Raw genomic sequence first — 274021 nt, 5'->3', positions numbered from 1 at the left:
TCTTAGGTAGGGCCTAAGAATTTTTAAAACTTGGTGAGTAGGTGGAGTTGAGAGTGCATTGTATAAAGAGAGGGAGACAAATGGGAGCAAGCCCTGGCCACTTTATCTTCCACATCTTTTCAGTAACTTGTTCAGTTCATTGTCCTTTTCCTAGTTAGTGACCTGGATTCCTTTCAGTCTTGGAACCCCAGCCAGGATTAAAGGGAGTCAACAGAGCAGGTCACAGATGGGAGAACGGACTGGGACAGCTGCCTTTGTGTCCCATCCCGGAGATCAAACCTGTTACTGAGTCCAGGCTCATACTGCTGGCCTCACTACAGGTCAGTAAATTGAGAGACCAGTTGTTGGGGCAAAGAATGATGACTTTGTTCCAAAGTCTGCAGACTGAGACTTTTGACGCGTATCCCAAAAACCATCTTGCCTGAGTTAGACCTCAGGCTTCTTTTATACTAAAAGGAGAGGAAGCGAAGTCAAACATTTCCTGGTTCTGGTCAGCCGCTGGAGGGGATATGTTTTCTTCCTCCCTAAAAGGAATCCTTTCCAAACCATTTCCCACTGTGCCTTCTCTGTCAGGTTCAAGGATGTTAACAGTAACACCAGCAACAAATCAACAACTGAACGGCCCAGTTTTGCAGCTCAGATGAAAAGAGCAATTTCCTACAGACTTGCCAGGTTGCAGGCCCAGCCCCGCAGAGCAGAGAGAAGAGGTGGCCCTGGGCCTGGGGCTCCCCTTGCATGTTGGAGTCCTAGGTGTCAGGAATGGGTGTGGAGTTAGAATGCTAAAGGCTTGTGTGAGCTCTGCACCAAGCCACTCCGAATGACTGATTCAGGCTCATAACACTGCTAGGATAAGGTTTCCTTTAATTTCTGAGAAAGTAGGAGGGGCAGCCTTGTCTTGGTGATTTGAGGACCCTTGGGTTTCAGAGGGGCCACCTTTGGAACCAGACCTGAGTCTCAAGGGCTTGCATTCTATTTGTTCATGTCAAGACGTGGCTTCCTGTTTCTAAGAAAAAAGGCACATAAAAGCAGTCTCAAAGGGCTTCTTGGCCTTCAGATTGCTCTTTCCAAACATAGCCTGATGAGTTCAGTGTAAATGAATCAGAAGCATGTGGGATCAATTTACCTTAAAATACACTGGGGCCTAAAAATTAAGGGAAAGATGCCTTGGGGCAAAGCGTGTATGTGCTGTAGGGCTAAACCCCAAACATTTGGGAAACAGTTTCAGAGGCTCCCAGAACCCAAAAAGCTGTTGGTTTCGGCCGCCCTTTGAGAATAGTTGGGTGTCACTGTTTTCACAAGACCAGGAATAAGTCTGCTCTTCGAATCTCAGCACTGTGCCCCACTCTGCTTGAGTTTGCAGGGGCTGGCTGTTACCTTGGACCCTGAGGTATTAGGCCATTCCCCCCACCCTCCACCCCATCAGCTCTGCCCCATCTCTGAGCTGGGCCAGTAGCTTGTCACATGAACCCTGCTCTGTTCAGCTCCGTCAGAGGAATGAAGGGTTATGTGGTGGAAGAAATGCCAGATTAAGAATTGGGACACCTGCAGAAGTTCTTGTGTTACCACCTAATCTTCTGGGTTCAATATGGATGAAAACTTCCATTCAGCTGCCTTTAATTCTAAAGTTCTGCGATTCCTTGAAATGTACTTTGGGGATGACAGCCAGCGTTTCCATTAAACTGCAGTTTTAGAGTTTTACAGCGGTTTGCCAATCATAACACTTTCTAATTGGCATGGAATCCACCTACCTGTTGCCTCTCAGGCCTGAGTAACGTACTTAGAAGTTTTCTTAGGTAACTGTCTTGGTGCTTGGGGTGTTATTTTCCCAGATGGTGAAAATCTTTCAGCTGGTCGGATTACTTCATTTATTTGGTGGTTTCAATGTATTTTTGTGGACTGATTGTTTACTGTAATATGTACAAACTCTTCATCTGGGTAACCCAAGAGGGTGGTCTGAGGGTCCCCCAGAGAGAGATGACATGACCAAAGAGCAACTATTCTTTTTCCTCTCTCAACACATGAAATCCTATTTGTAAAAAGTCTTCATTGTAAGAGGAGAACACAGTTTGGTTAAGCATCCACCCAGTCCACTTGGGTTGGGCCAGTTTCTGGATTCAGAGAGATGAATGAGATAGATAGAGGTCCCGATAAGAAATTTGAGAATATCTAAGGGTTGATGCAGCCTCTGAGACAAAACTAAGTGAAATACATCGTGGTGGATGCAGTTTAGCAGTGTGAGCAAAATGATTTGGGTTAGATTTTCATAATTATTAAGACATCTATTTCATACAACAAAATTTCTTATGAACGCCCTCAGGCACGTGTTTAAAATTTAGACTAAGATGCCTCTGCTTCAGTTCAGTTCAGTTCAGTTGCTCAGTCGTGTCTGGCTCTTTGCAACCCCATGAACTGCAGCACACCAGTCCTCCCTGTCCATCACCAACTCCTGAAGTTTACCCAAACTCATGTCCATTGAGTCGGTGATGCCATCCAGCCATCTCATCCTCTGTCATCCCCTTTTCCTCCTGCCCCCAATCCCTCCCAGCATCAGGGTGTTTTCCAATGAGTCACCTCTTCACATGAGGTGGCCAAAGTATTGGAGTTTCAGTCTCAGCATCAGTCCTTCCAATGAACACCCAGGACTGATCTCCTTTAGGATGGACTGGTTGGATCTCCTTGCAGTCCAAGGGACTCTCAAGAGTCTTCTCCAACACCACAGTTCAAAAGCCTCTGCTTAGGAGTTACTAAATACACTGAAAGGAAACACAAAATCAATGTTAGCCAAAATTTTTCTCTCTCTAGGATACTGAGGCTGGATTTTTTTCTCTCTCTAGGATATGAGGTACATACTGTGGGTATGTACTTTGAAATGCAATGTTTTCATCTCTAGGGGAAAAAAAGCAGACTTTTAGTAAAGCTCTTCATTGTTTTGAAATTGACCAACATCCATCACCTATCACAGATATACAGATTGTTCCTTCTTGTTGATGTTTTTGTTCTCAAATGTCTTAGTGCCTTTACTTAACAGATCACTGATAGCTTCATTAGAATCCCTGACATAAATAACTAAAAGAAGTTTTCTAAAAAAAAAAAAAATAATAATAATAATAACCAAGAAGCTTCAGGACAAAAAGAGTGCACTGAGGCAAGATTTATTACTTTTGTAGTGTTTTTTTTTGTTTGTTTGTTTTTGGCACTGGGTGGGGAAATGACAGCATCTAGTTAGAATCTTTGATTTGCTAATGATTCCTGGTGAGGAACCTTCGCCAGCATCCATCAGTAAAACTGACCATTAGGGTGAGAAAACAGGTGTCAACACAGGAATGGTCTATTATTTTGTTGTTGGTGTCCTCTCAGAGGGAAAGACATGTTGACAGGCAGTGACTAGCAACCGTTTTTTTTTCAGGAATTTGAAATATTCTTGAGCAATAATGTAAGGTGAATGTAGGAGTAAATTGTGCATAGATGCAAATATTAAGATCTTTATGATATCTATCAAGATTTAAGTTGGTAATTTATTAATCTGAATGGCACCCCACTCCAGTACTCTTGCCTGGAAAATCCCATGGACAGAGGAGCCTGGTAGGCTGCAGTCCCTGGGGTTGCGAAGAGTCAGACACGACTGAGCGACTTCACTTTCACTTTTCACTTTCATACATTGGAGAAGGAAATGGCAACCCACTCCAGTGTTCTTGCCTGGAGAATCTCAGGGATGGCAGAGCCTGGTGGGCTGCCGTCTATGGGTTGCACAGAGTCGGACACGACTGAAGCGACTTAGTAGTAGTAGTAGTAGTAGTAGTAGTAGTAGTAGGACTACCAGAGAGTCACTGGATTGCTGAATGCCATTTTAAAGTAATTTTTGTTTGGAAAGGGTTGTTTTGGTTTCAACCGAGCCTTTTTTCTAATTCTTGCTCTCCTACTTTCTACTGAGAATACATTTGATGTTGCAGAACTGGCTTCTATCACAAGATAGCTACTATACTTTCAAACATGTGTCTTGAGTTCTGAGCTTTAATGTACAAACCATTTATAACTTACCCTATTTTGGATTGCCCCTTTCTTTTTTAAGTTTATTTTAAATTGGAGGATAATTGCTTTATAATGGTGTGTTGGTTTCTGCTGTACAACAACACAAATCAGTCATAACTATACATATATCCCCGCCCCTGTGAGCCTCCCTCCTGCCCCACCCCCACCCCACCCCCTAGGTTGTCACAGAGCACGGCACCAGGTTGAACTCCCTGTGTTAAATAGGAGCACAGATCACTCTTACAGTCTTCATTCTCTGCTCTTAAAAATTTTACCGAGAAAGTACTCATCATTTAAACCAAGCTGTGGTATTTGCAAATAAATTAGCTCTTTACAGTGATCCTGTAGCCTTACATTTTTCTGTTGTCTTACTTTATTTCGTTTCCTTCTAGTTCCACATTGAAAGAGACCCCACAGAAGTGTCCACCCCAAGCTTGGCGTTTCCATAGAGCATCATCCCAGTCTTTCTGAAAAGCAGAGCTGTGGGCCAGTAACACTGCAGCAAAGGCAGCATTTTTATGCGCAAAGGCACTATTGAAATCATAATTGGCATTTTTCAGTAAAACCACGGTTAGTCCAGAGGATCCTTTCAGATCAGAATCTAGCCAGAGTTGGGGAGAGCTAGCCCGTCTTGCTTCCTGCTTTTTTCCTGTTGGAACTTTGGAATGTATAACCTTCTCAGAGCCCTCAGTACCACTTTTAAAGACTCATGGCATCATTTTCCATCATAAAAAGCCAGGACTTTTCTCAAGTAAGTGCCGAAGACCTTGCAGGTGTGCTGCAAGAATTTGTGACCATAAGGCAGTGGAAAAGCAGCGATTTGCTCCTCTGGAGCAGCTGGAGAGATGGGGCAGGCTCTGGAAAGGAAGGAAGTTCCTTCTTCCAGCTAATCCCGAGCCAGCACACTGCTAATACTCAGCTAATAAATACTCTGCTCGTCATACTCACTCCCTCCAGCTGCAAGCTTCCATCTTGGGAGACTGCCTCAAGGCTGCTCTAGTTTGTAACTTTCACCAGATTTCACTCAGCTCCGCTCCACTCCTTTGTTGATTCCTCAACAATCTGTTGAAGGCTGGGAGATGGGAAGAAGAGGGCAAGGATGGAGACAAGGATGGGGCTTCTTTTGTTCCTCCTCCCAAATAAGAACTCCGTTTCCTCATTAGAGTTCTGAGTAAGGTTGTGGGCTTGGGGTTTGGAGAATCCTTCATTCCCCTCCTCTTTCTCCTCTCATTGCTTCTCTTTATTCTCTTCCCTCTGTTCTTTCTTTTTCCACACTGTCCCCTAACTCCTACCCCCTGATCTCCATCCCAGAGTTGGAAGTTGGTGGTAGGGTCCTGTCCAGTGAAAGCAGAGCTGGGTCCGAGTGGCAAAGTATAAAATGATGGATATAGTTTGACATCTTCTCTCTCCACCTCCCTTCCTCTTCTCTCCCAAGCACACAGAACCTCTCTCCAGTCTCTGGAACATCCTTTCCTGAGCAAAGCCATGATTTCCCTTTCCTCGTTTTTCTCCTGTCTTCCCTGCTCAAAATAGAAAGAATCTTTATCCAGTGATTTGATTCTGGGCCTTCCCTGTGGATGTTCTTCATGAGGAGTCATTCTCAGGATCTTTTCTGACCTCCAGTTTCTCCCTTCCAGGCTTGACTTCCTTCATTCCAACAACACCCCTTGGTCAGGAGCCAGGCTACCCCTACTCATTCCCAGAAATGCACTTAAAAAAAATCTTTCCAGCACTCTCTTTGTCCCTAGTCCATCTTGTCATGGTGCCTGTATTCTTCATGTAGTCAGGAGCAGAGGCTGGGAAAAACTGGAGTCTGTTTAAACACGGGACAATGCACTGTCTCTAAAGACCAGAGTTTCTTTGCCCATAACAAATAACTCAACATTCTTTGTAAAATGTAGTCTAGCACTTTTCATAGATTCACAATTTATAGAATTATTTATCCAAACAATTCTCATAAAGAACATACTGCGGTTTTATGGACACTAACCTTTAGTCAGATCCACCTATATCTTAGCAACCTTTTCCTATACACCCCCTTTTCACAGTGGAGTTGAGACTTAGCTGCGATTTAAAGGAGGATCCCCTTCATGGATCACAGCCTTGTCACGGCAAAGGGGCTTGTGTAACTCAATGAAGCTATGAGCCATGCCATGCAGGGCCATCCAAGATGAATGGCTCATAGTGAAGAGTTCTGACAAATTGTGGTCCACTGGAGGAGGAAATGGCAACACACTCCAGTATTCTTGCTGTGAGAACCCCATGAAAAGTATGAAAAGGCAAAAATATATGAAGCTGAAAGATGAGCCCCCCAGAATGGAAGGTGTCTAGTACGTTACTGTGTATGAGCAGGGGGCAATTACTAACAGCTCCAGAAAGAATGAAGCATCTGGGTCAAAGTGGAAACAACTCTCAGCTGTGGATGTGTCTGGAGGAACCAAGAACGCTGGGTCCATGAATCAAGGTAAGTTCAATATGGTCAACCAGGAGATGGCAAGAGTGAACACTGACATCTTAGGAATCAGTAAACTAAAATGGAAGGGAATGGGTGAATTTAATTCAGATGACCATTATATCTACTACTGTGGGCAAGAATCCCTTGGAAGAAATGGAGTAGCCCCCATAGTCAACAAAAGAGTCTGAAATGCAGTACTTGGTGCAACCTCAAAAATGACAAAATGATCTCGGCTTGCTTCCAAGGCAAACCATTCAGCATCATAGTAATCCAAGTTTACACCCAAGCCATTGATGCCGAAGAAGACTGGTTCTATGAAGACCTACAGGACTTCGCTAATGACTCAAATGGTGAAGAATCTGCCTGCAATGCGAGAGACCTGGGTTCAACCCCTGGGTTGGGAAGATCCCCTGGAGAAGGGAATGGGTATTCATTCCAGTATTCTTGCCTAGAGAATTCTGGACAGAGGAGCCTGATGAGCTACAGTCCATGGGGTCACAAAGAGTCAGACACAACTGGGTGACTAACACACACATACACACACACACACACACACGAAGACACACACCTTCTAGAACTAACACCGACAAAAGATATCCTTTCACCATAGAGGATTGGAATGCAAAAATAGGAAGTCAAGAGATACCCAGAATAACAAGCAAGTTTGTCCTTGGCACACAAAATGGAAAGTTTTATTGAGAAAATATGCTGATCATAGCAAATACCCTTTCCCAACAATCCAAGAGACCACTCTACACATGGCCATCACCAGACGATGGTCAATACCAAAATCATATTGATTATGTTCTTTGCAACTGAAGATGGAGAAGCTCAATATAGTCAACAAAAACAAGACCAGGAGCTGACTGTGGCTCAGATCATGAACTCCTTATTGCAAAATTCAGGCTTAAGTTGAAAAAAGTAGGGGAAACCACTAGACCATTCAGGAATGACCTAAATCAAATCCCTCATGATTATACAGTGAAAGTGACAAATAGATTCAAGGGATTAGATCTGATAGAGTGCTGGAAGAACTATGGATGGAAGCTTGTAACATTGTACAGGAGGCAGTAACCAAAACCATCCCAAAGGAAAAGAAATGCAAGAAGGAAAAATGGCTGTCTGAAGAGGCTTTACAAATAACTGAGTAAAGAAGAGAAGCAAAAAGCAAGGGAGAAAGGGAAAGGTATATCCAGCTGAATGAAGAGTTCCGGAGAATGGCAAGGAGAGATAAGATGGCCTTGTTAAATGAACAGTGCAAAGAAATAGAGGAAAATAGAATGGGAAAGACTAGAGATCTCTTCAAGAAAACTGGAGACATCAAGGGAACATTTCATGCAAGGATGCGCACAATAAAGGACAGAAACATTAAGGACCTAACAGAAGCAGAAGAGAATAAGGTGGCAGGAATACATAAAAGAACTATGCAAAAAAGATCTTAATGACCCAGATAACCATGATAGTATGGTCACTCACCTAGAGCCAGACTTTAGGAAGCATTACTATGAACAAAGCTAGTGGAGGTGACAGAATTCTATCTGAGCTATTTCAAATCCTAAAAGATGATGCTGTTTAAGTGTTGCACTCAATGTGTTGGCAAATTTGGAAAACTCAGCAGTGGCCACAGAACTGGAAAAGGTCAGTTTTTTATTCCAATCCTAAAGAAGGGCAATGCCAAAGAATGTTCAAACCGCCATCCAATTGCATTCATTTTACATGCTAGCAAGGTTATGCTCAAAATCCTTCAAGCTAGGCTTCAGCAGCACGTAAACCGAGAACTTCCAGATGTACAAACTGGGTTTAGAAAAGGCAGAGGAACCAGAGATCAAATTGCCAACATTCATTGTATCATAGAGAAAGCAAGGGAAGTTCCAGAAAAGCATCTGCTTCATTGACTATGCTAAAGCCTTTGACTGTGTGGATCACAACAAATTGTGGGAACTTCTTAAGAGATGGGAGTACCAGATTACTTTACCTGTCTCCTTAGAAACTTGTATGCAGGTCGAGAAGCAACAGTTAGAACTCGTCTGGGCATAGAACAACAGACTGGTTCAAAATTGGGAACAAAGTACATCAAGGCTGAATGTTTTCATCTACTTATTTAACCTCTATACTGAGTACATCATGTGAAATGCTGGGCTGGATGGATCACAAGCTAGAATAAAGATTTCCAGGAGAAATACCAACAATCTCAAATGTTCAGATAATACCACTCTAATGGCAGAAAGTGAAGAGGAACTAAAGAGCCTCTTTATTAGGGTGAATGAAGAGAGTGAAAAAGCTGGCTTGAAATTAAAATTTAAAAAAACTAAGATCATAGCATTTGGTCCTATCACTTCATGGTAAATAGAAGGGGGAAAAGTGGAAGCAGTGACAGATTTTCTTTTCTTAGGTTCCAAAATCACTGTGGATGGTGACTGCAGCCATGAAATTAAAAGACACTTACTCCTTGCAAGGAAAGCTCTGACAAACTTTGACAACATATTAAAAAGCAGACACATCACTTTGTTGACAAAGATCTGTATAATCAAAGTTATAGTTTTTCCAGTAGTCATGTATGGATGTGAGAGTTGGACCCTAAAGAAGACTGAGCGCTGAAGAATTGATGTTTACAAATTGTGGTGCTGGAGAAGACTCTTGAGAATCCCTTGGACTACAAAGAGATCAAACCAGTCAGTCCTAAAGGAAATCAACCCTGAATATTCATTGAAAGGACTGATGCTAAAGTTGAAGCTTCAATACTTTGGCCATCTCATGCAAAGATCTGACTCACTGGAAAAGACCTTGATGCTAGGAAAGATTGAAGGCCAAAGGAGAAGGGAGCAGCAGAGGATGAGATGGTTAGATTAGCATCACTGACTCAATCAACATGAATTTAAGCAAACTCCAGGAGATTGTGGAGGACAGAGGAGTCTGGCATGTTGTGGTTTATGGGGTTGCAAAGAGCCAGACGTGACTCAGTGACTGAAAAACAGCATAAAGGATGACCAAGAAATCTGCAAGCATAGGAAGGAAAGGACACTGAAAAGACCAATGTGGCTGGGCAGAGGATTCAGGGGTGTCAGTATGGCAGACAGCAATGAAATTTTTTACATTACTGATGGCCTTGCTCATCTAAATAAGTTTGGACTTTGTGTAGAGGCCAGAATTTCACAGAACACTAGTCCATGGAGATGCCAATAGTGCTCCAAGACTGAAGAGATAACTTGCTTAATAGATTTGGGAATCTGAATTCTGAATCCCTTTTAGAAAGATTCACAATTGACACTTGAACATTAAAGCCTCTGAGAAGTCCTACAATGAAAAGGACAACTGTTTAATTATTGTATAAAAGTGAATGAAACTTATTTCCAAGGGAATTGTGTTTTTTCCCCAGAACATCAACATCTGCAGGGATAATTTTCCTTAGATTTTGGGAATTGCTACCGTCTGCTATAGGAAGCTATGGTAGGGTTTTTAGTTTATTTTGTTTTGCTTTTTAAGCAAAGAGACATGGTCTTATTTTTAGGAAGATCACTTTGGAAGTGGTCTATGGAGATGAGAGAAATGGGCATCAAGAAAAATACTGAGTTGTTCACATAAGAGATCATTATCTCTATTAATTGATTTTTCTAGAGAGAAGGCTGTTTAGTCCATTGCTTAAAAGTCTTTACTGACTACCCTCTTCCCATAGAATAATGTTCAAACTCTTAAATGTAATTGACAAAGCTTTCCAATGATCTGGTTCCTGCCCACCTGTTGGGCTCCATCTCCTATCACTTTCCTCTCCTTTGTAACAAATTCTCTAACAATGTCCCTACCTCTCTGCTGCTGCTGCTGCTGCTGCTGCTAAGTCACATCAGTCGTGTCCAACTCTGTGTGACCCCATAGACGGCAGCCCACCAGGCTCCCCCGTCCCTGGGATTCTCCAGGCAAGAACACTGGAGTGGGTTGCCATTTCCTTCTCCAATGCATGAAAGTGAAAAGTGAAAGTGAAGTCACTCAGTCGTGTCCGACTCTTAGCGACCCCATGGACTGCAGCCTACCAGGCTCCTCCGTCCATGAAATTTTCCAGGCAAGAGTACTGGAATGGGGTGCCATTGCCTTCTCCACCCCACCTCTCTAGCCAACCTGAAAGGCTTAAATGTTCCCTCCAGCTGTTCTTGCTAGAGCTCTTCTCATTGGCAGTGCTTCTCTTTGTCCACTTGCTGGATGCCTATTCATCTCTCAGTTTTCTCCTAAGAGGTCAACTCCTCTCTGAGTTTTCCAGACCCATCCCTGAAACCCTGGAACTGCACTGCTCACTCTGAACCCTACTCCTTTGTAAGATGAAATGCTCCTTCTGTGTTATCTGTGGTTGTGATTCCCACATGGAGTTCTAAAATGCAAACTCCTTCAAGACACCCTATGCATGTTGCTCATCACTATAGACATAAGGGCTAGCATACTGTCTGTCTGGCCCAAAGTAGGGAATCAGGGTCATTCAGGTGATATGATGATGGGAATTGACAAGAGAAAATGGAGAGGAGGGGAAAGAGTATAGAGAACTGTAGTGAAGTGAAATGAAAGCCACTCAGTTGTGTCCAACTCTTTGTGACCCCATGGACTATACCGTCCATGGAATTCTCCAAGCCAGAATACTGTCATGGGTAGCCTTTCCCTTCTCCAGGGGATCTTCCCAACCCAGGGGTCGAACCCAGGTCTCCTGCATTGCAGGCAGATTCTTTACCAGCTGAGCCACAAGAGAAGACTTCCTCATTCTCGGTAGTAGATGGAATCAATAGGTCTTGGTGACTTACTGGGTGTGGAGGCTATGGAACTAAGGCACACCCTGACCCAAGTCAAGGAATACCTCAGGAGGAGGAGTTTGGGGAATGGGGGAAGATGAACTCCATTTTAAACTTGCTTCTTTATTTTTATTTATCTGTGGCATACAATTTACATACAGGGAAGTGCCTGTATATTAATCCCATAGTTAGATACCCTTGGGCAGGTAGAATCTGCTGAATTTGAGGTGGCTATGACACATCCAGGTGGAAGTCTTCTGAAGATGGTCAGAAGTGTGTGTTGGACAAGAGAGTTTCTTACTAGAGATTGAGTTCTCAGGGTCCTTTGAGATGTGGTCTTGGGGATGCAGATGAAGTGGCTCATTGGAGATGAGAAGCTCTGGAGAACTACCCCCTACTCCTTTTTTTTGGCTTTGGCTAGTGGCGTGTGGAATCTTAGTTCCCCGACCAGGGGTCGAACCCGCATCCCCTGCAGTGAAAGTACAGTCAACCACCTGATGAGCAAAATCCCCCAAGGACCCATTTTTTCACTTAAATGACCAAACATACTTATGAAAACAGTCATCCACTCACTGCAAGTCTGTCATTTACTTCCTGAGTGAGTGACAGTCCTCCTATTCCCAGTAATTATGGTCAGTACATACCACACCTGAGGGAAAAATGCTAAGATAAAACAAAGATGACTCATAGCCTATATCAAAACTGAAAATTATACTAACCATGCCATCTATTAGCTTCTGAAACAGAGAGTCATTTTCTTATTAACCTATTAATAAGATAATTAATAAGGCAAGTAAATATTCTTGATTGGAGGTTAGCATTCATTTCCTCCTAAAGTATACTGCATTTAATTAAATGTGTAAGAAAAATTCTGTTGGCCTTAGGAGTTATGGTGATATGGTAGGCATATCTCTAGTGTGGAAGTCTAGACATCTTTGGTTCCTTTCTCGCTCTCTCTGGAAAAAGAGAGAACTTTTCTAGGTCTCTTGACCTAAGGCAAGACACTTGGCCTCTCTGAATCTCAGATTTTTCTTGTAACCTGCAAAAAAGATTAACTCTAAACTCAGTATTCACTTAACTCAACAAATGTTTTTCAAGTTTCTACTCTGTTCTTGGCTTTGGACCTGCTAGCCATTGCTCTCAATTCGAAAGCATGCCTATGTTTTTTCTGCTGCTGCTGCTGCTAAGTCACTTCAGTCATGTCCGACTCTGTGCAACCCCATAGACGGCAGCCCACCAGGCTCCCCCGTCCCTGGGATTCTCCAGGCAAGAACACTAGAGTGGGTTGCCATTTCCTTTTCCAATGCATGAAAGTGAAAAGTGAAAGTGAAGTCGCTCAGTCGTGTCCGACTCTTTGTGACCCCATGGACTGCAGCCTACCAGGCTCCTCCATCCATGGGATTTTCCAGGCGAGGGTACTGGAGTGGGGTGCCATGGCCTTCTCTGGTTCTTTATGCTAGAAGATGAAAAAGGGAGCTATGCACCCCTCAGGTTCTTTATAAGAATTTTTTTTTTGGCTCAGACAACTGGGTGTAATAGCATCCATCTGGGGAGGCAGAGGGAACACTGGGATTGGAGTTGAATGGACCTGGATTTGGGTCCTATTCTGCCACTTACTAGTTTGCAACCTGGAATAAGTTGCCTAGGTTCTTTGAGTCTTAGTTTCCTCATCTATGAAATGGAGATAATGATACCTCCTTGTTTTGAGAAACAAGATGGTGTGTGTGGAAATTCTTGCTGATATTCTTCTCTATTGTCCTAGCAGAAAAGCAATTGCCCTTTGACTTTCTTCACCTCAGATATTGCAAATATCCAAGTCATTTACCCAAGTGATAACTCACTTTATAAACAGTTCCTGGAACTTGAAGGACCGAAGCGCCCTCACTTCCCTCAGCATATGCTCAGCAGTTTCTTTCTCATTCCATTGCATTTCATTTCACTCCATGACTTGAAATCAGGTCCATTTCATCTTCACTTTCTACAAGTGGGAATGTGGTTTCTAGCAATATTTTCATTCTCCCAATACACCATGGATGTCCTAGGGAGGTCATTTTACTTGAAATTTATTAGTAATTCCTCTACATAGACAATGACAGCCAAAAGGATCTAGAAATCATGCCATGACACCAATGAGGAATCCAAGGCTAGGAATAGGGGATTTACTTGCTTCAGGTAACCTGGTGGTATATTGGCATAGAGGTCTCCTGATTCTGGGTCTAGTAGTTCTCTTTCCCCTAAATCACAGAATCTTTGCTGTCCTGAACTATTTCAATTGTGTCTCAAGTGATCTGAAAGCTATTTGCTTAATCCACAAGGGTTCTCCTTGCCCTTCTGTGCTGAAAGACATTCACTAATTTAGACCATTGTCATACTCTTGCCTGGAAAATCCAATGGATGGAGGAGACTGGTAGGCTGCAGTCCATGGGGTCGCTGGGAGTCGGACACTACTGAGTGACTTCACTTTCACTTTTCACTTTCACGCATTGGAGAAGGAAATGGCAACCCACTCCAGTATTCTTGCCTGGAGAATCCCAGGGACGGGGGAGCCTAGTGGGCTGCCATTTATGGGGTCATACAGAGTCAGACACAACTGAAGCGACTTAGCAGCAGCAGCAGTGGCATGTCCTTTCATGAATTCAGTAAGATAAACTCTGGCACAGTCAGGGACAGCAAAAACCACAAAGAGACAAGAAGTATGCGGTAACTCAAACTAGAGTTGAAATAGAATATACATCATCAGAAAAGAAAAGATATCAGGGGCCTTGGGTGGAAAATGGACTTTGGCCTCTTTAGTCCACAGAACACTGATACAGAGATAGAAGCAACTAGGGTTTCCACATGTCACTCTGGTCTTTGAAACGGATTAGGGTTATGAGCACATCGCCATGGTATGGACAGCTCTGGGTGACTGTGGAGGCAATTTTTGGTGACATTACATAAGGAAGGGGATAGGCTACCCACACACCTCTCCCTCCCTCCCTCTCTTTCTTCTCTAAACTTCTCTTAGGCACTTTAAATATACCAGGCCTTGCCTTAGATTCTTAACCTTGCTTTCTTTTTCCTTGGTCTCCCTTTAAAAACGCATACGTCTTTCTTATTCATCTCCCCACCTTTTTTCTTTTGTTGTTCTTCTTTACCTCTCTGTCTTCCCCTGCTCCAGACCTTTTTCTTTTATTGATAATCCAGAGGGCTTCCCTGGTAGCTCAGCTGGTAAAGAATCCACCTGTAGTGCACAAGACCCCGGTTTGATCCCTGGGTTGGGAAGATCCGCTGGAGAAGGGATAGGCTATGCACTCCAGTATTCTTGGGCTTCCCTGGTGGCTCAGATGGTAGAGAATCTGCCTGCAATGCAGAAGACTTGAGTTCAATCTCTGGGTTGGGAAGGTCCCTGGAGGAGTGCGTGGCAACCCACTCCAGGATTGTTGCCTGAAGAAACCCCATGGACAGAGGAGCCTGGCGGGCTACAGTCCATGGGGTCACAAAGAGTCCGACATGACCTAATGATTAAAGCACAGAAGTTAGCTGTGGTCTCCTGGCCCATGAGATCTAGGTAATATTGGCTTGAACTCCTCGTTTCATGTCCTGTAAAATTCCAAAGTCTTTCTAGATTTCTGAATGTTCTTGTGGGAGGTGGTCACCTCCAACTTCAAACTCTGAAATTTCTGAATTAATTCATTTGTTGCATAGGCCATTTGACCACCAACATGGCAGTTGATTCTGACATGAAACTGCCTTGCACTTGATTTGACACACAAAAAAAGAGGAAACATGGTAGTGGATTGAATAGTGTCCCCCCAAATTCATATCTGCCCAGAACATCTGAGTTGACCTTATTTGGAAATAGGGTCTTGGCACATATAATCGATCAAATTGAGATCATACTACTCCAGGAGCCTCCAGAAGTTGGGTGAGGGCAAGGAAGGCTACTTCCCCAGAGCCTCAGAGGGCTCACGGTCCTGCTGACACCTTGATTTGGGGATTCTAGCACTCCAGTGTTCTTGCCTGGAGAATCCCAGGGACGGGGGAGCCTGGTGGGAGGCCATCTATGTGGTCACACAGAGTGGAACATGACTGAAGCGACTTAGCAGCAGCAGCAGTTTCCAGAATGGGAGAGAACAAGTTTCTGTTGTTTTAAGCCACCCAGTTTGTGGTGACTCGGTAGGTTGTCAACTTTACTGAGGATTTGAGAATAGAGCATAGGACAGAGAGTAATCTACATTTCAGTTCTCCATTTCTGCTCTTTCACAAGCTCCTCTGCCATCCCCCATCCCCACCCCACCTGCCCTGCATTCTTTCTCTTATGTTCAACTTGATCCTTGTCCCTTCTCCCCAAAAAGTCCATGAATTCCAAATTCATCTTGCTCTAAGATATAGAACACTTACTCTCAAGCTCAGTTCCCAGCCCACCATTCAGGCCAAAACCCCTCCAAATGCTCAGCTGCACAAAGCACTTTGTAGGACTACTGGCCCCTCTTAGAAGAAAGAGGTAGATTTTGAAAAATGATTTCTGTACCCCTTTAAGAAGACATGTTTCTTCTTTACTTCCTGTCCTCCAGCCTGTTAGACCCAGTGGTTAAGCCTGTCGGCCTTAACCCTCACCCTACCCTTTAGTATGCTCGAGGATGGACTGTGAAAGTTGAGAGGGATGGTTACATCTGTCATCAGCGGCTGCTGCCCTTGGCATTTTGTGCTAAGTTGCTCAATAGTGTCTGACTCTGCGACCCCATGGACTATAGCCCGCCAGGCTCCTCTTCCGTGGGGATTCTCCAGGCCAGAATACTGGAGTGGGTTGCCATGCCCTCCTCCAGGGGATCTTCCCAACCCAGGTATCAAACCCAGATCTCCTGCATTGCAGGCAGGGTCTTTACTGTCTGAGCCACCAGGGAAGCCCTGGGCACTTTGGGGAAATGCTAAAACATTCAAGCCCACCCTGAAGAATAACCTGGAAGACCAAGCTTGGCTTTTCTTCTTTAAAAGCTTTCTTCAACTTGTTCGATCTCTCCCACCTTCTAATAATAATCTCTTGCGTTCTATTTCCTCCTCCTCTCTCTGTGTGTTTCCTCTTCTCCCATGTTTCTATAGGAATAGTGCTTTTTAACATGTTCTGTCACCCTCATTATTCTACTTCTTTTTTTTTAATGCTTGTAAATTTCTAAGACCCGTGGGATGGTTGTTCTCTTCATTTTTTTATAGGATATAAGGAAAATCAAGCCTAGAAGTAAAGTAAATGGCCTAAGCTCATCTGTGTTTAAGTGACAGAACTTGTCCAAAACCACAGACCAGTGCCCTTCCTGCCAATGTCATGGCCTTTCTTCAAGTGGTTGTGAACTGGAGCCTCAGCCTGGAAAAATCCACCTCATTTAGACTGTGTACGTGTTAGTCACTCAGTCGTGTCCGACTCTTTGCAACTTCATGCACTGAAGCCTGCCAGGCTCCTCTGTCCATGGAATTCTCCAGGCAAGAATACTGAAGTGGGTTGTCATGCCCTTTTTCAGGGGATCTTCTTGACCCAGGGAACGAACCTAAGTCTCCTGCATGGCAGGCAGATTCTTTACCATTTGAGCCACTAGGGAAGCCCTAGCCATCTTCTTGTTGGAATGAGAGCTCTGGATATGTCAGTTTGATTCCCTTTAGACATTGCTCTGTGTTTTTAAGACCAGATTTCTAGCCTGATTTTAAATTAAGCTCATTAATTGGTTTGAAGAACTTTGTATTTTGACTTGAGCTTCAGAGAAATAATCTTACTAGGTTACACGAATATTTTGAAACTCAGTCCTTACTTTTTTTTAATTCAATAAAAGTTTGCACAAACAAAGCATCCCACAGGAGAAACTTGTGCCAGGTCCCAGATGTTTAACACGTTTGCTTCAGATATTGGAGTTCATGGCCTCTTGTGCTTGTTAAACCAAAAAATGTAAGACTATGGAAAGGATTTTTAATATCTAGGAGTGCTGCAAGGTCGGGCTGGATTCTGGGCAATGGCAACAATTCAACAACCATTTTAAACACAGATTGTGTGTGTGTGTAATTTTTAAAAGAAATCCAATTAGTTCAATAAGGGGGGGAATGAACTCTTTAGGCTTGATTCAATGCCAGTTCATTTTGGTTGATCTATGCAAAAATGCTTTAAAAAAAGTTCATTTTCTAATTGTGACATTGACTCTCTAATTTGTAATCACTCACTCCGTTATTTCCACATTCTGTCATTTCCACATTACTCTCTTGGTCAATTAGTCACTATGGTTACCCTCGATACAGGGAAAGGACATGGATCCCAACCTTGATGAGAGGAATTTCAAAGAATTACAACATTATTTAAGCCATGACATCAGCCAATACATTTCCTGAAGTTTATGACTGTTCAAATTGGGTATTCTGTTATTAATAGCAGAAAAAAATTCTTATTTCTAGAATTAGTGTCATCTCAGCTGTGTGTGTGTGGCAGGGGTGGGGGTGGGGTCTTCCCACGTCGTGCTAGTGGTAAAAAGCCCACCTGCCAATGAAGGAGATTCAAGAGATGGGGGTTCAATCCCTGGGTAGGGAAGATCCCCTAGAGGAGGGCATAGCAACTCACTGTAGTATTCTTGACTGGAGAATCCTATGGATAGAGGAGCCTGGTGGGCTATGGTCCATAGGGTTGCAAAGAGTCAGACTTGACCAAAGCAACTTGGTATGCATGCATGCACAGCTGTGGACAGGAGAATGTCTTATACTAATCACTCTCAAGCACAATACCAATTGTAAAATGTTTACTAGTAATTAGTTACTAGTAATTTAATACCTAGGTTTTGAAACTTTTTTTTTTGCAAGTCAGAGAATAATCAAGCTTACCACTATAATAGTGTTAAGAGGTCCATATAGTTAAAGTTATGATTTTTCCAGTAGTCATGTACAGATGTGAGAGTTGGACCATAAAGAAGGCTGAGCATTGAAGAACTGATGCTTTTGAACTGTGCTGCTGGAGAAAACTCTTGAGAGTCCCTTGGATAGCAAGGAGATCAAACTAGTCAATCCTAAAATAAATCAACCCTGAATATTCATTGGAAGGACAGAAGCTGAAGCTTCAATACTTTGGCCACCTGATGCAAAGAGCCAACTCATTGGAAAAGACCCTGATGCTGGGAAAGATTGAGGGAAAGAGAAGGGGGAGGCAAAGGTTGAGATGGTTGGATGGCATCATTGACTCAATGGACATGCGTTTGAGCAAACTCTGGGAGATGGTGAAGGACCAGGAAGCCTGGCATGCTGCAGTTCATGAGGTCGCAAAGAGTCGGACACGACAGCGACTGAACAGCAACAACAGGCTTCTTGGAATGGATGATAAGAGGATAGAATCAGAGCAAGAAAATGGTTCATGGGAGCATTACTCCAGGTTGAGATCTATTGGCCTGGATGCCTCTTTTAGGAAGATTTGGAAGAGATTTGGAGTTTGTGTACTAAAAGTTCAAATTTATTTCCTTCTCTGCATATGCAACAGCTAAGCTAGTGAGGGTAAAGACTCGGGATCACACTTCATACTCTCTTTTTAATTCCAGTGGTCTCTTTATGGGCAAAGAGGGAATAAAGAAATTCTTCTTGATCATTGCATTGTTCTGCCCCACAGTGAACTGTAATAAAACAGATCACTTTTAAGTGTTCACTGTGTTCTTAGCATTCTGCTAGGTGTTGCAGACATAATGATGATAAGATGTGGTTCTCTAGAAACCTAGAAAATTAATAGAGGGCAATAGAAGGCAACTGGAGAGCATCACCAGGCTACTTAAAACTAAGTGCTAAACCAGGTGCACAAACCAGCCTTAGAAAGAAATAGTGAGTGAAGATGAGCCAAGCATTTTCTGGACTTCAGAAGGCACAGCCCAGGTCTGATCCCCCCTCCCCGGCCACCTCTCACTGGACCAGGGTGAACATTTGACCCAGGGGTGCTGAGCAAGAGACCAGCCAACAACCTGTGCCTTATGTGGAAACTGGCTGGAAAATACAAGCTGAGCCCATCAGATTCCTCTCCCAGGAATCCAGAAAAGAAGAAGCAGTTAACTTGTCTGAGGTGGTAGACCCTGAGTTCAAAGACCTAGTAGATTTGCCATCAAGGAAATCATTGTGGAATTGTATGCAGACTACAAGTCTGAGGGGCTGGAGACTCAGAGAAGTGGAAAGGATGTGTGGGTGTGAGAGACAAGCAGTCTCCTTGAGGTGAGGGGACAAGGGTAGTTGCAAGGTCTTGTCCTTTCTGAGTTCCACTTGTTGCTAAGTTCCTCTGTGTTCCCATTGTTCCCTTACAGGGCTGGGACTAGGATTCCATTCTCTTTCACTTGAATAAATCTGGGTGGGTTTCTGTTACTGGTAACCATCAAGAGCTTTGTCTAGAACTAGTCAAAAATTTACAGATGAGATGGCTATATCCCTGGGCCTTGAGGAATGACTTCACTTCAGTTCAGTCGCTCAGTCGTGTCCAACTCTTTGCGACCCCATGAATCACAGCACACCAGGCCTCCCTGTCCATCACCAACTCCCGGAGTTCATCCAGTCAGTGATGCCATCCAGCTATCTCATCCTCTGTCGTCCCCTTCTCCTCCTGCCCCCAATCCCTCCCAGCATCAGACTCTTTTCCAATGTGTCAACTCTTCGCATGAGGTGGCCAAAGTACTGGAGTTTCAGCTTTAGCATCATTCCTTCCAAAGAAATCCCAGGGCTGATCTCCTTCAGAATGGACTGGTTGGATCTCCTTGCAGTCCAAGGGACTCTCAAGAGTCTTCTCCAATATCACAGTTCAAAAGCATCAATTCTTCAGCGCTCAGCCTTCTTCACAGTCCAACTCTCATATCCATACATGACCACAGGAAAAACCATAGCCTTGACTAGATGAAACTTTGTTGGCAAAGTAATGTCTCTGCTTTTGAATATGCTATCTAGGTTGGTCATAACTTTCCTTCTAAGGAGTAAGCGTCTTTTAATTTCATGGCTACAGTCACCATCTGCAGTGATTTTGGAGCCCAGAAAAATAAAGTCTGACACTGTTTCTACTGTTTCCCCATCTATTTCCCATGAAGTGATGGGACTGGATGCCACGATCTTCGTTTTCTGAATGTTGAGCTTTAAGCCAACATTTTCACTTTCCACTTTCACTTTCATCAAGAGGCTTTTTAGTTCCTCTTCACTTTCTGCCATAAGGGTGGTGTCATCTGCATATCTGAGGTTACTGATATTTCTCCTGGCAATCTTGATTCCAGCTTGTGTTTCTTCTAGTCCAGCGTTTCTCATGATGTACTCTGCATATAAGTTAAATAAGCAGGGTGACAATATACAGCCTTGACGTACTCCTTTTCCTATTTGGAACCAGTCTGTTGTTCCATGTCCAGTTCTAACTGTTGCTTCCTGACCTGCATACAAATTTCTCAAGGGGCAGATCAGGTGGTCTGGTATTCCCATCTCTTTCAGAATTTTCCACAGTTTATTGTGATCCACACAGTCAAAGGCTTTGGCATAGTCAATAAAGCAGAAATAGATGCTTTTCTGGAACTCTCTTGCTTTTTCCATGATCCAGCGGATGTTGGCAATTTGATCTCTGGTTCCTTTGCCTTTTCTAAAACCAGCTTGAACATCAGGAAGTTCACGGTTCACATATTGCTGAAGCCTGGCTTGGAGAATTTTGAGCATTACTTTACTAGCGTGTGAGATGAGTGCAATTGTGTGGTAGTTTGAGCATTCTTTGGCATTGCCTCTCTTTGAGATTGGAATGAAAACTGACCTTTTCCAGTCCTGTGGCCACTGCTGAGTTTTCCAAATTTGCTGGCATATTGAGTGCAGCACTTTCACAGGATCATCTTTCAGGATTTGGAATAGCTCAACTGGAATTCCATCACTTCCACTAGCTTTGTTCGTAGTGATGCTTTCTAAGGCCCACTTGACTTCACATTCCAGGATGTCTGGCTCTAGGTGAACGATCACACCATCGTGATTATCTGGGTCATGAAGATCTTTTTTGTACAGTTCTTCTGTGTATTCTTTCCATCTCTTCTTAATAGCTTCTGCTTCTGTTAGGTCCATACCATTTTTGTCCTTTATCAAGCCCATCTTTGCATGAAACATTCCCTTGGTATCTCTAATTTTCTTGAAGAGATCTCTAGTCTTTCCCCTTCTCTTGTTTTCCTCTATTTCTTTGCATTGATAGCTGAAGAAGGCTTTCTTATCTTTTCTTGCTATTCTTTGGAACTCTGCATTCAGATGCTTATATCTTTCCTTTTCTCCTTTGCTTTCGCTTCTCTTCTTTTCACAGCTATTTGTAAGGCCTCCCCAGACAGCCATTTTGCTTTTTTGCATTTCTTTTCCATGGGGATGGTCTTGATCCCTGTCTCCTGTACAATGTCACGAACCTCATTCCATAGTTCGTCAGGCACTCTATCTATCAGATCTAGGCCCTTAAATCTACTTCTCACTTCCACTGTATAATCATAAGGGATTTGATTTAGGTCATACCTGAATGGTCTAGTGGTTTTCCCTACTTTCTTCAATTTCAGTCTGAATTTGGCAATAAGGAGTTCATGGTCTGAGCCACACTCAGCTCCTGGTCTTGTTTTTTTCTGACTGTATAGAGCTTCTCCATCTTTGGCTGCAAAGAATATAATTAATCTGATTTCGGTGTTGACCATCTGGTGATGTCCATGTATAGAGTCTTCTCTTGTGTTGTTGGAAGAGGGTGTTTGTTATGACCAGTGTATTTTCTTGGCAAAACTCTATTAGTCTTTGCCCTGCTTCATTCCATATTCCAAGGCCAAATTTGCCTGTTACTCCAGGTGTTTCTTGACTTCCTACTTTTGCATTCCAGTTCCCTATAATGAAAAGGACATCTTTTTTGGGTGTTAGTTCTAAAAGGTCTTGTGGGTCTTCATAGAACCGTTCAACTTCAGCTTCTTCAGCATTACTGGTTGGGGCATAGACTTGGATTACTGTGATATTGAATGGTTTGCCTTGGAAATGAATAGAGATGATTCTGTCATTTTTGAGATTGCATCCAAGTACTGCATTTCGGACTCTTTTGTTGACCTGATGGCTACTCCATTTCTTCTGAGGGATTCCTGCCCGCAGTAGTAGATATAATGGTCATCTGAGTTAAATTCACCCATTCCAGTCCATTTCAGTTCGCTGATTCCTAGAATGTTGACATTCACTCTTGTCATCTCTTGTTTGACCACTTCCAGTTTGCCTTGATTCATGGACCTGACGTTCCAGGTTCCTATGCAATATTGCTCTTTACAGCATTGGACCTTGCTTCTATCACCAGTCACATCCACAGCTAGGTATTCTTTTTGCTTTGACTCCATCCCTTCATTCTTTCTGGGTTTATTTCTCCACTGATCTCCAGTAGCATATTGGGCACCTACTGACCTGGGGAGTTCCTCTTTCAGTATCCTATCATTTTGCCTTTTCATACTGTTCATGGGGTTCTCAAGGCAAGAATACTGAAGTGGTTTGAGCAACCCACACCCGAGGCCAGGGGCGGCGGCCAGGAGGACCAAACCCACGCCCAAGGAGCCGTGGCTGCACGGGCGCAGGAGGGCCTAGAGGAGCACTCCCACGTTGAAGGTCAGGAAGGGTGGTGGTAAGGAGATACCCGTCGACTAAGGTAAGGAGCAGCGGCTGTGCTTTGCTGGAGCAGCCACGAAGAGATACCCCATGCCCAAGGTAAGAGAAACCCAAGTAAGACGGTTGGTGTTGTAAGAGGGCATCAGAGGGCAGACACACTGAAACCATACTCACAGAAAACTAGTCAATCTAATCACACTAGGACCACAGCCTTGTCTAACTCAATGAAACTAAGCCATGCCTGTGGGGCAACCCAAGACGGGCGGGTCATGGTGGAGAGATCTGACAGAATGTGGTCCACTGGAGAAGGGAATGGCAAACCACTTCAGTATTCTTGCCTTGAGAACCCCATGAACAGTATGAGGCATGACTTAGGTTTATGTATTAATAAAAACAACTCCTGTGTTTGGGTTTCACAGTTTATCAACCAAGCCTGTGATTTCATAAAACAAGCCTGGCTTTTGTCATCACACACAACCTTGGTTTAAAATCCTGGCTCCTTGATCACTTTTTTGTAATCTTGGAAAGGTTACTTATCTGTAAAGTTAAGATATCTCCTCTGCAGGGTTTTTGCAAGAATTAAAATAAGTGTATGGATATGAACCATTAACACCATGATTGTTTTATGGTTGTCAATGAAGAATGGCAGCTGTTAGCATTCCAAACATATCTGGAAGGGAGAAGGGTAGTAATTTTCAACCTTGTTTCCAGTAACATAAGGTGGTTTTGATTGAGGCAGTTTGTACTTCTCAACATTTTTTAAAAATATATATTTTCTTGGCCACACCACACAACATGTGGGACCTTAGTTCCCCAGCCAGGTATCGAACCCACACTCCTTGCATTGAAAGTGTGGAGACTTAACCACTGGACTGTCAGGGAAGTCCCTCAATATTTTATAAGGGAGGGTGTGTGCCTGTGTGCACACACACATTTTTTTTTTCCTTTGGCGAGGGCATTGTTTATCTCCCATGGCCCTCTTTCCTATTGAAGTTGTAGTCACTCTGTTCTTGGACTAGTTATTGTTATTCATCAGACAGGCAATATGAGATGAACAGGGGTGATGAGTTGCTCCCACTGCCAAGCAAGTTCATGTTTTGCAGGAAATGCCAAGTTGTTTCCTGCGGGGATGTTTTTCAGGAATGGAAGGACATGCTTCACTGGCCTTCACAGACCCCATCCCGTCCCCTGAGTGATGTCACCTCGTGGGGTGATAGCATAGCTGTTCAAAAGCCAGTGCATGGAGCTGTTATCCAGCTGTCCTGGAAGTGTGTTTGCATTGTTGTTGTTGTTTCTTCTTCTGGTAAATGAAACCCACACCGAGTAGGAAATGGATTGCAGACCTCCCACATTTCTTCAAAAAATATCCCAACATTTTCAGTCCCTTCATAAACTAGCAGGGTAGGGGAGGCTAGTGAAAGGCAGGGAGTGGAGGGGAAAGAAGGAATGTCTGAATAAAAATGGGATTGGAAAGTGTTTTGAGACCCCCACCCCGCCACGCTTCTAATTCATATAAAGACCAATGCATATTTCAAACTAACAAATGAAGATGCAATTGTCATAAAAATATGTCTTTGCATTTTTAGTTCCTCTGCCAACCACATTTATTCATGAATTCTCCTTATGGACTTGGAGCAGATTTAAAAGAGAGAGGAAGAACGTCTTGGCATCCTAAGCTGTCTGGGGATTTGTGCTGGGCGTATGAGTTTTCCTAAAACTCTGGTGAAAGCACAAATTACAAGTGATCAAATTTCAGTTTTATTTCAAATAATGATTTTGAGTTGCATTTGTAAACAACCATTAATATTCAGAAGTAGCCTTCGGAAGAGCTTAAAAATCTCTCTCCTCCGTGTTGACACATGTTTAGATTTTACATCTAACTGAAAGGACAGGAAAAAAAAATCAAACAGGATTTTACTGAAGATGGGAAGCTGAATCCCCTGACTTACTATTTGTCCAAGGAGACCTCTAGTGATTTGGGAGGGGAATCCTGGGCACACTGGTCTGGAACTCTGGGGCCACAATGGGGTAAGAGCACCTTCTCCACCCCAACACAGAAAATCATGATTGAAGAGTATGTCAGGTAATTATTGCTGTGTGACAAATAGTCCCCAGATGCCATGATGTAAGATGACAATCTGCTGGTCAGTTCTGATTAGTCCCACTCATCTGGACTTGTCTAGGATGATCTATGTCCCTCATTCTTCTTGGACCAGCTGGCTGGCCCAGGCAAAATTTTCTCATGGTAATGGAAAAACACAAGTGGGCAAACAGTAACATATGAAATCTCCTCAGGTCTAGCCTCAGAACTTGAACACCATTACTTCCTTCTCGTTCTGTTGGCCAAAGTAAGCACATGGCTAAACCCAAAATCAAGAGGTGGGGAAATATATTCCACATGATGAGTGGAAGGAACTTCAAAGTCATGACAAAGGGTAGGATTCAAGGAGAGCTCAAGCCAGTTCTGTAATCTACTAAGGAGATGAAGGCCTATGACTCTGTATACTTTGTAATGGAATCACACAGCTTATCTGTGGTATTGATGATAGTAATTATAAGTTGATGCTATACATCAATCAATAGTCCTCCTAACTCTTCTAATTTTAGTTCCACATCCCTCCCCAGACAACCTTCTGATTTTCATTTAGCTTCTTATAAGGCTATTTCTGCAGGGTGTAGTGTTTTCACCTTTAGATACAAATGTCTGGGACCTGCAATAATTATATTTCTTATTTTATTTTAATTTATTTTATTTAATTTATTTTATTAATTTATTTATTTATTTTATTTATTTATTAATATTAATAAATAATAAATATTTATTTATTTATTTATTTATTTATTTTAATAAAATAAGAAATATAATGATAATAATAAATAAATAAAATAAGAAACACAATGGTGTGATCACTGACCTAGAGCCAGACATCCTGGAATGTGAAGTCAAGTGAGCCTTAGAAAGCATCACTATGAACAAAGCTAGTGGAAGTGATGGAATTCCAGTTGAGCTCTTTCAAATCCTGAAAGATGATGCTGTGAAAGTGCTACACTCAATATGCCAGCAAATTTGGAAAACTCAGCAGTGGCCACAGGACTGGAAAAGGTCAGTTTTCATTCCAATCCCAAAGAAAGACAATGCCAAAGAATGCTCAAACTACCGCACAATTGCACTCATCTCACATGCTAGTAAAGTAATGCTCAAAATTCTCCAAGCCAGGTTTCAGCAATATGTGAACCATGAACTTCCTGATATTCAAGCTGGTTTTAGAAAAGGCAGAGGAACCAGAGATCAAATTGCCAGCATCCGCTGGATCATGGAAAAAGCAAGAGAGTTCCAGAAAAACATCTATTTCTGCTTTATTGACTATGCCAAAGCCTTTGACTGTGTGGATCACAATAAACTGTGGAAAATTCTGAAAGAGATGGGAATACCAGACCACCTGATCTGCCTCTTGAGAAATTTGTATGCAGGTCAGGAAGCAACAGTTAGAACTGGACATGGAACAACAGACTGGTTCCAAATAGGAAAAGGAGTACGTCAAGGCTGTATATTGTCACCCTGCTTATTTAACTTATATGCAGAGTACATCATGAGAAACGCTGGACTGGAGGAAACACAAGCTGGAATCAAGATTGCCAGGAGAAATATCAGTAACCTCAGATATGCAGATGACACCACCCTTATGGCAGAAAGTGAAGAGGAACTAAAAAGCCTCTTGATGAAGGTGAAAGAGGAGAGTGAAAAAGTTGGCTTAAAACTCAACATTCAGAAAACGAAGATCATGGCATCTGGTCCCACCACTTCATGGGAAATAGATGGGGAAACAGTGGAAACAGTGTCAGGCTTTATTTTTCTGGGCTCCAGAATCACTGCAGATGGTGACTGCAGCCATGAAATTAAAAGACGCTTACTCCTTGGAAGGAAAGTTATGACCAACCTAGATGGCATATTCAAAAGCAGAGACATTACTTTGCCAACAAAGTTTCATCTAGTCAAGGCTATGGTTTTTCCAGTGGTCATATATGGATGTGAGAGTTGAACTGTGAAGAAGGCTGGGCGCCGAAGAATTGATGCTTTTGAACTGTGGTGTTGGAGAAGACTCTTGAGAGTCCCTTGGACTGCAAGGAGATCCAACCAGTCCATTCTGAAGGAGATCAGCCCTGGGATTTCTTTGGAAGGAATGATGCTAAAGCTGAAACTCCAGTACTTTGGCCACCTCATGCGAAGAATTGACTCATTGGAAAAGACTGATACTGGGAGGGATTGGGGGCAGGAGGAGAAGGGGACGACAGAGGATGAGATAGCTGGATGGCATCACTGACTGGATGAACTCCGGGAGTTGGTGATGGACAAGGAGGCCTGGCGTGTTGTGATTCATGGGGTCACAAAGAGTTGGACACGACTGAGCAATTGATCTGATCTGATTTTATTTTAATAGATGGACCTATTAATATTAACAGGCCCTACTGTTTAGTTCAAACTCTAGTGAGCCTGACCAAGTCTTCTAATTTAACAGAGTTTAACTTAGTAAGCTACGGGGGAAGAGAAACAAGTTTCTGAACTAGAAAAGCTGAAAGTCAGTTTCCGTACTATGATAAATTCACGCTGGGAAACCAGTGGGCAACTAACCCTTGGGGGGACCTCTACCATGGTATAATTTTTTTACCCAGATTTCTGTAGTTCCTATATATAAACCCCAGCACACTGCCTTTAATAATGGAAGGGAAGAAAGTGCAATTCACATAATCTTCCTGTTGGGCAGCCAAGCTCATGCATGGTGAACCAGAGGGCTTCAATCAAGGCAGAGAACTACTAGATATTAGTGATATATGAATAAGATCTCACAGATTTGTGGGAGAAGCAGGGGAAGTACAGGTCTGTAGTGTGGGATTGAAGGATCAGTGAAAAGTCACTAATCAGCCCCCATGAACCCCCGGTGCAGGTGGACCTGAAGGGCCAGAACTTGCAATGAAGCCAGGAAGCCAGGCGTGTGTAACTGCAGGAGTAGTATCCAGAAGGAGTGCCATGGGAAAGTCTGTGGACTTCTGTGAGCTCTGTTGGTCTTCAGCCAAGGCCTGGAGGAGGGCCTGGGACTCTGGTGGTCAGTAGGGCCAGTGTTTAGGGGGAGAAGCTTAGACCTGGAGAAGCTTAGACCTTAGACCTGGCAAGGACAAGCTAGAACCTGCCAGCATCTCTGTTTGTCTGTCCCTATTATCACAAGGATCTTCAGAGAGTAAGAACTGTTTCGCTTCGAGTTTGCAAACTCTACCCTACTTCTTCTTTTTGGTCAATCTAGCAGAGAACAATAGAGGGAAAGAGATTTTGGGAAAAGTAGCTTTGGCTTAAACAAACTGACACAGTTTAAACCATTGCACCAAGAGTCTGGAAGAATGCAGTCATTAACTTGGGGTGTGAATCATTTCTTCCATTTCATACAGAATTCATAGGAAGTAGGGATTTAAATGTTTGTTTTATTCAGTGAGTCTGGGGGCCTTTGCTCTGGAATCCTGGGGCAATGTCACATGACGTGCTCCAGGCGTCTCTCATCCTCTCATCCTCTTTGGACCAGCATCTCAGCTTGGTCGGGCAAGTTGGTCTTGTGGTTGGTAGGAAGCCCTCTTTTTATTTTTCCTGGGTCCTCTCTTTTTTTCTTTCCTCCTTTATAATCATCCTCTGATTCTACCAGTGCAATTGCCTCCCATCTTAGGAGCTGAATATTTTTCATTTTGGCCTCCATGAAACTATCAGCCTTTTGGTGCTATGAAGTTTCATTAACTAATGGGTTTGGAGCAGGGAAGGGCTGTGGGCGAGGGCACTGAGAAAAGAGGCCCTCATCATGAATATATCTCTTGGTGGCGCATCTATGATTTTCCCATCATTACCTTAGCTTTAAGTGGGTACCAGTTACCCAGGAAAGAAGATGATGGGCAAAGGAGAGAAAAAAAAAAAAAAAAACTCATCCCACCACAAACAGGCCATAGTTTATTCAACTATATGTCCTACAGATTAATACACAGTCTCCTTGTTAAGATATTCAAGAGCCTTCAGAGCCTATCTTTGTATTCCTATTATCCATCACTCTTTAGTACATACTCTGCTTTGAGTAGCACTGAACTTGCTGAGCCTCACTAGGAAACCCTTCAAAGTGCATGAAAGAGACTGACAAGGGCTGATAGAGATGATGAATATGATGCAATGGTGGTGCCATGCTTCTTTTCAGGTCAAGATGTCAGCATTTGGATCAGGTGACCATCGGAGAGAGAGAAAAAAAGATCTGTGTATCCATAAGGATTTTTCATTATCCATTTGGGACAATGCTTTCTTTGATCAATTTTCATGTTTCCTACACAAGGCCATTTGGTGGGTCAGACAGTAAAGAATCTGCCTGCAAAGCAGGAAACCTGGGTTCAATCCCTGGGTTGGGAAGATCCTCTGGAGAAGGGAATGGCTACCCACTCCAGTATTCTTGCCTGGAGAATCCCATGAACAGAGGAGCCTGGCAGAATACAGTCCATGGAGCTGCAAAGAGTCAGACACGACTGAGTGACTAACACTTTCACTTTCAATCAAGGCCTAGAGTAGGATTAGATGTTTTCTAGTGTTTTATGTTGGAGAAGGCAAGGCACCCCACTCCAGTACCCTTGCCTGGAAAATCCCATGGATGGAGGAGCCTGGTAGGCTGTAGTCCATGGGGTCATGAAGAGTCGGACACTTACTGAGTGACTTCACTTTCACTTTCATGCATTGGAGAAGGAAATGGCAACCCACTCCAGTGTTCTTGCCTGGAGAATCCCAGGGATGGCGGAGCCTGGTGGGCTGCCATCTGTGGGGTCGCACAGAGTCGGACACGACTGTAGCGACTTAGCAGTAGCAGCAGTGTTTTATGTAATCTACATATTGTCATGTATGGCAGTATTAATCAGGGTAGATAAAGCTAGCTGGAGAAAAAAATGCCTGAATATTAGTAGTTTACACAAAAAAGTTTGTTTTTCATTCATATCACAATCCAATCAAGATCAGTGGGAGGTGGGTGGAGCTTTGTTCCATGGAGTCAATCAGAAACCAGGACCTCTTCCATCTGGTTGCATTATTAGTTTTAGTGATGGTTGTTGCTATTCAGTTGCTCAGTCATGTCTGACTCTTTGTGGACATGGACTGCAGCACCCCAGGCTTCCCTGTCCTTCACTAACTCCTGGAGTTTGCTCAAACTCATGTCCATTGAATCAGTGATGCCATGGTTAGTAATGGTTTAACAGGGGTCCAAGGTGGTCAAGGGATGGAAAGGAAAGAGACTCCCGGTTTTTAATTGTGTAGATCCAGAAGTGAAACTCCAAATTCCATTGGTGATGACTGGTCATATGACTTTACCTAGATGCAAGGGGAATAGAAAATGAAGTTTAGCTCTGAGGCCACAAGAAGGAATTAAGGTTTGATGACCATCTGTGACTGTTGAAATGCCACTTTCTCCCTGAAGCAAATGCTTAGGGTTGTACTTGATATACTTCAAGCACTCAAGAAAGTTTGTTGAACATCAAGTGAATAAATTAAAGAATGAATATGTATAGGTTTCTGCTGTTATATTTTTCTAAGGCAGAATATGACAAAGAAATAATTTGGAGGGAAGCAGAAATCTGTATGCCACCCCCACTGTGTTCCTACAACCATTTATATTTGTGAAATTATTTTACAAGTACTCTAGGAATTCACATTCTTTTAAAGATTTGTTTTTCATTCATTCAATGAATATTTGAGTGCTGCTATGTGAGGAGCTATGAGTATGCTCAAGAAGGAGGTGGGTTATAATTCCTGTTTATTGGTAACTCACATAGAATGAGTTTGATAGGAGAAAAGGGGGAAAGCCAATAATCACAGTTATTGAGTAGGTGCCAGGATACAGATATGAATGGATTATGAAGGAAATGTTGAGGAAGGGCACCTAATGCACTCTCAGATGGGTTTTGTGGAGTTTCATCTTCCAGAAGAAGTGATACTGAATGAACATGATCTTACCAGTGATACACATAAAATGGAAGTAAAGAGAACAGTAGTGCAAATTTGGCAATTTAGGGAATTTCAATTAATTCAGAAGGTCAAAAATGTGTGGTGGGGTTAGTTTTAGGGGAGACTGGCAATGTAGGGCTGGACTGAGTCACAAAGCATTTATAAACTGCACTAAATCAAGGAAGAATGAAGAGGATTAGGACAGGGATTAAGTGATTTGTCTCTATCAAATGAAATAAGCCGAATAGCAAAGTCTAGGCTGATGTGTTATCCAGGTCAACCTAAATCTGTTTCTCCTTATATCTGCCTCAAATAAAAGGACATTAAACATTAAAATCATTAATGTTTAACATTAAAAAAACAAACACTAAACAAAAAAATAAACCCACTCAGAATGTTGCAAACACCATCATTCTATGGGAAGAGGCATCACAAGGTCACAGAGAAAGATGGACCATTTTCTCCATTAGTACATTATCAATGCAGCGTTGCCTCTGAAAGTGGAACAGGAAAGGGGAACATTTCAAAGAAAACAAAGGAACTGGTTTTGTTGTTTTCAATAAACTATCTGTCAGCCAAGTAAGTTCTTCTAATAGGCCTTTTTAGATGGAAGAAAATTAGGAGCAATTTGGGGAGCTCTTGTTTGGGGACTTCTGCATCAGTGAGGAGGTTGCTAAGGTTGTCCGTCAGGGAACCAAGCACCCCATCCAGTTCAGGAAGGACTGTTGCGCATTCATTCAACATTCACTCTCTTTTTTTGTTTTTAAGTATTATATTGATTGCTTCTTTATTTGGCTGCATCCAGTCTTACTTGAGGCACACAGGCTCTTCATTGCATCACACAGGATCTTTTACTGCAGTGCACAGACTCTCTAGTCGTGGTACATGGGCTCAGTAGTTGCCGTGCACAGGCTCATTTGCTCTGTGGCATGTGGGAGCATCACCTGCATTACAGAGCGAATTCTTAACTGTCAATACTGAAGGAAATCAGTCCTGAATAGTCATTGGAAGGATTGATGCTGAAGTTGAAGCTCCAATACTTTGGCCACCTGATGCAAAGAACTGACACATCGGAAAAGATCCTGATGCTGGGAAAGATGGAAGGCAGGAGGAGAAGGGGATGACAGAGGAGGAGATAGTTGGACGGCATCACCGACTCAATGGGCATGAGTTGGACCAAGCTTCAGGAGTTGGTGATGGACAGGGAAGCCTGACATGCTGCAGTCCATGGGCTCACAGAGTCGGGCACGACTGAGCAAATGAACTGAAATGAACTGGACCATCAGGGAAGTCCCCACCAGTCACTCATTGTTCATCCAGCACATTTAGGTGACACTTCTGTGCCCTACACTATGATGTCAGGTGCTGCAGGGAGTAAAAGATAGGTAAAGGTCCTTGCCCTGGAAAAGTAACACATGAATCCAGAGATTTCCAAACAAGGAAGTGCTCTACTTAAGGGTCAAATGAGAGAGAAAGTATATGTGTGTGTGTGTATGTGTGTGTATGTGAAGTCACATACACACAGAATCATTTGATCCTTAAATAGAGCACATTAGCTACACACTTTATATAATACATATTTTTAAAGCTTTAGAGTCTGAAGTCCAGAGTTAATCTAGACTCTATACTTGAGTAACTACTGCTTGTTTGACCGTCAATATTTTCAGCTGTAAAACTAGGATAAAAACAGTTACATCATAATTGTGAGGCTTAAATGAGATGACTCACGTGAAAGCTTTGTGTAAAGAGTACAGAACTCTGCAAACATTTGTAATAGAATGAAAAATTACTGAAGTGAATAATCCAGGACTTTTAAGCAGTGTTTATCAAAGTGTGTTTGCTGAGACATTGAGGCCCCAGGATGCTAACTAGCATTTCTCAAGAAGAGAGTTGGTGTGGTCTGGAGGGAAGGCAAAAACTTTACACTCTTAAGGTTTCTACCTGGAACTGAGAATTAAATTGACACAGATAAACAGGAGCAAAGCACACTGATTTTTTTTTTTACATGTTCATGGGCATACCCATAGGAAAATGAAGACCCAAAGAAGCAGTTAGAGCCTAACATTTAGTTATACATTAAATTGGACACAGAGCAGTAAGGAGCAAAAACGGGGGGCAACAAAGGGACTTGAGCCAGGGCAATTAATAGTGGAGAATTGAATATAAATATAAAGGTTACTTTAAAAAGGTTTCTTTGTGTAGACTTCCCCCTTCCTTGACTCTCATCTCTGGTGATAAGCCTTTTTCTTTCCTCATGATATAGGGAGGACATTGTTCACTTGGGAGTTCTATATCCTGCTTTCAGAAAGAAAAAGTAAGTTCAGAGTACCCTTCTTCCAACTGCTGATTCTCAGGTGCCTCAAAATAACAAAGTATCCCAATATTTTGGGGTGGCATATTCTGCCACTCCTCGAATCAAATAACTTGAGAAATACAGGATGATACAAAGTAAAGCACAGTTCTTAGGCCTTGAAAGCCCTGTCAACTCAAGGAGAGAAGTTATAGTCTCTCTTTCCCCAGATTAATTTGTTCTCAGGATCAAGGCATCCTCCTCCCCACCCTAACTCCCACTCTAGCAGCTAGATCCTGGAAATGAACAGAACCCATTTTCAGAAAGACTACTCTCCAGAAAGAAAATGATTACCTTAATTCGACGTTTTTGAACTGTGGTGTTGGAGAAGACTCTTGAAAGTCACTTGGACTGCAAGGAGATCCAACCTGTCAATCCTAAAGGAACTCAGTCCTGAATATTCATTGGTAGGACTGATGCTGAAGTTGAAACTCCAATACTTTGGCCGCCTGATGTGAAGAACTGATTCATTGGAAAAGGCCCTGCTGCTGGGAAAGATTGCAGGCAGGAGGAGAAGGGGATGACAGAAGATGGGATGGTTGGATGGCATTACCGATTCAATGGACATGAGTTTGAGCAAGCTCTGGGAATTGGTGATAGACAGGAAAGCCTGGTGTGCTACAGTCCACGGGGTCGCAAAGAGTCAGACACAACTGAGCGGCTGAACTGAACTGAACTTCAATTTATAATCCATCAGCCTCTCAAAACTTAGCTGTTCATCAACAGATAATCTAGGAATTCATTCAACAACTTTCCAAGAACAGAGATTCCCAGAAAGGAAGGCAAAAAAGAAAAGGGCCAGCCAACTGTGCCAAAGTGTGCCAGATGGGATTCCAGCATAGAATGGGGCAGGACAAGTAGTGGATACCTCTGGGATTCCTTCCAAGGTACCTGCTGCTGGTAAAGTAGTATATGCATGCTCAGTCATGTCTGACTCTTTGCAACCCCATGGACTGTAGCCTGCTAGGCTTCTCTGTCCATGAGATTTCCGAGGCAAGAATACAGGAGTGGGTTGCCACTTCCTTCTCCAGGGGATCTTTTCAACCCAGGGATGGAACCCCTGTCTTCTATATTGCAGGCGGATTATTTACCGCTGAGCCACCAGGTAAAGCAGTAGGAAACGTAAAGTCATAAGTGAAGAGTTGTGAGCTGATTCTCATTGCTTTAAATAGGATATAAACACTAAAGACCAGTAACACAAACAAAAGTTTCTTGGCTTCCAAGAAGTTTCTCTACTTGCAGAAGTATCTTCTGGCAAGAGAATTTGCTCCTTCCTTCCCTATTCAGGGAGGTTCATCAGGCGAGTGGCATTCCCACTAAACACCCCTGTCTTTTACTTCCCGTCTGATCCTTCAACACACTCCAAACCCTGCCTGGCTTCATCTTGCTGCTATGTCACTTCAGTCGTGTCCGACTCTGTGTGACCCCATAGACGGCAGCCCACCAGGCTCCCCCATCCCTGGGATTCTCCAGGCAAAAACACTGGAGTGGGTTGCCATTGCCTTCTCCAATGCAGGAAAATGAAAAGTGAAAGTGAAGTCGCTCAGTCGTGTCCAACCCTCAGCGACCTCAAGGACTGCAGCCTTCCAGGCTCCTCCGTCCATGGGATTTTCCAGGCAAGAGTACTGGAGTGGGGTGCCATTGGCTTCTCCGTGGCTTCATCTTAGACCCTTACAGAGGGTGTATCTGAGAACTGTGCTGGGAGAGGCGAGGAGGGAAGGAGCCTAGGGCGCAGGCACCTGGCGCTCAGGTGCAGGGACGGACGGCCACGCCCCATGCCTCAGGGTCCGCGCGCACCTCTCGTCGGGTGGGGCGGACCTGAGGGGGCGGGGCGGAGCGGACCTGGAGAGAGGGCGGGGCGGTCTTCAGGGGACGGGGGCGGGGCCTCAGGGCGCGGTAGCGCGAGGTGACCTGAATCACGGTTCCCGCGGGCGGCGACGCCACAGCGCCCACTACCTCGAGCAGGTAACCGGCCGCGGCCGCGCGGCACTGCCTCAGCGGCGTGTGAAGCAGGGACTCCCCGAGAGCGAAGCGTGGAGGCCGCGGGGACGCGGCGGGGGAGAGAGCCAGGGGGCTCAGGTGTGGGGTCCCGGGCGCTTCCTCGGGTAAGCTGTGTGGCTTCGAGCGGCCGTTGCTGGGCCCACCGGGTGGGACTCGCCGGCGGCTGAATAGCCCCCTCACCCGCAGCCTCTGGAGGCTGTGTGTGGAGCAATTGTTTTGTAGGGTTTGGTCTCCTTTAACTTAAAAAAAAAAAAAAAAAAGTCGCACTATTTCAGTACAAGATTCTCCTCAGCGACGCCTGCTCTTCTCGGGCCTGAGGGAAGTTTCCTCGACAACCGGAATCTCTGAGGCCTGGAGGGCAGAGACTCGCCCTGTGGAGCACTGGGTCCGCTGGGTTCACGGGTCTCCTCGTTGGGACCCCCGGGCCGGACGGAGGGGAGACCCCAGCCCTGGGGGAGCCAGCCGCGCGCCCCACTCCCTGCCCTTGGCGCGCGCTTCTGACCACCGGCTCTGAGAGCAGGGGCTGGGGAGGGCTGGGGTGGCCTCTGGGTTAAGAGGGAAGAGAAGGCTTTTCTTTTACCTGGAGAAACTGATGAGAACTGGTTAGAGAATTGTTTCTATCTGTGATGTTTCTGAAACTTTTTGAATCCGCGGAGGAGTGGTAAATACCACTTTGCTTTGAATTTTGGAAGATATGAATTATCTACCTGGCTAGTCGGACACGACTGAAGCGACTTAGCAGCAGCAACAACAGCAGCAGATTTTTAGATTTGGCTTTTGTCTCCTCCAGTTTTTTTTTCTTCTTGTTTCTTTACTATGATTTTCTTTAAATCAAGAAAATACTACCCATGAATCGTGGCTATATGGCACACGCATGGTAGGTATAGGTAAGATAAATGCCAAGACAAAAAATGCTGATTGATTCCTTTAGAACAGGGGTCCCCCCACTTATGAGATTAATGCTTGATGATCGGAGGTCTAGCTGATGTAATAATAATAGGAATAAAGTGCACAATAAATGTAATATGCTTAAATCATTCCAAAACCACCCGGGGCACCCCCCTGGCTCCCCTGCCCCGCCTCCCCCCACACACACCACCTCCTTGGAAAAATTCTCTTCCACCAAACTGGTCACTGGGGCCAAAAAGTACCAAAAAGTTCGGGACCCCTACTTTAAAATACAGCATGTAAAAGAATTGCTTTCATTTTTAAAATATACTGATATATGGCAAAACCAATACAATATTGGAAAGTTAAAAAATAAAATAAATAAATAAATGGAGAAAAAAAAATGTACTGATTTTTCCTCCAAGTAGGCTGTTTGATAGAGGTGTTTTCCCTGATTGCTGCTGCTAAGTCACTTCAGTCGTGTCCAACTCTGTTTACTGCTGTAAGTAGCCTGGAAATATTAAGAGTTAACAGTAACAACACTCCGTACTTACCAGTTCAATATTTTGATATGTGACTTTTTCAAAGTTAAAAATTGCTGTTTCTGGAAGAAAATATTGATTGCCTTTGAGAACTGGGATTTGAGGTATTTTATCATGTATTTTGTAGCTTTTGCTAATGACTTTGAGTGTGGAGGAAAAAACTTTCATAAAAATTTGCTCTTTTTTTAAAAGCTCTTCAAGAAACAACAATTTTAAGTTCCTCTTGTATTTTATTGGCTCCACTTGAATTACAATTGTGTATTCACAAATAAAACTAACAAACTGAGGGACTAATTCAGGTTGAGAGAAAATGAGCTTGTGATTCTTGTAGGACCTTCTGCAGAGCTGTCTAGTTGGCAGTTAGGTATATTGGTACAGGGATTTTCTAAAGTCAGGATCAGAGTTGTGAATGTTGGAAACCACCCATGGACTTGTGATACTTAATCTTGTGAGAGTGGAAGAAATGATTCAAGTAAGTAGAATTAAAAAAAAAAGAGGAAGACCAAGGATGGAAAATATCAGTACTTAAGTGATGGGTAGAGACAGCCAAGGAGACCAAGGAAGCAGTTCAGGAAAGAAGGAAGCAAATTAAGACAGTGGTCTCATAGAAGCCAGGAAAGGGAAGAGTTTTAATAAAGGATAGAAATCTATTTTAGAATCAAATGAAATAGAGGAATCAGGAAGATAGGAACTGATAAAGTGCCTGTTGGCTTTGTTAGTTAGAAGGCTGTCGTTGAACTCAACAAGCATAGTTTAATATTGGGTTGGCCAAAAATTTTGAGATTTTCCATATCTTACAGAAAAACCTGAAGAACCTTTTTGGCCAACCCAATAAAAAGATAAGGATGGAAGCCAAATTTGAATGACTTTGAGGAGTAAATAGAAGATGAAGAAATAAAGATAGTGAGTGTAGAATCCTTATTTTGAGACACAAAGATTTGAAGAAGTGATAGGGTAGTAGAGTGTAGGGGAGTTTATGGTCAGATTGGAAAGAGTATAAGGCTAATAGGATACATTTATATTAAAGAGCATCTCCCAGCATGGTTCCTGTCTGCTGGTTAAGTAGTAGCTGAGAGCAAGTATCTGAGCATATTAAATAGAAAATATTTAATCCCCCCAATTCAAATTATGAACCCTATTTTAGTGGTATTTTCATCTATTGAGTTCAGATGTTGTCAGTGTTAAAGTCACACTTTAACAAACTGTTGAATTGTATTTCACCTGAGTTCCAGTATTTAGATGCTCCCAACTTAGCATCTTAAAAAAGCAGAGACATTACTTTGCCAACAAAGATTCATATAGTCAAAGCTATGGTTTTTCCAGTAGTCATGTATGGATGTGAGAGTTGGACCATAAAGAAGGCTGAACGCCAAAGACTTGATGCTTTTGAACTGTGGTGTTAAAGACTCTTGAGAGTCCCTTGCTCCTTGGAACCACTTTAACATTCTTGCCTTGAGAACCCTGAGTAGTATAAAGGAAATCAACCCTGACTATTCATTGGAAGGACTGATTCTGAAGCTGAGCCTCAAATACTTTGGCCACCTGATGTGAAGAGCTGACTTGTTAGAAAAGACCCAGATGCTGGGAAAGATTGGAGGCAGGAGAAGGGGACAACAGAGAATGAGATGGTTGAATGGCATCACCAACTCAATGGACATGAGTTTGAGCAAGCTCTGGGAAATGGTGACGGACAGGGAAGCCTGGCGTGCTGCAGTCCATGGGGTCACAAAGAGTCAGACACGACTGAGTGAACAATAACTTTTAAGTCATGTGATTTTTCTAGTGTGTATCTCAATGACTCTTCTAAAAATCTTATGTAGGTATCAGACATTTTGGCTGAATCAGAATTCATGAGGCATATACCAGTTAGGGCCTTTGCTTCAGTTATTATCATGCATTTAAGGGAAAATGCTCTTAGATGAAAATTTCTGAGTTTAACTTCAGTCTTCACTGAGAGTTTAAATTTTTTGTTCAGGCAGTACTTTTATGTGTATTTTTCTTAGGATATGAAAAAAGTGGCTAAAAATGGAAAAGGCAAACAAGTGTTGATAAGTATGTGGAACAACTGGAACTCTTGTACTCTGCTGGTAGAAGTGTAAATTGATGGCAGTATCTACTAAAGTGAAGTGTATGAATAAGTTACGCCCAAACTATACCTGACAAAACTCTAGAAACAACAAACTAAAGTAATAGAAAACAATCAGTGGTTACCTGAGGGTAGGGGGCAGCAAGGGAAGGAAAAGGGGATGGATGTAAAGGGGGTAACTTTCAGGCATGGCAAATTTATTCATCAGTCAGTTCAGTTCAGTTGCTCAGTTATGTTCGACTCTTTGTGACCCTTGAAATGCAGCACGCCAGGCTTCCCTGTCCCATGACTGTATTAATGGGTATGTTCATTTTCTTGATTGTAAAGATGTTTCCGCTTCTGTATACATATGTCTGACTCATGTAATTGTACATTTTAAATATGTGCAATTCACTTAAGTCAGTACCTCAATAAAACTGTTAAAAAAAAAAAAAGAGTAAAAATAGTAGAATGGGAATTCCCTGGTGATCCACTGGCTAGGACTCCGTGCTTCCACTCTAGCGGGGATGGGTTTGATCCCTGATCAGGGAACTACAACCCTGTAAGCTACAGGGCAGAGGCCAAAGCCAAAACAAAACAAACTAGAGAGTAGAAGAAAAGACATCATTTAAGTATGTTTATTTAAGTACTGTAGTTATCTCAGGATTATGGAGTTATTGTTAATTTTTATTTTCTTCATATAGTTTTCTGTATTTTCATAATTTATACCACAGCCATGTGCTTGCTTAATTTTTAAATGAAAATTATTTCATGTGTGCAAAGTAGTACTTTTGATACATCTACATGTTTAGAGACTACAGATAAAATAGATGCCCTGTACCTATATCATGCTATAGACTAATACATATTTTTTTAACCATAATTGTATCCTTCTTCTTGATCATGTCTTTTGCTATGCTCCTTGAATTTTTGTATAGTTTTACTACATAAGTAGGTATTCATAAGTAATGTACTTTCAGTTTCATGTTTTTGGGGAACACAAAATTGTATTTATGAGAGTCATCTATGTGGTGTTATAGTTCATTTCCTTTTTTTGCTGCATAGCACTCCACTATATGAATTTACAACTGTTTATCCATCCTCCTGTTGATGGATATTTAGGGTGCTTTCAGTCTTCATATTAAAATCTGATTTTGCTTTTTGCCACTAAAGCTATTTTGTTATTACAGTACCTATTCATGTTTCTCTGTGTCCATGTGTAAGAATTTTCTGTGCTTTTTTGCCTCAGAGTAGAGTTGTGGATCTTCAGATTTGCTAGATAATACTGAATTGCTTTATAACAGTTCATACTCTCACAAGCAATGTGTTAAGTATTCACGTTCCCTTTCTCAACAACATTTGAGACATTTGTACATTTGTAATAATCTGAATTTTTTTCTTTTCAACCATCTGGTAGGTGAGAAATGGTGGGATTTAATTTACATTTCCTTAATTATGGATGTGTGGAATGGCTGTGTTTTTTGCCTGTTTTTAATTTTTTGTCTTTTAAAAGTTGATTTCTGGCGTATATATATATACATTTTCTGTATACTAATCCCTTATCAGTTATGCTTGTGGCAAATATCTTTTTTCTAGTAAGTAGCTTGTCTTTTCGGAGAAGGCGATGGCACCCCACTCCAGTACTCTTGCCTGGAAAATCCCATGGACGGAGGAGCCTGGTGGGCTGCAGTCCATGGGGTCACGAAGAGTCGGACACGACTGAGCGACTTCCCTTTCACGTTTCACTTTCCTGCATTGGAGAAGGAAATGGCAACTCACTCCAGTGTTCTTGCCTGGAGAATCCCAGGGACGGGGGAGCCTGATGGGCTGCCGTCTGTGGGGTAGCACAGAGTCAGACACGACTGATGTGACTTAGCAGCAGCAGCAGCAGCAGCTTGTCTTTTACTTTCTTTATAGTGGTTTTTGACAGACACATTCATTTTGTAGTTTAACGTGGTTAAATATGTCAAGCTTTTCCTTATGGTTTGCTCTTTCGACATCTTGTTTAACAAATCTTTCCTTTCCCCGAAACAGATACAGTCTGATGTTTTCTTCTAAAAGCTTTAAAATGTTGCCTTTCATAGTTGTGTCCTTAGCCCATGTGAAATTAATTTTTGTGTGGTGTGAAGTAGGAATCCAGTTTCATTTTTTTTCCATACAGGTAATCTGCTCTTCCCAGCATCATTTATTGAATATTCTGTTTTTCTTTTCAATAATCTGTAAGTGTCATATGTCAACTTTCCATACATATGTTCACATGTTTCTGGGCTATCCTTTTATTGGTCTCTTTGTGTATCCTTGCTGCAGTCTTACTTTTACTTAGTTATATAAAGAGCCTCCATACCTAAAAGACAAGTCACTTATCCATGCTTCTTTTAGGACTCAAATTAAAGTTTAATGGTTTTTCTAAAGTAAACTTTTCATCAGAGTATATAGAAATATGTTATTTAAGTCTTAAATATCTGCTGTAGTCACCCAAGGTCACAAGTACTTCCGAAGCTACTTTATTGTGGATTATATTAGGCTGTCTTTAGTTTTTGCAAATCCTGTCCTAACTCACTGGAGTTAACTTTAACTTGAAAAGTAAATATTGGATTTTTACTTTTGGAATATAGTTAAGGCCTTTGGAAAAACCTTCACACTGAAAATAGCTAAGAATAGCTGTATTAAAAAAAATTTTTTTAAGGTACTTAGGATTTTATATGCCAAAATCTAAGAGAAAGCTGGAAATCTAAGACTGTAGGAGCCCTTGAGCTTTATTTGCTTTGAAGGTAGTTTCTAAACTGGGGGAATTTGATTAGATTTGAATAAGAATTTGGTAGATTTGTAGAGTTTGAGGCATAGTTAGAAGTCAGTCCAGGGCTTATTCACGGTTAGCCAACAAGAGACTTCTGCCCATAATTCTGGGATCCCAAAGGTCTGTGATGTCATGGAAAGGATGAAACTTCCTTCAGGGATCTGCAAGGAAAGTTGTCTCAATGCCAAGTGAAACAGAAGGGGGAAAAAACCTGTCCTTGGGCAGTTAAAACTACCAGATCACGGGGGAAGTACACGTCACTTTGGTGGTCTAAAAAAATTTCAATATGTAAATTTTAAAAATCTTTTTTCTTTCTCTCTCTCTCTATATATATGCCGTAAAATTCACCCTTAAGAGTGTATAATTCTGTGGATTTTCATATATCCACGAAGTTGTACAACCATTATCAGTATCTTAATTCCAGACCACTTTTATTACCTCCAGAAAAAAACCTTATACCACTGATAGTCATTCCCCATATTCTTCTTTTCCCCCAACTCTTGGCAACTTCTAATCTACTTTTGTCTCTGTGATTTGCTTACTCTGGGCCTTTGATATGAATGAAATCATATAATATGCCTTTTGTGTCTTATTTCACTTAGCATAATTGTTTCAAGGATTATTCATGTTTACTGTAAATCAGTACTTTATTCTTTTTAATGGCTGACTGATATTCCATTGTATGGATAATACCACACTTTGTTTTCCCATTCCTTGGTTGTTGGTTATATCTACTTCTTGGCTCTTACGAATATTTGCATGCAAGTTTTTGTATGGAAATGTGTTTTCCATTCTCATAGGAAATATATTTTCATTCTCCACTTACCTACAAGTATGAATTGCTGGGTCATATGGTAATTCTGTATTTGTTTTGAGGAACTGCCAAACTGTTTTCCAAATCAGCTACACCTACCAACAACGTATGAGGGTTCTAGTTTCTCCACATCCTCACCAATGCTTACTTTTCTCTGTCTTTTTGATTATAGCTATCTTAGTGTGTGTGAAGTGGTATCTCATTGAGGTTTTGAATTGCATTTCCCTAATAACTGATGATGTTGAGCACCTTTATGTGTGTTTATTAGCTGTATTTTTCTTTTCTTTTTTTTTTGAGAAATGTTCACATCCTTTGCTCATTTTAAAATCAAGTTATATGTCACGGCATGAATTTAAAATGATATGTACAAATGCAAATTCTCTGTAGGAGTATACTTTCGTCTTTGGCTTAAAAAATTTCTACCAGTTAAGTTTTGAGGTCAGTGGATAATCTGTAAAAGATAACCAACTGGAAATAAGACAACCTGAGCAAGAATCAGCAAAAACAGTGGACAATTAGAGGAAAACTTGAAAATGCTTATGTATTGTAATTACTAATTATTGATTATTAAACTAACCCTGATGGGCTCTATTTAAGTAAATAAAAGTCACAATTGAAAATACATGCAGGGAGCAGGAATCTGAGAAGGTACCAAATTGGTTGAAAAAGGAACTGAATGTAATTTCTGTTAATGAAAAATGCAGTAATAAAAACTCAAAACTCATTTGTTAAGTTTAACCACAGATTAGGCAATTAGGCAAATCCCAAGAGAATGAATGAATGAACTGGAATATAGATCAGAGTAAATCATTCAGAATACAGCTCCTCAAAGATACAGAAATGGAAGATATGAAAGAGATTAAGATACATGAAAGTTAGAATAATCAGAACGAGAAGTTAAGAAAGTTTAGTGAATGGCGTTCCTGAAAGAAAAGAAATATAGAATGGGCAAAAACCATATTTAAAGAGATAATGAATGAGAATTTAGTACTGGAAAGTCTACCAGTACAGGTGGAAAGACGCCAATCCACAGATTAGTTATTAAAGTATACCCAATTGTTTATGCATCTGTTGATGGATATTTGATAATTTCTATGTTTTGGCTGTTCAAATAGAGCTTCTGTGAACACTAATGTACCAGTCTTTGTATAGATATAAAATTTCTTTTTTCTTGAATAAATACCTAGGAAAGAAATGTCTGGATCATATGGTAGCTGTATGTTTAACTTAAACTGCCAAACCATTTTATAGTCCCACCAGTTGAAAATGAGAGTTCTATTTATTCCACATGCTTGAAACGGTCAGTGTTTGCAATTTCATTATTTCTAACAAGTGTATAGTATTATCTCATTGTAGTTTAACTTGCATTTCCTTAATGAATTATGGTGTTAAATGTGTTTTTAATGTACTTTTTTGGCCACTTTGGCCATTTTTTGTGGAGATGTGTCTGTCCAAATCCTTTTTAAAATGGATTACTTTTCTTTTTATTATTGAGTTGTAGTGGTTTTAAAAAATGTTTTGTATTGGATGTATGAGCCATTTTAATATGACGTGCCTTGGCATAATTTTCTTCATAGTTTCTAAGCTTAGTGTTTGTTGAGTTTCTTAGACCTGAGCTTTGTATGTCTCATATTTGGAAAATTTTAGTATTATTTCTTAAAAAATTTTTTTCTGCCTCCCCATTACTGTCATGAATTTCAATACATGTATATTCAGTTCAGTTCAATTCAGTCGCTCAGTTGTGTCCGACTCTTTGCAACCCCATGAATGGCAGCACTCCAGGCCTCCCTGTCCATCACCAACTCCCGGAGTTCACTCAGACTCACATCCATCGAGTCAGTGATGCCATCCAGCCATCTCATCCTCTGTCGTCCCTTCTCTTCCTGCCCCCAATCCCTCCCAGTGTCAGAGTCTTTTCCAATGAGTCAGCTCTTCACATGAAGTGGCAAAAATATTGGAGTTTCAGCTTTAGCATCATTCCTTCCAAAGAAATCCCAGGGCTGATCTCCTTCAGAATGGACTGGTTGGATCTCCTTGCAGTCCAAGGGACTCTCAAGAGTCTTCTCCAATACCACAGTTCAAAAGCATGTATATTAGGCTTCTTGAAATTGTTTCATGGGTCTGAGATATGTTTTTCATTTTGTTTTTATTCTTTTTTTTCCTTTTTGTATTTCATTTGGGGTCTCATTGCTGTGCTTATTGTTGCTTTTGCAGTATCTAATCTGCTGTATTAATGCCATCAGTATTTTTTCCATCTCAAACACTATAGTCCTCTTTAGAAGTTGGTTTGTGTCTTTTTTTGATTCTTCCAAGTTTCTACTTAACTTTTTGCACATATAGAATCACTTATAACTGTTTTGAGGTCCTTAACTGTTCATATCTGTATTGGTTCCAATTGATGGATTTTTCTCTGCATTATTTTTTTCCCTTTCTTTGTATGAAGGTAATTTTTTATTGATTGCTACCAGAGATTGTAAATTTTACCTTTTGTGATATATATATTTAGGTTTCTATAATTATTTTCTGCTTTGGAACATAGTTAAATTTCTTAGAAATAGTTTGATCCTTTTGAGACTTGTTGTTAAGATTTGTTAGGTCAGACTAGTCTTTAATGTAGGGCTATTTATTCCCTACCACTAAGGCAAGTCTCTCTGAGTCCTCTATTCAGTATTCTGTGTGAGGTTTTTCCAGTTTGGTTGGTGGGGATAGGCATTATTACTGACCTTAGTAAAGGTTGTTATGGTCTTTGTAACATTTTTTGGTGGTCTTCCTTCAGTCTTGTGTAGTTTCTCTATATGCATGCTCTGATCAGTACTATACTGAATACTTAAGTAGGACCTTCCACTGATGTTTGTGCTTCTTTCTGTGTACCCGTCTCTGCTCTCCAGTAGTCTGTCATAACAAACTAGCTCCATTATTCTTATTTGTATAAGAATCCCTCTCTCATCTCCAGTTCATTTTGGATGGTTCAAGGCCGTGTAAACTTTGAAAACTCTTCTCCCAGAAGCAGTAATCATTTTTAACCAGTCCCCTCACATTCCCCTCATAATTAATGTAAAGTAGTTGCAAGTTGACAAGTCCAGAAATGTAGTTTGATGGGCATGTTAGGAGTTTTTATATAGTGTTAGTCACTCAGTCTTGTCCGACTCTTTGTGACCCTGTGGACTATAACCCGCCAGGCTTCTCTGTCCATAGAATTCTCCAGGCAAGAATACTGGAGTGGGTTGCCATTTCCTCCTCAAAGGGATCTTCCCAACCCAGTTTTTATATAACCTAGTTATTCTACATTGTTTCATTGTCTATCAACTACATATTTGCTGAGTTCCTGTTGTATTCCCAGTATCATACAAGGTTCTGAGTGTTAAGTAGAAAAGTGAGTACAATATTGTTTCTGGAAAGTTTTTATTCTAGCAGGGGAGATAGAACAGTTGTCATGAAATGTCATGAAAAATGTAAAACTTAAAAAAAAATTCACTAGATGTTTAAAGATGAGAAAAATTAGTATGATATGGCATGTCAGGGAATGCATCCTCTAAACTGAGACTGAGAAGGGCCTTTGAAAAAATGTATAAATTAAAAAATAATAATAAATTACAAGATATAATGGGAGAAAAGGTGCCATTTAGCCAAATAAATTTTATGGGCATACACTTAATAGATGTTCAAAATTTATGAGGAAAACTATAAAAAACTCCCAAAGATACAAACATAAACTTGAACAGGTATTTTGAATCAGAAGACTCTACATCCTAAAGATGTCAGTTTTTTTCTAAAATAATATATAAATGTAACATGATCTCAATAAAAATATCAGACTTTAAATTCCTAGGTCTGGACTAATTATAAAGTTTATTTGTAAGAACAGACAAGTAAGCATAGCTAGGAAAATTTTGAAATTGAAGACTAGTAAGAATAGAAGTCTAGCTTTACTGGATATTGAAACATAAGCCTTATAATTTTTTTTTTTTTTGGCTGCACTGGGTCTTTGTTGTGGCATGCAGGCTTTCTCTCGGAGAAGGCAATGGCACCCTACTCCAGTCCTCTTGCCTGGAAAATCCCATGGATGGAGGAGCCTGGTAGGCTGCAGTCCATGGAGTCTCGAAGAGTCAGACACGACTGAGCGACTTTACTTTCACTTTTCATTTTCATGCATTGGAGAAGGTAATGGCAACCCACCTGGGTGTTCTTGCCTGGAGAATCCCAGGGACGGGGGAACCTGGTGGGCTGCCGTCTATAGGGTCGAACAGAGCCGGACACGACTGAAGTGACTTAGCAGCAGCAGCAGGCTTTCTCTAGTTGCAGCTGAGGGCTTTTCTTGTCGCAGAGCATGGGCTTTAGGGCACATGGACTCAGTAGTTGTAGCACATGGACTTAGTTGCCTCACAACATGTGGGATCTTAGTTCCCTGACCAGGGATTGAACCTGTGTTCCCTGCATTGGAAGGCAGATTCTTAACCACTGGACCACAAGGGAAGTCCCATAATTTTTAAAATGTGGTATTGGTTCAGGAATACAAATCAATTGAATACAAATTATAAAACCCAAGCCCAGTGGCATGTGGAAATTTAGTCTGTAATAAAAGCAGCATCCTAAAATCAGTGTAGAAAATATGGAATCTTTAATTTTTAATTAAATTTTAATTTTTAATAAGTGGTGTTTGTGATACTAGGATAGTCAATTGAGAGAAGATAGGATTGGATCCTGTTCACACACTACTGGGATGTACAGTATTCACACACCCGTATATGTATGTATGTTTGTATATATGCCTGTTTATATATACACATACACACTCCCACTTCTGTTTTTTGCATAGCAGAAAACACCATCATCAAATTGAAAAGACAGTGACAAACTGGAAGAATGTTTTACCACTTACATTATGGACGTTGCATTAGTCTTTCAAATATTTATCCTCTAAAACTGAGGAAGAAAAGGACTGGTAATTATATAGAAAGATGGACAAAAGATAATGAACAGTGAGATGAATTAAGATTTGCCACAAGCTGATGCTGAAGCTGAAACTCCAGTACTTTGGCCACCTGATGCGAAGAGCTGACTCATTTGGAAAGACCGTGATGCTGGGAAAGATTGAGGGCAGGAGGAGAAGGGGATGACAGAGGATGAGACGGTTGGATGGCATCACCGACTGACTCAATGGACATGGGTTTGAGTAAACTCTGGGAGTTGGTGATGGACAGGGAGGCCTGGTGTGCTCTGGTTCATGGAGTCACAAAGAGTCGGACACGACTGAGCAACTGAATTGAACTGAACTGATCATTGTTTAGTCCAGGTGGTAGGGGGTTTGTTATACAATTTTGTCTCCTCTTGCATACATTTGAAATTTCCCATGAAAAATTTTGGTTTAAGTAGGTGTAAATGAGAATGCATTTGGAACAAAGTCACTGAAGCCAAGGTGGGCAATTGGCTTTGTATACCATTTTATGTTTCTGGTAAATTTAGAATAGACTGTCTTTATTTCCAATAGATCTTATTTGTGGTTTAGTTAGCGTGTACGTGTGTGTGTGTGTGTGTGAGAGAGAGAGAGAGAGAGAGAGAGAGAGAGAGAGGAAGAATATGTGTTAGTGTATGTTTAAGACAGATTTTTCTGTTAGTGTACTTCTCTGCATTAAACTAACTCACAAAGTATGAAGTTGTTTGTTTATTGGCCCTCATAGGACCTTTGGATTACCAACAGAATTGATTTGGAAGAAGTGAAAATTTTCTCACACTTTTTATGAATGCCATATATTCTTGCAAATTTTATTTGGACATTGATTTAGATATATCAGCTGAAAGAGAAAATTGAGAGTGGAATTTTTTTCCAGATTTAACATTGAGATTGTTCAATTAGTAATTTTTAAGCATGTTATTTTAATAACTTAGAAGGATCCAAAGTTATATAGAATTATGTAAAGGAACAAAAAATCTGTCTTCTCTAAACAATTTTTTTTTTGCTTTGGAGCACTCATAATGCTTTAGAAAGACAGATAATATCATTTATTTAATGATACCTAATGACATTATGCATGATCATGTTAACTTGTATTCTATTCTTCCAACAGATTAATATTAAAATCGGAAGTTTGTATCTTTTGCTGGATATTGGAGATTTAATGTAATGGCAACAGAATTTATAAAGAGTTGCTGCAGAGGATGTTTCTATGGTGGAACAGAAAAACACAACTGTGAGTTTGCTTCTTTTTGACTTCAGCATTTATTTAATGCCTTTATTTGTGGCATTTTGTGATATAAATGTAAATGAGACATATTTTTTAACTTCATGAGGGGGTCAGAAACATAAATGTGAGGCACACTAGCTAGGTATGAAAGTACCTTGGAGCATAGGGGAGAGAAAGATGAGTTCAACATAGGAGACACTCTAGAACATTACCACAAGAAGATGGCCTGTGGTACGGAAGTTTGAAGTGGATTTTAGCAAGCCAAGTGGGAAGAAGGAAGTAAGAGAAAGTGAGGATTAGACATGCTGTTATGGTGGATGAAATAGTGTGAGCAAAAGTAGGAAGAGAAGTATTTGGGGAATAACATACTCTGGCAAATGTTTTAACTTAAATATAGACAGTTTCCAGTTTATGAACAATGCTTTAAAACATGTCTTCCACGGATGAATGAGTGACCAATAGAGAAGAAACCTGTAACTTTATCAAGAGCCACACTTATCAAGGACTCCTGGAGATTTCCCTTGCTATTGCATGGGTTTTCTCAGCCCTTCAAGGTTATGACTGGAACTTTATTTTTCTTGGTTCTTTCTTATATTTCTTAGTCTAAAGCATAGATAGCTTCCTACTATATTTGAATATGAAGGCTTCTTTTTCATAATAAAATATTTCATAAATTCCAACAGAGTAGTAGTTGTGCTTTCATTCTGTCTATAGACAGTATTAATTATACATAAAGATTAGCTCTAGATGTTTCTTACTTCCTCATCCTAAGTCACACAGCCTAGGAATCACATATCTTTCAAGGTAATAAACAAAAGAGGTCACAGAAGCTAGCACAGAGGAGTTGATATTATACTAGGGTCAAAGTAAATTTTATTTTGTGGTTTAGTAAAGATTATTTTTGTAGACATGGAGACCTTTAGCTTCTTTTCAAAGTAGCTTTTGGTATTTAAGGCTGAAATTAACCATTAGTATTAACAATAAGAATTGTTTTGTTGACAGTATTTTATTTAAATGACTAGATGAATATTTATTTGAAAGCACTGTGAAATTAACTACAAAATTAACCTGTTTTCCGTCTATGAACTCTTTTGTGGAAATGAGATTCTTTAGAAACTGCTTTTACCATTATGATAAGTTAATACACTTTGGTAGTATATTAACTTCTCAAATATTGGCTAGGCAGAATTAATGTAGATTCCAGAGTGCTTGATAAGACCTAAAAGTAGTTTATGTGTCAACAGTTTCTTTTAAAATGGTTAAATAAGTACCAAAGCATATTAGGTTTAGATTATTTTATGCATAAATCTCCATGCATATTTGTAATTTTTTCTTTTCTTTTCTCTTCTTTTCTATGCAGTATCTGTGGAAAGAGACTTTAAAGCAGCAGTATCACATAGTCAAAATACTACTATCTCTATACCCCCATTGACTTCTGTTTCTGTAAAGCCTCAGGTTGGCTGTACTGAGGATTATTTACTTTCCAAGTTACCATCTGATGGCAAAGAAGTACCATTTGTGGTGCCCAGGTTTAAGTTATCTTATATTCAGCCCAGGATGCAAGGAACTCCTTCACAGTTGGAAGAACTAGAAGGTAAACAATCAAATGGCAGGATTTAAAAATCAACATGCAGCATTTAAATGTTGTTATTGCTGTTATTTAATTTGCTCTTTTATATATATATAAAGATATAAAATATCTTTGTGTACAAATTTGACATTTCATTTTTTAAAATGTCTTGCTTCTTCTATAGAGGAATTCAGTGCACAGTGTTTTTGAAAAGTCCCATTATGATATCTGACACATTTGTGTGTAGAATTGGCCTTTTTTTAGGGCTTTGCAGGTGGCACTAGTGGTAAAGAACCCACCTGACAATGCAGGAGATGGGGTTTGATCCTTGGGTCGGGAAGATCCTCTGGAGGAGGGTATGACAACCCACTCTAGTATTCTTATTTAAAGGAGTAATATAATTTTAATATGTCAGTTAATCCTTCACACATTTAGAAAGAAAAAATAGAGAAATTATTCTCGTTTTGGTCAATAATATAGGAAATATTATGTTCTAAATTTTAGTGTAAAGAGAAATGAGGAAGCAATGAAGTAGTGTTCCTCCCTTCCCTTCTTTTTCGTTATTATACTTCTCAGTCTAAAAACACTTCCCAATCTAAACAGCCACTTGAATGAGGTAGATTCATTGGTTGAATTTTGGCTGATATTCTAGAGGCCAATGGACTAAGGAAGATAAAAGGAAGCAACATGTAACTTGTATTTTAGAAATAGTTTGTTTTAGTTCATTGAAACAGTCACAATGGTTTATTTCCCTAAAAATTTTATTATGGAAATTTTCAAACATGCAGAATAATTGAAAGAACTTAATGGTGAATGCCTGTATATCTACCATATAGATTCTGTCATTAACACTTTTACTATATATACTTTATCACATATCTATCTACCCATTTCCTTAACCATTAGTAATTCTTTTGAGGGTAGGGGGCGAATGCATTTCAGAGTAAATTGTAGACATCAGTACACTTCTCTCTAAATATTTAAGTATATATATATCATTTACTAGAGTTCAGTTATTTATAGTTTCCTTCTTTTGACATAAACTTTAAACAGAATTAACTGCCCACGTTGTAAGTGTATGTTTGTTGAGTTTTGACAAATGTGTATACCAATGTGATCCAACCTCCTGTCAAGATCTATAGTATTTCTCTAAGTACTTTTTCTGCCCCATCCTTTCTCTCTCCTTACGGAATACCAATTACACGTATGTTGGACCGTGTGATATTGTCTTATTTGTCTATGAAGCTTCTTTTTTTCCCCAATTTTTTTCCTCCTCTCTATTTTTTTTTTTAATGTAAAACATTTAATTTGTTGTTCTTTTGGGGCAATTTGATGCATCATCAGTGTATTACAACTGAACCACTAATCTTATAGTTTCATCAACATTAGCTGGTTTGCTTTCATGACACTGCTGAGCAATCAGCTGTTTCTGCAGAGGTTCAAGTGAAAAGCCTTTTAAGAAGTGTGCAAGTTCCTTTTGTATATCTCCAAAAGGTTTACTCACTCTATTAGCTTTTCATCATTCACAGTATTTATCTTGTTAAGATTAGTGGTAGCTGGTTTTGCTTTATTTTTAACCTTAAAGCTTTTTTGGCTGGCTATTTGGAATGTTCCTGGACTTCTGCCCTCTTAGTTTGTTCTTGGCCATCGTCTCTGATAGCCTCGTGCAGCTGTTCAAGTTCCAGGTGACGCCATATGCACGCATCTCCTCTGTATTCTTAAGGTTTGGTAATATTGACCTATTTTCAAGTTCACTGTCTCTCCTCCATTATTTCCTTTCAGCCATTAAGCCCGTCCAGTGAGTTTTTAATTTTAGATATATTTTTCCGTTGTAATATTTACATTTGATTCTTCTTTTCATAGTTTCTATTTTTCTGTGGTTTCTGCCCCCATCCCCAGTAATCATGAACCTATTTTCTTTTATTTCTTTGAGTTTTAACATCTTTGTGTACTATTCTAACATCTGGGTCTTCCAGATTTGAATTCTGTGGATTGTCCTTTTTTGAGAATGAGTCCCATTTCTTTGTATGTGGAGTGATTTTGGATTGTATTCTGGACATTGGATGTCATGTTGTGGAGACTCTGGAATCTGTTATATTACTCTTGACAGTTTTTTTTTCCCCCTTCCTTCCCTTCCTCCTTTCGTCCTTTCCTTCCTCCTTCCTTAACTTCAGCAGTTAATTAACCTGGTTGTACTGTGTGGCAGATTCTGTGCCTTTGGTGGCAGCTGCTATCCGAGCTTAGTACTTTTTTTTTTTTTTTTTAATCCTTATTGGGAGCCTGTATCACACATGTGTGGTTCAGGGATCAGCCAGATATTTGAGCAGACTTTTAGTCACAGAATTTGGGGTTTTCTCCTCTTCAAGATTTCCACCTTATTTCTAGCAGCTGTGGTTGCTCTATACTCTGCTCTATGTTCTTCAGGCCAGAAACACTGGATTTTCTACTGGAATTTTATCTGCCCTCCCCCCACCCCCCAATACAGTGCCAATTTTGGCCTGCCCAAAGGCTAAAAGTCATTAAAAACGGGTGTCCATTCCCCTTTGTCCTAAAGTGCTGTTTAGAATCCTTACTACTTTTTTTTTTCACACTCTAGTGCCTTCAGGGTATTTTGTTTGTTGTTTTGATTGGTTATTATAGTTATCTAGAGGAGAGTTGGACTTCCCAGGTGGTGGTAGTGGTCAAGAACCTGCCTGCCTAATCCAGGTGACCTAAGAGATGCAGGTTTAATCCCTAGGTTGAGAAAATCCCCTGGAGGAGGGCATAGCAACCCACTCCAGTATTCTTGCCTGGAGAATCCCATGGACAGAGGAACCTGGAGGACTGCAGTCCATACGGTCACAAAGATTTGGACATGACTGAAGCGACTTAAGGTCTGATGCTGTAAAGAGCAATATTGCATAGGAAACTGGAATGTTAGGTCCATGAATCGAGGCAAATTGGAAGTAGTCAAACAGGAGATGGCAAGAGTGAACGTCGACATTCTAGGAATCAGCGAACTAAAATGGACTGGAATGGGTGAATTTAACTCAGATGACCATTATATCTACTACTGTGGGCAGGAATCCCTTAGAAGAAATGGGGTAGCCATCATGGTCAACTAAAGAGTCTGAAATGCAGTACTTGGATGTGATCTCCAAAACGACAGAATGATCTCTGTTCGTTTCTAAGGCAAACCATTCAATATCACAGTAATCCAAGCCTATGCCCCAACCAGTAATGCTGAAGAAGCTGAAGTTGAATGGTTCTATGAAGACCTACAAGACCTTTTAGAACTAACACCCAAAAGAGATGTCCTTTTCATTATAGGGAACTGGAATGCAAAAGTAGGAAGTCAAGAAACACCTGGAGTAACAGGCAAATTTGGCCTTGGAATATGGAATGAAGCAGGGCAAAGGCTAATAGAGTTTTGCCAAGAGAACACACTGGTCATAGCAAACACCCTCTTCCAACAACACAAGAGAAGACTCTACACATGGACATCACCAGATGGTCAACACCGAAATCAGATTAATTATATTCTTTGTAGCCAAAGATGGAGAAGCTCTATACAGTCAGAAAAAACAAGACTGGGAGCTGACTGACTCAGATCGTGAACTCCTTAGTGCCAGATTCAGACTTAAATTGAAGAAAGTAGGGAAAACCACTAGACCATTCAGGTATGACCTATATCAAATCCCTTATGATTATACAGTGGAAGTTAGAAATAGATTTAAGGGATTAGATCTGATAGATAGAGTGCCTGATGAACTATGGACGGAGGTTCATGATACTGTATAGGAGACAGGGATCAAGACCATCCCCATGGAAAAGAAATGCAAAAAAGCAAACTGGCTGTCTGGGAAGGCCTTACAAATAGCTTTGAAAAGAAGAGAAGTGAAAAGCATAGGAGAAAAGGAATGATAGAAGCATCTGAATGCAGAGTTCCAAAGAATAGCAAGGAGAGATAAGAAAGCCTTCCTCAGTGATCAGTGCAAAGAAATAGAGGAAAACAAGAGAATGGGAAAGACTAGAGATCTCTTCAAGAAAATTAGAGATACCAAGGGAACATTTTATGCTAAGATGGGGTTGATAAAGGACAGAAATGGTATGGACCTAACAGAAGCAGAAGCTATTAAGAAAAGGTGGCAAGAATACAAAGAAGAACTGTACAAAAAAGATCTTCATGACCCAGATAATCATGATGGTGTGATCATTCACCTAGAGCCAGACATCCTGGAATGTGAAGTCAAGTGGGCCTTAGAAAGTATCACTATGAACAAAGCTAGTGGAGGTGATGGAATTCCAGTTGAGCTATTCCAAATCCTGAAAGATGATGCTGTGAAAGTGCTGCACTCAATATGCCAGCAAATTTGGAAAACTCAGCAGTGGCCATAGGACTGGAAAAGGTCAGTTTTCATTCCAATCCCAAAGAAAGGCAATGCCAAACAATGCTCAAACTACTGCACAATTGCACTCATCTCACACGCTAGTAAAGTAATGCTCAAAATTCTCCAAGCCAGGTTTCAGCAATATGTGAACCGTGAACTTTCAAATGTTGAAGCTGATTTTAGAAAAGGCAGAGGAACCAGAGATCAAATTGCCAACATCCGCTGGATTATGGAAAAAGCAAGAGAGTTCTAGAAAAACATCTATTTCTGCTTTATTGCCTGTGCCAAAGCCTTTGACTGTGTGGATCACAATAAACTATTGAAAATTCTGCAAGAGATGGGAATACCAGACCACCTGACCTGCCTCTTGAGAAACCTATATGCAGGTCAGGAAGCAACAGTTAGAACTGGACGTGGAACAACAGACTGGTTCCAAACAGGAAAAGAAATACATCAAGGCTGTATATTGTCATCCTGCTTATTTAACTTATATGCAGAGTACATCATGAGAAATGCTGGACTGGAAGAAGCACAAGCTGGAATCAAGATTGCCGGGAGAAATATCAATAACCTCAGATATGCAGGTGACACCACCCTTATGGCAGAAAGTGAAGAGGAACTAAAAAGCCTCTTGATGAAGGTGAAAGAGGAGAGTGAAAAAGTTGGCTTAAAGCTCAACATTCAGAAAACTAAGATCATGGCATCCGATCCCATCACTTCATGGGAAATAGATGGGGAAACAGTGGAAACAGTGTCAGACTTTATTTTTCTGGGCTCCAAAATCACTGCAGATGGTGATTGCAGCCATGAAATTAAAAGACACTTACTCCTTGGAAGGAAAGTTATGACCAACCTAGATAGCATATTCAAAAGCAAAGACATTACTTTGCCAACAAAGGTTTGTCTAGTCAAGGCTATGGTTTTTTCAGTGGTCATGTATGGATGTGAAAATTGGACTGTGAAGAAAGCTGAGCACCGAAGAAATGATGCTTTTGAACTGTGGTGTTGGAGAAGACTCTTGAGAGTCCCTTGGACTGCAAGGAGATCCAACCAGTCCATTCTAAAGGAGATCAGTCCTGGGTGTTCATTGGAAGGACTCATGCTAAAGCTGAAACTCCAATACTTTGGCCACCTCATGCGAAGAGTTGACTCATTGGAAAAGACTCTGATGCTGGGAGGGATTGGGGGCAGGAGGAGAAGGGGACAACAGAGGATGAGATGGCTGGATGGCCAACTCGATGGGCATGAGTTTGGGTGAAATCCAGGAGTTGCTGATGGACTGGGAGGCCTGGCGTGCTGCGATTCATGGGGTTGCAAAGAGTCGGACATGACTGAGCAGCTGAACTGAACTGAACTGAAGCGACTTAACACTGCGCATGCACAGGAGAGTTGGGTCTGGCAGAAGTGATAATTTTTTTTAAAGAAGCAAGGAAAGATGAACCCTGAGCCTGGCTTAGCACATATCAGCTTTGATACCCTGCTTTGCACATATCAGCATTGTCTCTCCAAAACAACCTAAAAGTTCTGATTTACAATATACCCTGATCAGTTGATCTTTCTCTTGTACTTGTTAACAGCATTGGGAGTAAACCATATAAATGGCCTTGTAATCTGTTTTATTCATATCATATATCATGAAATTTTTAATGGCTCAATAGTAAAGGATAAATCATATGAAAGTACTATAAAATTTATTTAATAAATTCTCTATTCTTAGACATTAGGGTATTTTATGTATTATTTTCATTATCAGAAGCTAAGTGAGAAATACCTACCTGACAGTATGTGGTAGTTTTTCTTTTGTCTTTTTTTTTTTTTCATTGTATTGCTAGAAAAAATTACTTTCCAGTTGGATGAGTGAGAAATTGGTTTACACTGAAATTATAGGCTCAATGAAGATGTGATAAATCCACCTGATTTTTAGCATATTGGAAATAAAATTATTTAATGAGTCAATAAAGCACTTTTGGTGCCTAATTATAGAAATCAAATATGTGTCTCTTATATGTATGTATGATTGTGTGAGTGCTGGGCTGATACAGAGATTTTGAGAAGATAGGGTGGACCACTATCAATAATGACTAAAATCATGTTTCAGATATTTGACATTTGTTACATTGCATTATGTACTTGCTGTTGGATCTGATTTTAACTGCAGCTTACTGCTTGGATAATAGAGATTGATTATTAATATTTTACTATATTTGCTTTATGACATGTCTATCCATTAAGAGAATGCATTTGAATAAATCCTGAAATTTTTAATTGGGCTTTTGAGAGGTATAAGCAGTTGTGCTACTTTACATTTAGTTCTATAGCACTGTGGTTCTGTAAATTGAGTTATTAATCTTGAAACTTTAAATATAATATCTTTTTAAGAGGAAAATTGGAATTCTTTATTGACTTACTTATAAAGGAAAAATGAAATAAGAATATTCATTTTTAGGGATAGCGTATAAAGGTAGAGAGTCATCTTTATGCTACTCCTGTTGACAGTGCTGTTCTTGTTACCATAAACAGACTTTTGTAGTAGTGTTTATATGCTGAATGATTTAACTGTTGGCCTATACGGTTTACAGGCTTCTTATAAGGCTCTCTGAGATCACACCTCCCTCTTGGCACCCCTCTGCCTATGTACAGGGCTTGGATTGTGCATATAGTTATTTGAACCAGAGTACAAGGATAAGATCTCACTTTAAAACCAAATATGTTATTTTTCTTTTCTGAACTCAGTGTGAAGCCACCTGTTTTATTGTTCAGCTTAATTCAGAAAATATTTGTTTGTACTGTGGTTTCCATTTTAGAAAATAATTAAAAGATGGTGATGATTTAAACATTTAAAAATTTTATGTCTATTAATTCTAATGTAAGTCTTAACTTTGAAAGGAATGTGGTCTATTGTTTTACACTTTTAAAATTGTCAGATGTACATAGACAAAAGGAACAAAACAAATTATTTGTGATTTATTATAAAGTAAAATAGATATATGTAAAATATAAAAGTAAAATGGATGTATGGTCACCACTCAAGTAAAGAAAGAGAGTATTACCAGCAAAGCAAAAGCTTCCATCTTCCCCCTTTTCAGTCACTCCAGTTATTACAATCATATTTTCTTGCTGATTTTACTTTTTTAACACCTAAGCACATATCCCTAAATATTGTGGCTTAGTTTTTTCTGTTTCTGACCTTTATATAAGTGAAATTACATATTGTATATATATTCTTTTGTTATAGGTTAGTAAGTTTTTTTCCCCCTTTGCCTTGGGTACACCAGTTGTTAGCTAATAATTCCAAGAAAAGGATGTTGTAAAATTTTAGAAATACTTGCTTTCAGGATCTGCCAGAGCATCATTTGGAGACAGAAAGGCAGAACTTTCCAGTTCAGCCCAGCAGGGACCCAGCTATGATGTATATAATCCATTCTACAAGTACCAGCACGTGTCACCTGATTTGAGCCGGCGCTTTCCTCCTCGTTCTGAAGCAACAAGACTATATGGATCGGGTATAAAAAAAAATTTTGTTTTTCCTCTTTGTCTTTTCTCTTGAACAAATGTAGAAATCAAATTAAATCTAAGATTCTGGAAGAAATGATTAATCTTATAATGAAAAACAATTTAATGAATGAAATGAAATGAAAAACAATTTAAAAATAAAGAGAAAAGCTGGCTTCAGAATTGATCTGATTAAGTCACATCATAACTTCTCTATGGTTTATATCTCATGTAAAAATTGAAAGATTAATGAGTTCTGTATATTGTTAGTTCTAAGTTCCGTTTTGTTTGTCCTATTTTTAAAGAAATATTTAGATTTTATACATATTTTATATACCATCTATCCATTCATATCTACAACAAGAATTTACTAACTGTATTTATTTTCTGTTCTACTCAGTGAAAGTGAGAAATTTAGAAACTAATGATGAGATTAGAAATGTAAACAAAAAAAAAAATAGAAAATGCCTAAGTGATTACCAAACTTTTTTAGTTTACTATTTGAGACTGTATCAATTATGGACTATCTTGTACATATCTGACCCACAAAATTTTCACTGATTTTTAAAAAAATATATGTAGCTCTCTCAACCACTAAATTCAGGGTGAGGTACTGAAAATAAAGTAGAAGTACTTATTTAAATATTTATTTCAGCACTGTGCTAGGCTATACAATTATTATTCAGAGTTTCATTCTTCAAGGATCTTATAGTTTAGAAAGGATACTAGAAATACAGACTAGAAATATAACAGTACATGGAATTCAATATTGATATTTTTAATATAATAAGTGCTCATTAAATAGTTGAATTGCTGTTAGAACAGATGACTTACATCCTCTTAGATTATTCTTCTGGATGAAGAATCAGATGATGTAAGCAAAAAGAACGAATTTTTCATGGTTGATATTTGATGTGGTTGTAGAAATGTGTTGTTTGATTTGTGTTGGTTCCTGTTTCAAACAAAAGTGAAATAATTGAAAAACAACTTTTTAAACTTCATTGGAAGGCTTTGTCTCTTAAGTAGATTTTCATATATTATGCTTGCCTGGTGGCTCAGCGTTAAGGAATCTGTCTGCATGCAGGAGATGTGGGTTCAGTTCTATCCCTGGGTTGGGAAGATCCCCTTGGAGAAGGAAGTAGCAATCCACTCCAGTATTCTTGCCTGGGAAATCCCATGGACAGAGGAGCCTTGGCGGGCTACGATCCATGGCGTTGCAGGAGTCAGACATGACCTAGCAACTAAACCATCACATGTTTATGCTATTTCTCCTATAGAATTTAGTTCATGGTAATTAAGTAGACTTCTAGTGTTTCTTCTTCTTTACTATAAAAATAAGTAATTTTCTCATGTCCCTTTGTAGTTTGTGACTTAAGGACCAATAGACTTCCCAGTTCCCCTGGGCTAAGCAAGTCTATGTTTGATCTTACAAGTTCATCTCAGCGGTTCATTCAGGTAAATAATTTATGTGAATTTAATTATAAGCAATAATTTATTTTCATGCTAAAATTCAGATATGTTTCATTAGGAACAACATGTTATGTATCTTTTGTAGACATTTCTATTCTAATATCTAAAGAATAAACACTTGGCATTTCCCATGTGTATTATTTCAGGAAGCTTCCAGCTGAATACTAAAAGAGTAGTTTTTCTCTCTTTTTTTTAAAAAATGAATTTTACTTTCTTATGGTATGCACTGAGGCGGTCTTAAGGCAGTTGGAATTTAAAATGGTATACTTAAAAATGCTTATTGATTTAATTTTCCTTGTTGAATATAACTACCTGGTTAGTAAATATTAGTATTTCTGTTGAGATATAGAACTTTATTAATATTAACACAGTATTCTATTTTTGAAGTAGAATTGAGAATTTTGAAAATACATACTTGTGGGCCTTTTTCCGTGTGAATGTATGTGCATATGTTAAAATGGAAATAGATTCTTAATCATCCTCAATTGAGTTAATTTTTTGTAGAATTAGTTCTTTATAGCACCATTTTTTTTTAATGTGCATCAGAATTGTTAGAAGAACTTGTTAAAATACAGATTGCCAGCCCTCACCACCAGAATTTTTTATTCAATAGCTCTGCACTGGGGCCTGAATTTGTATTTCTACCAGGTTCCCAGGTGATGCTGATAGTGCTGGCCCAGGGGACTGTGCATTGCTAACTACTGCTTTATAGGTTTTTTGGTAATAGGGCACTTCCAAATATTAATATATTCTGACTTAGTACTTCCAAGTAGGAAATATAAACAGTAATCTCTTCCTCTTTATTACAAAACCAAACCAAAAACAGCAAAGCCTTTGCCATGTATTACCTAGTAAGAGATTTAAGATTTTCCTGATTAACACACATAAAGAAAACTTTTTCCCTCTCTCCTGTCTAAAAGTGGAAAATTGTGAGCAGTAACACTGTCAGAATGGTTAGCACTCAGTTTGATACTAGAGTGGGTGCTAAGGCATACGTTTCAGAATCCTTAACATCTGATATGTAACATCTGACTAAAAATGAATTTTATCTGTAGAGACATGATTCATTGTCCAGTGTGCCTAGTAGTTCTTCTTCGAGGAAAAATTCTCAGGGGAGTAACAGAAGCCTGGGTAAGGAATAAATCATTCTACTTTATATTCTTAAGGGAATTATTTCTTCCCAATACTAATTTGAATATATTTATGATAAGGTTTTAAGAAAAGTTTAGATGATTTTATCCATATTGGCAGTGTTATCTGCATATGAATACTCAGATCAGAGGATGTATTTTTCAATGTTCAGGCATAAAGGCATTTTTAAAATTAAATATCTTTTGTTTGTTTTAAAGTATATTAGGGAATTTCTAGAAGCATTCAGTATTAAAACCGTATCAATGTTATTTGGGAAAGGTTTTCTTAGTTTTAACTTAAATTCTTTGGGTTATAATTTGGTTTAGTTTTTAAGCCAGTTATTTTTTTATGGTATGTCTTCTACCAGCACTTCAGTAAAGGCATTGAAGTTAAATGCCTTTAAACTTAATAAACTGACAACTTTAAAAAATAATTATAGCATTTTTCAGTTGTGCTCTTAAAATTGGATTGTATCAAAGTTCAATTGGGCTTCCCAGATAGAGCGGTAGTAAAGAATCTGCTTGCCAGAGCAGGAGATGCAGGAGAGGCAGGTTTGATCCCTGAGTCAGGAAGATCCCCTGGAGGAGGGAATGGCAACCCACTCCAGTATTCTTGGCTGGAAATGTCATGAACAGAAGAGCCTGGAGGGGTCCCAAAGAGTTGGACAGGACTGGGTGACTGAGCACAGTAAAAAGCTCAGTTGGGTTGGAAGGATTGCATAGTAATTGAAACCTCTTTGTCCATTTACAATTCAGACACAATTACTCTATCAGGAGATGAAAGAGACTGGGGGAGATTAAATGTGAAAGTGTTTTATAATTCTTCAGTAGAGCAGATCTGGATCACAGTTTTACAGGTAAGTTAATATAGCTAATACCAACTTTTCTTACAAAATTGAATAATAGGGGTGTAAACTATAAGCATCTACTGTTGCTATCTTCAGAAGAATGGGTCAATATCTTCTTTGGAATTTAGGGTTCTATAGTATTTTGCAGAAAATAGTATTTAATAAAGAATCTAAAGAAAATCTTTAGATATGATTAAAACATGTTTTCCTCAAGAGGGATATTGATATGATGTGTAGAACATTAATTGTCAGATTATTTTAGTGGAGATGAAACAAAAGATCTCAGTAGATTAAAGTTTACTTTTATAGTTTTATTTGTCATTAACTCAAGAAACGTATCAAATATTTGAATTGTCAGAGTCCTTTGTAAAACTCAAACTATAATTTTTTTTTTAGTGCAGAGATTTAAGTTGGCCCTCTAGGTATGGAGATACTCCTACTATTTCTGTAAAAGGAATACTAACATTGCCCAAACCAGTGCATTTCAAATCTTCAGTCAAGGAAGGCTCTAATGTAAGTGTGTTTCAGTATCTTTTTATGTTTTCCTCATGTTTGTCACTTTAACCTATGTAAAGAATTAGAATACGAAAGTGTTTTATTTTGTGGAAACTACAAATTATGTATGCCTTGCTTTTTAAAAGAATTTTGAGCCTCAGAAATATTTGATATTTCATTGACCAATATAAGATGCATTTAAAAAGAAAATCTTAATCACTAAAATATTTAGGAATAATATCTGATGAGAAATATTTACTTTTCTTGTATGTAAGGAAAGTAAGTGTCTTAGTTTCATCCTCTTTCCCCCATCCCAATTGACTTTGATAAATAATTACATGATTGTAGTTAATTTCTTTTTTTTTTTTTTTAATTTTTTATTCCTTTATTTCTCATGTGTTCCCCATCCTGAACCCTCCTCCCTCCTCCCTCCCCATACCATCCCTCTGGGTCGTCCCAGTGCACCAGCCCCAAGCATCCAGCATCGTGCATTGAACCTGGACTGGCATCTCGTTTCATACATGACATTTCACATGTTTCAATGCCATTCTCCCAAATCTTCCCACCCTCTCCCTCTCCCACAGAGTCCATAAGCCTGTTCTATACATCAGTGTCTCTTTTGCTGTCTCGTATACAGGGTTATCGTTACCATCTTTCTAAATTCCATATATATGCGTTAGTATACTGTATTGGTGTTTTTCCTTCTGGCTTACTTCACTCTGTATAATAGGCTCCAGTTTCATCCACCTCATTAGAACTGATTCAAATGTATTCTTTTTAATGGCTGAGTAATACTCCATTGTGTATATGTACCACAGCTTTCTTATCCATTCATCTGCTGATGGACATCTAGGTTGCTTCCATGTCCTGGCTATTATAAACAGTGCTGCGATGAACATTGGGGTACACGTGTCTCTTTCCCTTCTGGTTTCCTCAGTGTGTATGCCCAGCAGTGGGATTGCTGGATCATAAGGCAGTTCTTTTTCCAGTTTTTTAAGGAATCTCCACACTGTTCTCCATAGTGGCTGTACTAGTTTGCATTCCCACCAACAGTGTAAGAGGGTTCCCTTTTCTCCACACCCTCTCCAGCATTTATTATTTGTAGACTTTTGGATCGCAGCCATTCTGACTGGTGTGAAATGGTATCTCATGGTGGTTTTGATTTGCATTTCTCTGATAATGAGTGATGTTGAGCATCTTTTCATGTGTTTGTTAGCCATCTGTATGTCTTCTTTGGAGAAATGTCTATTTAGATCTTTGGCCCATTTTTTGATTGGGTCATTTATTTTTCTGGAGTTGAGCTATAGGAGTTGCTTGTATATTTTTGAGATTAGTTGTTTGTCGGTTGCTTCATTTGCTATTATTTTCTCCCATTCTGAAGGCTGTCTTTTCACCTTGCTAATAGTTTCCTTTGATGTGCAGAAGCTTTTAAGTTTAATTAGGTCCCATTTGTTTATTTTTGCTTTTATTTCCAATATTCTGGGAGGTGGGTCATAGAGGATCCTGCTGTGATGTATGTCAGAGAGTGTTTTGCCTATGTTCTCCTCTAGGAGTTTTATAGTTTCTGGTCTTACGTTGAGATCTTTAATGCATTTTGAGTTTATTTTTGTATATGGTGTTGGAAAGTGTTCTAGTTTCATTCTTTTACAAGTGGTTAACCAGATTTCCCAGCACCACTTGTTAAAGAGATTGTCTTTAATCCATTGTATATTCTTGCCTCCTTTGTCAAAGATAAGGTGTCCATATGTGCGTGGATTTATCTCTGGGCTTTCTATTTTGTTCCATTGTTCTATATTTCTGTCTTTGTGCCAGTACCATACTGTCTTGATAACTGTGGCTTTGTAGTAGAGCCTGAAGTCAGGTAGGTTTTTAAATATTTTCCATGATCATAACTGGAAGACTTATAATCCTGAATTTGTTTTATAGATTCTAGATTTCAATTTAATTATATCTGTATTTCTGTCTTCTGATATGGATTAAAAGGTTACTGTTTTTCCATACAAATGAAACTTATCTTCTATAAGAATGTATCATTTAACAGTAAAGTAATTCATATGACTAATAAGTATGAAGAAATTTACACTCACTAGTATTCATAGATATACAAATTTAAATTACATATTGCTTTCTCTGTCTTTACGTTTTTTGCTTATTAAAATTAGGAAAGTTTTATGAGCACTCTAGCCTATAAAGTTATTTTGGCAATTATTTTGACAATATATATTAAAATTTTAAAATAAGATTATACAGTGAAATAAGTCAGAGAGATAAATATCATATGATATCACTCATATGTGGAGTCTAAAATATGTTACAAGTGTACTTACTTACAAAGCAGAAACAGACTCACAGACAGAAAACAAATTTATGATTACCAAAGGGAAAGTGGGTTGGGGAGGGATAAATTAGGAGTTTGGGGTTATCAGGCTCAGTGGTAAAGAATCTGCCTGCCAGTGCAGAAGACACAAGAGAGGCAGGTTTGATCCCTGGGTCGGGAAGATGCCCAGGAGGAGGAAATGGCAACCCACTCCAGTATTCCTGCCTGGAAAATTCCATGGACAGAGGAGTCTGGCAGGCTAAAGTCCATGAGTTTGCAAAAGAGTTGGACACGACTGAGCAACTAAACAACAACAACAGATAAAACACTATATATACAATAGATAAACAAGAAGGTCTTGTTGTATAGCATAGGGAACTATATTCAATATCCTATAATAAACCATAATGGAAAAGAATATGAAAAAGAATATATATATATAACTGAATCACTTTGCTGTACATCAGAAACTAACACAACATTGTAAATCAACTGTATCTCAATAAACAATTTTTTTAACGGAAAAAAACTTTCAAATATTTATAGGTTTTAACATAGTGTTTCTACTTGGATCACTTCATGGAAATAGAGATGCAAACAAAATATGTATAAAGTATTTCTGGCGGTTTTGTTCATAGGCTGAAAGCTGGAAACTATCTAAATGTTTGTCATAGGAGAATGATTGAGAAAACTCATGGTATACCATGTATATTAGTTTCTTATAATTGGTGTATTACAAACTAGGTAGCTTAGAACAAATATTTCTCTCTCACAGTTTTGGAGAAAGTCTGAAGTCAAAGTGCCAGCAATGTTGGTTGCTTCTCTGAAGGAGAATCTGATCCATCTCTAACATGCCTCTTTCCTAGCTTGTGGTGATGACCAGCAATCCCTGTCATTCCTGGGCTTCACTCTAATCATTGACTTTCATTTTCACCTAGCTACGTGACTTTCATCTCCATGTGTCTCTATATGCCACATGGCTATCTTCTTACAAGGATGCCTGTTATATTGGATTAGAGGTCCACCTATCCAGTGTAACCTTATCTTAACTTCACAAATTGCATTTTCAATGACCCTATTTTCAAATAAGGCCACATTCTGACTTACTGAAGGTTAGGACTTCAACATAACTTTTAGCAGGGGGACACAATTCGAACCATAACACCATGTGATAAAATATTAGGCAGCCATGAAAAAATAATGCTTAGGAAGAGTTTTTAAGGACATGGGAAAATGTTCTTAATAAGTGAAAAGGCAGTAACCAAAATTTATGTGTTATATTAGGATCTTACTTTATGAAAATATGCATTGTAGAAAGTCTGGATGGAAATAAATCTTAACTCTAATTTTAATCCTGACACTCACAGATGAATATTTCCCAAATTAAACTTTTTGACTTTCAAATAAAACTAAGCCAACTTGGGAAAAGTTAGGGGGAAATGTTTTCATATTAAAACTTGCGTGGAATATTTTAAAATTTATTATTTATCAAGTTGTTTAGGAGTCCTCTATTATGACAATGTAAACCAGCTCACTTACTTCATTTATAAGCTCATTGCATATGAATTTAAAAATTAAACATTTTATGTATACTGTGTTATTGATGTGATCTATGGTTTGAGACAGAAAGAAAAAGACAGCTCAGGTGGTTGGGAGACTCTCAGAAACACAATTCTGTACACAGATATAAGTGATTGTAATAAAAGTGAACACTTTGGCACAGTATCTAAAACATTGATGTTAGTTGCCCAGATATCTAAAGGCAAAAAAAATTCCCCTTCAAAAAGATGCACTAAAGATGGAAAGAAGGACATTTACAATCAAAAAACAGTCTAATGTCAAGAAGATGTTAGTTCACAGTAAGCCAAGGATTTAAAAAATAAAAAGAACATCTGAAAATAGTCTGCGCATGGAAAACACTTGCTGCCTGCAGTGGAAGATTATCAGAGAAGGTAGAACTTGAAACTCATATTTTGCTTTGTCTTCTCTGTCAAGGAGATCAATTTTCATTTTGGAAAGAGTAAAGATAAATTAACCCCCACATTAGATGGGAAAAGCATTAGACAGACTAGGTCCTTTAAGGAAGTAATTCAAGTCTCTAAATGTGAACAAGTTAGATTTTGCATACAGAGAGAGCTTGCATGAGAGTCTTGAAGTACTCTCATTAACTGTTGAAGAACTGTGGTGAACAGTAGGAATGATGCTCCAGAACCAAAGATGGAGAACAACCTCATATCTGAAAAGGGAAAAAGCTATATTCTGGTGTTAATACTGAAATTCCTAAGTAATTAGAAGGATTTGTGAAACTAAGACAAATAGTAGCTAGAATAAATTTTGGAAAAACAAGTCATGGCCATTCTCATTTTCATTTTAAAATATTTTTTTGTTATTATAAAAATATTAAATTTCCCTTTCCTAGATTATAAAATGTTATTTTTACTTATATTGTGTTGGCATATGACCCTTTTTAAAATATGCTATTTACATGTTTTATATTTTTATTTATTTTTATTTTAGAATATTGAATTTATGGAAACTTTTGTATTTTCTATTAAACTCCAAAGTCTACAAACTGTGAGACTTGTATTTAAGATTCAAACCCAAACTCCCAGAAAGAAAACCATTGGAGAATGCTCATTGTCACTCAGAACTCTTAGCACACAGGAGATGGATTACTCTCTGGACATATCACCACCTTCAAAAATTTCTGTAAGTGATATAATATGTAATGTCAAAGTATTTCACGTTTTTAGAATTATTTACTGGATGAATTTTTTTTTGGAGTATAATTTGAGCATGAGAATATACTGGAGGATTAGGAAGGCTCTCAAGCAATAACAACATAAATGTAACGTAAAAAAGTAATAATTACGTCATTATTTAACTTTTTTGAAATTGATAAAACGTTAACAGAGCTGCTTTTCTTTCTCCATTGAAAAGTCACAATAGGCTTACCTTCTCCTAATACCTGTTTTATTAATGTTTCATACTTAAAAATAATGGGCTTTCCCAGTGGCTCAGTGGTAAAGAATCCACGTGCAATGCAGGAAACACAGGTTTGTTTGATCCCTGGGTCAGGAAGCTCCACTAGAGGAGGGCATGGCAACCCACCAGTATTTTTGTATGGAGAATCCTGTGGACAGAGGAGCCTGGCAGGCTGAGGTCCATGGGGTTGCTTAGTTGGATACGACTGAAGTGACCAAGCACAGCAGGGCACTTCAACATAATAACCCTAAAAGTGAATACTTTTTAAAAATTATTTATTTTTTTGTTTTTTTTTTAGGTAGCTGTTAACATAGGGAAAGCAAGAAAGAATTATAAACTCCGAACTCAATGGGAGATTGCCTTGAAATAAGTTAGGAAAGTTTTAGTCATGAGTAGTTACTGTATCTATCCATAAATTGAGTAGAATGGAGGATCTTCCAGCTGTATATTTTTTGTGAAGGACATGATTGTCTATAGTGTTGATTGATTTTTGAGGCCCAATAGTTGCTTCTTTCAGTTAACCAGCTGAACACTCTTTAAGTTGTCTAGGAATTCCTAATGATTTAATTATGTAGTTTCTGTGTTAGGATAACATATATATAAATCAGTCATAACCCTTTTTAAGGTCAAACTTTCATGTGATTTTAAGTTTACTTAGGAGTCATATTTTACCTGTTTTCAAAAATATTTAAGGTGACTTGAAGTGGTTCTTAAGCTGGTTACACATTAGAATCACATGCGAAGCTGTTAAACATGTCTACACTTAAACCGTTAAATCAGAATTTGGGGAGGAGTGAGCCAGAGGCATTTGTAATTTTCACGTTACTCAGGTGATTTTCATGTGTAGCTTTGCTTAAGAACCACTGAATTGAAGTGAAATTAGGGATTAAAAGTAAAGAACGAACATTTACTATAATCAAGAATAGTTGAAAAATCTTGTTATTTCTGATCTTTTATTTTCTGTTTTCATACCAAATCTGTTTTCTTTACAGCATTTACTATAACTTAGGCTTCCCTGATAGCTCAGTAAAGAATCCACCTGCAATGCAGGACACCCTGGTTTGATTCCTGGGTTGGGAAGTTCCTCTGGAGAAAGGGATAGGCTACCCACTCCAGTACTCTAGCCTGGAGAATTCTGTGGACTGTATAGTCCATGGGGTTGCAAAGAGTCGGACACGACTGAGCAACTGTCACTTCACTTTCAGAATTATTTAAGTCACTATTTTAAAAAGAAAATAAGACCTGAGCTTCCATCTTTTTTCTTCATATTTTACTATACCCTTAGTAAGGGCCTGTCATATTCTTGGCATTGAACATTTGTATGTAGGTTGATAGGAAAGAATAAATGATGAATGAAAGCATGCTAAATTAGGTTACTATTTTCTGTTAAATAGCAAATTTGTTTTGAAACTGTGACAGGAGTTTATCACTTAACTGGATTAGTAGACAATAATTTGCAACCATATTTTACAGAAGGCACATATTACTATTTAAATGGATAATCAATAGATTAAACCTTTAAAGGCTGGTAGAGTATATCAGAAGATAACTCAGCAAATGTATTTTCTGGGGAATTGAGACATTATAATCTGAATCTGCCTTGGAGAATCAGGATGAATGATTATAGCACAGTTTCTACAATTACATTTTGCATATCAGAGATCTTTTATAAACATTTTGTATGCCATGTGCTAGGGATGCAAAGATAGATGGCTTGAAGGAAGGGCTTTTGGGCTATCTTTGATCAGTGTATTTATATTACTGTTCATATTATTGACTAAAAGCAAGAATAATATGCTTTGTTTCTTGTGTTGAAGAGGAAAATTGATATTCTAATTGTGACATTGAAAGAGACACACTTACATATCCATCCTTCACAGGGACATCATGAACAGCAGAACTTCCATGTAGGGCTATTAATTTCTTCACCACGAAGCTTTTGACCTTAACAAATAGTTGACAACTCAAATTTCTGTGTTGAATAGTGTGCAAGAGACAAGGTATCCCTGAAGAATTATTTAATATCTGATGTTTGAAGAAACTTCGCATACGACTAACTTGGTCCTAAGTGATTTAATGCTCACAACGAACTTAATGAGCTTGCTGCTCTTGTTACCCCTATTGTGGAGACCAAAACCCTGAAGCATTTGCCTGAGTTTATATAGCCTTTTCTTGGGGAAGAAGGATTTGAACGGAGGCATTCTGATTCCAGAGCCACCTGTCTTAATTTTACCACATTGATGAGAAAAAATCAATAAACAGTCTGTGGTAGAAACGAGTGTTGTTTGAGCCAAACTGAGGGCTATAGCCTGGAAGACAGCCTCTCAGATAACTGCTCAGGAGAAGCATGGTTTTCAGCACTGTTTTAACATCTTATCAGAATATAGAACGTCAAACAAGTCAGGGATACATTCCTTCAGGGTTTAGGAAAAAAAAAAAGAGCATGTGCACAGTAAGTCAGTATGGCCTTGGCTTGGCTCCTGGGAGGGGAGTCTTATCATTGAAGGAGGACCAGCAATGGCTTCCCAGGAAAGGAGGCATTTAATCTTTATTTTTAACATGGCTATTCTTTACTTGTGATCAGTGCACACTTGGCTTTAATAATTAAAGCAGATATACAATGTATACTTGATAGGCCAAAATGGGCTATTTTAATCAGTATAAAAGTCAAGTTAATTCATATATAAACTAGAATGACTTCTAATCATTCTATATACCTCAATATGTGAAAATATCTTTCATCAACACTGTATTGTCCCCTAAGAAGATACTCTCAAAAATCACCAGATAAGGGATTTCTCTAATTATGCTGAACTTTTCACTTTCAACAGTCATTCCAGGAAGGACAAAAAAGATTTTCTTTTCTTTAAAAAAATGATACATTATTCAGGAATGGAGATCATTAAAAATGCTTTTAATATATAGTTACTAATTGATTAGAATTTTAAGTTATTGGTTATTGTGATGTTGAAAACCACTTTGAATAGTTTTTCATGATCTGAATTAATATATTGGAGTATAAATTGAATTTGTGAAATAACCTTGGTAAGAAATGGTAAACCCACTGCTGAATGCTGCTCTGTTTTGTGAGAACTCTACCAGTGTGTAACTCTAAGAGAAGTTTTGCCATCTTTCAGTATTTTCATCTGTTATATTAAGGGTAGAAAACCATAATGAAAAAATGAATGAAAAAATGTTATCCTGGTTTCCTTTGTGTTTTGTAAATAATAACTTTTAAATGGATGGCAGCATTTGTTCTTTTAATCAGCAAAGGTATTTTATTTATGGCTATTGAATTAGTCCACCTAAAAAGATTAATCCATTCTTATTAAAAGCAAAAGCAATTTGCTTTTATTTATTAGAATTCAGCAATTATTGCCAAATAGACAACTTTTATCATCATTTTAGATTTTTCAAGAAGGAGTGACCTCAACAGTTGACTTTAAACTTTTAAGTGATTCACTTTGTATCTTTTGATTTCTTAAGGCATGAGCAATTTTGGCCATTTTGACCATTACAGAATATCATGTTTAGAAACTATCCAAGATTCAGTCAATAGCATGTACATAAAAAGGTTCTTTTTTTTCTGATCCATATGTCAGTTACTGGGGTAATTATCAAATATAAATCACTTGATGAAGTATCGGTCAGCTGTTCTGTAACTTTGTTGGAATCAACACTAGCCAAGACTTTTGTGTTTATCTATGCTGACCCTAGTGACATCTGTTAACATTATGTTCTTTCTTTAATCTTATATTTACTCTTTTCAACATGTGAACAGTAATGTTTTTGTGTTGGCTGACTTTATGTTTCTTCTATTTTTTACTCCAAGAACCCTGGAATCCATGTAAGTAAGTTCGCTTGTGTAAGGCAGATTACTCACTTTCTTCTGCTCTTAGTATTCAGCAATACTGAAGAGCACATTTTAGCTTCTCCCCCTTTCTAAATTTCCTTCATTTTATTATTTGTCTCAGACTTTATTTGACCTTTTCCTTATTATTTACTGGCTCATCACTTTCACTAGCTTCCTTCTTGCCAATTTTCGTCATCAGCTTACTTCCATTTAGCATAGTAATTCAACTTTTAATCAACAAATCTGTTCATTGTAGTAATCCTTTGTCTTCTGATTTTGGTAGCACTACCTCTGATTTCTACAACTGGAAAAACTAATGATGTGTTTCATATATAACATTTTTATCATATTTCATATATTCATATATCATATTATCATATTTCAGTCACTTGAAAAGATTATTCCCATGACTATGTTTAAGTCTTTTGAAAATGTGCTCTTGTGGTGTTTATTTCTCTGACATTTTCTCTACTTAAACTGCTTAGGAATTTAATTTTTTTTTAATTTGCATGTCTTTGGTCTCCCTGATTTTGAAGGTTCAGTATGTATGTGAAATTTACATTATCAGAATTTATGAAAGTCAGTAAGTACTTTATACTGACAGACTTCATGACATTTAGCATTCTCTTTTAACACTTAGCTTTGTATGACAGTAAAGAGCATGTGTTCATGCTGAGTCATTTCAGTCGTATCCAACTTTTTGTGACCTTATGGACTATAGCCTGCCAGGCTCCTCTATCCAGGGGATTCTCCAGGCAAGAATACTGGAGTGGGTTGCCATCCCTTCCTCCAGGGGATCTTCCAACCCAGGGATTGAACTCGTGTCTCTAGGTTGGCAGGCAGGTTCTTTACCACTAGCGCCACCTGGGAATGTCTAGCCTTAGCTCTTTGTTTTTGAATTTTGAAATATCCCCAAACTTTATTCTTAATTACCAAATAACACTTTTTTAATATGCAGGTTTGCCACGCAGAACTTGAACTAGGGACTTGTTTTCAAGCAGTGAATAGCAGAATTCAGTTACAAATTCTTGAGGCACAGTACCTTCCAAGTTCATCAACACCCCTAACTTTGAGTAAGTATGTCAAAGTGGTTTAAAGTGAAATCTTCAGAAAATATTTATAACAGATAGATTTTTCCTACATTTCTTACAGTGAAGATTATAATCTTAGTTATTTTTATTATTTAACTTATATACTTACCTTTCAACTTAAAATTACTTTATTGGATTTCAAATTTTAGCCATTGTGTTAACCCACTCCTCTCTTGATTCTTATCCAATTGTGACCTTCTTGCATTTGATGCTATTCTTTATTTATCTCATTAGTTAATATAGGTTGAGTGTCCAGAGGACTGTCAGGTATGTTTCACCAGCCTAGATGGTGTATCCTCTCTCTAGGTCTATGCCCTTTTTTGGATACTCTGCTAACTCAAAACTTAATTTTAAAAAACTAACTCACACCTTGAAAATCTTGAAAAAACACAAACCTTAAAACACTTTCTCACCTTGTGCCTTTGAGTATATTCAGAGTTTCTGACATTTTGGTTGTCTAGCCCTGGTTCACATGGCTACTCCTAGAGTGGGAGGTTTGAGGTCAGTCCTACCTAAAGGGCTAAGAGTGGGGGTAAAAGTGTTCCTTATTCCTACTAGAAGAAAAGAAAATATCTGGAGGTAGGCAGAAGCAATGATGTCTACTGTAACTACAAAGATTGAAAATTAATATAGTTGAGCACAATTCAAGAAACTAGGAAAACAACAGCAAACACAAAGGAAGTTAGAAATAGAAATTAAAGCTAAAGTTGGAGTTGATAAATATGGAGAAAACAAAAACCTCACAAAATTAATAAAACCAAAAGATTGTTCTTTTGGAAAGAATATTAAAATAGATAAACCTATAGAAGGCTGGATCAAGCAAAAAATAAAAGAAAACATGAACAAGGAAGAGGATATAATTTTAAATTCATAAGAGATTCAAAAATAAGATAACACCATTTATAATGATACCAGTTCATTTGAATAGCTATATAAAATAAATGATTTTCTAAGAAAAAAAATGTTGGAATTCACTCCAGAAGAGGGAAGAGTCTGAATAGAACAATACTGTAACTATGTAAAAGCACTTTAAGAACTGCCTCTAACAGAAACAGGGGCCAAGATGATTTTACTGGCAGATTCTACTAAACTTTCAAGGAACGTGTAATTCCTTTTCTATATGAGCTGTTCCACAGAACGAAAAAAAGATGGTTTATGAGGTTAGCATATTCTTGACATCAAAACGGAAAGGATAGCATACACAAAAAATAGCTATAGACTACCATTATTTATGTAGGTAAATGGAAAAATCATAAAATAAAAAATAAGTAAAGTCCAACTTGGCATTAAAAGAGTAAGTTAAATTACCAGGACCGTAAAAGGTTAAGTCTAGGAAACAAGGAAAAAACAGTGCAGTTTAATACATTAACATGTGTCTTCCTTTAATCAAAACGGCTAATGGTAATCAGGATTATCAGTGATCTCCATTTTATAAATATTGGTCAGCCTCAATTCTCACTTTGTGGCTGCCTCCTAAACTCTTCACTTTCTTGTTGTCTGGCAGCCCCATCTCTATACCATCACTTCTCGAATTAGTCAGACTGCACTTTCTGCTTGAGCTGTAAGCACTGTATGTCAGATTGGGGGGCAGCCTTAGATGAATGCTGTATAAACCCGAATTTTACTTAGTGTGCTTCCCATCTTTTAAGAGGTGACACCCCTATAGTTTCTTTCTGTTTCTGGTCTGTGTTTAGTGTCTTGAACAATTGTTTTTAATATTTTCCCCAGTTTATAATCATAATCTATGAGAAGTGGGTTTGTATAAGCTATTTTACCATTACTGGAAGCTCTACATCTCAAATTTACTTAAAGAATAGATTTTCTCTAGTGGGCAGGTGTTTAATTTCTGGAGTCTCAGCAAATAATTTTACTTATATAAATTGTGAAATAATTCCTTTAGCTCTCCAAGGAGTTGGCACTTCTCTTTTGTATAATCCTTTTCAGTGTGTACTCCTTTACTGCTGATTGTTATTTATGCCTACAATTCCAGTCTTTAATGGCAGTAGAGGAAGATTAGATTCATTTAGGTGACAGTAGTTATTTGTAAATTACAATAGTAATTGTAGTTTACTAGAGAAGTTTTCTCTTAATGGTAGTAACTCATCAGATCTTTAAAAGTACTTATTTTGTTATTTTATGACAAATGTATGGATTATATCTCTATATGACATTTAAAATTTTATTTATCAAAATTTCTTATTCTTTAGGTTTTTTTGTGAAAGTGGCAATGTTTAGCTCAGGAGAGTTGATTTATAAGAAGAAGACACGCTTACTGAAGGCCTCCAATGGAAGAGTAAAGTGGGGAGAGACTATGATTTTTCCACTTATACAGAGTGAAAAAGAAATTATTTTTCTCATTAAGCTTTATAGTCGAAGCTCTGTAGGAAGAAGACACTTTGTGGGACAGGTTAGTAGGCAGTTTTATCTCATATTCTTTCCTTGCACTTAAACAGTAGCATTTAAACAGTTGGTTAACAAAAAAATAGGTTAAAACTGAGGCTGAATAGAGTGAAATCAAAAGTTAAATTCAATGCAAAACTCAAAAAAACATTTACTGTAAAAAAAGTTTGCAGGAAGAAAATTTACTGCAAAAATCAAATATTGTCAGACTTTTGGCTTTAATACAAAAATAGTTTTAATTTCTGAGCAACCAGGATTTTTAAAATGAGTTTTTTTCCCTGAGTTTTTCAATACTCTCCTTGTGAAAGAGGAAACTTAAGTATTTGAATCAGATTTCTTAACGCTTGCTTTATTGTGTCATGTTCATTTTAATGGTTGTATGCTATTAGCTCCATTGTGGTAAAGCTGAATTCCTAGAAAACATTGATCTTAACAGTGGTTGTGATATTATTTAGTCAATATTGTTATCTGGATTAACCTATTTTAAAATTCTTGGCAATTTTTATAAGACTGCATAACACTTACTTACTTGCCAATCCTATGGAACTTGTTTCCTTTTGTAGTTCTTTTTTTCTCTTATTGGGTACATTGTATTAGGTGTATATTATTTTTTATCCTAATTACAATTGTTTGACTCACATTTAAATTCCAAAATCTGTATTATTAGTTTTAAAAGCTTCTGTTTGACAGCAAGATGTTGTTAGCGCTTTACATGAATCTTCAAATTATATGTGAATTTTCAAAGATTGATATTAACTGACTTCATATATTCTACCTAAAATGTTTGTGAAAAATATTACATTTTTGTTGTTCTCCATTTATTCTTATTTGGAAAAGAGTTTGAACTCAAGAATTAGTATAACTAGCATACTTTTCAAAGTCATGGGGCCTGTAAAGTTTTCCTGTATCATTAAGTCTCAACTACCATGTATGAAAGGAATAGGAGATTTACCTGACAATTTTCAGAATAATGTTTTTTGGTGATGCCGCTTTCTCAGTTGAGATTGTAGTTAAGAATAACTCTGGAAAGGTTCCTGTTGGTTATCTGTTCCCTCTGGCTCCTCTGGGAGCCTCAGGGAGCCACCCTGGTCAGGTAGCCACATGTGGAAACAAGATCTCCCACTCGTCTATTAGCCAAAGCACTTTCCTGTTATGTTTTATATATTGGGATTCTTTATATGATTTTATTTGAAGGAAAGTTCTTCAGACCAAGAAATTAAAAGAGAAAAGTTTGAAAAACAAACCTTTTGAAGTGACCTGCTCCAATTTATTTATTTAGAAGAATTAGAAACCGAGTTTCAAAGAAGTTAACTCCAAAGTAACATCATTTGTTAGTGCTATGGCTGAGTTGAGAATTCAAGTTTGTTTCCTTGTTCACCTTGCCTCCATGATACATAACATATAATGTGATAACTTATATTTGCATAATGCTTTACAGTTTTTCCAAGTTCACTCACATATGCTATCTAAAGTTACATAAGTGATAGGTTTATTGAAAGTTATGGATCAAGAATGATTTCATTTAGATTAGATTTATTAGATTTCAATTAAAATTACAGTTGTATTTAATATAAAGGTACTTAAAATACACATTCCTTACCAATCAATTTGCAGCTTCCCAGGTGGCGCTAGTGGTGAAAAAACTGCCTGCCAGTGCAGGAGATGTCAGAGATGCAGGTTCAGTCTCTGGGTCAGGAAGATCCCCTGGAGAAGGGCCTGGCAACCCACTCCAGCGTTCTTGCCTGGAGAATCCCATGGACAGAAGAGCCTGGTGGGCTACAATCCATAGGGTCGAAAAGAGTTGGATACGACTGAAGCAACTTAGCACACACCAATCAATTTAAATTATAATTAGTCTCAATTAGTATTTACAAAAATGTTTTTAAGTGGTTGGGATCAGTCTTAAGTTGAGCTTCTAGGTTAATTGCCTAAGAAAGGATACTAAAAACTGTTTTGGAGGAAATGATTCTGTAATATCTCACATTGAATTTTTAAATTGAATTGAGTGATATAAAATAGTCTTCAGTGACTAGATTAAGTGTTTTAAAATTTAAGTTTCAAAGAGACAAACTTTTGGAAAAATGGAAATATGTTTAGTTGAAAATAGGTAACCCAAACTTCCAATTGTCTTTCGTTAGTGAGAGTAATCAGTTGTATGAACTCAGTTACCATTATTGTGTTAAGTTAAATGACTATACTATTCCTTTACAGATTTGGATAAGTGAAGACAGTAATAACACTGAAGCAGTGAGCCAGTGGAAAGAGACAGTCACACATCCAGAAAAGGTTGTTGTTAAGTGGCACAAATTAAATCCATCTTGAAGACGCCGCACATTAATTTGGTGACGAACTTGGCATTCTTTTCGAGGACTTATGATTTTAATTTGCTACCAATTTAAAGAAACAAATCAGTACATTTATTTATGGAGGCCATATTACAGTAATATAATGGATCTAATAGAAAATTAAACTTGGTAAAAAATGGGATGAATTATATCAGATACCCAAAGTAAAGGAAATGTTTTAGACAGTAGGGCAACTAAATAAATTATAAAGTCAGTAGGAATATCAGTCATAGATAGTTACTGCTGTATAATAGTTATGAGTATTTTAAAGCTTTACATAGATATTAAAAATCCAATATATCAAGTCTCTGTTAGTACAAGTGGACATATAGAAGACTGCCACTGTTTCAGTGCTAGTCATTATTGATTATAGCTTAACTCTACTGTTTTAACTCCTTGCTACATATTTTCCCTCAGAAAGCAAAAATAAATTGAACCACTTCAACTCTTCTTATTTGGGGAAACTTTGTGGCCTATGTTTATCATTATTTACCCATAAGTTGTCACATTGCCGCTTTATAAGCTATTTATCTCTAAGAAATCTCAGACATAGAAAACTACATTTTGGCAAGAATAGAATAAATGAAAACACCATAAGGTTGAAGTTTAATTGGAAATTCAGTGTACACACATTTTTCTGTAAGGTTATCATCCATATAGCCCATCCTAATTAGCAGAATTAATTGAACTTAAATAACAAATTCAATATTTTATGATAATCACTTATTTGTTTTTAGTTTTTTAAATATAAATTACTTGTTCTATAATCCACAACATTAGAATATTTTCCTATGTTTTAAAACTGACCATACATGATAACATTATGTAGCAAATACATATTTTCTGTTACAGTTTTTCTCCGGTACTCACTACAACTCAATATGTAGGGATAATTTCAATTTAGTTGGTCAGACAAGCTGTGATCAAAAAAACACATTTGGAGAAATCAGTGATACCATTCCTGATCTTGGAAAATATGACTTTATTTTTGCTAATGGGTAGTCTAAGTGATTCATCTTCTATTTTTTTCTCTCTTACCTTGTCCCACACATGCCAACAGATAAATAGTGATATTTTAGGTCAGAAGTATACTTTGCTGTAATTTAAGCATGCCCTTTCTTTTTTTTTTTTTTTCTAATTCTTGTTCTGTATATCTCATTCAGTTCAGTTCAGTTCAGTCGCTCAGTTGTGTTCGACTCTTTGCAACCCCCTGGACTGCAGCACGCCAGGCCTCCCTGTCCATCACCAACTCCCAAACTCATGTCCATTGAGTAGGTGATGCCATCCAACCATCTCATCCTCTGTCGTCCCCTTCTCCTTCCACCTTCAATCTTTCCCAGCATCAGTTAAGATTTCCCAAATAAACACTAATTCCCCTTTTCCTGAGTACCACCTCCTCAAGCTACAAAACATGCATAGTTGACATGCCCTTTGCTTCTGCTTCTAGAGTTACGGTATACTGGAGGTGTTGACAGGTACTCTCTGACACTCTGCTTTTTGAAATAATTTTTTTTTAGATTTGTGAAAAATGGCATATTGGTGAGTACTCATGGACTTTCAAGAGAAATCACCTTGAGAGGAGGTGTTTTGAGTCTTTAAGACACATGGCAGTCATTTAAAACAATTAAAAAAAATAGACTTTATTTTTTTAGAGCAGTTTTAGATTCACAGCAAAATTGAGAGGAAGGTACAGAGAGTTCTCATATACCCTCTACCCCCACATTTACACAGCTTTCCTTGCTATCAACACCTTGCACTATAGTGGTATATTTCTTAAAATCACTGAACCTTCATTGACATATCATCACCCAAAGTCCATAGTTTATATTAGGGTTCACTCTTTATGTTGTACATTCTATGAGTTTGACAAATACACAAATGACATGTATCCACCACTCTAATTTCACGCAGAGTAGTGTCACTGCCCTAAAAATTCTCTGCAAATACAACCATTTGAATAGTTAAGAAAGAAGTAAATGTATCATTGTCTTTTAGATAAGTAACAGACTGTATTGTTTTTTAAAAATCTAGAATTTTATTTTAGCAATTTTTTTGTGTACTAGTAATGCTTTCAATTCCTAAATTTATTACAAGTAGTCATGTATTTAATGAAACTTCTAATTATTTTAATTATCAATATTTTGAATATGTGTGTAGTGTATAATTTGAAGGAAAGATACAACGTCTTGGTTTCTTGTGTGTCTTAGAATCCTAGGTAAATAAAAAAATTAAAAGAAAATCTTTGTATTTTAAGGACTTCAGTTAGAGAAGTGTTTGACCCAACTAAGATCCCAAATATTTTAATTAGTGTTTACTTAAGCCTTTTTCAAATAAAGTAGTACTGACTAGGAGATGTTCTTACTGTTTCCTTGAAGCTTTACCTAGAAATAGAAAAAGAAATACACTGTTGTATTAATAGCTACTCATGAGAAAAAACATTAGAAACTTGTAATAAAAATTTAAATACTATGCAAAAAATCACTTCTCTTTGTACTTACTTGGCATTTTTTACCTTTACCCACTTATAAATGAGAGGGAACTAAAATGATGCTGGGCAACCGAGAAAAGCAGGGAGAGTTCACATTGATAGCTAACAGCTTGCACAGTGCTAATCTCTAACAGTTCATTTATTTATAAGTTTTCAGGTTAATACAATTAAATAGCTGCAGTCCGTATTGAAATATAACTTCATTTTTTGGCTTTTGTTTGGTTTTCTATGATTATTTTTTTAGCAGAACTAGAGAACTTACCGCTGAAGTATATCAGTTCAGAGGGAACCAGTGGGATTTTAAACGTAAGTTATGTAGTCATGGTCTGAAAATAACCTAAACTGGTCTTTTGTTTGAATACAGTTATGTGAATTTCTCTGATACTAATGTACAAAAACTATATTTCCCAACAAAAATTTCCACTGTTTGTTTAATCAAATAATGGTTGGTTTATGAAGGATTTCAGAAATTTACAATAAATATCAACTTTTTATATTATGGCAGTAATGGATATTTCAAAAATATATATTTACTTTTGGTATTTGGTAGGTTACATTGAGGGAAGTTCCAGATAAAAGTCTGTATTTACATTAGTTGTGAGAATGTTTACAGTTGACCCTTGAACAACACAGGGATTAAGGGTATCCCAATGCAGTTGAAAATCTGAGTATAACTTTACATTTGTCCCTCTGTGGTTCTGAATTCATAGGTTCAACTAACCTTGCATTATGTTATACTGTGCATGTGTGTCAAGTCGTTTCAGTTGTGTCCGACTCTTTGTGACCCTAAGGACTGTAGTCTGCCAGACTTCTGTGTCCTTGGGATTCTCCAGGCAAGAATACTGAAGTGGGTTGCCATGCCCTCCTCCAGGGGATCTTCCTGACCCAGGGATCAAACCTGGTCTCTTTTATCTCCTGCATTAGCAGGTAGATCTTTACCACTAGCACCACCTGGGAAGCCCAGTTATCTGGTTAGTAAATATCAAAACTGGGACTTAGGTTCAGGAAAACCCCAGCAGTGTCAAGTCCAGGGGGAGAGAATTCTTCATTTCAGATTTAGTCTAAATAAACTGAACAATGTTTATCTTTTTAAAAATTTGGTGGAGTATCATTTTGGATATGGACAGTGGATACAGGGAGTTAAGAGAGGCTGTCTTCATTTAGAACCTGGCCACATCTCTGCCTGCCTTGGCACTGTGTCTAGGAAAGGTACAAAATACTCTGATGAGAGGTTGTGCATCTCAGCAAGGTCCATGCTCGGATTACTCAAGCCCAGCCTCAGTGGACCTGGTTAGCTCTGAGCCCACCCACTAGCCTGGGGCAGAGCTTGTCTGCCTCATGTACTTACTGAAAAAAATCTGCATATAAGTGGACTTGTACAGTTCAAACCTGTGTTGTTCAAGAGTCAGCTGTATTAGGGTTCCAGAGAAATGGAATCAGTAGGAGATAGATAAGAAAGGAGGGAGATACAAATTTTCTTTTAATTATGAGGAATTCACGTATGTTTATGGAAACTGAGAAATCCCACAATCTGCCCCAAGCTGGAGACCCAGGAAAACCAATGGTCTAATTCAGTCTGAGTCCAAAAGCTTGAGAACCAGAGGCACCAATAGTATAAATCCCAGTCTGAAGTCAAGAGAAGATGAGATAAGAACAGCTCAGTGAAGCGGGAAAAAAAAAAAAAAGGCAAATTCATCTTTCCTCTGCCTTTTGTTCTTTTCTGGCGCTCAACAGATTAAAAGATGCCCACCCACACTGATACAAGTACTAATCTCATCCAGAAATACCCTCACAGACACACCCAGAAATGATATTTAATCTGGGCACCCTGGCCAGTCAAGCTGACACATAAAATTAACTATGGCAGGTACCTACTAGTGTTCTTTTAGTGCATTAGTTGTAATTCTTGTTCAAAAATAAATATCAAATGCTTGACATTTTGTCTGAAATATCAAGAAAATAATTATGAAAAGGATATATATGAAGTACCTGTCCATTTTGAAATACAGATTTAAGATTTAAAAAGGTGTTAGAGTGTTGACCTGAAATAAATACACTGTGCTGACTGAAAAGAAAACAAACAAACAAAAAAAACCACACAGCCTGAAAGTTGAGAATTCTGTTTTATTCAGCTGTTTTCCAAGGACTTCAAGCCTAGAAGATAGCCTCTCAGATCACTCTGCCCTGAAAATGTAAGGGAGGAGCCAGGATATATAGGGGTTCTTACAACAAGGTAGTGGGAACATCAAAAGATGAATTAAAGAAAACTGGATATCTTAAGGAATTTAGCACTTTTCTATATATGGGAAGATGCAAGAACCAGGGCTCATTGAAAATCATTTCTTTGATGTGCACCTTAGCTATCAAGAGCCAGTGTCCTTGGTTTCCCATCCTGAGTTCCCTCAGGGTGCACCGTTGTGGGTGGTTGCAGCCACTGAGGGCTTGCCAGCAGGGGCAGCCCCATTTGTCTCCATCCTGAGTTTCCTCAGGGTTCACTGTCAGGAGCAGCTTGATGGCAACATCCTTTGTTTACCTATATGACAGGAAGCATTTTTTATTCAAAACTGTCAGATATTTCTCTAGAAAAGATGAATTTATTTGGGAACAGCAGAAGATTGCAATTTGTGGCCAGCTACCATGGAAACTCAAGTCTAAGTCCCACCTGCCAGTGAAGGAAAACATTTTATGTTATAGAGAGGAAAAGGAAGTTGAGAGGGCTGCTGTAAACAGAGTCCATGGCTTTTCATTGGTTGAGTTCTTGCCAGGAAAGAAGAGGAGTCTCTGCTTACTGTTGGGCTTTGGTCACATTGCAGGGCATGGGAGCTCCCCCTTCTGGTCTCCCAATTCAATCTTACTGAGGTTTCTGTTTGTTTATTTACAAGAGTTAATATAGCCTGTAGTAGTTAATCCAATACTTTGGCCACCTCATGCAAAGAGTTGACTCATTGGGAAAGACCCTGATGCTGGGAGGGATTGGGGGCAGGAGGAGAAGGGGACGTCAGAGGATGAGATGGCTCGATGGCATCACCGACTCGATGGACATGAGTTTGAGTAAACTCCAGGAGTTGGTGATAGACAGGGAGGCCTGGCATGCTACATTTATGGGGTTGCAGAGTCAGACACAACTGGGCAACTGAACTGAACTGAACGTAGCCTTGGGCTTTCCAGGTGATGCAGTGGTAAAGAATCTGCCTGGCAATGCAGGAGATACATGCAAGAGACATGGGTTTGATCCCTGAGTTGGGAAGATCCCTTGAAGAAGGAAATAGCAACCCACTCCAGTGTTCTTGCCTGGGAAATCCCATGGACAGAGCAGCCTGGTAGGCTACAGTCCAGGGGATCACAGAGTCAGACACAACTGAGCACACACATATACACACACACACAAAATGTAGCCCTGTGAAATTTTGTTATTGTTTAGCTGCTAGATCAGATCAGATCAGTTGCTCAGTCGTGTCCGACTCTTTGCAACCCCATGAATCGCAGCACGCCAGGCCTCCCTGTCCATCACCAACTCCCAGAGTTCACTCAGACTCACGTCCATCAAGTCAGTGATGCCATCCAGCCATCTCATCCTCTGTCGTCCCCTTCTCCTCCTGCCCCCAATCCCTCCCAGCATCAGAGTCTTTTCCAATGAGTCAACTCTTTGCGTGAGGTGGCCAAAGTACTGGAGTTTCAGCTTTAGCTGCTAAGCCCTGTATAAAATTAGATTATATTTTATGGGTGATAGATTGTCTGAAGATGAATGCTGCCTACATTATCAGTGATTTTCTAGTGGAAAAAATTTTAATTTAGGATTTACAGATTTCTTAACTTTCATGTATAAAAGTCTGGTATCTAAAATAATGACATTTTATTAAAACTGGTAACTAACTTCAATTATATAACTATATTAAAACATAGGACTCTGATAATAGCAGTAAAAGAAAGTAAAAGTGAAGTCGCTCAGTCGTGTCCAACTCTCTGCAACCCCATGGACTGTAGCCTACCAGGCTCCTCGGTCCATGAATTTTCCAGGCAAGAGTACTTTAGTGGGTTTCCATTTCCTTCTCCAGGGGATCTTCCCAACCCAGGGATTGAACCCAGGTCTCCCACATTGCAGGCAGACACTTTACCATCTGAGCCATCAGGGAAGCGGTAATAGCAGTAGATGTCTAGAAAGAAAGGTCTGTATGTCCTCTCAAACAGTTAAAAAAGATATCTGATTCCATGCTGGGATAAATCTATGACTGAGATATGTCTTTTAGAATATGATGATTTTCATTTTCTCATGCTGTGGAATTTTTTTTCTGGGTCACCATTCTTTAGTTTCTGAGGTAGGAGGATAAAATAAACTTGGCAATGGCACCCCACTCCAGTACTCATGCCTAGAAAATCCCATGGACGGAGGGGCCCGGTGGGCTGCAGTCCATGGGGTGGCTGGGAGTCGGACACGACTGAGCGACTTCACTTTGTTTTTTCACTTTCATGCATTGGAGAGGGAAATGGCAACCCACTCCAGTGTTCTTGCCTGGAGAATCCCAGGGACGGGGGAGCCTGGTGGGCTGCCGTCTATGGGGTCACACAGGGTCGGACACGACTGAAGCGACTTAGCAGCAGCAGTCCTTAATCAAAGAACTAGATTGATTTTAACAGATAAATTTGGTTGACTGTGGTTTTAAGTTGTCTTTTAGTTTAATTTCTAGATTGTCAATCTTTCTTGATTATACAATGCATGGACTAAAATTAAAAACTAAATTTTAAAATGAGCCATTTTATATATTTCATAATTCAGTACAAAAAATGTCTATATGGCATTTCATGCAAAGAACTGTTTTAAGTCCTTTCAGGGATAAAAAAATGAATAGTCCATCACTCTTTACTCTGGGGTTTAATATTTAATTAGGGAAATAAAACAGTATAATGCAGAATTGTAATAAGAAGCAGGATTTAAATATGGACAAAATGTTTAGAGGCTTAAATAAAGAATTGAGAAAGTAGCATTGACATATATACAATACCATGTGTAAAATAGATACCTAGTGGGAAGCTGCTATATAACACAGGGAGCCCCGCCTGGCACTCTGTAATGACTGGGATGGAGTGGGGGTGGGAGGGAGGCTCAACAGGGAGGGGATATACATGTAGTTATGACTGATTGGTAGTGTTGTACAGCAGAACAACACAACATTGTAAAGCAATTTTCCTAAAAAAAGAAAAATATTTAAAGTTTAAAAAAAGAATTAATTAAATACAGCTGAAGAAATTAGGAAAGGCTTGGTAAATCTTTTATCTGAAACACACAAAACCAGGCAGATTGGCAGCAATGTGAATTCATGATCACTGACTCTGCCAAACTAGCAATCTTAGTTCATTTTTTTGATCAGCTGACTCACTTTGAAAAACAGTTTATACTTGCTTCCACCCTCTTCTAATCTTCAACTCACCTACTCCTTTCTTTACTCTTAGTAGTAGAAGATCTTGTTTCATACTTCACAAAAGTGTCAGGCATTCCTTCACTATCCCATTGTCACATCCACAAACTTATTTTTAGTCATATCTATTCTCCATTGTATTAGGAAGTCAATTCTTTCTTATGAATTCTGAATCCAACCCTCTGCTTTTCAGGGATCTCATTTCTTTTACTATGCCTATTCTCTTCTATTCCTTGAGCCTCTCTAGTGGATAACTCCTATCATCATTCAGGCTCCTTGGTGCATGCTTGACAATGGAAGTCAAGTTTCTGTTCTGATGAAGGAGCCTATGGAGACATTATATAAAGCAAGAACAGTGCATACTCCTGGTGTAGATCTGTCTCTCCAGGTCCCTTTGTTTGCCTCAGGGCATACTACTGTGAATGAATCTACTTGGGGCCCATAACGATTCCCAGAAGCTCAGTTTTCATAACCACAGGAATTTTTATTTTTCTTCACTTTCCTTCTCTCACTTGGTTATTCATTTCCAACCATAACCTTCATTTCTGCTTGCTTAACAAGTGTTGTATCTGGTGGAAAACAATCCCAACAAATTCCCAAGCAATTGTTAAGAACTTAAGTGTAGTTAGTGAGTACAAGCATTCGTTTCTCAACATAGTATGTTAGACCACCTACACTTCAGGCCTCTCTAAAGTGGCCTATTTCCTTCCTTTAAGAAATTATTTATATATTATACAGTTAATATTATATATATAATTTTATTTATTTGTTTTTGGCTGTGCTGGGTCTTCACTGCTGCTTGGGCTTTTTCTAGCTGCGGTGAGCAGGAACTACTCTCTAGTTGCCGTGAGCGTGCTTCTCATTGTGGTGGCTTCCGTTGTTGCGGAGCACAGGCTCTGGGGCATGCGGGCTTCAGTAGTTGTGGCACGTGGGCTCAGTAGTTGCGGCTCCCGGGCTCTAGAGCACATGTTCAATATTTGTGTCACATGGGCGTAGTTGCTCTGGGGCATATGGACTCCTCCCGGACCAGGGATGGAACCCTTGTCTCTTGCACTGGCAGGCAGATTCTTTACCACTAAGCCACCAGGAAGCCCTAAGAAGGCAGAGTGTTATTTTTTAACATGTAAATATGGTTGTCACTCCTTAGTTCCTATTGCTGTTGATGTGAAGCCCCAAATCCTACAAGGTCATGCATAATCCAAGCTCTGCTTTGTATTCCAGCCTGATCTTAAACTATTTGCGTGGATCCGTTTCTGTTCCTGGAGGACAGTACATGCCTAGCTTCCTCAGTATCTTTGCACATGTTGTCTCATCCCTGTGGCATAGTTTTACTCTTTACTCTTCCCTTTGCCAAATTCTATTGTTTTTCAGGTGCTAGCTTAAGTGTCTATTCCTCAGAAAAGTCTTTTATTATATCTTAGGCAATGTTAGATCCTATTTTCTTATATAATTTTCCTTTATAGCTTTTATCATAGTTATGGTTAAAAATTGTGAAATTTTTGTTTAAGATCTCTTCTACATTGCAATTTCCATGAAAGCAGGGTCCTGTTTATTGTTTCTTTCCTGAGGCTAGTGCAGTACCTGGCACATAATGGATATATATAGTAAATATTGTTTATTCATTCATTTAGCTGATAGTCAGCATTTGGGGTTCCAGGGATATAGCAGTGAATAAACAGAAAAAGATGAATGAACACACTGAGTCATATTATATTGCTCATAAATGATAGCTGAAGGCCAATATCTTCTCCCTGAAGGAAATAATGTTGGATCATACATTATTAGTACATTTACTTTTAAAATTTGTTGATGTATTCTTAATTATAGAAAAAAGAAACATACCTTCACACTGAGTTACAGCTTAGGAAAAATAGGTCTGGAAAAATTTTTTCTGAAATTCTGAGCAGTATTTATAACATCGTTGTTCCATTGCTAAGTCATGTCTGTTTCTTTGCAACCCCATGGACTGCAGCATGCCATAATTGATGCTAAATTTCATGGGTTGCTGAGTAGTCATCAGATTTTACTTTATTGTTGCATGTTAACAGCTTACTGTGTGTCATTATGAAGCACAAATATTGTACTAGTTTATTTAAAACCTTTTTTTTTTTTTTTTTGCAGGAAAGTGGTTAAGTTTGGTTCCTGAATAAAATAGGAAGGATACTTAGATTGTGTCCAGCTTTGAAATTTTCCTTTTAGATGTAAATAACCTATTTATTTGCCAGCCTAAACAGGATTCATAAAACTTTAGTAGAAAAGAAGATGAGTAGAGGATTGTTTGGGTAACAGTTCTAATACTGGAAGGACAGAACGAGAAGTTTGGAGACCTTTTCTGATAGAATTTAAGAAAGGAATTCAGAGAAGAGGCTGTGAGAGAAGTAAACCTAACCCTATATACATCTCAAAACAAAGGACTCATCCTCACAGATATTCATCCTGGGGAAAAGAAAGGTGAATAAGATTTTCTTACTATGATGTAGTTGCACAGTGATCTCTTAGCAAAATGCCTAATACTGTATTCTTCCTAATACTATACACTTTTTACATAAAACATCTTGTCGTAATTTAGACTTCCTTCAGAAAAATGTGTGTAAAATTCTTACACTATCCTTCCCTCTTCTCCTTTCCTTCCTCTTTCCTTCTTCCTTCCTTCTCTTCTGCATCTCTACTGTTAACCAAAACTCATGCTCAGTTTTTGCTTACTTCATAGAAAATATGAAAACTGGTTTGGTCAGTGATAATAAAATCATTGACTATTGTGTCTAGATAAGACCTGAAGGGTCCTCTAGAGTAAATTCCCACTGTTGGGTAACTACCTTGTGCCATTCATTTTTATATGCTGGGAATATATCTAATAAATAAAAACTGCTCTCATAAAATTTATAGTGAATATATCAGAACACACAGACTATTTCTGAGTAAGATTTGATGAATTTCAATGAATGAATGAGCAAATACAAGATCAGAAAATCTGTTCCTGATCTTCCTTTCTTATGACTCTTTCAAATACTGATTGTCCTTATTTAATTTCCTTCTGTTGTAGGTTACTTCAAATACTCATGTTCATAATATATTGATATTCTAAGAGTTTTTCTCAAAAGAGGTATATTTTGAAAGTATTATTTTCCTTGAACTACTTTGACTTTAGCCAAAAAGTACAACGGACATCTTTGTACTGTAAGAAATTATAGTGTCTAGGAAGGCCAAAGAGAAAGTATTTCAGTTTTCTGCATTTCCTTTCTCTTTCTGTGTGTGTATGTGAATGTACTTACACTCTCCCTGATGTAGTCACATAGGTTGATTATTTTTTGTGTTTTAAGAATGGAAGATGAAGGAAAGGAAAAAAGCATCAGAAATATTTTCTTAAAATGTTAAAACTAGATTATTTATTAACTAAGCACAGTTTCTTTGGAACATTGAAAAAGTAGTTGAGTCTTTTCTAAAAATGTTTTCTTTATCCTTATGTCTTTTTACTCTTTTGAAGCATATGGGCAAGGCAAAAGGAAGAGTGGGCTTAAGTTAGTGGGGTTTTTCAGGAAAATGGTGGTATCAGGTGTCAAGAAAGTCACAATAAGTGGTAGGATTTGTTTTAAAGTGTGTGTGTGTGTGTGTGTGTGTGTGTGTGTATGCATGTGTCCATGCATGCAACACACATGTCCTTTATCTTGCAGAATTAGAAAAATGACATCTGTTTTCTTGAAAGGGGAATAAATGATTCCAATGGAGATGGAAGAATGATGGAAACATTATGACAGATTTGATCACAATCAAGTTTATTTCTTTTCCCAATCCAGAAAAACACTAAGCTTAAGAAATAATAAAGGGGAAAAGTCTTCCTCTTTCCTAGTCCAGAAGAAAGTAAGTTGCAGAAACAACAAAACAGGAAAATGTTTGGAATAATGTCATTGTTTTTTTGGCTTAGAGTATACAGTTCCCTGGGTCTAGCATTCTATCTCTGCAGTGGATGATAAATAATAAATGCTCTAGGGGTTTGTATTCCTGGTTCCTTTCTGAATGCTGAGAGAGTTAAAATTTTTTTCCTAATGGTATTACCTGGGTATATGAAACAAAATAATAGTTTTTCACTTTTTTTCTTCCCCGGAATACCTGAGGTGTGTGACACACTTCATGACTAACAGTCATAGCAGCAATAATTTGCATCCAGGTTGTGAATCTTGAGGTGTGTTTGGGGAACTCTAGATGATTTTGTTATACCTGTTATAGAATTATTGAAGTAGGTGGATCATAGTGAAATTCATACACATACCTAAGCTATGTAGTTTGTAGATTTTTTTCATTTTTTATAATTGTGGTAAAATAGATATAAAACTTACCATCTTAACCATTTTTAAGTGTATACTTCAGGAGTATATTCATAATGTTCTGCAGCCATCACCACCATCCATCTCCATAACTCCATCTTGGAAAATCCAAGATGGATTAAAATCATAACTCCCCATTCCTTCCTCCCCCAGCCTCTGGAAACCACCATTGTACTTTATGTTCCTATGATTTTTGACTGCTTCAGGTCTCTCATGTAAGTAGAATCATAGAACATTTGTCTTTTTGTGACTGAATTATTTCACTTATGGAGGACGAAATGGCAACCCACTCCAGTATTCTTGCCTGGAAAATCCCATGGACAGAGGAGCCTGGCAGGCTATAGTCTGTGGGATCGTAAGGAGTTGGACGTGACTGAGAACGCACACACCATTTCTTATAGCCCTCAGGGTTCATCCATGTGGTAGAATATGTCAGAATTTCTTTCTTTATTAAGGCTGAATAATAGTTCATTGAATGTATATGTGATATTTTGTTTTTCATCCAAAAATGGACACTTGGGTGTCCATAGCTATAGCTATATTTCAGCTATTTTGGATAATGTTGCTGCAAGCATAAGTGCGCAAATTCTCTTCGAAACTCAGCTTTATTTTTTGTATATACTCAGAATTGGAATCACTGTATCATATGGTAATTCTGTTTTAAATTTTTTGAGTAACTACCATACTGTTTTCCAGTAGTTGCTATACCACTTTACATCCCATCTACAGGCTGAAACAGCAAGTGTTCCAATTTCTCCACATCCTCACTTGTTATTTTCTGTTTTATTGGTTTTTTTTTCTGTTTTGCGTGTGTGTGTGTTTGTTTTTTGTTTGTTTGTTTTGATGATAGCCATCCTAATCAGTGTGAGATAGTCTCTCATTCTATTGTTGATTTGCATTTCCCTAATGATTAGTAGAACTTCCCTGGTAGCTCAGATGGTAGAGAGTCTGTCTACAATGCAGGAAACTCAGGTTTGATTTGTAATGATTAGTAATGTTGAGCACCTTTTCATGTCCTTATTGGCTATTTGTATACTTTTGGAGATGTGTGTATTCAAATCGTTTGTCCTTGTTTGAGTTGGGTTTTTTTGTTTTTGTTGAGTTTTAGGAGTTCTCCATATATTCCAGATATCAATACCAGGATCGGATATATGATTTGTAAATATATCCTTCCACTCTGTGGGCTGTCTTTTCACTCTGTTGATATTGTCTTTTGATGCACAAAATTAAGTAATTTGTACAAGGTCCATTTTGCCTATTTTTACTTTTGTTGCCTGTGCCTTTGTTGTCATAGCCAAATCCTAGGCTATGTAGTTTCATCTTAAAGCAAGTCACACATTAAAATGTAATTTATCCTTTCAAATTTCTCAAGTGTTTGTTCCTCACTAACATTGGGTTGACCAGAAAGTTCCTTTGATTTTAAGTAAAAATAAAAGACACTTTTCATTTTCACCAAGAGTTTTATTGAACAGCATAGTCACTGTTTTGTTCCACTACCTTCTGCCATTTTCAGGCAATGTCATAATTCTGGCTTCCCCAAACTTTTTATCTTTTTGAGCAAAGAACTGTTCCAGGTGCCTTTTATATTCTTCCAGGGAACTGCAATTTTTTCCATTAAGAGAATTTTGTAAAGTCCGAAATAAATGGAAATCCAGTGGTGCACTATCTGGTGAATACAGCAGATTAATCAGAACTTCCCAGCTAAGCTGTAACAGCTTTTGCCTGGTCATCAAAGCAATATGTGGGGCTTCCCAGGTGGTGCAATGGTAAAGAATCCACCTGCCAATGTAGGATACACACGTAATAGACATGGGTTCGATCGCTGGGCTGGGAAGATCCCCTGGAATAGGAAATGGCAACCCACTCCAGTATTCTTGCCTTGAAAATTCCATGGAGAGAGGAGCCTGGCAGGCTACAGTCCATGGAGTTGCAAAGAGTCAGACATGACAGACCACATACACACACAAAGAAACATGTAGTCATGCATCATCCTGATGGAAGATTATGCATTTTCTGTTGACCAATTCTGGTGCTTTTCATCAAGTGCTGATTTCAGTTGGTCTAACTGGGAGCAGTACTTGTTAGAATTAATCATTTGGTTTTCAGGAAAGAGCTCATAATAGAGTACGCCCTTCCAGTCTCACCATATGCACAACATCACCTTCATTGGATGAAGACCAGCCTTTGATGTGGCTGAGGTGGTTCATTTTGCTTCCCCCACGGTCTCTTCCATTCCACATTATTTTATGGTATCCACTTTTCATCACCTGTCACAATTTTTTTTTTTAATGGAACATTTTCTTTACATTTAAGTAGAGAATTGCATGCGGAAACAGTCAACAAGGTTTTTTTCACTTAACTTATGTGGAATCCAAATATCAAAGCAATGAACCTAACCAAGCTGGTGCAAATGATTTTCATTTGGATATTTTGAGTATGTTGGCTGTCTCACATGTGGTATAATTTAATTGTTCTCAGTTCATGTCTTGATTTGATTGCTATCAACTTCAGCTGGTCTACCTGACTGTGGCACATCTCAGCAAGAAATCTCCAGCATAAAACTCTGCTTTTGACGTGTTTTGATCAGTCACAGCACCTTCTCCATACACTGCACAAATCTTTTTTTTGCGTTTCAGTTGTGTTTTTGCCTTTCTTGAAATGATAAAGCATAATATGCTAAAAATGTTGCTTTTTTCCTTCTATCTTCGATATTAAAATGGCTACACAAAAACCCAACAATTTTGATAAGTTTTTAAAAAATGCACACTGATATAACAGCTGTCATAATACAATCTAACAAAATTGTTTTGAATGAAGTTAAAGACAACTAGGAGCTACTCGAGCCATCTTATGGGAAAACCGAACTTTTTGGCCAACCCTAAATTATTGTGTAAGTATTTTTCATAGCCTAGGGATGAGGCAAATAAAGTACACATATTTTATTTTAAAATGTTTTTAAAATATGTTTTAAAATATATTTTTAGAAAAATGTTTGTTGTTCAATGTGTCCGACTCTTTGCAACCCCATGCACTGCAGCACGCCAGGATTCTCTGTCCTTTACTATCTCCCAGAGTTTGCTCAAACTCATGTCCATTGAGTCAGTGATGCCCTCCAACTATCTCATCCTCTGTCATCCCTTCTCCTCCTGCCTTCAATCTTTCCCAGCATCGGGGTCTTTTCTAATGAGTTAGCTCTTTCCATCAGGTGGCCAGCATGAGGGCTTCAGTATGAGCCCTTCCAGTGAATATTCAGGATTGATTCCCTTTAGGATTGACTGGTTTGATCTCCTTCCTGTCCAAGGGACTCTCCAGAGTCTTCTCTAGCACCACAGTTGAAAGACATCAATTCTTCAGCACTCAGCCTTTTTTATTGTCCAGCTCTCACATCCATACATGACTACTGGGAAAACCATAGGTTTGACAATATGCACCTTTGTAGGCAAAGTAATGGCTCTGCTTTTTAATATGCTTCTAGGTTTGTCATAGATTTTCTTCCAAGAAGCAAGGGTCTTTTAAAAATTTCATGGCTGCAGTCACCATCCGCATGATTTTGGAACCCAAGAAAATAGAGTCTATCACTGTTTCCACTGTTTCCCCATATATTTGCCATGAAGTGATGGGACTAGATGCCATGATCTTCATTTTTTGAATTTTGAGTTTTAAGCCAGCATTTTCACTCTCCTCTTTCACTTTCATCAAGAGGATCTTTAATTCCTCTTCACTTTCTGCCATAAGAATGATGTCATCTGCATATCTGAGATTATTGATATTTCTCCTGGCAATCTTGATTCCAACTTGTGCTTCATGCAGCCTGGCATTTCACGTGATATACTCTGCATATAAGTTAAATAAACAGGATGACAATATACAGCCTTGACATACAACCTTTCCCAATTTGGAACCAGTCCGTTCCGTGTCCGGGTCTGACTGTTGCTTCGTGACCTGCATGCATACAGGTTTCTCAGGAGGCAGGTAGTATTCTGGTTATTCCCATCTCTTTAAAAATTTTCCACAGTGTGTTGTGATCTACATAGTCAAAGGCTTTAGCATAGTCTTGGAAGATATTAATCTTTTGATCTTTGGGCCACGTTTGGAAAACATTTATTTAAGTGTTTCAAAGTATTTCTTTGAAAAGTGGAAATAACCATTCAGGACCTGGTGTGATTGCTATTGCCTGCCATAAGATAGTAGGTAAACTTCGTGGCTGTTTGAGAAGGGAGATCCAAATTACTTGGAGGACCAAGACTGCTCAGGACAGCTTCATCTGAGTGAAGTTTCTGCATGTGGCATTTGGGCTCACAGTTTTGTGAGGCTCGAATTTTCATTTTCTTAGAACACTAATAAGTTAGAGGAGTTGGCTTGGTTAACAAAACTTTCCAAAGTCTCATGTACAACTGTAGTACATTTATTAATTTATTAAGTGAGGATAGTCCTTCCAGTGACAGAAATATTTATGTCTGCTTTCACAGTCAGCCTCTGTTTTGTGTCAGGGCCCCTAGAGAATTGAATTTTAGGAGCCAGATAATTGTTTGGAGAGCATGAAGTCAAAGCAAAGGGAAGCAGATTGTAGACAGAGGTATATTGCAGGCTTTGGTGTGGCCAGTTTAACATCCTGCCCCAAGCTGGAGACTGCTGAAGATCCTTACTGTCTGATATCCATACTGTCTTTTTCCTATAGAGTCTAAGCCTCACACGGTTTTTTCTGCCTCTTTGAATTTTCCTTCTTCTGTAATTCATTCTAATCACCTCCACCTATTTTATAGTCTTTGGTCACATAAGTTATTTAATTGATAAGGTTTCAGCTTGCTAAGTTATAATCACATTTTATGATGTCTCCCAGATTATCCAATGTGCAGTTTTAGAAATTCCCCACACTCTTTGATAATATGTAAATATGTGTTTGGTAATATATAAATGAAGTCTCTAGGTTTGCAGTTTTTATTCTATCAATAGCATTTGACATAGTTAATTGCCTCCTCCTTTTAAAAATACTTTTCTTCATTTTAAAGAAACTTTTTTTTTTTTTTTTTTGCCTTAGCTGGAGTATCTTTAAGCACTAAATGAAATATGGAGGAAAATATGGCACTATCATTTAGAAGGCAAGGAAAGGGTTTATGTTGTACTTTGTTGGGAGACTTCATAGCACAAGGAAGGTAAGAGGAATATATCAGTGCAGAATTCCTCTTCGGCTAGTCAGAGAATATCTCAGGTCATCATGTGAATCTCATGTGAATCTGCATCCCAATGATATGTCAGTTTGGGATTTAGATGACTGGAACCCAGAGTTTCCAAATAATGATATGTTTTCCAAAGATACAGGGGAAATGTTATAAAACAGCTGTCTCTGTCTTTATGTGTCTCACTCTCTCTAGCAAGATTTCTGTTTTCATTGCAGGGTCGTTTGAAAGTGTGAAAAGTACATTTTGATACTTTCTGGCATCTTAGTTTACTTATCTGAAAGTGTTCTATCGTTTTTCTCCCTTAGGAAGAAAATGATGAGAAACAGCTTTTTCATGCCAAGTATGGTGTAGAGCTAAAGAAATGTAGTCTTGCATTGGTATTATGTTTTAAAGATTTGCTGAGACTCCCTGTTTTCTACAAGTTTCAGAAGTAGAGTTTCTTGAAAACATTAGTTCATAACATTACCTAAGTTTTTTTGTTTGTTTGTTTGTTTGTTTTTTCGACTATGTCACATGGCATGTGGGATCTTAGTTCCCTGACCAGGGATTGAACCTGTGCCTCCTGCCCTGGAATCACAGAGCCTTAACCACTGGACCGCCAGAGAAATGCCCATAATGTCACCTAAATTTTAAAGAGCAATTCCTTTACTCAGTGCTGACTTTACCCCTTTCGTGGGATGAGAGTTACCTGAAAGTGTTTTATCATCCACATTATTAACCAGCGTTGCAGGGTGATCATCACCAGTTTAGCATATATAGCAGAGGATTTACTTAATCTGAGATTAACTTTTCTGCTTACTCTCTTTGGGATGTGGTCATAATTACAGAAACCATCAATAAAAATTCTTGGAAGGAGGAGAGTTGTGATAGTATACTTATAAAAAACATCTGAAAGCTTATTACATTTATGGAAAAGGCTTTATCTGCTACAATTCCAAATAATTTTGTCATAGAGGTGGAGTGGTAATGAGGAAGAAAGTACATACAAAGATCTTGTTTCCAAAAATGGAGAAAAAACTAGGAATAAAACATCACTTAACCATCACCAAGCCAATTGGTCATAAGTATAATCATTCCCATTTGAAGAAGTTCATATTCATACCTAAAAAAAATTATAAGCACATGAGAAATGTTTTATCTTATGTAGATAAATGACTTGAATCCAGGTAAATGTAGCTTTCAAATTAGTTATATGCACAGGATATCAATTATATATGGGTTCCAGAGAAAACTATTTCTATTTTTTCTTTTTTATAATTAAATCTGTGTGCCAGTCATTTAAATTTTTAACTCTTAATTTTTTCAACATGTATTTATATACTGCCTCACTTGCGTGTCTATGAGAAAGTGGTAGGAAGAAGTGCTCTACTGACTTTTGTGTAACAGAATGACCATTAATGATTGGTTATCTTCCAGATTGATTCAAGTTAAATAACAAGGGTTAACATTAACTAACAGAGATTAATTACATGCCAGAAGTCTCTTGAAATAGTCTGTCCTGAGAAAAAGGGAAGTAATTTGATGATATGTAAATCCATGTTCCTTGGGAATAGTTATTTCTCCTTTTCTCAGGATACAGAATAAGAGAAAGACTCTGATAAAATCTCAGTACCCAGTATCATTAGCATAGGTCTTGGGGTTTGTATGTGGGTGTCATATACTTTCTTACCCTTTGGAGCTATGCTGATATTGTTTTCCTTTGCCTGAAACACTTCAGTCAGTGCCTTCCTCTTTCCCACCTCACCTACCTAATTTCTGTGTATTGTAAGTGTCTCAGCTTAGACTCATTTTCTCAGGAAATCTTCTGTTTTAGGGTTCTCTAGAGAAAAAGAACCAATAAGATATGGATATATAAAATATATATTCATAATAATTTATCATAAATTAATTTATAATAAACATATATTTAATAATGTGTATTCATACATACATATGCACACACATATAAGTTGTAAGGAATTGGCTCTCATGATTTTGGAGGCTGGGAAACCCGAAATCTGCAGTGTGGGCAGACAGGCTCAAGCCCCAAGAGAGTGGACCATGCAGTTCTACTCCAAAGGCCAGCAGACAAGGGTCATATGAGGTCTAAAGTCACACTGCTGGAGAATTCCCTCTTGCCAGGAGAGCTTGGTCTTTTCATTCTATTCAGGCCTTCAATGTATTGGTGAAGCACACCCACATTAAGGAGGGCAATCTGCTTTACCCAAAGTTGACCAATTTAAATGTTAATCTTATCCACAAATACCTTCTAAGTTGACACATAAAGTTCACCATCATACCTTGCCTCTTTTAACCCTAACCCAAGTTTGGATTTAGAGCCCTGGATGCCTGAATATTGTCAGTGCTGTATAACTTTTTTTGGAGAAAGCTCAGAAATAATTTATTTTATAAAATTAAAAAATTGTACTGTTCATGGCTTGCAGTTATATTAAACATTCAAATGTGATCTGACCAGCACTTGCAAAAAGATTATTCTCTTCTGTAGTCTAGCTGCTATACTTCTGTTCATGTGACCCAGGATTTCATTTATTTTACCCTATTAAAAAAATATACAGAATCCCTTAGAAGAAATGGAGTAGCCCTCATAGTCAACAAAAGAGTCCAAAATGCAGTACTTGGACACAATCTCATAAATGACAGAATGTTCTTCGTTCATTTCCAGAGCAAACCATTCAGCATCACAGTAATCCAAGTCCATGCCCCAACCACTAGTGCCAAAAAAGCTGAAGGTGAATGGTTCTATAAAGACCTACAAGACCTTCTAGAACTAACACCAAAAAAAGATGTCCTTTTCATCATAGGGGACTAGAACGCAAAAATAGAGAGTCAAGAGATAATCTGTAGTAACAGGCAAGTTTGGCCTTGGAGTACAAAATGAAGCAGGACAAAGGCTAACAAAGTTTTGCCAAGAGAACACACTAGTCATAGCAAACATCCTCTACCAACAACACAAGGCAACTCTACGCATGGACATCACCAGATGGTTAATACTGAAATCAGATATTATATTCTTTGCAACCAAAGATGGAGAAGCTCTATACAGTCAGCAAAAACAAAATCTGGAGCTGACTGTGGCTCAGATCATGAACTCCTTATTGCAAAATTCAGGCTTAAAGAAAGTAGGGAAAACTACTAGGCCATTCAGTTATGATCTAAATCAAATTCTTTAATATTATGCACTGGAAGTGACAAGCAGATTCAAGGGATTAGCTCTGGTAAAGTCCCTGAAGAACTGTGGATGAAGGTTCATAACATTGTACAGGAGGCAGTGATCAAAACCATCCCCAAAAAAAGAAATGCAAGAATGCAAAGTGGTTGTCTGAGGAGGCCTCACAAATAGCTGAGAAAAGAAGAGAAGCAGAAGGCAAAGGAGAAGGGGAAATACATACTCAACTGAATGCAGAGTTTCAGAGAATAGCAAGAAGAGATAAGAAAACTTTAAGTGTATGCCCAGCAGTGAAGAGACATGTGTACCCCAGTGTTCATCGCAGTACTGTTTATAATAGCCAGGACATGGAAGCAACCTAGATGTCCATCAGCAGATGAATGGATAAGAAAGCTGTGGTACATATACACAATGGAGTATTACTCAGCCATTAAAAAGAATACATTTGAATCAGTTCTAATGAGGTGGATGAAACTGGAGCCTATTATACAGAGTGAAGTAAGCCAGAAAGAAAAACACCAATACAGTACACTGATGCATATATATGGAATTTAGAAAGATGGTAACAATAACCCTTTATATGAGACAGCAAAAGAGACTCTGATGTATAGAACAGTCTTTTGGACTCTGTGGGAGAGGGAGAGGGTGGGATGATTTGGGAGAATGGCATTGAAACATGTATAATATCATATATGAAATGAGTCGCCAGTCCAGGTTCGATGCACGATACTGGATGCTTGGGGCTGGTGCACTGGGACGACCCAGAGAGATGGTATGGGGAGGGAGGAGGGAGGAGGGTTCAGGATGGGGAACACATGTATACCTGTGGCAGATTCATTTCAATATATGGCAAAACCAATACAATATTGTAAAGTTAAAAAAAAAAAAAAAAACCTTAAGTGAACAATGCAAAGAAATAGAGGGAACAATAGAATGGGAAAGATAAGAGATATCTTCAAGAAAATTGAAGATACCAGGGGAACATTTCATGCAAAGACGGGCACACTAAAGAACAGTAATGGCAAGGACCTAACAGAAGCAGCAGATATTAACAAGAGGTGGCAAGAATACACAGAAGAACTATGCAAAAAAGATCTTAATGACTCAGATAACCACGATGGTGCTATCACTCACCTAGAGTCAGACAACCTGGAGTGTGGAGTCAAATAGGCCTTAGGAAGTATTACCACAAACAAAGCTAGTGAAGGTAATGGAATTCCAGCTGAGCTCTTTAAAATCCTAAAAGATGATGCTGTTAAAGTGCTGCACTCAATATGTCAGCAAATTTGGAAAACTCAGCAGCAGCCACAGGACTGGAAAAGGTCAATTTTCATTCCAGTCCCAAAGAAGGGCAATGCCAAAGCATGGTCAAATTATCATACAGTTGCACCCATTTCACATGCTAGCAAGATTATGCTCAAAATTCTCCAAGCTAGACTTCAATCCATGAACTGAGAACTTCCAGGTGTATAAGCTGGATTTAGAAAATGAAGAGGAACCAGAGATCAAACTGCCAACATCCACTGGATCATAGGCAAAGCAAGGGAATTCCAAAAATAATCTGCTTCATTGACTACACTAAAGCCTTTGACCGTGTGGATCACAACAAACTATGGAAAATTCTTAAAGAGATGGGATTAGCAGACCACCTTACCTGACTCCTGAGAAACCTGTATGCAGGACTAGAAGCAACAGAACCAGGACATGAAAAAACAGACTGGTTCAAAATTGGGAAAGGAGTGCATCAAGGCTGTATATTGTCACCCTGCTTATTAACTTATATGCAGAGTCCATCATGTGAAATGCTGGGCTGGATGACTCACAATCTGGAATCAGGATTGCTGGAAGAAATATCAATAACCTCAGATATGCAGGTAATATCACTCTAGTGGCACAATGCAAAGACGAACTAAAGAGCCTCTTGATGGAGGTAAAAGAGGAAAGTGGAAAAAGCTGTTTTAAAACTCAACATTTAAAAAACCAAGATCATGGCATTCAGTCCCATCACTTCATGGCAAGTAAAGGGGAAAAAGTGGAAGCAGTGACAGATTTTATTTTCTTGGGCTCCAAAATCACTCTGAACAATGACTGCAGCCATGAAATTAAAAGACACTTGATCCTTGGAAGAAAAGCTATGACAAACCTAGACAGTATATTAGAAAGCAGAAACATCACTTTGCCAACCAAGGTCTGTGTGGTCAAAGCTATGGTTTTTCCAGTAGTCATGTACAGATCTGAGAGCAGGACCATAAAGAAGGCTGAGTGCCAAAGAATTGTTTTCCACCTGGGGTGCTAAAGAAGACTCTTGAACATCCCTTGGGCTGCAAAGAGATCAAACCAGTCAATCCTAAAAGAAATCAACCCTGAATATTCATTGGAAGGACTGATGCTGAAGCTGAAGCTCCAGTACTTTGGCCACCTGATGTGAACAGCCAACGCATTGGAAAAGACCCTGATGCTAGAAAAGACAGAGGGCAAGAGGAGAAGAGGGCAACAGAGGATTAGATGGTTGGATGGCATCACTGACTCAATGGACATGAGTTTGAGCAAACTCCAGGAAATAGTGAAGGACAAGGAATCCTGACATGCTGCAGTTAATGGGGTCACAAAGAATCGGACATGACTGAGCAACTGAACAACAACAACCCTATTTTATCACTCTTTGGATTTGTTATAAAACCACTAAATCTTAGGCCAATTTCCTTCCTCCCCTTCTGATCCTATTTTATAGTAATTGATAGCTTTTAACATAAAGTGTGTATTTTCAGATTATAATTTCTGGTTTAATATCTTAATAGCTATTTAGCCCATCTGATTGATCTTAGAATCATAAACCTGAGATGAAAAATAAACATTTCATAACTGAAGCCTGGAATCTAAAGTAAATGTTGCAGAGATTTATTAGATCAGCTAATTTGTGTCAGAACTAGGTCAAGCATTCATGTTTCCTGATGTCTAGTCTAATGATCTTTGGCTCAACAGACAACAAGTACTTGTTACATCTCCAGGTAATGTGTTAGATGCCGTAGTTTGGCTAAAATTATTTTAGAATATATAATAACTTTATAACATGTTACTGCCCATTTTAGTTATAGAAGAAGAAATATTGAGGTATCAGATACTATCCAAATAATAAGCCTGTGTCTTTGTATAATTCAAAATTTAATAGTTTTGTTACATCTTTGTACCTTATTACTGATAAAGCAGCTAAAGGTAGAGATATTGCTTGAGTGTCTACTACTAGGAGCTGTTTGTTCCTCTAATATTCATGTTTGAGTTATCATTGATTTAACCATTATCTGACCAATTGTAGACTTACCTAGTTGAATTACTTTCATTCCCTTCCCTGTCCCTTCTTTTTTAGTAATGAAATGGAGTTATTTTAATATGAGTGGAAAGGAAACACAACTTACTATAAACTTGTCCTTTACCTTGACTTTTTGTTGTTTTTACATCAAATATTGACAAGTCAAACTGTGAAGAAATAAAGAAAATCTAGTTTTTACATCATTATTATTTCTTAAATAACCCAAATGGCAGTAAAATAACTTTCATTTGAATCAGTACCCTCAGTTGCCCCTCCCCGCCTTCCAGAATAAGTGCATTTTGCTAAAACATGTTGGAAGACTCAGAGTTGAATCTCAGCAGATGTTCATTCCATTCTCTTTGATGGTATACTGTGTCCCCGTGATAGAAATATTATGGTGAAAAGTGAACGTGTTAGTCGCTCAGTCATGTCCGACTCTTTGTGACCCCATGGACCATAGCCCACTGAGCTCCTCTGTCCATGGAATTCTCCAGACAAGAATACTGGAGTGCGTTGCCATTTCCTTCTCCAGAAAGTTATGGTAATTTTAGTAAAAAGAAAATCAGTGTTATTTAGTTTTTTTTTTAATTTGCATTTAATAACTGTAAGCAGTATGAATCACAGTTTAAAGTGTTTGCTTTGCTGCTGACTAATACCTGGGCAGTTGTATTATTGAAAGTAAACACTGACCTTTCAGACCTTGGATCTGAAAAGTCAATGTGCCTGTGCCTTTCTGTTAAACATGTTTTGGTTCAGCCATTGACAGCAGATAGTCAAATTCCTTGTGATACTGTTATGGTAGATGGAATTTACCACTCCTAAGCCAGGGGGAGGGGGAGGGGCAGTGGGAGGGAAAGGGTTGATCCGTATGCCTCTCTTTGCCCGACTCCTGATAAACAAGACTTATATGAAGTGCAGGGTGCCAGCCATCCACCTTCAGAACCAAATGAAAACTTTGGGCTCCATCTCAACTCAGCCTTGCAATTGACAGCAGCTAAAGACTAGCTTTGTCTTCAAAAACCTGGGCTTCCCAGGTGGTGCAGTGGTAAAGAATCTGCCTGCCAATCTGGGAGACACACACAAGAGACCTGGGTTCAATCCCTGGGTTAGAAAGATCCCCTGAGTAGGAAATGGCAACCCACTCCAGTATTTTTGCCTGCAAAATTCCATGGGTAGAGGAGCCTGGTGAGCTACAGTCCAGGAGGTTGCAAAGAATCAGACACTGACCATACACACACACACACACCTTTCAAAAATTTAAGCACCTTAGAAGATTTTCTAATGCATATTTCAACATATTATTTCAAAGGTTTAAAATAATTAATTATGTCATACCTGCTAATAACCTAGAGGGGTGAGGATGGCAGGAGGTGTGAGGGAGATTCAAGAGGGAGGGGATATATGTACACTTATAGTTAATTCATGTTGATGTATGACAAAAATCAAACCAATACTGTAAAGCCATCATCAATCAATTAAAGAAAATAAATATTTTTAAAAATTGTAAGTTTGTTCCTTAAATCACTTTCAAGGAAATAAACCAGGAATGAATGTTTTCATTGTAGTCTACCTATTGTGGTGACTGGAACAGGGCACATATCTGATAATGAAACTGAGAAACCCCTTTCATTTCTGGAATTTCCTGTTGGGAGTGTAGAGTTTTATGAGTAATTTGTAACATTAGTTACTTACGCAGTATGTTGGATTTTACTGCCAGCTCTTTGTTTAAAAAGGGTGTGAGAGGTTTGAGCTAACAGGAATGTGAAGTCAAAGTTAAGTATGGTGTCATTGTACCACCTGTCACATGAATAGACCCGGATTCAAAAGCAAATATCTTGTTCTCTTAAATTTTTATCAACTCAGATAAGCCAGCTATAAAATAATTAGTTTTCTCTCTTACTTTCATATGATTTGGGGAAACTTTTTCACTGTAGGAAAATGTTTAGAGGAGAAAGCTCAGCCAAGTTGTATCCACAAGGTAGTAGACATTTGAGGGAGGATTCTTTGGTCATTACAGGAGAGAGGGGTGCGTAATCACAGAATATTTAAAATCCCAATGCATGATTGAGTTGATTCTTCAGAAGAATGTCCAGCTTGCTGATATTCAGGCCCCAGATCTCCTCTGTCTAGCTTCTTGGATAGGTGTTTAGTTCTGCCACAGAACATTTCAAGATCTGTTTTGAATAAGTCCATCCAAATCTTGTACAGAAAAGCATCTACAGTCAATGTTGTTTTTAAGGATATATTTAGTTACTATGCTATAGTTTCCTTCAGTAATGTTTCCTCATATAAAGATCGGGAAAGTCTTAAGTTAATTTATAATCTACCTCTATAAGATCGGATTTCTCAGCCTGGGTACTGTTGACATTTTGAGCTTGACAATTCTTTGTTGGCAGGGTGTGTGTGTGTGGGAGGGGGGGGGTTTGAAATTGGTGGACTTGCCTGTACATTGTAGACGGTTTAGCAATATCCCTGGCCTCTATTCACTGGATGCCAGTAGCTCCCCTGCCACTACATGTGACAGCCAAAAACGTCTCCAGATAATGCCAAATGTCCCCCAAAGCAAAACTGCCCCTGGTTGAGTACCATTGCTCTAAGCCAAAATAGAATTGTTAGAGAAAAGACTTTAGCAATTATCCAGCTTTGTATTTCCTCCTTTTCCAAGCAGCCATGATTTACTGAAGATCTCATGACTCCTTAGTCACAGAGATGACTCAGGTTTCCTAACTTCTCAGTTTCTTTTCCTACCATACCATGCTTTCCTAGTTTGGCTTTAATGTATGCTGATTCTCTACTTCTGGGCTTGTCCAACTATATATGGGTTCGGTTAGGACAGAGCCAACCATTTAGTAACTTACTTCATACTGTGTACATAAAATCTGTAGTGATCCTTAAGTATTCACTTATACATATTGTTTTGGGTTGTTTTCCCAAAGTAACCCTGAGGTGAAGATTTGTGTAAATGGTTTATCAGGAAATGTTCCCTGGGAAAGTCTATAGGGCAGTGGGGACATGGAAAGGGAAGAGAAGGAAGCCAAACAAGGATAAAATAGCAGGCAAACTACCAAGGAGGTAATTTTTAAGAAAATATTTTTTTGGACTATAGTCAATTTACAATGTTGTATTAGTTTCAGATGTTCAGCAAAGTGATTCAGTTACTCATATATTCATTCTTTTTAAAGATTTTTCTCACATATAGGTTAGCACAGAATACTGGGTAGAGTTCCTTGTGCTATACAATAGGTCCTTGTTGGTTGTCTATCTGTGTTTAGTAGTGTGCGTGTATTCATCCCAAGTTCCTGATTTGTTCCTCCCTGCTGTGTTTCCCCTTTGGTAGCCATAAGTTTGTTTTTTATAAGCCCAAGGAAGTAGTTTGTTCAGTCTCACAGAGAGCTCTGGAGATAGCATAGGTCATATTTCAGAAGTATCCAAATTAGGTCCAAGAGAGCTGGAATATTTGTACTTCCTGGCCCATCAATCATTGTTTAAGGCATTTAACCTGGGCACTAATGACATTTGGGGGATAGTTCTTTGTTTTTTGTTGCAGTGATCTGTCCTGTGCAGCATAGAGTGTCCAGCAGCATCCCTAGCTTATACTTGCTAGGGACTAGTAGCATTCCAACCCCCTTCCCTACTCAGTGATGACACCAAAAACTACCTCTAGACAGTTTGACCCCCTGGAGGTCAACATTGCCCCCAGCTGAGGACCACTGGTTTAAACGTTGCCCCTGAGGAGCTGCTGCTGCTGCTGCTAAGTCGCTTCAGTTGTGCCCGACTCTGTGTGACCCAATGGACGGTAGCCTACCAGGCTCCTCCATTCATGGGATTTTCCAGGCAAGAGTACTGGAGTGGGGTGCCATTGCTTTCTCCCCTGAGGAGCTGTGAACTCCCAAAAACTTCAGGCTATCAGGCAAAGTGGTCTTTGGCAGCCTGAGAGCAGCACTCAGAGACATTGGTTCTGGAAAGTGAAAGCCCCCTAAGAGCCAGTGTGCAGGAAAGGTTAATGAATCCCAGTGGGTAGGGGTACAGTGCTGACATCACCCACTACATGTATATGAAGTTATTAAATGTCTACTCTTTGGCTGTGTGAGCAGTAGGAAGCAATATAAAGGCTGAGTTTTTCTTGTGCTGGGTTGAGTCAACCAAGTATGACATGTTATAATCAGTACCCGTACAGCAGTAATCAAATCACCCTACCATTGCCACCATACACCAGACCTACTTCTCCAGCAGGGCTCCTCTTAATCTCTATATAGAATTGGTTTGATCAGAAACCTGATTTGAGAAAGTGTTTAATACCTTGGAACCATTCCTACAAAGCTAGAGTTTCTGATTTCTGTTTTGCAGTACCTTAGAAAATTACTGTGTTTTTCTAATCTTGGACTTTTTTTTTTTTTTTTTTGGTCTGCCGTTCTATCCATCCTTTCATTTACTCAACAAGTGTTTATTGAGTGCCTAGTATTTGTCCTAGCATTTTGATAGGTGCTAGGAGAATCCCAGGGGTGGGGGAGCCTGGTGGGTTGCTGTCTATGGGGTCGCACAGAGTCAGACATGATTGAAGTGACTTAGCAGCAGCAAAAGGAGTATAAAAGGAGACAAAAGAGATTTGGTCCCTTTATTCGTGGGGCTTTCAGTCTTGTAGGGGAGAAAGATAAGAAATAAGGTGTGGTTCAAGGGACAGAATTGTCTGAAAATGGCCAGAGTTCTTACCCTGGGTTTCCTGAACAATGAGAGACCTGGGTGCTCCTTTTTCCCCTCTGTAAGAAGAGCTGTGCCTAGTTCTTATGGACTGGTAGCTTTGTCTTCTTAGTAGAGGTGATTGCAACTTCACAGGGAAGCTGGAATTCTTAGACAACTCCAGGAAACAGCCTGCCAGCTACCAAAGTCAGGCTGCCTGGTACCAGGTGGTTTGAGCATTTCTCTAAAGTTAAGGCTCCATAAACAGGGATGATAGCAGGGGGGCTCATTGTCTTTCTGGGCTTCCCATGTGGCTCAGTGGTAAAGTATCCTCCTGCCAAGCAGGAGACACAGGTTCTATCCTTGGGTTGGGAAGATCCCCTGGAAAAAAAAATGGTAACCCACTCCAATATTCTTGCCCAGGAAACCCCATGGACAAAGGAGTCTGGTGGGCTACAGTCAATGTAGTCACAGGGAGTCAGACAGGACTTAGGACTTAGCAACCAAACAACAAAGTTGTCTTTCTAACTAGAGTCGAAGCCCAGGAGTACAATGGTTTCTGTAGGGGAAGAGTGGGATTCTCATATATTTTCTTCTCTCTTTAGTCTTGCCTTTTACCTCTAAGTTTTCTCTTTCCCCAGTAAAGCCCATCTTCAACCCATGCTGTCTAATGTAGAATTTATTTTAGAACTGACAAATATTAAAGTGTTGTAAAACAGTAGATTTAAGAGAGATGCTGTATACATTGGATTGTTGAGTGATTGAGAGGGCTATTTTAGAAAGTGACATCTAAGCTGAGAATTGGACACTGAGAAAGTAATCCTATGAGGACCTAGGGGAGGAGCCTCTAGGTGGAAGCAGAATAAGGAAAGTACCAGAGATGAAGAGCTCCATGTTTTTGAGGAATTGAAAGAAGGTTAATTTGGATATTTGGAGCGTGATGATTGAGGTAAGGGAGAGGGAGTGTATTGTGAAAGGAATTCGGAGAAACACAAAATGCAGTAGGGCCAGGTAATAATAAATGGCCTCTTTGGCTGTAGTTAGGAATCCACATTTTATGGGAAGCTACTGATGTAGGTTTTTAAAAGATAGCTGTTGTTCCCATATGAAGAATGGTTTAGAATAGGAGCAGTGAAATCAGGAAACCAAGATAGCGGTCTGTTTGAGAGATAGTGAGAGCTTTGGCATAGAGTGACAGCATTATAAGTGGAAAGGAGTGGAGGGAGTTTAGGTCAATTTTGGAGGCACATCTGCTGGTCAAGGCAGCCAGCCAAATGGAGGAGTGATAGAGAAAAGCAAGGATGACTCCCATGTTTTTTACTTTATGACTGGGTGGGTGATGATTTAGGGCTTCTCTGGTGGCTCAGATGGTAAAGAATCTGCCTGCAATGAGGGAGACCAGGATTTGATTCCTTGGTAGGGAAGATCTCCTGGAGAAGGGAATGGCAACCTACTCTAGTATTCTTGCCTGGATAATTCCATGGGCGGAGGAGCCTGGCAGACTACACAGCCCATGGGGTCGCAAAGAGTTGGACACGACTGAGCTACTAACACACACACACACGTGTGTGTACATGTACACACACACAGAGACACAGATAATGATTTAGGGATGGTTGGAAGAAGGTTTGTTGGGGTGAGGGGACAGGATGAAGATTTCCATTTGATCATATTAAGTTTGAAATGTGGGCCATCCGAATAGAGATTCAAGACAGCAGCTTGTTACTAGTTAGAAGTTCAGAGACAGGGTCTGGGCTGGAAATGTAAATTTTTGGAGTCATTGGCATACATGTATAAAGCTAAGAGCCTGAATAGACTTGCCAAGGAATGGGTCTTGACAGAGAGAATACCAGGGACTGAGCACTGAAGTTCTCCAACACAAAGAGTTTAGAGAAGTGAAGAGGAACTAGGAAAACATACTCAGATAATGAACAAAGACCAGTGTTTTTGGTTAATAAAAGTCAAAACTGGGGTTTGGGAAGGGAAAGGAATAGTGTGAATTTTTGTTTCTATTTAGGCTTGATACTGTAAGGAAATTTCAAACAAACACAAAGATCATGAACACATACTTGAGCAGTAGAGCTGAATGGCAGTGCTCAGTTATGTAGAGTCATCCAAATGATACAGAAAATGATTCCTTTAGTTTTTCAAGATTTTCACAGAAAAGAAAACACAAAAACCTAAGAATTCTCAGAAGCCTTCATGATGCCAAGAAGATAGTTTCACATTTCTCCTATGTACTGTTATACACATCCTTATTGTAACTGCATTGATACTGAATCATGTGATGGGAAGAATCATTAGAGTTCACATGCTGCCCCCTCTGCCCTTTATACTAGCCCCCTTTATACTCAACAACTCTTCACAAGAAGGCCTTCTTCCAACTTTTAGTTTAGGTGTCATCTCAAAGAGGCATTCCTTCAATAGTACATACCCCTCACCCCCATAGTCTCTATCATAGCACCCATACTACTCATGATCTCTTACTAATCTTTTCAATCATTTACTCATTTTTGGCTTTATACCTCACTGGATTATAAATGCAAGGACATGTCAGTATTTCATTCCAACCTACACATATTTAATATTTTTAAATGAATGAGTAAATCAAGTGATTATTAAAATTTTTTGAAAATTAACAGAGTTCTTTTTTCTGTCTCTCTTTATAGAAATGTCAGTGTCTTACCATATATGATTTCATGATTACTTTTCAGCGTTATGTGCCAGTGCTTGCCCCACATCCAACTTTTCTCAATTTCTGTTTATTTCTTTGGTGTTATACTGCACCTGCCTACTCTTCAGTGCATTGCCGTACCTGCTTTTCACAACCTATAGTTCTGTGCTCTCCCCTCACCTTTTAAAGCAATCTTGGTCTACCCAAGGGACTTTCAGGAGTCTTTTCCAGCACCACAGTTCAAAGGCATCAATTCTTTGGCATTCTGCCTTCTTTACAGTCCAACTCTCACAACCATATGGGACCACTGGGAAGACCATAGCCTTGACTATATGGACCTTTGTTGGCAGAGTAATGTCTCTGCTTTTCAACACAGTGTATAGGTTTGTCATAGCTTTCCTGCCAAGAAGCAATCGTCTTCTGATTTCATGGCTGCAGTCACCATCCACAGTGATTTTAGAGCCCAAGAAGAACAAATCTGTCACTACTTTCACCTTTTCCCCTTCTATTTGCCATGAAGTAATGGGGCCAGATGCCATGATCTTAGTTTATTTAATATTTAGTTTTAAGCCAGCTCTGTCACTCGCCTCCTTCACCTCCTCAAGAGCCTCTTTAGTTCCTCTTTGCTTTTTGCCATTAGAGTGATATCATCCGCATATCTGAGGTTGTTGGTGTTTCTCCCGCCTATCTTGATTCCAGCTTGTAACTCATCCAGCCTGGCATTTCTCGTGATGTACTCAGCATATAGGTTAAACAAACAGGGTGACAGCTGACAGACCTGTTGTACTCCTTTCTCAATCTTGAACCAATCAGTTGTTTCATGTAGGGAGCCATAATACTTTGGCACAAACAAAGGGATTTTCCCTGGAACTTCTCCGCTTTCTGGATATCTGCCTGGGGTTTTCCACTTCCAAAGGTTTTTCAGCTGTGATTTTTCCAATAAAATATTTTATTTGAATTATGTCTCTAACTCTGCTCACAACAGTCTTGGTTATTTTAAAAATCTTAGCTAAAACATTCTGCCTTAGTTTTGGTTTTGTCCTATTGGTTTTATTTTTTATGACAATGGTCTGATCTGAATTTAAAATTTTCTGCCTGTAGTGGGCATTATCAGATGTGTTGGGTTGCTCAGCACCCCATATTCCAGTGTTTAGGACATTATTACATAGAAGTCTTTTTGAGAAATGTAACCCAAAATGCTACATAGTTGGTATCTCAGCCTTCCTTGCAATTTTGTTGTTGTTTAGTGCTAAATTGTGTCCAAGTCTTTTGCAACCCACCCTCCTCTGTCCATGGGATTTTCCAAGCAAGGATACTAAACTGTGTTGCCATTTCCTTCTCCAGGGGATCTTCCTGACTCAGGTATCAAACCTGCATCTCCTGCATTGGCAGGTGGATTCTTTACCACTGAGCCACCAAGAAAGACCTTGGTTTTACTGGGAGTGAGACTTAGATCCTCTTTGGGAACTCTTGTTTTGTTTGTTTTGTTTTTAGTTGCTAACTCATGTCTGACTCTTTTTGGACCCCATGGACTGTAGCCCACCAGGCTTCTCTGTCCATGGGATTTCCCAGGCATGAATACTGGAGTGGGGTGCCATTTCCTTCTCTGGAAGATCTTCCTGATCCAGGGATCAAACCTGTTTCTTCAGCATTGGCAGGTGGACTCTTTACCACTGAGCCATACATCCCACTGACCTAGGTTTGATCAGTCAGGGGTGCCCACACCGACTTTGATCCAGAGTTTATGACAAAAAGAAGCAGGAGCAGTAGATAATTCCAGGAACATCCTGTCTGCAGAGGTAGTATCTGGCATTTGGTCATTGGAGGTCATGTAGCGAGCTGCAGGCTTTCAGTGTTTTGGTTGTAGCAGCAAAATGTGCTCATGGACTATACTATGGTATAATACTTTGGTTGTGGTCTTGGCTCCTGTGAGCCTTCCCAGCAATTGTGTGGGTCACACAATATCCTTTCAGATGACTACTAAATTCAAAATCAAAATTAGTTGCATCTAAGAACACTACCTTTTATTTTTGTAAATTAACTTATTTATTTTAATTGGAGGCTAATTGCTTTACAACATTGTAGTGGGTTTTGCCATAGATTCACATGAATCAGCCATGGGTGTACATGTGTCCCCCATCCTGAACCCCTCTCCTACCTTCCCCCCCATCCCATCCCTCAGGGTCATCACAGTGCATCAGCCCTGAGCACCCTGTCTCATGCATCAAGCCTGGACTGGCGATCTATTTCACATGTGGTAATATACATGTTCCAATGCTATTCTGTCAGATCATTCCACCCTCGCCTTCTCCCACAGAGTTTAAAAGTCTGTTCCTTATACCTGTGTCTCTTTTGCTGTCTCGCATATAGGATCATCGTTACCGTCTTTCTAAGTTCCATATATATGCGTTGATATACTGTACTGGTGTTTTTCTTTCTGACTTACTTCACTCTGTATGATAGGCTCCAGTTTCATCCACCCCATTAGAACTGATTCAAATGCTTTCTTTTTAATAGCTGAGTAATATTCCATTGTGTGTATGTACCACAACTTTCTTATCCATTCATCTGCTAATGGACATCTAGGTTGCTTCCATGGCCTGGCTATTGTAAACAGTGCTGCGATGAACATTGGGGTACATGTGTCTACTTCAGTTCTGGTTTCCTTGGTGTGTGTGCCCAGCAGTGGGATTGCTGGGTACCTTTTTTTTTTTTTTTTAATATATTTCCCTTTATTTCATCATTCCTTCTTGTACTTCCAATCATTTTTCTGAGGTCATGTCATTTTCTATTTTGAAGTACTACTGTAGAAGTTACCTTAGTGTGGAATTCTTGATAGTAAATGCTCTATTTTTAACCTCATTCCTGAGAGAGAGTTTTGATGGGCACACAGTTATAGGTTGACAGTTATTTTGCTGAACATTTTGAAGATATTTTTCTATTGCCTCCTGGTCCTAATTATCACTAAAGAAAAGTCAGTTGTGTTTCTAATTATTTTTTTGCAGGTGTTCTCTCCACTTTTTCCCTAGCTGCTTTCAGTTCTTCTTTTTAAGAGTGATGATCAAACTGAAGAGCTCTAGAAATTACTAGAAATATATTGCCCAGTAATTTCCCAATAGCCAACTTGTTTTGGTCTGAATATCAACCCCAGGCTGCAAGGAATATTGTTCCATCTGTAAAACTGGTTAAGTTTTTCTTTTACTATAATTCTCTGTACCACTTCTTTACCCTGATACTTTTTTTGTTTTCTGGTTCTCAAAGTTTACAGTCATCTGCATTTGTGGTTACTGTCAGAAATCTTATATCACCATCACCATCCCACATAGCTGCTGACTCTACAACAAGCCCTTTCCCTCTCTGAGAGTCTAGATTAAAATCAGTATGCTAGGGTATAATGAATTGAGATGAATTGAGCCCATTTGAATGGAATGATTTTTAACAGATTAGCAACTGTGGAATCAAACAACCATAAGCTGCTGAAAACTAACAATTGTATCACACTTAATAAAGAAATACTATAAGCACCCCCATTAAAATCAGAAATGAGATAAGGATGAAGTCATCATAATTATCTTTGTTCTAAACGTATTGGCCATTGCAATTAGACAGAAGTAGAAACAGTACTCTTAGAAACAGTACTCTTGCCTGGAAAATCCCATGGATGGAGGAGCCTGGTGGGCTGCAGTCCATGGGGTCGCAAAGAGTTGGACACGACTGAGTGACTTCACTTTCACTTTTCACTTTCATGCATTGGAGAAGGAAATGGCAACCCACTCCAGTGTTCTTGCCTGGAGAATCCCAGGGACGGGGGAGCCTGGTGGGCTGCCGTCTATGGGGTCACACAGAGTCGGACATGACTGAAGTGACTTAGCAGCAGAAACAGTACAGATTTTTTAAAAGATGAAGATTAAAACAACATTTGCAGATCCCAGAAATCAATTGAAAGACTAAGTGGTAGAATACTTCAATGAGGTCACTGAGACAAAAGGCACAGAAACAGAATTTTATATATTCAATTAACAGCTAGTTAGAAGAAGTGAAGAAGAAATTACCACTTTGGATAATTTAGAAAAAAATTAAAATAAAGGAATAGACTTAACATGAAACGTCAATTCATATGAAGAAAATGGTAAAGCACCGTGAAAAAAGAAGACCTAAAGAAATGTAAGAGTATTGCCACATTTAGATAGGAAAATTCAGTATCATCATCATGTTGATTCTCCTTAAGTTAATGTGACTGATCCAAGCAACGTGTTTTTGTTGTTGTTTTTTGTTTGGAACTGGGCAAGTTTATTCTAAAAATAATGTGGAAAAATGAAGAAGTAACAATTACCAGGAAAGTTCTGAAAAGAGAAGATTAATGAAAGGGCATTAACTATACTAAATATAAAAACGTATCTACAGTAATGAAAAGAATGAGATACAGGTACTTTTGTGAATCAACAATCCAAAGGAAACCCAGAAATGGACCCAAAATATACACAGCAGTTAAATGAAGGTCTTATTTCAAAACAGTGGAGAAAAAAAGGATTATTCAGTAGATAGTGTTGGGACAACTGAGTAGCCATCTAAAAAAAAATTGGATCTCTACTTCACAGATTGTACCAAAATAATTTCCAGATGAATCAAAGAAGTCATGTTAAAAAATGAAACCATAAATTACCACAGAATAATAGAGAAAATCCTTTTATTTTAAAAATCATGTCACCATAAAAAAGTCAAAAGACAAAGGACAGATGGAGGAAATTCTTTATAATTTACCTCATAGACAAAGAGCTAATTTCCTTAACATATAAGAATGCTTCAAATCAGTAAGAAAGATCAACCTTCGAGATAAATAGGCAAAACCTCTAAAAAAAGAGTATATACTATAGGCAATGCAAATACAGTGACAATATGATATTTTCCATGACATAATAGCTTCAGTAGGTGAGGATGTGGAGATGCTGGCCCTCACATGCTGTTGCTAAAGTGTGCTTTAATTTCCACATCAGCAGTGATGGGAGATTTGGTAATAGTAAAATTTTAAAAGCACTTTTCTTTAAGCCAACAATTTCATTTCCAGAAATTTATCTTATATTTACAAGTGTGTGAAATGACATGTTGATGAGAATATTCTTTATAACAGAAAAAGATTAGAAACAACAGCATTGTCTGTCCTAGGTTATATAAATTATGGTTACATAAATTGTAGTACATAATTGTATATAAATTATGGCTGGTTGTATAAATTATGGTACATCCACACGATGGGATAAGAGGCAACCACTAACAAGGAATGGGGCAGCTATAAGGAAAGAGCTTCAAGATGCATTGTTAGATTCAAAATTATAGAACATAACAGCATGTAAAGTAAGCTACTTTAAAAGGAAAAGCAAAAGTGTATATGAACACACACTCATATAATGTGTAAGATAAATAGTATTATTACCCCCATTTTTCAGAGATGGAAACTGAGGGCTAGCTGGATAAGTAACCTTTTCAAAATAGCACAGTTAACAAAGACTATAGGACTAAGAGTCCAGGAAATCTAACTGCAGAGTCCTTGCTCCAATCTATATTGTCTCCACTGGGGAGGAAAATTATATATATAGAATTATATGTGTGTGTGTTTTGTGTGTATTTCTTTTAATACATTATACGTTGCCTTCTTTTATTTGAAGATATACAAATATGTAGTAACAAAGTAGTGCCAAAGAAATAATGATGAAAAGCTGTAGTTTCAGTTTCCATTTAGTTAGTCCTCTTCTCCAGAGACATCTTTCCTAATGGTTTCTGTGTTCTTTCAGTGATTGCCCCCCTAACTTTATAAAATATGATGATTCCTCTCTTTTTGATTTGTAAACCTATGCTTTTTCAATAAGTTCAGTTTAAATGTCAGAAACCAATCAGTGACATTTATTATTATTGTATCAGAGTTCAGCCAAAGAAGCAAAACCAGAAGATTATCTGTCTATGTATCTATCTATGTATATATAGAAAGAGACATATATCTGAATATGTGCACACACACTAGTTTATTATGAGGAAGTGATTTATGCAATGTGGGGGCTGGCCGAGCAAACCTGGAGTCTGTAGGGCAGGCGATCACAAAGAGAAGATCACAAGCAGCCTGGAACCCAGGAGCAACAGCTGAAATTTGAAGCCTCTGAATTGCTTTGTCAATCCAGGATATTCTCCTGTTTTGTTAGTCAACTGGTTAGGGTCTTTGCCCCTGCAAAATCCCTTTACAGCAGTACCTAGATTAGTGGTTGATTGGATAACTGGAAGAAGGTACATGGATTTTACAAAATGTCTGCTGCTTTCCATTTGTCCTCCAGCTCATGAGAAAATAGCCCTTGCAGCCCAACCTAACTAGAAACATGCTAGAAAGAGATTCTGGGGAATGTAGCCAAGCTGACACACCACAAAAGCACCACAGTCCTTGTCAACTTGGCCGTCATACATATCTGCTTAAATCATACTTAATGTCCAAATAAAGACAGTGAAACAGTCACATTTCTGCCTTACATGCTACAGTTCTGCCCTGCACAATTGTAATAGGCTAACCTTTTCCCCAGAAGATGACAGGGTCCTTCAGTGATAGTACTCTTCTCCTTTGCTATCCTGTAATTTAAATACTGAGATGTAAATTTAATGATAATTAATCACATGCTAAATGATAAGGGGATGAGAGAGGGAAAGCCACAAAAATATTTGGATATATCCAAATAGTGTGCATGTATATATATATATATATGAGAAAGTGAAAGTTGCTTAGTCATGTCTGACTCTTTGTGAACCCATGGACTATACAGTCCATGGAATTCTCCAGGCCAGAATACTGGAGTGGGTAGCTGTTCCCTTCTCCAGGGGATCTTCCCAACCCAGGGATTGAACCCAGGTCTCCCACACGGCAAGCAGATTCTTTACGGCTGAGCCACCAGGGAAACCCATATGTATGTATATACACATGTTTATAGTAGAATTAGGAGGAAATACTCATGACTATTATTGTTTTTATTTATTTAACTAGTCATATGGTTGTTGTTGATATTTGTAACTGTCTTCTATTCATTCCTTATTTCTTATTTCCTTTGCCCTTAGAAGCATCTTAGCTGACTATGGTTTTTTGCCTTGTGGGGTGACCCCCATCTTCATTCCTCAAGGATCTGGCCCCATTAGCTGTCCTGCATGAATTGGGTTGTTGCAGTTTTCCATTGACTCTAATTACAGACATGATAGTGTTAAAAGATGCCCTGGAAGAGTCTCCTGTAAGCCATACATACCGCTGCTTACTCACCTTGTGTAGAACCAAGCTGCTTTCTGCTTGGTAGTCAAGATCAATCACCCTGACCTGTAGAATAACTTCCTTCTTAATCTGTTGATTCAGAGGCAGAATAGCCTGGAGTGGCTGGGTGACAGTCTCTATTTGCAGGTCAGTGAAATCCTTGTTGTGACCTGTACTAACTCCCCACTGCTGTGTAACAAAGCACCACAGTCTTACTGGCCTAAAACAACACACATTTATTACTTCACAGTTTCCAGTGGGTGAGGAGCCCAAACACAAGTTAACCAGTTTTCTGTTTAGAATCTCAGGGCTTCAGTCAAGGAGTTGGCTGGGCTGATGTTTCATCTGGAGACTCAACTGGGGAAGAATTCATGTCTTAGCTCAGACTGTTGGCAGAATGTCTCTCCTTATAGCTGTATAATTGAGGACCCTTGCTTCTGACTACCTGGGACCACCCTTTGCCTGCAGTTCCCTGCAGCATGGCCCAACTCCATAAGCAGCTCCCAGCATGACCATTTACTCCTTTAAAGCCAGAAGGAGGATACCTTCAGCAAAATCAGTCTTCTTATGTGTAATGTAATGAATCGTCATCACAGGAGTGACCTACCATTACCTGTGTCATATGATATAACCTAATCAGAGGAGTGACATCTCATCACCTTTGCCATATCCTGTGGGTTAGAAACAAGTCACAGATCCTACCTACACTCAGGGAGAGGGGATTATACAAAACATGAATCTTTGTGGGTTACCTTAGGTTATGTCAGGCACAATGGTTGTGTAAATACTGTTCATTTCCAGGGGCCTGGGTCCAGTGGGTCTAATGTCATAATCTCTAGACTATCAAAAACAATGGATGTTAACTAAACTTATTGTGGTGGTCATTCCCCCACACATTATACACAAATATCAAATTATTGTCTTGTACACCCGAAACTAATGTTATATGTCAATTATATCTAAATTTTAATAAAGAATGTACCTAGTATTAAAAGCAAGTTTTTTTTACTACCTCCCATCAATTGACAGAATGAAAACCACAATCACAGAAAACTAACCAAACTAATCACATGGATCACAGCCCTGTCTAACTCAATGAAACTACGAGCCACACCATGTAGGGCCACACAGGATGGACAGGTCATGGTGGAGAGTTCTGACAAAATGTGGTCCACGGGAGAAGGGAATGGCAAACACTTCAGTATTCTTGCCTTGAGAATACCAGGAACAGTATGAAAAGGCAAAAAAAAAAAAAAAAATAATAATAATAATAATAACATTGAAAGATGAACTCCCCCGGCCGGTAGGTGCCCAATATACTACTGGAGAAGAGCAAAGAAATAGCTCCAGAAGGAATGAAGAGGCTGAGCCAAAGTGGAAACAATTCCCAGTTGTGGATGTATCTGGTGGTGAAAGTAAAGTCTGATGCTATAAATAACAATATTGCATAGGAACCTGGAAAGTTAGGTCCATGAATCAAGATATATTGGAAGTAGTCAGTGAACTAAAATGGACTGGAATGGGTGAATTTAATTCAGATGACCATTATATCTACTACTGTGGGCAAGAATCCCTTAGAAGAAATGGAGTAGTCAAGAAAACAGTCCAAAATTCAGGACTTGGATGCAATCTCAAAAATGACAGAATGATCTCTATATATCCATGGCAAACCATTCAATATCAAAGTAATCCAAGTCTTTGCCCCAACCACTAGTGCTGAAGTAGCTGAAGTTGAACCATTCTATGAAAACCTACAAGACCTTCTAGAATTAAAATTTAAAAAAAGATGTCCTTTTCATCATAGTGGACTGGAATGCAAAAGTGGGAAGTCAAGAGATAACCTGGGGTAACAGGCAAGTTTGGCCTGGAGTACAAAATGAAGCAGGGCAAAGGCTAACAGAGTTTGACAAAAGAACACACTAGTCATAGCAAACGCCCTCTTCCAACAACACAAGGAATGACTCTACACATGGACATCACCAGATGGTCAATACCAAAATCAGACTGATTATATTCTTTGCAGCCAAAGATGGAGAAGCTCTATACAGTCAGCAAAAACAAGACCGGGAGCTGGCTGTGACTCAGATCTTGAACTCTTTATTGCAAAATTAAGACTTAATTGAAGAAAGTGGGGAAAACCACTAGACCATTCAGGTATGACCTAAATCAAATCCCTTATGACTATACAGTGGAAGTGACAAATAGATTCGAGGGATTAGATCTGCTAGATGGAGTGCCTGAAGAACTATGGATGGAGGATTGTAACATTGTACAGGTGGTGGTGATCATCCCATGAAAAAGAATTGCAGAAAAGACAAAATGGTCATCTGAGAAGGCCTTACAAAGAGCTCAGAAAAGAAGAGAAGCAGAAGGCAAAGGAGAAAAGGAAAGATCTATCTTTTGGAAATGCAGAGTTCCAAAGAATAGCAAAGAGAGATAAGAAAGTCTTCCTAAGTGAAGAATGCAAAGAAATAGAGGAAAATAGAATGGGAAAGACTAGAGATCTCTTCAAGAAAATTAGAGATACCAAAGGAACAGATCATGCCAAATGGGTGCAGTCAAGGGCAGAAATAGTATGGACCTAATAGAAGCAGAAGATATTAAGAAGAGGTGGGGCGAATACACAGAAGAACTATACAAAAAAGATCTTAATGACCTAGATAACTACGATGGTGTGATCACTCACCTAGAGTCAGACATCTTCGAGTGCAAAGTCAAGTGGGCCTTAGATAGTGTCACTATAAGCAAAGCTAATGGAGATGATGGAATTCCAGCTGGATCATATAAAAAGAGAATTCCATAAAAACATCTGCTTCTGCTTCATTGACTACACTAAAGCCTTTGACTGTGTGGATCACAACAAACTGTGGAAAATTCTTAAAGAAATGGGAATACTAGATCACCTTACCTGTCTCCTGCAAAACTTGTATGCAGGTCAAGAAGCAACAGCTAGAACCAGACATGGAACAATGGACTGGTTCTGAATTGGGAAAGGAGTATGTCAAGACTGTATATTGTCACCCTGCTGATTTGACTTAGATGCAGAGTACATCATGTGAAATGCTGGGCTGGATGAAGCACAAGCTGGAATCAAGAAGGAGAAATATCAATAACCTCAGATATGCAGATGACACCACCCTTATGGCAGAAAATGAAGAGGAGCTAAAGAGCCTCTTGATGGAGGTGAAAGAGGAGAGTGAAAAAGCTGGCTTAAAACAAGACATACAGATGGCTAACAAACACATGAAAAGATGCTCAACATCACTCATTATCAGAGAAATGCAAATCAAAACCACTATGAGGTACCATTTCATGCCAGTCAGAATGGCTGCGATCCATAAGTCTACAAGCAATAAATGCTGGGGAGGGTGTGGAGAAAAGGGAAATCTCTTACACTGTTGGTGGGAATGCAAACTAGTACAGCCACTATGGAGAACAGTGTGGAGATTCCTTAAAAAACTGGAAATAGAACTGCCTTATGATCCAGCAATCCCACTGCTGGGCATACACACTGAGGAAACCAGAAGGGAAAGAGACACGTGTACCCCAATGTTCATCGCAGCACTGTTTATAATAGCCAGGACATGGAAGCAACCTAGATGTCCATCAGCAGATGAATGGATAAGAAAGCAGTGGTACATATACACAATGGAGTATTACTCAGCCATTAAAAAGAATACATTTGAATCAGTTCTAATGAGGTGGATGAAACTGGAACCTATTATACAGAGTGAAATAAGCCAGAAAGAAAAACACTAATACAGTATACTAACACATACATATGGAATTTAGAAAGATGGTAACAATAACCCTGTGTAGGAGACAGCAAAAGAAACACTGATGTATAGATCAGTCTTATGGACTCTGTGGGAGAGGGAGAGGGTGGGGAGATTTGGGAGAATGGCATTGAAACATGTATAATATCATGTATGAAACGAGTCACCAGTCCAGGTTCGATGCATGATACTGGATGCTTGGGGCTGGTGCACTGGGACGACCCAGAGGGAGGGTATGGGGAGGGAGGAGGGAGGAGGGTTCAGGATGGGGAACACAGGTATACCTGTGGTGGATTCATTTCGATATTTGGCAAAACTAATACAATATTGTAAAGTTTAAAAATAAAATAAAATTTAAAAAATAAATTAAAATTTCATGATTTATAAAAATTTAATTTAAAAAGAAAAACAATGTCTTAATAAAATGTATTTATAAACTATAAAAAAATAAATCAGAACAGAACTTATATATATGTATATGAGAGGAATTCAAAAGAAAACTTTAATTATTATATTGAAATATAGGGGATATAGTCTAGCCCACAATACCTTATTTAAAAATATTTGAAGAACTTAAACTACCTAATTTAAATGGTTATTATAAATATACCATGGTCTAGTTGTGATTTTTTTTTATATAAGCATAGACAAGTAGATCAATATAAGAGATTGTCTGAAATATATCCAGAGGAAACTTTTAGAATATAAACTTGTGTATCATAGAGAGGAATTGGTAAATATTTTCACTGAGCCTATGTAACCTACAAAACTGAAGTGTCATAAAAGAAAAATAAAGGGTTTTTATTTAAAAAATAAATATTAAAACTGAAAAAAAAAACAAACCAACATTCAGAGATTGAACATCATGGTATCTAATCACATCACTTCATGGCAAATAGATGGGGAAACAATAGAAACAGTGACAGACTTTGTTTTCTCAGGCTCAAAGATCACTGCCAATGGTGACTGCAGCCATGAAATTAAAAGGCACTTGTTCCTTGGAAGAAAAGCTGTGACAAACCTAGACAACATATTGAAAAGCAGAGACACTACATGCTGACAAAAGTCTGTATACTCAAAGCTATGGTTTTTCCAGTAGTCATTGTAATGGATGTGACATGTATGGTCATGTATGGATGTGACAGTTGGACCCTAAAGATGGCTAAGTGTCAAAGAATTGATGTTTTTGAACTGTGGTATTGGTGAAGACTCTTGAGAGTCCCTCAGGCTGCAAGGGGATCAAGGCAGTCAATCCTAAAGGAAATCAGTGCTGAATATTCATTAGAAGGACTGATGATGAAGCTGAAGCTCCAATACTTTGGCCACCTGATATGAAGAGCCGATTCATTAGAAAAGACCCTGATTCTGGGAAAGATTGAAGGCAGGAGAAGGGGACAACAGAGGACCAGATGGTTGGATGACATCACTGACTCAATGGACATGAGTTTGGGAAAGCTCCGGTAGAGAGTGAAGGACAGGGAAGCCTGGCATGCTGCAGTCCATGGAATCACAAAGAGTTGGACTTGACTGAGCGACTGAACAACAACAAGGACATCAATTCTTTAAATTTGTGGTACATTTAGGATTTCTGTTTATTGATTTTGAATAAACATATTTACTCTAACACCTACAAACTAAACACTAAAAGGATCTCTAAAGTGGCATAAATCCATAGGGACAGAGAGAACTGGAGATGTGACAATGGGAACAAAATTTAGCAAGCAGGAAAGCAGATGGATAAATGATAACTGAATTAGCAGACCTAGGAAAGCTAAATCCTAAACTGGCATTGAGCAAGAGTGGAAGCAATGGAGTTTGTACTGCAGAACCCTCTAAGGGTTCTGGACTCTAGCAACAAATATGTCCTGAAGTGGAGATCAATGTGGGACTAAAAGTAGGATTGTTTGAATACCTGTGGAAGAAGTTTTTAGATCCTCAATATTGTGCAGTCTGGCAGCTGCCCTTCCCCACCCAGAGAGTGGCTGAAGGTTTATTCTTGGGAGAGGGTAAAGCAGAGAGTTGCTGGACTGATCAAAGTCAAGCATATGTGAAAAAGGAGGCACTATACTGAAAACAGGTGGAGCTGAGTGCTTAAATACTAAATACTGATGCCCCAGAGCGCTAGCAGCCTGTTTCATCTCTTTGGAAAGGAGATGGAGAGAGCAGGTGAAGTTTGAGACGCCAAAGAGAAAAGAGTTAAAAACATTGAGACTGTTCCCAAAGAAAATAAATTCTCCAGAATGTGCTACTCTTTTTTATCACTTTTCATAGCTGATAGGCCATTCTCTTGGATGGTTTATCCAATGATGAACTTCAAATAAACTTCATAGTTGTGTCCTTAGTCACTCAGTCATGTCTAACTCTTTGCAACCCCAGGGACTGTAACCCACCAGGCTCCTCTGTCCATGGGGATTCTCCAGACAAGAATGCTGGAATGGGTTGCCATGCCCTCCTCCAGGGGCTCTTCCAAACCCAGGGATTGAACCCAGGTCTCCCACATTGCAGGTGGATCCTTTACCATCTGAACCACCAGGAAATCCCAAACTTCATAGTACCTGCTTTTAAATATGAGAAAACAACCAAGGATCATGAAGGATGCTGGGAAAGTCTCAAAACTGAAAGACTGAAACCAGAAAAAATTAAAAGGAAAAAATGATTTTGAGGAATCTATGTAAAGAGGTTAAATAAAAACACCCTACATTTAATATATTGTCTCAGACAAGAGAGCATTAAATAAGAATATAATCTATGGAAAGGAAAAGTCTTTGGAAGACAAAATTGAGAAAATTCTTAGAAAAGTAAGCAAAAAGACAAAGTGGAAACAGGAGTGGAAAGAAAGTTGTATGAACAGATCAAAAGATTGTTGGATAATAAAGAAATAGAAAGGGTTCACATGTGTTGGGAGAATAGAAGAGAGACAGATGTGAAAAGGCAATCAATAATGCCTAAAACTAACACAAAACTACAGGAGATTGAAAGTGATTGTCTCTGGATGGGTGGAAGATACAAGAAACTGCTGTGTTTTTGCAACCAGACTTGTAGAACTATTTGGCTGTTTAAACTATGTGAATGTATAACTTTGGTTTAAAAAATAAAACAGAAAAAAGTAAAGCACCCTGGCTTTAAGAAGTGTCGTCTATCATGATTTGAAACGGTGCTTTATCATAGAGCATTGTGTTTTCCTAGAGTTCCTTATCCCCTTTCATTTTGCTGTTGTTTTTGTTAACAAGAGAATAATGTGCTTTGACCATCTTCAAGTTTTCTTTCTGAGTCCTAGTTGTATCAGATCCTACAGTATAAGTAGACTTATGACTTAATCAAGAAGTTTATTTGAAGGATAATGGGGTTCTCACTTACTCAAGGGCTGATAAACTAGGGTAAGAAAAAATAAAGATTAGACAACTCCACAGAGGATTATACAGAAAGCACTTACCAATGTAGTTTGGAACCTGCCTCAAGAATGGACTCCCACCATCAGCTGTCTTTTTGTTGTTCTGTGCATGACTCCTGGTTCAGAAAAGGAGAATCTGCTTGTCTTGGCTTGAGGCATGTGCATGTGCTTGCTAAGGGGTTTAATTTAATTATTCTAGATAGCTATTGAAAGACAAGAGTTTTTTTGGTTTTTACTTTTAAAAAAAATTGGAGTATAATCGCCTTCCAATGTGGTGTTAATTTCAGGTATATGGCAAAGTAATTCAGTTATATATATATATTCTTTTTCAGTTTCTTTCCCCTTACAGGTTATTACAAAATATTATGTATAATTCCCTAGGCTATACAGTAGGTCCTTGTTGGTTGTCTATTTTATATTTAGTAGTATGTGTATGTTAATCCCCACATTCTTAATTTATCCTTCCTCCATCTTTTCCCTTTGGTAACTGTGAATTTGTTTTCTACATCAAGGCAAGGACTCTTGATTAGCACTCCCACCAGACTATAGAGAGAGGGTAAGTTCCTCAAAGTAATGAACAATTATTATCAATAGACGTTTTAAATTTTTTTGGTTGAAGTAATATTTGATATATAACATTGCATAAACTGAAGGTGTGCAACATGTTGGTTGGATACATTTACGTGTAGTGATGTGATGGCCATTGTCATGTAGTTAGCATCACTATCAAGTCACATTATTGTCATTTCTTTTCAGTGACTGAAATAATTAAGAACTAGTCTCTTAGCAAGTTTGATGATTATAGTACAATATTGTCTAAGGACTTCCCAGGTGGTCCAGTGGTTAAGACTCTGCACTTCCACTGCAGGAGGTATGCTTTCAGTTCCTGGTCGGGGAATTGAGATCCTGCATGCTGTGCTTTGAGGCCAAAAGCCAAAAAACAAAATGTTGTCTGTATTTACTATTCTGTGCATTAGATCTCTAGGGCTCATTTACTCTCATAGCAAGTTTGTACCTTAACATCTTTCCTATCCTTCCCCTCTTTCCATTCCCTGGTAATCACCATTTTACTGTTTTTATGAGTTTTTGGCTTTTTAGATTCCACATATATGTGATATCATACAGTATTTGTCTTTTTCTGTCTCACTGATTTTACTTAGCATAATGTCCTCAAGGTCCATCCATGTTGTTGCAAATGGCAGGATATCCTTATTTCTCATAGCTGAATAATATTGCATTGTGTATGTGTGTGGGTGTATATATGTATATACCATGCCTCCTTTAAAAAATTTTTTTTTATTTTATACCATGCCTCCTTTATCCATTCATTATTTCACAAGTGCTGCACAACTTTGAAGGCATAGCTTCATTTTCTTCCATTATCCAGTATTGCTCATAAGACTTATGCTAATCTGATTCTTGTCTCTTTAGTGGGAGTTTCTCTGTCTGGAAATTTCATGAGCTACGTCCAGATATAAGCCTGTTTTCATTTTTTGTGTTGGCATTCTGTGATTTTTTTTTCAGTCTATATATTTAATGTCTTTCTTTTGCTCTGAGAAGATGTTAGATTTCCTTTGCCCATTGCCTATATTTATTACTTTTCCTCCAATACTTTTACCATTTCCTTTATTTCATTTTGTGCTCCTGATAGTTTTCATTTCTATTCTCTATGACCCTTACTATATTCCGGTCAAAATTATTTTCCCTTGGGCCTCTTGAAATTTAATCTTTAATTTCTGAGATTATTTTGTCTTTTTCTTCCATTTCTTGCATTTGGTTAACTCTCATTTCACACCTTATTTTTTCTCCGTTTCTAGTTTGATTTATTTTGAACTTATTATTTAAGGTAATTTTTGTTTTCATGTACAAATCCTTGTTTTAACATTTTAATTCAGGTTAGAGTGTTATGTTACAGGTTTTTTTTTTTTTTTTTTTTCTGTTAATTTTCTGTATTGGGCAGGGAGAATAGTCTCTCTCTCTCTCTCTTTTTTTTTATTTTTCCTTTTTGGCTGTGAGGCATGAGGGATCTTGGTTCCCTGATCAGGGATCAAACTTGCTTCTCCTGCATTAGAAGTCTTAATGAAGTCTAAACCACTGGACCACCAGGGAAATCCCAGGGAGAATATTCTTATTTGTTGAAATATTTCCATTTATACTTCTATCTTCCAATAGCTTTGCATGGATGTTTCCTGCTATTTTGTGTTTATTTTGAAATGTCATATGTTTTTTGGACAAGACTGCGGGTAGAGGGCAAGATTTGAGTATCTATGTCTCTATTTCTCTCTCTCTCTTTTTTTTTTTTTTTTTTTTTTGGACAATGTAATTCTTAATTTTATTTTTTTCAAATTTTTAGAAAAAAATTTAGAGCAGTTTTAGGTTTACAGAAAAATTCAGAGGAAAGTATAGAAGTTTCCCATATACTTCCTGTCCTGACACATGCATAGCATCCTCTGTTATCAAAATCCTCCACCAAGGTCATACATGTGTTACAACTGATGAATTTCCTACATTGACGTATAATCATCCAAAGTCCATAGTTTACCTTAGGGTTCATTCTTGGTATTGTGCATTCTATAGGTTTGGATAAATGAAAAATGACATGTATTAATGATTATTACAACATAGAGAGTATTTTCACTATTGCCAAAATCCTCTGTGCTCTGCCTGTTCACCACTTCCTCCCCGACTACAAACTCCTGTCAACTACTGATATTTTTATTGTCTCTGTAGTTTTTCCTTTTTCAGAATGCCATGTATTAATAGTTGGAATTGTAGAATAACTAGCCTTTTCAGATTAACTTTTTTTACCAAGCAATATGCATTTAAGTTTCCTCCTTGTGAAAAGCTCATTTCTTTTTAGTGTTGAATAACATTCTATTGTCTAGAGGTACCTTGGTTTGTTTATTCATTCACCAACTGAAAGACATCTTGGTTGCTTCCAAGTTTTGGCAATTATGAATAAAACTGCTAGTATAAACATCTGTTTACAAGTGTTTATGTGAATTTAAGTTTTCAATGTTTTAGGCTAAATAACAAGGAGTGCAATTGCCGGATTATGTGGTAAAAGAGTATATTTAGTTTTATTTTTAAAAACTCACCAAACTGTTTTCCCAGTAGCTGTAACATTTTGCATTCCAACCAGCAATGAGTGAGAGCAGCTTTCGCTCCACATATTCTCCAGCACTGGTGTTGTCAGTGCTCCAAATTTTGGCCATTCTTATAGATGCGTAAGAGTATCGTGTGTAATGGTATTGTTTTGAGTTGCATTTCCCTGATGATGTCATCAGGGATATGGTGCATATGATATGGAGCATGTTTTCATATACTTATCTGCCATCTGTCTATCTTCTTTCATGAGGTTTCTGTTAAGATCTTTGGCCCACTTTTTAACTGGATTTTTTTTAAATAGAATTTTAAGAGTTCCTTGTATGTTTTAGATAACAGTCCTTTATCACTTATGCCTTTTGCAAATATTTTCTCCCATCTATGTTTTTTTATTCTCTTGACAGTGCATTTTACACAGCAGGAAACTTTACTTTTAATGAAATTTAATTTCTCAATTCTTTCTTTTTAAAAAATTTTATTTTAAAAATGTTTTCATAGTGACATTTATTGGCTTTCTTTCTGATTTTACAAGCCATACATGTTCACTGTGGACAACTAGAAAATTATAAAAGAAATCAACATAAAGTAAACATCAACAATCATCCATAACTCACCCCCCCCAGAGATGGCCATCATTAGCATTTTAATGCCCTGTTTCAGTGTACACATATTTTTTAATTGAAGTATAATTGACTCACAATATTGTGTTAGTTCCAGGTACACAACACAGTAATTCAATATTTCTATATGTTACAAATGATCCATCATGATATGTCCAGTTACCATCTGTCACCACACAAAGATATTACAGTATAATTGACTATATTTCCTGTACTGTGCCTTTTATCCCTGTGACTCAATTTTTTGTAACTGGAAGTTTGTACCTCTTAATCTCTCTTACTTAATTTACTTATTCCACCACTCTTCTCCCTCAAGCAACCACCAATTTGTTCTTTTTATCTATGACTCTATTTTGCTTTGTTATGTTTGTTCATTTGTTTTGTTTTTGATATTTCACATATAAGCGATACACAGTCCTCATCTTTCTCTGTCTGACTTATGTCACTTATCATAATGTCCTCTAGGTCCATTTGTGTTGTTGCACATAGAAAGGTTTCACTCTTTTTATGCCTGAGTTATATTCCATTGTGTATATATAACACATCTTCTTTATTCAGTCATCAGTTGATGGACACTTAGGTTGCTTCCATATCTTAGCTATTGTAAATTGGGCTTCAATGAACATAGTAAAAATATCTTTTTAAATTAGTTGTCTAAATTTTATTCAAATAAATATCCAGAAATGAAATTATTGGATTGTTGTTGTCATTGTTTTTGTTGTTCAATCACTAAGTCATGTCTGAATCTTTGCTGTTTCCATGGACTGCAGCACACCATGCTTCCCTGTCCTGCCTATCTCCCAGAGTTTGCTCAGATTCATGTGCATTGAGTCAGTGATGCCATCTAGCCATCTCATCTTCTGCCACCCCATTCTCCTTTTGCCTTCAATCTTTCCCAGCCCCATAATTTTTACCAAAGAGTTGACTCTTTGGAACAGGTAGCCAAAATATTGGAGCTTCAACTTTAGCATCAGTCCATCCAATGAATATTCAGAGTTGATTTCCTTTAGGATGGATTGGTTTGATCTCCTTACAGTCTGAGGAACTCTCAAGAATCTTCTCCAGCACCACAATTCAAAAGCATCAGTTCTTTGGCTCTCAGCCTTCTTTATGTTCCAACTCTCAAATCTATACTTGACTACTGGAAAAACCATAGCTTTAACTATACAAACCTTTGTCAGCAAAGTGATGTCTGCTTTTTAACATGCTGTCTAGGTTTGTTATAGCTTTCCTTCCAAGAAGCAAGCATCTTTTACTTACATGGCTGCAGTCACCATCTGCAGTGATTTTGGAGCCCAAGAAAAGAAAATCGGTCACTGCTTCCCCATTTTCCCCTTCTATTTGCCATGAAGTGATGGGACCAAATGCCATGATTTTAGTTGTTTGAATTTTGAATTTCAAACCAGCTTTTTCATTATCCTCTTTCACCCTCATCAAGAAACTCTTTAGTTCCTCTTCACTTTCTGCCATTAGAATGGTATCATCTGCTTATCTGAGGTTATTGATATTTCGTAATCTTGATTCTAGCCTGTGATTCATCGAGCTCAGCATTTTGCATGATGTACTCTGTATAGAAGTTAACTTCTGTATAGAAGTTAAATAAGCAGGGTGACAATAATTAGCCTTGCCTTACTCATTTCCCAATTTTGAGCCAGTCAATTGTTCCATCTACGGTTCTAACTATTGCTTCTTGACCAGCATACAGGTTTCTCAGAAAGCAGGTAAGGTGATCTGGTATTCCCATCTCTTTAAGAATTTTCTACAGTTTATTGTGATCCACATAGTCAAGGATTTAGTATAATCAGTGAAGAAGAAGTAGATGTTTTTCTGGAATTCTTTTACTTTTCTTTTAATATAAATTTATTTATTTTAATTGGAGGCTAATTACTTTACAATATTGTATTGGTTTTGCCATACATCAACATGAATCTGCCACGGGTGTACATGTGTTCCCCATCCCGAACCTCCCTCCCTCCTCCCTCCCTGTTTCATCCCTCTGGGTCATCCCAGTGCACCAGCCCCAAGCAACTAGTATCATGCATCGAACTTGGACTGGCGATTTGTTTCATATACAATATTATACATGTTTCAATGCCATTCTCCCAAATCATCCCACCCTCTCTATGATCCAGTGGACATTGGCAATTTGATCTCTGGTTCCTCTGCCTCTTCAAAACCCAGCTTATTCATCTGGAAGTTCTCAGTTCACATACTGCTGAAGGCTAGCTTGAATGATTTTAAGCATAAATTTACTAGCAAGTGAAATGAGCACAGTTGTACAGAACATCCTTTGGCATTGACCTTCTTTGGGATTGGAATGAAAACTGACCTTTCCAAGACCTGTGGCCACTGCTGAGTTTTCCAAATTTGCTGACATATTGACTGCAACACTTTAACAGCATCATCTTTGAGGATTTTTTTTTTTTTCCCTAATTTTATTTTATTTTTAAACTTTACATAATTGTATTAGTTTTGCCAAATATCAAAATGAATCCGCCACAGGTATACATGTGCTCCCCATCCCGAACCCTCCTCCCTCCTCCCTCCCCATACCATCCCTCTGGGCCGTCCCAGTGCACCAGCCCCCAGCATCCAGCATCATGCATCGAACCTGGACTGGCAACTCGTTTCCTACATGATATTTTACATGTTTCATTGCCATTCTCCCAAATCTTCCCACCCTCTCCCTCTCCCACAGAGTCCATAAGACTGTTCTATACATCAGTGTCTCTTTTGCTGTCTCGTACACCGGGTTATTGTTACCATCTTTCTAAATTCCATATATATGCGTTAGTATACTGTATTTATGTTTTTCCTTCTGGCTTACTTCACTCTGTATAATAGGCTCCAGTTTCATCCACCTCATTAGAACTGATTCAAATGTATTCTTTTTAATGGCTGAGTAATACTCCATTGTGTATATGTACCACAGCTTTCTTATCCATTCATCTGCTGATGGACATCTAGGTTGCTTCCATGTCTTGGCTATTATAAACAGTGCTGCGATGAACATTGGGGTACACGTGTCTCTTTCCCTTCTGGTTTCCTCAGTGTGTATGCCCAGCAGTGGGGTTGCTGGATCATAAGGCAGTTCTATTTCCAGTTTTTTAAGGAATCTCCACACTGTTCTCCATAGTGGCTGTACTAGTTTGCATTCCCACCAACAGTGTAAAAGGGTTCCCTTTTCTCCACACCCTCTCCAGCATTTATTATTTGTAGACTTTTGGATCGCAGCCATTCTGACTGGTGTGAAATGGTACCTCATAGTGGTTTTGATTTGCATTTCTCTGATAATGAGTGATGTTGAGCATCTTTTCATGTGTTTGTTAGCCATCTGTATGTCTTTTTTGGAGAAATGTCTATTTAGTTCTTTGGCCCATTTTTTGATTGGGTCGTTTATTTTTCTGGAGTTGAGCTGTAGGAGTTGCTTGTATATTTTTGAGATTAGTTGTTTGTCCGTTGCTTCATTTGCTATTATTTTCTCCCATTCTGAAGGCTGTCTTTTCACCTTGCTAATAGTTTCCTTTGATGTGCAGAAGCTTTTAAGGTTAATTAGGTCCCATTTGTTTATTTTTGCTTTTATTTCCAATATTCTGGGAGGTGGGTCATAGAGGATCCTGCTGTGATGTATGTCGGAGAGTGTTTTGCCTATGTTCTCCTCTAGGAGTTTTATAGTTTCTGGTCTTACGTTTAGATCTTTAATCCATTTTGAGTTTATTTTTGTGTATGGTGTTAGAAAGTGGTCCAGTTTCATTCTTTTACAAGTGGTTGACCAGATTTCCCAGCACCACTTGTTAAAGAGATTGTCTTTAATCCATTGTATATTCTTGCCTCCTTTGTCGAAGATAAGGTGTCCATATGTGCGTGGATTTATCTCTGGGCTTTCTATTTTATTCCATTGATCAATATTTCTGTCTTTGTGCCAGTACCATACTGTCTTGATAACTGTGGCTTTGTAGTAGAGCCTGAAGTCAGGTAGGTTGATTCCTCCAGTTCCATTCTTCTTTCTCAAGATCGCTTTGGCTATTCGAGGTTTTTTGTATTTCCATACAAATTGTGAAATTATTTGTTCTAGCTCTGTGAAGAATACTGTTGGTAGCTTGATAGGGATTGCGTTGAATCTATAAATTGCTTTGGGTAGTATACTCATTTTCACTATATTGATTCTTCCTATCCATGAACATGGTATATTTCTCCATCTATTAGTGTCCTCTTTGATTTCTTTCACCAGTGTTTTATAGTTTTCTATATATAGGTCTTTAGTTTCTTTAGGTAGATATATTCCTAAGTATTTTATTCTTTCCGTTGCAATGGTGAATGGAATTGTTTCCTTAATTTCTCTTTCTGTTTTCTCATTATTAGTGTATAGGAATGCAAGGGATTTCTGTGTGTTGATTTTATATCCTGCAACTTTACTGTAGTCATTGATTATTTCTAGTAATTTTCTGGTGGATTCTTTAGGGTTTTCTATGTAGAGGATCATGTCATCTGCAAATAGTGAGAGTTTTACTTCTTCTTTTCCAATTTGGATTCCTTTTATTTCTTTTTCTGCTCTGATTGCTGTGGCCAAAACTTCCAAAACTATGTTGAATAGTAATGGTGAAAGTGGGCACCCTTGTCTTGTTCCTGACTTTAGAGGAAATGCTTTCAATTTTTCACCATTGAGGATAATGTTTGCTGTGGGTTTGTCATATATAGCTTTTATTATGTTGAGGTATGTTCCTTCTATTCCTGCTTTCTGGAGAGTTTTTATCATAAATGGATGTTGAATTTTGTCAAAGGCTTTCTCTGCATCTATTGAGATAATCATATGGTTTTTATTTTTCAATTTGTTAATGTGGTGTATTACATTGATTGATTTGCGGATATTGAAGAATCCTTGCATCCCTGGGATAAAGCCCACTTGATCATGGTGTATGATCTTTTTAATGTGTTGTTGGATTCTGATTGCTAGAATTTTGTTAAGGATTTTTGCATCTATGTTCATCAGTGATATTGGCCTGTAGTTTTCTTTTTTTGTGGGATCTTTGTCAGGTTTTGGTATTAGGGTGATGGTGGCCTCATAGAATGAGTTTGGAAGTTTACCTTCCTCTGCAATTTTCTGGAAGAGTTTGAGCAGGATAGGTGTCAGCTCTTCTCTAAATTTTTGGTAGAATTCAGCTGTGAAGCCGTCTGGACCGGGGCTTTTGTTTGCTGGAAGATTTTTGATTACAGTTTCAATTTCCGTGCTTGTGATGGGTCTGTTAAGATTTTCTATTTCTTCCTGGTCCAGTTTTGGAAAGTTGTACTTTTCTAAGAATTTGTCCATTTCTTCCACGTTGTCCATTTTATTGGCATATAATTGTTGATAGTAGTCTCTTATGATCCTTTGTATTTCTGTGTTATCTGTTGTGATCTCTCCATTTTTGTTTCTAATTTTGTTGATTTGATTTTTCTCCCTTTGTTTCTTGATGAGTCTGGCTAATGGTTTGTCAATTTTATTTATCCTTTCAAAGAACCAGCTTTTGGTTTTGTTGATTTTTGCTATGGTCTCTTTTGTTTCTTTTGCATTTATTTCTGCTCTAATTTTTAAGATTTCTTTCCTTCTACTAACCCTGGGGTTCTTCATTTCTTCCTTTTCTAGTTGCTTTAGGTGTAGAGTTAGGTTATTTATTTGACTTTTTTCTTGTTTCTTGAGGTGTGCCTGTATTGCTATGAACTTTCCCCTTAGGACTGCTTTTACCGTGTCCCACAGGTTTTGGGTTGTTGTGTTTTCATTTTCATTCGTTTCTATGCAAATTTTGATTTCTTTTTTGATTTCTTCTGTGATTTGTTGGTTATTCAGCAGCGTGTTGTTCAGCCTCCATATGTTGGAATTTTTAATAGTTTTTCTCCTGTAATTGAGATCTAATCTTACTGCATTGTGGTCAGAAAAAATGCTTGGAATGATTTCTATTTTTTTGAATTTACCAAGGCTAGCTTTATGGCCCAGCATGTGATCTATCCTGGAGAAGGTTCCATGTGCGCTTGAGAAAAAGGTGAAATTCATTGTTTTGGGATGAAATGACCTATAGATATCAATTAGGTCTAACTGGTCTATTGTATCGTTTAAAGTTTGTGTTTCCTTGTTAATTTTCTGTTTAGTTGATCTATCCATAGGTGTAAGTGGGGTATTAAAGTCTCCCACTATTATTGTGTTATTGTTAATTTCTCCTTTCATACTTGTTAGCATTTGTCTTACGTACTGTGGTGCTCCCGTGTTGGGTGCATATATATTTATAATTGTTATATCTTCTTCTTGGATTGATCCTTTGATCATTATGTAGTGACCTTCTTTGTCTCTTTTCACAGCCTTTGTTTTAAAGTCTATTTTATCTGATATGAGTATTGCTACTCCTGCTTTCTTTTGGTCCCTATTTGCATGGAAAATCTTTTTCCAGCCCTTCACTTTCAGTCTGTATGTGTCCCCTGTTTTGAGGTGGGTCTCTTGTAGACAACATATGTAGGGGTCTTGTTTTTGTATCCATTCAGCCAGTCTTTGTCTTTTGGTTGGGGCATTCAACCCATTTACATTTAAGGTAATTACTGATAAGTATGTTCCCGTTGCCATTTACTTTATTGTTTTGGGTTCGAGTTTATACACCATTTTTGTGTTTCCTGTCTAGAGAATATCCTTTAGTATTTGTTGGAGAGCTGGTTTGGTGGTGCAGAATTCTCTCAGCTTTTGCTTGTCTGAAAAGCTTTTGATTTCTCCTTCATACTTGAATGAGATCCTTGCTGGGTACAATAATCTGGGCTGTAGGTTATTTTCTTTCATCATTTTAAGTATGTCTTGCCATTCCCTCCTGGCTTGAAGAGTTTCTATTGAAAGCTCAGCTGTTATCCTTATGGGAATTCCCTTGTGTGTTATTTGTTGTTTTTCCCTTGCTGCTTTTAATATTTGTTCTTTGTGTTTGATCTTTGTTAATTTGATTAATATGTGTCTTGGGGTGTTTCTCCTTGGGTTTATCCTGTTTGGTACTCTCTGGGTTTCTTGGACTTGGGTGATTATTTCCTTCCCCATTTTAGGGAAGTTTTCCACTATTATCTCCTCAAGTATTTTCTCATGGTCTTTCTTTTTGTCTTCTTCTTCTGGAATCCCTATGATTCGAATGTTGTAGCGTTTAATATTGTCCTGGAGGTCTCTGAGATTGTCCTCATTTCTTTTAATTCGTTGTTCTTTTATCCTCTCTGATTCATTTAATTCTACCATTCTATCTTCTAATTCACTAATCCTGTCTTCTGCCTCTGTTATTCTACTATTTGTTGCCTCCAGAGTGTTTTTAATTTCACTTATTGCATTATTCATTATATATTGACTCTTTTTTATTTCTTCTAGGTCCTTGTTAAACCTTTCTTGCATCTTCTCAATCCTTGTCTCCAGGCTATTTATCTGTGATTCCATTTTAGTTTCAAGATTTTGGATCAATTTCACTATCATTATTCGGAATTCTTTATCAGGTAGATTCCCTATCTCTTCCTCTTTTGTTTGGTTTGGTGGGCATTTATCCTGTTCCTTTATCTGCTGAGTATTCCTCTGTCTCTTCATCTTGTTTAAATTGCTGAGTTTGGGGTGTCCTTTCTGTATTCTGGCAGTCTGTGGAGTTCTCTTTATTGTGGCTTTTCCTCACTGTGTGTGGGTTTGTACAGGTGGCTTGTCAAGGTTTCCTGGTTAGGGAAGCTTGTGTCGGTGTTCTGGTGGGTGGAGCTGTATTTCTTCTCTCTGGAGTGCAATGAAATGTCCAGTAATGAGTTATGAGATGTCTATAGTTTTGGGGTGACTTTGGGCAGCCTGTATCTTGAAGCTCAGGGCTGTGTTCCTTTGTTGCTGGAGAATTTGCTTGGTATGTCTTGCCCTGGAACTTATTGGCCCTTGTGTGGTGCTTGGTTTCAGTGTCGGTATGGAGGCATTTGATGAGCTCCTGTCAATGAATGTTCCTTGGAGTCAGGAGTTCCCTGGAGTCAGGGTTTGGACTTAAGTCTCCTGCTTCCGATTATCGGTCTTATTTTTACAGTAGTTTCAAAACTTCTCCTTCTATATAACACCATTGATAAAACATCTACATTAAAGATGATAAGTTTCTCTACAGTGAGGGTCACTCAGAGAGGTTCACAGGGTTACATGGAGAAGAGAAGAGGGAGGAGGGAGTTAGAGGTGACCCAAATGAGATGAGGTGAATCAATAGTGGAGAGAGTGGGCTAGCCAGTAGTCACTTCCTTATGTGCACTCCACAACTGGACCACTCAGAGATGTTCACGGGGTTATACAGAGAAGAGAAGGAGGAAGGTAACTGAGGTGGCCAGAAGGATAAAAGGGGGGAATGAAAAGGAGGGAGACAGATCCAGCCAGTAATCAGTTCCCTAAGTGTTCTCCACCGTCTGGAACACACAGAAATTCACAGAGTTGGGTAGAGTAGAGAGGGGTTAGGGAGGAGACACAGGCGACCTGGTGGAGAAAAAGGAGGGTCCAAAGGGAGAGAGAGCAGTCAAGCCAGTAATCTCACTCCCTAGTGAAAAATGGGTCCTGAAGATTGGGTCCTTAAAGGTACAAAATTGGTAACAAATACATAAAAGCAAAAATTAAAAATCTAGAGTAGAGTTTGGAATTTCAAAAATACGATGTTAAAGAAAAGAAGAAGGAAAAGAAAGAGAGAAAAAACGAACAAACAAAAACAAACAAGGTCGCGAAAATTATAAAGAAAGTACAGGTACAAAATTGATAACTAATACCAGAAAGCAAAAATTAAAAATCTAGAGTAGAGTTTGGAATTTCAAAAATACAATGTTTAAAAAAAAAAAAAGAAGAAGAAGAAGAAGAAAAATAAAGAGAGAAAACAAACAAACAGATACGAACAATGTCACAAAAATTATAAAGAAAATACAGGTACAAAATTGATATCAAATACCAAAAAGCATAAATTAAAAATCTAGAGTAAAGTTTGGAATTTCAGATATACAATGTTATATAAAAGAAGAAGAGAAAGAAACAGAGAAGAAGAAAAAAAAAAAAGTCACAGAAATTATATAAAAAAAAACTATAGGTACAAAATTGATAACATATACTAAAAAGCGAAAATTAAAAATCTAGAGTAGAGTTTGGAATTTCAAAAATACAATGTTAAAGAAAAGAAGAAAAAAACAAAGACCAAAAAAAAAAAAAAAAAAAAACCAAGGTCAAAAAATTATAAAATATATATATATGAAGTTTGCTGAAGAAGAAAAAAATAGGGTCTTTTTTTTTTTTTTTGCAAAGTAATAGGTTATAAAAGTGAAAATTAAAGGAACAATAGAGGACTTAAATTTTTTTTTTTTTTAATTAAAAAAAAAGAAAGAATGATCGTAAAAATAATAAAAATATATCTAGGACTTTTTTGTTTTTTTTTTTGTGGGTGTTGTGGGTTCAGTTCATTTTTGGCTAGTTCCTTGGTCAGATTTATATTTCTCAAGATCTATAGGCCCCTTCCTATGTAGTCCGTAGTAACCACAGGGTTTTGATCTATTGCCTGTAGCCTCCAAGGCGTTTCCCTCTGTTATATCTTCTTCTGTTTGCTAGTCTCTTCAGTATCTGGTTTCCGCCCTGACTCAAAGGGCACGGTGGAGGACACTTTTTTTTTTTTTTTTTTTTTTTAGGCTTACTTGTTCAGTCGCGCTGTGGGGAGGAAGGGAGGGATGCTGCAAACAAATAACACTGGCGTGGGCTCGCAGTGCCTCAGCCACCCTGGGTCTGCCCCCGCTCACGGCGCGTGTAGCCTCCCTGTCCACACTGCTCGGACTCTAGGTTGTTCCGCCGGGAACAATCCGAGGCTGGCCCTGGGCTGCATGCACCTCCCAGGTCCAAGCCGCTCAGGTTCAGGCACTCGGGTAGTCCTCAGAGGCACAGACTCAGTTGGGCCTGCGTTTTGTGCTCTTCCCAGGTCCGAGCGCCAATTTGCTCTTCCCAGGCGAGCGCCAATGCTGCGACTTATCGCCTCCCCCCCACTCGGTTATCTGGATGTAAAACCGGCGCACCTTCTCAGGCAGATGTTGACTGTCCAGACCCCCAAGAAGTTTTAGTTAGCAAAGAAGCCTGCTTACAATTTTATAGATAATGTCTCTCTGGGGCTGCGATTGCCCCCTTCCGGCTCTGGCTGCCTGTCACCGGAGGGGGAAGGTCTGCAGCCGGCTATCTCTGTTCAGTCCTTTGTTTCGTGCGCGGGCCTGGCGGTCTTAGGTTAGGGCTGGCTTTTCGCGTGGTAGGTATCCCACAGTCTGGTTTGCTAGCCCAAATTATTTCGCTCAGATAGCGCTCAGGGTATTCAGGCCAGATTCTTACTCTCAGCGATGCAGCCCACGCCGCGCCTCCCTGCCCAGCCCCGGCTTGCTAATGGCGGATGCAGGCGTCTGCGCTGCTTCTCTGCTGGGGGAGTTACTGTAGGGCTCGCAATCTGTGAGTTTTAAATTGTTTATTTATTTCTTCTCCCTGTTATGTTGCCCTCTGTGCTTCCAAAGCTCGGCACAGATTCGGCAGTGAGAAGGTTTCCTGATGTTTGGAAACTTCTCTCTTTTTAAGATTCCCTTCCCGGGACGGAACTCCGTCCCTCCCTCTTTTGTCTCTTTTTTTTTGTTTTTAATATTTTTTCCTACCTCCTTTCGAAGAGTTGGGTTGCTTTTCTGGGTGCCTGATGTCCTCTGCCGGCATTCAGAAGTTGTTTTGTGGAATTTACTCGACGTTTAAATGCTCTTTTGATGAATTTGTGGGGGAGAAAGTGTTCTCCCCGTCCTACTCCTCCGCCATCTTGGCTCCTCCCCCCATCTTTGAGGATTTTAAATAGCTCAGCTGGAATTCCATCACCTCCACTAGCTTTGTTTATAGTAATGTTTCTAAAGCCCACATGACTTCACACTCCAGGATGCCTGGCTCTAGGTGAGTGACCACACCATTGTGATTATCCATTGGTACCATTTTTTGTACCAATTATTGCCACCTCTTCTTAATCTCTTCTGCTTCTGTTAGGTCCTTACTGTTTCTGTCCTCCAGTGTTCTTGCCTGGAGAATTCCAGGGATGGGGGAGCCTGGTGGGAGGCCGTCTATGGGGTCGCACAGAGTCAGACATGACTGAAGTGACTTAGCAGCAGCAGCAGCAGCATTCTGGTAGACATAAGGCAATTTCTTATTGTGTTTTGCTTTTTATTTCTCTTATGACTGTTGAGCATCTTTTAATATTTCATTGGCCATTGGTATGTCTTTTTAAAAAATGTCTAGTCAGGTCTTCTGCCCAGATTTTTTATTTTGCTTTTGATGTTAAGTTGTTTAAGTTCTTTGTATACTTTGGACATTAACTCATCAGATATATTGTTTGGAATTATCTTCTCCAATTCAGTAGGCAGACTTTTCCTTTTGTTGATAGTTTCCTTTGCTGTCCAAAAACTACTTATTTTGATGTAGTCTCATTTGTTTATTTTTGGTTTTGTTTCCCTTGCATGAGGAGACAGATCAAAAAATTATTGCCAAGACCAACATCGAGAGAGAGTACTGCCTATATTGTCTTCTAGGAGATTGATTGTTTCAGGTTTTACATTTAAGTCTTTAATCCATTTGAGAGCTTTTTAAATGTGTGTGAGAGTATAGTACAGTTTCATTCTTTTGCATGTAGCTGTCTAATTTTCCCAATACCAATTATTGAGTTTATTTCTGGGCTCTCTATTCTGTTCCATTGATTCATCTGTCTGTTTTTGTGCCAATACTACACTGTCTTGATTAATGCAGCTTTGTAGTGTAGTTTAAAATCAGAGCACATGATACCTGTAGTTTTGTTCTTCTTTCTCAAGATTGTTTTGGTGATTCATAGTCTTTTGTGATTTCATACAAATTTTAGAATTATTTGTTCTAATTCTGTGAAAAAAATGTCATTAGTTCTATCTAGGTTGCTTAATTCAAAAGCATCCTCTTCTGTTGTTAAAGGGAAGTTCATTTTTTGAGTGAATAGATGAAAACTTTTTGGGGTGGGGTCAGTGTGTTTCCTGATTTTGTGGTTCTCTTTTGTTTCTGTAAGACATAATTTCCATTGTTTGCTTTCTTTTTTCTTTTACTATCAAACATCTGAGAAATTCCTCCTCATTCAAAGGTACCTACCTCTTCTTCTGAATGGCGCCTTCCTAACATTGCAAGGAAATTCTTAAACCAGTGATGCAGTTTTGTTGCTGTTGTTCAGTCACTCAGTTGTGTCCAACTCTTTGCCACCCCATGGGCTGCAGCACGCCAGGCTTCCCTGTCCTTCACCATCTCCTGAAGCTGGCTCAAACTCCTGCCCATTGAGATTACAGCTGTTATAATCTACCAGTTATCAAACCTGTTCTCAGTATTCCTTCTCTCAGGTAGAATTCTATTACAGAGAAATCCACCTATATCCAAACACTGCTTCACCCCTATGAAGACCTGTTCTTTCCCACACAATCTCTACCCCACTTTGCTCTGATGTAGAGTCTGGATTTGGTCCTGCTGGGTTTCAATATTTATTTTTCTTTTATGTAAATTGAAGTTGTTAGTAATCTCTATGCAGTGGTTGCTCTAAGTTTGTTTTACTAATTCTCCTCTTTATGTATGTGATTTTTTGATGAATATGTGGAGAAATTAAGTTTTAAGTAGATACAATGTATCTTCCATACAGTTGTTACATCTTTATTTTACATCTTTATTTTTTTAAAGACTAGCCTACTTCAGGTTCTGGTTTCTAAATACCATTTTCCAGTAAAAGGAATTGGAATTACATACAGAAATGACTGATTCTATGTTTGGAATGGAAATATATAGAGTGAGCCTGAAGCATTTTGTCCTAGAAGAAAGGAGGAAAGCAAGCAAGCAAAGACTCTAGTAGAGTCATGCCAAAAGGACTCTTTAACAAGACCATACCTGCTAAACATTGGAGATTTTGAACATCAATAAGGATAATAACTGAAATGAACAGAAACACTCAAATATATTTAAATATAAATCTGTGAGTTCATAATTATATTTAAAAATAAATATTGATTGCTTCTGTGAGGATGATACGGAATCAATGCCAGAGAATCAAAACTAGTAAGTGAAGGAAAAGAATGAAGCATTTATTTTGCCTTTCCTGGGTATCCAAATAGTCAGTGAAGGAAATTTTGTCTTTATAGAAGTATTCCAATGAATGAATTAAAAAACTAATGATAAAATATCACCATCTTGCCACTTCCAGTGAATTTAACAGATCTAGGCAATAAATGGGGGTTTCCCTTATGGCTCAGCTGGTAAAGAACACCTGCAGTGCGGGATACCTGGATTCGATCACTGGGTTGGGAAGATAACCCTGAGAAGGGAAAGGCTACCCACTCCAGTATTCTGGCCTGTACAGAATACTATACAAAATATACAGGACTATATTCTGTATAGTCCATGCAGTCACCAAGAGTCGGACATGACTGAACACTTTCACTAGGCAATACATAGTTGTTGGTGTCTCATAGAAAGAGAGAACTGGACATTATGTGCTGCTTGTTAGAAACACTCAAACTCCGCATATGAAGTGTCTCTGCCAAAAAATTAACCTGAATCTGATCAAACCTTTAAATCTACCTAGCAATTTACAGGACAAATGAGATAAATGTATGATGTAAAAAAAAAATGATGATGATACAATTAGCAAATTTCAGAATGTGAGAAAAACATTAGTATGGCAAAACCAATACAATATTGTAAAAAAAAAAAAGAAAGAAAGAAAGAAAACATTAGAATAAACTACTTCTTCAGATAATAAGTTGCAAGGAAAAAAAGAGAGAAAAAATAATTTGGGATAAGAAGGGGAGTTTCATATTAAGCATCTTTTTGGGTTTCCCTGGTGGCTCAGAGGTTAAAACGTCTGCCTGCAATGCGGAGACCTGGGTTCAATCCTTGGGTCGGGAAGATCCCCTGCAGAAGGAAATGGCAACCCACTCCAGTATTCTTGCCTGGAGAATCCCATGGACAGAGGAGCCTGGTGGGCTATAGTCCACGGGGTCGCAGAGAGTCGAACACGACTGAGCGACTTCACTTCACTTCAACCACAATGCTATGAGATTAGAAATAAATCACAGGACAAAACCTATAAAAAATACACAAACAGGTGGAGACTGAACAGTATGTTACTAAACAAACTGGATCATCAAAGGATTGAAAGAGGAAATAAAAAAATACCTAGATACAAATAACCATGAAAACACTATAATCAAAAGCCTATGGAAGGCAACGCCAAAGAATATTCAAACTATCATACAATTGCGTTCATTTCACACGCTAGCAAGATTATGCTCAAAATCCTTCAAGCTAGGCTTCAGCAGTACATGAACTGAGAACTTCCAGATGTACAAGCTGGGTTTCAAAGAAGTAGAGGAACTTGAGATCAAGTTGCCAACATTCGTTGGATCATAGACAAAGCAAGGGAACTCCAGAAAAACATCTACTTCTGCTTCACTGACTATGCTAAAGTCTTTGACTGCATGGATCACAACAAGTTGTGGAGAATTCTTAAGAGTTGGAAATACCAGACCAACTTACCTGTCTCCTATATGCAAGTCAAGAAGTAACGGTTAGATTTAGAACTGGACATGGAATAGCTGACTGGTTCAAAATTGGGAAATGAGTAAGGCAAGGCTATATATTGTCACCCTTCTTATTTAACTTCTAACCAGAGTACATCATGCAAAATGCTGAGCTGGATGAATCACAGACTAGAATCAAGATTGCCAGGAGAATTATCAACAGCCTCAGCTTTGCAGATGATACCACTCTAATGGCAGAAAGTGAAGAGGAAATAAAGAGCCTCTTGATGAGTGTGAAAGAAGAGAATGAAAAAGCTGGCTTGAAACTCAAAATTCAAACAGCTAAAATCATGGCATTTGGTCCCATCACTTCATGGCAAACAGAAGGGGAAAAAGTAAAAGCAGTGACCGATTTTTTTTTCTTGGGCTCCAAAATCACTGCAGATGGTAACTGCAGCCATGTAAGTAAAAGATGCTTGCTCCTTGGAAGGAAAGCTATGACAAGCCTAGACAGCATATTAGAAAACAGAGACATTACTTTTCTGACAAAGGTTCACACAGTCAGTTCAGTTCAGTTCAGTCACTCAGTCATGTCTGACTCTTTGAGACCCCATGAACCGCAGCACACCAGGCCTCTCTGTCCATCACCAACTCCCAGAGTTTACCCAAACTCATGTCCATTGAGTCAGTGATGCCATCCAACCATCTCATCCTCTGTCATCCCCTTCTCCTCCTGCCCTCAATCTTTCCCAGCATCAGGATCTTTTCAAATGAGTTAGCTCTTGACATCAGGTGGCCAAAGTACTGGAGCTTCAGCTCCATCATCAGTCCTTCCAATGAACACCCAGGACTGATCTCCTTTAGGATGGGCTGGTTGGATCTTCTTGCAGTCCAATGGACTTTTGAGAGTCTTCTCCAACATCACAGTTCAAAAGCATCAATTCTTTGGCGCTCAGCTTTCTTTATAGTCCAACTCTCATATCCATACATGACTACTTGAAAAACCATAGCCTTGATTAGACGGACCTTTGTTGACAAAGTAATGTCTCTGCTTTTTAATATGCTGTCTAGGTTGGTCATAACTTTCCTTCCAAGGAGTAAGCATCTTTTAATTTCATGGCTGCAGTCACCATCTGCAATGATTTTGGAGCCCTCAAAAATAAAGTCTGCCACTGTTTCCACTGTTTCCCCATCTATTTGCCATGAAGTGATGGGACTGGATGCCATGATCTTAGTTTTCTGAATGTTGAGCTGTAAGCCAACTTTTTCACTCTCCTCTTTCACTTTCATCAAGAGGCACTTTAGTTCTTCACTTTCTGCCATAATTATCTGCATATCTGAGGTTACTGATATTTCTCCTGGCAATCTTCATATCAGCTTGTGCTTCTTCCAGCCCAGCGTTTCTCATGATGTACTCTGCATGTAAGTTAAATAAGCAGAGTGACAGTATACAGCCTTGACATACTCCTTTTCCTATTTGGAACCCATCTGTTGTTCCATGTCCAGTTCTAACTGTTGCTTCCTGACCTTCATACAGGTTTCTTAAGAGGCAGCTCTCACATAGTCAAAGCTATGGTTTTTCCAGTAGTCATGTATGGATATGAGAGTTGGACCGTAAAAAAGAGTTGAGTGCCAAAGAATTGAATGCTTTCAAATTGTGGTGCTGGAGAAGACTCTTGAGAGTCCTTTGGACTGCAAGAAGATCAAACCAGTCAATCCTAAAGGGAAACAACTCTGAATATTCATTGCAAAGATTGATGCTAAAGCTGAAGCTCCAATACTTTGGCCACCTGATGTGAAGAGCTGACTCATTGGAAAAGACCCTGATGCTGAGAAAGGTTAAAGGCAAAAGGAAAAGGGTGTGGCAGAGGATGAAATGTTTAGACTGTGTCACTACCTCAATGGACATGAGTTTGAACAAACTCTGGGAGATGGTGGATGACAGAGTAGTCTGGTATGCTACAGTCTGTGGGGTCCCAAAAGACATGACCTAGTGACTGAGCAGCGTTACTTTAGATATGTAATTGTGAATGTTTTTGAAAAAAAAATTGAATTACATGAGAAAATGGTTATAGTAACAATGACTGAAAGCTATATACTGAAGCTATATACAAAAGGATCCTACCTAAAACAGAAATGTGTAGGGAACAGGTTGTAGAAATAGGTCAAAGTGTTAACAGTGGTTATATTTGATTGTTAGCTTATGGGTAATTAATTTCTCTATCCTTGTTTGTATTTTTCAAGTTTTACATAATGAAAACTTGCATAGTCAGGGAAAAATTACAGAAAAAGTCCAAGACATCTTTTTTCCAATCAGCCCTTTTCCTTGTCCTCTAATTTCCTAACAAAAATGCCCAGTGCCTGTCTTGTTTCCCAGAAGAATATTTTCATTCCACTTACAGATAAAAGCTCTGCTATAGGAACTTTCATTCATATCAAAGTGTAATTCAACATTAACTGATTGAAAGAAAATCCATACTCTTAATGGAGGAGGAGGGACTGAGTGTTTACTGGGAGAGATATTTTGTTGAGTTCTGCACTGTTCTTTCAGATTGATGAGTAACTTTCTTCAAGTTAAAGTCATCAGAAAAGAGTAGGGCAGGGATGGAAATGGTTATGACATGTTCTCTTTAGGAACAGATAACCCAAATACCAGCTATCTTTCATGATGTGGGTGTAAACAGATTCTACATGGCTATGTGAAAGGAATTCTGAAGGAAAACATGAATGTAAAACAGGACTTCTTACCACCATTTAAAGACATACTTATTATAGCCTCTGTAATCTTGATGACCAATCAGGGTACCAAGTCAAGAAAGTTCAGTATCAGCTCACTAGTCAAAGGCAGCCTAAATCAGTATCAACCCCACCAAGAACATTCACATAAGAAAGAATCTGAAGAACAGAAACCTCTATCATTTATCTTCAATTCAGTTCAGTTCAGTTCAGTCACTCAGTTGTGTCCGACTCTTTGCAACCCCATGAACTGCAGCATGCCAGGCCTCCCTGTCCATCACCAACTCCCAGAGTCTACCCAAACCTATGTCCATTGAGTCAGTGATGCCATCCAACCATCTCATCCTCTGTCGTCCCCTTCTCCTCCTGCCCTCAATCTTTCCCAGCATCAGGGTCTTTTCAAATGAGTTAGCTCTTCGTATCAGGTGGCCAAAGTACTGGAGTTTCAGCTTCAATATCAGTCCTTCTAATGAACACCCAGGACTGATCTCCTTTAGGATGGGCTGGTTGGATCTCCTTGCAGTCCAAGGGACTTTTGAGACTCTTCTCCAACACCACAGTTCAAAAGCATCAATTCTTTGGTTCTCAGCTTTCTTTATAGTCCAACTCTCACATCCATACTTGAAAAACCATAGCCTTGACTAGATGGACCTTTGTTGGCAAAGTAATGTCTCTGCGTTTTAATATGCTGTCTAGGTTGGTCATAACTTTCCTTCCAAGGAGTAAGCATCTTTTAATTTCATGGCTGCAGTCACCATCTGAAGTGATTCAGGAGCCCCCCAAAATAAAGTCTGCCACTGTTTCCCCATCTATTTCCCATGAAGTGATGGGATCGGATGCCATGATCTTAGTTTTCTGAATGTTGAGCTTTAAGTCAACTTTTTCACTCTCCTCTTTCACTTTCATCAAGAGGCTTTTTAGCTCCTCTTCACTTTCTGCCATAAGGGTGGTGTCATCTGCATATCTGAGGTTATTGATATTTCTCCCGGCAATCTTGATTCCAGCTTGTGCTTCTTCCAGCCCAGTATTTCTCATGATGTACTCTGCATATAAGTTCAATAAGCAGGGTGACAATATACAGCCTTGACGTACTCCTTTTCCTATTTGGAACCAGTCTGTTGTTCCATGTCCAGTTCTAACTGTTGCTTCTCGACCTGCATACAGGTTTTTCTAGAGGTAGGTCAGGTGGTCTGATATTCCCATCTCCTTCAGTATTTTCCACAGTTTATTTTGATCCGCATAGTCAAAGGCTTTGGTATAGTCAATAAATCAGAAATAGATGTTTTTCTGAAACTCCCTTGCTTTTTCGATGATCCAGCAGATGTTGGCAATTTATCTTGCTGATTCTCAAACACAAGTAATTCATTGCTATCTTTCTGCTTTGTATATTCATTCTTCTGTTTATCGTATTGGGTTGGTTTATTTCTCTTTACTGGTTATCTTGTCACAACAAAACCTTAAAGCAATGGACCAAAAGGTGTAGAACAACAGGCAAGTTACAACTCATTCAGGTCAAGCATACAGATCTTTTATTAGTCCAACTAATAAAAGGAGTCCTCCTCATCCTTCCTGGCAAACCCTCTTGGCTTCCCTATTTTATACTTCCAGTCTTCTCCTTTTGGTTATGTCTGATTCAAAGTAGGGCTTGTACCCACCACCAATCAATGAAAGGGAATACAAATGGGCATATGCTCAAGGCCGATTGACAATTATAAGTTGTATAACAGCAGGCTGTGTTGTTTATATCTTCCCGTAATTCCATCTGTTATAATTAGATGTAGAATATTCATGAGCCCTTAATGGGCTCTTAACTGCCTGACCGCCTAAGGTTTCTTGGAGAAGCCCCTGTGGTCTTTTGTATCCACTGTGTGCCTAGGACACATGTGCAAGAGTTGAAAAGTCTCTAGTTATTTTGTAGAGTATCTGTGAGCTCTGCTGTGTGTATCTGGGATGAAGTTTAGTGATCAGCTTGCATCCCTTTCAGCCAGGCCTCCCCTTGTTGCTCGTATCTAACTTCCTACTTAGCAACCCTAATCAATCAACCCTAATCAACTCCCTATTAAGTCCCATTCTTCTTTCTGGACACAGTTATGAAGCTCTCTTTGGCAGACTGTCTTCACTTAAACCTCATTGTAGGTAGTTGGTATGACCTTTTATCATTTTTGTTTCTCCTCAGGCACTCAATCCCATGATGATTGAAGTATTTTGTAGATAGTCACTTGTAGGTTTCCGAACCTTCCTGGATGGATGTTGTATAAAAAATGATAGGTTTGAACAAACTCCATGTCTTGAAGATTTTTAAAGAAAATGACCTTTGGTGCTCTTTGAAAGAGACAGTTAATTGGAAATTCTAACTGCCTGTCCTTTAGGTTTTTCTAAGCATGCTTCTGTACTTGGTAGCAGCTGATTGGCTGTTTCCACAGTTAAGTGAACTACTAAACCAGTGAGCTGTGAAAACTCGGCTCCCAATTTGGGTTCTTCTTTGTCAACTTATATGGAAGAAAGCTTGGGAAAATATAAAAAAGAAAAGTGCAACTGGTTGGGCATCCCAGTGAGAGGAAATTACAGTAAGAAATAAAGGCCCTACTATATAGCATGAATTTATAGTGTAATCACTCCTCCATGATAATATAAATACCAGATGGTGAGGGAGGGAGGTTCCTTCTCTGGGACAATTTCCAATATTTATTTGGTGGCAGAGAATAGAAATGCCCAGATATGTGCCCTATATCTGACCATTACATGAAACTTGTAAGCGTTAAATGGAAATAAGTGGAGGTAATTTGACTGTTAAGGATTAGTAGGAGAGTATGATATGATAAGGATAAAGAGGTTGCTTCAATGTATGAAAATATGGATTCAGAGCTAATATTTATCAAGTGCTTATTCTGTGTAAAGTAGCTGTTGGATGTGTTAGTATATTATTCATTTCTTTTCACAACAACCCTCTGAAGTAGGCCCTAATTGACTGAATAGAAAATGAACCTGAACCTGAAGAAGTTATGTCACTTTCCAGTAGTCAAACATCTTAGTGGAGAAACTAAAGGTCCTCTGGCTCTGCTATCTGATTAATCTTTTGTTTAAATCATTACCAGTTTCCTCACCCAACAGTTATTCTTTTTTTTTTCTTGATCACACTTTCCTGATATTTAACTCTTGAGCCAGGCTTTAGAGACTCAGGAGAAACCTGCGAACTTCAGGAGAAGCCTCTTTTACTTCAAAAAGTCAGGGGCACGTAGGGTCCCAAACAAAGCTAGAAGGTCCTAAAGAGTCCTGTTTAGTTTCAAGATCAAAGTGTTAGCAGAGTTGGTTCCCTTTGAGAGCCACAAGGAAGGAACTGTTCCAGGCCTCTCACCTTGGCTTGTAGATGGCTGCCTTCTCCCTGTGTCTTCACATCATCTTCCCTCTGTATGAGCATGTGTCCAAAATTTTCCCTTCTTATAAAGACACCAGTCATGTTGGATTAGTGCCTACCCTACTGATTTCATTTTAGCTTAATTACTTCTGTAAAGACACCCATCGGAGAAGGCAATGGCACCCCACTCCAGTACTCTTGCCTGGAAAATCCCATGGATGGAGGAGCCTGGTAGGCTGCAGTCCATGGGATCGCGAAGAGTCGGACATGACTGAGCAACTTCACTTTCACTTTTCATTTTCATGCATTGGAGGAGAAACTGGCAACCCACTCCAGTGTTCTTGCCTGGAGAATCCCAGGGATGGGGGAGCCTTGTGGTCTGCTGTCTATAGGGTCGCATAGAGTCGGACACGACTGAAGTGTCTTTAGCAGCAAAGACACCCATCTCCAAATATGACCACATTCTAATATATGTGGGGTTTGGGACTTCAGCATATGAATTTGGTGGGTGGGAAACAGTTTGGCCCATAACAGATACTTGCTAACACACATAGTGGTGTGTATTACAGAAGAACACCAAGGCTGGGAGATTCTTCATGGAAACAAGCCTGTGCTTGTCCAGGGAAGATGTTACCTCATCCTTCAAGGTTGTTTGCTACAAACATAATGCTGAGAAAAGGGCCTTGCATTCTTGGTTCCCAGTAAGGATGTGCAGGGATGCTTAGGAGTCACATGGGTTGTCTCTTTCAAGAGCATTGCAGTCAGAATCTTAGATCAAGTACAACTATATCATCCCGAGTCTTTATCAAGTCAGGTTGTGTTTTACACAGCTGTAGAATTAATCACGCCTCTCTAACAGTGACGTGGATTGCAGAAAAACCTGAGCAACAGCTCTTTAGTTTACAATAATTATAAATATCTTTCTCACCAACTAAGGAGTAAGTGTAGAGTTTAGTCCATTGTTCCCTGCTTTTATCACATAATGAGAAATATTTTTAATTCAAAAGAGAGATGTTTTCTTTACTATGCTGTTGTTTATAGCAAAAGGAACTAAAAAGTGTGTTCAGAGTAAATGAATGGAAACAATTCTTGTTTCTTCTAACAGATGGAATTGCCACATTTATATGTTCTGATTTTACTTTTGAACATGTTTGACTTTTCATCAGGAATAACATATAATAAAGGTAGGTTTCAGACTCTTATTCTCTAAAATAGGGAAAAGCTCCTCAGGAGTTCCCCTTTATATCCTTTCCTCACCAGCAGTAACAGTTTTTTCTTTTAGCACGTCTTCTTTACCTTATGTTCCAGTTTTTCCTGGGTACTATCTATTGTAGAGGTTTCTAATAATATCATTGTGCACATTGGGACTTTTCTTTAGCTATAGTATTACTTGTAAGTCATACAATATTTAAATTTTAAGGAGCATTTTATATTTACAAAGCTTAAATTATTTGGATAGATCTTTTTGATTTTTCCTCCATGAATGGTTACATGTAAGGTGAATTGTAAACTGAATTATAGGCTAATAATCTGAGAATTTTCTGAAATTAATGCATGGATCAAATTGACGAATTGGATTTTCATGGTGTAAAACTTTATAAAAGGAATAAGACAAATCCACCTCTATTTGTGCAGATTGTATAGCTTCTGTAGTTTCCGAAACTGGATCTACCAGAATATAGTAGATGCTCAAAAAAAATTGTTGACTGAGTGGATGGAGAGACTTGAGGCTCTCTTCTACACATGGATGTGTTGCAGAATTGGATGAGTTGTGGAGTGAACCAGTTCTATTTCCTATATCTGCTAGAGAATATATTACACAAATATGGATTAAGATTACAGAGTCACTGGCAAACTTATGAGACTTCGGAGAAGAGAGAGTATATACTTCCAACTGGGCACAGGATGGAGTCAGAGAAAACATTGCAGGAAAGATAGCGATATATATGGGTCCCCCAAATGTCTATGCAGGCATGTGGAAGAGTATCCCACAAAGACAGCACAAGGATAAGTGATCTAAGGATAAATGATTTTTCAATCCCATCTTTCAACTTTGTAAAGGTTTTTATTGAAAAAATTTTAGCAAGCTTCCATCTTTCTGTACATCAGGTTTTTTGCATTTAAATAGTTTCAAACTGTATTGAAATTTCATTTGAGATATTTAAATTAAGTAAAAATTCCATTTTCAAATGTCTAGAGTATTACAGATATGACATTAATTATAGGTGATATATTTATGAGATTTCTTACAACAAAATCACATAATAATGTAAACATTTCCCACTACCTATATTCAAAATGCTCTCTCCACAGCATGCACTTTTTAAGGTATTTGATTTCATGTTCCTTGTTCAAATGAACCTTCAATTTGAAAGGACATATTGAGTCCTGATTTACTTTTTTGAAACTGTCAGCATATTCCCGACAGCCATTTTTCATTTCAAAAAGATCAAAAAATTTAAAACACTTTTTCAAAAATGATATAAAAAATCCCTAACTCATCTTTAAATTAAACAGTCTTTTAAAAAGTATTTTGCCATTGGATACCACCAAAACCCATGCTTATCATAAAAGATGTCTGTAGTCACTCTTCATCTAGCCCTACCTATGATGGGCTTCAGTACTTTGCTGCATCTGGCTTTAACTTCATTCTGCCAAAGAAAGCCAGAGCTGGACAGTATTTAAAGCTGTAATACCACAGTTTATTCAGGGACTGTTGCAATTGAGGAAAAAATATCTCAGTATAGAACTAGTCTCAGTTCCAAACACAGCATAGGCAAGTGGTTTAAAACTCAACATTAAAAAAACTAAGATCATGGCATCTGGTCCCATCACTTCATGGCAGATAGAAGGGGAAAATGTGGAAACAGTGACAGACTTTATTTTCCTGGGCTCCAAAATCACTGCTGATGGTGACTGCGGCCATGAAATTAAAAGATGCTTGCTCCTTAGAAGGAAAGCCATGACAAAGCTAGACAACATGTTAAAAAGCAGAACCATTTCTTTGCTGACAAGGTTCTGATTTTTCCAGTATCATGCATGGATAATAGAGTTGGTCCATAAACAGGAGGCTGAGTGCCTAAGAATTGATGCTTTTGAAATTAGTTTTCGAAATTAGCTTTAACATTTTAGGGCTGGAGAAAACCCTTGGGGAGTCCCTTGGACTGCAAGGAGATCAAAGTAGTCAATCCTAAAGGAAATCAACCCTGAATATTCATTGGAAGAACTGATGCTGAAGCTGAAGCTCCAATACTTTGGCCACCTGACGCACAGAGCCGACTCATTGGAAAAGACTCTGATGCGGGAAAGATTGAGGGAAGGAGGAGAAGGGGGTGACAGGATGAGATGACTGGATGGCATCACTGACTCAATAGACATGAGTTTGAGCAAACTCAGGGAGATAGTGAAGGACAGGGAAGTGTGGCGTGCTGCAGTCCAAGGGGTCACAAAGAATTGAACATCACTTAGCATCTGAAAAACAACAGCAATTGTATCTTTAAAATGAAAAAATGGGAGATTAACTTTATCTAGAGTCATGGGAATTTAAAATATACAATTATAATTTTTATTCTTTTAAAAATATTTCCTGTTTAAAAATATGTTTTTTAATGGAAATTCTTCCTTAATGACCTAAAATATACATATATGTGTTTGTATTATTTAGGTGACACAGAGGCACGCTTTGCTTGTGATAGTGAAGGGATTCCCCCAAGGGATGAAATGATCAAATTGTATCTTTCCTCTGATGACTTGGTAAGGTCCATTACTAATAGCATGTGTTTTACAATCCCTTGTACTCCTTTTAAGTCCAAATGTGAAACCAGTAGCGCTGTACTCTTTTCAAGTATCTTCTACCATTTTCAGACTTCAGGAGGTGAAATTAGATATAAATAATTATTCTTTCTATTTCATTTCCCTTGGATCAAGTGAAATATTTCATTTAACCATTGAGCACTCTGGGTAGTTTGTTTTCTTTTTTTTTAAGATGCCTCCTTCCTCTTTTTAAAAAAAGATTGGCTGTAACAATCTTCATTTTTTATGAATCTAATTTGTTCATTTGAAGTTTGACAGATGTAGCCTGTTAGAGAAAGAACATTACCTCACATGAACTTGGTAAAGAATCTTTTCCTTTCATAACAAGTACCACATTGCAGTTGTCATTTTGGGTAAGGGTTATTTGATTCCTTTGATTCAAATAATGACAAAGTTTAAAAAGCACAGCAAAATAAAATGTTGTTAAGATAGTCATGAAGCAAATGCTAACAAAAATATAAGTTAGTGAAAATTGCACAGATTGTCTAAAAATCCATGATAAATACAACAAAGAAAAATGCTCCATAAGGACAAATACGTTTATCCTAAAGTCTGCTTTGACTTAGTTCCCCATTCCTTCTTGATATGCCAAACATATATTTAATTTTTTATTTTCAGCTCTTATGAAGTTCATGACATTTGAGTCACACATGTCTTTCCTGTTTGTGATTGAATATTATGGGAAATGAAGAAGGAAATGGCAACTCACTCCAGTATTCTTGCCTGGGAAAGCCCATGGACAGAAGAGCCTGGTGGGCTACAGTTCATGGGGTTGCAAAGAGTCAGACATGACTGAGTCTCTGAGTACATATTTTAGAAAAGAAATGGGCTCTAGAGAAAGAGAGACTTACAGAACTGGGGTCAAATTTCGGTTCTACCATACATGGGCTGTGTGGCCTCAGGCAGCCTCTCTAATCTTCAGTTTTGTCCTTTGTGAAGGCGAATTATAACCTAGTTTTTGGATAGCTGTAATGTGCTAATTCTAGAAGGGGCTTCCCTCATGGCTCAGCCAGTAACAAATCTGCCTCAATGCAGGAGACCTGAATCGAATCCCTGGGTTGCAAAGATCCTCTGGAGGAGGGCATGGCAACCCATTCCAGTATTCTTGCCTGGAGAATTCTATGGACAGAGGAGCCTGGTGGGCTACAGTCCATGGGGTCAAAAAGAGTCAGATATGACTGAGAGATTAAGCACATCACAGCACAGTTCTAGAAGAGGAATTAGTAGAAATAATAGTTAACATTTATAAAGTATTAACGTGTGTCAGGCATTTTTCTAAGCATTTTCATGTTCATTATAACATTTAATCTTCTTTAAGATAAGTACTATAGGGAAGTACTGAACCTCCCCTCTTAGGTTCTGTGGCTGGGCCCTGTAAAATAAACTGACAAAAGACAGATTGAGCAGGAGATAAATATGAACTTTGGGAATTCCCTGGCAGCCCAGTGGTTAGGACTCAGCACTTTTACTGCCATGGTCTGGGCTGAATCCCTGATTGGGGAACTAAGATCCTGCAAGCTGCAGGGCACAGCCAAAAATAGAGAAAAGTTTATTTACATACAATGCACATGTGCATAGGAGAACTCAGTGATGAGTAACTCAAAGGGGTGCTTAGAATTTGGAGTTTATATACCATCTTAACAAACAGCAATAAATTGTGGAGAAGTGATAACACCTTTGTATTTGGGGTTATCTCCCGGTTAACCTGGAGAAGGCAATGGCATCCCACTCCAGTACTCTTGCCTGAAAAGTCCCATGGACAGAGGAGGCTTGTGGGCTGCAGTCCATGGGGTCTCGAAGAGTCGGACATGACTGAGTGACTTCCCTTTCACTTTTCACTTTCATGCATTGGAGAAGGAAATGGCAACCCACTCCAGTGTTCTTGCCTGGAGAATCCCAGGGGACCCGGTTAACCCCCTTAGTATACAAATCCCATTAGGTCAAGGATTTTTGCCTGTTTTGTTCACTTCTGTTTCCCCAACACCTATGATGCTGCCTGCTTCATGGTAAGGGCTCAGTAAATATCCTTGGAATGAATGTTTCCTCATTTTATAGATAGGGAAACTGAGATTCAGATAGGTAACTTGCCCAAAGTGACCTCTACTAAGAGAACCAAATGAGATGAAGCTCATCTTATCTGTACTGATTTTCAAGAAAATCCACCATTTATGATCACTACCTTTTCATTTACCTTCTCACAACTGGGAAATATTCAATAAAAATGCAGTGAAATGATTTTGCTTCATACACTTGCTTCTTTTTTATTTAGACACAAAATAATGATGTTAATAAAATAGAAATTTCTACATGTGATAGCATTAGGCTTTGATTTTATGTTTATCAAATATACTAACTTTATGACCATTTCTATGACAGAAAATATTATAGGATGTATTGAAATCTGTTATGACACTAGCATAATAGCTTACTGACTTTTGAAAAGTGTACTTTTCAAAATAGATTTTTTTTAAGTTAGACTAGAATTACTAGAGATAGTAATCTTTAGCAGCATCTACTTTTCATAGATTTCTCCTCACTTTTAAATTAATGTAAAACATGCTTCCCTTCATTAAATTGTCACTACTTGCTTTTGTTTTTCTCTTTCCCAAAGAAAATCCAGTGTTTTTTCCAATCTGAAGTTGAGTTTACTACAAAGGAGTTTCTCAGCGTATTCACATCAGCAGGACTTGCTCCCAGCCTGGAAATCATAAATAGTACATACACAGGGGTCTTCCACTTTAATTTAACTTTGGTAATTACATTTTATTTTATTCTATGATATATTATTAACAAGAATACTGTTCCTTTTAGCATGTGTTTTTAAAAACAGCTAATCTGGCAATATGGTTTAAATCCAATAATACATTGCTATACTTTTTACTTTAAACAGTGATATTCTTTTAAGAAATTAAGAGAAGAAAAGAAAAAGATTCGTATTTTTTATTCACATATTCATTATTTCTACTGCTATTCATTCTTTTCTGTAAGTATAAGTTGGCATTTGGTGTCATATTCCTTCAACAATGAAGAACTTTTAGCATTTCTTACAGAGCAGGTGTACTAGCAATTAATTCTCTGGATGTTTTTTGCCTTTGAAAATGTCTTTATTTCATTTTGGGTGGAGTGAGAGAGGGTAGCAACTTTATTAAGATATAATTTACATACCATACAATTTGCCTTAAGTGTACAATTAAATGGTTTTTAGTATATTCACAGAGTGCAACCCTCACTACTATCTAATATTAGAACACTTTCACTACTTCCAAAAGACAACCCATACCCATTGACAGTCACTCCCCATTACACTTTCTGCTCCCCAGTATTAAGCTACCACTAATGTACTTTCTGTCTCTCTGGATTTGCTTATTTGAACATTTCATTTAACTGAAACTGTATAATATGCAGTATTTTGTGAATGGCTTCCTTCAGTTATAATATTTTCAAGGTTCATCATGTGATAGCATATATTAGTACATAATCCTTTTTAATGACATTATATTATGATCTCCTTCATGGATCACAGCCTTGTGATCCATAAGCTTGCATAACTCAATGAAGCTATTAGCCGTGCTCTGCAGGGCCACCCAAGAAAGTTATAGTGAAGAGTTCTGACAAAATGTGGTCCACTGGAGCAGAAAATGCCAAACCAATCCATAGTCTTGCCACAAGAACTCCATGAACAGTACAAAAATGCAAAAAGATATAACCAGAAGATAAGCCCCCTAGGTTGGAAGGTGTCCAATATGCTACTGGGGAAGAGTAGAGGGCAATTATGAATTGCTCCAGAAAGAATGAAATGGGTGGGCCAAAGCGGAAATGACACTTGGGGAAAGTAAAGTCTGATGCTGTAAAGAACAATATTGCATAGGAACCTGAAAGTTAGGTCCATTAATCAAGGTAAATTGGATGTGGTCAAGCACTGAACATTGAGTTCACCAGCAAGATGAGATGGCAAGAATGAACATCTTAGGAATCCGTGAACTAAAATGGATGGGAATGGGATGGGAATTAAATGGGTCATTTAATTCAGATGACCATTATATTTACTACTGTGTGCAAAAATCCCTTTGAAGAAATGGAGTAACCCTCATAGTCAACAAAAGAATCTGAAATGCAGTAGTTGGGTGCAATCTCAAAAACGACAGAATGATCTCACTTCATTTCCAAGGCAAACCACTCAACATCACAGTAATTCAAGTCCAGGCCCAACCACTAATGTCAAAGAGGCTGAAGTTGACTGGTCATATAAAGACCCAAAACAATATCTAGAACTAACACACACACACACACACACACAAAATGTCCTTTTCATCATAGGGGATTGGAATGCAAAAGTAGGAAGTCAAGAGATACCTGGAACAGCAGGCAAGATTGGCCTTGGAGTACAAAATGAAACAGGGCAAAGGCTAACAGAGTTTAGTCAAGAATATACACTGGTCATAGCAAACACCCTTTTCCAATAACCCAAGTGATGACTCTACACATGGACATCACCAGATGGTCAATACTGAAACCAGATTATGTTCTTTGCGCCTAAAGATGGAAAAGCTCTAGACAGTCAGCAAAAACAAGACCTGGAGCTAACTGTGGCTTAGATCATAAGCTCCTTATTGCCAAATTCAGACTTAAATTGAAGAAAGTATGGAAAACCACTAAGCTGTTCAGGTATGACCTAAATCAAATCCCTAATGATTATATAGTGGAGGTGATGAATGGATTCAAGGGATTAGATCTGATAGAGTGTGTGAAGAGCTATGGATGTAGGTTTGTAACATTCTAATGGAGGAAGTGACCAGAATCATCCCCAAAAAAGAAATCTAAGAAGGCAAACTGGTTGTCTGAGGAGGCTTTACAAATATACGAGAAAAGAAGAGAAGTGAAAGGCAATGGAGAAAGGGAAAGATATACCCAACTGGGGCATCCCTGGTGGTTCAGTTGGTAAAGAGACTTCCTGCAATGCAGGAGTCCCATGTTTGATCCCTGGGTCAGGGAATATCCCCTGGAGAAAGAAATGGCAACCCACTTCACTATTCTTGCTTAGGAAATCCCATGGACAGAGGAGCCTGGCAGGTTGCGGTCAGTGGGGTTGCAAGTGTCGGGCATGACTTAGCAACTAAACCACCACCACCACGATACACAACTGAATGCAGCATTCCAGAGAATATCAAGGAGAGGTAAGAAGGCCTTCTTAAATGGACAATGTAAAGAAATAGAGGGAAACAGTAGAATGGGAAAGACTAGAGACTGCTTCAAGAAAATTGGAAGGACTTCTTTGGTGGTCTAGTGGTTAATAATCTGCCTGCCAATGCAGGGGACCCTGGTTTAATCCTTGGTCCAGAAAGATCCCACATGCTGCAGAGCAACTAAGCCCATAACTTTTTAGCCTGTGCTCTAGGCCCCTTGGAGAAGGCAATGGCAACCCACTCCAGTATTCTTGCCTGGAGAATCCCAGGGACGGGGGAGCCTGGTGGGCTGCAGTCCATGGGGTCGCTACGAGTCGGATATGACTGAAGCGACTTAGCAGCAGCAGCAGCAGCAGCTAGACCCCTAGAGTCACACCTGATGAAGCCCATGGGCCCTAGAGCCCATGCTCCATAAGAAGAGAAGCCACCACAAAGAGAACCCGAGGCACCACATCTAGAGAGTGGGCCCTGCTTGTCAGAACTAGAGAAAGCCTGTGTGCAGCAACAAAGACAGAGCTCAACCAGAAGTTAAAAAATTAATAAATGAAAATTTTAAGAAATAAAATGAAAATTGGAGATATCAAGGGGACATTTCATGCAAGGATGGGCATGATAAAGGACAGAAATGGCAAGGACCTAACTGAAGCAGAAGAGATTAAGAAGGATGGCAAGAATACACAAAAGAACTATACAAAAAAAAGGTCTTAATGACCCAGATAACCATGATGATGTGGTCACTCACTTAGAGCCAGACGTCTTGGAGTGTGAAGTCAAGTGAACCTTAGGAAGCAAACAAAAGTAGTGGAGGTGATGGAGTTCCAGCTGAGCTATTTCAAATCCTAAAAGATGATGCTGTTAAAGTGCTACGCTCAATATGTCAGTAAACTTGGAAAACTCAGCAGTGGCCACAGGACTGGAAAAGGTCAGTTTTCATTCCAGTCCCAAAGAGCATGCCAAAGAATGTTCAAACTACCACACGTTTGCATTCATTTCACGTCCTAGCAAGGTAATGCTCAAAATCCTTCAAGCTAGGCTTCAACAGTATATGAACCAAGAACTTCCAGATGAACAAGCTGGATTCTTTCCATTTATTTAGGTTTTCTTGAATTTCTTTCAACAAAGTTTTGCACTTCTTTTGTTAAATTTATTTCTAATATTTCATTCTTTTTGATGCTGTTGTAAAGAAAATTGCTTTCTTATTTTCATTTCCAGATTGTTCTTTGCAAGTATATAAAAAATACAATTAATTGTTGTATCTGATGTCCTGAAAACATACTGAACTCACTTATAAATTCTAGCAGGTTTTTAGTGGTCACTCTAATTTTTGAAAGACTATTTTGTAAGATGTAGAGTTTCTGAGTGATTTCATTTGCTTTAAGCATTTTGAATATGTCATTCTGCATTTTGAATATGTCACCTGACATCATTTTTCCTGGATGAGAAGCAAACTGTTAATTTTGTTATTGTCCCCTGTATGTAATGTGGCATTTTCCTGTTAGTGCTTTTAAGATGTTCTTTTTGTATTTACTCTAATTGAGATTCTCTAGGCTATTTGGATTGTAAGTTTACAAAATTTTAAAAGTTTTCAGCCACTACTTCTCCAAAGAAATGCTCTACCCCTTTCTCTCTTTTCCTGCCTGGGACTCTAACTGGGCACATTTTTTTTTTATAATAGTAAAAGATGTTTATCAGTTTTCACAATCAACAGCCAGACAAAAAAGTAAAAGATTATTACAATTGCAAGCCATAATGGGAACATGATTAACTTAACAATATAAAATAATTACATACAATCTGGGGGTTGTCAAGCAGAGTGATGTGGTAAGTGAAAGTGCATACATGCAACATGTTTTCATCCACCCAGCCAGTCTATGTCTTTTGGTTGGTGCATTTAATCCATTTACATTTAAGGTAATTATCAATACATATGATCCTATTACTGTTTTCTTAATTGCTTTGGGTTTATTTTCTTTTATTTTAATTTAATTTTATTTTATTTTTAAGCTTTACATAATAGGGTTTATTTTCTATAGATCTTTTCCTTCTCTTGTATTTCCTGCCTGGAGAAGCTTCTTTAGCATTTGTTGTAAAGCTGGTTTGGTGGTGCCGAATTCTCTTAATTTTTGCTTGTCTGGAAAACTTGATTTCTTGATCAAATCTGAAGGAGAGTCTTGCTGGGAAGAGTATTTGTGGTTGTATGTTCTTCCCTTTCATCACTTTAAATATATCATGTCATTCCCTTCTAGCTTGTAGAGTTTCTGTTGAGAAATCAGCTGATAACCTGATGGGAGTTCCCTTGTATATTATTTGTCATTTTTCCCTTGTTGCTTTTAATATTTTATCTCTGTATTTAATTTTTGTCAGTTTGATTACTATGTGTTTCAGTTTGTTCCTCCTTGGGTTTATTCTTCCTGGGACTCTCTGTGCTTCCTGGCCTTGGTTGACTATTTCCTTTCCCATGTTAGGGAAGTTTTCAGGTATTATCTCTTCAGATATTTTCTCAGGTCCTATCTCTCTCTCTTCTCCTTCTGGGAGCCTATAATGTGAATGTTGGTGCATTTAGTGTTATCAGAGGTCTCTTAGGCTGTTTTCATTCTTTTTTCTATATTCTGTTCCATGGCAGTGATTTCCACCATTTTGTCCTTCAGGTCATTTATCCATTTTTCTGCCTCAGTTATTCTGCTATGGATTTTTTCTAATGTATTATTCATTTCTGTTTGTCTGTTCTTTAGTTCTTTTAGGTCTTTGGTAAACATTTCTTGCATCTTCTTGAACTTTGCCTCCATTCTTTTCCCAAGATCCTGGATCATCTTCACTATCATTGTTCTGAATTCATTTTCTGGAAGGTTACCTATCTCTATTTCATTTAATTGTTTTTCTGGGATTTTATCTTATCCCTTCATCTGTGACAAAACTTTCTGCTTTTTCATAGTGATTAACTTTCTGTGATATGGTTTTTGTTTCAGCTGCTGTGAAACTATGCTTCTTTTGCTTCTTCTGTCAGCCCTCTAATGGATGAGGCTAAGAGGCTTGTGTAAGCTTCTTGACGGGAGGGACTGGGAAAAACTGGGTCTTGCTCTGGTGGCCAGGGCCTTGCTCAGTAGTTTTAATCCAATTATCTGCTAATAGGTGGAGTTGCACTCCCTCCCTGGTAGTTGTTTGGCCTGAGGTGACCCAGCCCTGGTGTCTATAGGCTCTATGGTAGGGTTAATGGTGAACTCCAAGAGAGTTTATGCCAAGTGCCACCGTCCCTGTGGTGAGCCCCTGCTGACCCAGGCCCCTACAAGAGGCCCTCCAACACTAGCAAGTAGTTTTGGTTCAGTCTCCTATGGGGTCACTGCTCCTCTCCTCTGGGTGTTGCTGCACCAAAATTTCGTTTGTGCCCTCAAAGACTGGAATCTCTGTTTCCCCCAGTCCTCTGGAAGGCCTATAATCAAACCCCACTGGCCCTCAAGGCCAGATTCCTGAGGATTCCCACTCCCTTTGTTGGATTGTCAGGCTTCCCAGCCTTCACAATAGTGGGGTTCAGAATCTTCACAATAGTGCGAGAACTTCTTTGGTATTATTGATCTTCAGTCTGTGGATCACCCACCTGGCGTGTATGGGATTTGATTTTATCATGATTGCACACCTCCTACCATCTTGCTGCAGCTTCTTCTTTGGACATGGGGTGTTTTTTGGTGGGTTCCAGTGTCCTCCTGTTGATGGTTATTCAATAGCTAGTTGCAATTTTGGTGCTCTCACAGGAGGAGATGAGGACATGTTCTTCTACTCCACCATCTTGAACCAAAAGCTCAATTGGGCACATTTTGGAAAATGTTTTATCAACCCACAGATCTCTATAGCTCCATCTATTTTCCTTTAATCATTTTATCCCTATTTAAGACTGAATAATCTCAGTTGTTATATATTTAAGTTCACTTATTCTTTCTTTGGCCCTTTCCAACCACATCCTTCCTCCTGCTCCCCCATCCACAGCCCTTGACCCTTCCCAGCCTCCCCCCAACACAGGCCACCAGGAGGGCTCCTGAGACCCTCCCCCATGGCAAAAGTCTTCTTGCATGCGACTCATTCCACTGAGAGTAGGAGGGTGTAGGCTAGACCATGGACTGCCAAACAGAGGCCTGAGGTGCAGGGAGGTCAGTGTACCTTAGTTTCTTCCTCAACAACAACTGAATTTTTATAGTATCTGAAAATTGACAGGACTTCCCTGGTGGCTCAAATGGTGAAGAATCTGCCCGCAATGCAGGAGAGCAGGTTTGATCCCTGGGTTGGCAAGATCCTCTGGAGAAGGGAATGGCTACCCACTCCAATACTCTTTCCTGGAAAATCCATTGAGGACCCTGGTGGTCTACAGTCCACAGGGTCGCAAAGTGTCAGACACGACTGAGCGACTAACACACACAGTTAATATTTTATCTGTTACAGTTTTAAGCCTAATTATTTCCACTTGGTTTTATGATTTTATTTTTAATTTCAATACTGGATTTCCTATCCTTTCCCTCATTAACAAATTTTCCTTAAATCTCTTTGCATATTTGTAATAGCTTCTTTGAAGTCTTTGTCTGTATCTGAATTCATTCTGTGTCAGTTTATGGTTTATCTTTTTTTACCTGAATATTAGTTACATGTTTCTGTTTATTTTCATATCCTGTTATTTTTGATAGAAAAGTGACATTGACAATAGTAAGCTGTAGCAACTCTGGATTTTGCTATGTTCTTATAAGAATTTGCTGTTGTTTTTGTTGGTAGTGATCTAAAATACTATTAATTGCCCTGGTGTTGCAGTCCTTTAATGGACCAGAACCTGGTGGTCCGGAGTCAATGATAAGAAAGCAAAAGAGAGAAAGAGGCTAGTATTCCCTGGGTTATGCAGAGAACCAATAAAGAACCAATTCATATTTAAGCCCTAGGACAGGGATTGTACCACTTACAGAGGCACAGGGTGTCCTCTTGAAGAGGTCCTGAATGCTGGGAGCGAGCTCCACCCATGACAAAGGTCATGAGGAAGGAGGCTCGGCATACGCAAAGGCAGGATCGAGCCTCAGGAGTCCCCCTGGAAATTCTCGAGCACCTACCCCCCCAAACCAGAGTCTGCCTACTTTCTGCTTTGTGCTTTCACCTACACCTCTGACTTTACGGGGGGCTGTCCCCCACTACCTCTCTCTGAAAAAAGAGTTAGCTTACAGCTCCAGTGAATAATTCCTGGGTGTGACAGTGTTTCAACCTACAAACTCCTTTGGAAGTCCTCTAGCCTGCCTGAATAGGTTTTTCCGGCCACATGTGATTGCTCAGAGCCTCCCAACTGTGAGAGGCATGAGATGTTCTAAACTGTCTAAATACAGATTCCTTTGAGCAGTTAAAAGATTGATTAGAAATTGTATTGGTGAAGGGATTTTCACTTGTCTGGCCAATGTTTGCTGCTAAGTTTCCATATCCCTTACCTGCTGTGTCCCTGGCAGTGTATTGATTAATATAATTGGTATAAGTAGTAGCTTTAATGTTTGTAACCTGGGACCCTTGAGTTGATTCTTTTTCTTGTTATAGCCCACCACACCTTTGCTCTGTAGGAATGCAACTTTATCTAATGCTTTTTGGAGGCTGGCGCCTGACTTTAGAATAATCACCTTTAGAGAAAAATAAGTTTCTTAAAATGTTAACAGGCCTCTGGGCCAGAAGATGATGTAAATCACCTAAACTTTTGCATATGATAAGTTTGCAGGAAGAAAGCCTGGCTTGCTGCATGACTCTACCCCTTCCCCCATTATCCTCTATGCATAACTTAAGGTATAAAAACTACTTTGGAAAATAAAGTGTGGGCCTTGTTCACCGAAACTTGGTCTCCCCATGTCATTCTTTCTCTCACCTTCTGGCTGAATTATTCAGCCTCTTTTCTCCACTGAATTTCCTCACTGAGCTATCCTTATTTCAGCCTCTTTTCTTCACCGAATTTTCCTACTGAGCTATCCTTATTCTATTACTCTTTATATCCTTAATTAACGTTTAATTAAGCAGTTGTTTCCTGATCCTTGCCGACGCCGTCCCCACTTCGAATTCCCTGGACCCACCCGGGCTGGACCCTGGCACCTGAAAGCCCGGGCAGGAAAGTGAGCTTGGCAGGTTTCTATGCTCCAGAGAATTAGCTAGAGAGAGAGAGAAAGAGAAAGAAAGACACAGGGACCCAAGTCTCTAGTGAAACAAGTGTATTTTATTAGCAGAAATTCAGGCTTATATATCTTTAGTAAAATGACTACTCAGCCATTACAAAGGATGAAATCCCATCAATTGCAACAAAATGGATAGTCTAATACATACAAGGTTGCTGATGCTGAAAAGAGTCATTGAAGGGAGGTGCTGAGAGGAATCCAGGCAGGTCCCTTTCCCATGATCTCAGTCCTGAGAACTGCGTGCAGCTCTACTCGTTCCCAGAATAGGAACTGATAAGGAACAGAGAATCCTTGAGAAATGGATTGAGAAATCCATTGAGAAATGCACAAAGGAAGAAAAGTGCAACATACTGGATTCCTTAAAGTCGAACATCCCCTGACACCCTGGCGCAAATTGCAAATGGTCTTACCTATGGTTTCAGCAGCTAATATGTCTACTTAGTTCTTTTAGTTTCCACTGCTGATTTTTTTTTTTAACATGGCCTTCTGAGGCTCTCTCCTGCACTTGTGTTGCCCAAGAATTTGGAAAGAATTTATATTTAACTCTTGTTGTTGTTCAGTTGCTTAGTCATGTCCTACTCTTTGTGACCCCATGCACTGCAGGATGCCAAGCTTCCCTGTCCTTCACCATCTCCCAGAGTTTGCTCAAATTCATGTCCATTGAGTCAGTGATGCCATCCAGCCATTTCATTCTCTGTCACTCCCTTCTCCTTTTGCCCTCAGTCTTTCCTAGCATCTGTGTATTTTCCAATGAGTCAGTTCTTCCCATCAGGTGGCCAAAATATTGGAGCTTCAGCTTTAGCACCAGTCCTTCCAATGAATATTCAGGGTTGATTTTCTTTTGGATTGACTGTTTTGATCTTGCTGTCCAAGGGACTCTCAAGAGTCTTCTGCAGCATCACAGTTTGAAAGCATCAATTCTTCTGTGCTTAGCCTTCTTTATGGTCAAACTCTCACATTCTTATTTAACTCTTAGATCAATATTTTGCAGATTCCTTGCTCCTGGTATTTTCTTCTTAAATTTCTAAATTTTCTGTCAGCAGCAGGCTCTGTCCTCTGACACATAAGCCAGTAATGCTTCAGCTTTATGCTACCTGAGTTTGGCTGTATCATGTTCCATTTTGTGACTATATTCTTACATATTCATTACATATAACTTTATGTAATGAATACTTTAGTTATTTTTTAGTTATTTTCAATCTTCTAATACTATCAAAAGTAATGATGAAAATATCCTTGAACACATGTCACACATATGTGAATATAATGTAAGCTAAATTCCCAGGAGTGAAATTTCTGGGTAAAGGATATTTGCATTGGATGTTTTTATTTAATTTAGGTTTTAAATATGGGGTAGACTATGCCAAAATAACTGTTGCTATCAAAATTGTAAGACACTGTTTTCTCACATCTTCTTTATTCAAGTACAGTGATCGGGTTTACTGGTTGATTGATATTCCCAGAGAAAACATTACAAAAAATACAGGTAAGAGTGATCCAAATTAATTATTTTACTCATGGGTATAGATTGCCAAATTTATCAAATAAAAATCATTTATCGTGTTAAAAATTATGCTATATCATGTTAATGTCTTCTGGAATATTTGGGACATATATTTTACTAAAAGTTATTTAGTGATTCATCTGAAACTCAAATTTAACTGAGCTTCCTGTGTTTTATCTGGAAATTTATTATAGATGAATGGTTCTGATATACATAGCTTATATTCTTTATTTAAAGTAGACTCATTTTCTAGAACTTAAAATGTATAGTATTGAGAAATTCAGGTACCGATTAATTTTAATGAAATGGAAACATTAATTTAAAAATGTAATATATTATTTTATTGTTGGCTCTATTATTAAGTGCTATGTGGTAGCCTAGTTTACATGCTACTGTAAATACCTAAAGGAAAGGAGGAAAATGAAATTCCAGAAGGTGTGAATATTGAGTTAGTGGACTGGGCTAGTTGATCTTCAGGCATGAGATACAGACCCATAGTTTAAAAATCATAAAGGGTATATTATTCTAATTTGGTAGGTGCAAGAAACAGAAACCATCTTGACCTCACTAAAGGAAAAATACTAAATTTCTTTTTGTTGTGAAACCCAAAGACAAAAATGAAGCCAAACTATAGAAGGAATTAGAAGAAATGGAGAGCTGTCAAGAACCCAGGGGATATTTTCACCCTGTTTCTCTTATCTATATTTTATATACCTCTATATTTATTTTTCCATTTTGCAGATTAGTTTTCTAAAGCTGATTCACTGCTATCAAATTTTTATTTATATTTCCTAGGGGTCAGTCACTCCAGTACTCTTGCCTGGAAAATCCCATGGACAGAGGAGCCTGGTAGGCTGCAGTCCATGATGTCGCTAAGAGTTCGACACAACTGAGCGAATTCACTTTCATTTTCACTTTCATGCATTGGAGAAGGAAATGGCAACCCACTCCAGTGTTCTTGCCTGGAGAATCCCAGGGACGGGGTAGCCTGGTGGGCTGCCGTTTATGGGGTCGCACAGAGTCGGACACGACTGAAGCGACTTAGCAGCAGCAGCAGCCCAATTCAAAATTCCCAGAAAAGTGTCTTCAACTGCCCTAGAATTGATTGGGCACCTTCTTGTGTGCCAGTCAAACGTAGCAGGTAATGAGGAATTGGGGGAATCATACAGGTCAACCCTTCTATGGAAGAAGTTAAAGGATGAACCAAATTATGTGTCCTACAGAGTAAAAGGCAGGGGAGAAGTGACAGTAGGCAGAAAGAATGGAAAAGACTCTATATAAGGAATCATTGAAAATAAAAGATTGAAAAAGAAGCCCCCATGTTATAACAGCTAACTTAGATTACATCACTATTTTTATCCTTCATTCATCTCAGTTTTTTCAAATTAATCTATTGGAATTTTTTGTGATTTTTGTTTCAAATAATTCATCCTGGAAATTCTACTCCATTAAAAAAGGAGCAAGGGAGTACAGTCTAATGATGGATTGTTCTGGTTGCTTGGCCTAATATTGACATTAGTTTGACAATTGAAGACGTGAAGATCAGTTGTTATTTTCACTTCTCCTATTTACAAATTTTAATTTCAGCAATACATTGATTTCTAAGATCACCTAGGGAGGAACAAGGGTGATCTGAAAATTTAAGTATTTTAGAGAAAGAGACCAAATAATATCTGCCTATCTTGATGCAACGTCTGGATTGAGTAAATAGAGATATATTTGAGCTCATAATGTAATGGGCTTCCCCTGTGGCCCAGCTGGTAAAGAATCCTCCTGCAATGCAGGAGACCTGGGTTCAATCCCTAGGTTGGGAAGATCCCTTGGAGAAGGGAAAGGCTACCCACTCCAGTATTCTGGCCTGGAGTACAGGCCCCTGTACCCCCCTGTACAGTCCATGGGGTCTCAAACAGTGGGACATGACTGAGCAACTTTTACTTCACTTCACTTCATAATGTAATAGAAGAGGATGATCTCATATTAGTAATACACTAGAAATCAGGAAAGAAAATATTCAGGGGGAAGGAGACCATATTTGCTCATTCACTTTTTCCTCAATCATTTCTCATTTGCTACCATGCAATGCATTTGAGCATTGAAAGTGAAAGTGAAAGTTGCTCAGTCGTGCCCGACTCTGCAATCTCATGGACTGTATAGTCCATGGAATTCTTCAGGCCAGAACATGGAGTGGGCAGCCTTTCCCTTCTCCAGGGGATCGTCCCAACCCAGGGATCAAACCCAAGTCTTCCTCACTGCAGGCGGATTCTTTACCAGCTGAGCCACAAGGTGTACATGTGAAATCTTGGAAAGGGCAGTTTATGTAGCATCAATAACAAAGATAGCAAAATAATCTTCTTGGTAGTAGTAGAACCAGCACAGAGCATTTACTAAATTCTTATATTTACAGTGTGACTCTAAACACTTTATCTATCTTAATTCATTTATTACTCAGTAGGTGTTATGTATGCTTCCCAGGTGGCACCAGTGGTAAAGAACCTGCCTGCTACAGGGGATTGATCCCTGGGTCAGGAAGATCCCCTGGAGGAGGAAATGGCAATCCACTTCAGTATTCTTGCCTGGAGAATCCCATGGACAGAGAGGAACCTGGCAGGCTACAGTCCATTGGGTTGCAAAGAGTTGGACATGACTGAAGTGACTTAGAAGGCAGGCATGTGTTAGGTACTATTATTAGCTCCATTTTTTAATGATTTAACAGGCCTATGGATCTATATGGTGATTTGGTGATAACTGGAAAATGGGGAAGACAGTAAAAAGTAAAAAGAGTCTCTCCATTTATACTTCACAATTTGTTCCTTTTTTTGACCTTTAAGGTATACTTTACATTCAGTAAAATACACCCTTTTAAGTGCCTAGCTCTGTAAGTTGTCACAATTGGGTAATCACAAATCAAGATTTAGAACTGTTCCATCATCCAATAAGATTATCCCACCAGTAGTCAACTCTTGTCTCCTGGGCCCTGGAAACCACAGATTTGTTCTCTGTTCCTATTGTTTTGTTTATTCCAGAGCATATAAATGGAATCATCGAATATGTAGCCTTTTGAGTTTGGCTACTTTCACTTAGTATAATTCATTTGAGATTTATCTGTTATAGTTTCTTTCATTTTCTTACTGGCTATTATTCCACTGTATAGATATACCTTAGTTTATTTTTTTGCAGGGCATTTGGAGTTTTTTTAGTTTTTGGCAATTATGAATAAAGCTACTATAGGCATTCTCATATAGATTCTTGTGTGAATACAAATTTTTGTTGCATTTGGCTACTACCACATAGTAGGATTACTGTGTTATACAATAAGTATGTTTAACTTTATAAGAAATTATCAAACTATTTGCAAAGTAGTTATATTATTTTTTACTTTCATCACCCAGTTATCTGGAGCCATGCCAGCACTTAGTATATGTAAGTGTATTTGAACACATGTATACATATGCACCCTGTTTATTTAACTTACATGCAGAGTACATCATGAGAAACGCTGGGCTGGAAGGAACACAAGCTGGAATCAAGATTGCCAGGAGAAATATCAGTAACCTCAGATATGCAGATGACACCACTCTTATGGCAGAAAGTGAAGAGGAACTAAAAAGCCTCTTGATGAAAGTGAAAGTGGAGAGTGAAAAAGTTGGCTTAAAGCTCAACATTCAGAAAATGAAGATCATGGCATCCAGTCCCGTCACTTCATGGGAAATAGATGGGGAAACAGTGGAAACAGTGTCAGACTTTCTTTCTCTGGGCTCCAAAATCACTACAGATGGTGACTGCAGCCATGAAATTAAAAGACACTTACTCCTTGGAAGTAAAGTTATGACCAACCTAGATAGCATATTCAAAAGCAGAGACATTACTTTGCCAACAAAGGTTCGTCTGGTCAAGGCTATGGTTTTTCCAGTGGTCATGTATGGATGTGAGAGTTGGACTGTGAAGAAGGCTGAGTGCCGAAGAATTGATGCTTTTGAACTGTGGTGTTGGAGAAGACTCTTGAGAGTCCCTTGGACTGCAAAGAGATCCAACCAGTCCATTCTGAAGGAGATCAGCCCTGGGATTTCTTTGGAAGGAATGATGCTAAAGCAGAAACTCCAGTACTTTGGCCACCTCATGCGAAGAGTTGACTCATTGGAAAAGACTCTGATGCTGGGAGGGATTGGGGGCAGGAGGAGAAGGGGACGACAGAGGATGAGATGGCTGGATGACATCACCGACTCGATGGATGTGAGTCTGAGTGAACTCCGGGAGTTGGTGATGGACAGGGAGGCCTGGCGTGCTGCAATTCATGGGGTCGCAAAGAGTTGGACATGACTGAGCGACTGAACTGAACTGAACTGATACATATGTGTACATGCACACTCAGTCACTTCAGTTGTGTCTGACTCTGCAACACCGTAGATTGTAGCCTACCAGGCTCCTCTGTCCGTGGGATTTTCCTGGCAAGAATACTGAGTGGGTTATCATGCTCTCCTCCAGGGGATCTTCCCCACCCAGGGATCTAACTGGAGTCTCCTGCATCTCCCGCATTGCCAGCAGATTCTTTACCACTGAGTCACCAGGGAAATCCATATATATGTGTATATTTATATAGTATGTATATAAATATATATACATTTTTAATATGTATCAATACATATGTATTTTGCTTTAGCCATTCTAATAGGTGTATCAGTTCGGTTCAGTTGCTCAGTTGTGTTTGACTCTTTGCGGACATAGGTGTATAGTGATATTCAATTATGTTTTTAATTTGCATGTGCCAAATAACTAATGAATTGAACATATTTTGGGGGGCTTATTTGCCATTTGGTGAGTTAACTATTCAAATTTTTTCAAGTTCTTTATATGTTCTGATATAACTCTTTTATCAGATATACAGTTTATAGATATTTTCTCTCAGGCTTATATTTTTAATCTCTTAAGAATGTTCTTTGTAGATCAGAGATTTAATTTTGATGAAGTCTAATTTATCAGTTTTTTCTTCCTATGGATTTTACTTTTGGCATCATAGCTAAGAAATCTTTGCCTGTCCCACATAAAAGCTCTAGAAGTTTATGGTTCTAGGTTTTGTATTTAGGCCTATGACTAAATTTAAGTTAATTTTTGCACATTATATGGACAGAGGTAAATATGGGGGAAATATGGATATCCATTAATTCCCATATCTTTGTCATAAAAAGCTATTTTGTCTCCAATGAGTTGCTATTTTTGAACTCTCTATCCTTTACCAATACCACACTTGATTACTTTAGCTTTATAAATAATAAGCTTATGAAAATGAAAGTGAAGTCACTCAGTCATGTCCGACTCTTTGTGACCCCATGGACTGTAGCCTACCATGCTCCTCTGTCCGTGGGATTTTCCAGGCAAGATTACTGGAGTGGGTTGCCATTTCCTTCTCCAGGGGATCTTCCTGACCCAGGGATCGAACCCAAGTCTACCCACATTGTAGGCAGACACTTTACTGTCTGAGCTACCAGGGAACTAATAATAAGCTTATAGTGAGTAATAGTATCCCTTCAATGTTTTTCAATCTTTTTCTTTTGTTCCTTTAGTTCTTTTATCACTCCGTTGTAAATTTTACCATCAACTTCTTTAGTTCTGCAAAAAAAAATTTTTTTTTAATCAGAATTTCATTGAATCTATAGATTTGTTAGGGAGAATTGACATCTTAACACTATTCAGTCTTCCAATCCATGGACTCAGTATATCTCTCCATTTATTTACATCTCCACTGATTTATTTCATCAGGGTTTTGTGGTTTTCAGTATAGAAATAGTACCTATACTTTGTAAAATTTTGTATCTAAGTATTTCATGGGTTTGGTATTACTTTAAATGGTTATTTTTAATACCTTAGTTTCCAATTGTTATTTGTTGGATTGTTGAAGAAGCAAGAGAGTTCCAGATAAACATCTATTTCTGCTTTATTGACTATGCCAAAGCCTTTGACTATGTGGATCACAACAAAATGTGGAAAATTCTGAAAGAGATGGGAATACCAGACCACCTGACCTGCCTCTTGAGAAATCTGTATGCAGGTCAGGAAGCAACAGTTAGAACTGGACATGGAACAACAGAATGGTTCCAAATAGGAAAAGGAGTACGTCAAGGCTGTACATTGTCACCCTGCTTATTTAACTTATATGCAGAGTACATCATGAGAAACACTGGGCTGGCTGAAGCACAAGCTGGAATCAAGAATCCTGGGAGAAATATCAATAACCTCAGATATGCAGATGACACCACCCTTATGGCAGAAAGTGAAGAGGAGCTAAAAAGCCTCTTGATGAAAGTGAAAGAGGAGAGTGAAAAGTTGGCTTAAAACTCAACATTCAGAAAACTAAGATCATGGCATCCAGTCCCATCACTTCATGGCAAATAGATGGGGAAACAATGGAAACAGTGACTGGCTTTATCTGGGGGGTTCCAAAATCACTGCAGATGGTGACTGCAGCCATAAGATTAAAAGATGCTTGTTCCTTGGAAGAAAAGTTATAACCAAACTAGACAGCATATTAAAAAGCAGAGACATTACTTTGCCAACAAAGATCCATCTAGTCACAGCTATGGTTTTTCCAGTGGTCATGTATGGATGTGAGAGTTGGACTGTGAAGAAAGCTGAGCACCGAAGAATTGATGCTTTTGAACTTTGGTGTTGGAGAAAACCTTGAGAGTCCCTTGGATTGCAAGGAGATCCAACCAGTCCATCCCAAAGGAAATCAGTCCTGAATATTCATTGGAAGAACTTATGCTAAGCTGAAACTCCAATACTTTGGTCACCTGATTTGAAGAACTGACTCATTTGAAAAGACCCTGATACTGGGAAAGATTGAAGGCGGGAGGAGAAGGGGACAACAGAGGATGAAATGGTTGGGTGGCATCACCAACTCAATGGACATGAGTTTGGGTAAACTCTGGGAGTTGGTGATGGACAGCGAAGCCTGTCATGCTGCAGTCCATGGGGTTGCAAAGAGTTGGACAGGATTGAGCAACTGAACTGATTGATAATATATAAATATACAAATGATTTTTGTAATGTGACCTTTTATTTTGCAACTTTGTTCAATTTACTTATTAATTCAAGTAGCCTTTTGTATGGGGCTTCCCAGGCAGTGCTAGTGGTAAAGAGCCCACCTGCCAATGCAGGAGACAAAAGACACTGGTTTGATCCCTGAATCGGGAAGATCCCCTGGAGGAGGGCACGGGAACCCACTCCAGTATTCTTGCCTGGAGAATCCCATGGACAGAGGATCCTGATGGTCCATAGTGTTGCAAAAATCAGACACAACTAACGTGACTTAGCACACATGCACAGCCTTTTATACTCTTTGGGATTTTCTACATGGATAATCATCCATCTAGAAATAGAGATAACTTCATTTCTTCCATTCTAATATGTATTCATTTTATTTATTTACATATTTATTTTCTTATGTACTTACTTCTTTATTTTTGCCTTATTGTACTGGTGGGAACTCCAGTACAATGCTAAGTAGGAATGGTGAGAGAGCATATCGCTGCCTTGTTTCCAACTTTGGGAGAGAATATTCAACCTTTCCTCATTAGGTTAAGGTGTTGTTATATGTAGGTATTTTGCAGATGCCCTTTATTAGGCTAAGGAAGTTCCCTTTATTCCTAATTTCCTGAGTTCATGAATTGGTGTTGAATTTTGTTAAATGCTCTTTCTGAATCTATTGAGATGATTACAAGGAGTTTTTTCTTTCATCTCTTGATATGGAGGATTCCATTGATTTATGTTGAATTCTGAATCAGCCTTGCAATACTAAGATAAACAATTCTTAGTTATGATGCATTATCCTTTTTGTGTATTGCTAGACTCATTTGGCTAGTGGGTTCTTGGAGTTATCAATCTGGCATTTTATTTTCTTGTAATGTTTTTATTTCATTTTGGTATCTGGTAATGCTTTTTCACATGAGTTGCTCAGCTGTTTAGGATGCTGGGGCTGATGAACATTGGTGCTTAAAGTGCTTAAAGTGCTCAGCTTTAAGTTGAAAACCAAAGGTGCACAGAATTTTGGGAGGAGTCAAGGAAGCCCAGCACAGGTGATACCGGCCTTGAGTTCTTACTGAGCTTTAGGAACTTTAGAATCTCGTCACCTTGGAAAACCTTACATGAGTCCCACAGGATCCTGTTGGCTCTTGAGCCCCAGATATGGAACCCAGAACACATGGGCTCAGACACCAAATCTCCAATCCTCTGTTCCCAATGACTTCAAGAATGTCTTTGACCAGAAAGCTGGTGATCTTACCAGAAAACCCAAGCTCTTGGTGGGTTAGGAAAATGTTCGCCAAGGTGCACATGGTTTCCCAGCCACATCACTTCTTTCGTTTCAAAGGTATTTTCACTTGGATTTCTGAGTTGAAATGTTGTCTACTAAGGAGTTTCAGGAGGGCTTGTGTACGAGACTGATAATATTGCATTCCTCTAGACAAAAGAACTTATCTAGATTGTTTTTATCATATTGGAATCTGTCTTCTAGGAAGCTTTTACTAGAAACTTGTTTCCATTTCTTGATTTTCTTTTTAATAATCATCTTTTGGTCTGAATCACAGAGTTAAAAAAATTTTTTTATCCAGAAAACTGTGCAGAAAGATGGGCTTCTAAGTTTTATGGTAGCCTCTCTGTTGGACAGTGTTTATGAGTAAGGAGTAATTTTATTGTTTCTGGGTCTGACAGCAGTTTTGGGACCAGCAAGGAGCTCTTTGTCCATATTACTCCCTGGTAAGATTTGGCTCTGCTTGCCAGGTGGGGTCATCTCCAGGACTTTACGGGTGAAATATTACTGATTCCCACAGAAGATGCAGATGCTGACAAGGGTGTTAGAAATTTTACCTTGCCTTGAAACATTCTGTTAAATAAAGGAGTTTGGGGGGTCATTAACTGTACAATTGCTAGAATGAAAATGATTTATGTGGTGATATTGGGACTGAGTTCTTGGTTTTGGGGTCTGCTTTTCAAGTGGGTGAGTTCAAGTGGAAAAACAATGAGCCTCATTCTAGGAAATACAGCACAGAAGCTTCTTTGAAAGGGAGTTCTGGTTTAATTGCCAAAATGAAACACAGGAGGGCACTGCCAGAATCTCACAGGTGTTTGATTTGCTTGTTGTGATTTTTGAAATCCTGACTGGTAAGTATCTGGTCAGAAAGTAAATTTGCAGGCTTTCTAAAAAGGGAGATACATAAATAAATATGAGTTGAGCAGAGTTCCCCCCTATATTATGTAAGAATTTTTATATGGGGAACACATGTATACCTGTGGTGGATTCATTTTGATATTTGGCAAAACTGATACAATTATGTAAAGTTTAAAAATAAAATAAAATTAAAAAAATTAAAAAAAGAATTTTTATATGAAAGTGAAAGTCACTCAGTTGTGTCTGACTCTTTGTGACCCCATAGACTATAGCCTGCCAGGCTCCTCTATCTACGGAATTCTCCAGGCAAGAATACTGGAGTTGGTTGCTGTTCCCCTCTCCAGGGGATCTTCCCAGCCCAGAGATCGAACCCAGATCTCTCCCATTGCTAGCAGATTCTTTACCATCTGAGCTACTAGGGAAGCCCATTAAATGTTTGGGATTCACCACCAGTGGAGATTTCTGGGTGTGGAGTTTTCTTTGTGTGAAGACTTTAACTACAAATTCAATTTCCTTAATAGATATGGAAGTACTCGAAGTTTCTATTTATTCTGAAGTGAGTTTCAGTCATTTGTATCTTTTAAGAAACTTCATTTCATCTAAGTTGTTGAATTTATAACATAAAAGTTTTTGTGATGTTCTTTCATTAACCATAAAGAGTCTGTAGTGATGTGCCATATTTCATCTCTAATATGAGTAATTTGCATCTTTATTTCCTTCTTGATTAGTCTGGTAGAAATTCATCAATTTTATTGATGCTTTCGAAGAATCATCTTTAGATTTCATTGATTATGGCTATTGTTTTTCTATTCATTTCATTGATTTTACTCTTTATATCATCCTTCTACTTCCTTTACATTTTACTTGCTGCTTTTTTTCCATAATTTCTTAAGTTGGGAACCTTTAGATCAAAGGTTGACAAACTACAGTTTCCAGGCCAAATCTGGTCTGCTGCCTGCTTTGTAAATTAGCTTTATTGGAACACAGCCATGCTCATTTATTTATGTTTTCTATAGCTGCTTGTGTGCTACCATGGCAGAGTTGAAGTGTTGAGACATAGACCACATGGCCCACAAAGACCTAAATATTTACTCTTTGACACTTTATAAGGCTGTTACTACTGCTTCAGATAACTGATTTGAGATCTTTCTTTTTTAATATAAATATTTTACTACTATATATTTCTCTTCAGCACTGCTTTATCTGCATCTCATAAATTTTTGTACGTTGTGTTTTCATTTTCTTTCAATTAAAATTATTTTCTAATTCCCCATGTCACTTTCTCTTTGACATGTGTTATTTAGAAATCTGTTGTACAATGTCCATATATCTGGGAATGTTCCAAATATCTTTCTGTTACTGATTCTTCTAGATTGACTCTATTATGTTTTGAGAATATATTTTGTATGATCATTTGGTGAATCTTCCCTGTGCACTTGAAAAAAAAAAGTACTATTAAAAAGTTCTTTTTTTAATAGAGTGTTCTATTAAAGTCGATTGGATCAGTTGGTTGATAGTGTTATTTAGCTTTTCTATATCCTCACTAATTTTGTCAGTTACTTAAAGAGGAGTGTTGAAGGGACCAGCTACAGTTGTGTGGATTTATTTCTCCTTTCAATTTTATTAGCCTTTTTTTGCCCAACCAGAGATTGAACTCTACTGGTTCCCTCAGCAGCGAAATAGTCCTATCCACTGGAAACTTCTGATATGCTAAGTATTTTAATTAACCATGGTCTGCTTTCAAAAAGTATTACACAACTTCACTTGAAGTATCACAGTTTGCTTCTTACCAAGTTACAACAGCTCTCAAGAAAAATTATACTCTAAAATATTTTTCTCTGGGTTCATTACTCTGTTGATAAGATCACTTCATAATTCTTCTGTCCTTATTTTATCATCAAAATGTTTATAGTAAAACATATATAAGTCTAATCAAAATGATAGGGAAATAAAAGATAATTGTTGTTAGTAATGTTCATATGGGTCTTCCCTGGTGGTTCAGATGGTAAAGAATCTGCCTGTCAGGCAGGAGATCCAGGTTCGAATAGTCTTAAATTTCACCAACATGACGTACAAAAAAAACTAACTAATTGCTTGCCTTTTGTTTTCAGATATTGCAGCTGTAGAAGAATGGTTAGTAAGAATCACTTTACAATATGGATTAAATATTTATACCACTGAAGGAACACTACTGGATACTGTTCGAGGTAAATGCCAGGAGGTAAAATAAAGCAAAAGTTGTATTATTCTTTCAACAAATTTTGTAAACTATAATATGCTGTACTCTGCTAAGTGCTGGAGATAGTTAAGAAATAATCATGACTCTTCAAGGGCTCACAATCTGATGAGGCAAAGATTTAAATATACATGGGTAATTTTTAATAAAGGTCTGCAAAGTGTGGTTGCCATGCCCTCCTCCAGGGGATCTTCCCAACCCAGGCATCAAACCCACATCTCCTGCATTGCAGGCAGATTCTTCACCATCTAAGCCAACAGGGAACCCCAAGAATACTGGAATGGGTAGTTTATCTCCTCTCCAGGGGATCTTCCCGACCCAGGAATCACTGGGGTCTCATGCATTGCAGATTTTTACCATCTGAGCTACCAGGGAAGTCAATCCCAAAGAAGGGCAATGCCAAAGAATGTTCAAACTACCACAAAATTGTATTCATTTCACATGCTAGCAAAGTAATGCTCAAAATCCTTCAAGCTAGGCTTCAACAGTATGTGAATTGAGAAGTTCCAGATGTACAAGGTGGATTTAGAAAAGGCAGAGGAACCAGAGATCAAATTGTCAACATCTATTGGATCATAGAAAAAGCTAGAGAATTCCAGAAAAACATCTACTTCTGCTTCATTGACTCTGCTAAAGCCTTTGACTGTGTAGATTGTGACAAACTGTGGAAAATTCAAGAGATGGGAATACCAGACCACCTTACCTGCCTCCTGAAAAATCTGTATGCAGGTCAAGAAGCAACAGTTAGAACCAGACATGGAACAACAGACTGGGTCCAAATTGGGAAAACAGTGTGTCGAGGCTTTATATTGTCACCCTGTTTATTTAACTTACATGCAGAGTGCATCATGAGAAATGCCAAGCTGGATGAATCACAAACTAGAATCAAGATTTCCAGGAGAAATATCGATAACCTCAGATACACAGATGACACCACCCTTAGGGCAGAAAGCAAATAGGAATTAAAGAGCTTCTTGATGAAGGTGGAAGAGGAGAGTGAAAAAGTTGGCTTAAAACTCAGTGTTCAAAAAATGAAGATCATGGCATCCGGTCCCATCACTTCATGGCAAATAGATGGGGTAAGAGTAGAAACAGTGGCTGACTTTATTTTGGGGGGCTCCAAAATCACTGCAGATGGTTACTGCAGCCATGAAATTAAAAGATGCTTGCTCCTTGGAAGACAAGCAACGACAAACCTAGACAGTGTCATTAAAAGGCAGAGACGTTACTTTTCCAACAAAGGTCCATCTAGTCAAAGCTATGGTTTTTCCAGTAGTCATTTATGGATGTGAGATCTGGACAATAAGAAAGGCTGAGCACTGAAGAATTGATGCCTTCAAACTGTAGTGCTATAGAAGACTCTTGAGAGTCCCTTGGACAGGAAGGAGATCAAATCAGTCAATCCTAAAGGAAATCAACCCTGAGTATTCATTGGAAGGACTGATGCTGAAACTGAAGCTCCAATACTTTGGCCACCTGATGTGAAGGGCTGACTCATTGGAAAAGACCCTAATGCTGGGGAAGATTGAAGGCAGGAGGAGAAGGGGACAACAGAGGATGAGATGGTTGGATGGCATCACCAACTCAATGGACATGAGTTTGAGCAAGCTCTGGGAGTAGGTAATGGACAGAGAAGCCATCACCTAATCACTACAGAAGTGCGCTGCAGTCCATGGGGTCGCAAAGAGTTGGACACAATTGAGCAACTGAACAACAACAAAAGACTGGTATAGAAATATGGAATTATATTTTTTCTATAGCCATATTGGGGGTCATCATAAACAATGGCTTTATAAAGTCAGTTTTTGCATCTTCTGTAGAGATATTATAGAAGGTTGTATTTATTGCATCACACACTATGAGAACCATCAAGCAAAAAGTTTTGTTCAGTGTTAGTAAGAACATTTGTATTTTTTCATTAAAAAATTGGTTGTTTTAAGTTTACAAATGCTGAGAAATACAACTGATTAGGGTTTTCTTTTTCACTTGTCTGATTGATTGCCCAATTTTTTGGATCACCTATAGTGCATTTTAGTCATGTATGGATGTGAGAGTTGGACTATAAAGAAAGTTGAGCACTGAAGAATTGATGCTTTTGAATTGTGGTATTGGAGAAGACTCTTGAGTCCCTTGGACTACAAGGAGATCCAACCAGTCAATCCTAAAGGAAATCAGTCCTGAATATTCATTGGAAGGAGTGAAGCTGAAGCTGAAACTCCAGTCCTTTGGCCACCTGATGCAAAGAACTGACTCACTGGAAAAGACCCTGATGCTAGGAAAGATTGAAGGCAGGAGGAGAAGGGGATGTCAGAGGATGAGATGGTTGGATGGCATCACCAACTCAATGGACATGAGTTTGAGTAGGCTCCAGGAGTTGGTGATGGACATGGAGGCCTGGCATGCTACAGTCCATGGGGTCGCAAAGAGTCAGACATAACTGAGTGAATGAACTGAACTGATAGTGCTATTGTTGTTCAGTCACTAAGTCGTGTCTGACTCTTTGTGACTCTATTGTATATAGGAAAAAACCTCAGTCCTGGATTTTGTATTTATCCTCATTTTCCTCACCTTCCCTTTTCATGTTTATTCTTTTGCTCCCACTTTGATACAGTGCTATGTAGAATGCAGAGTGAGAGTGAAAGTGTTAGTTGCTCAATTGTGTCTGACTCTTTGTGACCCTGTGGACTGTAGCCCACCAGGCTCCTCTGTCCATGGAATTCTCCAGGCAAGAATACTGGAGTGGGTTGCTAGTGGATTGAACCCAGGTCTCCTGAATTGTAGGCAGATTCTTTACCCTCTGAGCCACCAGGGAAGCCCAGAGTAAAAATAAATAAATATTTCATCTTATGGAAAGAGTCACCTGGGTAGCTTTAAGGAAAGTAATGACGATTCATGGCCAAAATAAAGCAGGAAAACCCTGAGCTCACCTCCTCCCATAGGCACACCAAAATTACAACTATTTACAGAGTAACTCTCTATGGAGTGAATAGAAGATTAGCAGAAAAGATTTCCCACAAGTAAACATTTAAAGAAGGAACCACAAAATGAGTAGGAGCGGGGATAGAGTCACTGTAGAGCCAAAACCAATACCACCATGTAGGCAACCCACAAATGGGAGGATAATCACAACTGCAGAGGTCTTCCCTAAGGAGCAAGGGGTCCAAACCCCGCATCGGGCTCCCTAGACCGATGTACAGGGAAGACACGCTCCCAGAACATCTGGCTTTGAAGCCCAGTGCAGCTTGTGTGTGGGAGAGCCAGAGAACTGTACGAAACAGAGACTGCTCTTAAAGAACACACACCAAATCTCACATGCTTCTAGTCCCAGTGCAGAGGCAGTAATTGGAAAAGAACCTCAGTCAGACCTCCTTAAGATATCATCAAACTTAATAGATTATCAACTTTAAATAATCATGTATGAACAAAGTGGTAATAAATACATGCTGCTGCTGCTAAGTCACTTCAGTCGTGTCCGACTCTGTGCGACCCCATAGACGGTAGCCCACTAGGCTCCTCTGTCCCTGGGATTCTCCAGGCAAGAATACTGGAGTGGGTTACCATTTCCTTCTCCAATGCATAAAAGTGAAAAGTGAAAGTGAAGTCGCTCAGTCATGCCCGACTCTTAGCGACCCCATGGACTGCAGCCTACCAGGCTCCTCCATCCATGGGATTTTCCAGGCAAAAGTACTGGAGTGGGATGCCATTGCCTTCTCCTAATAAATACATACCTATCAATAATTTTACTCTAAGTGGACTAAATACTCCAACCAAAAGACAGTGGCTGAATGGATTAAAAAAAAAAAAAAAAAACAAGAATTAACATTGCTAAAATGACCATACCACCCAAAGCAATTTACAGATTCAATGCAATCACTGTCAAAATACCAATGGCATTCTTCACAGAACTAGAACAAATCATTTAGAAATTTGTAGGGAAACACAGAAGACCCCAAATAGCCAAAACAATCTTGAGAAAGAAGAGCAAAGCTAAAGGCATAATGCTTCTTGATTTTAAATTGTACTACAAAGCTATAGTAACTAAAACTCTGGTACTGGCACAAAAAATCAGACACATAGATAAGTGGAATGGAAGAGAGCCCAAAAATGAACCCACACTTACATGATTAATGAATCTATGACAAAGGAGGCAAGAAGTACAGTGCAGGGAAAGAAAACTTCTTCAGTAATTAGTTTTGGGGAAACTGGAAAGCTACAGGCAGAAGAATCAACCTGGACTACTTTCTCACACCATATTCAAAAGTAATTCAAAAATGGACTAAAGACTTGAATGTGAGACCTGAAACTATAAAACTCCTAGAGGGAAATGGAGGCAGTATGCTCTTGGGTACCAGCTTACAGCAATATTTTGATCTTTCTCTTCACACAAAGGAAACAAACAACAAATGGGTCTTCATCAAACTAAAGGGCTTTTGCAGGGTTAAGGAAATTATCAACAAAACAGAAAGGCCACTACTGAGTGGGAGAGGATATATGCAAACAGTATATCAGATAAGAGGCTAACATCCAAAATATACAAAGAACCCATATAAAAACAACCTTATTTTTTAAATGGGCAGAAGAACTAAGTAGACATTTTTCCATTGAAGACATGCAGATGGCTGACAGGCACTTGAAAAGATGCTCTGCATTGCTAATCATCAGGGAAATGCAAATCAAAAGCACAGTGAGCTCCTACCTCACCTGCCAGAATGACTGTTACCAAAAAGTCAACAAATAACAAGTGTTGGTGAGGATATAGAGAAAAGAACTCTTGTGCACCGTCAGTGGGAATGTAAATTGATGCAGCCACCGTGGAAAATTAAAAGTTCTTAAAGTTTCCAGTTACAGAAAGGAGATTCATCTGTTTGAGGAACTGAGAGGAAGTCAGTGTCGTGGGAGCACAGTAAATGACAGAGTGTTGTGTAATGAGTTTAGACAGATGGGCAGAGGTCACAGTAAAGTGTGGGTTTTATTCTAATCATAATGAAAAGCTGTTGAAATGTTTTAAGCAAGAGAATGATACTGATTTATTCTTTTTAAAAATATCACTTTGGCTGCCATGTAGAGAACGGACTCTTGAGGGCAGATGACAAGATGGAATGAAGGAAATTGGTGGGCAGCTGCTGCCACTTTCCACGCAGGAGATGGTCTGGAGTACTTGGGCTGAGCAGTGGGGACAGTGAGAAGTCACAGTGCTCAGGGTACAGTTTGAAAATAGAGCTGATATGACCTCCAGGTGGAATGGGGACGAAGGAAACAGATACTAAGGATGAGTCGTAGATTTCTTACTTGAGTAGTCAAGTAGATGACAGTATCATTTATTGAGATGCTGAAGACGTGCGGAGAAAACATTGGGAAGTAGCAATAAGTATTAAGGTTGGAGTTACAGCTGGGAATCTTTATTCATTCCTAAATTCAAAAGAGATGTTGAAAAGTATTATCTCTACTTCCTAATCTTTGATTCACAGCCTAGACCACTTCACTGAAATTGCTGTTAATCACAATCACCAGTCACCTTCATATCGGTCACTTTTCTGTCTCCTTTATAGCTTCTCACCAGTCAAGACTTTTAATCACTCCTTCATTCCTAAAACACTTAAAATACAGCACATCAGTAAAGAGGCATTTTCAAGTCAATGGAGTCATGTTCCAGATGCAAGTTCAAATCTCCCTGCCCTCTGAGATATGGTCATTAATTGTCTGTACACACATGCTACAACCTGGAAAGTCAGCCGCCTTGCCCCAGATTTCTTTGAATTTCAGGATGAATTAATTGGGTTATAAATTGTGTCTCTTTTCCTTCTTGGCCGTACCTGTGCTACACTATGTCAACCTAGATGGAAACTTAGTTCCTTTTCTTACTTTGCCCAAACTGCAGTATATACTGTTTTTGGTTTTATAGCAGACTTTATTGAAAATTTGATGAGAAGATTCATGTTGCAGAAATGTAAACACCTATGGAGTGACTGCATCTCTGTTCTTAAAAGTCTTTTGACTATTTTTGAAATTCAGACAGCAGTACTCTGTCAAACTCTCCTGGCTTACTTTTTATATTCTCTTTTCTCATTTTTTTCAGAAAAATAAATTCTCCCATTCCTCATGCTTTAAACTTTGACTTTGTCCAGCTCCAACCCTTTGTATATCTAAGAATAGATTGCTGGGTTGAGGGGTTGGAAATGTCTTGCCTCTGACTGATTTTTCCTGTTAGTCTCTCCCTGACTCCTTGGTATCTTCCAGAAATCCTTCTAAGTGTCTTGGCCACTGATGACAATTTTTCCCATTCTCTGTTGCTGTTCCAAATTTGTTCTCATTTATCTATATCTCCTGCTGTCTCTATGGGATTGGGAAAGTGAACAGAAAGGAAATATGGGGCCTCTCAAAGCAGAAGTTATTCTCTAAGTTATAAATGTGCAAACCCTGTGATCCAGCCATTTCTAGGGAGAGATCCTGTGGCCAATTGTATTTCCCAAAGATGTTCAAAACAGGTATCTCCCACATCACATGCTCTTCTGATGTATGACCTTGCCAGGCCCCCTTCAAGGAAATTAACCTTCATTCCTCATACTTTGGAAAATAAGAATCAACCTATTTTTAACTGATGAAAAATGAGGTGATACACCTATTTTTTTAAACAATGGAATAGTTCCTTTACATAATTTCTTTAAAACCCTTAAAAGAAAGAAATAATGAATTATTTAAGAAATGCAAGTCAAAACTACAATAAGGTACCTTCTCATTGGTCACAATGGTGTAGAGAGAATCCAAATCACTCAGTCATGTCCAACTCTTTGTGACCACATGGACTGTAGCCTGCCAGGCTCTTCTGTCCATGGAATTCTCCAGGCAAGAATACTGGAGTGGGTAGCCATTCCCTTCTCCAGGGGATCTTCCTGACCCAGGGATTGAACTCAGGTCTCCCAAATCATAGGCAGATTCTTCACCATCTGAGCCACCAGGGAAGCCCCATTGGTCAGAATGGCCATCATTAAAAAGGCTACAGAGACTTCCCTGGTGGTCCAGTGGCTAAGACTCCATGTCCTCAATGCAGGGGGCCCAGGTTCAGTCCCTACTCAGGAAACTAGATTCCTCATGCCACAACAAAAATCAAAGAATAAGACCTAGCATAACCAAATAAATAAATATATTTCTTTAAGTCTACATGTATTAAATGCTGGAGAGGGTGTGGAGAAAGGGAACCTTCCTATACTGTTGGTGGAACCTTCCTACACAGTTAGTGGAGAACAGTGTAGAGGTTCCTCAGAAAACTAACAATAGAATTACCAATTATTAGCAATCCCACTCCTGAGCATGAATCCAGATAAAACTATAATTCAAAAAGATATATGCACTCCTATGTTCATAGCAGCACTATTTACAATAGCCAAGGCATGGAAACAACTTAAAGTCCATCAACAGATAAATGGATAAAAAAGACACAGTACTAATATACAATGGAATATTCAGTTCAGGTCAGTTTAGTCACTGAGTCGAGTCCAACTCTTTACGACCCCATGAACTACAGCATGCCAGGCCTCCCTGTCCATCACCAACTCCCAGAGTTTACCCAAACTCATGTCCATTGAGTCAGTGATGCCATCCAACCATCCCATCCTCTGTCGTCCCCTTCTCCTCCTGCCCTCAAACTTTCCCAGCATCAGGGTCTTTTCAAATGAGTCGGCTCTTCGCATCAGGTGGCCAAAGTACTGGAGCTTCAGCTTCAACATCAGTCCTTCCAATGAACACCCAAGATTGATCTCCTTTAGGATGGACTGGTTGGAGCTCCTTGCCATCCAAGGAACTCTCAAGAGTCTTCTCCAATACCACAGTTCAAAAGCATCAATTCTTCGGTGCTCAGCTTTCTTTATAGTCCAATTCTCACATCCATACATGACTACTGGAAATACCATAGCCTTGACTAGATGGACCTTTGTTGACAAAATAATGTCTCTGCTTTTTAATATGCTGTCTAGGTTGGTGATAACTTTCCTTCCAAGGAGTAAGCATCTTTTAATCTCATGGCTGCAGTCACCATCTGCAGTGATTTTGGAGCCCCCAAAAATAAAGTCAGCCACTGTTTTCACTGTTTCCCCATCTATTTCCCATGAAATGATGGGACCAGATGCCATGATCTTAGTTTTCTGAATGTTGAGCTTTAAGCCAACTTTTTCACTCCCCTCTTTCACTTTCATCAAGAAGCTCTTTAGTTCTTCTTCACTTTCTGCTATCAGGGTGATGTCATCTGCATATCTGAGGTTATTGATATTTCACCCAGCGATCTTGATTCCAGCTTGTGCTTCCTCTAGCCCAGCGTTTCTCATGATGTACTCTGCATATAAGTTAAATAAGCAGGGTAATAATATACAGCCTTGACGTACTCCTTTTCCTATTTGGAACCCATCTGTTGTTCCATGTCCAGTTCTAGCTGTTGCTTCCTGACCTGCATTCAGGTTTCTCAAGAGGCAGGTCGGGTGGTCTGGTATTCCCATATCCTTTAGAATTTTCCACAGTTTAAAGGCTTTGGCATAGTCAATAAAGCAGAAATAGATGTTTTTCTAAAACTCTCTTGCTTTCTCGATGATCCAGTGGATGTTGGTGATTTCATCTCGGGTTCCTCTGCCTTTTCTAAAACCAGCTTGAACATCTGGAAGTTCACGGTTCGTGTATTGCTAAAGCCTGGCTTAGAGAATTTTGAGCATTACTTTATTTACTAGAATGTGATATGAGTGCAATTGTGCAATAGTTTGAGCATTCTTTGGCATTGGCTTTCTTTGGGATTGGAATGAAAAGCAACCTTTTCCAGTTCTGTGGCCACTGCTGAGTTTTCCAAATTTGCTGGCATATTGAGTGCAGCACTTTCACAGCATCATCTTTTAGGATTTGAAATAGCTCAACTGGAATTCCATCACCTCCACTAGCTTTGTTCGTAGTGATGCTTCCTAGGGCCCATTTGACTTCACATTCCAGGATATCTGGCTCTAGGTGAGTGTGAGTGATCACACCATCATGATTATCTGGGTTGTGAAGGTCTTTTTTGTACAGCTCTTCTGTGTATTCCTGCCACCTCTTCTTAATATCTTCTGCTTCTATTAGGGCCATACCATTTCTGTCCTTTATTGAGCCCATCTTTGCATGAAATGTTCCCTTGGTATCTCTAATTTTCTTGAAGAGATCTCTAGTCTTTCCCATTCTATTGTTTTCCTCTATTTCTTTGCATTGATTGCTGAGAAAGGCTTTCTTATCTCTCCTTGCTATTCTTTGGAACTCTGCATTCACATGGGAATATCTTTCCTTTTATCCTTTGTTTTTCGCTTCTCTTCTTTTCACAGCTATTTGTAAGGCCTCCTCAGATAGCCATTTTGCTTTTTTACATTTCTTTTTCTTGGGGATGATCTTGATTCCTGTCTCCTGTGCAATGTCACAAACCTCCATCCATAGTTGATCAGGCACTCTGTCTATCACATCTAGTCCCTTAAATCTATTTCTCACTTCCACTGTATAGTCCTAAGGGATTTGATTTAGGTCATACCTGAATGGTCTGGTGGTTTTCCCCACTTTCTTCAATTTAAGTCTGAAGTTGGCAATAAGGAGTTCATGATCTAAGCCACAGTCAGCTCCCGGTCTTGTTTTTGCTGACTGTATAGAGCTTCTTCATCTTTGGCTGCAAAGAATATAATCAGTCTGATTTCAGTGTTGATCATCTGGTGATGTCCATGTGTAGAGTCTTCTCTTGTGTTGTTGGAAGAGGGTGTTTGCTATGACTAGTGCATTATCTTGGCAAAACGCTATTAGCCTTTGCCCTGCTTCATTCTGTACTCCAAGGCCAAATTTGCCTGTTACTCCAGGTGTTTCTTGACTTCCTACTTTTGCATTCCAGTCCCCTATAATGGAAAGGACATCTTTTGGGGGGTGTTAGTTCTTGAACGTCTTGTAGGTCTTCATAGAACCATTCAACTTCAGCTTCTTCAGCATTACTGGTCGGAGCATAGACTTGAATCACCATGATATTGAATGGTTTGCCTTGGAAATGAACAGAGATCATTCTGTCATTTTTGAGATTGCATCCAAGTACAGCATTTCGTACTCTTTTGTTGACTATGATGGCTACTCCATTTCTTCTATGGGATTCCTGCCCACAGTAGTAGATATAATGGTCATCTGAGTTAAATTCACCCATTCCAGTCCATCTTAGTTCGCTGATTCCTAGAATGTCAATATTCATTCTTGCCATCTCCTGTTTGACCACTTCCAATTTGCCTTGATTCATGGACCTGACATTCCAGGTTCCTATATGCAATATTGCTCTTTACAGTATTGGACCTTGCTTCTATCACCAGTCCCATCCACAACTGGATGTTGTTTTTGCTTTGGCTCCATCCCTTCGTTCTTTCTGGATTTATTTCTCTACTGATCTCCAGTAGCATATTGGGCACCTACTGACCTGGGGAGTTCCTCTTTCAGTGTCCTATCTTTTTGCCTTTTCATACTTTTCATGGGACTCTCAAGGCAAGAATACTGAAGTGGTTTGCCATTCCCTTCTCTAGTGGACCACATTCTGTCAGACCTCTCCACCATGACCCATCCATCTTGGGTGGCCCCACATGGCATGGCTTAGTTTCATTGAGTTAGACAAGGCTCTTGTCCATGTGATCAGATTGGCTAGTTGTCTGTGATTGTGGTTTCAGTCTGTGTGCCCTTTGATGCCCTCTGTCGCCCTCTGTCAGCGCCTACCATCTTACTTGGGTTTCTCTTACCTTGGATGTGGGTTATCTCTTCACAGCTGCTCCAGCAAAGTGCAGCCACTGCTCCTTACCTTGGACGTGGGGTATCTCCTCTCAGCCGCTGCCCCTGACCTTGGATGTGGGGTAGCTCCTCTCAACCACCACCCCTGACCTTGGACATGGGGTAGTTCTTCTAGGCTGCTCCTATGCTGGCGCAGCCACTGCTCCTGTGCACAATGGAATATTACTCAGCCATAAAAAATGAAATAATGCCCTTTGCAGGATCATGGATGCAGAAACATGCATGTAGAAATTATCATACAAAGTGAAGTAAGTCAGAAAGATAAATACCATATGATATCACTTATATGTGGAATCTAAAGTATGACACAAATACCTATCTATGAAACAGAAACAGATTCAAGGACATAGAGAATAGACTGATGGTTGCCAAGGGGAGTGGGTAGAAGGAGAGATTGGGAGTTTGGGATTAACAAATGCAAACTTCTGATTCATATAGAATGGGTATCCATATAGACTGGATAAACAACAAGGTCCTATTGTATAGTACAGAGAACTACACTCAGTACCTTGTGATAAACCATAATGGAAAAGAATATGTAAAAGAGAATATGTATATGCACACATATATATGTTGCTATGTATGTATAGCAGAATCATTTTGTAGTACAACAGTAATTAACACAACATTATAAATCAGCTATACTTCAATTTAATTTTTTTTAATTTTTAAAAAAGACAGAAAAAAAGAAAGCAGTAATGTTCTATTTTCAAGAGCGTTACTGTAATTTAAACACCAAAACTTGATTTCCACAGAACCTATCCTTCACTGGAAACTTGGGACTATGATGAAAAAAAGAACAATCCAGCGATTATATCCACATGTGGTAGATCTCAAAACGACAAAGTGTCCCTGTGCCAACGATGTGGCATTACTTGGCTTCGTTATGAACACAACATTTGATGGTAAGTTTGCGACTTTATTCAGAATTGGAGATGGCATTTTATATTATATGACAGTTATGTTTAATTGGAAGTGCAAGTTAAATGTGCAGGCATAATGGAGTGAAAATGTTTCCTAAAAATACCTAAGAACTTTGTCACTTTCCCTTGTCTGCTTGCTAGTGCGGTAAACTTTTTTCTCTGTGACATTTTGCCATGTTACTACTAACTTTAATGTCTCTCCAAATTTCCTTGATACTGTGGTGATTTATGTTTGGAAATACCCACTGCTTCTGTACAGCAGAGGATAAAAAGGTTTATCAGAAAGTGAAGTCACTCAGTCGTGTCTGACTCTTTGTGACCCCATGGACTGTAGCCTACCAGGATCCTCCATCCATGGAATTTTCCAGGCAAGAGTACTGGAGTGGGTTGCCATTTCCTTCTCCAGGGTATCTTCCCAACCCAGGGATCGAACCCGAGTCTCCCTCATTGCAGGCAGATGCTGAAAGGTTGTTGCTGAACCACAAAAAGATGCCGGGATTCTTGGCCTCCAGAGGAGAAGAATTCAATCCGGGGCCAGAGATGAAGGAGGCTTGATTGCTCAGAGCTTTTGTGTAATAAAGTTTTATTAAAGTATAAAAGAGATAGAGAAAGCTTCTGACATAGGCATCAGAAGAGGGCAGTGTTAGCAGTGTTAGCAGCAGTTAGCAGTTGCTAGTGTTGGCAGTGGAGTTATATACTCTCCAATGAATCAAAAGAATGTCTGGGGGTTGTAAAGACCTCAACAGACCTACTCCCATAATTTACATTTTAAGATAACAGGATTAGCCAGAAGGTTTAATCCAGAGACTGTCCTCAGACAGGATACATTATTGTTATATAATCCTAAGGAATGTAGAGGGGAAAAAAAGTTTGTCCTTTCTTCCTCCTTGAGAATTCTAGACCCCTCTCTCCTTGGGGACCCCTAGACTTCTTATCAACCTGCCTAGGAAATGACTCTCTCAATGCTTTACCATCTGAGCCACCAGGGAAGCCCCACTTGACACTCTGTCCTCCGTTATATGTTCTTTCTTCCCAGAGATAATTCATTGCAGTTCTAATCTATCTTCTATTCCTGCCACATGTGAATAGGTAAAGTTGTTCTGAGGTGTCACATTATTTTGTTATGTGTTTTTCTATTATTATTATAATTAATAGCATCCTACACATTTCAATTACTGTCTTATTCTAGATTGTTTTTCTTAGGTCATTGATGACTTCAGTGACCCCAAATCTGATATTTCTAAAGGAAAAAAAAAATAGGAAACAAATTTTATCACCCATAGATTATATGTGTATCTATATAAAAATCCAAAAGAATCAACAGACAAACTATCAGAACAAGTATGGGAATGCTATGGAATTGACAAACATAACAGTACATAAAAACCACTCCACTAAAGACTGATTAAAGATTATAAATTTAAAAACCCTATTCAGAAAGTAATAAAACCTCATAGGGACCTAGAAATAAGCCAAAAAAGACTTGCAAGGCTTGTGTAGAAATTATAAAATTTTAACGAAGGCTATAAAAAGAGACTAAAAAAGATTTTATGTAAAAATATTAGTTCTCTCAAAATTTATCAATCAATTCAATACAAATCCAAGAAAAATTACAGCTGTATTTTTGTGTGTATGGAAATTGATAAGCCAATACCAAAATTCATGTGGGAGACTAAAGGAAAATGACTAACAAACATGATTTTAAAGAATAAAACAGCACAATAGGTTGCCCTACCGTGATAAAGTAATAGATTCAAGTAATATACACTGGTATAGGGATATACAGATAGCATTGCCCCAAATTTCTTTGCATTCCAATGACTTGCAGTCTTTTAATTATCCTAGCTCCAGGCTGCTTTGTGCAGAATTAGTTTAGTGAGAAACTGAACTAATTTTGTTCAGTGTCTCATTTTCCTCTCTCTCAACCAGATGGAAACTCAGCTCCTCTTCTAGCTTTGTTCCATGGATGCAAGGCCAGGGCCCCCTCCTCTTTTCTCTGTCCAAACCTGCCATTCTTTTGTGAGACACAGGAGAGGAGCCAGTCTCTGCATCCTGCCACACCCCCGAGAATCATAGGAGACAAGGCAAGTTTCAGTTCCTCAGGGTCTCACTCACTCGATCACTTCAACATCTGGAGAAAAGAAAGTTTTGGAAATCTTTTTTTAGATGAACCCACTTTTTCCCTCAGCTGGCCACTGGTGTGCTGAAACAGAAAATAAGTTCCCATAGTATCAGGCTGCCACTGACCATTCCTTTGTGAGGCTTTGGTTCATCTGCCCTCCCCACAACAATGAGGCTTCATCCCAAATGGAGTCAATGGTGAGAACAGGAATCCAGGAGCCTCATATGGTCCATATGTTCCAGTCTGGACTCATTACCCATCTTCTTCCTCTATGACACTCCTGATACATCCATCATGCCTCTCACCCCAATTTTATGTCACTATAGAAACCCAAGCCTCCAGGTCACTTTTGGCTACTTTATACCACATACTATTCTGAATTTCCTTTAATTTCACCCAAACAACATTCAGAAAACTAAGATTGTGGCATCTGGTCCCATCACTTCATGGGAAATAGATGGGGAAACAATGGAAACAGTGACAGACTTTATTCTGGGGGGCTCCAAAATCACTGCAGATGGTGACTGCAGCCATGAAATTAAAAAGACGTTATGATCAACCTAGACAGCATATTAAAAAGCAGAGACATTACTTTGCCAACAAAGGTCTGTCTAGTCAAAGGTATGGTTTTTTCAGTAGTCATGTATGGATGTGAGAGTTGGACTATAAAGACAGCTGAGTGCTGAAGAATTGATGCTTTTGAACTGTGGTATTGGAGAAGACTCTTGAGAGCCCCTTGGACTGTAAGGATATCCAACCAGTCCATCCTAAAGGAAATCAGACCTGAATATTCATTGGAAGGACTGATGCTAAAGCTGAAGCTTCAATACTTTGGCTACCTGATGCAAAGAACTGACTCATTAGAAAAGTCCCTGATGCTGGGAAAGATTGAAGGCAGGAGGATAAGATGTTTGAGAGGATGAGATGGTTGGATGGCATCACCAACTCAATGGACATGAGTTTGAGTAAACTCCAGGAGCTGGCAATGGACAGGGAGACCTGGTGTGCTGCACTTCATGGGGTCGCAAAGAGTTGGACACAACTGAGCAACTGAACTGAACTGAACTGAAACGTCTGTCCATCTCTATTCTCCCAAATCCATTCATTGGAATATGTGGTCTGTTATCAGTAAATTCCCCCATACTACTACTCTTTTCTCTGAAGGGTCCCCTCAGTTGCTGTAAAGAGTAATCTGGCCAATCCCAGTTATTATTCTTTTCCCTGAAGCTGTCTTGCATGGCACATGTTTGGGTCTCAGGGGTCATTGTCCTCATTCCTTAAGGGCTACTTCTTAATAATTAACTCCTGTCTTCTCTTTGAAAATGTTCAATCCCTTTGAATTCAGACTTTACTCCCTCTAACTATTCTTGGCTGCCAGTGTATGACAACCTTCCCATCACTCACTTTCATTTATGAGTTTAGCATCTGGACCCCTACCTTTCTCTCCACTTTATTTTTGTTACTATTTTTGGTGATTTCACCACCCATATGGACCAATGCTTTCAAGGCCTGTTCTTCCCCAGTGATCTTTCCCCCATCTTACATCTGTTGTCATTTTCTTGACCTTGTTGTCTCTGATATTGTTATTGCCTCCAAAATCTCCAGTACAATCATCTCATGCTCTGTGCACTGCTTTCTGTACTTTCAGCCTACCCTAGTATTCACAGTCTGACATTTCTTGGATTTCTTGGAGACATCAATATGTTTTCCCCACCACTTTTTTTTACTACTCAACATCCTTACTTTTTCACCATAATTTTAATTGTCTCTCTTTGTAAACACTTCTGTGACTTCTTTGCCATTCTCTTTCTTCCTTGCCTGCATAATCCCAACTGTCATTAAAACCACCTCTACTCCATTGGCAGAGCAGAATATTACTAGATAAAAGTTGCACACCAGACTCTCTTTAAAATTCCATCAGCTGGTCTCACCGTAAATTCATGATTTCAAGTCTCAAGTGAGTACTCAGAACGACCCAGAAATCCCACCTCTCTTCCTTGGGATGTTTATTGTCCCATTCTGCAGAGTGACCTGGTCACACCTCTTCCCACTCCTCAAATGCTGTGCCTCACCTCCTTTCCCTCTCTGCTCTCAGCTGTGCCTTTAAAACTTGATGTAGAAGATCAAGAATCATCGCTTCTGCACTCACCTGCCACCTTACCTGCCTTAATACTTGCGCACTTTGCCTTCTTGCCTGTTGCATCATGAGAAATGTCTCTGCTGTGCCTAAGGCTGCCCATCACCCCTTGTGTCCTGTATCCCATTCTCTCCAATCACCTGGAGAACCTTGTTCCTGTGTCTGTCCTGCAGTTCTCACCTTTCTCTCATACATCATCACTCTGTCCCTCCTCAGTGGATTAGATGCATTAGTATACAAACATACCCTATTATCCTCCATCTTAGCCAAAATCTTCATTTATCTCACTTTATCACCATCCCTCATCCCCCTGTTCCCCTTCAAACAAAATGATTGGAAGAATTTATTGTAGATGGCATTACATTTTCCATCTTCCTATTTTATCTTCATTCCCCTGTAAATCAGATTTTTCCTACCATTGTTCTGAAACAATTCATTCTAAGGTCACCCATGATCTCCGTGTTGCCAATTCCAACAGTCAATTCTTTATCCTCATTCTACTCTCCCTCCCAGCAGAATTTGACACAGTTAACTACTTTACTTCTCAACAGAACACTTTATTCTTTTGGCTTTCTTACACCACCTATAGTTACATCTATCTTACCTCATTGGTCAATCCTTAGTTTTCTAAACTAGCTTATTTGTTGTGACCCCTAACATGTCAATGAAATAAGGCTTTGTCTTCAACTCTACCAGATCCTCTCCGAGAAATGTAATCTAGTCCTTTGGTAATAATGCCACCTTCAGGCTGATGATCCCTGAATTTGTATATCTGGTGCTGACCACTTCCTTGAGACCAAACTCCCACACTTAATTGTCTGTTTCACACTTCCTGTTGGTATCTAATGAGCATCTCTGATATTACAAAGCTAAGCCAAAACTCTTGATTTATCTCCCTTTTAAATCTGTTCCTCTCTAGTACTTTTCATCCTAAGGTATATCCAATTACTCAAATGTAAAATTTAGCATAGACTCTTGACTGTTCTTACTCTGATGACATTCCAGGATGAGGCCACATCCAGTGTCTATCCTCAGCATGACCACTTCTCTCCTCTGGTAAAATCTTAGGCCACGATAACAATGGTTTTCCATGAGACTAATTCACAGCCTCTTAAGTGGTCTCCCTGTTTCTAACCCTAGTACAACCCACCATCCAAACAGTCACCACAATGATATCAAGCGTAAAACAAATCACACTACTTTCTGGCTTCACACATTCCAGTGGCTTCCCTTTGCCCATTGGAATAAAATCCAAAATCATTGCAATGGTCTGTCTACATCAGCTTTTGTAACCCTGAGATACAATTATGGCCAGTTTGTCACAGAGAATAGCCTGTAACGTAATTTCAGTCTAAAATATCAACCAGAATAAGCTTTTATTTTACTACTTACCTCTCTATTAAATATTTCTAGACTTTGCCAGAGTCTGGTCATGTGATTTGCTTAGCTTTTGCCTTAGAAAAGCAAAGCTTGTCTTTAGCTTTCCTCTTTCTGGAAAAAGTGGATGATGATAGCATTTTCTTCTATATCTTTCCCTGCATAGACAAGATCTAGGAGTTAAAACACACACTTCACAATCTGAGTGATCCTGCATTCATCTTTTAGAAACAAAGCATATGCATTAGATTATCAACTCTCTTCAGGCTGCTTCTACCACCCACATAGTTATATGCATGTTGACTAGACTTCATATTAATGTTCCACATTTAAACACAGAAGACGCTAAACATTCCTACTATGGCCAAGGAAAGGTAAGATCAAGGAACAAAGTGGTTTTGGTATTTGCAACATGTTCAGTCTCTTTTTAATAAGTTCTCAAAGTTTGAATTAAGTAAAGTGTTAGTTGCTCAGTTATGTCTGACTCTTTGCGACCCCATGGGCTGTACAGTCCATGGAATTCTCCAGGCCAGAATACTGGAGTGGGTAGCCTTTCCCTTTCCTCTAAGGGAAAGAATACTAGAGTAGGTAGCCATTCCCTCCTCCAGGAGATCTTCCCAACCCAGTGATTGAACTGGGGTTTCCTGCATTATAAGCAGATTCTTTACCATCTGAGCCACAAATAGATTCCCTTATTAACAATTTATTCTACTTTAAAAATCACAATAAAGCAAATCACTTTCAAAAAATAAAGTAAATCAAACACAATTTCTTCCCTCTTGGATTTTGCATTTTAATCTTTTTCTCTGGAATTTTTGTATTGTTCACTATAATTGTATTCTTTAAATAGGGACATATTTTTGCTTAGAAGGATATTATCAGAAAGGAAAAGTTCTTCCTGTATCCTCATAAGTTATGACTGGGGGCCTCCAAACTAACCAAAACATTAGCAGGAGAAAAGGCGTGTACTTTTTATTAATATTTATAATCGTGGGAGTTCCCAGAAGAGAAATGAAACTCAGAGAACTAGTTAAACTTGGAGGCTTATATACCATCTTAACAAAGGAAAGAAGTCTAGACCTCAAGGGACAAGAAATTGTGAAGTGATGAGGAAATTTGTGGGTGGACTCATGGAAGATAAGACTTATTTTAGTGAAGTCTGTTTATTCAGACTCATTTTGGAATCATCTCCCTGTCTCTGGTGAGAAGATTGCTCTCTTCTCTTCCTGGTTTTATGGACTTCCCTCATAGCTCAGTTGGTAAAGAATCTGCCTGCAATGCAGGAGATCCCGGTTTCATCCCTGGGTTGGGAAGATCCACTGGAGAAGGGACAGGCTACCCACTCCAGTATTCTTGGGCTTCCCTTTTGGCTCAGCTGGTAAAGAACCCATCTGCAGTGTGGGAGACCTGGATTCAATGCCTGTGTTGGGAAGATCCCCTGGAGAAGAATACTACCCACTCCAGTATTCTGGCTTGGAGAATTCCATGAACTGTGTATTCCCTGGGGTCAAGAGTAGGAAATGACTGGGTGACTTTCACTTTCACTTCCTGATACAGGTGAAGTGGTTAGAAAATGCCCTGCTTTTTAGCAGGAAAAGGGAGGCAGAGAACTCTTTCTGAATTTCTTGATTCTCAGCTGCCTCCAGCTCAAAACCCTGATGCCAAAGTGGCATATTTTAGGGATAACATATTCTGATCTCCTTCAAAATAAAACAAAATCCTTAATAATTTGATGGCTGGCTAAACTCCTGTGGTAAGACTCAAGTTACTTTATCTTTCCAATGCTTGGGGAAGTGACACTCAAACTTCACTTTGGGGGGTTGGGGCAAGGGTGGAGCATAGGCTGGAGGGTGGGGCAGATACAGGCTCTCCTTCCTAAAACCTTAGCACCTTAGGAGTCAGTTACTCGCTTTGCAGTTATTTTGCCTTAATTTCCCTTTTCTCTCATGGTAGGTGTTTACATAGGCCTCAGCTTTTCTGGATTTTGGGATTATGATGATACCCAATGGTATAACCTGACAGATATGGTCTATTCCCAAGTTGGAGAAGGTAATTCCTCTAACAGTGACTTCATCTTTGACATTTTCCTTTGCATCAAGATTTGATGAATATTTATGAAATGTCTTTGCTTTGCTGAAAACAGCACTTTTCCCTTATCTTTTAACCCATTATATGATTTCTTCCTTTAGAGCACAAACAGCTCTCAGTGGTGGATATGGTTTTAACAAATCATTTTTTAGTTATCCTCACCTCTTTGGGTCTTTTTATAAGTGGAGATCTTCGTTATCCATCATCCTCTGTCTTAATGGTAGGTAAATTGCTCTGTAACTAGAAGTTAACCTTAAATATCTTATGTGATATAAAGTAGAAATATTGGATACTTGAGTTACGTGTGATATATCTTAAAATTGAAATGCAAAAGCATAATAGCATGACTTTTTCCTTTGCCTTATAGTGTTGAATATATCATTTGGAAATGGCTAGTTTTGTTGCTATACAAATTTATGGGAAGTTTCAAATACGTACATGTAGAAAACACATGTGGTGTAATTGAAACTGCTATGTTTTATCATGCCTTCTGATTGCAAGCAAAAATTTAAATTCCTTCTTTTCTTTCTTTCTAGCTTTCACGGGTAGACTTTTGCGGTTTCGAAAGGGTAAGATGCTTTCAATTTCCAAGGGTTTGTTAGAAGATATTCATTTCCTTGGTGACCTAAGAGATGAAGTGCAAGACAAGAGTTCATAATATAGATGATACCTGACACTACAATATTATTTACAGTTTGAACTTAAAAATGTGTTTCCACTAGCCATTAAGCAATGATCTCTTGTTCTGTTTCAAAGGAGGAAATGCCACTCTTTGTTTTATAGGCAGCCCTTACCCCTTCTTTATACGTTCTGTCCAGGATTGCTGTGGCTGTTCAATGTGTTCTGCACAAGAGCACCCAGTTGAAAAGATGGGCTGTCCAGTGGTTCGGCAGTCCTGTGGTTAAGACTCCACCTTCCAATTCAGTGGACATGGGTTCAACCCATGGTTGGGGAGCTAAGATCCCACATGCCTCAGGGCCAAAAAAACAAAACATAGAACAGAAGCAGTATTGTGACAGATTTAATGAAGACTTTTAAAAAAATGGTCCACATCAAAAAAAATCTTTAAAAAAAAAACAAAAAAGTAAAGAAAAGATAGTGAGAGATGAAATCTGGCTTAACACTTGACACCTCAGTCTGCCTGCTCCTGACCCTCATGTGAGTCTGTGTCTACCAAGAGAAAGGGGCACTCTTTCTAATATGATACAAGCGACCATATAAGCTCTGATTCTGGCTTTTCGGGGTGTGATTTTGTTCCATCTCTCTCTCTCTCTCTCTCTGTTATGAGGTCAGGTTTTGAGATTCAACTAAGTCATTGCCTCATTGCATCAACATATGAGCACAACAAAATTATGAGTATTTGTAGCCTTTTGCCCTGTCCCCTCCCATAGAGGCCTGTGGGCGCAGATGCATGTGGGCACACGCATGCACACTCACACTGACTGAAGCAAAGAGGCAGCTACTTCTCAGGAAGCAAAAGGAACTGACTTCTTGCTTCACTGATTCCAAGAACCGTCAAGCTGAGCACTGGGAAGGTCCGGCAGGCAAAACTGGTTTCCATTACAAAGAGCAAGGAGGAGAACTGTCAAGGACAAAATTCCAAACTGAGAAAAACTCTTACCACTCAAGAGTGAGGGTGAAGAAAAGAAATTTTCACAGATGAGGCTTCAGGAGAGTTTATCGTCCAGAGATTCCCTTGAAGAAGTGGGGTGCCAGAAATAATGATGGAACTAGAAATGTGAACTCTAAGGGAGGCAGGAAACGTATCTGTGCTTTTCACCAGACCTGAGCCCACCCTTCTGTGTTTTTATAGCTGCATATATTCCATCGTGTGAACTTAACCAGAGTTTACTTAGCCAGTGTTTACTTAACCAGTCTCCTACGAGTGGATATTTGAGTAGTTTTTCTAATCTTTTGCTTTTATATTGCAAACAATGCTTCCATTAATAATTTGTATCCAGCAAGTTTGTACATATCCGGCTTTATCAGTACAATACATTCTTGGAATTTGGATGGACACATCAAGGAGTAAATGCTTGTACAATATTAAAAGACAAGCACAAGTTGCCCTTCATAGACGTTTTTATTATTTACAAGGATATTAAAATAAATCCTCTTGAGCTGAAATATTTCAGCAAAAACTCAGGAACTTCTGATAATGATGAGAGAGAGGAGAATTACAAGTGTTCTGAAGATAGTGAGGTCATGTGGCAGGGCAAAATGCAGGGGAAAGTGAACTTATTCTTAAAGGTATAGGGATTTACCTTTAGGAAAGGCCTCTTCTATAATGATTGAAGAAAGGACAGTAAGAATGGGATGTGTGTGGCTATCCAGCCAGGAATTTGAAGGAGTTAATACTTGGCGGTTTATTCATGCCCTTATTCATCCATTCAACAGAAGTTTGTTGAGCCAGGCTTGTTTAGACAAAGACATACAAGATAAAGTCCTGACTCTCCTGTAGCTTTCCATTCTCCTGAAGCAGCTAGACCATGAACAAGTACACAAACATATGCAGACTGTGAAGAGTAAAAAGGGCTTATTCAAATTAAAGCAGGAAAGAGAAACAGAGAGTGAAGAGAAGATAATACTGTATTTTAAGCCAGGTGATTTTAGCAAGCCTCTCCGAGGAGGTGAAATTGAAGCAGAAATTCAAATGATTTGAAGAAATGATTTTACCAAAATATGTCCAGACAGTGGTGCAAAGGCCCTCAATTGGGAACTTGACATGAGGCAAAATCTCTCTGCCAAAATCTGGTTAGTGGAACTAGCAGGCATCTGGGGTCACTTCTTTAAGGATAAAATCCAAGCTCTTGAGAGACATACAGAGTCCTTCATGGTCAGAGCCTCTCGTGCCTTCCTCAGCCTTGTGGTGCCTGCTCCTCACCCCAAGCAGCCCTTTCCAGGCACAGCAAACACACCTTGAAATGAGCCATCATTTCTTACACTTTGAATCAGTTGGACAAGATGTTTCATCTCCTTAGGGTGCATTCCCTCCCCCTCCCTTTCATTTCACTTAGAGCAAGGATCCCCAACCTTTTTGGCACCAGGGAGCAGTTTCATGGAGACAATTTTCCCACAGACCGGAGTGAGGGAGGATGGTTTTGGAATGATTCAAGCATATTACATTTATTGTGCAGTTTATTTCTACTATTATTACATCAACTCCACCACACATCATCAAACGTTAGATCCTGGAGGTTAGGGACCCATGACTCAGAGTTCCTACCGCTTCTTCAATAGCCCCTCTGTGACTGCCAAGGGTGCCTTTCCTGTACAGTCTCAATGCTGTCACCACTAATGGCTGTCGTTTGTCCCCCCCTTTCCTGTACAGTCTCAATGCTGTCACCACTAATGGCTGTCGTTTGTCACCCCCTTTCCTGTACAGCCTCAATGCTGTCACCACTAATGGCTGTCGTTTGTCACCCCCTTTCCTGTACAGCCTCAATGCTGTCACCACTAATGGCTGTCGTTTGTCACCCCCTTTCCTGTACAGTCTCAATGCTGTCACCACTAATGGCTGTCGTTTGTCCCCCCCTTTCCTGTACAGTCTCAATGCTGTCACCACTAATGGCTGTAGTTTGTCACCCCCTTTCCTGTACAGTCTCAATGCTGTCACCACTAATGGCTGTCGTTTGTCACCCCCTTTCCTGTACAGCCTCAATGCTGTCACCACTAATGGCTGTCGTTTGTCACCCCCTTTCCTGTACAGTCTCAATGCTGTCACCACTAATGGCTGTCGTTGTCACCCTTTTTTGTCTGTTGAGCCCTCTGACTTGCCTCAGCAGATTTTAGCTTTCATGTCAAGAACTACTTTATTTACTGGTGTATGCTAGTAAGTTGGAGAAGGAAATGGCAACCCACTCCAGTGTTCTTGCCTGGAGAATCCCAAGGACGGGGGAGCCTGGTGGGCTGCCGTCTATGGGGTCGCACAGAGTCGGACACAACTGAGGCGCTTTAGCAGCAGCAGCAGCAGCTAATAAGTTACCACCCTGCCTTGCACATAGGTCATCTCAAATAAATGTTGGCAGAATCCATGAGTGAATAAATGAAGACAGACAGGAATCCAGTCTTGTAGGAAGTTAGTAGCCATGCAGCATGGAACTTTGAACAGTCATATACCTCTCTAGCCTCAATTTCTTCATTTTAAAATGTTCATAGCATTACCTACCTCTTAGAGTTGAAGTGATTAAATAACATTATATAAAAATTTGGCCTGGTTCATGAATCAAAGTAGAAACTTAACCAAACAAACAAAAACTATATTTTCTCTCCAAACAGATAGTCAGAACCTTTTGAAAGCAAATGACAGAAACCAACTAAATCTGATTTTAGCAAAGGAGATGCAGTTGTTGGCTCATGTGAGCAGGGAATTCAAGGAATGAAGAATCTGGCTTTCAGACATGACTGGATTTTGTGCCTAACAAATGTCCGTCGAACTCTGTCTTCTCAGCATTTGAATCTGCTTTCCTCTGCATTGACTTCACTCTCAGTACATTTGTTCCAATTGTCAGTAAGAACGGCCACCAAGTTTACGTGCAAGCAATTTAGCAATCCCCGAGGGAATAAAGCCTCTCTTTTCTGGTAGTTCCAAGTCTCAGGGCCGACTCATTACCCTGATTTGGATCGTGTGTTCATTCCTGACCCCTCTTTGTGACTCTAAATCAGGCCTGAGGCATGAGCTCATCCTTGGAATAAAGTTAGCCTGTTCAGATTAAATTATCCCCAGGGATATTCACTGAAGTATTATCAGTTTTATTCCAGGTAGGAAAAAAAAAAAAAGAAATGTAAAGAGCAAGAGAGAAAAAAAAAGGAATCTCCGGACCCAGTAGAGGTTCTTTATTAATTGCCCATATATAGTCATGATAATAACAATATTCTAAAGCACTAAAGATTTATATGAGAACAGGCTCATTTGATATAATGCCTTAGATTGAAATTCAAATAAATTATTGTCTATTCCATTTTAAAAGGCTTCTTTATTTGTTTAGAAGTGTTATTAAGATATAATTCACATAGCATAATATTTACCCACTTATAGTGTACAATTCAATGGCCTTTAGTATAATCACAATTGTACAACCATCACCACAGTCTATTCTAAAATATTTTAAAGGCTTTTATTGTACAGATTATGCAGATTTTATTATTGATCTTTAAAAATGTAAGAAGGTTTTCCTTTTGTCTCAACAATAATTTGAGAGTCAGAGTCTTCCTATGTTAACTGAAAAAATTACATAATCTAAAAGTTGAGAGTTATATTTTATTCTGTGGACAAAACTGAGGACATAAGCCCAGGACACAGCCTCTCAGATAGCTCTGAGAGACTGCTCCCAAGAGGGAAAAGGGAACCAGGATATAAAAGGAGTTTTTGCAGCAAAGACCAGGTAGTTGGAATATCAAAAGTTTTCTTTAAAGAAAACCAGATATCTCAAGGAATTTAGTGCTTTTCTATGTATGGGAAGATGCAAGCGTCTGGGCTCCCTGAAATCATTCCTCTGATGTGCACCTCAGCTCTTTGGCACCAGTACCCTGTGCTTTCTCATCCTGAGTCTCCTCAGGGTGTGTCTTTGGGGGCTGGCTGCAGTGACTGAGAGCATGGCAGCAGGCAGACAGCCCATCTGTCTCCATCCTGAGTTCCCTCGGGGCTCACAGTCATGGTTGTAGTGGCTTGATGGCTGCAAATCCTTTGTTTACTGCAGGCAGGCAACATTTTTTCATAGATACCTATAACAGAACCATCTCAAATTCTTGCATATAACTCATATCCAACATGAATAATCTTACCTTCTTGGAAGTTTCTCTCTTATGACCAATTTTTCAAAACTTGTATTTTTTTCTTATTGCTTTGTGCTGCTGTCAGGCTTCTGGGAAGACTCCTTAAACCTAGCTGCAGCTGAAGGAGAATAAAAGATAAGCATATGGCCTGTTTTAACTGTAATGAAAGATCAACAGCTCCTGGGAGCCTCAGATAGACAATTCATAGAGAGAAGGCAATGGCACCTCATTCCAGTACTCTTGCCTGGAAAATCCCATGGATGGAGGGGCCTGGTAGGCTGCAGTCCATGGGATCACGAAGAGTCGGACATGACTGACTTCACTTTCACTTTTCACTTTCATGCATTGGAGAAGGAAATGGCAACACACTCCAGTGTTCTTGCCTGGAGAATCCTAGGGACGGGGGAGCCTGGTGGGCTGCCATCTATGCGGTCGCACAGAGCCGGATATGACTGAAGCGACTTAGCAGCAGCAGCATCTTCATTAACATATGCTAATCAAGCAAAATTTTGTATTCCTCTTTTGTGTGTTGTTCAAAAATCATATTCTTGTTTCCTGCCCTCTATGACCTTTTATTTGTTGGCATACAGTTTTTCTCTTTCTATTTGCCTCACATTCCTGAACTAACTTTTAAATTTTCTGATGTTTTTCTATCTTATATCTTAAGTCTATGTATTGCCTAAATGATACTTTTGTTTATTTGTGTAGGTTGACTACATCAAAGGAAAACTGTGGTATAATGAAAGATGTTTTGCTAACAGAGAACTCTTTGAAGGTAAATTTTAATAAACTTTTCTCAACATAGATAGCACATATAGATTAGATAAAATGAAATAAAAATAGAATTAAGCATAAAGATAGATTTGTTTTGTATAAATTAAGAGCCTGAAACTGGGGGGGGGGGGGGGGGATTAATTTAAATATAAGGCAATAGGCATGCCCTGTTATAAAATGTAAGAAAATTGTATTTGAGTATACTTAATGATATATTTAAAAATATAGATGCTACTTATAATTTCTGTACCTTTATATTTTATAGTTGATTATGTTACTATCACCTTTGACAGAAACAGGACCCTAAGTGAGGTATGATATTCAATATTTTAAAAAGTAAGAAATTTTGCTGTGCATAATTTTATAGGTTCTTTTTAATCTAAAGAATGGCAATTCTACAGACTGAAAGGCTTAACAACCACTCTTTGCTCCCAGTGGTGCCTCTACTTGGATTTAACTGGAGAAGGAAATGGCAACCCACTCCAGTATTCTTGCCTGGAGAATCCCATGGACGGAGGAGCTTGGTAGGCTACAGTCCATGGGGTCGCTAAGAATCAGACACGACTGAGAGACTTCACTTTCACTTTTCTGCATTGGAGAAGGAAATGGCAACCCACTCCAATATTCTTGCCTGGAGAATCCCAGGGACAGAGGAGCCTGGTGGGCTGCTGTCTATGGGGTCACACAGAGTCAGACACGACTGAAGCAACTTAGCAGCAGCAGCAATTATCTAACAATTCATGCCAGAAAGGGATGTTTGGCCATGTTTTCTGGACTCTCAGCCCCCAGAAGATAACAACACAGTGGTCCATTGGTTTATTTGCCTATAGAAGCTAATGAGGACTTCTAGAGTTCAACAATGGCATTACTTTTCCCTTTCTCTTTTTGTAGGCAAACTCTTGTTTTTACAGTAAAGAACCATTTCTTGAATGGTTACCTTGCTTACCCCCTGTTCCAAAAGGAACCAAAACTATTCTTTCAACTGTGATAACATTTCTTGTTGACCAAGAGCAAAGTTCTGCAGTCTACCTCTTCCATAACCAGGTAGGCCTTAAAGCCCAGAGGGGATTGCTCCTGACACCACAATAATGAAAATGTACCTGACCAAAGCTTATTCCAAGTTCTTGTTTTCTTTGGCAGTATAAGTTGATAAAAATTGGCTGCAGTGAAATTATTTATGATAATTAATATAGTTTGATACCTTCCCTGATAGCTAGGTTGGTAAAGAATCCACCTGCCATGCGGGAGACCCCGGTTTGATTCCTGGGTTGGGAAGATCCACTGGAGAAAGGATAGGCTACCTACTCCAATATTCTTAGACTTCCCTTGTGGCTCAGCTGGTAAAGAATCCACTTGCAATGCAGGAGACCTGGGTTTGACCCCTGGGTTGGGAAAATCCCCTGGAGAGAATTCCATGGACGTCCATGGGGTCACTAAGTGTTGGACATGACTGAGTGACTTTCACTTTCACTTGATACCTTATAGATGTCTTGTTTCTGATTATCATTCAGTTTGATGAAAACACAAAATTCAATGCTGTCTGTATAATGATTCTGCTTTGCTTATTCTTCAGGATAGTATAAGCTGTATTTGCTCTGTATATATTTAAGTCTCCATAAAATGGTTAGTTTAAATGAACAAAAAGTGGAACAAGCTCTACCTGCATGATTTTAGGAGATAAAAATTTTTCCTCTACCCTCTAATTCAGTTCAGTTCAGTTCAGTTGCTCAGTCGTGTCCGACTCTGCGAACCCATGAATCACAGCATGCCAGGCCTCCCTGTCCATCACCAACGCCTGGAGTTCACTCAGACTCACATCCATCGAGTCAGTGATGCCATCCAGCCATCTCATCCTCTGTCGTCCCCTTCTCCTCCTGCCCCCAATCCCTCCCAGCATCAGAGTCTTTTCCAATGAGTCAACTCTTTGCATGAGGTGGCCAAAGTACTGGAGTTTCAGCTTTAGCATCATTCCTTCTAGAGAAATCCCGGGGCTGATCTCCTTCAGAATGGACTGGTTGGATGTCCTCGCAGTCCAAGGGACTCTCAAGAGTCTTCTCCAACACCACAGTTCAAAAGCATCAATTCTTCGGCACTCAGCTTTCTTCACAGTCCAACTCTCACATCCATACATGACCACAGGAAAAACCAAAGCCTTGACTAGACGGACCTTTGTTGGCAAAGTAGTGTCTCTGCTTTTGAATATGCTATCTAGGTTGGTCATAACTTTTCATCCAAGGAGTAAGCCTCTTTTAATTTCATGGCTGCAGTCACCATCTGCAGTGATTTTGGAGCCCAAAAAAATAAAGTCTGACACTGTTTCCATTGTTTCCCCATCTATTTCCCATGAAGTGATGGGACCAGATGCCATGATCTTCATTTTCTGAATGTTGAGTTTTAAGCCAACTTTTTCACTCTCCTCTTTCACCTTCATCAAGAGGCTTTTTAGTTCTTCTTCACTTTCTGCCATAAGGGTGGTGTCATCTGCATATCTGAGGTTATTGATATTTCTCCCAGCAATCTTGATTCCAGCTTGTGCTTCTTCCAGCCCAGCATTTCTCATGATGTACTCTGCGTATAGGTTAAATAAGCAGGGTGACAATATACAGCCTTGACGTACTCCTTTTCCTATTTGGAACCAGTCTGTTGTTCCATGTCCAGTTCTAACTGTTGCTTCTTGACCTGCACACAGATTTCTCAAGAGGCAGGTCAGGTGGTCTGGTATTCCCATCTGTTTCAGAATTTTCCACAGTTTATTGTGATCCACACAGTCAAAGGCTTTGGCATAGTCAATAAAGCAGAAATAGATGTTTTTCTGGAACTCTCTTGCTTTTTCGATGATCCAGCAGATGTTGGCAATTTGGTCACTGGTTCCTCTGCCTTTTCTAAAACCAGCTTGAACAACTGGAAGTTCACTGTTCACGTATTGCTGAAGCCTGGCTTGGAGAATTTTGAGCATTACTTTACTAGCGTGTGAAATGAGTGCAATTGTGTGGTAGTTTGAGCATTCTTTGAACTCTTTATTTGAACTCCTTTTTGCCAAATTCAGACTGAAATTGAAGAAAGTAGGGAAAACCACTAGACCATTCAGGTATGACCTAAATCAAATCCCTTATGATTATACAGTAGAAGTGAGAAATAGATTTAAGGGACTAGATCTGATAGATAGAGTGCCTGATGAACTATGGACTGAAGTTCGTGACATTGTACAGGAGACAGGGATCAAGACCATCCCCATGGAAAAGAAATGCAAAAAAGCAAAATGGCTGTCTGGGGAGGCCTTACAAATAGCTGTGAAAAGAAGAAAAGCAAAAAGCAAAGGAGAAAGGGAGAGATATAAGCATCTGAATGCAGAGTTCCAAAGAATAGCAAGAAGAGATAAGACAGCCTTCCTCAGTGATCAATGCAAAGAAATAGAGGAAAACAACAGAATGGGGAAGACTAGAGATCTCTTCAAGAAAATTAGGGATACCAAGGGAACATTTCATGCAAAGATGGGCTCAATAAAGGACAGAAATTGTATGGACCTAAGAGAAGCAGAAGATATTAAGAAGAGGTGGCAAGAATACACAGAAGAACTGTACAAAAAAGATCTTCATGATCCAGATAATCACAATGGTGTGATCACTGACCTAGAGCCAGACATCCTGGAATGTGAAGTCCAGTGGGCCTTAGAGAGCATCACTACGAACAAAGCTAGTGAAGGTGATGGAATTCCAGTTGAGCTACTTAAATCCTGAAATATGATGCTGTGAAAGTGCTACGAACTCAATATGCCAGCAAATTTGGAAAACTCAGCAGTGGCCACAGGACTGGAAAAGGTCAGTTTTCATTCCGATCCCAAAGAAAGGCAATGCCAAAGAATGCTCAAACCCTCTAATTCAGGCCCTGCAAATTAAACTGATAAAAGACAGATTAATAAGAGAAAAGAAAATAATTATTTATGCATGCAATGCACACACAATCACAGAAAATTAATCAATCAAACTGATCACATGGACCACAGCCTTGTCTAACTCAATGAAACTATTAGCCATGCTGTGTAGGGCCACCCAAGACGGATGAGTCATGGTGGACAGTTCTGACAAAATGTGGTCCACTGGAGAAGGGAATGGCAAACCACTTCAGCATTCTTTCCTTGAGAACCCCATGAACAGTATGAAAAGGCAAAAGGATATGACATTGAAAGATGAACTTCCCAGGTCAGTAGGTGCCCAATATGCTACTGGAAAAGAGTGGAGAAATAACTCCAGAAAGAATGAAGAGACAAAGCCAAAGTGAAAACAATGCCCAGTTGTAGATGAAACTGGTGATGGAAGTAAAGTCCGATGCTGAAGAACTATACAAAAAAAATCTTCTGACTTAGATAACCACGATGGTGTAATCACTTACCTAGAGCCAGGCATCCTGGAATGCAAAGTCAAGTGGGCCTTAGGAAGCATCTATACGAACAAAGCTAGTGGAGGTGATGGAATTCCAGTTGAGCTATTTCAAACCCTAAAAGATGATGCTGTGAAAGTGCTGCACCCAATATGCCAGCAAATTTGGAAAACTCAGCAGTGGCCACAGGGCGTAAAAGGTCGGTTTTCATTCCAATCCCAAAGAAAGGCAATGCCAAAGATTTTTCAAACTACCACACAATTGCACTCATCTCACACACTAGCAAAGTAATGCTCAAAATTCTCCAAGCCAGGCTTCAGCAGTATGTGAACTGTGAACTTCCAGATGTTCGAGGTGGATTTAGAAAAGGCAGAGGAACCAGAGATCAAATCACCAACATCTGCTGGGTCATCAAAAAAGCAAGAGAGTTCCAGAAAAACATCTACTTCTACTTTATTGACTACACCAAAGCCTTTGACTGTATGGATCACAACCATCTGTAGAAAATTCTTCAACAGATGGGACTACCAGATCACCTTACCTGCATCCTGAGAAATCTGTATGCAGGTCAAGAAGCAACATTAGAACCAAACGTGGAACAACAAACTGGTTCCAAATTGGGAAAGGAGCATGTCAAGGCTATATATTGTCACCCTGCTTATTTAATTTGTATGCAGAGTACATCATGTGAAATGCTGGGCTGGCTGAAGCACAAGCTGGAATCAAGATTTCCGGGAGAAATATCAATAACCTCAGATATGCAGATGACACCCCCCTTATGGCAGAAAACAAAGAAGAACTAAAGAGTCTCTTGATGAAAGTGAAAGAGGACAGTGAAAAAATTGGCTTAAAACTCAGCTTTCAGTTCTAATGAGGTGGATGAAACTGGAGCCTTTTATACAGAGTGAAGTAAGCCAGAAAGAAAAACACCAGTACAGTATATTAACACATATATATGGAATTTAGAAAGATGGTAATGATAACCCTAGAAAGATGGTAATGATAATCCTATATGTGAGACAGCAAAAGAGACACAGATGTATAGAACAGTCTTTTGGACTCTGTGGGAGAGGGCAAGGGTGGGATGATTTGGGAGAATGGCATTGAAACATGTATATTATCATATGTGAAATGAATCACCAGTCCAGGTTTGATGCAGGTTTGAGACAAGGTGCTCGGGGCTGGTGCACTGGGATGACCCAGAGGGATGGGATGGGGAGGGAGGTGGCAGGGGGGTTCAGGATGGGGAACACATGTACACCCATGGCGGATTCATGTCAATGTATGGCAAAACCACTGCAATATTGTGAAGTAATTAACCTCCAATTAAAATAAATAAATGTATATTTAAAAAAAACTCAGCTTTCAAAAAATGAAGATCATGGCATCCAGTCCCATCACTTTATGGCAAATAGATGGGGAAACAATGGAAACAGTGACAGACTTTATTTTGGCGGGGGGCTCCAAAATCACTGCAGATGGTGACTGTAGCCATGAAATTAAAAGACACTTGCTCCTTGGAAGAAAAGCTATGACCAACTTAGACAGCATATTAAAAAGCAGAGACATTACTTTGCTGACAGAGGTTCATCTAATCAAAGCTATGGTTTTTCCAGTAGTCATGTATTGTATGTGAGAGTTGGACTATAAAGAAAGCTGAGTGCCGAAGAATCAATGCTTTTGAACTGTGGTGTTGGAGAAGACTCTTGAGAGTCCCTTGGACTGCAAGGACATCAAACCAGTCAATTCTAAAGGAAATCAAAACTGAATGTGCACTGGAAGGACTGATGCTGAAGCTGAAACTCCAGTACTTTGGCCACCTGATGCGAAGAACTGACTCCTTGGAAAAAAACCATGATGCTGGGAAAGATTGGAGGCAAGAGGAGAAAAGGACAACAGAGGATGAGATGGTTGGATGGCATCACCAACTTGATGGACATGAGTTTGAGCAAGCTCCAGGAGTTGGTGATGGACAGGGAAGACTGGCATGCTTCAGTCCATGAGGTTGCAAAGAGTCAGACACAACTGACTGTGAACTGAATGCACAAACATATGGGTGAAAGTCAGTGATGAATAACTCAAAAGGTAGTTAAATTTTGGAGGTTATATACCATCTTAATAGTTTAAGAAATTGAGTGAGAAGGATACTTGAAAGAAAACAAGTGAAAAGGTAATGGGTTTACAGGAGAACAAACAGGAGTTAAGAAAGTCCATGATAATATTTGTTTGAATAAGCTTGAGTGATTTTTCTGTCTCTTGTGGGCCTTAAAGCTCCCCTGCAGAAGGGATCTGGGGTAGGTTTTGTTCGCATGCTGCCTTCTAGGAGTAGATATGCTCTGAAGAGAAATTAATGGCAGCCTTATATTCCAGATATTGCTGCTTTTAGTCAGATGAGGGAAGAAATTTGTTGCATCTTTTGAATCTAAAATATCAGCATGAAATAAACTTTATACCAAAATGTCATACCTTGGGGTACATATTCTGATCCCCACCAGAATCATGATCTGACAGAACTGTAGTGTAGCCTAGGGGTTCATATTTTAAAAAGTAATTTGACATTATAGTTCTGGTGAATGGGCATTGGAGTCTGTCAAGTTCAGTAATGAGTCTACAATAAATCCCTTGACATTTATTTTAGAACCTTGGACAAATTATTTAATCCTCTTTACTTTATGTTCAATATCTACAAGATGGACCTATACAGTAGAGGGAAGCAGAGTAAAGAGATACCAATAGCTGCTAATCCTTTCAATTCTATGCTGTTAAAGGTTGTATCCCTATCTTAATCAAAATCCAGGTAACAAGAAACTCTACAAATTGTAACATAGACATAGTACTGTTGGTGCAAAGAAACCTTACAATTTGCTCCTTCTTTGTTTATCTATTTCTAGAAAAATACCATTGTCTCTGTGAGGATCCTAAAACACAACAAACCAGACTTAATACAAAAATTTCCACCTTTCTCTTTTCCTTCATCATTCTCTTCTCCTGTTGGAATGATATTCCACCCACGAAGCCATTTTCTGTATGCTTACGGTAATCAGGTATGTATAGATTAAACTTTACACTCTAGTATAGATGTAAATTCTTCACTTACTCTATGCTGAATGGATATACATTAAGAATGGAGTTGTTCTGATGGTCAGGGAGGTGGAAAGCCTAATGAAGAGAGAATGAGAAGAAAGGAATTGGTGACAGTGAATACAAGCAAATCTTTTGCAAAGTTTTGCTGAAAAGTGGAACAGGGAAATGTGACAGTATTTGAAAAAGGAAAGGTCAAAAGAAGAGTTTTTTTTTTTTTTTAAGACAGAAGGAATTATGATGTGTGCTTTCAGGAATTATTTGGTAGAGAGGGAAAAATTAATGATGCAGGAAAGAGAACAAACTGCTGGAGAGACATTTCTGAAGAGGTGAGAGGAGATAATCTAAATGAACTAGTGAAGAGATTGATCTCAGCACAAACAATAGTAAGTGGAGGGAGGAAGGGTTTTGGGGTTCAAAAGCAGTTAGGTGGGGAGCTATGGTAATGGAGGATGTGGGAATTTATCTTTTATTTTCTCACACAAAAAAATCAGAATTATTTATGAGTGATGATGGAGGAGAAATGTAGAGGGGAGGGGATTTGAGGAAAGAGACAACAGAATTAAATAGTTGCCTAGGAGGATGGGCAACCTAATTTTACAACTTAAGGAACTAAAAAAAGAAGAGCCACAAACTGAAAGCTAACAAAAGGAAGGATATAATAAAGAATAGAGGAAAGATAAATGTAATAGGGAATAGAAGAAAGCAGTTAAATTAAGACCTGGTTTGTTGACAAAACTTAACTAGGTAAACTAAGAAAGAGAAGATTCGTCTAAAAATTGAAAGAGGGGATGTTACAACTGATGCCACAGAAACGAGGAGGATATGAGAATATTATGAATAGTTTTGTATGCTAACAAACTGGATAACCTAGAACAAATAGGTAAATTCCCAGAAACACACAACCTACTAATTCTTAAATCATGAAAAAATAAATCTGAGTAGACCAATAACTAGTTAGGAAATTGAATCGGTAATCAAACATCCCAACAAAGAAAAGTCCAAGGCCATATGGCTTCATTGGTGAATTGGTCAAATTTTAAAGAAGAATTAATACTAAACCTCTTCAAACTCTTGCCAAAGGGAAGAAAAAAAATGAAGAGGAATGAATATTTTCAAGGTCATTTTTTAAGACCACCATTAACCTGATATCAAAGTCAGATAAGAATACTACAAGAAAACTATAAATCAAATCCCTAGACAACATTGATACAAAAATTCTCAACAAAATACTAGGAAACTGAATTCAGCAATGAAATTAAAAAGATTATACATACCACGACCAAGTGGAATTTGTTCCTGTAACACAGAGATGGTTAAACATATGAAAACTGAACAGTGTAATATACCACATTAACAGAATGAAGGGGGAAAATAATCACAACATCATCTCAGTTGATACAAAAGAGCATTTGATAAAATTCAACATACTTTCATGATAAAAACATGTAGTAGACTAGAAATAGAAGAGAACCACCTAAACATGATAAAAACCTCATACAAGAAACACACAATGAACGTTATACTCAACAGTGAAAGACTTACAGCTTTTCCTCTAAGGTAAGCAAGGAATAAGGCAAGGAAGCACACTCTCACCACTTCTATTCAGTATAGTACTAGAAGTTCTGACCAGAGCTATTAGACAAGAAAAACAAATTTTAAAGTATCTGCGTATAAAAGGAAGAAGCAAAATTATCTGTGTTCACAGGTGATATGATCTTCTATGTAGAAAACTCTGAAGATACTGCAAAAAACAAACAAACAAAAAAACCTGTTAGAGGAATTCAGCAAAAAGTCATTTTAATATGGATAAGCATTTACCCATTTTAATATGGGTAAGCACTCTCCTCCATACAGCAATTCATCTAACACTTCATCATTTTATGAACAAGGAGGACCCAGTTGAGAGATAATGAAATAACTTTGTTCTTTTATGCATCTTTTATAAAACTGAAGATTGCCACATGCACTGTTGCGCAAACTCTAGGAAGGGAATCGAGGGCTGACCAAGTACATAAGGAGCCTTTACACTTGTGTGTGTGTGAGGGGGGATGAATGCATGATGGATGTGGGAGTATGCTTATGCTGCATGACTTTCTTATGTAGGAAGATTAGGTAATTGCTGACTGTTACATGGCAGCTCTTTAGTGAGGTATTGTCTTTCTATTCCCTTAGGTATGGCTTTCAATTGATGGCGGCAACACCTTTGATTTAATAGCTGACTTTCATGATGATATCATAAAGAATACTTACCATAGTTTTTATACTTCAGATATTACGCTTGTTTCCCAAAGTGGAAAGGTTTACTTGACAAAGGCAGGTGAGGAATTCACTTTTACTGGTATAAGCACTACCTGTGAGCCAAGGGTTAGAAGATGTATTTTTAAATCTGCCATATTAATGAACTGATCCTAAGGTCTCAGACATATTAGGGGTTTTAGATGGATTTTTTAAATGTTTTACAGTAATAAAAATAAACGTAACAAAATTTAACATCTTAACCATTCTAAGTATACAGTTCAGTGGTATTAGATATGTGCTCAGTCACTTCACTTGTGTCCAATTCTTTGCAACCCTATGGACTTACGCGCCAGGCTCCTTTGTCCATGGGCTTCTCCAGGCAAGAATACTGGAGTGGGTTGCGATGCCCTCCTCTAGGGGCTCTTCCTGACCCGGGGATCGAACCTGCATCTCTTACGTCTCTTGCATTGGCAGGTGGGTTCTTTACCACAAGCACCACCTGGGAAGGCCTCAGTGCTGCTGCTGCTGCTGCTGCTAAGTCGCTTCAGTTGTGTCCGACTCTGTGCGACCCCATAGACGGCAGCCCACCAGGCTCCCCCATCCCCGGGATTCTCCAGGCAAGAACACTGGAGTGGGTTGCCATTTCCTTCTCCAATGCATGAAAGTGAAGAGTGAAAGTGAAGTCACACAGTCGTGTCCGACTCTTCGCAACCCCATGGATTGCAGCCCACCAGGCTCCTCCATCCATGGGATTTTCCAAGCAAGAGTACTGGAGTGGGGTGCCATTGCCTTCTCCGTCAGTGGTGTTAAATACATGCAAATATTCTGCAACCATAACCAACATCCATCTCCTTAACTCTCTTCATCTTAAAACTTTATACCTTTTGAAAATAAATCCCCACACCCCTCTTCCCCACAGCTTCTCACAACTACCATTCTATTTTTTGTTTCTATGATTTTGATTACTCTGGTGCCTCATATAAGTGGAATCATACAGTATTTGTCCTTTTGTGACTAGATTATTTGTGACTAGATTATTTCACATAGCATAATGGCCTTAAGCTTCATACATATAATAGCTTGTATCAGGGTTTTCTTCATGATTAAGGCTGAATAATAATTGTACTGTATAGATGACATTTAGCTTGTCCATTTGTCCATCAGTGGACACTTGGGTTGCTTCTGTGTTTATCTATTGTGAATAGTGTTGCCACGAACACAGGTATACAGATACATCTTTAAGACCTGCTTTTAATTCTTTTGTTGTTTTTTTTTTCTTTTTTTCTTTTTTTATACATGTGTTCCCCATCCTGAACCCTCCTCCCTCCTCCCTCCCCATACCATCCCTCTGGGTCGTATTCTTTTGGGTATATACTCAGAAGTGGCATTTCAGAATCATATGATAATTTTACTTTTAATTTTTTGAGGATCTGCAATACTATTTTACACAGCACTGTAATATTTTACATTCTGATTTCCAGTGTAAAATGGTTCCAGTTTCTCCATAACATTGCCAACACTTGTTATTTTCTGGTCTTTTGATAGCAATCTTCCTTCTGGGTGTGAAGAGGTTGTTGTTATTGTTGATCAGTCACTAGTCAGGTCAACTATTTGTGACCACATGGACTGTAGCATTCCAGGCTTCCCAGTCCATCACCAACTCCTGGACCTTGCTAAAACTCATGTCCACTGAGTCAGTGATGCCATCCAACCATCTCATCCTCTGTTGTCCCCTTCTCCTGCCTTCAATCTTTCCCAGCATCAGGGTCTTTTCCAATGAGTCGGTTCTTGGCATCAGGTGGCCAGAGTATGAGAGCTTCAGCTTTAGCATCAGTCCTTCCAATGAATACTCAGGACTGATTTCCTTTAGGATTGAGTGGTTTAACTTCCTTGCTGTCCAAGGGACTCTCAAGAGTCTTCTCCAACACCACAGTTCAAAAGCATCAGTTCTTTGGTGCTCAACTTTCTTTATGGTCCAACTCTCACATCTGTACATGACTACTGGAAAAACTATAGCTTTGACTAGATGGACCTTTATTGGCAAAGCAATGTCTCTGCTTTTTAATACGCTGTCTAAGATGGTCATAGCTTTTCTTCCAAGGAGCAAGTGTCTTTTAATTTCATGGATGCAGTACCATCTGCAGTGATTTTGGAGCCCCCAAAAATAAAGTCTGTCACTGTTTCCATTGTTTCCCCATCTATTTGCCATAAAGTGATGGGATCGAATACCATAATCTTTGTTTTCTGAGTGTTGAGTTTTAAGCCAGCTTTTCCACGCTCCCCTTTCACTTTCATCAAGAGGCTAAAGGAACTAAAGTTCCTTTTCACTTTCTGCCATAAGGGTGGTGTCATCTGCATAACTGAAGTTATTAATATTTCTTCCCAGAATCTTGATTCCAGCTTGTGCTTCATCCAGCCCAGTGTTTCTCATGATGTACTCTGCATATAAGTTTAATAAGCAGGGTGACAATATATAGCTTTGTCGTACTCCTTTCCCAGTTTTTTGAACCAGTCAGTTGTTCAATGTCCGGTTCTAGCAATTGCTTCTTGACAGACATACAGGTCTCTTGGGAGACAGATAATGTATCTGGCATTCCGATCTTTTTCAGAATCTTCCACAGTTTTTTGTGATCCACACAGTCAAAGTCTTTAATGGAGTCAATGAAGCTGAAATAGATGTTTTTCTGGAACTCTCTTGCTTTTTCTATGACCCAGTAAATGTTGGCAATTTGATCTCTGGTTCCTCTGCCTTTTCTAAATCCAGCTATACATCTGAGAGTTCTCAGTTCACATGCTGTTGAAGCCTAGCTTGAAGGATTTGACCATAACTTTACTAGCATGTTGGAGAAGGCAATGGCACCCTACTCCAGTACTCTTGCCTGGAAAATCCCATGGACGGAGGAGCCTGGTGGGCTGCAGTCCATGGGGTCGCTAAGAGTCGGGCATGACTGAGCGACTTCACTTTCACTTTTCACTTTCATGCATTGGAGAAAGAAATGGCAACCCACTCGAGTGTTCTTGCCTGGAGAATCCCAGGGACGAAGGAGCCTAGTGGGCTGCCATCTATGGGGTCGCACAGGGTCGGACACGACTGAAGCGACTTAGCAGCAGCAGTAGCAGTTACTAGCATGTGAAAGGAAAGCAATTGTGCGGTAGTTTGAGCATTCTTTGGCATTGCCTTTCTTTGAGATTGGAATGAAAACTGACCATTTTCCAGTTCTGAGTTTTCCAAATTTGCTGACATATTGAGTGCAGCACTTTAACAGCATTATCGCTTTGGATTTTAAATATTTCTGCTGGAATTCCATTATGCCCACTAGCTTTGCTGTAGTAATACTTTCTAAGACCCACTTGACTTTGCACTCCAGGATGTCTGGCTCTAGGTGAGTGACCACACCATCACAATTCCAGGTCTTTAAGACCATTTTTGCATAGTTCTTCTATGTATTCTAGCCATCTCTTCTTAATATTTTCTGCTTCTGCTAGGTCCATACCATTTCTGCCCTTTACTGTGCCCATCCTTGCACGAAATGATCCCTCAATGTCTCTAATTTTCTTGAAGAGATTTCTAGTCATTCCCATTGTATTGCATTCCTCTATTATTTGCATTACTCATTTAAGAAGGCCTTCTTATCTCTCCTTGCTATTCTCTGGAACTCTGCATTTATTTGGTTTTATCTTTCCTTTTCTCCCTTGCCTTTCTCTTTTCTTCTTTTCTTGGCTCTTTGTAAAGCCTCCTCAGACAACCACTTACCTTCTTGCATTTCTTTTTCTTTGGGATGACTTTGGTCACTGCCTCCTGTACAGTGTTGTTGTTGTTGTTCAGTCGCTCAGTGGTGTCCAACTGTTTGTGACCCCATGGACTGCAGCATGCTAGGCTTCCCTGTCCTTCACCATCTCCTGGAGTTTACTCAAACTCATATTCATTGAGTTGGTGATGCCATCCAACCATCTCATCCTCTTATCCCTTTTCCTCCTGCCTTCAATCTTTCCCAGCATCAGGGTATTTTCCAGTGAGTCAGTTCTTTGCATCAGGTGGCCAAAGTATTGAAGCTTGAGCCTCAACGTCAGTCCTTCCAGTGAATATCAGTCTTGATTTCCTTTAGGATTGACTAGTTTATCTCCTTGCAGTCCAAGGGACTTTTGAGAGTCTTCTCCAACACCACAGTTCAAAAGCATCAATTTTTTGGTGCTCAGCTTTCTTTATAGTCCAACTCTCACATCCATACATGACCACTGGAAAAACCATAGCTTTGACTAGGTGGACCTTTGTTGAGAAAGTAATGTCTCTGCTTTTCAATATGCTGTCTAGGTTGGTCATAACTTTTTTTCCAAGGAGCATGAGTCTTTTAATTTCATGGCTGCAGTCACCACCTGCAGTGATTTTGGAGCCCAAGAAAATAAAGTCTGTCACTGTTTCCACTATTTCCCCATCTATTTGTCATGAAGTGATGGGACTGGATGCCACGATCTTCGTTTTTTGAAAGTTGAGTTTTAAGCCAGCTTTTTCACTGTCCTCTTTCACCTTCATCAAGAGGCTCTTTAGTTCTTCTCCCATAAGGGTGGTGTCATCTGCATATTTGAAGTTATTGATATTTCTCCTGGCAATCTTGATTCCAACTTGTGCTTCATCCAGCCCAGGACTTTGCATGATGTACTCTGCATATAAGTTGAATAGGCAGGGTGACAATATACAGCCTTGACATACTCCTTTCCCAATTTGAAACCTGTCTGTTGTTCCATGTCCAGTTCTAACTTGCTTCTTGACCCACATACAGATTTCTCAGGAGGCAGGTAAGATGGTCTGGTATTCTGATCTCTTGAAGAATTTTCCACTGTTGTGATCCACACAGTCAAAGGCTTTGGCGTAGTCAATAAAGTAGAAGTAGACGTTTTTCTGGAACTGTCTTGCTGTTTTGATGATCCAGCAGATATTGGTGATTTGATCTCTGGTTCCTCTGCCTTTTTTAAATCCACCTTGAACATCTGGAAGTTCACGGTTCATGTACTGTTGAAGCCTGGCTTGGAGAATTTTGAGTATTACTTTGCTAGTGTGTGAAATGAGTGCAATTGTGCAGTAGTTTGAACATTCTTTGGCATTGCCTTTCTTTGGGATTGGAATGAAAACTGACCTTTTCCAGTCCTGTGGCCACTGCTGAGTTTTCCAAATCTGCTGGCATATTGAGTGCAGCACTTTCACAGCATCATCTTTTAGGATTTGAAATAGCTCAACTGGAATTCCATCACCTCCACTAGCTTTGTTTGTATAGATGCTTCCTAAGGCCCACTTGACTTCACATTCCAGGGTGTCTGGCTCTAGGTGAGTGATCAAGCCATTGTGGTTATCTGGATCATGTTGTTGCCACCTCTGCTTAATATCTTCTGCTTCTGTTAGGTCCATACCATTTCTGTCCTTTATTGTGCCCATCTTTGCATGAAATGTTCCCTTGGTATCTCTAATTCTCTTGAAGAGATCTCTAGTCTTTCTCATTCTAATGTTTTCCTCTATTTCGTTGCATTGATCATTGATCAATCACATTGATCAGTTGCATTATATACACTGGGAAATCAAAAAAATTCATGTGACTCACTTTATTGCAATATTTGCTTTATTAGAAACAAAGTTGCAGCATCTCCAAGATATTCTTGTTCATCTCCATGACTTATTCATTTTATAATTGAAATTTTGTAGTCTTTGATTCCCTTCACTCAGTTACTCCTTTTTTTTTAATTTTTAAAAAATGCATTTATTTTTAATTGAAGGATAATTACTTTACAATATTGTGTTGGTTTCTGTCATACATCAATGCGAATCAGCCATAGGTATACATCTGTCCCCTGACTCTTGAACCTCCCTACCACCTCCTGTCCCAGCCCACCTCTCTAGGGTTTTTACGGAGCCCCAGTTTGAGTTCCCTGAGTCGTACAGCAAATTCCGATTGACTATCTGTTTTACAGATGGTAGTGTATTTGGTTCCGTGTTACTCTCTCCATTCATCCCACTCTCTCCTTCCTCCCCCCACCACTGTGACCACAAGTCTGTTCTCTATGTCTGCGGTCTCCATTGCTGCCCTGCAAGTAGGGTCATCAGTACCATCTTTCTAGATTCCATATATATACGTTAATATTTGTTTTTCTCTTTGTGACTTACTTCACTCCATATAATAGGCTCTTGTTTCTTCCTTATTTTTAATGTAAATATTTATAGTAACAAATTACTCCCATAGTACCACTTTCACTTCGTCCCGTAAGTTTTGGCATATTGTAGTTTCATTTTCATTTGCCTCTAAGTATTTTACAGTTTCCCTTGTGATTTATTCTTTGGTAGTTGCTAGTTTTAATGTGCTTTATTTAGTTCCCGCAATTTTGGAATTTTACAGTTTCTTTATTAATGATTTTTAACATCATCTCCTTGTGGTCAGAGGAGATACTTTATGTGATACTGACTTTTTTATAGGTTCAACATATAAATGAGGTCCTATAGTACTTTCTCTGACTTATTTCATTTAGCATAATGCCCTCAAGTTTCCTCCATTGTTGCATATGGCAGGGTTTCCTTCTTTTTAGTGGCCAAATAATATTCTTTTGTGTATATGTACCACATTTTCTTTATCGATTCATCTGTTGGTGAACATTGAGGTTGTTTCCATATTTCAGTTATTCTGAACAATGCTTTAATGAAAATGGGGATGTAACTATCTATTCAAGATAGTGATTTCATTTCCTTTGGATATATACCCAAAAGTTGAATTGCTGGATCATATGGTATTTTCAGTCTTAATTTTTTATGGTGTCTTCACACTGTTTTTCACAGTGGCTGCACCAATTTACATTCCCACCAACAGTGTACAAGTGTTCTCTTTTCTCTAAATCTTAACTATCACTTTTTATCTTTAGTCTTTTTGATAATAACTGAGATGTCTAGTCTTTAATATCTGGTTCTAAAAATGGAAAAGGGGGAGAAATTAAGGAGTAAATAAGGGTTGGAAAAGCCCAGGCCCTTTAAATTCCCTGGAAGTCATTTCAGCCAAGGGAGAGTGAGACTTGCAACACTGAGAGATGTGCAAAAAGAATGGCCACCCTCCTTTTTGTCTGCACTTGTGTAATAAGAAGCCACAATCAGCAAACAGAACACAGATCCGCAATATTTGGAGGACGAAGTTCTTTTTGCCCACTCTGGTTCCTGTAAGCTGTGTGCAACTGCCCCAGAAACATATGCATAACTGTTTGCCATGAGACTGAAAATGGAGGATGGGTAGCCTCTACTGTGTTAAGAGCTGAAATTAACCACAATTTACTATCCAAGTCTTCCTCTGAAAGTTGCAAGCCTTCAATAGACTCCAGAGTTCCCAAAGAGTTACATCAGACAGAATCTTCCGGTGCAATTGTTGTCCATGTGGGGAGAGAGATTCCTAGTGCAACCTACTCTACCGTCTTCCCAGAATCCTCCGGCAGGGATGGGGTGATGGTGGTAGATTTTTAGGATCTACAAAAGTAGGATCCTATGAACAACCCTAAAGCAGGGGAACTCTGAAACATGCTTTATTCTCATTTATAATGTCACTCTACCCAAAGACGATTAATACTAACAGCTCCCACACGCTGAGCTACTGCAGTTGTATTCAGAATGTTACAAGTATCATCTCATTTAATATTCACCACAACCAAGGTGAAGTGGGTAGTGTTAGTTACTTTTACAGATTAAATTGATACCCACAGCTTGTAAGAGGTGGAGTTGGGTAAATGATATATGGCTCTCCCTTTACTTGGTTTGGCAATCAGAAGCCTGCTAGAAACAGCACAAGTAGCTCCCATACTTCGGCCTGATGTGAATAGCTGACTCTTTGGAAAAGATCTTGATGCTAGGAAAGATTGAGGGAAATAAGAGAAGGCAACAGAGGGTGAGATGGTCAGATGGCATCACTGACTCACTGGAAATGAGTTTGAGCAAATTCAGAGAAATAATGAAGGACAGGGAAGCCTAGATGTTCATGGGGTCACAAAGAGTCAGACGCAACTTAGCAAATGAAGAGCAACAGATTGAAATTCAAAGGGATGAGCCTTTCAGTGCACCAAACAAGGAAGAGAGTCAGAGAATGGATCCAGGGGAATAGTCAAATAGAGAATAAACACATATTAGAAACAAAAGTCAAAATAGACTAAGCAAGATTACTTTGGAAATAGTAAAAATAACTAACACTTAAGAAAACTAAACTAACTTGACAATATAAACTATTAAAAATCATAGATATAAACTATAGAAACATGTCTACATATAGAATGAATAAGTAAGTAGAATCTCAGATGACAAATATTGATGCTAAAGATCAAGAACTTATAAGTGGTGGGGATTTTCTGTGATGAACAAAGGTGGTGGTTCCATATTTCTCTTCCTGGCACATTGTAGCTCTGTAATATGAATGAATGAATCAATACTGAAAATAGTAAGAATAAAGGAAACCAAAATTGATAAGACATTAAATTTTTAGCTGAAAGCAAAACCAATAAAGAAAGCAAAAACACTTCTGGATTATTTGACGTAGAAAATGTAAATCAATGTTAAAGGCACAAAAGATTCAAGCCAACCTTGGTTTTTCCTCTGCTGCAACAAATAATATCACATATTCTTTTAAAGAAACTTTGGAGAAAAAGGTTACCTAAGAATCTGGAGCCAGTTCAACCCAAGTGGCTCACTGGTAAACATTCAGCCTGCCAAAGCAGGAAACGCAGGAGACGCAGGTGTGATCCCTGGGTCAGGAAGATCTCCTGTGGAGGAAATGGCAACCGAGTCCAGTACACTTGCCTGGAAAATCCCATGGACAGAGGAGCCTGGCGGACTACAGTCCATGGTGTCACAAAGAGTCTGACACGGCTGACCAACTGTTCATGCACAACGAGTTGTTCATATGCAAAACCAACAGAAGAATGTTATAAACGTATTTCATCAAATATGAGCTTTATTGAGTATAAGATATACCTGGTTCTATTCACAGAAAGAAAGGAATAACTCTTCCAGTTAAACTTTAACACAGTGTTTTAATAATGATCATGGGTGATGCATGGATTATGCTGACGTTATTTCCCCAGCTTGGTGTGTGATAAGGCAATAATTTCATGTGTATCTTCACAGTAAAACATGTAAATTTATCTACTTATAGGCTTCTTTCCTCTTAGGTCATATAAAATAGTTGGTGAATGTTCTACAAGAAAATGCCGTAGTGTGGTAATTCTTTAGTGCCATTTGCTTTTTTTGATGAATATAGGCCGTGCTTTGTTTTCCTCTCTTGCTGAACCCACAGTAATTTTGTTTCAATACCAAATTATAATGTAATATTTTAAAGCATTTTAAGCAGCATTATAACTCAACATGTATTATACCAATGATCCAGGGAAGTAATGACAATATAAAGAACGGAGACAATATTGATATAGTGCCCATAGCTAACTGACTACTATGGCATCAGTGCCACCTAGTGGACGATGATTATAAGACATCAATTATAAAATGTTCATTTCCAAGATGTTAAAATATGAAAAAAGTCTATCTTCTGTTTATAGATGAAATACGGCATATTGAACCTTAGTAATTGTAATGGTTAATTTCATGTGTCAACTTGACTGAGCCAGTGAAAGTCGCTCAGTCATGTCCCACTCTTTCTGACCGCCCACCAGGCACCTCTGTCCATGGAATGAATTCTCCAGGCAAGAACACTGGAGTGGGTTGCCATGCTCTCCTCCAGGGGATCCTCCCAACCCAGGGATCGAACCCAGGTCTCCCACATTGCAGGCAGATTCTTTACCATCTGAGCTACCAGTTCAGTTCAATTCACTCAGTCGTGTCCGACTCTTTGCAACCCCAGGAACCGCAGCACGCCAGGCCTCCCTGTCCATCACCAACTCCTGGAGTCCACCCAAACCCGTGTCCATTGAGTCAGTGATACCATCCAACCATTTCATCCCCTCTCGTCCCCTTCTCCTCCTGCCCTCAATCTTTCCCAGCATCAGGGTCTTTTCAAATGAGTCAGCCCTTCCTACCAGGTGGCCAAAGCATTGGAGTTTCAGCTTCAACATCAGTCCTTCCAATGAACACCCAGGACTGATCTCCTTTAGGATGGACTGGTTGGATCTCCTTGCAGTCTAAGGGACTTTCAAGAGTCTTCTCTAACACCACAGTTCAAAAGCATCAATTCTTTGGCACTCAGCTTTCTTTATAGTCCAACTCTCACATCCATACATGACCACTGGAAAAACCAAAACCTTGATTAGACGGACCTTTGTTGACAAAGTAATGTCTCTGCTTTTAAATATGCTATTTAGGTTGGTCATAACTTTCCTTCCAAGGAGTAAGAGTCTTTTAATTTCATGGCTGCAGTCACCATCTGATTTTGGAGCCCAGAAAAATAAAGTTTGCCACTGTTTCCCCATCTATTTGCCATGAAGTGATGAGACCAGATGCCATGATCTTTGTTTTCTGAATGTTGAGCTTTAAGCCAACTTTTTCACTCTCCACTTTCACTTTCATCAAGGGGCTCTTTAGTTCTTCTTCACTTTCTGCCATAAGGGTGGTGTCATCTGCATATCTGAGGTTATTGATATTTCTCCCAGCAATCTTGATTCCAGCTGTGTTTCTTCCAGCCCAGCATTTCTCATGATGTACTCTGCATAGAAGTTAAATAAGCAGGGTGACAATATACAGCCTTGACGTACTCCTTTTCCTATTTGGAACCCATCTGTTGTTCCATGTCCAGTTCTAACTGTTGCTTCCTGACCTGCATACAGGTTTCTCAAGAGGCAGGTCAGGTGGTCTGGTATTCCCATCTCTTTCAGAATTTTCCACAGTTTATTGTGATCCACACAGTCAAAGGCTTTGGCATAGTCAAGAAAGCAGAAATAGATGTTTTTCTGGAACTCTCTTGCTTTTTTGATGATCCAGCAGATGTTGGCAATTTGATCTCTGGTTCCTCTGCCTTGTCTAAAACCAGCTTGAACATCTGGAAGTTCATGGTTCATGTATTGCTGAAGCCTGGCTTGGAGAATTTTAAGCATCACTTTACTAGCATGTGAGATGAGTGCAATTGTGCAGTAGTTTGAACATTCTTTGGCATTGTGTTTCTTTGGGATTGGAATGAAGACTGACCTTTTCCAGTCCTGTGGCCACTGCTGAGTTTTCCAAATTTGCTGGCGTATTGAGTGCAGCACTTTCACAGCATCATCTTTCAGGATTTGAAATAGCTCAACTGGAATTCCATCACCTCCACTAGCTTTGTTCGTAGTGATGTTTCCTAAGTCCCACTTGACTTCACATTCCAGGGTGTCTGGCTCTAGGTGAGTGATCACAGCATCATGATTCCAAGGGGTGCCCATAGTAAACATATTTCTGCACGTGTCTGTGTGGCTGTTTCTGGACCAGATTAACATTTGAATCTATAGACTGCCCTGCCCAGTATGGGTGGGTATCATCCAGTCTGTTGAAGACCTAAATAGAACAAAAAGGTGGAGGAGAGAGGAATTCACCCCTTCTGCTTCTTGTTGCACCTGCTCAAGTTGGGACGTTTGTTTTCTGCTCTCCCACCCAACAACCCAGTTCTCAGGCCTTTGGGCTCCAATTAGGAGTCACACCACCAACTGTCCTGGTGCTTGCACTTCTTCTCTACCTTGCAGACAGCAGATCATAGAACTTCTCAGCCTCCATAATTGCATGAGGTAATTCCTCATAAATTTCTTAATAACTAAATGTATATATTGGCTTGTCCAGGGTGATTCTGGTGAGAGAGGCTGGGTTTTATACATGTACCCCTCGAGGCTAAAGTCAGTAGGATTTCCTGATGGATTTGATACAGGGTGTGACAGAAAGAGAGGTGTTAAGAATGGCACCATGGTTTCTGGACTGAGCAGCAGGAATAATGCAGTTCCCTTATTGGAGATGAGGAGGACTTCCCTAGTGGCTCAGATGGTAAAGAATCTTCCCGCAATGCGAGAGATCATTGTTTTATCTCTGGATTGAGAAGATCTGCAGAGAAGGGAATGGCTACCCACTCCAGTATTCTTGCTGGAGAGGAACCTGGTGAGCTACAGTCCATGGGGTCACAAACAGACACGACTGGGTGAGTAACAAGGCTGAACATGGAGGAAGTTTGTGTGAGGGTTAGGAGTGTAGTATGGGATCATTTCCGTGGGAGATACATGGCTGACATGCATATGGAGATGTCATTAGACAGTTATAGATAAGTCTAGCATTCAGGAAAGAGTGAGATGGGAGGTTTCAATTTGGGAATCATCCACATAAAGATGTATTTAAAAACCTGAGACTGGACCATATATCTTGAGAGAGTGAGAGGAATAGATCTAAGAACTGAGTCCTGGGTCACTCCAGTATTTAGGGGTTGGGACAGGAGAATGGGCCAGGAGACCCTGGCCAAACTGGGCGGATGAGAGGGCTTGGTGGCTGGGGCTTGGATATCAGCTTTTCTCATACTGAGACTTGGGCGTCCATCGTCCATCCAGGAGAGGGCGCACTCTCTTTCAGTGGATCGATGTCTGGTCTAGTGAATGTTGCTGCACCACGAGATTACTGCCAGGACACAGGAGAAACATGAGATAACCAAGTCTGGTTCAACATATTAATCCTAGCATAGCTAATGACCCAGTGGTCTCTACTGATAATTCCCCTTGCCTACCCGAGGGTTATTTTCTCACTGCCTTCCACCTACTGCTGCTGCTAAGTCGCTTCAGTCGTGTCCGACCCTGTGCGACCCCATAGACAGCACACCACCAGGCTCCTCTGCCCCTGGGATTCTCCAGGCAAGAACACTGGAGTGGGTTGCCATTTCCTTCTCCAATGTATGAGAGTGAAAAGTGAAAGTGAAGTCGCTCAGTCGTGTCCGACTCTTCGCGATCCCATGGACTGTAGCCTACCAGGCTCCTTCGTCCATGGGATTTTCCAGGCAAGCGTACTGGATGGGTTGCCATTTCCTTCTCCACTTCCACCTACTGGGGAGTCTGATTTCAGTGTTATGAAGAGAACCCACCGCCAGGGGGAGCTAGCCCCCTTTCCTCCAGACATCTGCTCACTGTCCACCTGCTAATGAAATGGAGCTTGGAAAAAAACTTTCCGTGGACTTAACAAAAACTAACATGAATTTGCTAATTATGGAGTCTCAGAGCACTTCTCTCACCTCTTAGTTTAAATAGAGTTTTTATAAGGTAGAGTTTTAAAAGTTCTCTAGTTGTATCATCCAATACGTTGGCCACCTGATGTGAAGAACGGACTCACTGGAAAAGACCCTGATGCTGGAAAAGATTGAAGGCGAGAGGAGAGGGGGATGACCGAGAATGAGATAGTTTGATGGCATCACTGACTCAATGGACGTGAATTTGAGCAGGCTTCAGGAGTTGGTGATGGACAGGGAAGCCTGGCGTTCTGCAGTCCATGGGGTCGCAAAGAGTCGGACACAACTGAGCAACTGAACTGAACTGAAGTGTATCGTATCAATATCAAGTGATATCCATTTCTTTCCTAACAGGGTTAGGAAAATATAGTAAAATTGGATCTATTTCTGATAAAGTTTTCACTTTATACTATGACCACATGGGATTCATACATAAACTGACTCCAGACCACTTTGAAGCTGGTGGATCACTTGCTGCCTTTGGAAATTCTAAAGGTATTTTTGGACAGGTCAGTGATCTAATGTGTTGAAACAGTGTGCCTTGTTTTAATAGATGTCATATTCTATATACAGAGAAATAGGGAAAGTGTTTTCCTTGGGACAAACACTCTTAATACTCTTTGCTATTTTTAACTAAAGGAAAAACTTTCATATATCAGGGAACATCTCCAAAATCTTTTAAGTCCCATACAGAGCTTTATAGATTTACACACTCACCTGGAATATTTTCATATAAATGTTTTCACAGCAAACCACCAGATGTTCTAAACTAGATCCAACCCAGGTTTATGGTGAGTTTGACTCTCTCAAGGTTGACCTTAAAGAAACATGAGTTCTGTTTTTCCCCACTGTTGACTTTTCTTTCATACTAACCCTCACTTGTTTCTTCCTTTTCTAATGCTAACAGAGAAAGGAATAATCATCTGCATCACAGATGATACTTCATGCAGATTTTTCTAATAATTTTAATGTACAATGGGCCACTTATAAAGATAAGTAAGTAAGTGAAGTCGCTCAGTCGTGTCCGACTCTTTGCGACCCCAGGGACTGTAGCCCACCAGGCTTCTCTGTCCATGGGATTCTCCAGGCAAAAATACTGGAGTGGGTTGCCATTTCCTTCTCCAACTTATAAAGATATTTGAACCTACAAACTCATCACAGAACACATAATCATGATAATGAGTTCTCATCAGTGTATCAGCAAATAAACAGATTTTTTAACTGGGATCTAATAAAATCTGCACTTTAGCTTAAAGGATATAGAATAAAGGGTGACTCTGCTGCCACTGCTACTGCTGCTAAGTTGCTTTAGTCGTGTCCGACTCTGTGCGACCCCACAAACGGCAGCCCACCAGGCTCCTCTGTCCCTGGGATTCTCCAGGCAAGAACACTGGAGTGAGTTGCCATTTCCTCCTCCAATGCATGAAAGTGAAAAGTCAAAGTGAAGTCGCTCAGTCGTGTCCGACTCTTAGCGACCCCATGGACTGCAGCCTACCAGGCTCCTCTGTCCATGGGATTTTCCAGGCAAGAGTACTGGAGTGGGGGTGCCATTGCCTTCTCCAAGGGTGACTCTAGTTTTAATAAATCACTCAAAATTACCAGGCCAAGACTGTGGTTCAGAACACGGTGCTTTAACTTCCCTGTCTTCTGAGATACTGACAGGGAAAAAAGTGGAACTTCCTGGTGACAGTAAGATGCCATCATGTGACTCCCTGTGTAATTTATTCACCAGTCTGTTGTGTGGTGCTACATAGAAACAAATCATATCCTGTGATCAGCAGGGTAGCCCTAACCAAAAAAAGCAGTTACCTCAATTTTCACTAACTTCACAATTTGTAGAAAATGTTCTCTTATGTGAAAGTTTAAATTATTAAAATCAAAAGCCAAAATGGGTTTTTATACTCAGGGTGAGTGCATTCAAGGAATTTTCATTCAAGGAATTTGCACTCAATATTATCACCTCCCTCTCCCAAAACAAACTATATCTGTGTCCTCTCTGAATACACATGATCCATAAACCTTGTTTGGCTCTCAGTAGGTGCCAAATACTGTTGTGAATGCTTAATCTTTATAACAATTACTTATCCTCATTTTACCCACAAGGAAAACAAGGCACAGGGAGGGTAAATAATTCACCCCAAATTATACACACCACTGGTTAGTTCCTGGAATCAGGCATCAAATCAGTTTGGGGCAACAGGTTCAGGACCTGTGTTTTTAGTCACTATACTGTCTTTGCCAGGACTTGCACATTCTTTCATGGGATGTTCTTGCCACTCCCAGTCTCGAATGTCACACAGAACTCCTAAAGCCTTGTCAGTTTGCAAGAGTCCTTAAGCCATCCGTTCAATACATGCTCAGTCCCATGTGTATTCTCCTGGCATCTGTTTCCCTTTCTCAGCGAGTTCCCAAATTTCAGAGACCAGAGGCAAAGGCATGACAGAACATGGTCTGAACGGCACTGCTTGATGAGGGCTGCTCCATCAGACTGCAGCATCTACCCCTCCGTCCTCATGTCACAGCAACCAGGGCAACTCCAGCATCCCCTGGGGACTGGTCCCCACCTGTCTTCTCACTCCTACAATTTCCCAAAGCTGGACAAGGTCAGCATCAGAGAAGGGTATGTTGGAAAGATGACTTGCATATCAGAAATCTGGTCCAAAGTTGTCTGTGTTGAGAGAGAGAGGAAAAGCCTTGTGAACCTCCAGCCTCGAGGACTCAGCAGCAGCAGTACAGAGTTACCAGCATGACATGGTGGGAGTAGCTCTCAAGTGTCAGGAGGTGCTTCTCAGCCCCTTGCTTACAGAATACTCCAAACAAGAACCAAGTTCTAGAACCTGCACTTCTAAACTCCTCCCCCACATATGAGACAAGACACTCCTGTCTGCCATTGCAGCCTTCTATACAGGAATGTTAAACTGAACTTAACTCTTCAGAATTTCCTCTCCTCCTCAATAGAAAAGTGTGTTTTCCCTCCCATCTGCGTGGATATTCAGCGATATTCCTTCTATCGATAAGAAAAGCAGTATTGTTTTGATGTGAAATGGAAGCAAATCCATTATTTGTATTTTGTTGTAATGGAATTATGCTGTTGTTCAGTCGCTAAATCATGTTCAAGTCTTTGAAGCCCCATGGACTGTAGCACGCCAGGCTTCCCTATCCCTTCACTATCTCCTGGAGTTTGCTCCAACTCATGTGCACTGAGTTGGTGATGTCATCCACCCATCTCATCTTCTGTAGCCCCCTTCTCCTGCCCTCAATCTTTCCCAGCATTGGAGTCTTTTCCAATGAATCAGCTCTTTGCATCTGGTGGCCAAAATATTCGAGCTTCATCTTCAGCATCAGTCCTTCCAATGAATATTCAGGGTTAATTTCCTTTAGGATTGACAGTTTGTTCTCCTTGCAGTCTAAATAAATTCAATATTTTCTTTTTTCATGTTCCAGGCTTTTGACATGGGCTTTGACACTGCCCTTGCTCCACAGTATCTCACCTTAAATGAAATGATATTTTATGCATATGTGCCCAAGAATGAACCAAAGGACAGAGTACACACTAAGCAATTCTATGACATTCACTTTGGAAAATTGATACACTCCAGGTAGGTACTGATTAGCTTCACATTTTACTTAGATTGCACACTGGTATCTAAATTCTAAATTTTGAGCCTACTTTTTTGGAGTAATTTTCTTAGTCAAGGAGAGTAAGTCTTTTTAAACACCTTGCGAGATCATACACGTTTGTAGACTTCAAGGTGCTTTGCACAGTGCCCCAGTTTTAGGAATATGGGGCCAGGTTATCAGCACCATCAAGCCAAGCTAAAGAAATGTGTGCTTGTTGTCCTGAGTATCAAAAATGTCTGGGCTACACTGGGTACTGCTTATCCTCAGAGCTCACTCCCATGGCAGTTGTCATATGCCCTATGACAAGCAAATCTAACATAGAGGAGACCATCCTGCATGAAATACTGCCTGACAGGGTGTGCAGAGTTCTCAGGAATGCTTTCTCCCAAGATATTAGCAAGAGCCAATGACCCTGAAAGCTGCCTTTAAGGCTTAAAATCTTTGAAAAACAATATGAATTCTACAACTGCCCCCTCCCACACACACACATCTAACAACCAGAAAAGGAACAGTCTCAGATTACCAGAAACTCACCTGTTCCCAAACTGGTGAGCCTTGTTCCACCAGGTTGAAATCTCTCTATTGTACATCCACTGGGCTATCAACTAGATAATTTCCTATAGCCAACAGCTGCTGGAGAAGGAAATGGCACCCCACTCCAGTACTCTTGCCTGGAAAATCCCATGGATGGAGGAGCCTGGTGGGCTGCAGTCCATGGGGTTGCTAAGAGTCGGACACGACTGGGCGACTTCACTTTCACTTTTCACTTTCATGCATTGGAGAAGGAAATGGCAACCCACTCCAGTGTCCTTGCCTGGAGAATCCCAGGGACGGGGGAACCTGGTGGGCTCCCATCTATGGGGTCGCACAGTGTTGGACACAACTGAAGCAACTTAGCAGCAGCAGCAGCAGCCAACAGCTCCATACTCCACCCAACACCTCCCTCAGAGGTAGATATGCAGACAGGAAGCAAACATAATATAGCAGATGTTGGCATTAGGTTTTATTCCACAATGATTGTAGAACCTTCTGTCTCAAAGAAAAGTATCTGTGATCGTTGAGAACTATTTGTTTTTGATGGCTTTCGTATGTATGATATTACAGATCCATTAATGCCTGTTTATATAGGTATGTCTTTGTAGAAAACGTAGAGAATCACTCTTTAAAATTAACATATAATTAGTATCATCTCTATTAATATCAATTTTTATCCTAATTATTTTGAAAACATATGATAATTCTCTAAAAGATCAGAATGTTTAAAAAGCAGCATAGCATGTTCTGTGTACAGTCAGTAACTTTGCTCTACTTGCACAGAAACCAGAGAATGGGCATTTCTGAGGAAAGACATGGTAGCAAAGAGCCAGATCTGGGAACTGGAGGCAGGTGGGACTTCAACCAGAAAGGTCAAGGATTTGGGAGCCGGAGTCATGAGGTCAGCCATAGGCCAAAGGAAGATGTCTATATGGTCAGGGGTGAAGCAGGATGAGCCCTATATTTTCTTCTTCCACAAATAGTTTTTTAATACTTACTACATGCAAGGCACTTAGGGAGGTGCTGTGATAGAGTGAAAAGAAGAGAAAGCGAAAAGCAGAGGAGAAGAGGAAAGATATAAACATCTGAATGCAGAGTTCCAAAGAATAGCAAGAAGAGATAAGAAAGCCTTCTTCAGCCATCAATGCAAAGAAATAGAGGAAAACAACAGAATGGGAAAGACTAGGAATCTCTTCAAGAAAATCAGAGATACCAAAGGAACATTTCATGCACAGATGAGCTCGATAAAGGACAGAAATGGTGTGAACCTAACAGAAGCAGAAGATATTAAGAAGAGATGACCAAAGGAACATTTCATGCAAAGATAAGCTCGATAAAGGACAGAAATGTTATGGACCTAACAGAAGCAGAAGATATTAAGAAGAGATGGCAAGAATACACAGAAGAACTGTACAAAAAAGATCTTCACGACCCAGATAATCATGATGGTGTGATCACTGACCTAGAGCCAGACGTCCTGGAATGTGAAGTCAAGTGGGCCTTAGAAAGCATCACTATGAACAAAGCTAGTGGAGGTGATGGAATTCCAGTTGAGCTATTTCAAATCCTGAAAGATGATGCTGTGAAAGTGCTGCACTCAATATGCCAGCAAATTTGGAAAACTCAGCAGTGGCCACAGGACTGGAAAAGGTCAGTTTTCATTCCAATCCCAAAGAAAGGCAATGCCAAAGAATGCTCAAACTACCACACAATTGCACTCATCTCACACGCTAGTAAAGTAATGCTTAAAATTCTCCAAGCCAGGCTTCAGCAATATGTGAACCGTGAACTTCCTGATGTTCAAGCTGGTTTTAGAAAAGGCAGAAGAACCAGAGATCAAATTGCCAACATCTGCTGGATTATCAAAAAAAGCAAGAGAGTTCCAGAAAAACATCTATTTCTACTTTATTGACTATGCCAAAGCCTTTGACTGTGTGGATCACAATAAACTGTGGAAAATTCTGAAAGAGATGGGAATACCAGACCACCTGACCTGCCTCTTGTGAAATCTGTATGCAGGTCAGGAAGCAACAGTTAGAACTGGACATGGAACAACAGACTGGTTGTTGTACATCATGAGAAACGCTGGACTGGAAGAAACACAATCTGGAATCAAGATTGCCGGGAGAAATATCAATAACCTCAGATATGCAGATGACACCACCCTTATGGCAGAAAGTGAAGAGGAACTCAAAAGCATCTTGATGAAAGTGAAAGTGGAGAGTGAAAAAGTTGGCTTAAAGCTCAACATTCAGAAAACGAAGATCATGGCATCCGGTCCCACCACTTCATGGGAAATAGATGGGGAAACAGTGGAAACAGTGTCAGACTTTATTTTTCTGGGCTCCAAAATCACTATAGATGGTGACTGCAGCCATGAAATTAAAAGACACTTACTCCTTGGAAGGAAAGTTATGACCAACCTAGATAGCATATTCAAAAGCAGAGACATTACTTTGCCAATAAAGGTTCGTCTAGTCAAGGCTATGGTTTTTCCTGTGGTCACGTATGGATGTGAGAGTTGGACTGTGAAGAAGGCTGAGTGCCGAAGAATTGATGCTTTTGAGCTGTGGTGTTAGAGAAGACTCTTGAGAGTCCCTTGGACTGCGAGGAGATCCAACCAGTCCATTCTGAAGGAGACCAGCCCTGGGATTTCTTTGGAAGGAATGATGCTAAAGCTGAAACTCCAGTACTTTGGCCACCTCATGCGAAGAGTTGATTCATTGGAAAAGACTCTGATGCTGGGAGGGATTGGGAGCAGGAGGAGAAGGGGATGACAGGATGAGATGGCTGGATGGCATCACTGACTCGATGGACATGAGTCTCAGTGAACTCCAGGAGTTGGTGATGGACAGGGAGGCCTGGCGTGCTGCGATTCATGGGGTCGCAAAGAGTCGGACACGACTGAGCGACTGATCTGATCTGATGATAGAGTGAGGAAGACATTCAAGCCCATGCCCTCCTGGAACTTGTGTTCCAGCACAGGATGTAGACAGTTATGAAATTATAGTTAACATGAGTCTGCAACAGAGGAGCATGGAGCATTGAGAGAGTTCTCGGGGGCTGAGTCCTTGTTTGGAGGATTTGGGGAGGTTTCACAGAGGCGGTGATGCTTAAGATGTGATCAGAGGAATGACGGTGAAGGAAGCGGGTGGGGGAAAGGCTCCAGCCAAAACCACAGTGTGGAAAAGGCCCCCAGGCCCAAAGAAGTATGATGTGTGCTTGAGAAACTCGAGAAAAACCAGAGTGACCTAAGTGTTGTGAACCAAGGAGAAAAGTTATTCGAGACCAGGTGGGCCCCTTTTAGTCTCAGTAGGGAATGTGGATGTTATTCTAAGGGAGCAGAAAGCTTGAAGGATTCTAATTAAATGAATGACCAGATTGATTATGTGTAGTTTGTTTACTCAATCAGCTAAATATCAACTTTACTTTTCATCCTGTCTTTTCAAACCACCTCTGTGGACCTATTTGCTTTCTGTCTCTAGATGAAGTATCTGCAAGGCCTATAGCTTTTCCATTAGAGAGTATATAATTGTTTCCTTAGCTTAAAAATATCTAAGTCAGTCAATTACCACATGACTCCATTGCTGTCCAGTGTTTTAAGAAACGTCAAACCCTTATTGGATTTAAGTCTGTTTTCCAACTCCCATTTGAGCCTGACCCAGTCTGAGGAGCCTAGAGTATAGGGGGTGAAGAGTTTCTCTTTCTTATTATTTTTAGACTCATGCCCTCCCTCCCTCTTAGCTAATGGTTTCCAGCCCCTTCTGGAGTTTGAGAGTGAGGTGAGATAAAGGGGCAAGAGGTCTGCCGATGGGGGTGACTCTTTGACCTGAACACCACTGCCCCCCTCACTTCTAGGTGTGTGACAGTCTTCCCCTCTGTTGGGGGCCCTGAACTCTTCCACTATTACTTCTGGGCAACTTTCCTTTTCTTTCCTGCCTCTCCTCCCAAAACCACACCTCCCCAGAAATAACCTTTATCTTAAATTTTGTGTGAACATTTTAAGAAATGTTTTTTTAAAGGTTTAACATACATGTGTATCAAACTATATTGTTACATTTTGCCAAATGTATTACTTAGCAATGTATACCCTTTCCTATGATTTGCCTTTTTCATACAAAAAATTATTTGGTATTGATGTATGTATCTATATTCACTCATATGAATATATCACAATCTATTTGGCTATTCTCCTATTATGTCTTGTAGTTTTATAGCTTTGAAGTTTTTAATCTAGAATAGATGTGGAGTGTAGTATGAAGTATAATAGAAATCAGATTTCTTTATTTTTTTATGGATAGACTACCAACTGTGCAAACACGGCCCTTCTGATCTGCAGTCACCACTGTAACATATCCTAGTTCCCCGTGTACATCAGCCTGTCTCCGTCTCTCTTCTGTTTCATTATTGTATTTGACCTTCCCTAGGTCACGCTGACAAATTTTCTCTAACCAGGTAACTTGTGTGAATAGCACCCTGTCTTAGATCTTCTTGGCCTTTGTTCTTGCATTTAAATGTTAGGTTCAGCTAGTCAAGTTCCATTAAAGGGAAAAAAAAGCACAACAACCTGTTAATAAAAATTACTTCTTCCAACCAAATTCTGCTTTATAGCTGCAGTTAGATCCTGGGTGGAGATTCCTGACTCTTCTTGCAGTAGGATACTCTATTTGCGCTCCTAGAATTTTAGGCCCAGGACAACTTCCTGACTCTCCATAAGGATAAAGGGCTATTATTTCAGTCTTCCCTTACTCATAATGTGTCTTTGCCTGTGCCCCAGTGACGGGTGGCTTTGCTTCCTCCCTCTCAGTAGTTTAAAGCTTCTGCTGTGTCGGGTAGACGAGGGTGGGAGGAGAGAGGGGAGGTGGGAGTGAAGGGGAGGGAGCCGGGGCTTCAGGGCCAGCACCCTCCAGGCCCTCCTCCCCGGCCAGGATCACCTCTTTTGAGGCCTATGTTTAACTGTTTAATGCCCAGCCAAGGCTTTTGCTTCTTATGAAAGAAGGTTCAGGGAAGTGAATGAGACTTCCTCCCTGTTTCCTCCCACCCTCTCCAACCTCCCACTAATGACCTTGCCCCATACTTCCACATCACCAGCAGGGACTCTCTCTGGTTCACTCTCTGCCCGTCTTTCTCCTGAGGCCCATGGGAAGGAGCTTGCAAGTGAGTGCAGCTCCCCTTTGAAAGGTGCCCCAGCATTTCCAGACTCACATACCAGCACATCCTGGCCTTTGGCAGTTTTTTTGTTTCTGTTTTTTCTATTTTTAGACATTTCTTATTTATTTCTTTTGTGGCCAGTACCATGTTTCCCGCTTCTATGCTGTTCCACAAGTGAGACTGTTGCTGTGTTGAGACTTTCCTTGGAATGGCTTATTCCCTTGGATTTCTGGTTAGTTCTTGGATGGCTTAAGCAAAGTGACAACTTTGTGATTTATCCATTTTGTTTCATTGCTTGTTGGGCTGCTTCTTTCTACATCAAAAGCCAAAGCAGAATGCCTTATAATTGACTTTTGTGTAGCAATCTCAAGTGTTTTAAATTTGCTAAACTCATTTGCTGATTCTAGTACTTTTTCTATATATTCTTTTGGATTTTCTGAGTAGGGGTAAGTATTTTTCTAAGCAGATAATCACATCACCTCAGATAATTTATTTTAACACCTTTTAGCATATTATACATTTCTTTCTGTTACAGTATCTAGGAGCTTATTAAATATAAACGAAGTTAATGGGTGTCATTCTGTTCAGGCTGCTCTAATCAAACATAAAAAAACTGGATGGCTGTGTGTGTGTGCTAAGTCACTTCAGTCATGTCCAACTCTTTGCGACCCCATGGGCTGTAGCCCACCAGGCTCCTCTGCCCATGGGGATTCTCCAGAGAGATGGCTTATAAACAAATGTATTTCTCACAGTTATGAAGACCAGAAGTCTAAGATTAAGGTACCAGCATGGTAAGTTTCTGGTGCAGGCTCTCTCCTGGGTACAGATTGCCAACTTCTCGCCATATACTGTCATGATTGAAAGGGGCAGGGGACTAAACCGATTTACAAATGCTTCACCTGAATGACCTGAATCACTTCCCAAAAGCTTCATCTCCAAACACCATCACTTTGGGCATTATGTTTTCAACACAGGAATTTTGGAGGGATACAAACATTCAGATCATTAGCAGTGGGCTTCCTTATGTTTCTCCTGTATCTATTGAACTTATCTATATAATTTTTTCCTTTGAACTTTTACTTAATGCTGTGAATTATATTATAGACTCAATGTTGAATCAGACTGAAAGTCATGGAATAAACCTATCTTGGTCATTGTGTATTATCTATGTTTATACATTTCATACATTCTTGTGTGCAGTGTTAGTATTCACTTGTTAGATTAATTGTGTTAATTGTGATTTTCCAATTTTCTTTATCCTTAACTGATTTTTTCTTTTGTGATCTATCAATTATTGAGTTATGTTAAAATTTTCTGATGTGATATTGAATTTGTCAATTCTTCATTGTAGTTCTGTTAGTTTTGCCTTATATATGTGTGAGGCTGTTGTTGGATGTGTATAAGTTTAAAAATGTTACATCTTCTCGGACTTGCTTATGATGTTGATTTCATGGGTATATACTTATCCTGAAACTTATCAAGTTGTTTATATTAAATATGTAAGGCCTTTTATGTGTCAATCATAACTTCAATAAAGTAGTTTAAAATAAGACAGCTACTTGCAGTGTTACAAAAAAGAATTGTTACATCTTCTTGATGAGTTGAAAATTTTATTGGTATTTAATAACTACGTTTATATTTATGATGCTTTTTTGTATTACAGCCTAGCGGGTATAGCAAAATATGCATAACATAAAATTTACCATTTTAGCCATTTTTGAGAGTGCAGTTCTGTGGCATTAAGTATTAATGGTTGTGCAACCATTACCACTGTCCATCTCCAGAACTATTTCTTTCTTTTTTTTAGAACTGTTTTTTTTTTTTTTTTTAATTGGAGAGCTTAGTCCAATTACACTTGGACTGTTTGTATGGATAGTACAGAGTGAGATGGTGTGTTGGAAGGTCAGTGAGAAGGTAGGGAAGCACCAGATCATATAGGGAACTTTAGGCTGCATAGGGGTTTATATTTTATTCTTGGTGCCAGAGGAAGCCATTGAAAAGTTTTATATAGGATAGTGAAATAATTTATATTTTTTAAAAGATCACTTGCTGTGAAAAGTATAGGACAGGGTGAGAGTCAAAGTCTCCAGGCTCCTTGGAAAGCTACCGAAATAATACAGGTGAGAAAAGAAGATGGTCAAAGCAGTGTACTTGAGAAAAGACAGGATTTGATGGTGGATTGGCTGTTGTGGGAATGAGCAAGAGAGCCATCAAGAATTTGCTAGGGTTTTAGTTTGTAGCTAGGTAGAGGATGCTGTCATTTTCTGAGATTTGGAGTGCAGGGTTAGGCAGGGTGAGTGAGACTTGCACATTGGAAATATTAAGTGTGAAATACCTCTTAGGTACCTAGGTAAAGATGTGAAGTTGACAGTTGCCTGGATATACAAATGCATACTGCAAAAATAGCAGGAGCTCTGCATTTGGTAGTTGTTCCCATATAAATGGATGTATATGGAGAAGAAAAGGCCTGGGGCACTCCTGGAAGAGATATTAGGCAGAAGAGGAGGCCCCAGCCAAGAAAACGAAAAAGGAATAGTCAATAAAATAGAAAAAAAAAAAAAGAGGGGGGCAAAGTGGGGACATGTAAGCCAAGGGAGGCAGATGTTTTGGAAAGTATGGAGTAAACCACTGTGACCATGTGACTGAGAGACTGAGTAACATAAGAACCAAGAAGTGAAGTGACCTTTGGATATGGCAACCTTCCAAGCTGTAGTAACCTTGATTAAAGCAGCTTCATTGGCTTGGGATGAGGGCAGTGGGCTGGAGAAACAGCACGGGTACTGGAATTGGAGTTTATCTGGTATAGGTAGTTACGTTTGATGGCGACTGCCTTTCTGTAGTGTTTTCTCCACTCAACAGATATTCCTCTCCACCTCAGGAACTTCCTGACTCCTAATTTTAACCCCATCCTTCATTGCCCAAACCCTCTTCTCTCCTTTAAAAGCTGAATTCTTACCTCTCCTGTAAGAGTGAAGCTTGATTGCCCCCCAAGAGCCATCCTGGACACTTGAATACAAGAGACTCATTTACTTCTCCAGTGGTGGGAGAAGTGGGATGGCAGGGTCAATAATTAAGTTGTCTGCCTGGCTATTGGTCAGTGACTCAAGATGCAAAGAGGTTAATAGTTTTTTTTTTAATTACGGTAATAAGCTTTATTTTTTAAGAGCAGTGTTAGGATCAAACAACATGGATCAGAAAGTACAGACAGTTCCCATGTGCCTCATCTCCACACATATCTCCCTCACTTTGTGTCTGACACTACAGTGGTTTATTTGTTCCAATCCATGAATCTATACTGACACATCATCAATCACCCGAAGTCCATAGTTTACGTTAGGATTCACTCTTGGTGTTGTACTTTCTATGGATTTTGACAGTTCTATAATGACACATGTATATCCTATATTATCATACAGAATAGTTTCATTGCCCTGGAAGTCCTCTCTGCTCTTCCTGTTCATCCCTGACATCTATACTGTCTCTATTTTGCTGTTATTGTTCAGTTGCTAAGTTGTGTCCTACTCTTTGTGACTGCATGGACTGCAGCAAGCCAGGCTCCCCTGTCCTTCACAATCTCCTGGAGTTTGTTCAGATTCATACCCATTGAGTTGACGATGCCATTCAACCATCTCATCCTCTGTCGCCCCTCTTCTCCTTTTGTCTTCAATCTTTCCCAGCATCAGGGTCTTTCCCAATGAGTCAGTTCTTCTCATCAGGTGGCCAAAGTATTAGAGCTTCAGCTTTAGCAAGGGTCCTTCCAATGAACATTCAGGGTTGATTTCCTTTAGGATTGACTGGTTTGATCTCCTTGCTGTCCAAGGGACTCTAAGAGTTTTCTTCAGCACCACAATTTGAAACCGTCAGTTCTTCGGTGTTCAGGCTTCTTTGATGGTTCAATGGGTTAAGAATCCACCTGCAATGTAGGAGACACAGGAGACATGAGTTTGATTCCTGGGTCAGGAAGATCCCCTGAAGAAGGAAATGGCAACCCACTCCAGTATTCTCGCCTGGGAAATCCCATGGTCAGAGAAGCCTGGCAAGCTACAGTCCATGGGGTCGCAAAGAGTTGGACATGACTGAGCACATAAGCACAACAGTCTGGCCATTTAACTACTGTGCTGTGCTCTTTCAGATTGCTTACAGCTTAATAATTACAGCCTTCTTTATGGTCCAGCTCTCACATCCGTACATGACCACTGGAAAAATCATAGCTTTGATTATATGGACATTTGTTGGCAAAGTGATATCCCTGCTTTTTAAAATGCTGTCTAGATTTGCCATAGCTTTCCTTTTAAGAGAAAGTGTCTTTTAATTTCATGGCTGCAGTCACTATCCATGGTGATTTTGGAGCCCAAGAACATAAAATCTGTCACTGTTTCTACTTTTTCCCCTTCTGTTTGCATGAAGTGATGGGACCAGATGCCATGATACTAATTTTCTGTATGTTGAGTTTCAAGCCAGCTTTTTCACTCTCTTCTTTCACATTCATCAAAAGGCTCTTTTGTTCCTCTTCACTTTCTGTCATGAGAGTGGTATCATCTGAATATCTAAAGTTATTGATATTTCCCCTAGCAATCTTGACTCCAGCTTGTGATTCATCCAGCCCAGCATTGTGCATGATGTACTCTGCATAGAAGTTAAATAAGCAGGGTGACAATATACAGCCCTGTCATACTCCTTTCCCAATTTTGAACCAGTCTGTTGTTCCATGTCTGGTTCTAACTGTTGCTTCTTGACCTGCATACAGGTTTCTCAAGAGACGGATAAGGTATTCCCATCTGTTTAAGAATTTTCCACAGTTTGTTGTGATCCACACAGTCAAAGGCTTTAGCATAGTCAATGAAGCAGAAGTAGATGCTGTCTCTATAGTTTTACCTTTTCCAGAATGTCATGTAGTTGGAATCACACAGTGTGTTGCTTTTCATATTGGCTTCTTTCACTTAGTAGTATCCATTTAAGCTTCCTTCATGTCTTTTCATGACTTGATCATTCATTTCTCTTTACCACTGAATAACATTCCATTGTCTGGATATACCTCAGTGTTTTAATCCATTCACATACTAATTAAGCAATCTTGGTTGCTTCCAAGTTTTTGGCTACTTTGAATAATGGTGCCATGAACATTCTTGTTCAGGTTTTGTGTTTAACTCATTTGAATAAATACCAAGGAATTTGTTTGCTGGATCATATGATAAATGGCTTTCAGAGTGGCTGTACCATTTTACATTTCCACCAGCAGTAAACAAGAGTTCTTGTTGCTCTTTATCCTCAGCAGTATTTGGCATTGTAGGTAAATTTGGCATTTTGGATTATTGCCATTGTAATAAGTATGTAGTGGTATCTCATGGTTGTTTTAATTTGCATTTCCTGATGATATATGATGCATATACTCATCCTTTCATATGTTTATTTGCCATCTGCATGTCTTCTTCAGTGAGGTGTCTGTTTAGACCCTTTGCCCACTTTTCACTGGGCTATTTGTTTTCTTACTGTTGAATTTTAAGACTTCTTTGTATTGTGGGGGTTGGCATCTAGCAATCCAAAATATGGTGTTTTGGCTTAAGGATTACTTTTAGTCAAAGGCAATTAAGAAAAAGCAGACATATAGAAAGGCAGGATGATTCTTAACCATCAGAGACAACTGGAGACTTCTACCAGTCTAGAGACATTGAGAGAATTCTTCACAATAAGCACTATTAAAACCAACCCTTCTCTTACAATAGTTTCTCCCATGTATTTACTTTTTCAGTTTGCCACCCCTAAAAGTCTTATCCCCTTTTTCTCTCTCTTGTGAGTGAAGTTGCTCAGTCGTGTCCAACTCTTTGCGATCCCATGGACTGTAGGCTCCTCCATCCATCGAATTTTCCAGGCAACAGTACTGGAGTGGGTTGCCATTTCCTTCTCCGGGGATCTTCCCAACCTGGGGATCGAACCCAGGTTTCCTGCATTGCAGGCAGACGCTTTACCATCTGAGCTATCCCCTTTTTCTGTCTCTTGTCACTTCCCCACAAATATATTATTCTTTATTAAGATGCTACATAAGCCCCAGGTTCTAAACATTCCTTTGAATTACTCATCACTGAGGCTTCTCCCTGTGTAAGGATGATACACATTAATAAATTGTTAATTTTTTATTGTTAATATGGCCTTTGCCAGTTTAATTTCTAGGGTCCCAGGCACAGAACCTAGAAGAGTAGAGGAAAAGGAGATTCTATTCTTCCCCAATAGTTTATTTTGGATAACAGTCCTTTGTCAGATATGTTTTTCATAACTATTTTCTCCCAGCCCACATCTTGTATTCTAATTCTTTTGACAGTGTCTCTCATAGAGCATAAGTTTGTAATTTAACAAAGTATGGCTTGTTGATTTTTTTCATTCATTGTGAAAGGATACTCTAAGGATTGTGTCCTTAAAGTTGTATCTAAAGAGTCATCACCATACCCAAGTTCTTCTAGATTTTCTCCCATGTTATCTTCTAGAAGTTTTACATTTTATGTTTAAGTCTGTAATTCATTTTGAGTTAGATTTTTGTGAAGGGTATAAGGTCTGTGTGTAGATTTGTTTTTTCTTGATATAGATATCTTAGCTTAGGGCTTCCCAGGTGGCTCAGTGGTAAAGAATCTGGCTGCCAATACAGAAGACACAGGAGACACAGGTTTGATCCCTGGGTAGGGAAGATCCCGTGGAGTAGGAAATGGCAACCCACTCGAGTATTCTTGCCTGGTGGCCTACAGTCCATGGGGTTGCAAAGAGTCAGCACGACTGAGTGACTTAGCACACATACACATCTTAGCTTAACATCTGAACATTGTTTTTCTTGCTTATAAAGCACATGATCATTGCAGAAATTTCCTACAAGGCAAATATAAAGAAGACAATGAAAATCATGACTGTTAACACTTTGATGAATTATGGATTAGTCCTTTTCAACATTCATTTCAACATTTTTCACTATACTTCTTTATTTTAGACATTATAATGTGAAAAACTCTTTGTAAGAATCATTTTAATGGATACTTTTTTTCTAGGTAGATGAGGTGTTATCATTTAGTTAATTTTCCTATTGTTGGCATTTTTATTTCTAACTTTTATCATAATGCTGTGATGAACATCTTTGTGTGGAAAACTTTTCTTCCCCTCTGTTTTTCAAGTTATGTCCTTAGGATAGAGACCTATCAGTAGATTTATGGGATCAGAGGGCAAAAAAAAAAAAAAAAAACATAGAACTCAATGCATAGTTTCAAACTGCTTTCTAGCAGTAGTGTACCATTTTACCATTTCATTAATGTCAGTCTCTCTCAGTTCTTATTACCATTAATAAGTAATTAATAGTAATATTAATTACTGTCTTTTAAAAACTTCCTTAATTTGATAGGTGAAAAATCACATCCCGTTGCTGTAACAGACATTTCATCAATTACTAATAAAATTGAATAAATGTTACTCAAATATTCATTTGTTAACCGTTTGTGGTATTTTTTTAATTTATAAATTATATGTTTATGAACTTGCTAATTTAAACCACTGTTTTATCCAAATTGCTTGATATTTGTTGGTTTGTTTTTAGGAAAACTGGAACAGCTTACATAAGAAAGGTATTTCAACATAACACTCCTGAAGGATTTTTGTCCTCAGTTATTGCAGAACTGATAGACCCTTTTGGAATAGAGGAAGTAAATGAGAGCTCTTGTTTGTCCAGTTCCCTTTCCATTAGTGAAGCTGGAAATCACTCCTATAAACTTAGTCTTCAGTTACAAAGTAAGTATAATGATATTTCTGATGGCTGGGAAAGATGAAGAATTATCTTTTGGGATGAGTGTTCATGCTCTTTTATAGAACAATAGATTTCAAAATTTAAACCAATTGATAATCTACAGAAGTCTACATATACTTAAATTCCTAGAGGAATTCTTTATTTTTAATATAATAAAACCTGATTTCTCCACTGGGACAAATAACAGGTATCTTACATTTAATACTTTCTCTCACTTGATTATTGCAATAGTCTCTCTCTCTCTCTTTTTTTTTTTTTTGGTCAGGTTTATTAAGGTATAACTTACATACAGTAAAATTCACTCTTTTCAGTGTATGTCTATGGATTTTGATAAATTCATTCAATGATGGAGCCACCATTGTGATCAGTCCCATAAAACTCTCTCCTAATTCTTTGCTCTCCCAACCCTGGCCCCTGGCAACCAATGATCTGTTTTCTGTTCCCCAAATTCTCTCCTTTCCAGAATATTACATAAATGGAATAATACAATAGACAGAATTTTGACTCTACCTTAAGTATTTGTGTACAGGTTTTTGTGTATACATATGTTTTCACTTCTCTGGAATAAATGCCCAGGAGTGCAATTGCTGGGCTGAATAGTAATTGCATATTTATTGAGTTGGCCAAAAAGTCTGTTTGGGTTTTTCATAACATCTTACAGGAGAACCTGAACAAACTTTTTGGCCAACGCAATAGTTTTTAGGGAAACTGATTTCTCTGCTTTCCTTCTTGCCCTTTCTCTGTCAAATGCCCAGTCTATTCTCAACAGAGCAGCTTAAGTGATCTTACTAAAACATAAGTTCAATCATGCCCCTTGTTGATTTTCTATCTGTATGACCTATCCATTGATGAAAGTAGGGTGTTAAAATCCTCTACTATTTGCATATTGCTATCTATTTCTCCTCAAAGTCTATGAATGTTTGCTTTATTATTTAGGTGCTCATTTGTTAAGTGCATAAATATTTACAAATGTTTTATCTTTTTGTTTGACTCTTATTATATAATAACCTTATTTAGCCTTTGTCTTAAGGTCTACTTTTTCTGATATAAGTATTGGTATCCCAGACTTCTTTTGATTTCCACTTGCATAGAATATCTTTTTTCATCCCTTCACTTTCAGTCTGCATGTTTCCTTACATCTAAAATGAGTCCCTTGTAGGCACCACATAGCATATCTTGTTTTTGTTTCTAAATCAACTCAACCACTTTATATCTTTTGATTGAAGAATTTAGGTCATTTACATTTAAGTAGTTATGGGTAGGTATGCACTGATCACCACTTTGTTAATTTTTTTTGGTGTTTTATACCAAAAAAATACCAAAATACCAAATTATGTTGTACACCTGAAACTAATATTATGTATCAATTATATCTCAAAAAGTCAAAAGGTGGAGAGGAAAGTGAGTGACCAGCATCATGCATGTGTGCTCAGTCACTCAGTCATGTCCAATTCTTTGTGATCCCATGGACTGTAGCCTGCCAAGCTCCCCTGCCTATGGGATTTCCCAGGCAAGAATACTGGAGCAGTTTTCCATTCCCTCCTGAAGGAATCTTCCCAACCCAGAGATCAACCGGCATCTCCTGCATTGGCAGGTGAATTCTTTACTACTGAGCCACCTGGGAAGCCCAGTGGTCAGCATATATGATAGTTAATGCTGCTAGATTAAATGAGATCACTGGGAAAGCAGGTGTAGATAAAGAAAGGAAAAAGCTTGAGATCCAATCTCTGGTATTCCAACATTTAGTGGTCAGAGAGATGGGGAAGACTGGATGGTCTACTAGGAGAAGAGAGTATGTCTCAGAAACCAAGTGAAGAAGTTACTTCAAGAAGGAAGAAGTGATGCTGTGCTACATGCTGCCAAGAGGTGGGTTTAGAAAAAAGGTCAGAAGAGAAAACTGCCCGATGGATCTGTGTCAAAGTCACTGGTAAAGTTGACAAAAGCTGTTGTTGGGTGGAATCATGTAGACAAAAATGACATGTAGTCATTGGGTTAGGGTCAAAAAATTACAAGAGGCAGGGAATTGAAGACAGTGAATAAGGCAATCCTTTTGGGGAATCTCACAGTGAAGGGGAAAAGAGAAATGAGATGGTAGTTGAAGGAAATGTAGAAAAGGGGTTTTTGTTGGTTTGTTGAAATGGGAAAAATTAGAACATGTGTGCATAATAAAGGAATTATTAGGTTCTCTTCAGACTACTTCTATTTATTTTTTTCAGAACAAGGTGAGTATCATTGTTGATGTGTTTCAAAAACATTTTAAAATAATGACTTCCCTCTCCTTCAAACAGCCATCTTTTGACTTCTCTCATATCTACTCTGATGGATTTTCTCCAATCTCTAGGTTATTAAGGCTCTTACTAGTTCTATAGAAAAGAAATCAACTTTCTCATAATTACTTAACCCTATGTGGGTTGTTTTTTGCTGAGAATTTTATAGAACTAGTTTTACAGTAGAAGTTGTGATACACTTTCAAGAAAATAATTTGAATTATGACCAGAAATCTGACAAATATGTTCTCTAGTTAAGACCATACTTTAAAAACTCAAATAATATATTCCTCAGTTATGTCCACCAGTATTGCTTAGAGAACATTGGCCATTCTATTTTATGCCAAATCATTCTTGTTTTAGCTCCAGGTGTTATCTCCTCATTTCAAGATTCGGATATAGAAAAGACTGTGGTGATTCCTGGTTATAGCAGCTTCCTGATCACAACGATATTGGACAATGAGAATGCTTTAGCTGTTGCTACCATGCCTGAAATAGTCCCCCATAACATGACCTTTCAAAAAGATTCCTGGTTCTTATACAACTTTGGAAAAAGGAATGGACAAACATGGAACATATATGCAAAACCGTGTAATTACTGGTTTCAACAACATGATGATTCACTATCCCTCAGTGTCCTGAAATACATTGATCTGGGGAAATCTCACACTTTAAAAATGAAGGTCATACCTAATACAAAACGTAAGTTTATTTTTATTGGGAAATAACAAGAGGAGATATTATTGCTTTTGTTGCATGTAAAATACATTCTTTGATATTTCCTTTATCTTTGGTTTCATTAGTAGGTGGCATTCTATCACTAACAGTATAACCTTCTAATTATTGAGCACTTATGCAAAACTGTATATTAAATGTTTTTATACATTTAAAATTTATGGTTTATGACTATCCTAATGGGCTAGATTATAATCCTTATTTTATAAATGAGAAAAATGAGGTTATATTACCAGCCCAAATTTACAGAGGATTTTAGTTTAAATTTTAGCTGCCCTCTGAAAAGAAAACCTTTTAATTATCTTGTTATTGTTATAACCATTTCAAATATTTATTTTAAGCCAAAAAAAAAAAAAAAACACTTTAAAATAGAATTCTATACTTTGCTCCATTATCCAAGTATTTATTTAAAGTATTTATGTATTTAAAAATAAAAAGCTTACTAAAGATGATGATAAAATAGCATGCTAGAAAAAAGTAAAACAAAAAATTTTAGTAAATAACTTAGCTGGAAAGTGAGGGAAAAAAGATGAAAGAGAGAAGAGAGAAAAAGGAAAATCTTGTCACTAGAAATGAAGACGTTAGCAAAGTATTGCTCAAAATTCTCCAGGATAGGCTTCAACAGTATGTGAACCGAGAACTTTCAGATATTCAAGCTGGATTTGGAAAAGGTAGAGGAATCAGATATCCACTGGATCGTAGAAAAAGCAAGAGAATTGCAGAAAAACATCTGCTTCAACACTACACTAAAGCCTTTGATGTGTGGATCACAACAAATTGTAGAAAAATTCTTAAAGAGATAAGAATACCAGACCACCTTCCTTGCATCCTGAGAAACCTCAGGTATGCAGGTAAAAAAGCAACAGTTAGAACTGAACATGGAACAATGGACTGGTTACAAGTTGGAAAAGGAGTACGTTAAGGCTGTATATTGCCACCCTGTTTATTTAACTTATATGCAGAATACATCATGCAAAATGCCAGGCCGGATAAAGCACAAGCTGAAATCAAGATTGCCAGGAGAAATATCAATAACCTCAGACATGCAGATGACACCACCCTTATGGTAGAAAGCGAAGAGGAACTAAAGAGCTTCTTGATGAAAGTGAAAGAGGAAAGTGAAAAAAGCTGGCTTAAAACTCAACTTTAAAAAAAACGAAGATTGTGGCATCCAGTCCCATCATTTCATGGCAAATAGATGGGAAAACAATGGAAACAGTGACAGACTTTATTTTCTTGGGCTCCAAAATCATTTCAGATGGCAACTGCAGCCATGAAATTAAAAGATGCTTGCTCCTTGGATGAAAAGCTATGACAAACCTAGATAGCTTATTAAGAAGCAGAGACATTATTTTGCCAACAAAGGTCCATCTGGTCAAAGATAAGGTTTTTCCAATAGTCATGTATGGATGTGAGCATATTGGACCATAAAGAAGGCTGAATACCAAATAATTGATGCTTTTGAACTGTGATATTGGAGAAGACTTTTGAGAGTCCCTTGGACTGCAAGGAGATCAAACTAGTCATTCCTAAAGGAAATCAATCCTGAATATTCTTTCAGAAGGGATGACAGAGGACAATATGATTGGATGGCATCACCAACTCATTGGACATGAGTTTGAGCAAACTCCGAGAGTTGGAGAAAGACAGGGAAGCCTGGTGTGCTGCAGTCCATGGGGTCACAAAGAGTCAGACACCACTGAGCAACTGAGCAACAAAAACAAGAAATGAAGAGGGAATTCAAAATCAAAAGAGTTAGCTAATATGTAGCTCCTACAAGGTTATGAGGCTCAGATGTAGACAGTGGAATGTGTTCTAATGCCCAGCCATTGGTTTGAAGATGTAGACATTTAGACATTTCTACCTTGTGGTAGGAAGTTGGAACTGAGAACATTAAGTAAGGCTGGAACCATCAGATAGTGGAGAGGTGAAGAGGCAATAAGAACAATGCTACCCAACAACGCAAAGAAGGAGATAGGGGGACTATGATCTCCATGGGACTCAAAAAGAATTTCTTATAAAAAACCCAAACTTCTAGACTGTGTAACACCCAGAGACTACACACCAGATACAAGAATCCCAAACTGAGAAATCATTACAATCCCTGGGCCCCAGCTTAAGGAAGCACAAAACCACCTGTATGAATACTTTCATAAACCAGGTAACATGGACTTGCACAAAAAAAAAGTCAATCTTTCTGACTTACTTCGCTCTGTGCATGTGTTTGGAATCTAGAAAGATGGTACTAATGAACCTATTTGCAGGGCAGCAAGGAAGATGCAGACATAGAGAACAGACTAGTGCACACAGTGGGAGAAGGAGAGGGTGGGACGAATTGAAAGAATAGCCTGGAAACATACATTGCTGCTGCTGCTAAGTTGCTTCAGTTGTGTCCGACTCTGTGCGACCCCAGAGACAGCAGCCCACCAGGCTCGCCCATCCCTGGGATTCTCCAGGCAAGAACACTGGAGTCGGTTGCCATTTCCTTCTCCAATGCATGAAAGTGAAAGTGAAGTCACTCAGTCATGTCCGACTCTTAGTGACCCCATGGACTGCAGCCCACCAGGCTCTTCCGTCCATGGGATTTTCCAGGCAAGAGTACTGGAGTGGGGTGCCATACCATATGTAAAATAGATAGCAAGTGGGAATTTGCTGTGTGACACAGGAAGCTCAACCCAGTGTTCTGTGAACCTAGAAGGGTGCGATGGGGTGGGAGATGGGAGGTGGGTTCGTAAGAGAGAGGATATATGTATACCCATGGCTAATTCATGCTGATGAATGGTAGAGGCCAACATGATATTGTAAAGCAATTATCCTCAAATTAAAAAAATATCTATCTACATTGACCATGTATTGAAAAAAATAATTTTAAAACCATGTAAGGAAATGATCCAACATAAGAAAAAGTCAACAAGCATAGGAAACCAAATTTCAATCTTGAGTTGATAGAAAAATCAGAAAGACATTATAAAAATAATTGTATAATATATATATAATATATAAAAGAAATAGAGGAAAACAGAACAGGAAATGGTAGAGATCACTTCAAGAAAATTAGAGATACCAAGGGAACATTTCATGCAAAGATGGGCTCCTTAAAGGACAGAAATGGTATGGACATAACAGAAACAGAAGATATTAAGAAGAGGTGGCAAGAACACACAGAAGAACTGTACAAAAAAGATCTTCATGACCCAGATAATCATGAAGGTGTGATCACTCCCACTCACCTACAGCTGGACATCCTGGAATGTGAAGTAAAGTGGGCCTTGGAAAGCATCACTACGAACAAAGCTAGTGGAGGTGATGGAATTCCAGGTGAGCTATTTCAAATCCTGAAAGATGATGCTGTGAAAGAGCTACACTCAATATGCCAGCAAATTTGGAAAACTCAGCAGTGGCCACAGGACTGGAAAAGGTCAGTTTTCATTCCAATCCCAAAGAAAGGCAATGCCAAAGAATGCTCAAACTACCGTACAATTGCACTCATCTCACATGCTAGTAAAGTAATGCTCAAAATTCTCCAAGCCAGGCTTCAGCAATATGTGAACCATGAACTTTCAGATGTTCAAGCTGGTTTTAGAAAAGGCAGAGGAACCAGAGATCAAATTGCCAACATCCACTGCATCATCAAAAAAGCAAGAGAGTTCCAGAAAACATCTACTTCTACTTTATTGACTATGCAAAAGCCTTTGACTGTGTGGATCACAACAAACTGTGGAAAATTCTGAAAGAGATGGGAATACCAGACCACCTGACCTGCCTCTTGAGAAACCTGTATGCAGGTCAGGAAGCAACAGTTAGCACTGAACATGGAACAGACTGGTTCCAAATAGGAAAAGGAGTATGTCAAGGTTGTATATTGTCACCCTGCTTATTTAACTTCTATGCAGAGTACATCCTGAGAAATGCTGGGCTAAAAGAAGCACAAGCTGGAATCAAGATTGCCAGAAGAAATATCAATAACCTCAGATATGCAGATGACACCACCCTTATGGCAGAAAGTGAAGAGGAACTAAAAAGCCTCTTGATGAAAGTGAAAGTGGAGAGTGAAAAAGTTGGCTTAAAGCTCAACATTCAGAAAACGAAGATCATGGCATCTGGTCCCATCACTTCATGGCAAATAGATGGGAAACAGTGGAAACAGTGTCAGACTTTATTTTGGGGGGCTCCAAAATCACTGCAGATGGTGACTGCAGCCATGAAATTAAAAGATGTTTACTCCTTGGAAGGAAAGTTATGACCAACCTAGATAGCATATTCAAAAGCAGAGACATTACTTTGCCAACAAAGGTCTGTCTAGTCAAGTGGTTTTTCCCGTGGTCATGTATGGATGTGAGAGTTGGACTGTGAAGAAAGCTGAGCGCCAAAGAATTGATGCTTTTGAACTGTGGTGTTGGAGAAGACTCTTGAGAGCCCCTTGGACTGCAAGGAGATCCAACCAGTCCATTCTGAAGGAGATCAGCCCTGGGATTTCTTTGGAAGGACTGATGCTAAAGCTGAAAGTCCAATACTTTGGCCACCTTATGCAAAGAGTTGACGCATTGGAAAAGACCCTGATGCTGGGAGGGATTGGGGGCAGGAGGAGAAGGGGATAACAGAGGATGAGATGGCTGGATGGCATCACTGACTCGATGCACATGAGTTTGGGTGGACTCCAGGGGTTGGTGATGGACAACAGGGAGGCCTGGCGTGCTGTGATTCATGGGGTCGCAAAGAGTCAGACATGACTGAGCCACTGAACTGAAAGCATATATATGGAATTTAGAAAGATGGTAACAATAATCCTATATGCGAGACAGCAAAAGAGACACAGATGTATAAATAGTCTTTTGGACTCTGTGGGAGAAGGTGAGGGTGAGATGATCTGAGAGAATAGCATTGAAACATGTATATTATCATATGTGAAACAGATCGCCAGTCCAGGTTCGATGCATGAGACATGGTGCTCAGGGCTGGTGCACTGGGATGACCCTGAGGGATGGGATGGGGAGGGAGGTGGGAGGAGGGTTCAGGATGGGGAACACATGTACACCCATGGCTGATTCATGTCAATGTATGGCAAAACCAATACAATATTGTAAAGTAATTAGTCTCCAATTAAATATATTTAAAAAAATAAAAAAATAATTTTTTTCAAAGAAGTATTAAAGTTCCCTAGGTATATTTGTGGCCATTATGCAGCCTTCATAATAGATTCTGTAGATGTTCTAGAATTCTGATTGACCAATCATTATGAAACTGCTTAAAATTTTCTTGATTTCATGTTAACTCTTGGTTTTGTTTCCATAGTTCTTAGAACGCTTGAAATACCGCTACTGCAAGTAATTGTTGGAAACCCAAATTTGTTGGAAGTTAAAGTTGAAGGCTATTTTGATGAAACTGATAGTTATATAATGGAAGTTTCTACAGCTAGCAAAACTTTACACCAAGTAAATTTTCCTTCAATTATTTTTTAAAATCTATTGATTATAGAAAATTTAGGGTATAAATCAAGAAAAAGAAGGAAAAATCATGCAGAATCCTACCTATCAAGGATGATGAAACACTTTTAATATCTTGGGCATTACAAAAAGTCTGTATGTGATAGACATTAAAAAATTAAGCTCTGGAAAAGACTGGGTTTTCACTGCTGCTACTGTTTTTGTGGGCTTCCCACATGGCACTAGTGGTAAAGAACCCACCTGCCAATGCAGAAGACTCAAGAGACCTGGGTTTGATTCCTGGGTTGGAAGATCCCCTGGAGGAGGGCACAGCAACCAACTCCAGTACTCCAGTACTGGAAACTCCCATGGATGGAGGAGCCTGGTGGGCTGCAGTCCATGGGGTCGCCAAGAGTCGGACACGACTGAGCGACTTCACTTTCACTTTTCACTTTCATGCATTGGAGAAGGAAATGGCAACCCACTCCAGTGTTCTTGCCTGGAGAATCCCAGGGATGGCGGAGCCTAGTGGGCTGCCGTCTATGGCGTCAACTTATTTCTTATTGAACTTGGGCGTCCCCCCTCCTCACATCCCAAATTTCCTTTAATAGTAGAACCCTGCTTAGATTCTGATTTGATGTGTTTTGGCAGAAATTCATTAAAAATTGTTATTATTAATGGAATATAGAGTATGGGGATAGGGACAAAACTACCAGAGTTACTATATCTCTACAATTATTAGTATCTCTACATTTTTTAATTTCCAGAAATACTTGAGAATTTCAAACAGAATTTATCAAATTTTGTTGAATGTTTAATGTTGTGCAAGGTGAAAATATGTTTTCTGTACACAAATTTCTACTAAAAGCATATCTTTGTGAAATACAGTGATTGCTAAGTGAATATCTTCTTTTCAGAATGTATACCAATGGAAGTAATTTTATTTGTATTATCAAAGCAAATGTCCACAGGCTCATCAATGAATGAGAGAGGCCTTGCTATTCTAAGTTGGTTTTATATCCAACTACATCCAATTATAGTGTTTATTTAATAATAAACACTTGATCCTTGTTCATTTTCAAATGTCACCCACAGACAATTAGATTGGGATGTATTTCTTCCTGGAAAAGAATATGTCTTCTGTTAAGATTTATTCTAAAACAGATCATTATGGTCAAATTTATGACTCTATTTTTGTCTCCTATTATATTATCATTATTTTTTATTTCTTTTCATTTTCTATATTCTTTAGTTGATTACTATCCTAGTTTGCCAGGGCAGCCATAACAAAATACAATGGACTGAGTGGCTTAAGCAACAGAAATTTATTTTCTCACTGTTCTGGAGGCAAAAAGCCAAGAGCAAGGCATTGGCAGGGTTGGTTTCTTCTAAGGTCTTTGTCCTTGATTTTGCAGATGGCTGACTTCTCCCTGTGTCTTCACTTGGTCTTCCCCCTGTGCGTGTTTGTGTTCAAATTTCCTACTGTTATGTGATGCCCATCATATTGGATTAGAGCCCACACTAATTGGTCTCATCTTAATTTAATTACCTCTTTTAAGGCCTTTGAACAAAGAATGTTCAAATTAACGCACAATTGCACTCATTTCACACACTTGCAAAGTAATGCTCAAAATTCTCCAAGCTAGGCCTCAAGAGTATGTGAACTGAGAACTCCCAGATGTTCAAGCTGGATTTAGAAAAGGCAGAGGAACCAGAGATCAAATTGCCAACATCCACTGCATCATAGAAAAAGCAAGAGAATTCCAGAAAAACATCAACTTCTGCTTCATTGACTACACTAAAGCCTTTGACTGTATGGATCACAACAAACTGGAAAATTCTTAAAGAGATGGGAATACTAGACCACCTTACCTGCCTCCTGTGAAATGTATGCAGGTCAAGAAGAAACAGTTAGAACCGGACATGGAACAATGGACTGGTTCCAAGTTGGAAAAGGAGTAGTCAAGGCTGTATATTGTCACCCTACTTATTTAACTTAAATACAGAGTACATCATGCAAAATGCCAGGCCAGATAAACACAAGCTGGAATCAAGTTTGCTTGGAGAAATACCAATAACCTCAGATATGCAGATGACACCACCCTTATGGCAGAAAGCAAAGAAGAACTAAAGAGCCTCTTGATGAAGAGACATTAATTTGTCAACAAAGGTCCGTCTAGTCAAGGCTATGGTTTTCCCAGAGGTCATGTATGGATGTGAGAGTTGGACTATAAAGAAAGCTGAGTGCTGAAGAACTGATGCTTTTGAACTGTGGTGTTGGAGAAGACTCTTGAGAGTCCCTTGGACTGCAAGGAGATCCAACCAGCCCATCCTAAAGGAGATCAGTCCTGGGTGTTCATTGGAAGGACTAATGTTGAAGTTGAAACTCCAATACTTTGGCCACCTGATGTGAAGAGCTGACTCATTTGAAAAGACCCTGATGCTGAGAAAGATTAAGGGCAGGAGGAGAAGGGGATGACAGAGGATGAGATGGTTGGATGGCATCACCAACTCAATGGACATGGGTTTGGGTGGACTCTGGGAGTTGGTGATGGACAGGGAGGCCTGGTGTGCTGCAGTTCATGGGGTCACAGAGAGTCGGAGATGACTGAGCGACTGAACTGAGCTGAACTGTTGAAGGTGAAAGAGGAAAAAGCTGGCTTAAAACTAAACTTTCAAAAAAACGAAGGTCGTGGCATCCAATCCCATCATTTCATGGCAAATAGGTGGGGAAACAATGACAGATTTTATTTTCTTGGGCTCCAAAATCACCTCATATGGCAACTGCAGCCATGAAATTAAAAGATCCTTGCTCCTTGGAAGAAAAGCTGTGACCAACCTAGACAGCATATTAAGAAGCAGAGACATTACTTTCCCAACAAAGGTCCGTCTAGTCAAGGCTATGGTTTTTCCAGTAGTTATGTATGGATGTGAGCATTGGACCATAAAGAAGGCTGAGCACCAAAGAATTGATGCTTTTGAACTGTGGTATTGGAGAAGACTCTTAAGAGTCCCTTGGACTGCAAGGAGATCAAACCAGTCAATCCTAAAGAAATAAATCCTGAATATTCATTGGAAGGGCTGATGCTGAAGCTGAATCTCCAATACTCTGGCCACCTGATACGAAGAGCTGACTCATTAGAAAAGACCCTGATACTGGGAAAGATTGAAGGCAGGAGGAGAAGGGGATGATAAAGGATGAGATGGTTGGATGGCATCACTGACTCAATGGACATGAGTTTGAGCAAGTTCTGGGAGTTCGTGATGGACAGGGAAGCCTGGTGTGCTGCAGTCCATGGGGTCTCCAAAGAGTCAGACACAACTGAGTTTATGAACAATGACAACAAAAAGGCCTTATAGCCAAATATAGTCCCATTCTGAGATACTGGCGGTAGGGACTTCAACATATGGTATAGGCACAGTTCAGTAGATAACAGTTACTTTAATTAGCCTTCATTTATTTGGATATTTCCAGGGTTCAACTTCACTGGAGTTTATTGTCTGGGGAGCATCGACTGAGTGCTATGTTACAACATTCGTGCCAATGTTGAAAAGCAGCTGTAGTTATCTCAAGTCTATGCATCACATTCCTAGTGAAACTATCCCCTTGGAAGACTGGATGAGTGGAGTTTACGTGAACAGTCAGGGTTTTAATATGATCAAAGTTTTGCCGGTAAGAAACCTAAGCAGTTCTAGTGATATGTTACTTTTGTGTGACTGGCTGGCCATTTGGTCTTAGCATTTCTTTCTTGAATTACTCAAAACACTTAAGTTATTTTTCAACCCTTGTGTCATTTTGAGGATATGATGACTAAAATGTGAAAATGTTCTGAACTAATGGTTTTTCTTAGTGTAATAGTCTCATCATTATTTTCTGCTATATTATGGTGGCATAATCTTGGGCTTTCACAGTATATAGTTATTTGCCCTTAAGATGACTCATAGTTCTCTTGAGCTGATATATCTTACTGGTCCCATTTCAATGTAGTAACAATTTTAATTTTTGTCTTATCAGAACACGTGACTCTTTTTAAAATATAAATTACTGCTCTTTGTTAACTGATTACTTATAATTTTCTTTGTAACAAAAAACCCCAAATTATTACCCAAACCTTCAATTATTTAGTAAATAATTGAATTATTTATTAAATATGTCACTAAGACTCTTAATAAGATTTTAAAACTTTGTTGCATGACTTCATGACAGCTACCTTAGTCTCTAAAACTTTTTTCACTTATTTACAAGATCCAAGTTGCATTAGGATGGTACGGGAGTTCTGGGGGAAGAGAAATTTACTTAAATATGGGGAGCTAAAAGTGAAATATCTGTTTTGAATGGTTTTCTGGAAAATCAAGATTTTTAAATTAAAGACTTGGTAAATAATAATGAAATTTACAGTATCTTTGTTTGGTCATTTTCAGATAAACTACAGGCCTCCATCTAATATGGGAATTGCTATTCCACTTACAGATCATTTTTATCATGCAGATCCTAGCAAACCCATACCGAGAAATCTATTTTACAAGTCAAAGGTAAATATTTTTTTCTGCAAATAAACTAGTATTTATCTTAATTCAAGAAATCATTCGGTAAAATTACAGATGAACAGACCTAGCTGCAGAGATTAAATGAGAAGGTGCATTAAGCATAATATGCCCTGTACAGCAGTGCTTCTTCTCCTTCCCCTCCCCCTCTCCTCCTCCCTTACTACTACCACTACTACTGTTACTACTGCTATCCCTGTTCTTCCTGCCACTACTTGAGCCCTTTCTTCTCTTACTGCTATTCCTGGATTTGGTTTTGGAACCAAAGAGTCTAAATGGACTCTCCCAAACTCCCACTTGAATTTCAAAGAGCATAACGAGGATGAGAGCATTGTTTTTTGTTTGTTTGTTTAACGAAAGAGCCCCAAGGCATCTCATAGTTCGAGCCCTGTAAAAGGAATGATGTCCAAAAGGAGAGAAGAGTGTTTGCTCCATAGACTCATTTCCTGCCTAGAAGATAACCAAACCCCAGCAGCACTCTGCCTCTCTGGAGTTTGAGTGAACAAAGTAGAGAGAACAGAGAGAAGCCACTAGGTTCAAAAGGAAAGTGCATCAGGGGGTGGCTGCCCAAGGGAACCTCATAGATACCTGTGAAATCTCCCTCCAGAAAAACACACCTGCGTATATATATGGACACGTAGACATTCATATCCATTCTTGAATGTACATGCACACACAAAGACAGAAAATGGTTGTTCCTTTTGTTCAAAACTCTTCATCTCCCCATCTAATTCAGAATAAAAGCTTTATTCTTACAATGATTTATAAGGTCCTCCATGGTTTAGCTTTGGATTTGCATCTGACCTGATTCCCCCCAGGTCAGTCCGTTCTGGCCATGTTGGCCTCCTTGCTATTCTTCAAATATACTAGATGTATTTTCACCTCAGGGTCTTTAAGCTTCAAAAATTTCCTCTGTCTGGAATGCACTTCTGCCAGATATCACATGGCACATCTCATCACCATCTTCAGGTTTTTGCCTAAATGTTGCCATCACTGTGAGGCCTTCCTTGACCACTCTATTTAAAACTGTACCATCCACCTCCACTGATACCAACCTTGCCCCTCTTCCCTGCCTTATTTTTCTTCATTGCACTTTTTACAATTTTACATATTTTACCCATTTATTTATTAGATTTCATTAAAAGGTAAGCTACACAAGACAGGGTTATTATTGAGGATTGTTAATCAGTTTTATTCTCTCTGCTATCTTTAGTGTCCCTCGAAGGTGGCTCAGTGGTAAAGAGCCTGCCTGCAAATGCAGGAGATGTAAGAGACATGGGTTCAATCCCTGCATTGGGAAGATTCCCTGGAGGAGGGCATGGCAACCCACTCCAGTATTTTTGCCTGGAGAATCCCCATGGACAGAGGAGCCTGGCAGGCTACAGTCCATAGGGTCTCAGAGTAGGACATGACTGAAGCAACTTGGCACACATACATCTTTAGTACCCAGAAAAGTACCAGACATAGGAAGTGCTTAAAAATTGTTCAACAAGCTAATAATACACATTTATACACATCCTATTACACACACTCACACAAACACACACACACATACATGCACAACATGAGGCTGACTTGTTGAAACTTAAATTTCAGGGTAAAAAACTCTGTTCCAGGCAATGAACAACTCAAATACTGAATTCTTCAATTCTAGTCTCTTCCAAAGATGAACTCTGTTATGTCACTAGAATCAAGCCTTCTCTATTGAAATATGAGTTTAATATATTTACATGGAAATCCTTAGTTTGGGTTTTCTTTTTTTTTCTTCTGGATTTTCTTAGGAGTTGAATAGGAAATTATCTAATTTACATATAAGTAAATAACAGATTTTGGTGGGCACCTTTTCTATATTCAACAAATGTTAATTTCACATTCCAGCATTTCCAGAGTTATCAGACACTGTATAGATATTTTCTAGAGAGACAACAGTGAACTAGATAAACATGACATCTTTGAGGATCTTTAATGGGGGAGAATAAGCTTTGAAAACTATACAGTCCATGGGGCCACAAAGAATGGCACATGACTGAGCGGCAAACACTTTCACTAACACTTTCAAGTTTTGAAAGCTATACAAATTAAATAGCATCACCTAGTGGAGCAGACTAAAAATGTATGTAATTCTGCCTCTGATCACCTCAAAATATACCACCTGGGGGAAAAGTGCATCTGGACTGATGCTGTAACTTCGTGTTACACTGACACCATCCCCTTACTAGGAATCATGTGTAACATCATTCCAGACACACAGTTTGCAGTTAGACTTCCCAAGGATAAGCAGACAAATGCTTTCAAACTGTGGTGTTAGAGACTCTTGAGAGTCCCTTGGACAGCAAGATCAAACCAGTCAATCCTAAAGGAAATCAACCCTGTATATTCATTGGAAGGACTGATGCTGAAGCTAAAACTCCAATACTTTGGCCGCCTGATAGAAAGAACTGACTCATTGGAAAAGACCCTGATGCTGGGAAAGATGGAGGGCAGGAGGAGAAGGGAAAAACAGGATGAGGTGGTTGTATGCCATCATCGACTCAATGGACATGACTTTGAGCAAACTCCAGGAGATGGTGAAGGACAGGGAAGCCTAGTGTGCTGCAGTCCATGGGGTCACAAAAAGTTGAACATGACTGAGTGACTGAACAATGATGATCAACAACAAATATTTGAAAAAAAAACTTCTACAATAAGAAAGAAGCATAATCTCAACAACTTAAAAAACTGTGCCTCAGAAAACTGTATCATAAATACAAGCAAACTTTAGAATAAGCATAATAATTATTTCAGAACAATTCAAGGAACTATTGTAATGATGAAAAAAATGGAGAGAGACATCATACACATACACACAAAAAAGAATGTCAAAAATTGAAAATATAATTGTGAAACCAGTTCAAAAGATTCAAAGAGCTTAATGAACCCAACTAAGCAGCAAGTAAGTTCTGAAATGAAATAGTGGTAATGACTGAACAGCATTGTGAATGTACTAAAGCCCACTGCATTGTACACTTGAAAATGATAAATTTTATCTCAATAGAAGAAGAAAAGAAGCAATGAGGACAAGAATGGTAATCTTATAAAAAGAAGGAAGAATAACTTTTTTTAGAAATAGAGTTGATTATCAAAATCAAAAGCCAGTTCTTTGCCAAAATGAATAAACTAACCTCTGGAAAGAGTGATCAAATGAAAAAATGATTAACACATGGATGGCTACAGTGGGGATTTTAACAGCATTAGTGACTGCGATGAGAAGAGACAAGTACAAAATAATACGCTTGAAGACTATCCATAGTCTGCAGCACGGCATATCAAGTCTGCTCCCTTAGGTCTCAGCTTCCATGCCAGTGATGGGAGCAGCCAAGGACAGGGAGGTGAACATCCTAATTACTACATTCAGAATGACACAGGCTGGACTTCCCTGGTGGTACAGTGGATAGGACTGCCTGCCAATGCAGGGGACACAAGATCGATCCCGGGTCTGGGAGGATACCACATGCCACAGAGCAGCTAAGCCTGTGTGCCACAACTACTGAGCCCACGCTCGACAGCCCAGGAGCCACAACTACCGAAGCCTCTCCACCCTACAGCCCGTGCTCCATAGCGAGAACCCACCACAATGGGAAGCCCGGGCACCTCAACAAAGAGTAGCCCCCACTCACCACCAGAGGAAACCTGTGCACAGCAAGGAAGACTCAGCGCACCAAATATAAAATAATATTTTTTTAATGATACAAGCTTTCTGGTCCCCTGCCTGTTGACTCTAGGGTAACCCTGAGGTAAGCAGCTGAGTGATACTTGGATTCCTTACTAAGCAAGGAGACAAAATTCAGAAATACTGTGCTTTTACCTTATTATTAATGGATTTTTCCCCTTTGACCTTCTCAAGGTTTTATTCATTCAGGGAACAAATATTTATTTCCTATTTACTCAGTCTGCAGAAATTCTGCCACCAAAACCAGCACATCGACCTATTTTAATTCTATTTGCAGAGATCTGGTAAATTCAAACAGTGTGCAAATGCAACTACTCGGAAGGAGTGCAATTGTACCAACGATCAGAAGTTTTCATACGCTGTTGCTTTCTCAGATTGTCGAGAAAAGGTAAGATAATCTTTAATTTCCTGAAGACAGAGTGCTTTCGTATTAATAAGATTTTGAAATGGGCATTTTGGTTAAACATGAAACCCAAGACGTAGATGTCTTATCGTGACATAGAATTAAAGATGACATCAAGCTAAAAAGATTGTAATTTAAATGTTCCCAGACATAGTAATTCTCTCACAAAGAGTCACACACAACTGAGCAATTGAAATGAACTGAACTGAGACATAGTAATTAACCTCATCTGTAAAAGAGAATAAAACTTGCATTGCCCTATTCATTTCACAGGTTCTTATAAAGGTACACACATGCATATATCTATATGATAGCAATTTATTACCTGTCAAAAACTACACTAGATTGTGGTAAATATTGATTTATTCAAAAAAGTATTGAGTATATAATATGTATCAGGCTCTGGAATATCAAACTTGAAGCTCAAGGTAGTAGTGACGAACTAGAAGACAGTATAACACGCTGGTTAAGAGAGTGGGTTCTACGTCAAATAGTTCCTCTGTTAGTCTCCAAGCATTCAGACATGTATCAGGCTGATGTTGGTGTCTGCATTAGCTGACTCAACCTATGCACTTGGTATAACTTTTAAGTAGATCTGTTTCAAAGTCCTTGTCAGACTACATATGATGTTATTTTAAGTGATTTGTTTTGTTTTTATATAAAAATAAAATCATGCACCATAATATTGGGCATAGAGTCAGCATTCAATAAATTACAAAGGTTGCTATTATATACCACCACAACTCCACGCTTGCTGAATTCCACTATTTCTTGAGCATTTACTTCTACCATATACTGCTCTAAGTCTTCTCCATGACTTGTCTTGTTTCACTAGAGGCACAGAGAAGCCCGGTAATTTGCTAAAGATCACATCACTAATATGTGATGGAGCTAGATTTCAACTCTGGAGCCTGAGTTTAATGAGAATACGGAAAGATCATGACTGGCAGGGAGAGGGCTTTGGGAAGACCCAGTTCATACAGCTTTCCTTATAGTCCAACTCTCACATCCATGCGTGACCACTGGAAAAACCATAGCCTTGACTAGATGGACCTTTGTTGGCAAAGTAATGTGTCTGCTTTTTAGTATGCTGTCTAGGTTGGTCATAACTTTTCTTCCAAGGAGTAAGCGTCTTTTAATTTCATGGCTGCCATCATCATCTACAGTGATTTTGGAGCCCCAAAAAATAAAGTCAGCCACTGTTTCCACTATTTCTCCATGTATTTGCCATGAAGTGATGGGACCAGATGCCATGATCTTTGTTTTCTGAATGTTGAGCTTTAAGCCAACTTTTTCACTCTCCTCATACAGTACCTTACAGTTCATACAGTACCTTAAGGGATATGGGTTAGTAAAAAAAAATCATCATAGCAAATTCCTATGGGAAAAAAAAGGTCAACAGAAAGATACAAGTTTTGCTACCACAGTGTTTGCATATTACTTTTGGAATTCACACTGATTCTACTGTAAGACAGATTTTTTTTCATGACCTGAGAAGGCAGAAATTCTCTCAGAAGCACACTTAATTTAGAATAGCCAAATTCTATTCATCCTTTTCCAGGAAATGAAATTAGTATTGAATTTTCCAAATTTATACCCATTCTTGGCATTTGCATTTTAGGTTCCTCGTTTTAAGTTTCCAGTTATACAATATCCAGTTTCTTTGCAAGTTTACAGTGAAGATGGAAATTTCCCAGTGGAAACTCCATACCTGGTTACTGTGACTGAAGTGAATAACAGGGAAAACTGGAACCTAAGTAGGATTTGCTTTCTTCTACAATTGTTACAGCTATAAGTACTGTGGTTATTGGGCTTCCCAGGTTGCGCAGTGGTAAAGAATCCACCTGCCAATGCAGGAGATGCAAGAGATGTGGGTTCAAGCCCCAGGTCAGGAAAATCCCTGGAACAGGAAATGGCAACCCACTCCAGTATTCTTGCCTGGAAAATTCCATGGACAGAGGAGCCTGGCGGGGTACAGTCCATGGGGCTGCAAAGAGTCAGATACGACTGAGCACAGCACACACACTGTTGTTATTACCTAGGGAAGTGGTTTACAAAACCTTTTCACCCAAAAGATAATCAAGAGGTCTTTGGAAAAGAAGTTGAATCGGTTATTATATCAGTGTCCATGCTACTTCTATCATCTCATACTTATTTTTAATACAGTGCAACGATTCAGTTGTACATATATTTATATATTCTTTTTCAAATTCTTTACTCTTTATAAATTATTACAAAATATTGAGATTTCCCTGTGCTATACAATAGGTCCTTGATGGCGATCTGTTTTGTAAATAGTGCTTATCTATGTTAATCCCCGCCTCCTAGTTTATCCCTTCTTCCCCTTTTCCCTTGTTAACCATAAGTTTGTTTTCTGTGTCTGTGTCTCACACTTATTTCATCATCACTTCAGTGACCTGGATTCAGACCATTATCTAGATTAGCAGCAAAAATGATTGAGTTTGTGCTACACGTTGGTCTGGCGTCTCCTTTCATCGCTTGTATGGAGGAAGATATAAAAGGTGTTGCCAGGTTATCCATAGGATCTGTCTTCTAATTATATAAGAAAAGTTTATTAAATAGCTTATGATAAAATAACTGAAATAATGCAGAAGTATTTCTAAATAAGTAAAATGAAATCTACCAAAATTCAATTTTACCTCAAATAGATAATTTTTTGTTGCACATTTGTGTTTGTTCATGAATGTGTACTTTTAAGGAGATTTATGGGTAGATAGATTGATACATCAATAAATGGAGTTAAATGAAATTTCTAAATGTGACCAAATATCCAGACATTTCATATTCTGTGAGTCGTACTCTGACCCACATATGAATTTTTGAAATGAAAAATTAAGCAAAGAGAATTAGTAAACATTTTGCTTTAACTAACATCCTCATTTTTCCATGGTTTGCTGCAACCTGTTCTCTTTGAGTGCCAACTGTTAAATATTCAAGTATTTTGCATGCTGGTTGTTACACACTAGTTGCTTAAAGTTAGTCATGAAGAGGATATTCATACCCTGTATGGAAAAAAGGGAACCCTCCTATGCTGTTGGTAGGAATGTAAATTGGTACAATTACTATGGAGAACAGTGTGGAGGTTTCTTAAAACCAAAGAGAGAACTGTCACATGACCCAGCAATCCCACTCCTGGGTGTCTATCCCAACAGAACTATAATTGAAAAAGATACATGCACCCCTCTGTTCATAGCAGCACTATTTGCAATAGCCAAGACATGGAAGCAACCTAAGTGCCCGCGGACAGATGAATGGATAAAGAAGATGTGAGATACATATATATATATATATATATATATATATATATATATATATAGACATAGAGAGAGAGAGAAAGAGAGACATATATAGATGGACTATTGCTCAGACATAAAATGAATGAAATAATGCCATTTGCAGCAACATAGACGGACCTAGTGATTATCACACTAAGCAAAGTAAGAAAAAGATAAATATCACATGATATCACTTATATGTGGAATCTGAAATATGTTACAAATGAACTTATTTTCAAAACAGAAGAAAACTCATTGACATAGTAAACAAATTTATGGTTACCAAAGGGGAAAAGGGGTGGGAGAAGGAGAAATTAAGAGTTTGGGATTAGCAGATACAAACTACTATATATAAACTAAATAAATAAACAAGTCTTATTGTATAGCACAAGAAACTATATTCAATATCCTGTTATACCCTATAATAGAAAAGAATATGAAAAAGAATATATATATATATGCTGAATCACTTTGCAATATACTAGGAACTAACATAATATTTTTTCTAACATAATATTTTAAATCAACTACACTTCAACTTAAATTTAATTTAGAAAACAATATTCACATCCTGTAAATTGGCAGATGCTGCAATCAGAGGGTTTTTTCCCCCTTTAGATCCCATGTACCATTACACCACTGCAATCTCTAACCTCTACACTACATATCTAGTTTTAGAAAGAATTATAAGAAAACAGGAGTAACTGATCATTTCCTTTAGAAAAGATTTAGTGATCTTATTGTGGAATTTCTCTGCTACCTTACTGGAAATCATTTACCAACTGCTAAGGTAGTCCTGAAATTATTTCATTGCCAAATATCCAAAATGTAGGCAGATCAGGACTAGTCAAGAGCATAAGGCAGGAAAGAAAGGTCAGTCTGGATTAAGGTGGTCAGAGATCTTGTCCTTCTTGATGATGCCCCTGAGAAGATACACTGTCATACGCTAGGGCTAATTTCCCATAAATATATTCTCCACCAAGTCAAGAAGAACTAAAACTATGAAAGAAGGTAGCCATGTTATAGACTGGAATCTTTCATTGTACCTTAATGTACTTAAGAAACTTTATGCAGAATGAGAAAATAGCATACATGTGCTTAAAATACACTTGGTGTGATTTTAGGACACACTGTGCCAGAAAACGTTAAAAAAATGAAGGCCTACTTAGAATCGATTCTTTCTGTTCCAGTGTATAATCCTTTAGGCCTCAACTTAAGTATAAAAGTAAGTTGACAACATTTGTATTCTCCCTATTTTGAGTTTAGATAAGACCTTTATGTCTTTGTTTTTAAAGTTTAGTTATCTATGAATGGTGGAAATAGCATCTGAGAAGTGTGTGGAGGCTTTCCTTCATTTCCCTTGATGCTGTTATTTCTATAGATACCTTAATGTTGAATTTAACATTAACTTACCATTTTTTGAGCTGAAATACAAGACTAATGGATTATCAAGGTGGAACAGATAAGGTGTTTCCCAAAGTTAGTGGAAACGGATTCACTGTTCTTCACCTTGACACACACAGATACATGTCTTCTGGGTCCAGCTGCCTCTAAGAGCACAGCAGGTTGATATAATCTAGGTAATTGTGGTGAAAGCCAATAAAAGTTAGGGGACATATTAAAACCATATATGTGGACTAGCCCAAAGTGCTCCTCAAGGCCTTGTAGGACTTTATGTGTCTGTGAACCTGCTGTATAGCACAGGGAGTTCAGCTAGGAGCTCTGTGATGACCTTGATGGGTGGGATGGGTAGGGGGGCAGAGAGGGAAATACAAGAGGGAGGGGATATATATAGCTGATTTACTGTACAGCAGAAACTAACACAACATTGAAAAGAAATTATACTCCAATTTTAGAAAAATCTACCCCAAAACCCCAGCACATGTATACCTTAAATGTATATAATTTTTATTTTCCAATAATACCTCAGTAGAGCTGTAGGGAAAATAAATAAAATAGAATGAATATCTTTTCTTCAAAAAAAGAAGAAAGAAAAAGAAAAAAGTATCAGCTATAGAGTCCCTCTGTTTCAAATTCTTGTCCTTCTCCTTCCATTTTTATTTTGTTATATAAAGTATATGCTCAAGAAGCTTAGAAAAGAGATGGGAATTTTTCTATGCACGATCAGTTAGGGAAAGTAACCCCAGTGTGTATTTTTACTTAAAGGAACATACATGTCGATGTTGCTAATGCCTGGTGTATTTTTTCCACAGGGATCTGAGCTCTTTCACTTCAGAGTGTCTGTTGTTCCGGGGGTCTCTTTCTGTAACTTAGTTGAAGAATTTCAGGTACAGTGAAGGCACAGGTATCCAGTGGGGTGATGGCTGAGGAAGTAATATGACAGGCATCCGTCCAGGACACACTGAAGAGAAAAAAATGACAGAATGTATATGATGGACAAGTCTCAGAGATGGGGGGTCCTGGAGACTGGAGGTGACATCATCAGCAAGGGTGAAGTCAGGGTCCTCAAAAGGTCTCAGGACCAGTTGATGCTGGGAAAGTTGCAATAATTGCCTGTGTTTGTTTTTGTTCCCTCTTCACCTTCCATATTTAGCTAGGTTTTCTGATCCCCTTGACTATCTCCCCACAGAGACCACGGTCTGTAACTTTTTAGTTTCCAGCATTATCTTCCCTTTGGTTATTTGCATTGTTACAGTAGAGTCTTATATGCTCCCAAAGCCATCAAGATCCAAAAGAATTGGAAATCAAAGTCCGTCTCCTCAAATCACCCTCTGATGTTCAATGACTCATTTTTGCTTACTCGCATAATGGTATCTGCTGCCTATGGGGTTGTAGAGGAATGAGGATTTAATTAAATTAGTTAATGGCTCATTCACTGTCAAATACCAATACAACATTATCAGAAACAAAAGCTCTCAACTCTCTCCTTTTCCTTTTTCTGTCCTGGCCCTGCCTCAGTAATGAGTCTGCACCAGATAGGTGGTCAAAGCATCAGTGTAGACACTTAAGATCCTGAGAGAAAATCCATCCCACTAGAAAGAGGATCTAGAAAAAGAAGTACCTGTCATATGAGGAGCCTAAGAGAAAATCCTCATTATTTTTCTCTTTGTTCTCACCTCTTTGTCCCATGGTCAGCCCCAGTTTCATGGAAGAGCACAATAATACGGGAGGATAAAACTCTAATGAATTAGATTCTGGAATCCACAGAAGCAAGAAGAAAGTTGTACAACATCCTTAATGTACTGAGGACAGTCATAGTGTAGGGAGGAAGGACTGTCTACCCAGAATTCTATATCTAGTGAAAATATCCTTCAGGAATGAGAGGGAAATAAAGGTATTTTCAGGTGAAGGAAGAATAAAATAATCTACTGTAGGCAGAACTTCTCTAAAAAAATGCATAAGGAAGTTCTTCAGGCTAAGAAGACAAGTCAGCAGAGACACAAAGTTTCAGGAATGAAGGAAGAATTATAAAAATGAAAGAAAGAAAAATAGGAAGTGATTGCACAGTTAATAAAGGAAGAGAATCATTAAAAAACAATAGAAAAAGATAAAGTTTCTTAAATCATGCTTTTGAAAGTATCCTAAAACAATGGAATGCAAAACAAAATTTTGGCTTTTTTTCTCACCATAAAGGACATTATTGAAATCACTGACAAAATTTGAGTAAGATCTGTAGATTAGAAAGTAGCATTGTCTCACAGTTAATATCTTGGTTTTGATAATTGCACTCTAATATGAGTGAATCCTTTCAATTTGTGTTAAAGAAGCACAAACTGAAGTATTTTGATGATAAAAAGATATCGTGTCTAGAACATACTTTTCTGTGATTCTGGTGTTCAACCTTTTTTAAAAACATGTCCTGGAATATTTAGATAATCATAGAAGATTGGAAGGGAAGCATTTAAAGAAAAACTGTTTTCAAGAGCTTTAGAGACAGAAATTTAGCTGGAGAATACATGATTTCAGGGGCGTTGGGGTTTCCACTCTCAGAAATGTATAAAAGTGAAAGTGAAAGTTGCTCAGTGGTGTCCAATTCTTTGCAACCCCATGGACTATACAGTCCATGGAATTCTCTAGGCCAGAATACTGGAATGGGTAGCCTTTCCCTTCTTCAGGGGATCTTCCCAACCCAGGGGTTGAACCCAGGTCTCCCACATTGCAGGTGGATTCTTTACCAGCTGAGCCACAAGGGAAGCCCTAGAAATGTATTATATAGCTTAACTGAAGAAATGAAATTTTCATATTGTCCAGTTGGTAAAGTCACTAAAATTTTGTTTTAGGTAGAAATGGGTAAGGAACGCATTCTGGGTGGAAAGAATGACAGCAGCAAAGACACAGATACAGAGAGGTATTAAGCAATCATTTCAATAGTAGATCCATTTGGTTGGAATGCAAAGTTATATATATGAAAGTGGGTAGGTTAGGGTCCCATTGTGGGAGACCTTGAATGTCAGAATGAGAACTTTGGAAAATTCCTATCAGCAATGAGAAGCTATTAAACATTTTTGAAAAGGAGTGTTTAGGAATGAGCACATGATCTACAACTGTGCAATCCCAGTGCTTTTGCTCAAAGTGCTGAGATGTGAACTTGCTCTTTCTTAATGACATTGAACAAGGAAGCTTGCAGCCTCAGGAGCTACTATCAAGCCGTAGGACTGTTAGGACTTTGGAGGGAGTTATCCGACACTGAGGAAGCAGAACAGAGAGATAGAAGAAAAAAAAAGATTATGATTACAATGGATTATTTCCTCTGGTCTTCCTAACTTTGGTATTTTCTTTAGAGAAAAGCAGACTCATTTTTGCAATTACGTGCAGCACACAATTGTCTTCCTCACAGACCACAAACAGATTAGATCTTTAGATCTTACAAAGCTAATTATTCAACCTCCTCTGATGGGCCACCTTTTAAGAAAGACTTTTGTTGTCTTGGAGCACCATTCCAAAAACCACAAGTAGTATATCACATTCAATAGGTAATATTTTTCTATAAAAATGAAGTGAAGTCGCTCAGTTGTGTCTGACTCTTCGCGACCCCATGGACTGTAGCCCGCCAGGCTCCTCCATCCATGTGTTTTTTCCAAGCAAGAGTACTGGAGTGGGTTGCCATTTCCTTCAATCCCCAATAATTCCTGAAGCACTGGGTACATAGTCTGAGCCTCCAAGTACAACAGGACATGATTAAACCAGCTGATCCATTACCACGAGGATAATTATCTTCTCACATTAGAAGCAGTTTCTCACTGCTTTCCACACCACTTGCCAGAGCCACCTTTTAAATACTGTTGCTTTCAATACCTCCTTTTTGGTACTACTTCTAAATAGTCAAGGCTTCCTCATAGCTCAGTTGGTAAAGAATCCACCTGCAATGCAGGAGACCCCAGTTCAATTCTTGGATTGGGAAGATCCACTGAAGGGATAGGCTACCCACTCCAATATTCTGGCCTGGAGAATTTCATGGATTGTAGAGTCCAAAAAGTCAGACATGACTGAGCAACTTTCACCTTCACCTAGACGGTCAAGATTCTTTTTTTTCGAAAATAAAGCAGTCTGTGTTTAAAAAAAAAAAATTGTTTTATAGACCAATGTTTTACAAAGATCAATCTGGCAATGTTATTATGTCAACATGAATTGACAGCATGGAATGGAGGCTATTTATACAAAGTAAGGTAATAAAACTCCGAATAGCAATATCAAAAGTAGAACAGAAAGAACCTGAAAAAAGTGTTTTAAAAATTAATAGCTATAGGATTGCTTCTTAAAAACATATATACCCTTAGGTCACTGAAGGATGGTCATACCTTGAACTTGAGCTATACACTACAGCAGCTTTTTAATCCTTTATCTTGTCCTGGCATTTCCCACATTCCCACATCCTATTTCCATTCATCTCTACTTTCCTACCTCAAAAGATAATCTTGCTTCTTACTTCACAGGGAAAACGTAAGCTTGAACCATTTTACCCTCCATATGCCCCCATTTCTACCTGTAGCATACATGGCGTCCATCCTTACCTCTAGTCTCAGAGGAAAAGATCCTTGCTTCTGTCAGTGTCCTGTCTCCCCTCTAGGAACTTGTTTTTATTAATTATTCTCTCAGGCAGAGGAAACATTTTAAATATACAGAAATTTCCCACTGTTGTCACTCATACTGAGAATTTTCTGAAGAGATGGTAGTCTGGAAGAGCACATGCTTCTTTCCTCTACCTTGAATGTACCTTCTCCTCCTCCTCTTATTCTCCAAGATTCTGATCGGGAAGCACATTCCCTGGTTACTCTAAGCAGTCAGGCACTTCTCACCATGTTCCATGTTCCCTGATAGCTCAGTTGGTAAAGAATCAGCTTGCAATGCAGGAGACCCCGATTCAATTCCTGGGTCAGGAAGATCCACTGGAGAAGGGATAGGCTACCCATTCCAGTATTCTTGGGCTTCCCTTGTGGCTCAACGGGTAAAGAATCTGCCTGCAATGCAGGAGACCCAGTTTGATCCCTGGGTTGGGAAGATCCCCTGGAGAAGGGAAAGGCTACCCACTCCAGTATTCTGGCCTGGAAAAGTCCATGGACTGTATAGTCCATGGGGTCGCAAAGAGTCTGACATGACCGAGCCACTTTCACTTTCACCATGTTCCAATGGCACTTTGCCTCTTCCTCTGTGACTGAACACAGAATGTTTTCCTACTGTGTAAGTGCTCTGTCTGACCACCTCTGCCATTAAAGACAAATGATAGGGCTTTCCTGGTGGCTCAGTAGTAAAGAATCTGCCTGCCAATGCAAGAGACACGGGTTCGATCCCTGGTCTGGGAAGATCCCACATGCCACAGAGCAAGTAAGCCCAAGCGTAGGAAAAAAGATTAAGAAGAAGAAAAAAGATGAAAGATAAAGATACAGGATATAAATTGAATTCTTATTCCCTATGTAAATTCTGCACATTGTTACCTGTCAGATTGCCAAGAGACTGTTTCTAAGGTTTGTGGAAGCTGAATATCGATATTGGTCTGGACAGAATATTGCTATATGAGTAGTAGTGTTTCCACCATTGTGTGAATCATGTCAAGTTCAATGTTTTGAATTGCTGAGCTCAGAAAACTTAAATATAAGACTTTGCTTTCTCTGTTGCAGATTTATGTTGACGAAGTCCCTCTGCCGTTTCCAGGACACACACTTATTGCTGTTGCAGCAGCTGTACTGCTAGGGGGATTAATTTTTATAGCATTTATGTTCCAAATACGTAATATCCACCCATGGGATACATTCAAAAAACTGATTAGAAGAAACAATGTGAACCCCACAAATATCACTGCCAATTAGCTAGTTCATAGATGAAAATCTGAATGTTGAACAAATGATAATCATCATTTTCTCTGTATTTCCTAGTTTCATTAGAGAATTCCTAGAAAAAATATATTTAAATGTTAATGTAAAAATTAGATAAAATACTACAGAATTAGCATTTTAACTCAAATTACACTTTGTCAACATGTTTACCATTCCATTCTCTTATTTTGGATACATAGAAAATTTCTTATGTTAACACTTAGAAAATTTTCCTTGAGATTTTTAAGAAAATGAAAAATGATAACCATCTCTTGGGGAACGGGTTTTCTGTATTTATTCTATAGCTTTTGTTGACTGGAGCCCATTCTGAGCCTTGTCCTTTTCTGATTAGAATAAGGAAAATGCAGTCCTGCCAGGGAAAGACAGTTGATGAGGGAAAGATAGGTGATAAAGGAGGCCCATGTCCATGTATGCTTTCAGAACCTCGTGGGAATTACAGGTGAAGCCATTTGGGTTTTCTTGAGGCAACTTCAAAATCAGATTGTAATACCTAAAGAGGAAATGTGACTCCGTCATGGGGCTGAGTCTGGGGGCGGTACTGGTTTACAGAACTACATGTGACATGTAGAATTCCAAAAGATGCACCTCTGTGTGCTCTGAGAGCACCCGTTCCCAGGTCGTCAGAAGATGGCCAGCACATTTGGAGATCAGAGAGTTACACCCTCCTGAAAAAGCCCAGGAGGAGCCACAGTCTGCTCTTAACAACATGGGGCAAGGCTAGGCACCCAGCCCAGGAGAGTCCAGTTCTGGGAACCGCAAACCATGGCCGTGCCTGTGTATCCTGAAAGTTCTTCTGAGAGGACAGTGGGCAGGGTAGACCCAGCACTCAGACTCAGGAGCCAGACATTACAAGTTTGCCACTTCCGAGATGTATGACCTGAGAAAATCATTTAATTTCTTTGTGCCTGAGTGTTTTCACCTGTAAAATGGGGATAATATTAATACCTACCTAATAGGGCTGTTGTGAAGGCCAAATGAATTAATACAAACAAAGTAATTAGAACAGTGCCTGGCTTTGTGAATTGCTGTTCTGTTGCAGGTAATAGAAATCCATCCTGTCTAATTACAATGAAAAGGGAGTTTATTGGAAGGATACTACAGGAAGCCAGAAAATCAAAGCAAAATCTGGACAAGGAGTGCTTGTCTGTGGGGAGGAAGGAGACCCATTCTGGGGACCTAGGAGACAGGAATTTGTCAGCTCCTCAGAGCATCACTTGGGCTAGGGCTCCAGAGATTAAACATGGCACAGAGATTAAAAGTGTAAACTACAGAGTTTGACAACCTGTGTTTCTTCTTTTAATAAATTTTTTTAACTACTTTAACATTTACTGAAAAGTTATTATGGTGGTACAGAGAGTTCTCATATAACCCACACTCACTTGCCCCTGATATTAACATCTTTTTTTTTTTCCAGTTAAATAGATAAAAATGCCTTTATTTCTAAAATGTGGCTTAACTACACCCATGGTGTGCTAAGCTTGTTTTGGAATCATCTTGCAGCTCCAAGTAAAACCAGGCCAGTGGAGGAACAGTCGGGGCTATTGGTTCCCGGCACCAAGGTGTCACTACTTCAGCAATTCAATCCACACAGTTATTCTCCAGAAGTTTTTTGTGACGTATGGAAAGTCGTTTTGGATTCCTTTGTACGACAGAGAGGTCCGACCTTGAGGAAGATCGGTAGCCCACATCCTCTGCTTTGATAGGCTTAATGATATGGCCTGGCTTGGTGACAACCTTGGACATGGTCAGCTTTTGGAAGGCCCTCTGGGTGTTCCACGTAGATCCTATGGGGGTCTGGATGGTCCTTTCAAATTGGTGATGGTGTGTGAATGGATGTGAAAGCACCTGCACCTGATGAGCTGCTGCATGGATGTTCCGCTTCTCACTGATGATCACGTTTGGCAAATTCTTGTCTTTCCTTGGAGGACCCTCAGGGGCTTTAATGAGAAACCGGCGTCTCTTCTTGGCACTGGGCTTCAGGCCCATACCACCCCACTTGCCCCAGCCAGGCAGAGTCAGGTCCAGGTCCTTTGGCTTACTCGCCTCCACAGCTTCCCTCTTCTCTTTCAAGAAGTCTCTGATGGCATCATCCCCAGCAAAAGCTACCTTTATCATCTGCCTTTGATCTCTCTCTTCTTCATCTTCCAACTCCTGTACAGTCGTGGGAACTGCCAAGGACTTCACGGAAGACAATTTTGTGGTTAGGAGGTTCTGGAGATCAATCATTTGCTCCTTCCTTTTCTTCTCCTTGGGGGTGCCAATATGATTACTTAGATTCTTCTCCAACTGCAGGCCTTCCACTGCAGTTCTGGGAAGCTCCTTGTTTTCAACACACCCTTCTCTGCCCAGCTCCTCCAGCTCCTCCAGAGTCTGAGCTCTCTTTGGCCTCTGCAGCAACATGGGCTCCTCTTCCTCCCTGGCAGGTTCCTCTCTCTGAGCTGTCCTCGCTGAACTCAGTTCTTGCTTCCCTGACTGATGGTTCTCTGTGATGAGTTTCTGAGACAGTGCCCTCAATTCGGACAGAACCTCCTGGCTGCTAGGATCCTTTGTTACATGTCTGTGCACTGGCTCCGCCATGTGGTTGAGCTCAGACTTCTGTCTAAGTGATCGCCTTTCCTCAAATTCTTTCAAGAGAGTTTCTTCCTCCACCACTGCACTTTCTTCCTCACTTTCAGAAGTCTCCTGGGCTTCAGGCTCAGCAGGATTTTCCAGGTCTTTCTGGACCTCAGCCTCTTTGGCAACAATGAAGTGATTCTGGAACATCCAGGGGTTCAGTCCATTTGCCTTTATCTGCACCCCATTCACCATGTCAGGGACAAGAGGTTCTTCCTCTTCCTCCTGGACTTCCTCCTCTTCCTCACTCTCAGAGGCCGCCTGGACCTTCTGCATCAGCTCTTTGTTCCTGGCCAGCTGTTCCTGCATAGCCTGGCGAGCTTCCAGGTCGTATTTGGCCATAATTGCCTTTGATTTTGCCCATTTCCCACTGTTCTGGTGCTTAAGGCTCATTCGCTCCATCATTCTGGCCTTGTCAAGTTTTTCTAGTTCTTCCAGTGCCGCAGCAGGATTGACCTTCTGCAGCTTCTCAAAATCTTTTAAGGCTTGCTTGGCCTTTCCTTTCTTCAGAATTCTGTGATACTTTTTGCTTTTGATTCTCTTCTCTCTCCGAGCCCTGGCCTCATAGTAGGACTGCAGGGCCCGGGCCCTTTGAAGCTCTGCTCGGCGCATCTTTACCTCTTCCAGGCTCATAGCTTTGAGAGAGGCCTTTTCCACAGGAGTCAGTAAAGGCTCTGTCACAGGCTGCTTATTCTTATGGAGAAGATCAAAAATCTCCTGCTCCAGGGGAGTTCCTGCTTTCCAGCCACTGACCACATGTTCAATGGGAGCAAAGACTGATTGGGGCTTGCTCAGGGGAAAAACCAGCTGCTCTGCTTGCCGGTTCTTCAGAACGACAGGATCCCATTTGGAGAGGATTTGGGAGCTTTTATTGAATGCCACTTCTCTGTGGATCTGCTCAATCTCTTCTCTGTGAAGTGGTAACTCCACAGTCTTCTTCGATTTCACTCGATTCAGCTGCTTTTTCACAGCAGCCAATGAGGATGAAGTTTTAACAGGCTCAAGCAGATCTGAAAGGACCAGCTTTTCTCCTGATCCTTCAGAACTTACACTGAACTCTGACACCTTCAGACTAGCCTCAGACCTCTCAGCCAATTTCTGCCTATCCTTTCTATTAAGTGAACTGATTGATTCCAGAAGCTTCTGATGCTTTCTTTCCCCATCGTTGTCCCCTTCATCTTCACTGGTGCTCAAGGGGTAGTCTTTTGGCAAATCCTCTAGTTCTTTCTGTTGGTTCAAAGCCAGAAGGTTGCTCTCCGCAGCCTGGTTCCTGCTCATCTCAGCAGCCTGTCTCTCACATGGACCAGGAGCGGAAGTCGAAAGGTGATATTAACATCTTATAGCCTGGTTTTTATCTAGCTCCATCACCTACAAGCTGTGTGACCTCAGGAAAGTTATTTAACCTAAGATTCCATCCTGTGGTCCACACTTTGGCTGTTTGAGCTGTAGGATGCCATGTATGCATGCATCTGTATTCCTGTGTGTTCAAAGATACCCCTGCTCAGCTAATTCATTCTTCATGTGACCACAAATTTATTCGCCTCTTCCCTGAAAACAGTCCATCCAAAGTCAGCTAATGATGGGATTCCAGAGATAATGTCATACAGCCACTGTTCTTGGAGTCCAGGATCTCTAGGTGCTATCAATTTCTCTTAATTTCTTGTCAAAAAAGGAAGAAAATGGTGATAATTAGTACACTTGTATACCTGTGGTGGATTCATTTTGATATTTGGCAAAACTAATACAATTATGTTGTTTAAAAATAAAATAAAATTAAAAAAAAAAAAAGTGACTTTTATGACCCTGTAACTAAGCCCCTAAAGCTGGCTTAGTTTATCTTAGGTTTATCTCTCCTCCACACATTCCACATGCTGCCTTGCCTCTGAACTGTACCTCATTTGATTAGGATCCTTTGCCCCAAACAATGAAATGCCTTCATTCCTGAAGGATCTGAGGCTTTGGCAATCAGATACCTATCACTCTGTAAGTTAGTTTCCATTGATTTTTTTTTTTTTTTCAGTTTATATGGATTTTTATCTTGGGGTATCCTTGGTAGTAAAAGTGTGTGGCCTGAAAGCCACCCAATTAATATTGGTCCTCACTGTGTTATAGGCTTCCTTTGTGGCTCAGCTGGTAAAGAATCTGCCTGCAATGTGGGAGATCTGGGCGCAATCCCTGGGTTGGGAAGATCCCCTGGAGAAGGGAAAGGCTCCCCACTCCAGTATTCTGGCCTGGAGAATTCCATGGACTGTATAGTCCATGGTGTTGCAAAGAGTTGGACACGACTGAGAGACTTTCACTTTTCCCTGTGTTAGAGCATCTCTATTTTTTCTCAATAAGATTGATGATCCCCTCTTGTGCCTGTTTTTCTAATGCACAAAAATGGCTACATGGCAGTCTTGGTGGAATCACTGGGGTCACTGTTGTGTTCACTGGTATTTTTATACTGGTTAGATAGGTCACTTGATTAACAGAGCTCAAAAAAGCAAAACTGTTGGCAGTGGCTTATTAAGTGAAATCTAAAAATAATCACATTCATTCTCCACCCCTTACTTCCCATTTTATTGTGTTCCAGCTATCTCAAGCATCCCTGTATACTGGGGATCTCCAACATGGAACATACATTTCATCCAACGGGAGAAATCACAGCGTCCCCAGGACCACTGTGCATGAACTTTCGGTAGACTTCTTTATGTCATAAGACCATCCACGTTTCTGGATAGCAGAGTAGCAATCATGCAATGGGGGCTTCCCTGGTGGTCCAGAAGTTAAGGGGGTGCAGCTTCAGTTCCTGGTTGGGAAACTAAGATCCCACATGCCTCATGGCCAAAAAACCAAAACATAAGACAGAAACAAAATTTCAAAAAAGACTTAA

General features: G+C 39.2%; 3 protein-coding genes and 1 pseudogene across 5 annotated transcripts; 2 read left to right on the top strand and 2 right to left on the bottom strand.

Moving 5' to 3' along the window:
• The first annotated feature begins 35085 nt into the window (after positions 1–35085).
• TC2N (tandem C2 domains, nuclear) lies at positions 35086–79318 on the top strand. 3 transcript variants are annotated; one of them, XM_005222222.5, is made up of 12 exons: positions 35086–35147; positions 48355–48477; positions 49832–50065; positions 57747–57914; positions 59267–59358; positions 60429–60504; positions 61260–61360; positions 61748–61864; positions 66681–66872; positions 71960–72074; positions 74300–74499; positions 76704–79318. In XM_005222222.5, the coding sequence occupies exons 2-12, from the start codon at positions 48411–48413 to the stop codon at positions 76812–76814; spliced, it is 1473 nt and encodes a 490-aa protein (XP_005222279.1). In that variant the 5' UTR covers positions 35086–35147; positions 48355–48410; the 3' UTR covers positions 76815–79318. The 3 variants fall into 3 exon arrangements, with proteins under 3 accessions (XP_005222279.1, NP_001180133.1, XP_059735100.1); NM_001193204.1 differs by lacking the exon at positions 35086–35147 and adding an exon at positions 35158–35287 and having other exon boundaries at positions 76704–77411; XM_059879117.1 differs by lacking the exon at positions 35086–35147 and adding an exon at positions 46302–46450.
• LOC132343377 (ribosomal biogenesis factor-like) lies at positions 51390–51746 on the bottom strand (annotated as a pseudogene).
• Positions 79319–147961: 68643 nt separating the features above from the next.
• CATSPERB (cation channel sperm associated auxiliary subunit beta) lies at positions 147962–268521 on the top strand. The gene is given in 26 exon segments (XM_059879229.1): positions 147962–148040; positions 150521–150609; positions 153281–153421; positions 163445–163505; positions 174795–174890; positions 186475–186624; positions 194232–194327; positions 194468–194586; positions 194903–194935; positions 200850–200916; positions 201181–201227; positions 201807–201959; positions 208184–208336; positions 210549–210693; positions 224138–224292; positions 227228–227382; positions 240657–240847; positions 243494–243832; positions 249158–249297; positions 252764–252961; positions 253711–253821; positions 257820–257930; positions 259567–259702; positions 262366–262466; positions 263455–263529; positions 268318–268521. Coding segments are annotated over 26 exon segments (3345 nt in total).
• Positions 268522–269932: 1411 nt separating this feature from the next.
• LOC505600 (UTP14, U3 small nucleolar ribonucleoprotein, homolog A-like) lies at positions 269933–272610 on the bottom strand. Its single transcript, NM_001100302.1, has one exon. The coding sequence runs from the start codon at positions 272422–272424 to the stop codon at positions 270112–270114; it is 2313 nt and encodes a 770-aa protein (NP_001093772.1). The 5' UTR covers positions 272425–272610; the 3' UTR covers positions 269933–270111.
• Positions 272611–274021: the final 1411 nt, after the last annotated feature.

The sequence above is a fragment of the Bos taurus genome, chromosome 21, assembly GCF_002263795.3.
Source record: "Bos taurus isolate L1 Dominette 01449 registration number 42190680 breed Hereford chromosome 21, ARS-UCD2.0, whole genome shotgun sequence".
Lineage (NCBI taxonomy): Eukaryota > Metazoa > Chordata > Mammalia > Artiodactyla > Bovidae > Bos > Bos taurus.
The sequence above is the reverse complement of the archived record's forward strand: the minus strand, read 5'-3'. Positions and strand labels throughout refer to the sequence as shown.

What these genes read in the sequence shown, in the direction of transcription:
- LOC505600 (NM_001100302.1), bottom strand. Translation starts at nt 272,424, where the DNA reads ATGAGCAGGAACCAGGCTGCGGAGAGCAACCTTCTGGCTTTGAACCAA.
- TC2N (XM_005222222.5), top strand. Translation starts at nt 48,411, where the DNA reads ATGGCAACAGAATTTATAAAGAGTTGCTGCAGAGGATGTTTCTATGGT. An exon ending in CAGTCAAGGAAGGCTCTAAT is followed by an intron (nt 61,865 to 66,680) that starts GTAAGTGTGTTT and finishes TTTTTATTTTAG; the next exon opens with AATATTGAATTTATGGAAAC. An exon ending in ATCAACACCCCTAACTTTGA is followed by an intron (nt 72,075 to 74,299) that starts GTAAGTATGTCA and finishes CTTATTCTTTAG; the next exon opens with GTTTTTTTGTGAAAGTGGCA.